Source organism: Pogona vitticeps, chromosome 2, assembly GCF_051106095.1.
Source record: "Pogona vitticeps strain Pit_001003342236 chromosome 2, PviZW2.1, whole genome shotgun sequence".
Taxonomy (NCBI): Eukaryota; Metazoa; Chordata; class Lepidosauria; order Squamata; family Agamidae; genus Pogona; species Pogona vitticeps.
In genome coordinates this window covers 232816199-233074111 of record NC_135784.1, presented here as the reverse complement: position 1 = coordinate 233074111, position 257913 = coordinate 232816199, and the positions used below count along the sequence as shown (strand labels likewise).

The 257913-nt window shown below is 41.1% G+C and overlaps 4 protein-coding genes across 9 annotated transcripts; 2 read left to right on the top strand and 2 right to left on the bottom strand.

Annotated features, from left to right (window-relative positions):
• Positions 1–44288: 44288 nt before the first annotated feature.
• On the bottom strand, positions 44289–60474 carry CFAP95 (cilia and flagella associated protein 95). Its single transcript, XM_078385070.1, has 6 exons — positions 60171–60474; positions 58732–58840; positions 54601–54722; positions 53426–53494; positions 46480–46537; positions 44289–44527 (listed from the first exon to the last, which is right to left on the bottom strand). The coding sequence occupies exons 1-6, from the start codon at positions 60266–60268 to the stop codon at positions 44333–44335; spliced, it is 651 nt and encodes a 216-aa protein (XP_078241196.1). The 5' UTR covers positions 60269–60474; the 3' UTR covers positions 44289–44332.
• A 12659-nt stretch (positions 60475–73133) lies between these two features.
• Positions 73134–201890, top strand: PTAR1 (protein prenyltransferase alpha subunit repeat containing 1). Of its 3 annotated transcripts, none has more exons than XM_020814157.3 (7): positions 73134–73319; positions 82186–82355; positions 92946–93012; positions 107687–107791; positions 108818–109031; positions 120721–121037; positions 122907–125815. In XM_020814157.3, exons 1-7 carry the CDS (start codon positions 73234–73236, stop codon positions 123250–123252), a joined length of 1305 nt encoding a protein of 434 aa, XP_020669816.3. In that variant the 5' UTR covers positions 73134–73233; the 3' UTR covers positions 123253–125815. The 3 variants fall into 3 exon arrangements, with proteins under 3 accessions (XP_020669816.3, XP_072848293.2, XP_072848294.2); XM_072992192.2 differs by lacking the exon at positions 122907–125815 and adding an exon at positions 200796–201890 and having other exon boundaries at positions 73135–73319; XM_072992193.2 differs by having other exon boundaries at positions 73135–73319; positions 122929–123605.
• LOC144587067 (uncharacterized) lies at positions 113175–115998 on the bottom strand. Its single transcript, XM_078386416.1, has 4 exons — positions 115758–115998; positions 114335–114504; positions 113866–113913; positions 113175–113265 (listed from the first exon to the last, which is right to left on the bottom strand). Exons 1-4 carry the CDS (start codon positions 115863–115865, stop codon positions 113175–113177), a joined length of 417 nt encoding a protein of 138 aa, XP_078242542.1. The 5' UTR covers positions 115866–115998.
• APBA1 (amyloid beta precursor protein binding family A member 1) lies at positions 200828–255349 on the top strand. Of its 4 annotated transcripts, XM_072992184.2 has the most exons (12): positions 200828–202003; positions 216268–216369; positions 227285–227324; positions 230381–230526; positions 235648–235680; positions 237039–237125; positions 237786–237971; positions 239201–239380; positions 241101–241313; positions 246490–246609; positions 248830–248970; positions 251003–255349. In XM_072992184.2, the coding sequence occupies exons 1-12, from the start codon at positions 200849–200851 to the stop codon at positions 251072–251074; spliced, it is 2475 nt and encodes an 824-aa protein (XP_072848285.1). In that variant the 5' UTR covers positions 200828–200848; the 3' UTR covers positions 251075–255349. The 4 variants fall into 4 exon arrangements, with proteins under 4 accessions (XP_072848285.1, XP_078241193.1, XP_072848286.1 ...); XM_078385067.1 differs by lacking the exon at positions 216268–216369 and having other exon boundaries at positions 200849–202003; XM_072992185.2 differs by lacking the exon at positions 235648–235680 and having other exon boundaries at positions 200849–202003.
• Positions 255350–257913: the final 2564 nt, after the last annotated feature.

Below are 257913 nucleotides of genomic sequence, written 5' to 3'. Positions count from 1 at the left end.
TCACAGAGAAATCAGTTCCTTAAACAAGGGCAGGTGTAATCCATAATAGCAACAGTGACATATCTCTATACAACTTGGCTAAAAGATTTGTTAATAATAAGGACTTTGAACCAGGATCTCTTTCACCCTGACTCTACTGGTTCATATTCTGGCAAATTGTTGCCCAGAGAAGACTCATGTGTAGCCCTTTGTCAGTGTCCAACCAGCTGCTCTTTTCCTCACCATCAATTTTCTCTTTCACCTTTCAGTACAAACAAATGCATGGATAAAACCACTCCATCACCCTTAAAAGAATTCATTCATCAACACATTTCCTCATTACTAATATGATAATGTGTTGTCACAATACCTAATTAAAAGCAATTTAGTCATTAAATGTCTAGACACAGTGCATACTGTCTGTAATACAGAAGTTGATTTGCATTTAAACTGCCTATTACAGTTTTTGTCCCAAGTTAAAAACATTCATAGCTTACAGCTTCCATCCTGAATTATAAATGAAATATTCAGTCCCAAACTTGGCATTAGCAACATTTGTAAAAACATCCTATATTTGCAAATTGTTTTGTTGTTGTTTAGTTGTTAAGTCATGTCGGACTCTTCATGACCCCATGGACCAGAGCACGCCAGGCCCTTTCTGTCTTCCACTGCCTCCCGGAGTTGGGTCAAATTCATGTTGGTAGCTTCAAGGGTCAGGTATGTTTACATGGACATTTTGCTGAGGAGTTTTTTTTCTGAATTTTCTTTTTGTCTCCCCACCACATGGCCTGGGGGAGTGGGGCCGGCGGGGGCTTTTTGCTTTAAATGAGCGTGTCCTAGGACCCTGGCCCTTTTCCCTAGGAAGCTGGGCTGAGGGGTGAAGGCCAGGTATGTTTGCATGGGCATTTTGCTGAGGAGTTTTTTTTTTCTGGGCTTTCTTTTTGTCTCCCCACCGCATGTTGATATTTCTTCCGGCAATCTTAATTCCAGCTTGGGAGTCATCCAGTATTACTTTACCCACATTAATTTACCCAGACTTCATGCTCTGGAGAGGACATTCCTCGATTCAGAGCATGTTACCATAGTCTCTCGAGACTGAAGGATGCCTATGCAGCTTCGATGATATTGTCCAAACCATCTTGTCCTGTCATCCCCTTCTCCTCTTGCCTTCACACTTTCCCAAAATCAGGGTCTTTTCCAGGGAGTCTTCTCTTCTCATGAGATGGCCAAAGTACTGGAGTCTCAGCTTCAGGATCTGTCCTTCCAGTGAGCACTCAGGGTTGATTTCCTTCAGAATGAATGGGTTTGATCTCTTTGCAGTCAAGTGGACAAGAGTCTCCTCCAGCACCGCAATTCAAAAACATCAGTTCTTTGGCCATCAGATTTCTTTATGGTCCAGCTCCCTTCCATACATCGCTACATGAAAAACCATAGCTTTGACTATGCAGACTTCTATTGGCAAGGTGATGTCTCTGCAAGAAGCAGGCGTCTTTTAATTTTGTGGCTGCTGTCACCATCTGCAGTGATCATGGAGCCCAAGAAGGTGAAATCTGTCACTGCCTTCATATCTTCCCCTTCTAATTGCCATGAGGTGATGGGACTAGTGGCCATAATCTTAGTTTTTTTGATGTTGAGCTTCAGACCATTTTTTTGTACTCTCCTCTTTCACCCTCATTACAAGGTTCTTTAATTCCGCCTCACTTTCTGCCACAGAGTGGTATCATCTGCATATCTGAGTTTACTGATATTTCTTCCGGCAATCTTAATTCCGGCTTGGGATTCATCCAGTCCAGCCTTTCACATTATGTATTGTGCATATAAGTTAAATAAGCAGGGAGACAATATACAGCCTTGTCGTACTCCTTTTCCAATTTTGAACCAATCAGTTGTTCCATATCCAGTTCTAACTGTTGCTTCCTGTCCCACATATAGGTTTCTCAAGAAATAGATAAGGTGGTCAGGCACTCCCATTTCTTTAAGGATTTGCCATTGTTTGCTGTGGTCCACACACTTGCAAATTCTAGATGTCTCTTAAGGAAAATATCATTAAAATTATGTAAACAATTTTATATTTTTTACTTACCTTTTGTTTTTTATTGCCTGCTATGAATATGAGCAAACAAAAAGTAGTTTTGATGTTTAAGACAGGGAGGTAGAAGGATAGCCAGTCGGACTAGTTCAGGTTCTCGCATTGGCCAGTTTTAATTTCAAAGTTACAATCTACAGAACAAATGTACATTCAGTGCTCTGCCACATTGCCGGTTTATTCACATTATTTGTATTTAAATCTGATTTTCAAAGCCCAGCCTACCTTATTCAGATTTTCAGTGTATATTCTCCATAGTTCAGGTTTTTAGAATGGTGTGTGGTGCTGGCATCTGTCCTAGATTTCCCACTTACACAGCTTTTGCTTAAGGAATGACAAAAGAAACATCTGCTTCCAATGCATATACAGTATAGTGTATATTTTAATAAACTAGAAACCACAGTTCTGCCAATTGCCTGATGGAAATGGGATCCAAGTTGTCTTGGGAACTCCTGTACTGTGCTTGAATCCTGGTTTTCCCTGTGTGCTTATAGTCATATGACACAAAGAGCTGGGAGTGTAAAGCGAAAATTAAACTGATATTTGGAGGGAAGGAAAAAAATTGTAAATATTTTTTTCCAGAAATAAAGTTGCCTCCAAAACATGGAATGCAAGCATATTAGTAACTGAACTATTGCATTGTACGATGATTGGGAGAAAGAAGAATATGATCTGTGGATCTTTATATTAAAACTTTTGGGATATATCTACAACAGAGAATTTTCCAAACTTTTTGTGTAACATGCCAAACAGCCTGCAAGATAGTTTTCTTCTTTGTTAAAACATGACTGTGTGGCATTCCCTAGAATCTAGGGGTTCAAATCACTCTCATTCTATACTACTGTATAGTGCAATAGTGGCATGGCTGTATTATCTTCTAGATCCTCAGGGATCATACAGCCATGCCTCTACATACTACAGCCCAGAAAGTATGCAGGGAGTTCCCAATGGCAGCCTCTAGACAAGGACACGGTAATACTGCAGCATTTCCATAGAGAGATACAGAAGGCTGTACTGAAGAATTCCCCTGAAAGACACATATGCCTACTAAAACAATAGTAACTTGTATTCTTTCATGGATCACGAATAACAGTACGTCTTAGAAAAGTAGAGTTAAAATGGTACAAATAATCTGCCACAACCGTATAAATTTTAAGCTTATTTGTAAAAAATAGCCCAAACAAGAAAAACTGCTTCTAGAAAACCTTGAGCTCATCCCTTGAGTTCAATTACCAAAGTTCATTGAGAACTAATGCAGTGAAGAGAATAGAGTGTTGAACTGTGACTTAGGAAACCTGGGTTCAGGTCCTTTTTCAACCATGGATACTCATGAGGGTCAGGGAGCAGCAATGGTAAACCATTCTTGGGGTATCTCTCATACTTCGAAAACTTTGTTAGGGTTGCTATAAGTTGGAAGTACTGTAGCTTGGTACTACACATCCACAACAGCTCCCTTTTGAGAGCAGAAGAGATGCCTTTTCCTGTTCTTCTAGTGTAGTACAGAAGCCCTGAGCCAGATTGCATGCAATACAGCTTAGATGGCTCTCCTTTTATGATGGAAAAATATGCACAGGTTGCATAAATACAACCAGAACCACAAATATGTTTTTACTTGACACCATAGAAGCACAAATGGAACTGTGCTTACTCAGGCTTTTTGAAACTAATACCGTAACACCTTTCTGCAAACAATGAGCCATGCTGCGTTGTCTCTAAATCTTCCTATGTAGCACTGGTGTAAATTCAAGTATGATCTAAGAGCAAACAATGCCAGAACTAAAAAAAACTGCTAATATCAACCTAAACAGCAAACCAAAAAATAAAAGGCAGATCAGGTTATTACTCTCAACAAATCTGCATGGGCAGAAGCCCAGTTAAAATAACTGATGGGACATCAGTATTCAGCAACTGAATGTAGCCCAGATTCCAGCTCAAACAAGGCAACCAGAAATAATAATCAAATACTTGAATTAATTAAAACAACATTATTATTTAATTATTTATATAATTCTGGTAATATTACTTCTGATGTTGGGAAAGTGTGAGGGCAAGAGAAGACAGGGATGACAGAGGATGAGATGGTTGGACAGTGTCATCGAAGCTACCAACATGAATTTGACCAAACTCCGGGAGGCAGTGGAAGACAGGAGGGTCTGGCGTCCTCTGGTCCATGGGATCACAAAGAGTCGGACATGACTAAACGACTAAACAACAACAATATTACTTCTAGAAGCAATATAATTTCTGGATCTATTGCACAGCCATTTTCAGAATATTTTCTTAAAGAAACAGCCATACTGGATTTTTTTAAAAAACCTTACCATTCCCTGGATCCTGCTCACAAGACTATTCTGGTGAATTGTATGTACTTTTTTCCTATGATAGCCACAATCCTGTTGACAGAAGGTATCATCAGCAGTGGCATTTAAAAAACATCCCTTTAATTGTCAAAACCTATGGGAGCTGCACAACCAGAGGATAAAGTCTTTAACTACCGAAAATCATTGCCACCATGATTTCCGATAATTAAATACTTTCTCCTCCTATTTCATAGCTGGCACATCACATTTTATCTGAGACAAAATCTTGTGATCAGAGGGCTAAAAACATACAGCTTTCACATTACTAAAACATAACCTTCGGGAAAGATATACAGACAAATCAGAAACAAATGTGCTGTGAGAACTATTATTTGCCATGCTAGGAAAAAGGCAAAACCAGGAATTCTAGTGGTCAAGCAATGGGAGAGTTATGCCTGCTGCCTGCATGGATTTCTGTAAGTGAAGAAGTGAAACAAGGATGTCTAACTAAAGGATGAAGCAGATGCTTAGTGAAGCAGCTGCGAAGTTGATGTCAGCTTGAAAAAGACTGGAAAGCATCAAAGTGCTGAGTCTGAGTTGCATACACAAAGTGCTTAATTGCATAAAATCCTCTGCCAAATAAGACATTTAAACATAAAACTGGTGATTTGTGTAGGGAAGCATGGAACAAAATACTGGATTGAAGTTACTTGGACCCCAGGAGATCTTCAACAGAACAGCAGCTAAAGGAACTTGTTCCCACCTTAGATCCTGGAAACTTCTCAGTTTGAGATGCTTCTCAAATGATAGTCCTGAACCTAAAGAACTAATTATGCAGAAAACGTATTAAAAATGTCAAGCAAAAACAAAAATTCTTACCTTGGTGTATTCCCTGCTAAATATAGTTGATAAAGATTAATATGGTCCACTTGCACATTTCAGTGGTGACTGGGCAGATACCAACTGTATTATTAGGATCAGTTTACAAGGTCAGATCTATTCTTGTATTCCCAGAGGAGGGGAAGACCTCAGACTTTCTGAAATTTGATTAAGGATTCTTTCTAGACAGCTGGGCTGGCAGCCTCTCTCTAGCTCCTTGTCTTATTGCAGACTAAATTGTTCCCTTTGATTGGAATGAGCCAAAATTCCAGAAAAGTAAATTGCTCTTGGGGTAGCGAGTATGTTCCAATCATTACAATATTTTTAGTATTACTGTATTATATTGTAACATGTATTAATGGAATAATCTCAAATCTTCTTCCTCTGGGATAAAATGGAAATTCTTTAGTAATTCCCAGTTGATTTGCAATAATTTACTTTCATATAGACTTGTTCCAGCATGGGCTGATTTATGTGGTTTGATTTACAGTACACTTATTTTTTGCATTTCTGAGCCAAACAGATTTCATCTGGCTCCTGTGACCATTGAGTAGAGAATAATCTGGACCATATTGACATAATATGAACTGCAAGTTTTTAGTGACTCTATTTGGCAGTTTGTTTTAGAAATAACTGGACATATGCTTGAGAATAGTAAATGTGGCAATATCAACACATTTTAAAATGATCATGATCCCAGATAAGCATTTCAAAGCATTGACACAATGGCCCAAATCTTGTTGTTTAGCACAGTAAATTGGACTAGAGTAGGCCTATTGGATCAGTGGGGATTTGGTGAGTCAACTCCTCCATCAGATTCACTGATTAAAATAGGCGTACTCTAATCATGTCTTACTTTTGAGGAAAATGAGGACATATTGCTATTATTTTTAAGAAGTACCTACTGAGTGAAATCCTGTTGTTTAGCATAGTGAATCACAGTTAGAATCGGCCCATTTAGATCTGTGGAATTTAAGGAGGAGTTGACTTGCCAAATCCCTATTGATTCAGTGGTCCTACTGTAGTGCTATTTACCATGATACGCAACATGAGTTTGACTACTAACACATAAAAATATATCATAATATTAAATTGAGACAGCATTAGACTTTTTTCAATATCCATTGCTATCAAAAATGCACCCAGTTGTTGATAAAACAAATTTAAAGTTCTTGGCAGAGTTCACGATTATGTCAGTAGAGCCCAGATTATTCTCTACTCAGTGGTCCCAGAAGCCCACACAAATATTACTGTACTTAATAATGAATTAAATTATTTGCAAATGTTTCCTTAACAGAAGCTAAAGGGAAAAATTACTATCTGGTCTTTTAACAGGATTTATGGCTAATTTACCTGTTTGCATACAGTGGCTGGCTTCAGACATAATACTAAACTGTAGTTTACTACAGTCATGGCACTAAATAATAATATATTGATAATGTTCAGGCTTATTCTTCTCCTTCTCCTTCCTCAGCTCTAATAACTAAGCTGTGGCTGAAAAGATGGGATATAGCAGTCCTCCAACGTAATTCACTCTTATATGTGTTTTGTTGTGTATATGTTTACAGTGTACGACAAGACAGCAGAGTACTCCAGTGTTGTTATCCAGACTTACAGTAGTATTATTTTGTTTTGTTTTTTAAAAGAAATGTAGTAGATGGATTGTACTCTTTGTGTATGTATAAATACCTTGAAGACTGCCTTCAAGTGCTAGCTTTTTCTTCTTCTTCTTCTTTTCTTTTTTTCTTTCTTTCTTTCTTTTTTTTCTTTTCTTTTTTTTTCTTTTCTTTTTTTTTTTGAAGGCTAAATGGGGATGCCTCCCTCTGTTTCTGTGGGCCTTGTCACTGAGACAACATGCCATGCAAATTATTCCAAAGTAAGTGTTTCTCTTCTATCACAAAAATAAAGAAATTGCTGGTGAAGACTAGCTAAGTCTTTCAAGAGTTTCCTGGAAATCATTGTCAAGGGTTTGGGCAATCCAAGCAGGTAAGTATCCCTGTCTAGTCCAATAAACATGCACGTCAGCCATGTTAGGGTTGAAGTGCTGTAAGGAAAGAACTCAGGTTTACCATAAGTGGAAGGTTGTTGTCCAAAAGCAAGGACAACCTATGGATAAACAACAGAGGTATAGACCTGCTGTACAAATTTCTCTGCTTACGTTGCCCAGGGCATGTCACTGTTCAGTCAATAACTCTTCCAGAAATACCACCTGTTCTCTGATGTTACCAGGATTTTTTTTAAAAAAATTGCTAACAATAAAAAATGTGCATTTACTGGGGGGAAAGTAGTGCAAAATGTTAGCAGATAACATGATTGGTAACAATATGAAAAATAAAGTGAGAATCCTGCATAAGAACTGATCAGATATGCCCATTTACTGTATTCTCTCCCTATCAAAGACATTTTCTGTAAACTTACTGCTCTACTGGAGTATTCATCAAATGGTACTGTGGTGCCTTCTAGAAGGGAATTTATTCTTGCCACAAGACCAAAGCTTGTAAAACTTACTTTTTTGGACTACAAGAACTATGAGCCCCTAGCCAACACAAAAAGTGGTTCTACCCAATATTAGTAAGCCCATGGATGACAGTATTGGGTGGGTGGGGGACTTTTGACCCAACCTAGGATCAGATCAGCTTTAATGGGGCCTTAATTTCTGAATCCACACGGCATGCATCAGTACTGCAAACCTCATCAGTCCCATCCCTATTGGCTCTACTGTCTATAGAAGGTGGGAGTTATAGCTTGACACATCTGGAAAGAACAAGGATGAGGGAGGATACAGAGAATTCCCCCAGATTTCTGAGACTAACAAGAGCTATACTCTATTACAGTGGTGCCTCCACTTACGGAATTAATCTGTATTGGAATGGTGGCCGTAGGTTGACATTTTCGTAAGTCGAAGCACCATTTCCCATAGGAATGCATTGAAAACCAATTAATACATTCTAGCGAAGAAAAAAAACCAAAAAATTAAAAATAAACAGAGCAAGTTCCACGCTGGGACTGCAAAAAAATAAAAATAAAAAAATAAACATTGGAGCAAGTCCCATGCTGGGACTGCAAAAAATAAAAACAAAAACAAAACACCAAAAAAAAAACCCCAACACAGAAACATACCCCCCAGCCCAAACCTACCCTCCAAGAACAACTTAAAAAAATAAAATAAAAGGAGCACCTTATCCTTAGCCTCCTGGGCTTCCACTGCTGCTGTGACCGCCAATGCCAGGACGTTTGAGCCTGGCCGGGGTGCTTTGGCCGCTCGCCCCCGGGTGCAGCAAAGGCAGCGGTCACTCAGCGCCAGGAGACTTGAGCTGACTGGGTTTCTTCAGCTGCTTGCCTCCCGGCTCACCTCCCACTTGCTCCATGCCACCCTCCGTGGCCCCATGGTGGGAAATTCAAATGGCGGAGGGTGCCGAGGAGCGAGCGGGAGGCAAACTGGGAGGCAAGTGGCTGAAGAAACCCGGCCAGCTCAAACCTCCCAGCACTAGGCGACCACTGCCTCTGCCACAACCGGGGGTGAGCAACCGAAGCACCCCAGCCAGGCTCAAACCTCCCAGCGCTGGGTCACTGCTGCCTCCGCAGTTGCAGTGGTGGGGAAGCCGGGGAGGCTGAGCCTCCCATTTCCTAACTGTTGGGGTGAAGAAGCAGTCTCTTCACCACCAACGGTTAGTAAATTTAAATTTCCCGTCCTTTCCCCCTGCCTTTTTCCTTTTATTTTATTTATTTATTTATTTATTTATTTATTTAATTTATATCCCGCCTATCTGAATCACATAGGACCACTCTAGGCGGCTTACAACAATGACAATTTACAATAAGAATTAATACAATTTTAAAGTAGGGGAAAGGCAAGAACGAAGTGAAACGAAGACTAGGGCAAAGGAAAAATAGGGAAGGTCAGGAATTGGCGGTGGGGAAGGCCTGCCGGAACATCAGTGTTTTTAATTGTTTTTTAAAGATACCCAGCGAGGGGGCGGCGCGAATGTCAGGGGGAAGGTTATTCCAGAGGCGAGGAGCCACCACCAAGAAGGCCCGATTTCTTGTCTTTTCTTTCCGGGCCTCCCTCGGCGTTAGGCTCCTCAGCTTCACCTCCTGACTCGCGCAAGTGACGCGGGTAGAATTTGGTGGAAGAAGGCGTTCCGCCAAGTATCGAGGCCCTAAGCCATTTAGGGCTTTATACGAAAGCATCAGCACTTTGAAGTCGATGCGGAAACAGATGGGCAGCCAATGCAGTGCGGCCAGAGTGGGAGAAATATGTTGGTATTTTTTCACGCCACTGATAAGTCTGGCCCCAGCATTCTGCACCACCTGTAGTTTCCGCAGCAGCCTCAAAGGCAGCCCCACGTAGAGCGCATTACAGTGGTCTAATCTTGAGATTACAAGTGCATGTACTAAGGTAGTGAGGGCCCCCACATCAAGATAGGACCGCAGCTGGGCTATCCGCCTAAGGTGGTAAAAGGCGGTTCGGACCACGGACGCCACCTGGGATTCCATGGTGAGCGCCGGGTCCAGATGGATCCCCAAGCTGCGGACCCCATCCTTGGCAGGGAGGGTCACCCCCCCCAAAGGAGAGGGAGTTTCCCAAACCCCCCACTGTGGGGGCACCCACCCTCAGCACCTCCGTCTTGTCCGGGTTCAGCCTCAGCCCATTCTCCTGCATCCATTTCAGTACGGCCTCCAGGCAGCACTGGAGGCACAAAACGGCATCTCCTGCGGTAGGCGGAAAGGAGATGTAGAGCTGAGTATCATCAGCATACTAAGTGGAAGCTCCAGCCACAAGTCGAATCAAAATTTTGTGGCCGGAGCTTTCCGTAACTCGAAGTTTTCACAAGTCGCGGCACCACTGTATCATGACAGTAACACAGATGCTCTTCTGGAGCTTACAGGTGTCAGCTGATCTGATTGGAAGTTATCCTTTAATAGAATTGTATGAGCTATAATTTTCTTTTTCTTGGTTGCTGGATGAACATTCATCTTTCTTTAATTTATCTCTTGCCTTTCTTCCTAAAAATTGATTTAAACTGGCAAATGTTAATAAAGTTAAATAAAGCAAATAAAATTTTAAAAATGGGTTTAAGCACCATTAAAACACATTGATAATAATAATAAAAAGAAATAACAGCACCCAACCAATTAAAATCCATCATAAGCAATATGATCGATAATACATTTTCATTTCAAGAAACTGCAATAACAATATACATGATATAGGTGAGTGTGGTTTATTTACCTAAAACTCTTTAATTATAAGAATTAATTAAAGAGGCTCTGGTGTTTTTCTTGAGACTCATGATCAGTTGCAGTGGAACTAAAGAAAGGAAGCAAGGCAAACTGAGTTTTGTTTCCTTTGAGTTTTACTAAGCCTGTATCTCAGATCTTCAAACATGTGGTCTCCAAGCGGTTACCTGTGTTAATGGTTCCCCATCTTTTTGGCTTTTGAACTGACCACCATAACTAGGCATTCAACATCAGTTTATGTGGAAATGAGAAAAAGTTAAATAATATTATCTTCATTATGTGAGTGAGGGAAATCATATATTTCTGCATATCTAGTTTCAGTTAAAGGCATTGGGGCAGTCAATTTCATCTTAGTCATTGGCAGCTCTAGTTCCTATACTGTATCTACATTTGCATCTTTAGGATGGCTGATGAAAAAAAGGGCTGCAGGAGCAATGCTAGAGGAAATGGCAACCCTGATGGTAAGGAGCCCTACCCAATGTATTTTCACATTTACACAGTAAACTGTATCTAGGCCTAACAAAGTCTAGAAGGTTACAAAATACTGTCCTAAAGTCCAGGACATTACAGTATAAGAGGTTCGTTAATAACCAATCCACCTAGTACCCTGTTTCTCCAAAAATAAGACCTGACTTGAAAATAAGCCCTAGTATGATTTTTCAGGATACTCATAATATAAGCCCTACTCCAAAAATAAGCCCCAGTTAAGTGAAACCCCGCCCTCCACCATTGTGCAGCAACCAGAAGAAGATGACATGACTGTAAAATAAAACATCCCCTGAAAATAAGCGCCAGTGTGTTTTTAGAGCAAAAGTTAATATAAGACGCTGTCTTATTTTTGGGGAGATGCAGTACCTGGAGCATTTTAATTCGTTACCTCTAATATTTTATTGTGTTTTTTCCCTAAGGAAAAAAAAAACAGCAACAAGAAAAAATAATAATAGGTATAATTCTTTACATCTCCCTCTCCGTCCCAAAGAGAGAGAGGGAGGGAGCTGTGACTTCGAACAGACCTACAACTGTTAAGTATAGGTATCTGGCATGATGACTGACATAGAGTGCTTCCCTCATATCTCAAATAAAGGTTGTTTTGCCCTCGAATTGTGACTAATGCTCAACATCGTGATCCAGCTGTTGTCAAGAAGATCTATGCTATTATTAGAGGAGAAAAAAAAGGACTTTGCTCAGATTTCACAGTGATTGTACCATCGGAAAGTCTCTGACTAACATTTGCCAAAGAGCGCTTAGGGAAGAACTGCTTCTGCACTTGATGAGAATACTTGGCACAGCAGGAAATTTCCACAGAAAGTGGTTCAGAGTTTTTGCTGTTGACAGGAAAGTACAAAAACAATCCACATCAGCCAAACTTACAGATTTGTGGATACCCTGCTACACCCTTGAGACTGGGAACTAATGCTTAACTGCAAGCCAGTATATGATATGGCATTTCCATGAACAGTTTGATATTTGGAAATCCCAGAACGTCACCTTCCTTCTGTGACCAGATATAGCAATTCCTACACTTTATTGCAGGGATATTGCTCTGTTGCCCAAACAAATGAACCAAGGTAGGGTATAATTGCTGCAAATATGTTTTTACTTACATCAAACAACCTGGAAACAAGAGCATGGAATGGAGATTAGAAAGTACATTTTAAAAAATAATTTGTTATAGTTATGATCCAGGGTCCCCCAAAGTAGTTAGTTATTATTAGTGATTATTTTTATATTTTACTCTTCTGTTCCTCAACAATTATAAAAAGTTACTTTTAGTTATTTTTAACAAAAACCTTCTGAATTCTAAAGCGCAACTAACACCTCAAACCAGCACACAAACGATGTCACATTTCTCCTCTACTATGCCCATAACTATAAAGATAACTAAAAACTTACAAAACAAAATCCACACTCCATAAATAGGCAATATCTTTATTGGAGTCAACTATAATTCTACAGGGACGTGGTGGTGTTGCGGGTTAAATTGCAGAAACCTCTGTGCTGCAAGGCTTGAAGACCAGCAGTTGTAAGATCAAATCCACGCGACGGAGTGAGCTCCTGTTACTTGTCCCAGCTCCTGTCCCAGCAGTTTGAAAGCATGCAAATGTGAGTAGACAAATAGGTATCACCATGGTGGGAAGGTAACGGCGTTCCATGTCTATTCACGCTGGCCACGTGACCATGGAAAATGTCTTTGAACAAAACGCTGGCTCTACGGCTTGGAAATGGGGATGAGCACTGCCCCCTAGAGTCGGACACGACTGGACAATTTGTCAAGGGAAACCTTTACCTTTACAGTACCTATAATTCTACAACAATACTCACATTCCAAACTCTTAGTTAGGCAACACTGCTCCAAGGCATGATGTTATCTCTCAGTAAGTTATAGTCATAATGTAACTAATTTATACCTTGTTGTCATCGGGAGATGTTTAACTTGTTATTTCTTGCTAGTTCTGGGAGCTCCTGGGGGGATGTAGCCAAAAGAAAAGGTTGAAAATGACTGCACTAAAGAATAGAAATCTTTTAGAGCTAGAATTTTAGAGTTAGAATTTTAAAGTCACAATATGTCTGAAATTAAAATTCAGGACTGACAGGTCAGTATTTTTGAGATGTTTGCTCCTGCTTTTTTAATGGTTGACTAACATGCTTCCTCCAGCTATTTATATTTAGACTAAAATCAACACTATATGTGCATCTGTGGTTTGCAGTGTCAGCTGTCTTCAGCCACACTCAAAAACCATGGCCCACCCATAAGTTGGATAACTTCTGCATCTGGCCAGAATTCCCAGCCTCTTAAGCAATGACAGCTTAAAGAAATGCCCATCATTTCAGGGATTGTGTCATGTGTGTGTGTGTGTGTGTGTGTCATGTGTGTGTGTGTGTGTGTGTGTGTGTGTGTGTGTGTGTGTGTGTGTGTGTGTGTGTGTGTGTGTGTGTGTGAGAGAGAGAGAGAGAGAGAGAGAGAAAATGAGTTCTGATGCAATGACAGCTTAAAGAAATGCCCATCATTTCGGGGATTGTGTCGTGTGTGTGTGTGTGTGTGTGTGTGTGTGTGTGTGTGTGAGAGAGAGAGAGAGAGAGAGAGAGAGAGAGAGAGAATGAGTTCTGATGCAAAGGAAACAGATTTAACCTATCAGGAAAATGACTAGCCTGTGGTTTCCCTTACTGGTCTGAAATAGAAAAAACCAGGGCTTATGGTGACAACCAATAATAAGGTACAGAAGAGTGAAAGATGAATTACGTAAGATGACAAATGGAAAAATTGCCACATTAAAAGAAATAAAAATGATGAGATCGCAATGTTCCACTATCTTGTCAAAAGTCCAAACAGAGTTCTTACTGTGCAATTTTTATTTAGGCTCAGTTGACAGGAAACACACTTATTCTTGATCATTTAGTTTTTTGTTTTTATTTTTTTCATTTGAAGTCCCTTCTGAACAGTTACTGAGTTATACTAAAGTCAGAGATATTTTGTTTCACTTGCTGATATATCACCAAAAAGGGAGATTGGCATCACCAAAGAAAAGAAAAGAAAAAAAAATAAAGAACAAATAGTTGCATGTCTTTTGTATATTCTAAATTAAATAAATATATGCAGATAAACAACATAAACAAAACATTAGTATTAGCAGATACTGTATATAACATGATATACCACCATATGGACGATTGTGACCAGGTGACTTGCATATCTGCTCTGTCTGGTATCCAGATGTTTTTCAAGAGAACTTTCTCTATCTGCTCTAATCATAGCCCCTGAAGCACCCTACCACAATCTGCCACTTAAAATATGCTAATATATACTCATCTCTACATAACTCCTACATTCCTTCTAAGGACACTTACAGTGTAATCCTATGTATGTCAACTCATAAAGAAATCTAGCAAGCCACACACTGTGTATTACTATATGTCTAGGATTGCAGGCTTGAATACTCCAAATTTGGGGTAACACATTCATTCCTATCTACTCTTAATTTTTACTTTGCATCCACTTCAAAAGCTTGTCTGCTGTCTCCCTCTCTTTCTCTCTTTTTTTATCTGTTCTTAGTGGATCCTAATAAAGATATTATACTATGGCTGAAGGGTATTTTGTTATCATTCAGCAAGGCCACCTTCTGTTTTGTCAACAACAATAACAACAAACAACAACAGAGCTACCAAAAATGACAATATTAGAAACAGCATATATACTGTGACGATATTTAACAGATACTTAGGTTTTTGGTTAAAACTTGTATCTGTTACATATATATAATGCCAGTCAATGTTTTTATAGCTTTGATTGACTCTGCCTGGTATTTCTTTAACAACAACAGCAACACAGATTACAAAGTTAGACATGAAACAGTGGCAAAGTTAGTGCACTGGTCATTATGCAAAAAAATATAATTTGCCAGCCTCAAAAAACCCATGGGAACATCAGGTAGAGAAGATGTCAGAAAATGAGGAAATCAAGATCTTGTGGAATTTCCAGATCCGAATGGATAGACACCTTGAACATAAGACACCAGACATAGAATTATTCAAAGTTTCAAAGCAAAAATGGGGGATAAGCCCCAGTGGTTTGGGGCTAAGGGACAGAAACAACAAGCAATTTCTTACACCTACAGTAGATTATAATTACAACAGAATCTATAAGTGGTGCCTTGCTTAACTATTTTAATTGGTGCCAAAAATACATCGCTATGGGAAAATATCGCTAAGCAAAACGCGTTTTCCCATAGAGATGCACTGAAAACTGGAAAATCGTCCTTAAGCGAAAATCGCCATAGAAAACATCGCTAAGCGAAACGCGGTTCCCCCATTGGGATGCATTGAAACCTTTTCAATGCACTCCAATGGGGGAGAAAAAAATCACCAAAAATTCAAAAAGAGTCAGAACGAAGCCAAATTAGTTTAACGAAGGGTTTATTAGGTACACTAACGATTTCAAGCATTCTAAACCCTTAAACCCTTTTAAAACAATTTAACACCTTTTAAAAATAGTGAAAACGGAGCTGTCAAAAACATCGCTAAGTGAAACAGGGGGACCTAAACTGTCATCGCTAAGTGGAGCAAGGTCCCGAACATCGCTATGCGAAATTCGCCCATTGGAAACATCGCTAAATGGAGCACAATATCGCTCCTAAAACCTCATCGCTAAGTGAATACATTGTTAAACGAGGCAATCGTTAAGCGAGACACCACTGTACTTATACAAAAATTAATTTTTGCAGGTGATATTGTGTGTGCGTGGGAACTCACTTCTTTAGCAAACCAGAACACACCTATTTACATACACATACAGCAGAAATTATGTCATTTTCTTCTAACTGGGTGGTGTCTGTGAAACCTCTGTGATTACTAGGACTTATGTCTTCATCCTCACTCCCTTTCTTTTACTTTATTACTGCTCATGTTTATACCTTGAACCAAACCAGCGTGATATGCAAAACTATTTCCCCCTCTTTCTAGAGATGTAATTCCAAATATTTATTAAATTTGATTTTTGTATGTTTTGAGTCTTAAGAAAACTTGAGTAGAAAGAAAAAGTGTTGATTTTTATTTGTCACAAATGTCAAACTATCAATTTCTCACGGGTTTATGAGGAAAGCTGAGAAAGCAGTAGTTTCTCTGAACAAAATAACGACAATGGCAAAGAAATGTCCTCTATTGCCTCAGATTCAAATTCCATCAAAGCAGAAGTTGGTCACTTAAATTAAGTTTTTGTTTTCCTTACCCAGAAAATGTAAAATTTTATATATTGTAATCCAATCTACATCACTGGAGAAAGACATTATGCTCGGCATGGTCAGTGGTAAAAGATGACGAGGACACCAAATAATGTGTTGGTTGGATATAATGAAAGCAGACACTGCCCAAAATATAGGTAACTGCTCTTAAGAAAAGTTCTCAAATGGTATGACACTGCAGAAGAACTTGAAATAATCTGTACTGCAACATAAATAATTTTCTTCCTGCTATTTATTCCGTTTCATCCACAAAAACAACTATTCTTTATATAAATTTACTTCACCAAATCATAAAATCATAAAATTCTCATTTTATCTTGCTTTGGGAAGACCTACCTGAAAAGGCAACTTATAGACATCTTTTAAATGCTTGGGTAGGTTCTTGTAGTTAATCTTGAAACCAATAGGGAACAGAACATTGTGATCTTAGAATAAGATGAACAATTAACCTAAGCCATCTGGTGTCACATGCCAGCTCTTCCAGTAGCACGCTGCTACTTTCTTATATCCTGCAATCTCCAAATATTAATGGGCTTAAATACTTCAGTTGCACTTGAGATGACAGTATGAACCCAGGTCCTCTCATTTCTTAACCACACTTTTCTCCATGTTAACACAGAGCACAAATGCTATTTGTCTTGGGACCATGTGACCTTCAGGACCAGCTTCTCCAGAATAACCTGCTTCATTATTTCAATCAAGGCTGATGAAGGTGCATAGTGTAGTTGAGCAAGTGCTGGGACCCTAGGGGCCCATCACAGTTGATGCTGGCATTTCTGCATGTTGGTTTTTGATTATTTTTTTTTAAAAAAGAAGAAGCAATTTAAAGATCCAGCTCCATGAGCAGAAGAAGAACTAGGGTACACAGCTCCAGCAGCCATGTTTTCACATGCCTCAGCCAAAATGTATTGGTGCCCTAGCAGAAACATAACATAATAATTCTTTGTACTAGTGTCTTAGGAACAAGGCCAGGAGGCACTGGAGGGGAAAAAGAAGATAGTGACTGGTGCTCCTGCAGCCACTCTGCACAGTGTAGTCATTCTGAACAAGAAAAGCTTAAAATCCTACTTTCCAATAGAAACAAATTTGTCACTTTCCGAATGGCACAGTTTATCTTTATGGTGTTAAAAATGAAATCTGTATCCTCTGCTTCTATCAATTAAGTCAATATTTAAGCAATTGTATCTTTGGGTACCCCAAAGATACAATTGTGATAAGTGTCTGCTGCTGGCATTGGTTATTGTCTTCCATCTGCCTTTGCCCTCTCCTTAGATGTTAAAGACATGTAAGAGAAATCAAATTCATTCGATTCTAAGTGGCTTTTAATATTGTATTGCATTATATTGTATTGCAGTACAGGGGTGCCTCGCTTAACGACGATAATCCGTTCCAGGAAAATCGTCATTAAGTGAAAACATCATAAAGCGAAATTTAAAAACCCATTGAAACGCATTGAAAACCATTCCAATGGGGTAAAAACTCACCGTCCAGCGAAGATCCTCCATACGGCAGCCATTTTCGCTGGCTGTATAGCGAGGAATCCGTCTCTAAGCACAGCGGGGAGCCATTTTGAGCACCCAGTGGCCATTTTGAAAACCCGACAATCAGCTGTTTTTGATCGTCGTAAAGCGAAAATCGGTTCCTGAAGTAGGGAACCGATCATCACTAAGCAAAATTCCCCCATTTAGACCATCGTTTTGTGATCACAATTGCGATTGCAAAAAGATCGTTGTAAAGCGGATTCGTCATAATGCAGGGCAATCAGTAAGCGGGGCACGACTGTATATTATATTGTTTTATCTGTTGTATGTTGCAATGGCCTGTGTGCCACGCAATAAACTTATTCTGCTTGCTTGCTTGCTTGCTTCCCCTTTCAGTGTCAGGCCTTTGAAAGAAATAAGCACCATTGTGATGGGCCTGGTGGACAAGCTTAGGGCATTGTTGCACTGGCCCTAGCCTTTCTTTTAAGGGCCTGGTACTGAGAGAGGAACAGTGGCCTGGGCAAGGCAAGTACCCTCCTCCTCTTTCTACCACCTGCCCCTACCCTGGTATGCTCACTCCGCGCGTGTGTGTGTGCGTGTGTGCGCACGCATGCTGCTTATGCTGTCGGACCTGTTTGCCATTTGCCTTTCAGAGCCTTCGTCAAGTCTCCTCAGTGCTGATGAGGGATGGGGTGGGTGGCCCTTTCCAGGCATGATGCTGCCATGTTAGAATGCTGTCCTTAGGGAGCTTTGAAGATCTTTTGTGCCATCAGAATGTTAAAAATAAACTGCCCTATGACATTATCTGGTTCTAACGGGTTTTAATTGCTACACTTGTTGTTGTCCATTGGGAGGCAAATACCTTTCTTTTAAGAAAACACTTGAGACTCCAAATAACAGTTACATCAAAAACAGAAAAGACTTGATAAAAGCATCTTGTAATATAGGTGGAGAAACAAAGTGGGAAAAGCTGCACTCAGGGCCTCTGAAGGTCAAGCTAAAGAATATGCTTGTTATGTATTTAGAAGAGGTGCCCCTTCAATGGTAGAAATTTCTTTGTCCTGGGACATGATTTTTCTCAGTACACATAACACTGCAGAAATCCTGTTGTAGGAAGAAAACCAGGTTTCCCTTTAACATCTAGTTTGACCTTCAGGTTCCAACACAGAAAATAGGAAGCAAACATCAGTGCAATTTATGGAGCCAAGAACCACTTCTGGAGGGGGAATAAAGCTCTGTATCCTCCTGTAATCCCTTTTTGGATTATGGCTCTGATCTGTTGGTTACAACTGGTTGACATCTTGGAGCCACTGTCAAGTAATGAAACAGAAGAGAGAACTTCCAGGAATAAGTTGTAGTGGTGGCAAGATTCAACTGCCCCCAAACCAAAAGCTGTATCACAGGTGAAGAAAATGTGGGCTGTGGACTACATGTGTTAGTTTGAAGCCTTCTGTACAGTGGGGTCTCGACTTACGAACGGCTCAACATACGAACGTTTCGACTTACGAACCACTCTCATAGGAATATATGGACTCGACTTGCGAACTTAGATTCGAGTTACGAACTCTTTTTTTCCTTTTTTTAAAAGCTATGTCATCTTAGGTTAAAAGGAAAATAGAAAAAATATCCCCCTCTAGTGGCAGAAGGCGGAATAGCAGCTTCCCATTAGTTTCAATGGACGAAAAGAGCAGATACAGATTAAATGGTTTTCAATGCATTCCTATGGGAAATGAAGATTCGACTTACAAACTTTTCAACATGAGAACTGCCTTGCAATACGGATTAAGTTCATAAGTCGATACCCCACTGTATATAACAGTATGAGGACTATTCTAATACATGGAGAGTCATCTACCTTTACTCCCCCATTCATGGAGAAGTGCCTCTTGATTCAACCCAATGAGTCCAAATGAAAACAAAACGTGGCATTCCTATCCCTGGAACTTCTTATTGTGTCTCAATAAATATGACTAAAGAATTTGTTTAATGAATATGTACTACTAATTTTTATAAAAGTATATTATCACTAAACAATAACAGCAGAATACTTGAAGAATGTTAAATGAAGAAGAAGAAGAAACTCTGATGGAATAACTATATCTTTGTTATTATTCTAATGATAAGGATGGGAAACCGAAGCAGATAAACAGTGGTTTGCCCAGTTCTACCAAATGCTTTTATGGTTTAAAGGTGGCCATTCACAAAAATGACATTTTGTCGTCTTGATTTGCTTGCCATTGTGACCCCATGAGCAGAAAGCTTCCAGCTTTGTCCAACACTGTAAAATATTATAGGATTATCTGTGTAGAACTGGAAACTTCTACACATGGTCTTCTTTATTGCTTTTGCAGCCTGCCAGTTGGCAAAAAAAAAATAGACAATTCACAGGAGACTGAAATTTAAATTATGGCTTCCCAAGACTCCCATTTTAGTTCCTGGACCACAAAGACTTTCAAACAAACTGCTCCCTTCTGTCCCTGAGCCAGCTGCACCCAAATAGGGACACTCAAAATGCTACTGTCAGATATAGTAATGAAGTGTGTGCATATGCAGATGTGGTCATCGAACCTGACTGCACTGTAGCTCACAGTAAAAGCATACATACCACTAGTAGGAAGGAATTAAGGACAAATAACAGGAAAAGCACATTCTGGCAGGAGGCTTTTAAACCTGTACTTACAGAATGATTATGCTTTGAGAGCATGGATCCAATGAAAGCATTTCTAAAGAAGAAGTCCAAAGTCAAAAAGGCTCCTGGGCATTGGTTGTGAGCAACCTCGCCCTTGTTATTAAGAGCATCCAGCCCAAACATGGCCTTGACAACATAGAAGAGAGAGGTCTGCAGATTGCTTCTCCTTTAATGTGATTTGCAGCACAAAGAAAATAGAATTAATTACATACAATGTTCTATCTAAAGAACTGTCCTTTTTTGTTTCCTAATACACCTTAAAGCTCTGCAAAGTCCCAAGAACAAGTAGTTCTTCTCTCTCTCTCTCTCTCTCTCTCTCTCTCTCTCTCTCTCTCTCTCTCTCTCTCTTTCTTTCTCTCTCTCTCTCTCTCTCTCTCTCTCTCTCTTCAGCAATTCAGCCAAAACCTTCATAAGGTCAGAGTGAGAACCACAAGTTCGTGTGTGTGTGTGTTTAGTCGTTTAGTCGTGTCCGACTCTTCGTGACCCCATGGACCAGAGCACGCCAGGCCCTCCTGTCTTCTACTGCCTCCCGGAGTTGTGTCAGGTTCATGTTGGTTGCTTCGCAGACACTGTCCAGCCATCTCATCCTCGGTCGTCCCCTTCTCCTCTTGCCATCACATTTTCCCAACATCAGGGTCTTTTCCAGGGAGTCTTTTCTTCTCATTAGATGGCCAAAGTACTGGAGCCTCAGCTTCAGGATCTGTCCTTCCAGTGAGCACTCAGGGTTGATTTCCTTTAGAACTGATAGGTTTGTTCTCCTTGCAGTCCAGGGGATTCTCAAGAGCCTCCTCCAGCACCACAGTTCAAAGGCATCAATTCTTCGGCGGTCTGCTTTCTTTATGGTCCAGCTCTCACTTCCATACATCACGACAGGAAAAACCATAGCTTTGACTATTCGGACTTTTGTTGGCAAGGTGATGTCTCTGCTTTTCAAGATGCTGTCCAGATTTGTCATCGCTTTCCTCCCAAGAAGAAGGCGCCTTTTAATTTCAGGGCTACTGTCTCCATCTGCAGTGATCATGGAGCCCAGGAAGATAAAATTTGACACTGCCTCCATATCTTCCCCTTCTATTTCCCAGGAGGTGATGGGACCAGTGGCCATGATCTTAGTTTTTTTGATGTTGAGTTTCAGACCGTTTTTTGCACTCTCCTCTTTCACTCTCATTACAAGGTTCTTTAATTCCTCCTCACTTTCTGCCATCAGAGTGGTATCATCTGCATATCGGAGGTTGTTGATATTTCTTCCGGCAATCTTAATTCCGGCTTGGGTTTCTTCCAGTCCAGCCTTCCGCATGATGTATTCTGCATATAAGTTAAATAAGCTGGGGGACAATATACAGCCTTGCCGTACTCCTTTCCCAATTTTGAACCACTCAGTTGTTCCATGACCAGTTCTAACTGTTGCTTCCTGTCCCACATATAGGTTTCTCAGGAGACAGATAAAGTGGTCAGGCACTCCCATTTCTTTAAGAACTTGCCATAGTTTGCTGTGGTCCACACAGTCAAAGGCTTTTGCATAGTCAATGAAGCAGAAGTAGATATTTTTCTGGAACTCTCTGGCTTTCTCCATAATCCAGCGCAAGTTAGCAATTTGGTCTCGAGTTCCTCTGCCTCTTCGGAATCCAGCTTGTACTTCTGGGAGTTCTCGGTCCACATACTGCTGAAGCCTACCTTGTAGGATTTTGAGCATAACCTTGCTAGCGTGCGAAATGAGTGCAATTGTACGGTAGTTGGAGCATTCTTTGGCACTGCCTTTCTTTGGGATTGGGATGTAGACTGATCTTTTCCAATCCTCTGGCCACTGTTGAGTTTTCCAAACTTGCTGGCATATTGAATGTAGCACCTTAACAGCATCATCTTTTAAGATTTTAAATAGTTCAACTGGAATGCCATCACCTCCACTGGCCTTGTTGTTAGCCAGGCTTTCTAAGGCCCACTTGACTTCGCTCTCCAGGATGTCTGGCTCATGGTCAGCAACTACATTGTCTGGGTTGTCCGGGATATCCACATCTTTCTGATATAATTCCTCTGTGTATTCTTGCCACCTCTTCTTGACGTCTTCTGCTTCTGTTAGGTCCCTCCCATTTTTGTCTTTTATCATGTTCATCTTTGCACAAAATGTTCCTCTAATATCTCCAATTTTCCTGAACAGATCTCTGGTCTTTCCTTTTCTGTTATCTTCCTCTATTTCTTTGCATTGTTCATTTAAGAAGGCCCTCTTGTCTCTCCTTGCTATTCTTTGGAAGTCTCAGTTGTAGATAAAGTGGATAACCCTTTGGTGAAAGAGGACTCACCAGAATGGAATTTTCACCCTGGCTGTGTTAAATTGGAGACATCTTGTCTGTTTTGTTTGGTGACTTGCCGGTGTTCTCTTAGGAGCACGAGCATTGTCTGGATCTTAAGTCTTGTGAGAGCCAAATCTGCAGCAATTCTAACAGACTGGAGTGGGAGGAAATCACCTGCTGCCCTCCTGACAGGTGCGCTGCTATGCATAAAAATCCTTTCAGCTTGTTTTTAATGTGCATTAACACGAGGACCAACCTTGACTGAATTCTGAGTTCTTACCTTGTAGCATGATTACAGCTTTTTTTTTTGTGGGCCAGAGCGAAAGTTCAGCGTGTGTAACTAGAGCTAGGAAAGGTTATTTCTTAAGTATAACCCTGAGTACAGTGGGGTCTCTACTTAAGAACGTCCCTACTTAAGAACAATCCAACTTAAGAACAGCTCCATTTGCTAAATTTTGCTTCTACTTGAGAACAGAAATCCAAGATAAGAACAGGAAAAAAAACCTTTCCTGCTCTTTTTTTAACCTTAGGTCATCTTAGGTTAAAAAAATTCTCCCCCTAGTGGTAGAGTACGTATTAACCAGCTTTGCATTAGTTCCTATGGGAACTAATGCTTCAATGTACGAACACACCTCTACATAACAAAAAAACAGCCAGAACGGATTAATTGGTTTTCAGTCCATTCCTATGGGAAATTTTGCTTCAGCTTAAGAATGTTTCAACTTAAGAACACCATTCCAAAATGGATTAAGTTCTTAATTAGAGGTTCCACTGTAGTTTCTATGGACGGAAAAGAGCAGATACAGATTAAATGGTTTTCAGTGCATTCCTATGGGAAATGCAGATTCAACATAAGAACTTTTCAACTTGAGAACCACCTTCCAATACGGATTAAGTTCTTAAGTAGAGACCCCACTGTACTACTACTAGTATTAGTACACAAAGTAAATTTCCTAAACTCTGCCTATCATAGGCACTTACTATTCTGTAGCTGGCTTCTCTGCCTTTGGCCCCCACAACACAGAAGTGAAACAAGAAGGCTGCAGCTGGGCTGTTAAACACTCAGCTATCCAAAGTTGATGGTATGAAATGGGTCATGGGAATAAGAATAATGGGAATTAGGAGCTAAAGTAGTTGACAGGGAAGACCATCTTTGAATGCTGCTGCATGCCCAACACCTGGAAAAGGTCCTATGCAATTGTATTTTATTGGTTTATATAAGATACCTTGGAGTCCTTCTACGTAAATGAAATGAAGGATAGAAATAAAATCAATCAATACTTTCTGTAAGGCACTCATATCTTTGGAAATGATGTATATTCAACTCCTGTTGACACTACCGTGATGACATTGAGCTCTGATTTTGGAAGCTACGTAAGGTTGAACCTGGTTAATATTTGAATGGGAGACCACTAGAGAATACAATACCAGGGATCTCCAGGGTAAGCCTAAGAAACAATTGACCCTGAAATATTGCGGAGCAAATACCAGACGCAGCTGATAACTCAGTGTAAGGAACCTTCTGATACTCTAATATTCTCCAGTCTTCTTTTTGTTTTTCTGTTTAAAATCTGAAACAACAGTTGACCAGCTGCAATCTCCTTCTGCTGAAACCCCACACCCCCATGATGGAAAGTATTGCAGCTACATTTGTGGTAAAAACAGGAAAGTAAAAAGCACGTGTGGCAGGATCTTGCCAGTTTCTGGCATGTACGTGTACATGGTTTTCAAATTCTCAAACTGGCTGACATTTGGAGTTGAATTTAAATCAAACTTTTGCAAACATTTCCTTCTGGATTGGTAAGTAAAAGGCAAGGATGACAGCCCTGATTTCATTGTTTGGAAACATAAGCTTTTTGGACTACAGCTCCCAAAATCTGTTTTGTAGATTTTTTTTATGTACACAGAGTTTTGTTCCTTCAGTTCAGGGTAACCTGTGTAATAAAATCAGTTAATCCAGCGCCACTCAGATCCCTGCACATATGTCACTGAGGATTTTATTGGCCTGCGCCATATTAACTATGCAGATGTGGCAAGATTGGTACAGTATGTTTTGCAGGTAACTAATACAAATAAATCTGAGCCAAGGCAGTTTGTGAACAAAAATATTGTATAGAAAAAGGAGTGGAATCCTTTATATTGAGATAACAGCCAAAATGTTTTCATTCATTGAACTGACTAGAAATGTAAGTAGCATCATTATTTCAGAATAACACATTTTCATAAAACACACAGAGTGTTCTTTGCTTGAGACAGCTGTTTGGGATATTCCCTTCTATGGAATTGCTCATTTGGCAAACAGATGTTGTTTCCATAGTTCAATTCAGTTCTTCCCTTCTCCTGTAGAGAACATGGTACTTACCAGAGTTTCACAGGAAGTGGGGCAAGTCTCTATGTGTGAAGAAATTTCATCTGCCATATAAAATGCAGAAAACAAAAGAGGAAGAAGGCACAGAAAATTCAAGGGTAAAGAGAGATGGCTGTTACTCATATGTAGAAACATATATAGAAAAATAAAAGGGGTGGGGCTCTGCTGTTCAGCCTTATCTTTATGTCCTGAATGTTAGTTACTTCTGCCTCCATGTCTACCCATCAAATGTGGACATTAGGAAAGCAAATGCAACAAGAGAGCGCCTTTGTGTTTTCAACTGCTGCGCGTGCGCGCGTGCGCGCACGCACACACACCACTCCCTCTTGTGCTTCAGAGTTTGGGAATGTCACTTATTTTGGACTATAATCCCCCACATTTTCCAGCCAGTACTGATGCAGGTCATATTGGCTAGAAGATTCACAGAATTATAGCGCCCCGCCCCCCCAAGAATAAACTTTCCAAGCTCTGCCCTTGATTGCCCTACATGGAAGTAACACATCAAGAGAGTGGCACATCCATATCCACAAAGCTTGCAGTATCTGTGAATCAGAACCAAGGAGATATCAGAGAGGATTTATTTCATTCATTGAACCCTACTGTTATGTGCTGTCAATTTGCTTTTAACTGAGGACAACCCTAATGTAACCTATGTAAAAGAGATGAGATAGTTAAGGAGCAGTTTAACATTGATGGAGAGACGTGGTGGCGCTGCGGATTAAATCGCGGAAGCCTCTGTGCTGCAAGGTCAGAAGAACTGCAATCGTAAGATCGGTGAGTGAGCCCCCATCACTTGTCCCAGCTCCCGCCAACCTAGTGGTTCGAAAGCATGCAGAATGTGAGTAGATAAATATGTACCACCACGGTGGGAAGGTAACGCCGTTCCGTGTTTAGTCGCACTGGCCATGTGACCACGGAAGATTGTCTTTGGACAAACGCTAGCTCTATGGGTTGGAAACGGAGATGAGCACCGCCCCCTAGAATCAGACATGACTGGACAAATTGTCAAGGGGAACCTTTACCTTTACCTTAACATTGCTATTCCCTACTGAGTTTCCATGGCTGAGTGGGGATTTGAACACAAAACTGTTGAGTTCTATTCTGATACTTTGCCCACTGTTCACAGTGGCTATATGGATTGTGGGTACCCAGTGTGATGTGGTGGATACATTGATGTCTTAGAACTCAGGAGGCCTGGGTTCAAATCCCTGCTCAGCCATGGAAAGTCACAGGGGGAGGGGTGGCACTGGTAAAATCACTCCTTAAATATCTCACTTACCTTGAAAGCCCTATTAGGGTGGCTATAACTTGTTTCTGACTTGATAAATAACAGCTCTGGACTATATCCCCTATTAAATTAGTTCTGGGCTCTAGAGCTTCCTAAACTCAAATGCCTTCTTGTGACATAATCTGTTTGATTTGGAGGAGCCTTCCAGCTGCCTTCAGCTAATGTGCAATGGATCATGTATACAATAGCTGTGTAAATTCATGGATATAATAGCTATGTGAGTTCAATCTCAGAAGCTTTGTGGGCATTTGAAACTATTTCCAGAGTGATTTGTTTTTTTTATTAGGGAGTTTCACCATACAACAAGGGACTGTTCGTTTTGTAAGTGCCAAGAAAAGAAGAACCACAAAACATCCAAACTCTGCCAAAAATATAAGTAGGTTAATACAGACAGATGGTTAATATTTGTTATTTGGGACATCCAGATTCAATATTTAGCTTTCAAATTTATCTGATTATAAAACAACAAAGGAGCACATGATGGAACACATAAATTAATACTGCATCTGCCAAAGGAGAAGTTAATTCTAGTAGGTTTGTGTAACTAGGGGAATCCTGTATTGACTCAATATTTTGTCTGGACTGATGCTCCCATTCAATGCTTGTATATATTTATCTGTGTGAATGTGAGTGTGCATAATATTCTAAATACAGTATTCAGTGATTTCTTTTTTAATAAAATGTTTGCGCATATGGTAAATACTTTCATAAACAATATTGACTCAGCTAGTTGGTGGTGGTGGTGATGATGGAGGAGGAAGAGAAGTGCAGTGTAGCAGTATAATGTTCTCATATGCTCCAGCAACAAATTTAAAAACATCTCTCAGGTTCTACATTATGAGTGTTCGGAGAACTTAAAATTGCCTTATTAAGAATATCAGTTTCCTCTTGGCCTTGGGAAGGACAATGACCTCACGGTAGAACACATCCATGTAGATGTCCGCTCCAGATAAAATTATGCCAGGGAGCAAGGCTGGAAGAAAGGCCTGAGCTATTGAAGCCATGTTGTCACACAGAATGAACCATTGTTCCAACTTGGTCTTACTGCATGGTATATTCAAGATGGGGTGGCAGCATGTTGCTAGATTCCCTGATTACTAGCAATGCTAACTAAGCCTGCTGGGAGTCGCAACACAGTAATTGGAGGGCCACAGGTGTTAATTTGGGGAACAGACATTTTGCATGGACAAGGTCCCAGATTTAGTCCTTGACATTTTTAGGTAGGGTTGGGCAAGATTCTATCTGAAATCCTGAATAACCACTGCCAATCTAGATGATCAATGGCAGTTTCAGATTTTGAGATCCCTTGGGCAAAGCACCCTCACTGTGCCTGCCCCTGCATTGCTGTTGGTGGCTGTGGTATCCACCCAGGTCACGAATATTAATGTGCTGTCTGTATGGGCCAATGGGAGTGCTGGAGAGGCAGAGTCATAAGATATAAGAGTCTCTGCAGGGGGAAGAGAGAGTTAGATTGGAAATTAGAGGATTTGTGTTCGGGGAGTTTAGAATTGAGAGAGAGGGTTGGCGGTTGAAATTGTATGAAGAAGGATATTTTGTTAAGAGTTAATGACATTGATTGTATCTTCATCACCTGTAACAATAAACAACTTCTTTTTGGTTCTTTTTTAAATGACACATTGCCTGGACCTCTGTGATTAATAATAAACAATGCTGATGTAACCAACTGGTGACAGCAACACAACGCATAGCTTGTGCCCTGTGATTGGTGAAACAACCAAGGGACAGGCGGGAACGTGACAGTGACAGATGTTATTAGGGTAGCCGCTTACATATCACTTCCCCCAGAAAAACAGCAACTTGAATAAAACAACATATGCTAATTTAAATAGAGAGATGTAAAAGCAGAATTGTTATAATTGTTACTGTCCTTCCACAAGCAGGCAAAAGCTTTTTAATTGTAGTAAGCCACCTTGGGTCTTTTAAGGAGAAAGGCAGAGTAAAAATATTTAACATTTAAAAAATTTAAAAATATAATTTAAATACAGTTGTATCTCACCCAGGTGAACAAGACTATGACCAGGTAACCTGTCTGCCTCCGAGTGTGCAGTCAAGAGATTGGTTTCACTGGGTATGGGCAACCTCATGGTCCCTGATCTCCCTCCTTATAGTTCTTTATCTGTAAACCAGATTTGGGTTGGGCAGCCCTTCAAACTGAGGACGTCTTCTGCCAGAGGATAGCCTTCTGATAGTCCTTCCAATAGAGGGCGGTCCCATGTAAAAGGCCATCCCCGCTCTTGCTGCTGCTGCTAAAGTTCATCTTTCCCACAATCTCTACCATCTGCTTTCCTGCTGGAGACTTACAAGTGGAAAGTAGAGGCCGATGCTCTACCTTCTCATAATCGTTGTTTGCTTCCTCATTTATATGGTTCATATCCTCTTGTTTCATACTCATAAATAAAATTATTGGGCCCTTTTGGTCACAGCTGTTCATCGAACCATCTGTTGTCCATGAGTAGCAAAATAATACTTGTCATGCCCTTTACGCTAGAGATTATACCAAACCACTTTGGATACACCTGATCTTATCCCATTTTGGAAGGTAAGGTGGCTCAGGCCTGGTTGGTACTTGGATAGGAAACCATCAGAAAATACAAAATTGCTCTGAAGAGTTGCTGCCAGTCAGAGAGGTACAGGGCTAGATAGATCAAATATCTGACTCAGTATTAGACAGCTTCCATTGTCTATTAACTACCGTATTTTTTGCTCCATAAGACGCACCTCTCCATAAGACGCACCAAATTTTTAGGAGAAGAAAACAGGAAAAAATAATCTGTTTTCTTCGCTCCATAAGACGCACAGACTTTCCACCCCCCTGTTTTGTGGGGGGAAAGTGCGTCTTATAGTGCGAAAAATACAGTAAGTCATAGTTGTTAAGTCAATACTGAGACTGAAATGCTACACTGATTCACAGAATTTGCCAATTGTGTCAACTATGCTATTGCGGTCTTAAAGACTGATGATTGATATTAACTCCCTGATCACCTATTTCTTTACTAATTAACCACCATCATTTTGTCCACAATCTGGATCCTCACTAGGTCGTGGGGCTATGTATAAAGATGGCAGTCATATTATAGTTTCACTCTTATGTCTGAGGAAGTGAACTTCATCCATTAAAAGCCACATTAAAATGTAGCAGTCTTAACGGCACCACAACATTTTTATCTGTTTTTGTTTTGTTTTGTTTTAGCTTGTTTGGGTTTTTTTGCCTGGCTCTCTGTGTAAGAGTTCATTTACTTAAGTATCTTTATTTTCTTCACTGATTTACCAAACATCACTTCCATTTTTTTAGCTGCCTGCTAAAATAAACCTAGGGACCTTCCAGATAGCTTTTAAAAGCTGAGCATCCTTCCTTCTTTAATTTGTTCTGTAATCACATTACTTGCATTGCTTTTTGTATCAGACACAGCTGTTTTTCATGATTTATTTCTGTCTCCTGGGTCAGGACACCAAAAGATTCCGATGCCATGCCAGGCATTTTCCCAGCTTCTAATTTTCACAAAAGGAACAAAGGAATACTTCACAACATGGGATTTCTTGGAAACTATTCTGATATGTATAGACAGTAAGCAGTTTATGTGGGTAAAATTTATAATCACAGTGTCACTGCAGAGGCAGGAGAAACATGCTAAAGACTCTAAGTGATTTGCTGAGATAAGCGTTTCTATCTTTTCCTCCCAGAGTTCTCTCTTTGTCATAGGAAGACCACAAACAACAAACCCTGTTCAGATTAAAAATAAAAGTACCCCTTGAAAAATTGTTTATTGTTTTGCTATTGTATTCTTTATTTTATTTTCTGCTTTTGCTTTGTTTTTTTTTTGAAACTCTAAAGGTAAAGGTAAAGGTTCCCCTTGACAATTTTTGTCCAGTCATGTTCGACTCTAGGGGGCGGTGCTCATCCCCATTTCCAAGCCATAGAGCCAGCGTTTTGTCGGAAGACAATCTTCCGTGGTCACATGGCCAGTGCGACTTAGACACGGAACGCTGTTAACTTCCCACCGAGGTGGTCCCTATTTATCTACTCGCATTTGCATGCTTTCGAACCGCTAGGTTGGCGGGAGCTGGGACAAGCGACGGGCGCTCACTCCGTCGCATGAATTCGATCTTATGACTGCTGGTCTTCTGACCCTGCAGCACAGGCTTCTGCGGTTTAGCCCACAGCGCCACCATGTCCCTCGAAACTCTAAAACAAAGACAAAAAGTGCTGATGAAATACAGGATCAGTGTAAAATCACCAGGTTTTGACAGATTTTTGACCTGAATTTGGATAGAGAAATGAGGACTCAGAGTATGAAGAGTTTAGCTCATGGAGGTTTAACAGATGTGCTCATGTCAAGCATTGTACCTGCCAAAAACATACCTGTCAGTTTTCAAACACTCAAAAATGTGGAGATTTTAGAGTGGTTAAATAAAACGATTTCTTGTGCAAGATTCAGAGGTAGTTATTCTCCAGCTGTTGCAATGGGTTTCTGTGGCAAGGGTACTGCAAAAGTCTGTTTTAATAATCTGGAAACTGAACAGATCCTGGTGCTTTGACAATGATGAAAGCTGCATCCTTTAGAAAATGATGAAAGCTGCATCCTTTAGCATCCAAGCTGCTTGGATTGGCATCAGCAACACATAGTACCATTAGGAAAACATTTATGTAGAGAAAAACCTCAACATGTTTGTAATTTTTCTTCTGCCAATTGCTTTTATTCTCAACTAGTTTGGGTATCTCTTAGAACTAGATCTGTTTCACTCTGTTCTCCTTGGCTGTGTTTGCTCTAAGCTGACCTATTTTTCCTTACCCTGATTCAGTCCAATTTCTTTGTTACATGCCATCTCTTCTTTAGTGAACACTCTGCCATTTAGCCCAATTTTCAGTGATAACATGTCATATCTGTGTGCCTTTCTTCTTGATGATACCTGCTCTGTCATGTCATTCCTTCTCCTTCTCCTTCTCCTTTTCCACAACTTTCACATGTTCCTAATTTTTTCATCCATCTGAAGAAGAGTGGGCATGGGCCTCACCTCCATCATGATGCTCATCTCCCTACTAATGTTTAGGGTTATTTTCCAAAATGGGGAGCCTCTTCTTAGGCCTGGATTAACACATTCAGAGATCCTAAAATGTGTTACATTTAACATCTGACTGTTAGTATATATAAACATTATGGACTTCTTAAAATATGTGTGTCTGTGTGTGTAAATGTACATGTTTGTTTTTTTAAGAAGCCTATCACAATCCAACGCCTTAAAATGTTGCTTACTTAGGATGGATGTAAACACAGCATGTCTCTTGTCTGTGGAGGCTCTCTGTACTATCTAGACATCCTAATTTCTTAGAGCTCTGTCCTATATAAGCAGTTGCTGTGGTTAGAAAGGTTTACAGATATAAAGTTAGCCATAAACACAAGGAGAGATAAAGGAATGGGAGATAAAGCTTGTATACTTTTTCTTGCCCTTATTTCTCATTTCTTGTGGTAAACTAATTTTTGAAACCTGAAGGAGGCCTGTGCCAGCAAACTAAGAAGAACATCAACAGGTGGCAGGGTGTTCTCTATTTTCTCTTCCTTTCTCCTTAAAAAGGACTGAAGATGGCTTACATAATTAAAAGGCACCAATTAAAAGCTATAAACAGTAAATATGCAAATATTTTAAAGATGTTTGTTGTAGATTTTTCTGGCTCTATGGCCATATTCTGGAGGTTTTTCTTCCTAACGTTTCACCAGTCTCTGTGGCCAGCATCTTCAGAGGACAGTTGTGGGTGTAATTGTTGTGATAAGGGGGGAGATGATCTCTCACTGTGATTGATGGGTATCATTAGCTAGTCTTTCATGTGCAGTGATCACTGGTCCTTGTGGCTGGGTAGAGTTTGTTGACCCTTTTGCAGGCAGTATTTTTGAGTGCTTCTTAAAGTATGTGTGTCTGTGTGTGTAAGTTTTAGATTGTCTTCTTTGGCTTTGTTGAGTTTTAGATTGTCTTCTTTTTTTGTTGAAGCTGTGCTGATGTTTGTGGATTTCAGTGGCTTCCCTGTGCAGTCTAACATAATGATTGCTGGTGTTGTCCAGTATTTCAGTATTTTGAAATAGGATTTTATGTCCAGCTTGTTTCTGGGCATGTTCAGCTACTGCCAATGTTCCCGGTTGTTTTAGTCTGCCGTGTCTTTCATGTTCTTTGATTCTGGTGTGGAAGCTGTGTTTTGTGGTCCCAATATATACCTGGCCACAACTGTAAGGTATCCGGTATACCCCTGCTGACTGTAACATTTGTTGGCCTTTGCTGACTGTAACATTTGTTGTATTTTTGTGGTGGGCCTGAATGCTGTTTGTAGGTTGTTGTTTTTCAAAAGTTTCCCCATGCAGTCCATTATCCCTTTGACGTATAGCAGAAATACTTTATTTGTGGGTGGCTGTTTTTCTTCTTCAGTTTGATGTTGTTTTCTCAGTCTGATGGCTCTTGTGATTTCATTCTCGGAATAGCTATTTGCCTGTAGGGCCCAATTCAGATTTATTGAGTTTGGTGCTGAGAAATTGAGCTTCACAGTTCCGATTCACAAGGTCTACCAGTGTTTTGATTATGCCTCTTTTTTGTCATGGGTGGTGGTTGGAGCTTTTGTGTAGGTACTGGTCAGTGTGGGTGGGTTTTCTGTGGACCTTGTGTCCCAATAGGAGATCAATTTTGCGTATGACCATGATATCTAAGGAAGAGACTTGGCCCTCTATTTCTTTTTCCATGGAGAATTGCTACTGACCTGGTTTAGAAATTCTTCCAGTTTTTCTTCACAGTGGTTCCAAATTTTGAAGGTGTCATCTGCGTATCGGAACCAGACTGTGGGTGCAAAGGGTGCCAAAGCCAGAGCTTGCTTTTCAAAATGTTCCATGTAGAAGTTCAAAATGGAACATTTTGAAAAACAGGCCTGGGCCATTGAAATCCACAAACATTAGCACAGCTTCAACAAAAAAGAAGTCTAAAACTCAACAAAGCCTGGTTCCCAGCACTGAAAAATACAGCCTGCAAAAGGTCAACAAACTCTACCCAGCCACAAGGACCAGTGATCACTGCACATGAAAGACTAGCTAATGACACAGTAATCCAGGCTTATGCACCAACCACCACCTGGGAAAGCCTGGTAGACTGGGCCTACCAGAGGAGGGCTTCCCCCAGTAGGCCCAGTCCACTCCCCAGGATTTCCTGGGGAGTAGACCGGGCCTACCGAGGCAAGCCCCCCCCCGGTAGGCCCGGTCCACCCTGGGAAAGCCTGCATTGGTGGTGGCAGGGGACATCTGAGAGGCCTCCCATGGCGGCAGGGAAGGCGTGCAGAGGTCCCCCTCGCCTAGGGTTGCCAGACGTCCGGCAAAAGGAGGACATGTCCTACTTTTCAGGATCATGTCCTCCATCCGGCAGGCAAGACTAAAAAACTTCAAAATGTCCGGCTTTTGTATCTGGTCTGGGGTTTGGAGGGGGTGGCAATTCAAAGCCAGGGAAATAGGGCGGGTCCGGTCCCTCCTTCCTCCTAAAGCCGGGGAACAGGAGGCACTTTTATCTCCCCCTTCTGCCCTGACCCCCTGACCCTGGGGCATGTGTAGAGTGTGTTTCCAGGTCCAGGAGCATATGCAGAGTTATCCCCTATGCTTGTGGGAGCTGGAACATACACACACACACACACGGATTTCTCTCAGCTTGAGAAATTGCAAAGGGTGGCGAAAATGGCTTTGTGTGTGTGTGTGTGTGTCTGTCTGTCTGTCTGTCTGTCTGCAAATCTATTTTCTCCACCTTTTGCATTTCTCAAGCTGAGAGAAATCCACGCCTTCTGTTTTTTTCCTAGTTTTTATAAAGTGTTTCAAATCTATCACACAACTTTTAAAACTTTTTATTTCACTTTATTATGCTTTTATTAAAATAAAAAAATCAATAAATAAAACAAGGGGGATGGGTCTCCATTAAAGGAAGGAATAGATTGTCCCCATTGGTCATGGGAGCCCAATAAGTGTATATGTGGATTTGTTTTGTTTTGTTTTTATTTTTAAACATTTTTAAAAACACGAAAACACAGTGGCCAGTGGATTCTGAGTTTTGTAGTCCAAAAATGTAACTTTCCCATTCTTGACCTTTCAACACTGAGTAGGTTGAATAGTTGTGGTATTGCCCCATGATCAAAGAGCTATTCTCCCCAATACCTAATTCCAAAAGTGACATGCCCCCACCCCACTCCACCTCATGCACAGACACCCCCCCCCAAATATGTCATCCTTTGTCCTCCTTTTTGGCTTTCTATGTCCACCTTTTCATACACATGTATCTGGCAACCCTACCCTCACTGCGGATCGTCCTTTGGAGGCTCAATTGGCGGTGAGGGTAGGGTTGCCAGATGTCAGGCAAAAGGAGGACATGTCCTCCTTTTTAACCTAATGTCCTCCGTCAGGCAGGCAAAGATAAAAACCTTTAAAATGTCAGGCTTTTGTGTATTTTATGTTATAATTTTGGATGGGAGGGGAAGAGGTGGAAGGACCCCCTTCCCCTGGCTTTCCCCGCCCCCACCTGCCCGCCCATCCCTGGTATTTTGAAAAAAAGCCTCAATTGAATTTATTTTTAATTTTTAACATGACTGTTTCTTGGTCGGTTCACTAAGAGACATTTATTGGCAGCTATTGTAATAAAATTGTATTGATTGTGGGTTTAATCTGGAATGATTCAAATGAAACATTCAATATGTTCTCCTTTGTCCTCCTTTTTGTCTTTCTATGTCCTCCTTTTAGTACCCGTGTATCTGGCAACCCTAGGTGAGGGGGACTCTGCAGGCCTTCCCCGCCACCATGGGAAGCCTCTCGGATGTCCCCCACCACCGCTGATCCAGCCTCCGAACAACAGCACCTAATAGCAGGGTAGAACTGAATGATTGGCAGAATCACCCACTGCATATTGGGACACAATTGATCTGCATACTCCGACATTTTATTAATTTAATATCTCCAAGTCATTTACCAGGATATTAACAACATCTTATGCAAGATCATCTATAGTATTCTCTGAATGCTAGCTAATAGTGAGACCTTCACTAAGCATACACACACATTCCACCAACTCTCAGGTTGGGTAATGGGGTTTGTTTATCTATCTATCTATCTATCTATCTATCTATCTATTTATTTATTTATTTATTTATTTATTGTATTTATACCCCGCCTTTCTAGTCATTTCGACCACTCTAGGCGGCTTACAACAAATGATAACAAGTTCTAAAAATTTATAACAGTTTACCCAGTCCTCCACAAATTCTTGTGTTTGGTTGAGGGATATGTGTGTGTCACTTCTGTGAATGTAATTTGTGGATAACCAGAAGTAATTATCCATATTTGCCCATCACTGTAAAGAAGGTGGTGCTTTGTTTATATGTCAGTGGAAAATATTTTTAATCAAATTCCCCCAGTCTTATTTGAGCAGGACTTCTCCTGTCACTGCAGACATGGCACTACAGAATTTATTTGGCCTAGAGATAGCAAAAACATTTTTAAAAATTAAACAATTATGAACAAATATTTTTTTCATAACTCTTCAAATACAAAACCAGTTAAACAATTATTTTGAAAAGTGTATAATACATCAAGATTTTTCTAGGAATCCTTTAGCACGTTACATTTTAAACTAATTCTGAATAATATTGTGAGTTCCAGTGCCTCTGTTTTGACTAGCTCAGCTGTCAACATTTGTTCATTTAGCAGGCCAAAATTATATGCAACAGTGGCAGATTCTGAATGCCATCCTGCTGTGTTTAAATAAATCACTTGGCTTTTCTTTAGCATTTATTTTCAGGTTCAGTGCTCTGAATACCAAAATATTTACATTGAACATTTTTCCACTCTCAGCAAATGGTGTTGTTGTGAGGCTGGCCTTCTCTCTCTCTTTTTTAACCTTTTGCTCAAAAAAGGTACCAAGGATATATTAAGAACAGGGGCTTTTAGGGGAAGCAGGCAGACCCACGAGGAATGTCAGCCACTATTCTTTGCAACGAATACCCAAGGAGGGTTGGCATTGCCATGCAGTCCCCACCACAGGGAATGCATTTTCTTGCAGTCAGCAGTGGAAAATGCAAAGAGAAAGCAAACTTGCACAAATAGTGGATTCAAGGAAACTGAAGAGGTGGCTGACCCTGGAAAACTTTAGATAACCTGAACTGGTGTGGCCATATGTCCTACCTGACACTGGACAGCCCTATGTTTAAAAGGCAGTCGCAGGATGACCATCTGGTTGAAAGCATCCTTTATCTGAAAAGCTGTGCAAGGCTAGTTTAAAGATAAAGAGTGAGTAGGAACAGCCTTAAAGTTGCCTGTGAAAGTTAGGGCCATGCCATTCTTGTTTATTTATTTATTTTTACCACAACTTCTAGAATTCCCTAGTGCAAAGTTCTGGGAGTTCCAGCCCAGAGAACAATACCTACTGACACATATATTGTGATCCTCTGTAACAGGACCTGATCCTTCGAGACTGGATGGCATGACTGGATGGATGGTAGTCTCTGCTACAATGATTCCTGCATGGAAGCTGATGCAATGCTTTCTAGGAATAGTAATCACACTCCCCTTTAGCCTCTATAGAGCCATTGTTAGCGCACATCCCTATTACCAATTTCCTATGTGCATGTACTGTGCTATGATATAAGACCCATTTAATTCAGTAAGACATATCTCTCAGCAAGCAGTTCAAAGGGGTGTATCAAGACAAGTACTTGTAGAACTGCTTATTGAAATAGGACACTATAGTTTCCTTCTTGTCTGAAACCTCCTTTTAGACTGAGGTTTAAAATTTACAACAATCAGAAGTTCAACAACAGCAATCAAAATAGCAAGCATAATTTTCTAATAATTTATACTCCTTTTTAAAAAATGTACAGAAGAGATTTCAAGCATCCTTGAGTCCAAACTCTGCCAAACCAGAAAATGCAGTAAAATGTATAATCTCTGAGCTTTGGAAAGTTCTTTTTTCATGTAACTCCTGAAATCCTCCTGCCAGCATAAACTGCTATGGGTTAATAGCTTTTGAAGTACTGTTTTCATAGAAATAAAACAGACAGCTCTGAAAATAGATTTCAGCTGTTGCAAAAGGACAATATGTTCTCACAGTTGCAACATATATCAATTTCTTTGATTTACATCTCTACGGAAGCCTGTGAAACAGTACGTGGTTTCATTCATTGGCCAATCATGCTGGAAGACTTGCTTCTCACAAACAATTCACTGAATCACTGACTGTACAGTTTGCCTTCTTCTGGTTCTGCATAAGCAAAAAACCTTCCTTTTTAAAAATTAAAGCTTGGAATGCAAGCTGGATGATCATTCAAATGTGCATGGGGTAGCACCCTCTAAATACAGCTAAATGGGTAATATGGCTGCCCGCTTATCTAGAACATGTCATGAGTAAATTGCTAGACTTTCAACATGTGTATGTAAACATGTACAGTGGTACCCCGCATGACAACGATAATCCATTCTGGGAAAATCGCTGTTAAGCAAAATCGTCATCATGCAAAAAGCCTTTCCCCATTGGAATGCAATGAAACTCGGTTTAATGCGTTCCAATGGAGAAAATAACTGGTCGTCCAGCGAAGATCGCCCATAGGGAAGCCATTTTGTGAGCACCAATCAGCTTGTAAAATGGCTGCCCTGCGAAGCATGGGTCCAGAAAACACAGGGCAGCCATTTTAGGAAGCCGACGAGTGTCGGGAAAAATCGTTGTCTTGCGAATAAACGGTCCGTGAAGCACGGACCTAATCAACGTCCAGCGGAATTCCCCCATAGGAATGACTGTTTTGCAAATCGCTACAGCGATCGCAAAAAGTCATCGTAATGCGGTTTTGTAGTACAACGGGGTTGTCATATAGCAAAGTACTACTGTACGTACTAGCGGAAACATTTTAAGTCATCACAGGAGAGAATGTTGCTCTCTGGAAAGAACTGAGGGAGACTTAACAGCATTTAGTGCTGTTTCCTTAACTATGGATGCAAAACTTATGACAGGCCAAACTTAGTTTAGAAAAATACTTTGTATTTACACATGAAACTTAAACAGCTTAGCATAACAGCATATAGTAACTGGTTACTCACAACCCAGTACAACATAACAGCTCCTGAACCAGCATTATTCTGAATAATGCTCTCCCAGAGCTTCCTTTATACAGAGAAAAAGCCTCTGTAATCAGCAACACCTGCCTGAGGCAACTCAAGCCTCAAACTCTGCCTGTTAACCAGCAACAAGTGTTTGCTTGAATTTTATATACAGTTTTTCTTACATACTTCACTTACATGAGTACAGCTTATATGTTCAAGACTCTAATTTACAATAGAGTGACCTGATCCATTACAAATATCTTGACAGAACAAATACAATATATTTCCTTTGTCCTCTCCCTGACAGAGTCAAGAAGTAAAATGCAAGAAGGAAGTGCTATCATGAACCATAAGAATATCAGTCTAGACAGAAGAAGGTCAACCGCCTAGAGTGGTCATTTGGCTAGATAGGTGGGGTATAAACAAACAAACAAACATAGATCACAGCTCATAGGAGATGCAGCCTGATCAGTTAACTTTTCTCTTGCTGTGTACTCTCCATACAATGACATACATTTTCTTCAGTGTAAGCTGTGTTTGATTATACCTAATTAGTTGTCATGGATAGAGTGATGGGCTTGGACATGTAAGGCCAGTGTTCCAATACTTGGTCAGCAATGGAAACTCACTGGAGGTGTGGAACTGCTAAAGTCACTCCTTAAATATATCACTTACCTTGAAGGCCCTATTAGGGTTGCTATAAGTCAGTTCTGACTTGACAGCACATAACAACAAGCTAAATGTACAAGCATAACGCACAAAGCGGGGAACAGGGCTATACAGTGGCGCCTCACTTAACGATTGCCTCGCTTAACGAGGAAATCGCTTGATGATTAGGTTTTTGCGATCGCAAAATCGATCGCAAAATGATGGTTTAAATGGGGAAAATCCGCTTCACGACGATCAGTTCCCTGCCTCGGGAACCGATTTTCGCATTACGACGATCTAAAAACAGCCGATCGTCGGGTTTCAAAATGGCTACCGGGTGTACAAAATGGCCTCCCGCTGTTTTCTAGGATGGATTCCTCACTTTACAGGCAGCAAAAATGGCCGCCCCATGGAGGATCTTCGCTGGACGGTGAGTTTTCAGCCCATTGGAATGCATTGAAGGGTTTTCAATGTGTTTCAATGGGCTTTTTTATTTCGCTTAACGAGGATTTTGTTCTACAGTGATTTTGCTGGAACGAATTATCCTCGTTAAGCGAGGCACCACTGTACTGCATAGCCCTGCTCCCTGATGTTTTTTGTGTTACCGGCCCCAGTGGCCAGTATGAACATCTATAGAAAGGAGACTTCTGCATGGACACATTTTCCTGCTACATAGTACAATACAAAGTACTGTATTACAATTAAGGAGATGCTGGGTAAACTTGCCTGAAGGCAGAATCCCATAACTGGAGTGACACCAGTGTTACTCCTGGAGCTCGGTGTCTTAGCTAATTCTACTAAGCCTACTCAAGCAATAATAATAAGCAGACAGTTTCTTGGGGAAAAGGGCAACAGCTTTATCCAGATAAAACAAATGCACACTTGGGTGCCCAGCAGGGTGGGGACCCTGAGATCAATAGGGTTAAAGTTTTTATACAGTTCTAAAAAATAAAAAAAGTATACAGCAGTTTATTGGTCCTTGAGGAATATATGCATTGGTTGCAATTTCTCACATCTCAGCAAAGCAGCTAGTTACCCCTGCACAGAGCAGCTTATCTCTAAGGAATGTTCAGTCTTCCTTACAAAGCACTTCTTCTACTTTGGCGTTTGCTCCCTTCTTACACCAGCTAGAAGGTTGCTACAGATCTGCATTATGAGACAAAGTTTGTATCACTACTACAGTACATCTAATTAAGACTTCAAAGTTAAAATAGGTAGGCAACCAATATTACTGAACAAACATGTTTTTTGGTTTTCTAGTATGTGGGTTTCGTTCCCCCCTCCCTTGGTTTGTATGGAGGTATGGTTGCCACAGAAACAGAGAAAAACACAATGTAGGAACAACCTGTTCAAGCACAAAACATGTACTGTCTTTACTATCAGTACACTTAATCCCCTAAAAGCAAAAAGTATGGAAGAGGACAAGTTCTGTCTGGTATAAGAAACTATCATCGTAGCTTCCTTTTTATAATGGGCAATAGTTTTTGACAGGTATAATATTTGGGCCAAGGTAAACTAGATCTTTACAACTGAAAGTATGGCCCAGCTAAGAATTTGGTTCAAACAGAGGAGATCTGTGGAAGTTGCTAAACCCTGTCAGAGCCACAAACAATTAATGGACTGGACCCTGATGTTGGGAAAGTGTGAAGGCAAAGGAGAAGGGGACGACAGAGGATGAGATGGTTGGACAGTGTCACTGAAGCTACCAACATGAACTTGACCAAACTAGGAGGCAGTGGAAGACAGGAGGGCCTGGTGTGCTCTGGTCCATAGGGTCACGAAGAATCGGACATGACTAAACAACAACAAAAGCTTTTTATTGGCATCTTATACTGAGCCTAATGGGCAGAGGAACTACTAATCTCCTAATCCCTTGCCCCTGCCATAGAATTGAGCCATTCCCACCTATTTCCTCTGCCTTCTTCACAAGAACAAAATAGCTGATGGACCTTTCTTTTCCCATCTCTGTGTAACTGGAATACACATGTGAGGATTTTGATTTCTTGTCTAAAGCCCTCAGAATTCTGGTTTGGGCAATTCCTGGTGAATTCTTGGGGCTGAAGTCCATGAAACACTGAAGTCCCATGGCCCATTAGTTGCCTCTCAACAGTTAGCACCTAAACATAGACTGTGCTGGCACATAGGGTACCTGATCTGTTTTTCCTAGAATGATGAGCTGTACTGTGCCCTTATTTAAATTAGACTATTTCTAGGTGCACAACAGCATGCTGCAGTCCCAGGGTGCCCTCAGAAGAAGGGGCTGGTGAACCACCTGAGTATTCTGTACTTGGAAAACCCTGAAAAAGGTTGCCACGAGTCAGAATTGACTTGAAAGTGCATGATGATGGTGGTGATTATGATATGATATGTGCCTGCTTCATTTTAATGTAAACTATCCATGGAGTTAGTGGTAAATACCAATGAAGTGTAGTCAGACCTCACATCTTATTCTGTTATAAAATAAACCATGCAAGCACACAGGTTTCCCATCATTTTATTTCTCTTGAAGATAATAATATTCTTCTGGAGTTAGCAGTGTGAGCTTCCATTCCTTTTTTAAAAATGAAACAGCCAAACCATAACTTTTCGAAGCAATGATGACAACTCTATTTTTTTAGATGTGCAAGAAAATAAACAAAACTGCCTGTTGACAAATGTAGCTATAGTACTACTACAATAATACTAGAACCAGGTATTACCAGGAAAATATAGGATGCCTCTTAGAAATGTATGGCATTGCAATTGTATTCTATCTACCCTGTTTCCCTGAAAATAAGACTGAATCTTAAAATAAACCCTAGTATGATTTTTCAGGATGCTCGTAAAATAAGCCCTACCCCCAAAATAAGCCCCAGTTACCATAAGTGAAACCCCGCCCTCCACCATTGTGCAGCAACCAGAAGATGACATGACTGTATTTAAATAAATGTTGACTGTTGCACATGAAAAAAATAAAACATCCCCTGAAAATAAGCCCTAATGCGTTTTTGGAGCAAAAAATTAATATAAGACCCTGTCTTATTCTTGAGGAAACACGGTATGTCCTACGCAATTATAACATGGTTTTGAACTGGCAGGATTCTTGCAATGCAATCATTTTAGATATGTGGGATAGATTCACACCATGGCTATTAACTATTCATTAAAGAAGTATCTTGACCATGTTATTGCTTTATAAAAGAGCTTTTATACTCTCCAGTTACATTCCCTCCAATTATCAAAGAGGGCCCTTCAGTGAAAGAACTTTGTTACATTCTCTGAGAAAAACATGTAAAACAATGAAATGCTTCATTAGCATGCTTTGCATTAACTTTAAAAAGATTCTTCCAGGGAAAAGTCTGGTACTTGCTTGAGATGTTTTGTGTTATTGTTATTGGTTTAACTTTGAATTCTAAGCTAACTTAATGGACAGCAAAAATAGCCAGTCAGAACTAGCCAAGGAATATTCCAGGACTTACTTGTGCAAATAACTCAGTCTTTCCACATGAGTGGTGTAATGTTAAGAGCAATTGCATACACTTACATGAAAAATAATTTCTTGTTGAATATACTTTATTCACAGAAGTAAGGAAGTACCACAACTCAGTAGTACAGTGTGCGGTTGGTATGCTGAATGTCTCACATTTAAGGCAAAGACAAAAATCCTCATGGTCCAATTGTGTATGAGCACATGTGACCTTCTTGGTTCTCTCCATGGGGAGGGCCCTTTTGGAGCCTCCCTTGGATATACATGCAATAAGCCAGATGCCCAAATTGGCATTTCACAAGTCTGATTCTTTCACTTTGCATTACCCCACCCTACCCCACCCCTTCTTCACAAGCTGTCTCCTTTTGGGCTCAGTGCCATCTACTCCTCACTTCTTTAAGTCCCTGTAGTGTGAGCACTCCAGCTGTCATAATTGTCCTTGGAAGGAGGTCCATTAGTCCAGTAAGTCAGTACAGGATCAGGGCCTCCACCTTTGTAAGTTCACACAGGATCTGAGGTTTGGCCTCTCTCTCATGTAAGAAAGGTCTGGAAAGGGTCCTTGTCTCTCCAGGTAGTTAGGTGGGAGCAGTCTTTCCTTTCCAAACAGGTAGGAAGAAGGACCTGCGCTCCCTGGCCCAGGCTCATAATAGGGCTGCAATTTGAGCCACAGACCTGCAGTTGCTGGGGCACTCTTCCAAACCCCAAAGCACCCAGAACCCAGGAATCAGCTGATAGCCTCTTCCAGTCAGATTGTTTGGGATTCATAAGCAGCCCATCCAGTCCACTCCCACTCGCCAGAGATTGCCTTTTGGTCACCAACCCCACTGCTTCGCATGTCTCCTTACCAGTCCCTTTGAGTGGATCATCTCCTTGATGTTGCTTCAGTCTGCTCTGTGGAGTCCAGTTGGACCAAGGACCAAGGATGAAGATTGTCCACTGAAATCAGCTGATCTAATTCTCTCTGCTGGGATGTGTGTGGTCCCTGTCTGGTATTTCAGGCCTGGCCTTTCTCAGTTCCTCTTTGTTGTCGCTTTCCATGTGGTTCCAGCCTCCAGAACCCTGTGCTCCTTCTTCCACCTTTCTTATGGCCTTACCTCTGCTGCTATTCCTTCCTCTTTGCTTCCTTTCTTTTCCTCACCCAATCCAATGCTGTTTGCTACCTTCCCTGCCCACTATCTCCCTTTCCTTTTTCAGTTTCCCATCCCCCTCCCTTTCCACTCACTTCAAGACAACTGCCAGGTTGCCTCACAGCTGCCCATCAATGTGGCATGTGCTGGTAATGTTGCTCTTGTTCCCCACTGCAGACAGAAGGCAGACCTGGCCAAGTTGCAGCAGTAAGAATAGGGAGTGTACAGTCCCTCATGGCATCCCAGCAGGACCTTCTTTCATCTCTGAGTTTGCAAATTAGTTGTTTGGTCTGGTCTGGTCTTCAGTGCAGAATATCTCTGAAGCCTGATTCTTTAAACATGAAAGTTCATCTGAATCATATTGTGCTTTCAGGTCTAATGATGGATTATTAATGATGCCTATTTCTGGTTTCAGTCATCAGCATCTTGTTAAAAAGATCAGTTGTCTGTGTGTGCACTTGCAAGTGTACTTGCTGTTTTTTGACAGCAAGTAAAACAGGAAAGTTCACAGGGCCTCTATTTATTATGTCCTTTAAAAAGATGCACAGATTTATTCTGGAACTAAATATCCTAAATGTTATCTTATTTAAGAGAACGAATCCATAAAAATGCTATTATGTAGATAATCTTTATTTTTGTAGATGTACTAGTTCTTATGCATCATTTTCAACATTTGTTAGTATAGGGTTAGTTACAGGAAATACTTTTTGCTTTAGATCTGTGTTGGCATACACTCCACTTTCATCTTGCCACGTGTTGATACCATGCCTTCTGTAATCTGCTGTGTCAGTAAACTGAGAATGACATTTTCTGTGAACTATGGAATAGCCACCTGCTTCTGGTGTAATCTAAAGAAAATACATAAAAAGTGTTATAAAGAGAAAGGACACAACACACACAAACAATTTATGGCCAAACAGAGGAAACATCTTAAATTTACATTCATCAGAAATTAAATTTAGTGTATATATTTTCATACCAATGTAACTTCACCCATTACGTGCATAGAAAGGGCTATATGGTACAACAGAATAGTAGATATATTACTCTACTTACATTATGCTAGAACAGAGTAATAGACCTATTTAAAAGAAACCTGCTGTGGGAAGATAGTTATCCAAATATATACACTGGCTTTTAAAGCCCTTTCAACCCATACTTAAGTTAACCCACATCTTAGAGACCTTGAGTACTACACATTAAATGTCACAGACTGCTGCCAAAAGGAAACTTAGTCCCATCCTTACATACCAGTGCCCTCAATTTGTGATATGGGCAGGAGACACGTTTTGGACACTGCCCCTTTTCAATTCTATTCAAAACAGGCCAGTACTATGGGTCATCTTATAAACAATTCAGGGGCAAGATTGGTTTATACTAAACATAATACTTTAATATAATTGTGTGCCATCAAGTCAGTTCTAATTCATGGCACCACTTTTCATGTTAGTCTAGGTACAGAATACACAGAAGTGGTTTACCATTCCCTTCTTCTGAGAGCAGCCTGGGACAGTGCAGCTTGCCCAGGACTACACACACTGGCTCTTCTCCCACGAAGCACAGGGCGGAATCAAACTCCCAACTTCTAAACCACCAAGCTATCCAGCCAGCTAAACATAGTTACAGTCAAAATTATATGTTCGACAAAAAGAAGAATAAAAAGGCTTAGGGAAAGAGATGGTAAGGGGGTTAGGGCATGAGATGCATGAGAGAACATCCAAGATACATTAGGCCCAAGAAAGCAAGGAATCTATATTAGATGTCTGATAAAGCAGACTAAAGGAAGATGAACAAAGCAGGTAGTGGTATGAAAATTTAGGGCCTGAATAAGACCATAATCCTAAACTGTGTGATACCAACAGGGATTTATAGAGACTGCCAATGCAAAAGTGACTTAAGAGGTTGTAGAAGCCAAGAATGGGAAATACATTTCACATATTCACAAGAAATAATCAGAGAGAAAAAATAGCTGCAGGAAAGGAGTGTTCCTATGCTTAACGAGATCAAAATGTCCAGATGGGGTGTTTCCAGGGGACAGGGAGAAAAAGTGATCTTGTACTATAATAGCTGAAATTTAATGTGCATATACAAACACACTTTTCTTTATGAGTTGCCATAGTTACAGAAGTATCTGGCCACAGTTCCTATTCTGGTGAAATTTCTGGCACATAAAGCAAGGGTTCCAGACCAAATCATAATGTATCAACACCCTTTCTACCCTCATTTACTGGCTCCATACTGTGTTAAAGAGTCCAATTTAAAGCATTCTGCCTCCACACACCCCCATGTATATCAGCATTCTCTTGCTGTTTTTAATTAATTGAATTTCTACTATCTTAATGTTAAAATTTTCAAGACTCATAGGAATAGATGCCAATAAGCAAGATAATAGTTTTGCATTCCAATTTAGGAACCTCCTTCCATAAAAGAATAAAATATATATTTCTACTGTATTAATATTCAGAGAGGCAAAAAGCATTTTTATTTAATCCTGGAAAAGTTAAAAGCAAAACTGCTGCAAGAGGTCTATCTACTGGCTCATTAGAATAACACATTCAAGCTCAAATGCCTGAACTTTGGATATTGCTTAAAGTATTTTCATTTTAAAAATTTAAATATTTTTCTAAAATGACATTGTTCAATTCTGCTGCTGTGTAGCATCTCTAAATCTGAATGTCATAAACACTGCATGGATACTACTTTTGCATCTTAGAGGCTGTTTAAAAGGCTTCCTTGTAGCAATTGTTCTATACAATGCCCTTTATATGTACAGCCCTGCAGACATCCTGTTTCTACTTACATAGGGTTGATAGTCATATGGTGGAACATAGTCTATTCTATATGTTGTGTCCAGCAGCCTATAAAACAGAAGATATGAAACAGGACAATTGTTCTATTGTATGTCAAGTCAATTCTGACTTATGGTGACTCACTCTAGCAGAGATTTCAAGGTGAGATATTTGGAGAGTGGTTCTATCAATGCTATACCCTACTGAGTCTCCATGGCCGAGCAGACATTTAAACCCAGATCTCCTAGTCCGATATTCTATCTGCTACGGTAAACTGGCTTCCATAATTTTTCTGAGTTACAATTTATTTCTAACAATAATTTAAAATAAACAGTCAATGTAAAAGTTCCTTAGCAAGCAAAATGAAAACAGAAAATGACAAGTATACCATGATTATTCATGATCCTACTGACTGCTTATAACTGCAGAGTTCACTATCCATGTCAATTTGCCAGGAAAATCTCCCATAGCCACCACATGGGTCAGGACAGAGTCCAGAATCCTGTGACTGTTATCCTATTATTTTGCAGGGTAGGAAATAAAATGTCATTGCTGTGCTAAGGCACAGGAAGATTCATGCTTCTAATACATTGTACAAAGGCAACAAGTGAATGAAACTAAAACTATTATTTATTTAAGACAAACAGCATGTTGCAAACTACTGAAAGTTTATGGCCTACAGGTTCAAGAAAAACAAACAAAAACATAAAAGTTGGTCTATGTATGAATTATTTTCATATGGGATATTTTGACTGCCCGATCCACTAAAGCAATCCATAATAACATCCTGCTCCTCCATCTATCCAAGGTTGGAAAGAATATTACCGTACAGCACTACACATGTATGAAAGCCCACTGCTTACATTTTAATGAAATATTTAATACTAATACATTCTTCATGTTAGTGTACAAGAATAAAATTATAACTTCAACTAATTATAATTTTGCTCTTAAAAGATGTTGCCCAAATCTACAAGACATGTTTGGCAGTTATGACAGTACAAGGGTTGGTAAGGGCAGATGTTTCAATTGCCAGGACCCAAACTATAGCCTGTTTATAAATTTAATACCTCCTGGTCTTAACAGGATACATGGCAGCAACGCCTTCTCGCTTATTTCATTTTATATCTCCACACTCCACCCCTTCAGATGTTTCTCCTAGCTCAATCCACTTACACAGCCCCTCATCTCATCTTGCTATCCTCCACCCCTTCATATACATTCCTCTCCAGTGCACACTTGAGGGGAAAAAAGTGACTGATCTCAAACAACTCTTTGCTTAATATATGAAGGAGGCACGATGTGTAACCAATAAATGGATTCTTCCAACCTTGTCTACTCTGGTCCTGTGATTAAAGCAGTCGTGATCACCACTGCATGATTTACTAAACCAAGGCAATAAATAAAACAAAGCATGTTCTGATCATATTGTAATAAGACCATCTAGTAATATATTTTATAAGATAATCCCTGTACAGTTCCTGCAGTGAACCAGTGACTAAACTTTTGAAATAAGTTCAATTTTGCCATCAAAGACAGATGCTCCAGCTCTAGTAAGTTTTATAGATATAGTTTTCAGAAAAAGACAGTGGGGATAAATATCACATTTATGAGGTCTGGCTAGCTTACTCACAAATAGATTCCATAGAACTATCCTTTTCTTTGTATTTTGCTCCGTTTCTTTTTTGTTGTACAGATCTATTTTTAGGTTGTATTTCAAGATACTTACTGTTCATTATTTACATAGCAATTAAAACTATAATATACTTAATGGGAATAGAACGAAATGGGCCAAAACAAATAAAAAGCCAATGCCAATTTTAAGAATTGCTTAAAGGAAAATTAGACTTCTACATGAAGGAATCTGCTAAATAAGTGACAAGAAAAGCAAAGGCAGGTGTTAAAACATCCTTCTTTTTGGTGGTGTAAGGTTTTTTAAATACATATTAATAATTATTAAAAATATAGAACTCAGGACTTGCTTCACCATTTGTCTGAACACCATCTACAATACAGAATCACAAGAGCCCACCAATGGATTTCAGATTGCACTAGCCCCAGCCACAACATCCAATTTGTACACTGATGCTTCTCCCACAACAGGCACCCCAAACAGTAGGCAACAGGAGGATGTTCTCATATCCTGTTTGGAGAGGCATCTTGTGTTCTGGTCTTGGCCTGGCTAGAGCCAGTCTCCTAGCAATGGCACAGACTCACTTAATTTACCTTAGAGAAAGAGCACCTATTTAGAATTCCTAGATCCCAATTCTCCAAATCTGGCCTTCCTAATCTACAAATTATTCAAATCTTGCAGTCATTTGTACCATATGAATTTTGCATATTATGCACTTAAGCACACTCCTTTTTTATTAAGACGTTTTCCAAGCATGACAGAAAGAATAGTGAAAACAGAAGCAAGTTAAAAAAATTATTGCATATCAAGGACACCTGACATTTGTATATATAACTTATACTCTACATTTTATACTAAACATACCATTCTATGCTTTAAATTTACTTAACCTTTTGAACTATATGCTGTGCTTATCCTAAATTCTATTTTATTCTTAGTCCACATTTTTACTCTTCTAATGTCTGCTTTCCTTTTTACAAGTATTTTAAGAACATTAAATTCTGTGCCCCTTTCATATGTTTAAATAATCAACATCATTTCCCCTTTTTTCAAATTCTTTGATACATCTTCTGTTTATGCAAGCACACTCCTTGTTGAGCTATTTTTCGACCAGTATGTTTTTGCCTCAGCATGATCTATATCAGTGGTGGTGAACTTTTTGATCCTGAGTGCCCAAACTGGAGGGGGGAAGAGTGGGCGGCAGACTGCGGCGGTGGAACTGGAAGTGGTGGTGAAAGGGGGAATCCCAGGCACAGAGGTGACCCAAGACCTCACTCCAGATTCGCAGTCAGCGCCAGCTACTCCAGATCCTGGCCCACCACCTGGAAATGCCAGCATTGTGGCTGCAGCCGCCTCCTGAGGTTTGGCTGTGGGGGTGGGAGTAGCTATCTGGTGACTGATGGCTCGTGTGCCCACAGAAAGGGCTCTGCATGCCAGCTGTGGCACACGTGCCATAGGTTCGCCATCACTGATCTATATAGTAATCACTTATCCAAGGAAGTTAGTATAGCGAAATAGTAAGAATGTCATGCTTGGAAAACTTCAAAATCCTGCTTAGACATAAATTTTACTTGGTATCCTCAGACTACACAATACTTTTCAGTAAAAGTCTTCCTTACAGGATTGTTTTTGGAATAAAATAGGGAGAGGAGATCATATAAAGCAGCCAGAGACATTCCTGATGAATACAAAGAAAAAATAATAATTACATTTTGCTTCACACATTGGCTTTGGTGATATTCTCATAGGACAGTTGTTTTTTACCATCGTTTTTTATTAATGGAAAAATCCTCATATATGGTAGAGTCATAGGAATACCACAGGAATCCCTTGAGTGACATAACGTCACAGGGAAAAATGCAGGATAAAGTGAGGGTAAACTGCAGAAATCAAGGTGTTATTTCCTTCAGAAATACATATTATTTTAGTATACAAAGTATCTACACTAAACCCTCTTTGCAATACTGTACTTGACTTTTCATACACAAAGGCATATATACACACACATATAAAAGCAAGTCCAAATTCCATGTGGCACCTCTTTCTTAAACCCCTGCCCCCCATTAGCTGCTGTTTCGTTTCATTGTGGTAGGCCATAGTGTAATAGAAACTCAGATTCATAGCAGAGCTTAAAAAACCAGTTTTGAGACCGACCCCACCATAAAAATAGTTACTGACCATGTTGGATGGGAGATTTGGGCAGTTGTAGTTCAAGAAAGTAACTTTGCCAACATCTGCTTCCTAATAAGAACAGATATACTCATTTACTGAGGCTTAAGACCAATTCAATTTAGTAGGCTACACATAGAGTAAGTCCAAATATATGTAGAATTATTTAAAAATGATAGGATAACTTCGTTGTTGGAAATCTCTCTTCAGACATTTAATGTTCACAGCAGTCATAAGATCATCATCATCATCAACAATAAGTAGAAGCCTGTAACAATATATAGTTGTCTTTCCCCTCTCTTGTTTATGCCAGCTCTTCCCTTTCTCCAGGCTGCACGTAGTTAAATTCACAAAAGTCCACTGAAGATAAAATGGAACTTGATTTTTCTGGAAAGCAACAAAATCATAAACTCATAGAACTATAGAGCTGGAAGGCACCCTAGTGATCACTGAGTCAATTTACTGTCAAAGCAGTAAATGCATCAGGTAGTATAACAGCAGAGTTTGGAATAGTTACTTTTGTAGATTATATTTTTCTTAATCCTAAAGTTTAATTGCATTGTAGAGGCAGCTCTGCAGATTTCAGCTATTTGCAGACTGCTAGGGACCAAGCATTCCCATCACTGTAACATTTTTCATTTATACAACTGCTATGAATACTGTCAAACCAATGGATAGCTTTATTCATTGGCTAATCACTCTGAAAGATTTGTTTTGCTCAACATTTGGCCCAAACAGTGAGTGCCTATTTTGCCTGATATATCTAGTTCTATAAAGGCTGAAAGCTTAGCATTCACAGCCACTATGGACAAACAGCTACCAGGTGACATGTTTTAAATCCAGGTAAAATCTTGCCAATGAAGTAACATGGTAATCATTCATCTACCAGGTGGTCAAGAAGTGAAGCATGACTACTTGACAATCCTCACTGGCACCAAGTTCTTCAGAGCATGGTGGGCAGAACTACCCCACTCAAGTTGCCAAGTTGAGGCTATGATGACATCACCATAGGACCTCTGGCCTCAGAACAATTTAGTTAAAAATGCCCCCCCACCCCATAAATGCTGGCCATCTCAGGGATATATTACTCTTAATAGTAACAATAAGGCTTGTTTCCACTTTAATGGAGTTAGAGGTATAACCAAATAAATATTAGCTTTCCCTCCTGATACATGGGCCGTCATTCATACATAAATACAAGGATGTGAAACTCGAAAGGTTCAATCTGTAACTTTAGTGTTCTTATATTTGGTACCAAATATTCTGCAGAATGTAAGACAGTAGACGCTGATCATCCTCATTATAGCTAAATATCTTGTTAGATTCATGGCCAAAGAGCAAATAAAGAGAGCTTATTTTTGTTGTAAATTACCTACAGCTGAAAATATAAGTGGATCATACTAAAGCAGAATAATCACTTTGTTTTTGGAATACCATTCATACGTTTCATTGCAACAGTGAAACCTGATCACTATATTAGTTAGCAAGATGGATGATAATTGATGGTCTTGACAGAAAAGAGAACGGATCATAATTCAGAGCACCTCTGGATACAGTATTTGTTTCGCCATCGTTCTTGCAGACTTTTCACTCATCTGAATTTTCCTTAGCATACCAAATTATATTCTTATGTTTCCCCCATCAAAATTCCCACATCTATTTCTTCTTCCCAAAACCCTTGGTTTATTCTTTTCTTGTTCCATGATATAGCAGGGAGTAGTGGAATTTAGTGCTTTGGTTTTATGTCAGCTTGCCAGCTGCTGTGAAGAAAGGAGTGCATAAAACTGGCAGACACCCCCACACACACACACATACATTTTTCTCCTGTTGTAATGAAAATATATTATCAACATCATCACCCCAGTAAAGCAAACCTTTATCTTTCCCAGAGAAGACAGAAAGAGATATTGGAAAGCACTGTAGTAATAAGAGTTAAGAGAATGTAAGTCCTGGTAAACCTTATGATCTGCATTCATCATGCAACAAAATAAGAGACAAAACATGATGGAACCAATGCTGCACCTGGAAGGTGCTGCAGTCATAATTTCCCCATGCTCAGGTATACTGTACTTCTTTATAATGAGTAAAATGCAAATTTTTCAGTTCTTGTCGCCTGTGTGTTATAATCTCTACTGCTGGTGTCAGTATGATTAGAATGCAACATGATTTTCCTTTTGAAATTCTGTTTCAACCATCCACTTCTTAATACTGTACATTCAAAGCATAGATTATATATTGCTACTTCTTCCATAGGATACACAGGCTCATTTGTGGAGGAATGCAACACCACTCAGCATGCCATAAGAGGTTCTTGTTTAGGACTGTCACTCAGACCGAGTGAATATGTTAAATTCTTTTTCTCTTGGACTCAGCTTCTAGGCATCCTCTCTAACTCCAAGAGAATCTTCCTTGGCCTTGATCCTTCTAGTCCTTAAACCTTTCCTACCAATAAACAAATGTTCCTTGCTTTTTCTGTGTCAAATTCCCTAACTACAATCTCTCATAAGAAAAGGAAACAACCTTCAAAACATTGCAATGAGGCCAGCACATTTAACATGCATGAATTACAGTAAATGAAAATGGAAAAAAAGGATGACAAAATACAATGGCCATTTTTTTCTTACTTTGGGGCAGTTATTCCACTGTCGCTACTAAAGTCAATTGTCAGGGAACTATTTTATTGGGTGAGATTAGAGTATTATAAAAACTTAGCTGCTTTCCCTTATGTCCCAGAATGCAGTATTTTACCAGAACACAACATTAATAGAAAGGGTCTCCTAGTTTCTTAGAAATTTCATGGTATCATGCATAATTATTAGATATAAGACAAAGAAAATAGTACTGTATACAGTATTTCAAATGACAACATGACGATATTTTCCTTACACTGTCATTATTGAAAATACATGTTAAATTACGGTATTAGTATTCTAGTGCAAAATACAATCACTAAAACAATTAACTACATTGCAACTGAAGCTTGAGAACAATGATGGACAAGAATGACGTTTTTGTGTTGGGTACGGCAGTGACAACTGTTGTGAGTTTTGTTTACAGGGAATACCTTATAGATCTTTTCAAACTTTGCAGTTTGATAAACTGTAGATCCTGAACAGGATTGCTAGATCGGTTAGCATAATTTTGCAAACACTAACATTTTAAAGTGATCAGGAGAGTGATGTGGCAACACAGCTCCCACACCTGTTTCAGGTAGTCCTGTTTCCCTGGTAAGAAAAAGAAGAGTTTTCAGGTTACAAGGAAAATCAAATGTATAAAATCTAAGCCTGATTTTAGTACAGTTCAGCACAGCCTCCTCATGAGTATGCCTGACTGAGTTCACTGGAACGTTCTCTCAAGAAAAGCATACATAAAGCATACATATTATTTGTGTCTTGTAGGCAAAAGGGAAGCTTTCTCTTTTGTCTTTATCAGGTTTTCATTCTTTCTATCTTCATGCAACACAAAGCTGCTTCTGACACAGCTGACGCTGCTTCTGGGATTGTCATAGTGCATTTCTGTAAATGGTCACCACTGCTCTCTACTGGATGAAATGCGACAGACTGACTCAAACAAGTATTAATTTTAAGTTCATTACCTAACAAAATTGCTCATTAAATTCTAAATACTGTATAATGGGAAATGCCAGTCAAACTGGTTCTTTGCAGAACTTCCAGATATCCTGGAACATGTGCATACATGCTTGGAACTCAATATAAATGGAATTCATTACTTTTGAGAATAAATAATGAGCAACAAAAAACACTGTATAGGAGTGAGTCACTCATAGGCTGAAATCCTGTTAATGTAAATTTACACTGTATAAATCAGGTGACATCATCATCCGGCAAAGGATATCTTTAATTTAATCAATACCGAAACAGTCTATCACAGACACCTCATGTTCAAAGCTTCCTATGGATCTCCTTTAGCCCTGGGAAGCCTTCGGGAGCCTTGGGATGTGCGGAACCTTTAATATCAGAAGATCACTTGTGGTGGTTCTAATCTCACATTGGGATATCGCCAGTAATTTTCCAGTATTAAAGACTTCCCCAATATTAAAGGTCTCCCCCCTTCCTCGTTACAAGGCTCCCAAAAGCCTCCCTATGGTGAAAGGGATCCATAGAGAGCCTTGGAATCTGAAGTTGGAGTGGGTTAGGAAATTCTAAATTTAATTTAATTAAATATTTAATTAATCAATAGACAGTGGTGTCATCTGGCTTGCACAGGACAATTTTATGTCAACAAGAGTTCAGTCTATGTATCACATATCCTATTATATAGCATTAGTTTAATGTTGAATATTGAACTAGAATATTGAATCTAGGGATACCTGTCAAGAACAGCTAGTTCAAAATTATCCTTATCCAACACAGACTTATGCATTTCCAGCTCCTTGTATTCTTTAATTCTATAGGGTTGAGATGAATAGTCTTGATACGTGGTCAGCCATTTCTACAAGTAAATATAAGGTGGGGGAAGGGAAATGTTTTTAGAATAAGACCAGTTGTCAACTTATTTATTTTATTTATTTATTTGATTTATATCCCACCCATCTGGTCTGGTCGACCACTCTGGGCAGCTTCCAATAAGGTGTATACGAAAACATAAGAATTTTACAAACAGTCCATAACACATACAATAATAAAACAAATAATAAATGAAAGAAAAAATAAAGAAAGATTTAAATATTGACAGGAGGGAAGGCCTGAACATACAACCATGTTTTTAGTTGACTCTTAAAAGTGCCCAGCGTAGGGGCCGCACGAATAACCAGAGGAAGGTTATTCCAGAGGTGAGGAGCCACCGCTGAGAAGCCCCGGTTTTGTGTCCTTTGCTTCCGGGTCTCCCTCGGCGTTAGGCTCCTCAGCCTCACCTCCTGGCTCGTGCGGGTGATCCGAGTAGAACTGTGTGGGAGCAGGCATTCCGCCAAGTATCGGGGTCCTAAACTGTTTAGTTATGTAAGCATTAACACTTTGAAATCAATGCGGAAATGGATGGGCAGCCAGTGCACCATGGCCAGAGTAGGAGAGATATGTTGGTATTTTCTCACTCCAGTAAGGAGTCTGGCCACCGCATTCTGCACCACCTGAAGTTTCCGCATCAGCTTCAAAGGGAGCCCCACGTAGGGTGTGTTACAGTAGTCTAATCTAGAGATTACGAGCGCATGTACTAAGGTAGTGAGCGCCCCCGTGTCTAGGTAAGGTCGCAGCCGGGCAATCTGCCAAAAGTGGAAAAAGGTGGTGCGAACTACCAACGCCACCTGCGTTTCCATGGTGAGCGTCAGGTCCAGGTGTGCCCCTAGGCTGTGGACCCCACTCTTCGCGGCCAGGATCACCCCCCCAAATGTGAGAGAGTCACCCAAGCCGCCGACCACGGGGCCACCCACCCTCAGAACTTCTGTCTTGTCCGGGTTCAGCCTTAGCCCATTTTCCCGCATCCATTACAGTATGGTCCCCAGGCAGCGCTGAAGGGACAGGACGGCATCACCTGCAGTTGGTGAAAAGGAGATGTAGAGCTGGGTGTCATCAGCATATTGATGACACGATGCTCCACACCCCCTGATGACCCCACCCAGCGGCCTCATATAGATATTAAACAGCATTGGAGAAATAGTCAACCCCTGTGGAACCCCACATTTGAGACTCCACGGGGCCAAAATACTCTCCCCAAGCTGCACTCTCTGGGGGCGGTCCTCCAAGAAGGAACGGAACCAGGCCAGAGCCAAGCCACCAATACCTAACTCAGAGAGCCTCCTGAGTTACTTTATGCAATATAGATTTGTGCTTTTGTAAAGGTTCTTTCAAAACTAGTTAAAGGCCTGTTACTTTTCATAAGCAAAAATGTTTTCTGGAATGAGATCATGTTCTTCTCTGCTCAATTAAACAGAGTTGAGGCAGGAGCTGTCTAAGTACTTCATGCCTATTCCATTATAACCTCCACAGCTTTCATTGCTCAAGCATTTTCACCCCTCTACCACAACTCTCCCCCAACTTCCCAGGGCAAGCTTACAGACAGACTGTTTTTGAGATACGTGCTTAGTTCCCCTCTTCCTTTAAGTGTCTCCATAGCCTCAGAGATGACAAGGTAGCACCAAAGTTTCCTCTCACATACCTCGACACAGTTTCATCACTAACAACACTGCTGAAGATGAAATTTGCTGGCTAGAGATATAATAATACTGTATACCACCATCACCCAGTGAGAACTTGCTTATGGAAATGCTAAAACATTGCTTCTACCTTTTGGGAAAGTTCTGATTAGAGAACAATAAAGCTTGGTGCATCACACTCCATTACTGTTCCAAGATGCTTAATTGTTTTCAGTTTATTTGGTATGAATGAAGCATGATAAAAAGTCAGCTTTTTAAATGATAAATAACAGAGTTTTATCATAACAAACATATCTGGAAGCCACCTAAAGTGGTCGCAAGATCAGATGGGCGGGTATAAATTGAATAAATAAATAAAATTAACATTGTGTTTTTTATCATAAGGTTTTCTTATGTTTAGGTATTGCAAAGCGGTCACAAAGCCAGCTGATAATACCAACTCTATATAGTTCTTTCTAATCATGGACAACCCACGTGTTTTTGGACTGCATTTCCCAGAAGCTTTCACTACCAGCTGTGCTGGCCAGGGTTTCTTTGAGTTGCAGAAGAACACCTGGATTACCCATGGTTGGGAACCAATGCTATAAAGAATATTTAACACAGAGCTTGTTTAGATGGGCATTTGATGTGCTGCAGGAGGTGGACTGGTTTGCTCTTTTTTTCTAGTGAACACATGACATAATTGCTAGAGGGAACCAATATGTCCCCAGAGCATCCCAACCCCCACCTTTCAGAGCCTGTCAGGGCTTCTTCTTTTTGGGTGCAGCTTGGTATGCGCAGAGCATGCAATCACTGGGAACAGACTAAAATCAAACCATACAACTGTCAAAGCTGCTAAGACCTTCTAATTTCAATTTCTAGTATTATGAAGTGGCTTAAAAATGAGCAAACTGAACACTTCCCCTGCTCCTTTGCTAAGGGGCAGGGGAAGTAAAATTATAATTTTTTACTCTGCACATAATTCCATGTGTGTTTAGCTGACTGATTCATGTACATAAATGACTACCTGATGCAATAATAGAGAAACTTCCCAGACTTTGAACACTTGGTTTAGAACTAACAGATCAAATTAAACACAAAGACCTATCTTCTTATGCTAATCCTCCAAGTTTTCCTTCAGTGGTTAAAAATAGCAACCAAAGCTAAATGCTGCACACAAACATGTAATAACATTTCTAGTAAACCATGAAGTACACTGAGAATTTTCTGTCCAAATGATCATCCTGGAAAATTCAAACTGCCAATTATTACAGTATTTCTCCTCTACATCTTTACTGATGTAAAGATACCGGGAGTAAAGATACTCCACTGCTGGGAGCCATGCTGTGCCGCACTTGGAAGTGGCAGGGGAAGTCCAGGAGTCCGAGCACGGCCGGGATCGCCTAGCGTGGCTTGGCTCCCAGCAGCAGCAGCGGGGGAAGTCCAGGAGTCCGAGCATAGCCGGGATCTCCCGGTGCGGCTCGGCTCCCAACGGCGGAGACGGCGGACCTCTAGAAGCCTTCCAGGGCTTCTCCACTGTCATGGGAGGCATCTCGGAGGTCCCCCCGCTGCCGATCGTGCCTCCGAAGCACGATCGGCAGCGGTGGTGGGACCTCTGAGATGTCTCCCATGGCAGCTAAGCCCTAGAAGGCCTCTGGAGGTCCCCCACCGCCGCCACTGGGAGCCAAGCGATCCCAGCCATGCTCGGCTCCCAGCTCGGACTCCTGGACTTCCACCGCCACTGCTGCTGGGAGCCGAGCTGCACTCAGCCAGCGGTGGTGGCGGGGGACCTCTGAAGCACGATCGGCAGGGGGGAACCACCTAGATGACTCCCATGGCGTCGGAGAAGCCCTGGAAAGCATCCAGAGGCACACGGCGGCCTACGGACCGGAAGGGGGAGGCGGGGAAAGCGCCAAATTTGAATTTGGTACTTTCCCCACCTCCCCCTTCTAGTCTGTAGGTCAATTCTCCGGTCCAAGTCAAAGTGAAATTTTGCGGCCGGAGAAGTTCGTAACTCGAAAAGTGCGCAAGTGGAGCCATCCGTAAATCGAGGGTCCATTTGTTAACAGCAAATTTTGCTAATCCAGTGGATCTCAGACCCAGTTCTTAGAAGATATGAATTAAGCAATTATATGCCATTTTGATGGTACTTACATTCTGAAAACGTCACAAATAATCTGCACTGTTAAAACTGTTGCACGGAATTGTGGGTTTTCTAACATCTTGCAGAGTATCTAGTTAATCTTTAGAATGTATACACTAATATTTTTAAAAGTCAACAAAAGTCAATAATATATTTGAAATTCAGAATTGAGCATGTGCTTATATTTGATGTTACTCCACACAGCAAAGACAGAAAAGTCATTTTCTCACCTGATCCATGGTTCCAAGTCGCCAGTAGGTAGAACGACAGAGGTTTTTAAATCCCAGAGGAATTTCATGTATGTCATAATCTTTAGGTTCAGCCTCTCTGTTGTAGTACCTTTAAATAATAATTAGTAAAAAGGCACTGGCTGGTAAGTAACATGGGTACTTTTGAAGGAACTGTACATGATAGCTCGAGTGGATGAGGACACTGGCTGCAAGGTTGGGACTTCGATTCCCCACTGCGCCTCCTTCGCAGAGGCTGGGCTTGATGATCCATTGGTTCCCTTTCCAGCTCTGCAGTTCTAAGTTTCTTATTATGATGATAGTTATGCACAAAATATACATGACGTGTACATGATCAAGTTTCAGGAGGCTACTTTTGGCTTCTGCTAGTTAACATCTGAAGAGCTAACCCTCCACCAGTTTTACAACAATTCATGCCACCTCACCGAAATACTCTACAGTTGGGCTCTCAAACCAGCACAGTTACAGAATACTTCCCATGGCCTTTGTCAGGCTCCCACATGCTTCTGATAATTCAAAGGCTTGTCTGTTTCATGAAAAACCCTTGAGTTTCTTTCTAATAATGGTCCTTGGGCATTTAGACTATAAGAATATCCAGCTGTTCAGAAATAACTCAGGGAAGATGTCTTTTTCTGCAGTTAGAGCTTTCAATAAGAAGTGGATTGTGCTTTTTGGAGGGGACAGTTTGTTATTAGCTTGCTTATTTGTCTCGATGCTTATTTTTTTTGCTGGGTTTGTATGTATTTTGCCATGTGCACATCTATGTATAAGCATGGCATACATTATGCCTAGATTTTGTGTAGGTGGGTCTTGCCTCTGATTGTCAATAGTTTGCCTTGTATCAATTTCCTTTTTTTTTAAATTTAGTCTTTGGAGGCAATTACTTTAGATGTTTGGGGTGTCCTCTGCTTTATAGCTGGACAAGTTGTTTTTCTTCTAGCATCAACAGTTTGTCTTCAGTGAAGCAAGTGCAACTGTTTTTTGAACAGCACCGCTAACACTCCCTACTATGGCAGCTATTTTGTTTAAAGAGAATGCTCCCTCCCTCTCCATTATTTTTGAAACCAACTTCAACACTCTTTTAAGTATTTTCAGCATGCTCACTCCTGTGAAATTGTTGGGGACCCCTGGTTTTAAATATATCTGAAAGAAGACATTTTAAATCAATAATAGGCAAGATATGGAGCAATAATTCCGAGTATTATATTAGCACCAATAGAATGGTAAAACTTAAAATGGGACATAAGCAAAATATTCTGTAGCCTCACAACGACAGAAAAGCAAACTGCGGCCGGAGATTATGCCCCTTAGTAGAGAAGAAGATTTAGAATCTGGTGGAGTTGTGAGTACTAAACACTTGTCAGCAAAGACCACAAAAATGTTACCCAGGTCAGTCAATAATTCATCCCCCCACATCTTACCAGCGGTACACAAGAGTGGGTCTTCCATAATATGCAGAATTGGAGCGCAAAGTCAGCGCTCCTTTGCGCTCCATTACATCTGTAGGTCCCAATTCCATTTTCAATGGTTTTTTTTTTAATACCACAACTCCCAGGGATCTTCCTTTCTCTATTTCTAAAATCCCACTCTTCTGCTGCAAGACAGTAAACAAAAGATAGTACCACACAAGCAGAGACAGAAAAGGCTACTGCCCACAAGCCTTCTCACTCAGTAACTCAGTTAATAAAGAAAGAGGAAGTAGCTTTCGTAACCCGACGCCCAACTAATCTCTATGGTAACCCCAACTGTTATGAACACATTGGAATCGTTCCGCCCACAGGCCGGATCTTTTTCGCCAGCCTCCTTGGTCGCGATTATAAAGCAAACTACAGCTTCCGTTATGCTGCAAAAAAAATTAGAGGCTATTAATTAAAGGCACCCTGATTCTGTTTACCACAAGGTGCACTGTGGCTTGCAAAACAGCGTGTGAATGTATTATAACTGACTTTTCTCGTTGGTGTCGTCGTCGAACTTCACTCTTTCCACTCCGCTGCCATCAGAAATCCAACAGCTTTACTCTCGCTGGCTTTAATTTCAAAATAACAGGCACAAGAACTCAATCCTCTGCCCTGAAAGCCACGCTCGTTTTTTACAAACCCAACACTGAAGCCGGGTTCAGCTGTGTAAAAGTGTTAGTTGTGTGCAAGAATAGCGAACTAATCCACTTGCGAGCAGAATTCCCTCTGCACACATTTTGTAAACTTGCTGTGCTAATTAACAAATATAGAAATGAAGCGGGCGGGGGGCTTGTTTGCTGAAGAAGTGCGTCCAGGAACTCGCAAGAAAATTAATCAGTTAGTCTTTAAAGTGCCGCAGCATTTTTCCTTTTAATTTTTCTTTCTTTGACAACATGCTGAGACAAACACAGTTACTTCTTTGGAAACTGCATCAAATTAAACTTACCTCCCAAGATTTCCAAGGAGTTTAACCATGTTAGTCCATTGCAGGAAAAAAAAGCTTAAGCAACCAAGTCCTATGGTGCCTTTAAGTTTTATTTGGATTAAGCCTTTAGGGACATGTTGTTGTTTAGTCGTTTAGTTGTGTCCGACTCTTCGTGACCCCATGGACCAGAGCACGCCAGGCCCTCCTGTCTTCCACTGCTTCCCGGAGTTGGGTCAAATTCATGTTGGTAGCTTCGGTGACGCTATCCAACCATCTCATCCTCTGTCGTCCACTTCTCCTCTTTCCTTCACACGTTCCTAACATCAGGGTTTTTTCCAGGGAGTCTTCTCTTCTCATGAGATGGCCAAAGTATTGGAGCCTCAGTTTTAGGATCTGTCCTTCCAGTGAACACTCAGGGTTCATTTCTTTCAGAATGGATAGGCTTTTTCTCTTCTCCAGGGGACTCTCAAGAGTCTCCTCCAGCACCACAATTTCAAAAGTATCAATTCTTCAGTGGTCAGCCTGCTTTATGGTCCAGGTCTCACTTCTATACATCACTACAGGAAAAACCATAGCTTTGACTATGCGAACTTTTATTGGCAAGGTGAGGTTTCCGCCTTTTAAGATGCTGTTGAGGTTTGTCATCGCTTTCCTCCCAAGAAGCGTCTTTTAATTTCGTGGCTGCTGTTACCATCTGCAGTGATCATGGAGCCCAAGAAAGTAAAATCTGTCACTGCCTCCATATCTTCCCCTTTTACTTGCCAGGTGGTGATGGGACTAGTGGCCAGGATCTTAGTTTTTTTTTTTTTTTTTTGATGTTGAGCTTCAGACCATTTTTTACGCTCTCCTCTTTCACCCTCAGTAAGAGATTCTTTAGTTCCTCCTCACTTTCTGCCATCAGAGGGGTATCATCTGCATATCGGAGGTTGTTGATATTTCTTCCGGTAATCTTAATTCCGGGTTGGGGTTCTTCCAGTCTGGCCTTTTGCATGATGTATTCTGCATGTAAATTAAATAAGCTAGGGGACAATATCCAAATATCCAGCCTTGTCGTACTCCTTTCCCAATTTTGAACCAATCAGTTGTTCCATATCCAGTTCTAACTGTTGCTTCCTGTCCCATGTATAGGTTTCTCAGGAAATAGATAAGGTGGTCAGGCACTCCCATTTCTTTAAGGACTTGCCATAGTTTGCTGTGGTCCAAACAGTCAAAGGCTTTTGCATAGTCAATGAAGGAGAAGTAGATGTTTTTCTCCACAATCCAGCGCATGTTAGCAATTTGGTCTCTAGTTCCTCTGCCCCTTCGAAATCCAGCTTGTATTTCTGGAAGTTCTCGGTCAGATCTCAGGTTTTTCCTTTTCTATTATTTTACTAGTGGTTCCCATCCTTTTTGAGTTGTGACCCCTTTTATAATAGCCAAGTAACTTGTGACCCCCCTACCACATTTGCATAAATCATCATTCCCTGGTTTGGTGGTGCCATAATGCTGATGTTTGCTCTCCTACCACTCCTGCTGCCGAATCTGCAGCCATCACATCAATACTGGGAAGGGAACAGGCTGGAGAAGGTTAAAGGTAGGGAGAAGAGAAGGCAAAGGATTTCAAAGATGGCACAGGGTCAGAAGGACATTGTGGTACCCAGAGAGGGGGTAAAACCTTCACACAGAGAGGATCCCCCTCAGAAACGAGCACAAAACTTTCCTCACACCAGCTGCAGATGAGGTAGGCCCCTTGTTTTTGTGCCTCCCTTCTGGGTTTTTGTGTGTGTACTCCCCCCCCCCCACTTTTCCCCTTCCCCATCTTTTGGAGGTCTGGAAGTGGCACATCATAGTTAAAAAACCCTTTCTTGTGGAAGGGGCAGCAATTATATCTTGATTCTGGCTTTTTTTCAAATAAGAAATAGTCCTGAGAGCGAAGACCAAAGTCCAGCTGAAGTGCATGCGCGACTTCTTTCTTTTTTTTCTTTCTTTTTTTTTTTGGACTTATATACCGCCCCATAGTGCTACAAGCACTCTCCGGGTGGTTTACAATTTAATTATACAGGCTACACATTGCCTCCCCCCCCAGCAAGCTGGGTACTCATTTTACCGACCTCAGAAGGATAGAAGGCTGAGTCAACCTTGAGCCGGCTACCTGGGATTTGAACCCCAGGTCGTGAGCACAGTTTTAGCTGCAGTACAGCGTTTTAACCACTGATGCAGCCGTTGTTGCCCACTCTGCTGAAGACCTCCAACAACTCATGAATCATTTTAGCAGGGCCTGCCAAGACTTTGGATTAACAATCAACCCGAAGAAAACACAAGTCACGGGCCAGGGCATGGACTCACCTCTCTCTATTACCATCTCCACACAAGAGTTGGAGGTTGAATACCTTGGCTCAATGATCTATGACACTCTCTCCCTAGATGTCGAGCTGGATAAACACATTGGCAAAGCAGCTACCATGGTCTCTAGACTCACAAAGAGTGTATGGCTTAATAAGAAGCTGACAGCATGTACCAAAATTCAGGTCTATAGAGCCTTTGTCCTGAGCACACTACTGTACTGCAGTGAGTCCTGGACTCTTTGTGCACAGCAGGAGAGGAAGCTGAACATGTTCCATATGCATTGTCTCCAACACATTTTTGGTATCACCTGGCAGTACAAAGTTCCAAATATAGTCGTAGAAAGAGCTGGAATTTTTAGCATGTATACATTACTGAAACAGTGACATCTACGTTGGCTCAGGCATGTCATGAGAATGGCTGATTGTCGGATTCCAAAAGATCTCCTATATGAAGAATTAGTGCAGGGAAATCGCCCCAGAGGGAGACCACAGCTGCAATACAAGGATATCTGCAAGCGGGATCTGAAGGCCTTAGGAATGGACCTCAACAGATGGGAAACCCTGACATCTGAGCATTCAGCTTTGGAGGCAGGCCAAGGTGCATCATGGCCTCTCGCATTTTGGAGAGACTCTTGTCCAGCAGGCTGAGACAAGAGGCAGTCCCGAAACCAGCAAAATCAGGGAGCTGTACAGGGGATAGATTGTATTTGTCTTCATTGTGGAAGGGATTGTCACTCTCGAATTGGCCTTCTCAGCCACACTAGACGCTGTTCCAAGTCCTCCATTCAGAGCACTACCATAGTCTAATCAGTCCTGAAAGTAGACACTACTTTCTCCTCCAAAGGGCCTGTTTCTCAAACATACACATGCATTAATATCCTGCTCTGAAAGGTCAATAAATAATTTGGCAAGGGCTACAGCGATGACAAACCTAGACAACATCTTAAAAAGAAAAGACTTTACCTTGCCAACAAAGGTCCACATAGTCAAAGCTGTGGTTTTTCCTGTCGTGATGTATGGAACTGAGAGCTGGACCATAAAGAAGGGCGACTGCTGAAGAATTGATGCTTTTGAATTGTGGTTCTGGAGGACTCTCAAGAGTCCCCTGGACTGCAAGGAGATCAAACCTATCAGTTCTGAAGGAAATCACCCCTGAGTGCTCACTGGAAGGAAAGATCCTGAAGCTGAGACTCCAATACTTTGGCCATCTCATGAGAAGAGAAGACTCCCTGGAAAAGACCCTGATGCTGGGAAAGTGTGAAGGCAAGAGGAGAAGGGGATGACAGAGGATGAGATGGTTGGACAGTGTCATCGAAGCTACCAACATGAATTTGACCCAACTCCGGGAGGCAGTGAAAGACAGGAGGGCCTGGCATGCTCTGGTCCATGGGGTCACGAAAAGTTGGACACGACTTAACGACTAAACAACAACAACCTGTGACCCCCCCAAAAAAAAAACACTTTGCTACCTCCTTGGACATCACAACCCCCAGACTGGGAAACACTGACATTTACTAACAGCATGAAAATGGATTTAGGCAAATTGGAAGAGATAAACAGAATAGGGGGGTACCCAGATACCTACTGTGGTGTAAAGCAGCAGTCCCCAACCTTTTTGGACCATGGACCGGTTGGTGGGATTGAGCTCCATACACGGGGGAAGGGGCACCCCCGTGCAAGCTCAGTGGTCGTGTCACGCTAGCACAACATGCCCACGAGTGAGCATGACACGTCCCCTATGCGTTTGTGCAGGGGGTGGAGATCCGTATCTGTGGCACAGTTCCATCAAGCCCACGGACCGGCACTGGGCCGCAGACTGAGGGTTGACGACCCCTGGTGTAGAGAATAAAGTAATGGACTACAGTTCAGAATATCTGGGTTCAAATCCACTCTCAGCTAAGAAAAATCATGGGGGAGTGATGGAACTGGTAAAGCCAGTCCTTAAATATCTCACTTATCTTCAAAAACCCCATAAGCTGGTTGTGACTTGACACACATAACACAAATGATGATGTAGGAAGTCTTAAGGATGAATCTAAGTACATGTTTCTCTTGGAAGATAAAGACTATTTTCATTTATCTTGGAGCAAGTACTATTTAATTGAATCAAGCTGTCGTTTGAATAAATGTAATTAAACTTGCACTGATGATAATTGTAACCTTTGGTAACTGGCTCTCTGTTTGTTGACACCTAACAGATCACAGCAGAGGAATTAAAGTGGGACAGACTCCAAGGAGTGAGTGACCAGGAGTTTGGTGGAGGAACAATAGTAAGGAAAGGGTCTAGTGAATGAAGAGATGAAAGGAAAAAGGAGACGAAGTAGAAAAAGGCAGAGAGAGAGAGATTAGTGGACCTTCCCAGCATCTTTCAAGGCAGAGAAGACAAAGACTCATAGACAAGCAGAAGAAAGTAAAAAGGTAACCGGGATTATGGAAGGAAGAGACACTTCTGTGGTGGTGACCTGCAAGGTGTGTGCAATGTTCATCTTCATGCCTGATAACAACATGGCATATACTGTTGGAAAAGAAAGTGAGAGAACTGTAGGACTACAAGGGAAGATTAAGAGTACATAGATAGAACTCCTTGAGCATCAGAAGCCGAAATAGGCACTTGAGGTATAAGAGCAGGAAAACAAAGCTGAATGCTGAGGAGAGAATAAATATATTGAAGATAACTAAACGTACTGAAGGAAGCAACATGGAAAAGGGTCACATTTAGGAAGGAAAAGGAAAATACACTCCTAACCTGTGGAACTGCAAAACTGCTTTCAGATTCTTGAAGAGGAGTCTGGCAGATAGCATGCAGAGAAAGACATACAGGACACCCTGCAGGAGAACTTGAGAGAGAGTGAAACTCAGCCAAGTAGAGTCACTGAATCCACACCCTACAAAAAGATTAGTTGCATTAGGAGACTCCTTACTATGTGGGAGATCCAAGAATGTGACAGATATGCTATCTTCCTGGAGGCCAGATCAGGGATGGGACAGAAAGGTTGTCATTGCTCATAAAACCTATGGATCCACATCCCTTTCTTTTCATCCATGTGGGAACAAATGACATAGCCAAGAGGAATTATGAAGAAATCACATTACACTTTGAAGCTCTTGGAAGGAAGCTCAAGGATTCTTGGTCCCAAATAGTCTTCTCGTTCATCGTACCAGTATTCAGAATAGAAAGGCAAAGGAAAATGTTCTAGCTGATGAACTAACTAGAAAGGTGGTGCTGATGTGAGGGATTTGGATTTTGGGCTATGCTTCATGGAAGATGGACTGCTGGCAAGTGATGTGTTGCACTTTGCAAGGACTGGGAGGAATGTACTTGGCTACAGTATGAAGAATTTAATCAGGAGGGTTTTTAATTGATCTGGAAGGGGGAGGAAGCACAACTCAGAGCTAAAGACACATGAAGGCTTAGGCACAATAAGAGAACAAGACTCAAATGGAGTTCGTAATAATTGTCATGAAAATGCACAAAAGAAGGAAACCACAAATTACACAGTCTCTGCTAATATATGAATGCCAGGAGTATGGGAAATAAACAGGAAGAACTGGAAATCTTAATTAAGGACAGTAAATACAACTTGATAGGGATAACTGAAATTTAGTAGGATTACTCCCATGAAGTACTGCAATTGAAGAATATAAATTGTTCAAAAAGAACAGAAAAAATAAAAAGAGTTGTGGAGTTGCTTTGTGTGTCAGAAATACATATTTCTTGCACAGAAATAAAGGAGAATGAGCTTGGTCATCTCTTTGAGATAATCTGGATTAATATAACTGGGGTGAAAAATAGTAAGGTCCCATGGCAAGAGATACAAACAGGAAAAGGGGCAGAAAATGGGTTGGAAATGTTAAAGGCACAACTACAAACAATCCAACAGGAAAAAAGGTGGACGGCAGCGAAAAAGCTCAGAGAAAACAAAAAAGGACAGATATAGGAAGGAGGTTTGGGCCACAAAGGAAGACTACAAACAGGCAGCAAAGAAGTGCAGTGAATACATATTAGAAAGGCAAATGCTGAGACGAGGCTAGCAGGAGACTCTAAAAGCAATAAAAAAATTCTTCAGGTATGTCCATAGCAAAAGACAGAGAAAATAAATAATAGCTCAGCTACTAATTTGGGGTGGGAAAATAGTAACAGATGACCAAAGAAGCAGCAGCTGCTGCCGCCACTGCCACCACCGGCAGAACGGATCAGTTTTTACTTTACCTCAGTCTTTTCCTGAAAGGCAGACTGTTACCTTCTAGGCAAATGTGAAAAAAAAAGTGGAGGGGACAGGATTGAGGACTGAGATTTATAAACAAATAGTTGAGGAATAACTTATTACATGGGTCCCCACCCCCAGTCTGCGACCCGGTGCCAGTCTGTGGACTTCCTGGAATTGGGCCGTGGAGACGGATCTCCATCCCCCTGCACGCACACACAGTGGGCATGTTGTGCTTGTGGAGGGTGCGTGTTGTGTGCGAGTGTGACATGCCCCTCCGCAAGCACGACATGCCCACCCACAGGCATGACATGCCCACCCGTGAGCGCGGGGATGGCCCCGCACTTCTGTGCACAGAGCCCACACACTCCAACTGGTCCACGGTCCCTAAAGCGTTGGGGACTGCTACTTTATTACTTTGAAAGAATTAAAATCTCCAGAGGTGGATGGAACTGCATTCAAGAGTATTGAAGGAACTGGCTGAAGAGCTCTGAGAATCACTCTTTATTCTTTTATTGAAATCAAGGATGATGGATTAAATCCTAGATGACTGGAGGAGGGCTAAGGTCGCTATCTTCAAAAAGGGCAAAAAGGAGGAACCTGGGAACTACAGACCACTCAGCGTGACATCAATCCCAGGGAAAATTCTAGAGCAGATTATAAAATGGTCACTCCAAAAGCACCTTGAAACTAGAAGCTGTGAGGGTTCGAGTCTTGGCTCCACTTTTTCTTCGAATAAATTGACAGACTTCCTTGGTTTGGAAATTGGAGTCACATTTATTGGATTATTTAACAAATAGCCTATATCTACAAACGTATTCCATCCATTGTCTCCTTCTAACAACGGGTTAGGAGGTGGTTACCAGTCTTCAACTTTGAACAGATTAGTCTCCTGGGTATTCCAGGGACCCGGCCACTCCAGGGTACAGTCTGCATTTAATAATTGTCCATTCTCCCCCTCCAATAGGGGTACTGTGTCTTCGTCCCGGTCATCTGTCCAGATTGGGTCTCAGGAGGAGGCATTCTCCGGCCAAAGTCTCCCGAAGGACCTCTCTGCTGCTGCTGCCTGATCAGCCATTCCAATCTCTCCTTTCCCTCTCAACCTTCTTTTTCCTCCCTCAACTTGTTCCTCCACTCCTTCATCTGACACTCCCCCGAATAAGAGGGCTTAGGTGCAAGCTCACTTCTTCTCCGGGCATCTGCCTCTTCTCTTGGGACCCTCAGCTTCTCCACCTTCCCAGTCCAAGGGTCCTCTAGTCATATTCATTCCCAACCATGAGGAAAGCTGTCCTTCCCCCTCTTTATATACCCCAGCCCCGCCTCTACTTCTACCCGGGGCTGTTGTTCTTTTCCCGCCAAAATATTCCCGCCTTCTCCAATGGACACTCCTCTCAATTTCTCCTCCACGCTCCCCAGGCTTTGCTCAGTTGGTCTAATCTTCCTGGGAGGGGGAATGGGAGGTGTTTGCACCTCCTTGTCAGCAGAGAGCGGGAGGGACGGCACTCCAATGAGAGGGGCCTTGCTCTTACTGACAGCCTCACAGAAGCCAAATAGAATCTCTTCTGGAACACACACTTTAATGTGGTAAGGGGGTTTACGTGAATCAGAGAAGCGGAGAGCAATGCTGTCAGGAGGCTAGACTCCATTATGAGCCTGGACTCCTAGCAGGGTCAGCTGTGAATGTTCACAGCTGAGATACCAGACTAAGATGCATCCACCCTCTTCAGGAGTAACAGCTGCATCAGCAGAAGAGAATGGATAGTTGCAATGATGATGGGGTGGAGAAACCTCTAGAGGCCAGCTACTGGGCGGCAGCAGTGGCTGAAGGACAAAGGAGGAACTTCTTTCACAGACAACAGCAGTGACACTCAACATAAGTTTTGTTAGTGCTCTGCAGAAGAAGTCAGTGATAAATCACTGTTGAACCTTTCTTACCTTGAAAACCCTATGATGAGACAGTCCAAAATGAAACAAGAGATACTGCTGGAACTCCCAGGATGGAAAACACCCAGTCAGCTACTGGGGAAGAGCAAAGGAAAAGTACAAAAAGCACTGTCGCTAATGATACAACTAGATTGAAGTCAAAAGGATGTCTAGTGGCTGATGTGCACATACATTAAAAGAAGGTCCAATGATGCACAACACATATAACCGGAATATGGAACACAAGACATACGAATCAAGGCAAACTGGAAACTGTAAAGCAAGAAATTAAAATTTAAACATTGCAGTACTTCATTTCAATGAACTAAAGGGGACTGGAATGGGATATTTTCAGTCAGGCTGGTCCTCCAACAACTTCCAATGTCATCTTATTGTATGTGACCAAATTAATGTCACTTCTGCTTTTAACACAATGCTCATTATCTTACACTGAGATCTATTTTCCCTTTGTTTTCAGTGCCAATGCCTGATGAAAACCAAAGTGACATCACAGGTACAGTGCAACTCAGTCATCCCAGAGTACAGAACAAGTAATAATGGGCTCAAGTTATAAGAAGGCAGATTTCGGTTGAATACTGTATCAGGAAAAACGTCTTGATTGTCAGAGCAGTACGACAATGGAATCAGTTACCTCAGGAGGTAATTAATGCTTAACGCTGGAGGCACTGAAGTGTAAATTAGATAATCATCTGAGAGATACTTGATTTGGATTCCTGCACTGAGTAGAGGGTTGGGTTCGATGGCCTTATAGGCTCCTTCCAACTCCATTATTCTATGAATCTATTAGTTAAATTCAGTTATTAGTTTCAAACAGAGTAGACTTAGTGGAATATGTGTTTACAGAGAATGGGCTTAAATATTGCTGAGTTATTAAGCCCCATTCAGTTAGTCACTGCAAAGAAAGCAGAAACCAAAAGCAAAGTAAATGTAGCACCATAGCATTAATTTCTCATGCAATCAAAGATGTTCTAACAATTTTTTGTTATATATGTGACAAGAAATACCAAATATTCAAACTGGATTCAGAAAAGGAAGAGTCATTAGAGAGCATATTGCAAATACACATATTTACCAAAGAATTTCAGCAGAAATTCCTGATGTGTAACCCATATTCTGAATAAGAGCAACTATTAGGACCAAATATGGAGAAACAGAATGGTTTCCTACTGACAAGTGTGTCAGATAAAGGTGTATCTTACCTCTCTATCTGTTCAGTCTATTGGCAAAACATATCATACAAACTGTATTAGATTCAGATGAAGGAGGAGCAAACATTGGAAGACCAGTGATTTAAGATGACAACATAATACTTCTGGCAGGAAAAAAGCATTGACTTAAAATGAGGATTGAAAATGATCAAAGAAGAAAATGCAAAATGCAAAAACAGGATTACAGTTGAATATTAAGAAGTATAAAAATAATGACTACAGAACAATTATAAAACTTTAATGTTGATAATATAGAAATTGGGATAGTTAAAGATTTTCTATACCTTGGTTCAGTCACCAGTCCAAAGGGAGATTGCAGTCAATAGATCAAAAGACAGACATGGAAAGGCAACATATATAAGGATGGGCCACAGAAGATAATGGCCAAGATTGTTTATATTATGGTAGTCCCAGTTGCTCTGTGGGGACATGATAGCTTGAAAGTGATTAAAGATTACAGTATATGAAAAAATTCAATTCATTCAATATGTGGTGTTGGAAGCGACCATTATGGATGCCACTGACTGCCAGAAAATGGCTACTAGAAGCAAAAATTATTAACACAAAGTTATTGTACTTTGGGTTCATCATGAACATCATGAGAAGACATGACTGTCCGAAAAGACAATAATACCAGGAAAAATTGAAAGCAGCAAGAAGAGAGGAAGACGAGCTATGCACCCTTTCTATATGAAGGAATGGCTACCTTATTTCTGAATGACCTCATTTCTTTTTGAAATGTTTAATAATGGAGTGCCTTAAGACTGCTATTAGAAGGAACAAGGAGACCTACAAATATAATATTGCAGTGTACTTTTTCTTCTGTCAAATGTGCTCCTTCCTATTCAGTGTTCCTGCTAGAAACAGTTCTTTCTCTGACACAGCCTATTCTCTCTTCCAAAGTGCTGTGTTTTTTCTTTCTTTTAAGTTGCCACATTAAATGCCAGAGTTACTAAACATGTTCTGTCCTCACTGAGACTGGAGGCTGTGTTCTTTTCCTTATTTCATCTTATTTTTTCTTAAAAGGTGTTTCAGCGAACGTGACTGTAAAGCTAGAAGAGACTTTGAGGGTTGTTGAGTCCAACCTACTGACAAAGCAGGAAATTTACAGCTAAGAATCTTGGAAAGTGGACATTCTAACTTCTCTGTAAGCACCTCAACTGAAGGAGAATCGATTACCCTTTGAGACAGTCCATTCGATTGTCTAACACAACTTGCCAACAAGTTTACCCTAATGTTTAGGTGAAATCTCCTTTCTCGTAATTTGAATAAATTATTTGGGGTACATTATTTTGTGACAGCTCATGCTCAAAGATGGTTACAACATAACCTCTGTCTTACTTTCTCTGGGATAAACATACCTATGTCAAGTAAGTCTGAACCATAAACATCTTCCCTAAAAAGGCCTAAATATAAATATAGGTGTTTTGGGGAAGATTTCATGGTTCAGACCTTCCAACTTGAAATGAATACAGTATTTTGTCCTGGAGAAGACCGCTTAGTTCCCTCAACTACAAACTTTATAGACAACTATTTCCCTCAACTAATAAAGATACCATCCTAGTATCACTCTCCTTTTGGGCATGTTTCAGCTCATTGATAATCTTCTTAAACACTGATGCCCACAATTGGATACATTTTTTCAGTTGAGCTGCGACCAAGGTAGAATAGACCAGTACTAAAACTTCTCTTAATCTAGACATGATACTTTTGTGGATACAGCCTAGTATTGCACGCACTTTTTTTTTTGCTGCAGCATCCCATGGTTAACTCCTGTTTAGCTTGCAATCTACCAAGACCCCTATATCCTTTTCCACTTGCACTACCGCCACACCAGCCTGTCACCCAGCTATTTTTATTTTTTTGTGCCTCTGAGGTCTTCTGTGTCTAACGTGGAACTTTTACATTTTTCCCCTCCTGGAGCTCATTTTGTCTGGTGGATTCACAAAACAAGGGCTCCACCACAGAGGATAGACAAGTTAATAGTATGTACTACTTGGATTATGTAAGAGGGTAAACAAGGTGAAACAAACAAACAAAAAAAGCCAGAGACAGAACCAAAGCTTTCCGGCTGCCTGTCTTAAGTAACAGCAAGACGGATTTCTGAAGCCCGAACTGGACCCCCACTCCTTTCCCTTTTCCCGCTCTAACCTCGCAGGGCCCCGGACCGAGGAGAGAGAGAGAGAAAGAGAGAGAGAGAGAGAAAGAGGAGGCGGCTCTCGCTCTCCCCTCCACTCGGCCAGGTTATACAGTATTCGGTTCGCTGCTGCAGCCCGCGCTCCGCCCTGTGGGGGCCGCTGACCCGGATGCGCTTTGCTTTCCCCGGCCTGCCTGTGCGAGACGACGACGACGACGACGACGACAGCGCCGCCGCTACCGCCAGTTGCAAGCGGCGGCGGGCGGCGGCGGCGGGAGTGGAAGATGGCTGAGTCCCTGGAGGAGGTGGCGGTGCTGGTCCAGCGGGTGGTGAAGGACATCAACAACGCCTTCAAGCGCAACCCCCACATGTGAGTGAAGTCGCGGACGCGGGGAGAGAGAGAGACGAGGACGGCGAAGCGGTCCGTCTTCTTGCCTCCCCACCCACCCACCTACCTCCCCACCCCACCTTTGGGCAGGAAGGTAGTAGCAGGATCCGGTCCTTCTCCCCGGCTGCTCCCTCTCAGGGCTCGCCTGAAGTTCTTTGGAAGGCAAGCAGCAAAAGTTCCCGAGTGTCCTTCCTGCGGGAAAGGGATGCCCAGGTCGCCGCCTTCTGCCCACCTCTCTCTCTCTCTCTCTTTTTCCCTGTCGTTGAACTTCAGCGCCTTGTTTTTGAGAGTTTAACTTAAAGCGAGGTGGGGACGGTGGAAGAGAGAGAGAGAGCTGGGGATGACCAGCTCTTTGCCAAATGGCGAGCAAAAGCTTTCCACGAAGTGCCATGTGAGAGAGAGTCTGTTGTGCCGGGACGGTAGCCTACGATAAATAATAAGGTGTAACCGGAAAAGGGGGCTACCTGGCGTAGCGGAGAGCTGAGTTTAATTAATTCTCTGGTTCTGCCATGGAAACTTTGCTGGAAGGGATGGTGGAACTGACAAATCACCTCATTTTACCTTGAAAAACCTATTCGGGTCGCTATTGGTTAATTCTCCCTTGAGGAAACATCACAATACTCATTAAAGGTTCTAAAGAAAGATATAAAATATATGTTCCCCGTATTCGTTACAGGGTTTAGCTTCCATTTTTTCTGGGTGTGGTGTTATACCAGTTTTCTGAAAAGGATCAATCTGGCTTTCTCTTCCCGAGCCCTTCACCTGGGTGTGGGATAATGATGCAATAGGGATTCTCTGCCCTGCAGAGTTTCAAAAAGTATATCCCTGTGAAGCTTTTCTCCAATACTCCAGAGGTATTTAATAGATAGAGCCCTGCTGTAATGACCTTTTTAGATGTTTGAATATTGAGGTGACAGCCATAATTTTGCATTATGTGTTTCTTGTAAGGACTTTACCTGGCATCTGGCACCTTCAAATGGTCTCTCTGGCTCAGTAATCATTAATTCAAATGGAGAATTTGGGAGGGAAAGGGAATCTAGGTTGTTAGCATGGATTTATCCTGTTGTCAGGTGAGAATAATTTGCTGGAGGTAATTTTGCAAATTACTGGTAAAGTCCCCAACATTAACTTTGAAAGATCATGATTAAAGAAGTTTAATTAGGTCAGCTTGTTTAACCAAAGGGGATGTGGTTAACTTTTTTTTTTTAAGGAGAACGAGAGATAACATAAAACATAGTGTACTTTCTGGTGTTCAGAAGTTAGGATTTAAGAAGTCAACATGCTGAACAGACTTTGATTAAGAAACTGATAAAAATCCAGAGTGCTATTAAAATTAATACTAGAAAGCAGTACCTACTTAATAGTTTTACAGGCTCATAAAATCATAGAATAATGGAGTTGGAAGGGGCCTACAAGGCCATCAAGTCTAACCACCTGCTCAATGCAGGAATCTAAATCAAAGTATATCTGGCAGATGATTGTCTGATGATTGTCTGATTTTCTGTTGAACGGCTCCAGCCTTGGAGGTAATTGGTTCCGTTGTCATACAGCTGTAAAAGTTGGGAAGTCTTTCCTGGTATTCAGCGGAAATCTGGCTTTCTGTAACTTGAGCCCATTATTACATATTGTGTACTCTGTTGATGTGAGAACAGATCCTGCTCCTGTTCTATAGGACAATCTTTTAAGTATTTGAGGAGTGCCATCATATCTCCCCTCAGTCTTCTACAGTCTTCTTTTACACTTTGTTTCTTTAAAAAAATAATTTTATGATTATTATCACAAGATGATCTTACTACATCATCTGCTTTCATATGATGACTGTCATGACTGGCTGAGGGCAGTAAAAACTGCACATTTCATTGGCACATTTCATTGTTTCTGATCAATGTCTTTATGTTGTGCTGATAGTAGCATAGATAGTAAATAACTGAAAACATGTTTTTGTGTAATAATTTTATTTTCTTTCTGCAAGTCTTAGATATATGTAACTGTATTTTATTACTTTGAAATATTGGGTTCTGTTTATATTCCTGTGCTTATGGGGATTTTGCTACATTTGCTGTACAGTGAAAATTACAAATAATGGCCAGAAAAAAATTCTTAATATTTTTTTTTTAAATACACATTATAAAGCCTGTTTATGTGCAGGAAATTGCTTTCGCGTCTTCTGTGTTGTTGGATTGTTGCTTTTAGAGAGAAGGATAAGGAAGGCAAGGGAGACCTTGAATGCACTTTTGAGTATTTTGCTGTTAAGTTGCACTGTACCTTTGATGTCATGTTGGTTTTCATCAGGCATAGGGACTGAGAACAGAGGAAAATAGATCCCACTGTCGGATGATGGGCATTGTGTTAAAAGCAGAAGTGACATTAATTTGGTCACACATAATAAGATGACCTTGGAAGTTGTTGGAGGACCAGCCATGCAATCTGTTATTCCCTCTCTTGCCAAGCAGTGATAAATGCCAATGATATACCATTTTTGCTTTTTGCCACCATGCTTATGCCACTCCTGCTGCAAAAATGGCATTAGGTTTTATCCCATATACATGACGGACTGCTCATTATACGTTGACTTAACATAGCTTGATTTTGATCCTCATGGAGAGCCTCCAAATCCAGGTAAGTAATCAGGATAAGTTTTTTAAAGTATAAATTAGTAGAAAAATACAGTGTCTTCATGCATGAACATCATTTTCAGTTTTCAGAGAAAGACTGAGATGGGATTGCTTATGTCTTCTTTGTTTTTTGACCGATTTGTAGATCTCAAGATGGTTGTGGGGGGTCATAGTTCCAGTCTGCCGTCTTTGGCAAATGGAATGCCAGGAGCTTCCATCTTACATCCCATGCTATTCAAACTTCTACATGAAACTACCTTTGGAGATCTAAGCTAGTATATAATCAAGCAATACCAGCTTTATCTCTCATTTCTGTCTTAAAGGCCAAGGGAGGCAATAGAAGTTCTGAATTAATATCTGAGTCAATTTTGAAGAGGCTACATGTGAAAGAGCTGAAGCTTCTTGTAGTACACCTGGAACCACTGTTGTTTAGTACAACCTTTCCCAACGTGGCACTGGTTAGGTGTGTTCTATCACTATTCTCATCAGCTCTAGGCAGCAGGATTATTCTGGCTGAGAATCATGGAGATTAGTCCAGCACATTTGGCTAGCATCATTTGGGAACTGGTTTAGGAGATATAGGGATCTCTCAGAGCATTGTTCAGCTTATTTTGGAGAGGGTTGTGTTGTTTAAAAAACATACACGTTTGCAGCTGGGGTTCTGCTCCTAGATCCAGCCCTGTTACTGTTTGTAGTGGTAGTGGCTGGGGTGCTATTTATCAGCCAGTGCACTGGCTGTATTCTTGAGTTTTCCATGCCCCATTTCCAAATTGGATTAATGTAATTTGTGGGGCCTGACTTTAAAGACATTTCAGAAACTTCTATGGTTCAAAATGCTGACTGCATCTAACAGATTAAGGCGTATAACTCAGGACTAGTAACACATTTCTTTCAAGTCACCTTTTTAAATATGTGTGTCTTTAAAGTAAAAGCTTCTCAGTGGTTTGGAAATGTCTTAAGAATTGCATTTATGAAGGACTTTCTCCATGTCTTCCCTATAAAAGGGTAGAGTGGGCCCCAAGAACAGGAACTGCTGTTTTTTAAAAATAATCTTTTAATCATAGTTTCATCAGATCCTTTCTCCTGATAATTCTTTTGACATTGAAACTTTTTTCATCTTGTTTGTATTCCTGATTATTTTTGAAAAAAAAAATTAATTGGAATGTTTAACAAGGTTGGAGCTTAAAGTCTAGGGTAGCTGCTGACTGTTGAACTATAATGCAAGAGTGCTTACAGGTGGGAAGGAATCCATTAATTTTACAATTAGATAGGGTACTAAGTCTTAAAGTAGCTCAGAAAGTTACAGAAGCGACCCGGGGCTTTCTGCATGTAGTCAAGAGATTAAACTTCCCATATCTACTAGCCCTGCAGAAATAGGTATGTGTGCTGTATGTGGGGCAGTAGAAAGTGAAATTAGTTTAAAAATTTATATGCTGAGTTGAAATATAATTTTTCTTTCCACAGCTGGGAAGCACCTCTTGCTATGAAGTAGATAGAAGCTTCTTGCTTTGGATGGTTTCCAGTACAGTACATGTTTAATCATTACATGTGCCCACCCCGAGGACTCTCAGCAGTCTTGGATTTCTGACACTTTTACCCATGTGATGAATGAAAGATAGAGACCTCTAAAATTCAGTTTCTTTTCAGCTGTGTTTTTGGATTGCATGCTGGTGTCTTTCCAACTGGGTTCTTTTGCTTTCAAGTAGATTGCTTTAATCTCTCTCTTTCTAAAAGTGAGTTTTTATTTCTGTAACAGTTATAAATTAAACATCACACTTGTATTTTCCACTCAAAGTTTGACATGTTTTGCTCATTTGTGTTTTTCTGACAAAAGTAGGACAAACCACGTTGGCTCACTTGGTTCTATTTTTAAATGCCTGTTTAATATGTCAAAGTTAGTATGTGGCATTTTTTATTTTAACCCAGTCAGAGACATTTTAGAGCCTGTTTATAAACTAGCAGTGGGGGTACTTATGAGATTTTGGATTTTTTAAATTGATGTTCAGTGTAGCAGGCTTTCTAATTTGGGTGAGAAATGCTGTTCTTTGTGTTTGAAGTTCTGGGAAATTCTGGCCTTGCTCAGTTCAATACAGTATCAGCTCTGTCCTGGTTGTTCAGAAATGGTCATATATTGTTACTGTGATGCTACATTAAGAGTGCATTTACTTGTCACAACAAGCCATAATTTGTATTCACCATAACTTCTTGTTTAATCAGTGAATTGTACAATAAATGATATTTTCTTCATTGGAGGTTTGTGTTTTTCTTACGAACCCTTTTATTGGCTCTCATTTCAAGATGGACTGCTAAGAAAAGAAGCCACTTTGGATTTCACACTAACCCACAATTAAAGCTCATAAGTCAAAAGCAAACCCTGAACTCACATTATTGTGACTGCAAAATGATTGGTGGATTATTAGCTGTTCACTTGTCAGAACAAGCTAGATTTCTGTCAATCATTCGGGGAGGGACTGTCAGGTTTCTTGGACTTTAGTCCCCATAGTTTTCAAGGAAGTTTCCCAACCAGAATTTTGGTGACTTTAGCTGAGAAATTAAAGTTATCACAGGATTTTTCCATTACTTACACCTAAGGGATGACGGCCCTGTCAGCCATTTTTTTCCTGTGAAAAAGATATAGGAAATCGGGGCAGGTGCTAAGCTCCATGGGAGCTGCAAGGGGTAAGGGGACTGGTGCTCTTTCAGCCCAATCATTAAAGCTACCTCTCAAAAATTTGTAGTCCCCTAATCCCTTGTGGATGCCATTGGGCTTTGCTGTTCCCACCCATTTATTTCTCCTTCAAGCAGTTAAGTCTCCAGAGTCAGACTTATTGAGTGCAGATATAAGTACTGACTCTCCTCTGAGGAGCTGGACTTCTTGGCTGTAACTCCCAGAATTCTGGCTGGGTGAATTCCTGATGAATTGTGGGAGCTGTAGTCAAACAGATACAAAAGAATTATGCCTACTGGTTAGCTTTACATTTCCTGGCCTTCCAGTATTAACTATCTCCCCACCCTGATTCAAAACTCACATTTATTACCACTGTGATTCACTTTCAGGAATACTGTGACTGTTGCTGTAAACTGACACGTTTATACTGCAAAGGACAGCAGAAAGGAAGTGGAAATAGTAACAGAAAACAAAAGGGGAATTCAGAGAGTAGTGCCCAGCAAGCAAGCTAGAGAGAAGTGGAGAAGAGAGAAAATAGCAGAGATCAGAGAGGAGTCAACAAGAGTGAGAATGTGTTAGTAGAAGTGATGTCAGAAAAGGTCTGGGGAATGACTAGCAAGCAGGCAAGCAAAGAAGAAGAGGTGTGAGGGCGAAATGAGTTTAATTTACAAGGCAAGGGAAAAATGAGAGGACAGCAGATGTTTTATTTAATAAGACATGGAAAATCTCCATAGTCCAACCCCTATTATAGTATTTTGCCTAAAGAGGAAATAGGGTGTGACTTTACAGTGGCTCACTTTGCAGCCATCACTAAAGAATCAACTAGGCTTCAGGTGCAAGTCTGTTGCATGTCTATGCTTTGTAGAGGCGTTGTGTGGTTACCCTACCTGCATCTTAGACAAGGGAATGTCTTCTGCTAACATTTCAGCAAAGTGCATTCTTTAATCTCAGTTTGTTTTTGCTTATAATCTGCTGCTTCCAAATGCACTCTTTGGTTGTAATGAATCTTGATTGTATGTCCTTAATATGGGCAATGATGTTTACTTTGGGTCATGACTCTAGAATAGCAATGACACTGAGTACAGTACGATAATCTCTGTTTTAGTTCCATGGAATACCAATTTAAGAAAATGAAAGGAGGCCCCAAATTATTTTGCTGTGTTTCCCTACTATCATCTTCCAATTATCAGTACAAAGGAAGTAAAATTTCTTGGTGCAAATTACAATTTGCCTCTCTGGCTGTTGGTGCAAACGAAGGAGCTGTCCTGTTGGTGTTGCCCCCTTCAGATAATAAGCCATTTGTCTTTTGTACAGTTAATTCACCAGTTGAACATCTTTCTCTGTTTGACTACAAACCTGAAAAGACTGCAACCAAGTGTAAACATCTTTTGATTGTTCCTGTTGGCTGAACTGGTTTGTGCTGTAATAGAGATTCCCTGACTTTTTTTGATTTGGTGGCCCCATATCTGGTGATAGCTTATTGAAAGGGGTCATAAGTGTAAATGCACCATGTCCTCCCTCCCACTCCCCTTTCTCAGTATGAAAGGCTGGGGAAGTTTAAAGTTGTCCTTTTTGCCTAGTGAGATCAGTAGATACTGGAGGGTGGTGGTGGAAGCCCCTGCAATCCCTCAGCGACAGCCACCAAAGCTGTTATTTCCTGCTGCTCCTTGTTGTGGAAAAACAGCATTCTTGAAATTCAGGAAGCACCGTTTGCCTGAGAGAACAACATTGTGGAGAAAAGCAGGTTGGGGACTGCTCATTTCAGGGGCCACACAGGGAGCAGCTGTGAACTTTAAGCTGTATGTTCCTGTGTTGTAGTAATAATGGCTCAGCTTTCCAATAATTCCTTCACTTATCAATTTCTTTTCCAGCTTGCCATCTGTTGATTTCTGTTCCTGATTTGGGGGCAGGGTGATCTAGGGGACTAATATAGTGTCTGGAATGTGCAAGTGATTTATCAGCTTAGTTTTTCTTACAGAGTTTTTCTGAGAATAAAGTGGATTAGAGATTATATATATATGCCACCTAGTCCTGGGTGCTCAAGTCCTGACATGCTTTTTATTTTTAAACAGATGGAATAAATTATGTGACTCTCCTACTAGGGAACTGATTAATGGATTTAAGGACTTAGCTGCATATGGAGTCAAAAATTTCTGTGCCAACATAATTTTAAAAAAGCAAAACGTGCTGCTTTTATACCACCCCATAGTGTTTAAAGCACTCTCTGGGTGGTTTACAATTATGTAGGCCACACATTGCCCCCACCCCCGCAAGCTGGGTATGCATTTTACCAACCTCAGAAGGATAGAAGGCTGAGTCAACTTTGAGCCAACTAGGTAGGATTGAACCCTGGGTTGTGAGCACAGTTTTGGCTGCAGTATAGCAGTTTAGCCACTGTGTCACGAGGATCAAGCAAAAAGTGGGCTATATCTTGTTTCAGCAAATAGCACTGGAAAAAATAAAGATTGCTTAGATTAAAAATGCTAGGTATTATTTATAAAAACACGAGCCCCACTGAATTGATGAGGTTTATTTGTAAGTAAAAATAAATGGAAACTACAAAATGGTTTAGCAAAAGATTGTTTTCAGATTCTAACCTACAGATGAGTATGTGCACTATAAGGAGAGATACTTTATTTCTTATTCCAGTTAATAGCTCAGTCCTATTTAATTTGCCGGTGTATAAGACGACCCCCCCAACATTTCCACTCAAAATATAGAGTGGACGGCTGTGCTGCAGCAGCGGCTGCCCAGTGTTCTGCCCGGGCCAGCCCTGGAAGTTCATGGCCGCCCGAGGAGGGCAAGGAGGAGGGGAAGTGGCCGGGCGGGCGGCAGCAGCGGAGGAGGAGGAGGGGAAGTGGCTGTCCGGTGGTAGGTGGGCGAGTGGGCAGCTGGCTCAGCAGCGAGGAGGGCGAGGAGGAGGGGAAGCAGGTGGGCGGGCAGCAGCAGAGGGGGAGGAGGGAAGCGGCTGTCCGGTGGTGGACTCTAGCCACTCAGGCATGGCCGGCTCTGCTTCCCTCCCTCCATCCGGACCGCCTGCCTGCCTGCCCGCCTGCCTTCCTCCCCAACCGGCGCGACCCCGCGTCACTTACTCAACGGTGGTGGCGGCTCCTTCCTGGCCCAACTGAAGTGCACCCGCCATATAAGACTATCCTTCCATTTGGAGGCATGTTTTTGGGGCCAAAAAGTCATCTTATATGCCGGAAAATACGGTATTTGATAATAAGTCCTGTTTAATAAAGTGGGGGCTGCTCTGAAGTATGTTCAGGACTGTAGCTTTGTAAGTCATAAACACACCAGAACATGAAAAAGTGAGACTTCTTTCCAAGTCAACATGTACAGGATTGTGCTTGCATAGGAGTAGATTCTCAAATTAGTTGTTTTTCTACTGGAAATCTAACAAGAACCAAACAGGAAGGATAAAAGAAAGAGGTTTGAGAATAAGTGGGTTTGTAAAAGATAAGCCAAAGTAAGAGAAATGGACAGATATAACATATGATTAATAAGCAGCAGAAGGAGAAAATAGGTGTCTAATTATTTCTTTACTTGTCTTTTTTGTTTTAAGAGATGAAATTGGATTAATTCCCTGTCCTGAAGCCAGATATAACCGGAGCCCGATAGTCCTGGTAGAAAACAAACTTGGGGTGGAAAGCTGGTGTGTCAAGTTTCTTCTGCCATATGTGCATAACAAACTCCTTCACTATAGACAAAGAAAACAATGGCTCAACAAAGAAGGTAGGTTACTCTATTAAATACATGTTTCTTTGTTAGTATGGAAAATGCCTAAACAAATTGACTGAAGCTTCATTTTGCTGTTGATGTCATATAAGTATTTTTAAATACAGTAGTGCCTCTCCTACTCCATTTATGTTCTGACTTTACCATTTGTCTGTGTTGCATAGAAACAGTGCCTTTTATTGGACCCTGCTGGAAATTAGATTATCGGCAGGTGGGAGGAAAAAGTAACTTTTGGAAGCTCATGGAAGTCCACTTGTGTGTGAACCTAATTGACACTGAAGGGCCAGATAGGCATTTATAAAATAAGTAACTTTAAAATGGCAGTATCTTGGTAGCAGACCAAAGTTATAGCTTGTAGTTTCTAAGTCATTGGCTGAAATCCTGTTGTACTGCTATGGAAAAGGGGTAACTTTTGGAGGCAAATTGCCTCAACTTAGGAAATCTCCATTGACATTGTCTGTTGTATTTAGAGTTGCATGACTTAGTATGCAACAGATAATGTCTATGGAGATTTCTTAATTTGAGGCAATTTGTGTAGCAGTGCCACAAGATTTCAGCCATTGTGAAAGCAGAATACGTTAGTGTACACCAACAGCTTTATTTTATTTTTTGATGAGGGAAGTGACTGCTAGAGGTGTGATCAAGATCAGAAAAGCAGTGTGTTGTCTAGAGAAATACCTCTGGATACAAACTAAAAATGCTTTGTTCTTATCACTGGAGGTTGTTGCATAGCAATGACATGACAGAATGACATTTTTATAATCTGTTGCTGTACTCTGGAAACATTAATTTGATTTAAAATCAAGTCAGGCAAATAACTGTTACCCAGAATAAGTAATAGACAATTCTGGCCCATACATTTCTGCTCTGTGTTGATATATAATAATAAATTAGAATTATCTGCCAGAAACACTCAAAAAGAGAACATTCCCCTCTACAATAATTAATATGTTAAATTTTCTTATGTAGAAGATGGAAAATTGCAGAAAGAGAGAGAAAAATTAGGGTTAATTCCTTTTGCTATCACTAATCTTGCATAGTAAAATTGTTAACGGTTGAACATTTAAATTGAAATATATGTGTTTGGTTAATTACAGATTTGAGGTAATTAACATTTGACTCATGCTTTGTATGGCCAGTGTAATTATTCAAGCAATTATGACTAGAGGTTATAATACCAACATTTTATATTAAAGATATACATGTGTTAGGGTTTGTCTTGTAATGAAAGAAAAAATTCCAGCAGAATAGTTTTGATTTAAATCAAGTTGATTAAAAAAAAATCATTGACTTTTATCCACTTTTGTTTCTAGACACTTCAGGCAGTTGTTGACTATCACATCTCACTTTATTTTTCTTTTTGGATGAAGAATATTGGATCACTGCTTTTTTTAAAATACGTGCTTTCTTGAAATCTGGAGCACATTTCATGGCTTACTACCTACATAATTTCTCCTCTGAAGTTTTTTTAGCCAGCTTCCCCATTTTTAATTATTTGTTCCAGCTGGCTGGTCTCTGGAACAGATGGCTAATATATTTGTCAACATTTAGTTTCCCTTCAAGATTTTCAGTCAAAATGTATTGGATAAACTTTTACTGAATCAAAGTATTTTTTTTTCTTTGAAACATTAGCATGTGGCACAAGTAGAATTTGGTCCCCTCTTTCTTTCAGAGCTACTGGTGTAGACAATGAATGTTCCAGGGCAGCTTGGTTTAGCTCAAAGGGAGAGGCAGATGCATTTAGGGGTGCCCTGTTTTGTTAGGGTGTATTTCATAAAGTCATTTTGCTGTGTTTATATTGTTTGTATTTTCATCATTTAAAAATCTTGGTCTAAACTCATTTGGGAATTTACTGTGCTAGTTAGATAAAAAGAAGTAGAAGAAAAAAAGAAGACGCTTGAAACATAACTGGGGGAGAACATGGCTGGATTTTACAGTCATTTAAAATCCTGTTCTGTAGTTATACTGGCAGAAGAGAAATGGTGTAATTCACAGCAGCTAATTACCACTAATTAGTGAGTCGTCACTCAGCTTCTTAATTGGGCACTAAGCCCCTCAACTGGCAGTGAAGAAGCCACACAAGGACTTGTTAATTAGCTACAATTAGCTGCTGCAAGTTATGCTATTTTCCTTCTGCTGGCATGCCCACAGAATGGGATTTTGGCCATCATAGCCAAAAGACTCTGTTTGAAGAATGGAAAAATAAAGATGTAGCGGCTGTCACTCAATGATCAGAAAGTTTTTAGTATTTTAGCTACATATAATCATGTACTGTACAAATAGAATGCCAAATGAAACCTTTCTCTTGATTAGAATAAATAAAAAATAATACTTAAAAAAAACCAGTGCAAAAAGAAAAATACTCTTGCAGAGTATGAGTTACGTGAAAAACCAAGGCCAGCTAATAATGCAAAAGAGGCACTCTTCCAAGTTTACCAGAAGTGTGTCTGGCTACTGATGACAGAAATTAGGATGGGAAAGTATCAGCAGAGTCCCCAAAGCATCCTGTCCAGCTTTTTAAAGCTGTAGGATCTGAAGTTAAATTAAAGTTCCAGGATGGGGACTGTAAGCTTGAAGAATTAGCTCAGTGGCTTAGGTATCTGGCTGCGGAGCCAGAGGTTGGGAGTTCGATTCCCCACTATGCCTCCTTGAGAGAGGGGCTGGACTTGATGATCCATAGTGTCCCTTCCAACACTGCAGTTCTGAAATTATAATATATAGCATGGAATTGATAATAAGAGTTTTCACCTCAGGGCATCTTGAATCATTTGCCTTTCTCTATCTCTTTTAGACAAAGGGCTGCTAACACTCATCCTTTTGATGGCATAACAAGGGTTTTCCTAACCCTGAACTTTGGTTAGGGCTGGGCCCCTCAAGGCTCATTGGATGCTTCAAACACAAGTCATGGAGAAGAACTGCTGTATCTTCCTCATGCAGTCTGGACAGGAACAGGGTTTGCTCTAGGATGGAGTGCTATGTATGAGGAGTGCTTTTAGTGATTCCATTGTCTACTCTTTTCTTGTAACAATTATTTACAGTGCTTATAGTGTCTGCATAGTATTAGTAGTGCATACAATACTGAGGTGCCTCAAGGAAAAGCTGTATTTTTCAGTTTTTCTCTTGAAAACTGAAAAGGAAACATAGAAATATCAAACGTTGCAAAAAGTTGTAGATACTTCATTTTTTTCAGTCTAACTTACTGCTGACAGGAATCTCAAACATCACTGTGCTTATCCTAGTACCCCTAAAGGTGGCCCAATGGATGAAACAGGTTTTAGTGAAAGATTGTAATAATGTAACCTTTTCGGTGAAGTGTAAAATTTATATCAGTAGGCTTAGGCAAAACTGTTACAAAATACAGTTATATTGAAACAATTATTTTAAAAGGGTTTTTTTAATGTAGATAACTGTTTTGCATGGTTTGACTAATTTGTTGCCAAGCAGGGTTGCACAAATGTATATCTTCCAGCTCCTTCACGAATTGCTGCCTTGTTGTGGCAAAGGGGCTTGAGTAGTGCAGAGAAGCTATAGGCTATGTCGTGCAGGGACACCCAAGATGGACAGGCCATAGCGGAGAGTGCTGACTAAATGCGATCCACCTGGAGCAGGAACTGGCAAGCCACTCCAGTACCTTTGCCAAGAAAACTCCATGGACAGAAACAAAAGGCTAAAAGATAGGATGCTGGAAGATGAGCCCCTCAGGTCGGAAGGCATCCAACATGCTACTGATGAAGAGTGGAGGATAAGTACAAGTAGCTCCAGAGCTAAGGAAGTGGTTAGGCCAAACCAAAAAGGACGCTCAGCTGCAGACGTGCCTGGAAGTGAAAGGAAAGTCCGATGCTGCAAAGAAAAATACTGCATAGGAACCTGGAATGTAAGATAATCTTGGTAAGCTGGATGTGGTCAAACAGGAGATGGCAAGAAGAAACATTGACATCCTGGGCGTCAGTGAACTAAAATGGACGGTAATGGGCGAATTCAATTCAGACAATTACCATACCTACTATTGTGGGGAAGAATCCTGTAGAAGAAATGGAGTAGCCCTCATAGTCAACGAAAGAGTGGGAAAAGCTGTACTGGGATACAATCTCAAAAATGATAGAATGATTTCATTACGAATCCAAGGCAGACCTTTCAACATCACAGTAATCCAAGTTTATGCACCAACCACTGATGCTGAAGAGGCTGAAATTAACCAATTTTATGAAGCCTTACAACACCTTCTAGAACTGACACCAAAGGAAGATGTTCTTCTGGAATGCTAAAGTAGGGAGTCAAGAGATAAAAGGAACAACAGGTAAGTTTGGCCTTGGAGTTCAAAACGAAGCAGGGCAAAGGCTTATATAGAGTTTTGCCAAGAGAACAAGCTGGCCATCACAAACACTCTTTTCCAAGACCCCAAGACTCCAAGACCTCTACACATGGATATCACCAGATGGGCAATACTGAAATCAGATTGATTATGTTCTCTGCAGCCAAAGATGGAGAAGCTCTATACTGTCAGCAGAAACAAGACCTGGAGCTGATTGTGGCTCTGATCATCAGCTTCTTATAGCAAAACTCAAGCATAAGCTGAAGAGAATAGGAAAAGCCACTGGGCTATTCAGGTATAATCTAAGCCAAATCCCTTTTGAATACACAGTGGAAGTGAAGAACAAATTTAAGGAACTAGATTTGGTGGACAGGGTGCCTGAAGAACTATGGATGGAGGCTCGTAACATTGTACAGGAGGCAGCAACAAAAATCATCCCAAGGAAAAGGAAATGCAAGAAAGCAAAGTGGCTATCCAGCGAGGCTTACAAATAGCAGAGAAGAGAAGGGAAACAAAATGCAAGGGAGATAGGGAAAGTTACGGAAAATTGAATGCAGCCTTCCAAAGAATAGCAAGGAGAGACAAGAGGGCCTTTTTAAATGAACAGTGCAAAGATATAGAGGAAAATAATAGAAAGGGAATAACCAGAGATCTGTTCAAGAAAATTGGAGATATTAAAGGAACATTTTTTGCAAAGATAGACATGATAAAGGACAAAAATAGGAGGGACCTAACAGAAGCAGAGGACATCTTGAAGAGGTGGCATGAATACATAGGGGAATTATACCAGAAAGATTTGGATATCCTGGACAACCCAGATAGTGTGGTTTCTGATCTTGAGCCAGACATCCTAGAGAGTGAAGTCAAGTGGGCCTTAGAAAGCTTGGCTAACAACAAGGCCAGTGGAGGTGATGGCATTCCAGTTAAACAATTTAAAATCTTAAAAGACGATGCTGTTAAAATGCTACACTCAACATGCCAGCAAGTTTGGAAAACTCAGCAGTGGCAAGAGGACTGGAAAAGATCAGTCTACATCCCAATCCCAAAGAAGGGCAGTGCCAAAGAATGCTCCAACAACCATACAATTGCACTCCTTTCCCACGCTAGCAAGGTTATGCTCAAAATCCTAGAACTTCCAGTAGTATAAACTGGATTTTGAAGGGGCAGAGGAACTAGAAACCAAATTGCTAACATGCGCTGGATTATAGAGAAAGCCAGAGAGCTCCAGAAAAACGCCTACTTCTGCTTCATTGACTGCGCGAAAGCCTTTGACTGTGTGGACCACAACAAACTATGGCAAGTTCTTAAAGAAATGGGAGTGCCTGACCACCTTATCTATCTCCTGAGAAATCTATATGTGGGACAGGAAGCAACTGGTATGGAACAACTGATTGGTTCAAAATTGGGAAAGGAGTACGACAAGGCTGTATATTGTCCCCCGGCTTATTTAACTTATATGCAGAATACATCATGCGAAAGGCCGGACTGGAGGAATCCCAAACTGGAATTAAGATTGCCGGAAGAAATAATAACCCCAGATATGCAGATGATACCACTCTGTGGCAGAAAGTGAGGAGGAATTAAAGAATATCTTAATGAGGGTGAAAGAGGAGAGCATTAAAAATGGTCTGCTCAACATAAAAAAAAACCTAAGATCATGGCCACTGGTCCCATCACCTCCTGGCAAATAGAAGGGGAAGATATGGAGGCAGTGACAGATTTTACCTTCTTGGGTTCCATGATCACTGTAGATGGTGACATCAGCTATGAAATTAAAAGACGCCTGCTTCTTGGGAGGAAAGTGATGACAAACCTAGATAGCATCATAAAAGCAGAGACATCACCTTGACAACAAAGGTCCATATAGTCAAAGCTATGGTTTTTCCAGTAGCGATGTATGGAAGTGAGAGCTGGACCATAAAGAAGGCTGACTGCCGAAGAATTGATGCTTTTGAATTGTGGTACTGGAGGAGACTCTTGAGAGTCCCCTGGACTGCAAGGAGATCATACCTATCTGTTCTGAAGGAAATCAAGCCTGAGTGCTCACTGGAAGGACAGATCGTGAAGCTGAGATTCCAATACTTTGGCCATCTCATGAGAAGAGAAGACTCCCTGGAAAAGAACCTGATGCTCGGAAAGTGTGAAGGTAAGAGGAGACGGGGACAACAGAGGATGAGATGGTTGGACAGTGTCATCAAAGCTAACAACATGAATTTGACCAAACTCTAGGAGGCAGTGGAAGAAAGGAGGGCCTGGCATGCTCAGGTCCATGGAGTCACAAAGAGTCGGACATGACTTAACGACTAAACAACAACAACCTATCTTCCAAATCTAGTTTGTTTGGGCCATTCTCAGAGTGTAATGTAGCTTTAAGGCTACTCCCAAAATGGAGAAGTCTTTTGCGAAATTAAATGCCTTATGTAAGCTTCAGAAAGGGAAAATAGAACTGGGAAATTGCTTCTTGGTTTTTCTCTTTCCTCCCATTCCCACCCTCCTTGTCTGTCTGTCTGTCTGTCTGTCTGTCTGTCTGTCTGTCTGTCTGTCTGTCTGTCTGTCTGTCTGTCTGTCTGTCTGTCTGTCTGTCTGTAAGACCAGCCAACTTTAGCACAACATTGAAGCAAGTATTTGTACTCTAAATTCTTCTGCTACTTCAGGCTATCTAGAGCAGTGGTCCTCAACCTTGGGCCTCCAGATGTTCTTGTACTACAATTCCCAGAAGCCTTCACCACCACCTCTGCTGGCCAAGATTTCTGGGAGTTGAAGTCCAAGAACATCTAGAGGGCCAAGGCTGGGGACCACTGATCTAGAGAACTGGTCTGGCTCAGATTGTTAATTCTGAGGGATGGTTCCTTAGAGGCAGACATTGTGGACAGAGTGCCCAGGAAGATTATACAGGACTTTCCATCCACAAAGCCTCTTTAGAGCAACGGCCTGGCTGCTGCTGTGGTGGTGCCCTTAGAGGTTCCCTCAGAGCTAGACCTTCGGGACCATCTCCTGTCTGCTTTGGCATGTGAAGCTCCTGGGAACCATGAAACCTGGCAGGAAGAGATGTGCTAATTTGCTACTTTCTCTGCCCTGCTGCCTCAGGCCGGCCCCACCCTAAATCTGGAAGCATCCAGCATGTTAACCAGCACCGTTGAACTCTAAGGAAAGATCATATTTTCCTTTCTGAAAGAGAAGACAGAAAAAGCCATGTTTTTATAGTGTTTTGTGAATTTCTTTGTACAAGAATAGAAGGTTGAGATTGCAGAGCCACAGAAATTATAGGAAATTCTGCATGAAATGGCACTTTCCAGATGGCCTCCTTCAAACTTTGAGAGCCATAATTTTAGTTACACAAGAGCTGATTCCAGCCTTCTTTGCTCCATGGCTTTTTCCCCCTAAGAGAGCTTTCTAAAAGCAAGCAAAATCTGACTCTGCTCTTGCTGATCTATTTCACATCAGTTCCTTTCTCTTTGTGGATTTTATTGGGGTCCTTCTGTTGTAAATGTGAAAATTAATTTGAAACGTTGAAAGGTTTTTCCTTAAATGCTTCCCCTCCCCATTTTATAATGCGCCACAACAGTTGAGCTGGCTGGATAACTTAGTGGTTTAGGTATCCAGCTGCAGAGCCCACTGTGGCTTCTGGAGTAGAGGCAGCCTGTGTGGCTTTGGTCAAGCTGCATAGCCCCAAGGTGCCCCCAGAAGAAGTGAATGGTAACCATTTTGGGGGGATCCTCTACCTGGAAAACCCTGGAAAGAGTTGCTGTAAGTCAGAATTGACCTGATGACACTTGATGATGACAGTTTAGAATGTAGGCTTTACAATTAGACTTGACCACAAACTTCTTAAATTGAAAGAAGTTTTTAGTCAATTTCATTCTGGTAGTCCCCAGGGTCAATTCTGTATGATTAATTGGAATCTTAACATGAAATAATAGACCAGTGATTTCAAACCTTGGGTCTGCAGATGTATTGGCCAGGATTTTCTAGGAGTTGCAGTCCAAGAATGTTTGGGGATCCAAGGTTGGAAATCATTGGAATAGACTGGTGTTTTTTTATTACCCAGCCATAAAGACCTTATTACACCATCAGTCCTAAGAATGTCTACTCAGAGGCACTACTGAGTTAAACAGGGCTTTAAAGGTAAAGGTAAAGGTTCCCCTTGACAATTTTTGTCCAGTTGTGTTCGACTCTAGGGGGTGGTGCTCATCCCCGTTTCCAAGCCATAGAGCCAGCATTTGTCCGAAGACAATCTTCCGTGGTCACATGGCCAGTGCGACTTAGACACGGAACGCTGTTACTTTCCCACCGAGGTGGTCCCTATTGATCTACTCACATTTGCATGCTTTTGAACTGCTAGGTTGGCGGGAGCTGGGCCGAGCGACGGATGCTCGCTCTGTCGCGTGGATTCAATCTTACGACTGCTTGGTCTTCTGACCCTGCAGCACAGGCTTCTGCGGTTTAGCCCACAGCGCCACCACGTCCCACCTTACAGGGCTTACTGTATGATAAATGCTTATAAGGTTGCAGTTTCAATAAACTTTAAAAGTTTCACTCTGCACACAGTGAGAGATGTACCATACTCCAGGGTATTGACTGAATGTTCAATGTCCAACATATTGCATTCATTGGACCTCAGTTCATGGATAAACAAACTGAATGGCATACTTTTCTTTTGAGGAATGTGAGTTAATTTAGTAAAGCCATCAGCTGTAAACTCAGTTTCAGTTCCATAATGCATATTTCATATCTCTATGTTGTTATATTATGTGCTGTCAAGTTGTAATTGACATACACCCACCATGATAGGGTTTTCTAGGTAAGGGAGATATTTAAGAAGTAGCTTTACCAGTTCCACATAAACCAGTGAGTTTCCATGACTGAGTGGGGATTTGAAGCCAGGCCCCTTGAATCCTAGTCTGTCACTCTATCCATCACACTTGGTAGCCACAAGGTATATCTTTATACCTTGTTCTTAATGTGAAGTTACTTGTCATTTTGCGAGTATGGGTTGCACTAGAATCAGAGTCATATCTCAAATCATTCTGAAGGCTGGTTTTACATTTTTATTAACTCCAGAGGGCAGCATTGCTATGTTAACTGCAGGAAAGTACCTTATTCTTTTCAGGAAAGCAGAATTCTTTTGTAACTCATTCTTTGTTACCCTGTTTGTACCATTTCCAGACCATGCTACAATATATATTTTTTTCTCTATACCACATGTAGTTTCTGAACTTCATTTTTAGTTAACCCAGTTTTTACTACTGCCACTTCATAGAACATTCTCTTTCTTCACTATTTGGCTTGCATTCCAATGTCTCTTCCTTCCCAAAGGAATGTATGTGATCGGGTTGTTATTTGTTTGCAACAGGTATAAGTCGGTGCTTAATTTCCAAAAAAGGAATGGTGAGGCTTTAATCTATACGAGAGATATTGTAGTATGGCTATGGTATTATATTTCCTTACCTGGAAATAAGCTGTAGTGAACTCAGTAGACCTTAGGATTCTTTGATATAGATACATATATGGAGTTGTGCTGTTATTGGAAACTGGTGTGTGTTTATGTTGCTGAGTAGTCAGAGAGAAGGCTGCATGGGCTAAAAAATGCCATTTTTGTTTGCATTTGTGACATTTAAATTTACTCTAATGATTCTAAATTGCACATGCACAGTTTAGACAAACTGGTATCATATACCTGTGTCCTTGATATTTTAAGTACCTAGCAACAACTTTGGTTCTAACATCTGCCTAGAAATAGCAGATCTGATACTTGGGCAGTTATTGTTTGGAACCACTGTATTTCTCCTAGATTTCTTCAGGAATGGTCTTACTACCATTCCACTGAAACCGGTGAGGACTACCCCTTCCTCATTAACTCACTGCAGTTAAAATTTTCAAGCAGATAACTGTGTTAGTCTGTTGTAGAAAAACATTGGAGAGACTTATGACACTTTAAAGGCTAACAAGTTTTATTTGGTAGAGGCTTCCATGGATAATAGGCTGTAACAGATTAAACTGTCCTGTAAGTGGACTTTTTAATTGAGCTACAGTAATTAACAAAGGAAGTACCTAGCTATTTGTTCCCCCCTCCTTGTTCCATTTGCCAGACAGAGCTCTTTGACCAAGAATTTTGGAGAGTAGGAAGACAATCTCATGAGTGTTAAACAAGCAAGCTGCTCACTCAGCTCATGTTTTAACAGCACATGTCATGAGAGAGGCTTGTCTAAGGCTGAAAACATAAGAAATACTAACTTCTGTAGCTTTTATGGATTTCTTTTTTATTTTATTTTCAGAGTTGATAGATATCACCTGTACATTGCTGCTGTTGAACCCAGATTTCACTACTGCATGGAATGTAAGGTATGTTTAACAGATGAGGATGTTAAGACTTGAGGTACCTGCATGAAATTTCTGAGTGGGCCGTTGCCTTTATTTAACAGTGTTATAGCTATCTTTTCAACAAGAGTACTTTTGGAAAAATTTGAATCAGATTTCTCATCTTTATATTATTGCAATATTTCATACTTCATGATAATTTTCAGAGCATGAATTTCAATCTTTGTTCTGCCTATCCAGCCATCTGGAGAAGATGATTTATTTTCATTAAAGAGCCACAAGTGTTTAGCTGTCATGTTTGGACATGCACACACACACAAACACACACTCACTCTCACACACAAACACACACACACACACACACACACACACACACAGAGAGAGAGAGAGAGAGAGAGAGAGAGAGAGAGAGAGAGATTCCCTGTTCTCTCTCAGCTGAGCCACAAACCTCATCGTGACTGCAAGAGATACAGGTTTTCCTCAAAAGAAGTCTGCTGGATATGATGCTTGATGCTTGGTTCTCAGGATGATTGATTCATGCACCCATCCATTGTGCTCTCAGCAAAGCCAGTTTAGAATCTGGAACTGACTAGTTGAAAATTGTAGTGAGTTCCTTTTTATAATTAACTTAATTAATCAAGAGAGAAGCTTAATTCTATACATTTAGAAAGACACCACATTGGTAAGTATTCATGCAATTGTAACCTTGAGACAGAGGTTGGAAAAGTTACATTGTTTCCCCCCTTTACTGTGGGATCTAGCAGATGAAGTGGGGGAAAAGGAACTTCCCAATTTCTGCTTAGGAAATCATTACCATGATGCGTGTGTAAGTAGTAGACTGTGATTTATACACTAGCATTACATAAGAACTTCCACCACATCTTTTTTTGAGCAATTACTTCATTTCCTGTTGTTTTGTTGATAGAGACTGGCATCTGGAAATAATTCAAAGCAAATGCAATAGTTCTGTATTTGCTGTTTGGTCCTGGTTATGAGTGAGCTTTAGGTATTGAATGAAAACAAATGACAGTTTAAATTGCATGATAAACCATGTTTTTCTTGTCACCGGAGTAAGCCTTGATTCACTTCAGGTTCACAAGCTTGCCTCCCACTTTGCAATATCGTATAGCAATGAGGAAGAAACATTTGTTTTCATTTGCAGTTAACTGCACTTTACTGTGTCATCTGAATCTGGCAGATTGTGATCATTGCTGCACAAGAGTGCAGCAGTAGATATTGTGTGACAGACCAAGTTAGCATTCTGTAAATCAACTCAAAAAATAGAGGTGCCCCAAACAAAAAATTGTAACTTTGAAACTGGACTTAGCATCACATTTGGCACAGATGTAGCAGACAGTCTGCTCTTGCTCTAGCTTGGAGACGCTTGGGCAAATAGTTTTCACGTTACGATTTTTTAAAATGTAAAACTATTCCCCTCTGCCTCAGGGGAACAATCTCAGCAATCTTTTCTGTCTGCCAAACAGATTTACTTCGATGTTAGCAGAGCTTGGGTGCCTTCCTGTTTTGTTACAATACAATTGTTTGACAATTAAGAAAAAAAAACCTTCAAAGATCCTATGTGCCATCAAGTAACTTCTGATGTTTGGTGACTCGTCTAGGGCCTGTCCAGGCTGGCCATTTTGGGTGCAGGGTGGATTGGGCTGCAAAGGATCTGTTGAGGCAGGGAGGGACGAGTGATGTGCCATTTGGCACTCTTCTTCCATCCCCACAGCAAATAACCCCTTGTGGCCTAATCAGCTATCAGTAACGCACTTTCCCTGATCCTCTGTGGAGGGACAGGAAAGCAGGCCCTCTTCTGTGCTACAAATTCATTCAAAGCAAGGTTTACCCAGTTTACTAATGAGTAAATTTATCCAGTTTACTTGTGAATAAGGAAACAGAAGCTGTAGTGCAAGTGGAGAACACTGGGATGAAGGATGGGGAAACAGCAGGGAGGTAACTCCCCTTTCCCCCTGTATCAGGGTGTTTTTTAAAAAATGGGTCGCATATTGAAATGGCAATGCATCAACCTGACATGGTTCTAGAATTTCACTGTCAGTTAGGGAAATATTAAAAATAAAAGAAGATTAAAATAGAGGAAGGGGTTTTTCCACCATCCCTTTGAATGCCACAACCCACCTAATACATCATAGGGTTATCTTCGCAGTTGACACCAGCCCCAGCATCATTTTGTTGAAAATATCCATCTACAAAGGCTAAACAATGAGCTATTTTGAATCCCAAGTAATTATGCCAAATAGATTGCATGCCCTAGCCCTGCTCCAGTTTGGTGTGGGACCATTCTTAAAGGGGAAGGATGGATCGTTCTAAGCATGAGTGGCTCGTTTGACTGCAAGGTCTTCCCTTTCTATGACCGTGTAGTTTTGTTTATGAGGTGTCAATTTGTGTCTTAAGAAAAGAATAGGGTGCTCTCCAATGTCTGAATCCCATCCTAATGCAGTTCCTTGCCTCTGTTTGGAAGTATCCATAAATAAAATAAATGGCTGATGAAAATTGTAGGTGTGTTGGGCTGGGGTGGAGCAGAGTTTGGTCTTCTAGGACAGAGGTCGTCAACCCCCGGTCTGCGGCCCATTGCCAGTCTGTGGCTTGAGCCAGACCGGGCCGTGAGGACAAACCTCCCACCCCCACGCACTCCCCTCCCCACAGCTGTTTTGCACACGCACATGTGCCAGCATCAGTATGAGCGCTCCCTCACCCCTTCATGCATGCGCCCATGCACGCAAAGCAACTGTGGGGAGGGGAGTGCATGTGGGGTGGGTGGGAGGGGTGGCCCAGAGCCGGGAGGCTGAGCATGGCTGGGTGCTCCGGCTGCTGCCCTCCCGGCGGGCTCCAACAAGGCCAGGGGCGGCACTCCTTACCGCCCTCAGCAGGCCGATGCCGCCGCTGGTGCCTCCAGCTTCGGAATTGGCATCAGCAGCTGCTCGCCGGGGTGGCCGCCCTCCGCCATTTGAATTTCCCGCGGAGGGTGGTGAGCGCAGACCCCGGCCTCATTGGAGCCCGTTGGGAGGTGAGCAGCCAGAGGTAGCACCCCAGCCCTGCTCAGACTCCCAGGCTGGTGGTGCCGCCGGTAACATGCACTCCTGCGCATGTGCAGAGTGGTGGGGAAGTGTGCGCACACCTCTGGCATGCGGGTTCCCCCAACGCTTCACACATGCATCCGAGAGCGCGAGTGCGAGGGGGTGCCCCACCTCCCTCAGAGGCTCAGGCAGTCCACGGTAGGAAAAAGGTTGACAACATCTGTTCTAGGGTTTCAGATGTCTGTTTCTCTAGAGCACTCTGTACACTAAGCTCAGGACTCTTTTCCAAATAAAACCGACTGATGGGGCAGCAATATTGGGGATGTCCAGAATGAACGGTCACTAATAGCCTGCAAGTCCTAGGGGCTTTACCTGGTTTTGAGTGTGAAGATGGTATCACGAGTACATCTTAGTCACCTTTTCTGCCACTGTTCATATTTTCTCCTCTGCCTACTATGAATCCTATGAAGGCCTCCATACTGTCCCCCAGCCTTCCTTGCCTGAGTCCTCCAAACTCTTCACTGTTTCTTGCCGACATGCATCACAGCCCATGTGTCTATTCCCCTTAAATAGTCCCACCTAACTTCTTCGGTACCCCATACCTCACCAGTTTCCTGATTAGCTCCCCAGTCTACAGGTAGTGGAAGCCGTCCCTGGGATGCCCAAAGTGGAAGGCTGGCTGGCTGCACAGTTGACAATGATTGTAGTGTAAAAGCTGCTCTAAGAGGATCACTTCTCTGGTGCTTGTCAGTTTGCAGTACAGTGGGGTCTCTACTTAAGAACTTAATCCGTATTGGAAGGTGGTTCTCAAGTTGAAAAGTTCTTATGTTGAATCTGCATTTCCCATAGGAATGCATTGAAAACCATTTAATCCGTATCTGCTCTTTTCAGTCCATAGAAACTACAGTACTAACTGTTGGTGGCGAAGAGGCTGCTTCTTTTTACAGTGGAACCTCTACTTAAGAACTTTAATCCGTTTTGGAATGGTGTTCTTAAGTTGAAACGTTCTTAAGTTGAAGCAAAATTTCCCATAGGAATGGACTGAAAACCAATTAATCCGTTCTGGCTGTTTTTTTGTTATGTAGAGGTGCGTTCGTACATTGAAGCATTAGTTCCCATAGGAACTAATGCAAAGCTGGTTAATACGTACTCTACCACTAGGGGGAGAATTTTCTTTAACCTAAGATGACCTAAGGTTAAAAAAAGAGCAGGAAAGGTTTTTTTTTTCCTGTTCTTATCTTGGATTTCTGTTCTCAAGTAGAAGCAAAATTTAGCAAACGGAGCTGTTCTTAAGTTGGATTGTTCTTAAGTAGGGACGTTCTTAAGTAGAGACCCCACTGTATTCTTTAAAATATTATTCTTGCTGCAACATTTGGTTAAACGGAGACACAATTATTTGACTAAGGTTTAAATCAGCACTGCAGCTTGCCAGTGATTTGAACATGAGGAGATAATGAGGAGGCGGGTGATGATTTTGATCACCGGTATATTAGATTTGATCCCAGAACATTAACTGAATAGGTAATTGCCATGTTAAAGCACTGTTTAATTGACTATGAAGTATCAGAAAAAGTGTTTCCATACGTTCCCAAAAATCTTTATTGTAGTCCTGAGCACTTCCTAGAGTGTGCAGAAACCATTTTTCCTTCAGATGTGAGATAGCAAAATGGCTGCTTTTTTATTATGTGCCTGTCAAAACAGATGAAGTTGTTGTGTGCCTGAATTTGCATAGCTCAATTCTAATTTTTCTTCCCTCATCCAGTGAAGGTCATTTGCTTATTATTCCTTAATGAGATTTACCTAATTTCTAGCAGCCTGTGTTCCAGAGAGGCTCACTGTATGCCAGCCAACCCCTTCAAACTTACCACATTGCAGTAAATAACACATTTTAACTTCAGCCCTGATAGAGGCTCCAAATTCTTCTGCTCATAAAGCCACACTAGGCTTGCTAGAGTCAAAGCAAGAAAGACACACCATCATATGACTGTGAGAACCAGTATGGTGTAGTAGTCAGAGGATTGGAGTCGATAATTCAGGAGTCCTGGTTCTGATTCCTATTCAGCCATGAAACACTCTTGGGCTCACCCCTAGTTGTCAGCTTAACCTGCTTTACAGGGTTGTTGTGAGGGTAAAGTATGGAGAAGGAAAATAATGTAAGCCGTCTTGAGCTCATTGGAGGAAAGGCGGGATATACATTGATCAGCTACAGCATTAAAACCACTGACAGGTGAAGTGAATAGCATTGATTATATTGTTACAATGGCCCCTGTCAAGGCATGGGATTTATTAGGCAGCAAGTGAACAGACAGTTCTTGGATTTAATGTGTGGGAATCCAGGTTCAGATAAGTAATAGAGGTCAAAGATCACTGTATTCCTAAATTTGAAGACCTAGACTACAATATACAGAATGATCCCATTAAGATTTACAACAGTCTAGTACAGGAAGTAAAAACAAATTTAACTGAATCTAAAGAGCAACCATTAATAACTTACGGGAAACCCAAACCCTGGTTTGATAAAGATTGCCAAGGAGCAAGAAAAGCTCTACAGCTGTCTATTAACAATTTTAAAAAATCAAATAACAAAGACAGGAAATTCAACAGAAGCTTGGGGTTCAAAAAGCAGCATATAAACATGTAATTTATCAAAAGAAAAAAGATTATACTCATTTGCTATGGGCAGAAGTAATTCTAGCTGCAAAACAGAAAAATTCTTCTAAGGTCTGGCGATTGGTTGCTGTTAAGAAACAAAACCTCCCTTGCCAAATTGATCCGCCAATCTCCCAGTGTAAATGAGTTGCCTTTTATAATCAGCTTTATAAAGACTTTCCTCCAATACCAGTCTCAGCTGGTGAATTTGAAGTTCTTTTTTATTTTATTTTTTATTAACTAAAACATAAACATAAAATACACAAATCAAAATACAATTTAATAGTTTAACCAGGAGCTGCAAGCTATGAAGCGAATTAGGAGATGGCTAGAGTGCAATTGGAGACAGGAGCTGACAGATTATAATAAGAAAGCTGTCAGGATCGTGACTAACCACTACCTTGACAAGGTGCTGGCTGCAAGATGATCACACTTCACTAAGCGGATAAGCGAAGCTTCAAATCAGCAGACGGAACTCTTTGTATAGTTTGCGATCTATCTGGAATGGTCTAGGTCAGTGGTCCCCAACCTTGGGCCTCCAGATGTTCTTGGACTTCAACTCCCAGAAATCCTGGCCAGCAAAGGTGGTGGTGAAGGATTCTGGGAGTTATAGTCCAAGAACATCTGGAGGCCCAAGGTTGGGGACCACTGCTCTAGGTGATGGGCCTCCTACTAATATCTCACCTGACCAATTTGCAGCATTTTTAAAATCTAAAGTGGAGGCCATCCGCCAGGACCTCTTTCCTTTTTTAAATACAGTGGATCAAGCAGAGATGTCCAGTGCTCTGTCTTGCCCGGTGAGACTTGAATTCTTGCAGCCTGTGAAGCGAGATATGGTCGACAAAGCGCTTGATCACTGTCGGGCCACCACCTCCTCTCTTGATCCTTGCCCAGCCTGGCTAATCAAAGCAGCCAGGCCTATAACAATGGAATGGGCCACAGTGATAATTAATGGGTCGCTCCATTGCCCTCAAGGAGACACTCATTAGGCCCATCAGGAAGAAACCAAACTTGGCGGCAGACGATATTGGCAATTATAGGCCCGTCGCCAGTGTTTCCTTCCTCAGCAAAGTGGTGGAGAGCATGGTGGCTGATCAGCTTCAGGCTCTTTTGGATGAAACCAATGCCCTGGATCCATTCTAGTCGGGCTTCACGCCATGCCATGGCACAGAAACGGCACTGGTTGCACTGTTAGATGACCTGTTGAGGGATGCTGACGGGCAAAATGCCCCTGTTGGTCCTCCTCGATATCTCAGTCGCCTTTGATACCATCGACCATGGTATCCTCCTGGGGAGGCTCTCCGAGCTGGGAATTGGTGCCCTGGTGCCTGCCTGGCTCCGATCCTTCTTGGAGGACCGTCCCCAGAGAGTACAGCTTGGGGAGAGTGTCTTGGCCCTGTGGAGCCTCAATTGTAGGGTTCCGCAGGGCTCAACCCCTTCTCCAGTACTGTTTAATATCTATATGAGGCTGCTGGGTGGGGTCATCAGGGGATGTGGGGCCTCGTGCCATCAATATGCTGATGACATGCAACTCTACATCTCCTTTTCACCTACTTCAGTGGATGCCGTTCTGTCTCTTCAGCGTTGTCTGGAGGCTGTACTGCAATGGGTGCAGGAGAATGGGCTGAGGCTGAACCCGGACAAAACGGAGGTCCTGAGGGTGGGTGGTCCCTCCATTGGTGGCTTGGGAAACTCCCTCTCCTTCGGGGGGGTCACTCGCTGCAAAGAGTGAGGTTTGCAGCTTGGAAGTACAGTGGTGCCCCGCTTGACGATTACCTCATTAGGCGAGGAAATCGCTTGACAGTGAAGTTTTTGCGATCACTTTTGCAATAGCAAAACGATGTTTTAATAGGGAAAAATCGCTTCACGATGATCGGTTCCCTGCTTCGGCAACCAATTTTTCGCTTAACGACGATCAAAACAGCTGATTGTCGGGCTTTCAAAATGGCTCCCCACTGTGTAAAATGGCTCCCCGCTGTGTTTTAGGATGGATTCCTTGCTTTACAGGCACCGGAAAATGGCCGCCCTATGGAGGATCTTCGCTGGACGCTGAGGTATTTCACCCATTGGAATGCATTGAACTGATTTTCAATGCATTTCAATGGGATGTTTACTTTCGCTTGACGATTTCGTTCTACAGTGATTTTGCTGGAATGGATTATCCTTGTCAAGCAAGGCCACTGTACATCTGGATCCGGCGCTCACCATGAAAACCCAGTTGGCGTCAGTGGTCCACTCCACCTATTATCATCTGTGGCGGATTGCCCAGCTGCGTCCCTATCTTGATGGCGGGGCCCTTACCACTCTGGTCCATGCGCTTGTAATCTCAAGATTAGACCACTGTAATGCGCTCTACGTGGGGCTATCTTTGAGATTGATGCGGAAGCTTCAAATGGTGCAGAATGCGGCAGCCAGATTACTTAGTGGAATGAGAAAACACCAGCATATCTCTCCCACTCTGGCTGCCTTGAATTGGCTGCCCATTCGTTTCTGCATTGATTTCAAAGTGTTAATGATTACATATAAAGCCCTAAACAGTTTAGGACCTCCATACCTAGCAGAACGCCTTCTCCCACCTAGATCTACTTGAGTCACTCGCTATAGCCAGGAAAGATGGCTAAGGGGCCTAATGCCAAGAGAGGCCTGGAAAGAAAGAACAAGAAACGGGGACTTCTCGGCAGTGGCCCCTCGGCTTTGGAACAGCTTGCCATCAGAGATCTGCTTGGCACCCTCACTGAGTGTTTTAAAGAGCCAATTAAAAGAATTGGCTCTTTAGGCAGGCCTTCCCTCCTGTCAATACTTGACTCTTACTTTTACTTAGTCTTTTGTTCTATTTTCCATCTTGATCAATACTAACATTGTCGATTTAATTCATGGTTTTAATTGTTTTATGAATAATTTTATTATGAGGCGCCCTGAGTAGACATAGTCTAGAAGGGCAGGATAAAAACAAATCTAATAAATAAATAAATAAATAAAATATTAATTGATCAGAATCGAACTACTGCAGAACTGGTAGTGAAATTTTGGGCAGCATGCCATAGTAGCCAGAATAGATAGCCAAACCCTTAGACATTGGTCTTATATTGTTATATTCGTTGTTTTATTGCCTTTTGTTTATTTGATTTGTCTTTTTGCAGTACAGGTCAGTACTCAAAGCTCTGCATTCAATTTTGTTTTATTTATGGCTTGATGCTGTAATAATGTACATACAAAGTATGTATGTAATGTGTGGGAAACAGGAAATATGGGCAAACAAAAATATCTGAATGACTTGGCAAGGGCCAAATAGTGACGGCTAGATACATTCATTAATAAACAAGCCAGATCAGATATTGATGTTATGATAGCCTTGTTGTAAAAATTTTAGTTCATTTACCTCTGGGATGACCAACTCTTTTTTGGGGTACTTGTTGAGGGAGAGAAAAGACCAACCAAGCACACAGTATTGTCTTTTAAAACATAGTATTTGGATTTATTAAAAGAAAGAATATTTTGCAGAATGGAGATGAAGGGGGCACAGCCCAGATAATTTAATCTTAACATAGTGAAAGAAGAGCCATTCCTTTATAGGGATTTGATCTCATAACAAGCTGAGATCATAAGAACAAGTGTCATAGTTTACATGAACAGTTTGTCCTGCAAACTATTGCATGACAACCTTAATAACATGTTTTTGTAGCCTTGTGATTGGCATATAATATACATTCAAGGATCTGAAACATGTTGGTTACATGCTTCTGTGGATACAATCTAAAACATTAAACATAGGTTGTTTTTAGAACAAAAGAGCTGAGTTATTGTAAGCACTTTCCAGTGTAAGAAATGTCAGTTCAACCTTTCCTCTTATCTTTCCTGTCTGCTTGGGCCCCAACTGGCTGAGGAAGAAAAAAAATATCCTTGAGTTGTTTGTGAGAAGCACTTATCTGGTAGAAGAGAAGATGTTTTTAGGGGGAGGTTTCTTTTGAATAGGCTCCTTTATGCTGGCCCATATGCATTTATAGCAACACAAAGCATTTAATACATATTGAGAGAAAAGTAGGTAAAATAATTTTATATCAGGCTGATGTTCTTTAGGGTGCTTATTTTGTAGATATGACTGTGACTCATCCTGGGGTCTTAGGAAGAATTGCTTTCGATACCACTTCCTGACTATTAGTCGTGGTTCTACAATCATAATCTATAAGACCACTCTAGCCGATGGCCAGGGTACAAATCAAATCAAATCAAATCAAATCAAATCAATCAATCAATCAATCAATCAATCAATCAATCAATCAATCAATCAATCAATCAATCAATCAATCAAGCAAAAGCAAAGCGTGCTGCTTATATACTGCCCCACAGTGCTTCAAGCACTCTCTGGGCGGCTTACAAGTTAATTATGCAGGCTATATATTGCCTACCCAGCAAGCTGGGTACTCGTTTTACCAACCTCGGAAGGATAGAAGGCTGAGTCAACCTTGAGCCGGCTACCTGGGATTGAACCCCAGGTCGTGAGCACAGTTTTGGCTGCAGTACAGCGGTTTAATCACTGCGCCATGAGGCTCCATTATAACAGCTCTTTTAGCTGACGTTCTGCTTAAATTATCTTGTGAAGCTTTGAAATTGTTTTACCTTGTACATTTATTGGAAACCCTTGTATTGCTCATGGTAATAAAGTGTCCTGGAGCTAAACAGGTACCATTTTTTTCCTATACAGCCTTCATGATTCTTTAGTGATGCTGCAACAGGAGTGCTGAATTGGAGTCTTTCTATGGAGGAATGCTTATGTGATAACTCTGTAAAGGGATGCTTACATGGGGAAAAGAAATAGGAAGGCTAGTTCTCTTTACCAGTTCATACACAGTTCTCTTTGCACAAAATCAATAGTACAGTTTGGAAAAGGATGAACTTGAGCAGCAGTGATTCTTCCTTGCTTTTTATCCGAGTCCTTTTTACAGTTTTTTAAAATGCAAATTCCTTTTAGCCAAAGCTTATTTTACATCTTCTGTTGTATTTCAGTCTGTGGGCCTCGAAGTTATGTTAAAATAGCTCCTGAGACTCCAGCTTTTGATCAAAAATTGTTTTTATAGTTTGATAAGAGAAAGAGACACCAGCTGAAGTGTTTACCACTTGTACTGAGCTGAACTGAACTGCTCTACACTCTGCTCCAACTGAAATGTCACAGGTTATTTGCATGTTGTATTCTTCCCAAGCTGTTAAACTTTTCATTTGCAGCTAGTGTGTCAGAATTCTTGTTGCTGTTGCTTCTGCTGCTGCATTTTATTGCAAAGTGTCCATGCTGCTAGTTTATCTTCTCAACATAGAATGTTGGTTCAACATTGATTAGTCCAAGATTTCCAACTCTGTTTTTATCAAAAGATTTTCCTGGGTGTTACTTGTAGTCCCTGCCCATTGTGTTGTACTAATTTAGCAGTTGTGGCTAGTTATGCAAGCAAAGTTGGAATTTCTGTACTGTTTTACTGTGGAGGAGCTTCTGTTGAGTCTAGTCTAGATGGTGTGGCGGAAGCTTTGCTGGTTTGCCAGACATCCTAATGTACCAAAGTGGTACAGCAGGAAAGCATTAGCTCTCACTCTGTAAAAGATGGTTCTTTTTCCATTGCCTCATCTGTCTTTCCCAGTGTAGTGTAGTGGATGAAGTGATGGTTTAGGACTCTTGAGAACAGGGTTCGAATCCCCATTTGTCTGTGGAAACTCACTGGGGGAACGGAACTGGTAAAACCCTAAATATCTCACTTACCTTGAAAGCCCTGTTAGATTCCAATATGATGGCACAAAACACACACAGAAATCTGTCTTTTGTGAGTCAGGACTCTCATAAAAGAGCTTAAAGTTTTGAACATTTAAAATATGTTATAATGGAATGGTGCATTTTTATTTAAGATGCATCTAATCAAATATTGTCCATTAATAAATGATGAGTGCTTGCATATGGAGTCTTCATGGTTTCCAATCTGAAACTCGCTGCATCTTGGATTGATGCAGAATGTGTTATTCTTTCATCTTTCCAGAAGTAATAATCGGCTGTGAGGTGCACGAACTTTTCAATTGATCATGAGGCTTGGTTCAGGGTAGTACAAAACTGAGATGTATGGATTTATTAAACCCAAGAACAAATGTATGCCCCAGTGATCCTAATTAGTTTTCCTGTTTTGATGTTTAAAGTCAGAACAAATTTCTTGTCTTGCTACATTTTATACTTCACATATAGACTAAAGCTGAACTACAGAGCAAAATAATCTGTAGCCTTTTTAATAGAATAAGTGCCTTAACAGCCTGCAGCACAATGCCAAAAGTGTTTTTATCATTCTCCTCTTTTCACTGTAAAAGCTTTTCCTTTCTATTAAATTTTATTTTCAGTTTCTGTAGAAGGGAAAGAGCATAAATAGCTTCACAGATTTATGGAATATTATTAGATCCCCCCCTTTTTAAAGATCCCAAAATCCTCTTTTTCCCCTTAATGTTACCTTTATAGTTTTAACCTGTCCTTCTCTTTAAATGTTTTGCAAATAATAATTGAATATCCTTGGGTATTGTGTATTAAAAATAAATATGTAGAAGACAGACTCAGCTGCTTAGCAATCAAAACAGGTTTGTAAAGGCGGCTTCTACTCTTATAATTTCTTGCTTGCAAAAGCATTTTCCTGTTTGGAAAAATGTGTAGAAGCCATGGGCTCATAAAAATTGCACGTGTCTGCGTATTCTGTGTATACATGAGACATTCACATTTGATCAGTTACAGCTTACTGTCCTTATCCTGATGTTTGCATGTTATCACAAATGGTGGTGCAGTTGTCATACATGTAGCTGCTGCTTCCTCTTACTTTCTTAAGTGGAAGTACATAGAAAATAACAACTCTTGAAGCACTTTCAAATAGGAAGCCCAATCATGAGGAGAAGGAGAAGTATAGTGTTTTTATAATGTAGGAATTCAGTGAAAAACATTAGCTTGGATGTAATGTTTCCATTGGTTTGTCCTAATGCTTTCCAATCTGTACCTCTCTGTATATTGTACAAATGGTAAATTTCTTCTCCTTAGAGAAAATAGATAAGAGTTTGATTTTAATCCATGAAAAAGAGAATTTGATTTGATTTATTTATTAGTTGATAGCTGCAGCAGTCATATACACTCTCACTTTGGGAAGTATCACCAATCATTGCGTTTCTCACTTTGCTCCCAAAAATCAAGGGAGGGGGAATCTTCATGGTCTACATAAAATATGTTGCGCAAAGATAGGATGACAGTAGCCGTGACCTGCCCCAAAACAGGTTTGTTACTTTTAAAAATAATTTTCCAGTGATGCGTTTGGCCCCAGCCATTAACCACACCAGACCCGGTGGCTAAAGAATGAAAATGATGTCTTTTTATTACATGGAAAATCAACTTGGGGACAGATCTAAGCTTCTGTTCTTCTTCAGTTACAACAACCCAACAGCAACAACACCTTTTTCTTCTGTTAAACTCTCCTTCTCCGCACATTCCAGCCTCCAGCTCCCTCCTGCACCACACAGCCAGTCACCTTGCTTCCCAGTTAACAAGCAGATTGGTCAGGGTTCCCATCACAATAGCCATTTTAATGGATTAGTAACATTACTAACAATAGATTAACTCCCTGGGAGTACATTCTTTATCTCAACTGGAAAAAATGTGTTTCAAATGATGATACATTTGTGCAACTTTCATTTTGAGATATTCTGAGATTGTACGCTTTTCATGTGTTGGGAATTTGACCCAGAAAATATATACATTTTTATCATGACTGAAATCCTATTGTTTAGCATAGTAAGTTGCAACTAGAGTAGGCCCACTGAATCACTCGAGATTTGATGAGTCATCTTCCTGTAATTTCCATGGGTGGAATGGGTCTACTCTAGTTGCAACATATTATGTTACACAACAGGATTTCAACCAGTGTTTCTAACATTTAGCAAAGCTCATGAAATGGTGATTTGACTGTATGGACGGAAAAGCCTAAGTGGTTTTAAAGGATTTTAACATTGTTTCACTTTTCTTCAGCCCAACATTTTGCCTAACTTACCTGGCCTGTTCCAAAACTAGTAGATTTCAGTTTTGAGATGCTCATGTTGTAAATTTACATTACAGTGAAGTGTTGATCAGTGTCTGAATGACTATACAGTGGTGCCCCGCTTAACTATTACCCCGCTCCACAATGAATCCGCTTATCGCTTTTGCAATCACAAAACAATGTTTAGATAGCAAAAAAACACTTTACGATGATCGGTCCCCTGCTTCGGGAACTGATTTTTCACTTTACAACGATCAAAACAGCTGATCGTCGGGTTTCCAAAATGGCCGCCCGCTGATCAAAATGGCTCCCTGCTATGTTAGGGACGGATTATCCGCTCTACAGGGAGCAGAAAATGGCCGCCCTATGGAGGATCTTGGCTTTATGATGAGGTATTTCGCCCATTAGAACGCATTAACCGGTTTCTAATGCATTTTTACTTTCGCTTGACGAAGATTTCGCTCTACTGTACAGCAATTTCACTGGAACGGATTAACATCGTCAAGCGAGGCACCACTGTAGTAACAATAATATGTCATCAACTCAATTCTGATTAATGACATCCTTTTGTAAGTTTTTCTAGGTGTAAGTGGTTTACCATTTCCTTGGGAAATTGAACTGTCAACCTCTGGCTCCACAACAATACCTAACTCACTGAGCATGATGAATATTGGCCAGTACTGTATTCTCTTCTGCTTCCACTGAGTGGAAAGTTTGCCAGGGTAGAAACACAGAATTGTGGGGAACACACATTGCCACTGTTTTGCCTTTGCACAAGTGATAATATTAAGACAGCCTTCTGCTTGCATAATAGCAGTGGTTGTGTAAGTGACACAATTATGATAGTTGAAGCTTTTGCTTAGTGGAAGCCCAATAGGATACTAGTAATGACATGTTTACGTTATTAGTGCACATATGTTGTGTTAGTTATCATCAGTAAATGTGGCCAACCATGCTTAATTTTTTTTCTTCATTTTGCAGAAAAGAATTAATACTGTCTGGCACTTTAAATCCAGTTAAAGATTTACATCTTGGAAAATTGGCACTAACTAAGTTTCCAAAGAGTCCAGAAACATGGATTCACAGGTGTGTGTGTCTCTCTCTTTCTCTCTTCCCTCCCCCCGCTATGATTCCTTACATTCAAATACATATTTCTGTTTGCTCTTTCATGTTTGGGTGACAATTGTCACATGGGAAAGAAACCACTGGAAGATCTGCTGTAAAATTCTGTCTTTAGTTACAGAAATAATGCCTACTCTATGAAGGATTTAGTATCATGTTGGTTCATGTTGCCTCCTTTGTTGTGGGTGTTTAGGTAACAAGAAGAGGAATAGAAGGAAGGTGTGCTTTGTACCATAAGCTAGTGGTTTGTGCAATTCAGATGTTTTTGTTTTGCATTTAAAAAGAGAACTTAGAAAGATATCCAAGAAAAATACCCTTGTTTCTCTATTACCCTTGAGAAACAAGGAAGTAAAGAGTGACTTTATATCTCTCAGTAACATATATATGTTACTGAGAGATGGTGATATGGAAGTGTAAGGATGACTGCTCCTTTGATCTTGTATTGATGTGAGTAGAGACACAAACCAGTAAGCCAGAGTTAATGGTTGCTCCTGTTGTTTCTGAACCAGGGGTTACGGGTGGTGGTGTTCAAACAAGTCCTAGGATTCAGAAGTCAAATTTAGACCCTATTTTATTTTGCCGAGGAGAGCGAGGAGTAGAGCACCAGCCAAATTCTATACATATCCTGGCTCGTTAAGCTGCAATTTGATTATCTAAATGTGGCAAATTCCCTGATGAAGTTGATACTCTAGTCAGCACAGCTACTTCAAAAGGAAGCAGTAGTTCGGAATTTTTAAAATGAACTTATTATCAAAAAGCAGGAACTACTATTTGAAGTAGCTAACAAAAACACTTATCTACCATATGAAGTGTTTTAGATTATTAACTGATGGTTAGTTCGATATTAGTGTGTACCTTATTTTCCCCATTCCACCTTCCTGTTTGTTCTGAATCAAGACCTAGTATACTAAAATAACTAGCACAAAAAAAGATGTGTTCACTCTGTTAAATTGGCTTTTGCATTCTTAACTCTCTCCACTACATAACCAGACGATGGGTGCTGCAACAATTTATTCAGGAAAAGTCCTTGCCCACTGTTGTGACTAAAGGGAATTTGGAAACAGCATCCCCAGAAAGAACACAACAATTAGTGAAGGAAGAAATGGATGTTTGCTGTGAAGCTGCTGGGAGATATCCAAGTAATTATAATGCCTGGTCCCATCGCATCTGGGTTTTACAGAACTTGGCAAAGCTCAATAACAAGGTATGATATAGCAGTGAACAGATCAACATTTTAACCTTGGGGAGAATTTTTATGAATTAGAAGCATTTAATAACATTGAAGGACTAAATCTAAGAGTAAAGCTCAACTGAATCAGTGGAACTTCACTATATCAGCACCTCCATAAGGGTCAAATTGCAGATTACAGATAGCACATCATAGAAGAGGAAATCATGTTAAGTGTTTCAGACATGTGGTTCTGGGAATGCTTGCCTGAGAAATTGGACTTGCAACTGGAAACCCTTCGTTTAGCTTCTGATGTCCAGTAACAGAACCACACATGCTAATTTACAAAGCACAAAAGATGTGAAAAGCTCACAATGTGACAAACAGATATATTTCAGCATCTAAGAAACTCCCATAGTTGATTATATACTATCTGTAATGTATAGTTTGACCCTTACGTCTATTGCTTTAAGCAATCTGCTGTATTTGGGACTAATTCTTGGTTTTAGTTTAAAACACTACAGTGGAATTTAATTAGTAGGGGCTGATGGAAATCTTTTGAAAAGATAAGAAAGTAATGACATGTACTGTATTGAACTAATGCAAACAAAGAGTAGACCAATCTAGTAGTTAGAGCTTTAAGATTATTACATAATTCAGATATGTGTTTTAACAAAGGGAGATAGGAGAGTGTGGAAGATAGATTGATGAAGATAGATTATGTACTGGTGCAAAACATCAAGACTGTAACAATAAAAGAAACAATATAATACAGCAAAGGTTTAAATACTCAGATTTTGGGCTTTCTGTTTCCTGTTTTCTCTAACGACACTGCATTGTTAAAATGCAAGTCATGAACTAGTATAGGTTCAAAGAGATGAACCAGTTGAGAAACACCATAATGGCATTTATAAGTGCCTTTCAAATATCTAAAGACATCCTTCAGCTCAGCTTATGCTGGTTTAATGAATTAGCACAACATCAAACAACTGGAACATGGCTAACTGGCTTTAAAAATGCCTTATCAACAGAAACAGAAATGCCTCTTTGAAAAGCAGCTGGTTCCACCCCTTCAGGGTTGTACTCAGGGGGGTGTTCTCTAAAATGGATTATACAAGCAAGTTGGAAGCTGTGATACCTGCACCATTCTAAACTGTAAAAGGACAATATTCTTATGGTTTTAATATTGCAATTTTTCAAGTGTGCCAAGTGTTTTGTGCCTTTGTTTTACACGGGCCCACTGACCTTCAGAAAAGTTGTGCTTGGCTCGGCATTCTTTTCTCTCCACCATTGTCTGCTGCACCACCTGAATGTTTCCATGAAAAATGCTGAGTGTGCAAAAGATGTAAGCCACATTCTCAGCAGGTTGCTGAGAATTCACTTAACAGTCAACACACACGCACACATACGGTCTTCGTCTTGTTACCTGGGAACTTGTGAGAATGAAGAGGACTTTTTAATAATATGAAAAGTATGTCACAGACCCCAGGAGAAACTAGGGCAGTCCAACAGTCTCGATATCATTTTTTTTCTCAAATAAAAGGAGACTAAGTTATTTTGTTAAAAGGTAAAAACTCAAAACATGAAATAGGAAATGAACAAAAACTTCTTACCTGTCACTTAACAAGAACAGTTCTCAGCTTTTTAAAAGAAAACATAATTCCAGTAAAGTTAAGACGAACATTCTGGAGTTTAATCCAGGGCGAAATATGAATGCATTATTATGTTTCCTGTGCCCCACGTTCAAAGAGGCCCATGTAAAATTTCTGACAAGAAGGCTCAGTACACGGATTTTGAAAAATTGAGAGGAAATGTTTGTCACATGGTGTTTCGAACTTGAGTGAGTTAAAAATGAAAACTTGTTTTTCTGGGTGTGTATTAAAGCGTACCAGTGAGAATGGGGGGACGACCCTTCTGGCTGTTGATCTGTACTAGATTTTACTTCACTATCCTCCATGAGCGTAGGTGTTACCAACCCTTTCTGTGTTGACTTAACCTGCTGCTTTCCAAGTATGTAGTACCATCATCTCCAGCCAGCAAGGGGACATGAAAGGAACCTTCCTAAAGAATATGAGCACATTTGGGCATCCCTGGGCAATGACAGCACCTGTCAGCTGATCTTTTCATTCTAGAAATACCAACATGCGGTGGTTTGAATACCACTGGATAAGTTTCACTATATGGCCTCAACAGTAGCCTTCAACTGGCCATCAGTGACTGGCCCTTGTCAGCACTAAAGCTAATCATGAACTTGATTAACATAGGGGGCTTAGGATGATGTTGTTGTTGCTTAGTTGTTGTGTCCGACTCTTTGTGACCTCATGGACCAGAGCACGCCACGCTCCTGTCTTCCACTGCCTCCCGGAGTTTGGTCCGGGAGGCAGAGGATGATAGAGAAATAATAACAGTGGAGCTAAATAAATGCACAGTATCCTCCCATTTATAAACTGCCTAATATAATTTTCATAAGCAAAATATATATATATTTTTAATAATCTAAGACTTCAGTTGCCATAGCAATATCTGGGGATATGTACTCAATGATAACAGTGGAGAAGCTGCACTAAAATGAGTGGAAGCATGTTAACTAGCCCTTATTAGTGATAGCAGACTTCCCTCTTCTTTCAGTAGCAAAAGATATCAGCATGGTTATAACCCAGACTTGATATTTGCTGATAAGCCTTTTGCCCAACAGTACTGACATCAGTCTATACCTGAATTCCAAATACACAGCACTGGCGCATAGTTCTCCAAGTCAGGGCACTGAGTTCAGTACAACATTGAATACAATTATTGAACATTTGTCTGGTCCCAAAAGCCTATGAACACTTCACTGAGGCAGTGAAAAATAATCATCCTATCTGTACCCTAAGGATGCAAAACCTACTACCTCCAAGGCCTAACAATAGAAATAGTCGCCCAAATGGATAATTATTTTTCACAACTTCCTTTGAGAGAAGAAGTCATTTTGACTGGGCAGCAATTAATTTCTTTGGAGTCAGAAATTAAGAGAGATAAATTGATACAATTTATGGAAGAAATAAACATGTCAAGAAACAGTCAGAAGGCCTGGAAATCATGAAAGAGGCTTAACAATGATCCAACTAAAGGCCCTTCTCATGTAAACATTTCAGCAAATCAAGTAGTCCGTCCAGATCTGAACATCAACATAGGGAATTAGAACTTAAACTTGTAAGAAACAAGCAGCAGAAAACTAATGACCTTAACAAGGACCATTCTGCTTAAGCAAACTGAGAGAAGCAGTTTGTACCTGCAGAAATGACAAGGTAGGAGGCCTGGGTGCCATCCATGGAAAATAGGTAGAGCATTTAGACATAGTAAGAAAAAAGTGGATCTTTTATTTCTTTAACCACTGTTTTGACTCTCTCAGGGTTCCAAAAATTTAAAGAATGTTATAAGTAATGTAATTGCTATTTTGAAATCTGGTAAATAACTCGCAGAGAAATAATAAAAAAAACAACCATTAGGCCAATCTCTCTACTTTGTCTCCTCTGCAATGTCCTGGAAAGAATGATTGCTAACTATAGACCTGGGAAGAATTGTACAGCAGAAATTCTACATTTAACATAACATAACAAGGACAGCTTTGAAACTAGAAATACTACAGGAGTAGCCTTTGTTGATCTCTTGGTCTTCTGTGATGCTGTTCATCATTAAGTTCCACTACAACAATTCTGTAATCTAACCAAGGGCTATAACTAAAGTAATAGCTATCCTTTTGCAAAATCACAAATTTTCATTAACTTTCAGGGACAATGCAGCTAATGGAGGACTCAAAATAATGCTCTACACCGGAGCATTGTATTGGCTCCTGTTTTAGATAACATCTAAACCAGGGGTGGGCAATTAATTTCTATAGGGGGCCACATGAAAAATCTGAACTTTGTTCAGGGGCTGAACCAACTTTACTTAAAAATAAAATGAAACAGTGATGTTATGATTGTTTTTATTTTAAACTTGTTAATCTTCACAAATACTAAAGACAAAAAGCTATAAACGGTTTTGATGTTCAGCTTGTTCAGTGAGAGAAATCCAGTCTGTCTTGGGCTTCAACAAGTGCTTGAACACTGGACTGGAGCGATGATCAGTGGGCGGACAGAAGCGGCTCGCGGGCCGTATGTGGCCCTCAGGTCGCACTTTGCTTAGGTCTGATCTAAATCAACAATTCTTCTGCGTGGTCTTCTGTGAATGCACACAATAAGGGGTTAAGTCAGCGCTTGCGCTGGTCCTCTCGGAAGATTCTGGAGCTCTGCAAAAGAAACAATGTTTGCACTGAGTATACTGCGCATGCTCCGCCCGCCCAATCCTCAGTTCCATTTCTCCGCTCTGTGAGATGGTTCTTCTTGGATAGAGCTCTTCTATTTTTCCATATACATTACTTTTTCTTGGCTGGATTCTTTGGAAACTAAATATTTGGCGCGTTTACGGACCTCCCATTGCCTAACGGACTTTGGACACTCTGCATCGGTTCCTTTCCTTCGTATTCGTGAGTCGGATCCCTTCCCGCCTTTTTCCTAACGGCTACCGCGGGCTCTCAGACTCCCTATGCCCCCCCCACCATCGGGCCCATTCAGTCGCTGTGTCGTCTGCTCCGGTAAGATCCCCTTTCAGGACGGGCACGACACTTGCCTCTTTTGCCTGGGCGAATCACACTCTCCCCAAAACTGTGTGCATTGCCAGGCTTTCACTAAGGCTGCCCTAAAGGCTCGACAGCAGAGACTAAGGTTACATCTCTGGAATTCTGCTCTGTCGGCCTCAGAACCATCAGCTATGGAGCTTCCATCTACCTCCGCCTCCCTCTCTGAGGGAACGGCAATACAATCTGCAGCCCTGAAGTCTTCTGACTTACCCCCTACGAAGGCATCCAAGAAGGCTTCCAAAAAATCTTCTGCAAAACCTGCAAAGCAGACCAAGGCGAGTGTTTCAGCAAGATCTAAGGACACTACTCCGCAGATCTTAGCTGTTTCCGTCGACATCCCTTCGCCTATATTGGAGGATTCGTCGAGAGATAAGGACTCGACGTCGGGGCCGGTTACACCCCTTCCTCCTCGACACTCTGAGCCGGCTATACCCCTTGGCGCTCCTTCTCCGACGCCAAGTCAGCTTGTCCGATCCACAGCAAGCTTGGGTTCAGCCCCTGTCAGCCCTGCGTCTACTGGGCGGGCTTCTCCGGCTCCACCGCAGTTCCCACTGCTTCCTCATCCCCCCTCGCCACCGAGGAAATCATCGGGGAAAAGGAAACACTTATCGGAGGATCGCCATCGATCGCCCCATAAAAAAGACAAAGATCGTCACCGACGGTCTCGACGTCGCTATACCTCGACGTCGGATGACTCCTCCTCTTCCGAGTCACGTCACAGACGCCACAAACGCCGTTCCCGACGTCGTTCATACTCCTCCTCCTCGTCGACGTCGCCCGATCACCGTCATCGCCATCGGAAGGTGAAATATATTTATCTTTCCTCGTCTTCCTCGACGTCGACGCCACCTAGAAAGCATAGACGTCATCGTAAGAAGAAGGTGAAGGAGGCCCCCCAACCGGCCCCGCTTCCGGCACAGCCCATAGCTCCACCCCCCACTGCTCCTTCAACGTCGAATGTTCCGCCCCCTCCTTCTCTTCCACAGCAAGTCCCTCTACCTGTACCAGATGTCCCACGTCCACGTCCTAAGAGGGGACATGAGCTGTCATCGGATGACGAGGCCCCCTTCTCCTCACAGGACCCTGACTCAGAGGAGGAGCCACCTACAAGACCTGCTCCTCCAGAGTTACCAGAAGGCGAGACGGTTGAGTCAGACACAGGCAATCCTCATGACTCCTCACCATCCGAGGATTTTTCTTCGTATTCGCAAATGCTCTCTAGACTTGCTAAAACACTCAAACTACGAGTAGATGAGCCAACACCTCCAGAAGAAGACCTCATTTTTGGTGACATTACCAAGGAAAGATCGCCACCTCCTAGCCTAGCTTTTCTGCCAGCACTGTTGAAGATTGTTCACGAGTTCTGGGACCACCCTTCTGCATCTGTACCCTTACCTAAGAGAACTGAGCATATGTACAAGATTATTGGGGATGACGCTAAGTTCCTACTCAAACATCCCATCCCCAATTCTCTCATAGTGGAGACAAGCTGCACCAAACCATCGGGAAAGGCCCATGTCATTCCCACTAATAAGGAAGGGAAGAAACTGGAATTAATCGGTAGACGCCTTTATTCCTTAATCTCCTTTATTCTCAGAGTTGCAAATTACCAAACCGCCCTAGGGGCGTATCAGAAACAACTTTGGCTCAGAATGCTACCAGCCTTGCATTTGTTACCTGAGGACACACGCCAAGCCTTCCTTAACACCTATGAGGAAGCTCAAACAGTTTCCAAACACCAAAGAATTGCAACCAGACATTCAGTTGAAGCAGCAGCCAGAATTCTCGTTACTGCTGTTACTTTGCGTAGACACGCGTGGTTACGCGCTGCGAATATTCTCGAGGATGTAAAAACCAAAGTTGAAGATTTACCATTCGACTCTTCAGGCCTCTTTAGTGAAAAAACTGATACCCACCTCGAGGACTTGCACAAAGCAAAGAAAACTGCTAAATCTTACTACATTCAACCACAACCGAAGTTCAATAGGTACCACTGGAAAAGGTCCTCTAACCAGTACAATCAACCCTCACAACACTTCAGGCAGTTCAAAGAGGTGTCACGTTCTGCATCATCCCAGAATTCTTCTGCCCCCTCCACTTACCGTGGTCATCAGGCCCCTCAGCGTCGTCAGTCCTATAAGCCACCTGCGAAGAAACACAAACAATACCTTTGACTGGTTGAGCCATCCTACCTCTCGCATCACAGACATAAGACTTCAACCATATTTTCAAAACTGGTCCACTATCACAAGCGATTCGTGGGTTTTAGAAATTGTTTCTTCCGGTTACCGCCTAGAGTTTTCCGAATATCCTCCTCTAGGAGGGCTCGAATATACTACATCAAATCCCACCCTAGAGGAGGAAGTTCAGTCCTTGCTTCAAAAAGGAGCCATTCAGCCAGTACCAAGAACAGACATCACCAACGGCTTCTACTCCAGATATTTTGCCGTCACCAAAAAAGACGGCGGACTGCGACCTATCTTAGATCTGAGGGACTTAAACACTTACCTGCATTCTCGTCGTTTCCGCATGGTAACGCTAGAATCCATAACACACCTTCTAAAAAAGAGGCATTGGTTCGTCCTGATAGATCTGAAGGACGCATATTTCCATATCACGATCCATCCAGACCATCGCAAATTCCTCAGATTCATCTTCCAGGATACAGCTTACCAATACCTGGCTCTCCCGTTCGGCCTTGCCACAGCGCCTCGCACATTCACGAAATGCATGGCCCCTGTGGCAGCTTACCTCAGACTAAACGGCATTCACGTATTCCCATACATCGACGACTGGTTGGTGGTCTCTCCCTCCAGACACAAGGCTCTGGAGGACACAAAATTCATCCTTCGCCTCCTCAAGGGATTAGGCCTCACGGTGAATCACAAGAAATCACGACTTCGTCCGTCCAAGGTAATCCATTACATCGGTGCCAAGATAGATGCGCGCAAAGGGCGAATTTTTCTTCCACATCAGCGAATAAGGAAGATCCGCGCCGCCATTCGGAAGTTTCGTCCCGGCCGCCCGGTGTCGGCCAGGCACGCCCAACACCTTCTCGGACTCATGTCCTCTACGACGTCTGCAGTTGCACATGCTCGACTGAAGCTCAGGTCCCTACAGGTCTGGCTATTGTCCCTTTTCAATCCCCTTCGAGATCACCCACAGAAGAGACTTCTGGCTTCACCAGAGTTGGTCCAACAACTGCAGTGGTGGGCCTTCACACCACATCTTCGAGTGGGTCGGCCATTCCTTCCTCTACGGCTCACTGCCCAAGTCACCACAGATGCGAGCCCTACAGGCTGGGGAGCCCATTGTGGTCCTCATCGTGTCCATGCGTTGTGGTCCCCTCAGGAAAGGACCTTTCACATCAACCACCTCGAGATTTTAGCAATAATGAAGGCACTGAAAGCTTTTCTTCCCCTGGTACGTGGCCGTGGTGTTCAGATAGTCACCGACAACACCACGGCCATGTATTATGTAAACAAGCAAGGCGGAACTCATTCTCAGTCCCTGCTTTTTCTCACTGTAACTCTCTGGGAATGGTGCTACCAGCACCACATTTACCTGGTAGCAGTTCACCTCTCCACGGACGACAACTTCATTGCAGACCACCTCAGCCGTCGCCAGGACCAGATGCACGAGTGGGAGTTGGATGTGTCGGTATTCCATCAACTATGCCAACGTTGGGGCACACCTACCATAGATCTTTTTGCCACTCAGCGAAACACGAAGTGTCAGCAATATGCATCAAGAGCCGGCATAGGGCACAATTCACTGGGGGATGCCTTCATGCTGTCTTGGAGGAGCGGTCTACTTTATGCCTTCCCCCCGTTTCCACTAGTACTCAGGACATTAATACAACTCCAACTCCACTCAGCGGAGGCCATCCTTGTGACTCCCTTCTGGCCTCGGCAGCCATGGTTTCCGACTCTAGTGGAAATGGCAGTGGATTCCGTGCGTCTTCCGAACTTTCCAGCACTCCTCACGCAAGATGCGGGAACAGTGTACCACCCCGACCTCCACACTCTTCGTCTTACAGTGTGGAGAATATCCCGGAAATCAAGGAAGTACTAGAGAGATCCAAGAAACTCTCCACCTCCACACTGTACTCATATAAATGGAAGAGTTTCCTGAAATTTACTGGCTCTAAGGGTCTGTCGCCGGTTCCCGCCTCACTCTCTACTATACTACAGTTCCTTCGTTATTTGTTTGATCTCAAGCTGTCTGTCACCACCTTACGGGTTTACCTCGCAGCGGTCGTTTCCTTCCAGCCCAGAGGTTCACCTTCTTCACGTTTTTTCTCTCATCCCACCGTCAAGGCATTCCTCAAAGGACTTGTCCACATCAGACCGCCCCTTAAACCGTTAGTGCCTCAATGGTCATTGAATCTAGTTCTCAATGCACTTATGGCCCCTCCCTTTGAACCTTTGGCCACTTGTTCACTGAAGTTACTGTCGTTGAAAGTTTTGTTTCTCGTTGCTATCACTTCCGCCCGTCGGGCTAGCGAATTAGCCGCTTTGAGAGTTGATCAACCTTTTCTGCAATTTTTCAAGGACAAGGTTATTCTTCATACAGATGTTTCGTTTTTACCCAAGGTTGTCTCGGATTTCCATCTGAAACAGCCCTTGATTCTTCCTACTTTCTTTCCACAACCAGCCAATGAAACTGAGCGCATGCTCCATTCCTTGGATGTAAAGAGGGCACTCTCCTATTATGTTGCGCGAACCGAGGACTTCAGACTGTCTCCAAAGCTTTTTCTTTGTTACTTCGGTCACAAACGAGGACTCCCTGCTTCTCCTCCATCAATTTCTCGTTGGCTAGTCTCCACAATATCGTTAGCATATGAACTACAACACCGGCCTCCTCCTGACGGTTTGCGTGCCCACTCTACACGGGCAGTGGCCTCTTCCACAGCTCTCCTGCGTGGGGTTGACCTCCCCGACATATGCAGAACTGCTACATGGTCGACTGTCTCAACCTTCATCTCCCACTATAGGTTGGATGTGAGAGCCAGAAAGGAAACACAATTTGGGAGAGCAGTCCTCGCCTCTGCCCTGCAGTGACGTCCCACCATCCACGCGGTAAGATAGCTTGTTAATCACCCCTTATTGTGTGCATTCACAGAAGACCACGCAGAAGAAAGTTGGGTTACTTACCTGTAACCATGGTTCTTCCAGTGGTCATTCTGTGAATTCACACAAACCCGCCCGTCCTCCCCACTATCCGTCACTGTGCATCTTCTACAAAGACATCTCTTGTCTCTGACGGATAAATGGAACTGAGGATTGGGCGGGCGGAGCATGCGCAGTATACTCAGTGCAAACATTGTTTCTTTTGCAGAGCTCCAGAATCTTCCGAGAGGACCAGCGCAAGCGCTGACTTAACCCCTTATTGTGTGAATTCACAGAATGACCACTGGAAGAACCATGGTTACAGGTAAGTAACCCAACTTTCACCTCTTCAAGTCATCAAGCATTTTATTTATTCTGACAATCTTGGGCTTGCTGCTCAGATGGATGGTAGAACATCTTCTAATAGATGCACCAGAAGAACTAAGCACATATTATGAAAGAAATCAGCTTAAACCTAACCCTGCTAAGACTCAGATATGTGCTATCCATCTAAAAAACAAGGAGGCATCTCAGAAAGTTTGGATTACTGAATTGGATCATTGTTTTGCCTCCAAATGCCGAGGTGTTACTTTGGATTGTATGTTAACTTATAATATATATTGCCAAAATACAAAGCAAAAGGTCTCATTGCAACCAGAATATATAAGAGGTTCAAAATGAAGCTGAAAAAATATAACTGTCTTTATAAACACTAGCAGTGAAGGAATCAATTGGATGTCAGCTGGGGAAGGCATTCCAGAGAATGGGAGGCGCCCCCCAAAGGAAAGGCCTTTTTGCACATTGTTAAAGAACAACTGGAAATGCTTACTATAAGAAGGGCCTCTGTGTAAGATCTCAGTTCTTGAGCATGATAATATAGAGGATGTATATCTGGTATCTTACCTTTGAAATGGAAGCAAGAGAGAAAGAAAAATCAGTCTAGGCTGATTCCAAAAGGGATGGCTCCATGCAGGTCCAAGCCCATCAGTATGAACATATAGAAGACCGCTCAAAGAACAAGTGTTAAAAGCAACTTGGGTTTTATCCCTCCTGGTTAAAGAGTAAGTTACAGCCAAATTGAAAGTCTTACCATAACATAGGAATTTGTATCCGGTCCATGGTCTCTCTTTTCTCCCTGCCGTTCCTTTCCTCTTTGTGCCTGCCATTAGTCTGCCTCTCTCCACCCCTTTGCTTGTTCCTTGTTCTTTTCTGTAAAAGCAGGGGCAGTTGTAAGGAAAAAGAGGATGAGACTGGGAAGCGGATACATATTCTTGGCAGTCCAATCATAGAGTATGACCGCTAGAAAAGTTTATTATTCTTTTTGACGGGCATTCCAATTGTTGCCCTCTTTGCAGTTCAGAGGTCCTTTGTGAGCATGTCTTTAATCTTTCACCCCTTGTTTCCAGCAAAAGTGGTAACTTTGAAGAATGGGATATAAGGGGAACTTATTTGGATGCCAAACTACAGAGCATGGTGGCTAGAGTTGTTTTACTTCAGTTGGAAAAATTATCTAATTGGAGTATATGGGTGAATGTTCCCACTTGTGTGCGAAAGAGGCCAGAGGCATTCTGCTGAGATAGAAGAGAACTAGAGGGAGAAATGGAGGATGGGGTCTATGTTTGAGTATGAGAAACAAAGGCTGGATGGATCAGTGGGAGGATGAATGAATTGGGTATGTTGAAAATGATGGGGAAGTGCAACATTTTTGAAAAACAGAATGGATCAGTACGTGAAAAAAGGAGAAGGAAAGAGAAGACAAAGTGGCTCAAATCACTTTTGTGTTTGGTGCTGTGCATCACTGGGATGTAGTCCCCAACTACTTTTCCCTGAGGGAATACAGCCCTTAAAGATTCACCACCTCTGCCATAAAGGATAATATGAAGACTGAAGGGAAAAAGATGATAATCTTACTTCTATGGGAAGTTTAAATTTCCTGTCTGATTTTGGTTTTCAGGTTCTTCTTGATGAACTTTCTTCCACTAAGCACTGGGTTTCCATGCATGTTTCAGACCATAGTGGATTCCATTACCGTCAGTTTTTATTAAAATCTTTGATGGGCAGAACTGGGACTGACTGTACTGTGCAGGTGTGCAATCAGCCAGGCAATCAGCAAGCACCCAGTCTTCCAGAAGAAGAAGATGATGATGATGATGCAGAAACTGCCTGTGCAGAACAACAGCAGCCAAATCACCCTCTTCTTCTAAAAGAGCTAGAACTCTGCACTGATTTGATTAATACTTTCCCAGGCCATGAAACCTTGTGGTGTCACAGGTAAGGAAATATACTCAATAATATGAGGTTGAAAGGAAATACTTGCTCCTCAGATATAACTTAATTTTCCTGAGCGATTGCAAACCATGATTCTGCTGGTTTGTGGTGACAACAGAGAAAGTTTCCATGTCTACATGATGCCAATGCATAAAGCTTGCTGTGTTGAAGCAGAAACAATGTTTTACAAGTAGCTTTATTCTGTTGCTACTGAATTGCTTTGCAATAAATAAAAGTTCTTTTTTAAAATTTATTTAATAAAGTACTTAGAACCCATCTTTAAGCCAGAAATCTCCAAAACAATCTGTGTAAAACAATTTGGATTAAAGTCTCTATCTTAAAAATCTCCAGAAATAGTTCTGCAGCACTGCACAAGCATTTGGGTTCTCTAGAATTCTTTATAAGGCCATATGGTTAAAAAATAAGATCTTGGGGTGGGAGAGGGACACAGAAGTCACAAAATCTGGCTAGATGAGGGCTTCTCTTGGGGCTGCAGCTAAGAAAGCAAAGTAAAAGTAGAATGGGAGTTTCACAACTTTGGTGCCACTGCAGAGAAGACCCTGTTCTGTCACCATCCACAGTATTTCAGATGCATCTTCCATTACTTGAATTCTAGTCTAGGGTTGCCTTCTACCTAAAAAACATTTTACCTTACAGTGATATATTCCTTTAATTTTGATGTCTGATATCTATGAAATATTATCAAGTTTCTTAGAATTCTATGTCCTAGCCCAACAAAGAATGGCTTTAACCAGATGAGAATGTGCAACATATTTTTCTTCATTTCTTATCTCCACTGTAACCACACACACACAAATATCTCAAGAAGTTTGGGAGGCCTACATAACACTAAGAAAACATGTCTGCAGTGGGCTGCAGTAAGGGGGAAGTTGCCTAAAATAAAAAAAAATTGCCTGAACAGTAGAAGATGGCTGTGATCCTATAGGGCAGTGGTTCCTAACTTTGGGTAACCTAGGTGTTCTTGGACTGCCACTCCTAGAAACCCCAACCAGTGGTGAAGGCTGCTGGGAATTGCAGTCCAAGAATACTTTGGTTACCCAAGGTTAGGAACAACTGCTTTAGTACATTTCCCTAGCCCCATTGCCATACAGTAGGACATATTTCACTTACTTGAAGTAATTGTTAACTAGAAGGCTCTCTGTACCCGGTTCCTTTGTTGCACTACAAGTAATGCATTCTAATCAATACTGTGTTGCTTATTTCAATACTGGTTTGAAGTTTTACCATGGTTAAGGCCATAAGAAGCAGGAGGAGCTCAGTCACTTACGTACGAATTATTGATTAGGGATGAGAAATTGCTGGCAGAGTGCATTGGGTCCAAGTGATTAGAGATACATACATATAGCTCATAGACAGTACTTAAATCTCTCACTAAGAAAATGAGCAGACAGTGCTGCTGCTGGGACACTGGGGCAGGACACTCTGGCAGTTGCTGTTTTCAAAGTTGAATGATCTATCCCCAGACCCTGACTTTTAACAATATTAACTATGCCACTTTAACAACTTTCAGATTAGTCATATTTACTTGTTTAATAAATAGTAAAGGCCTTCCCCCTTCCCCATAATCCTCTTATTATGTTGTTTCATGAAGCTTCACAGCTACACACGCTGCACTGCACTGGGTGTTCATGTTATTTACAAAATGATTACAGTGATAGGCTTTTATATATCATGCTGACTTTGGTGAATTAGTTGTTAGCCTCATTAAAAAAATGCATATGTACAGGGGTCTGTGTATTGCAGGGGGAGGACAGGGTGGCTAGAAATAGTTTACAATCAGGTGTACTATAAGAAATGCTGGAAGTTTTGTTTTGTTTTGTTCCCCCCACCCCCAATTTCTTTTCTTTGAAGACGACATGTATTCTGCCTCCAGCACCACTTAAAGAACAAACTTCAGCTTCCAAGTGTCTGGTCAATGACGGTGGACAGTAGCGATGGAACACTGAATAACACGCACTCTGGTGTTGCTTTTGATCTTGTGACTCAAGCCATGGATATTGATGGTTTGAATGAAGCTCGCAAACAAGGCTACACTCAAGAAACCAAACGTCTGAAACGTGCTCCTATGCAGGACTCTGTCAGTCTAGAAGCAGAGTACAGGTTCATTGATCATGTTTTATCAACATGTAGGGAAGTGGAGCAGGCAAGATTTGCGGGTGCATATAAAAAATGGCTGGTTTCTTTTCTAGGTCAATGAAGAAGATTTAAACAAAACACAACAACCTGCAGGGTACTTTGTTTAGTGCAATATTCTCTTTTCAGATACAGGTGTGCATAATGAAATCTGGCACTTTTCATCCTATGTTGTTGCTATCAATGTGAAACATCATTTGCCAGTGACGCCTTCAGATTAATCTATATTTTTAAAAGAACCATGATGTTAATTATTTAGATGCTTTTCTAAATTTCTGTCTCTAGAGGGTAACTCCATATCATACAATTCCATAATCTAGTACAAACTAAACTACTTCTCCATTAAATTAAGATGAAAACAAGTATTTAGTTGTTGATGTAAGTAGTGTTGCCAGAAAGAAAGGAAAAAAAAGAAAACTGGGTCTGCTGATTGGCAGTAAATTCATTTCTAAACCTCTCTCCTCTAACATCTAATCTAAGGCAGTGGTAAATGAGGACAAACAGCAAACCATTCAGAACATTCACACAGACACAGTATTGGCCAGAGTGGGTTTGAATGGAAGGCTTTTCATCTTCTCATTGCATTGTTGCCTTGCACCACTGCAAGGTTCAGGCTGCTATTGATCTGTTTTCAGTTTACATTTGGATTACTCTGATGACCATAGTGCTATGACGTCTATTTTCATTGTAGTATCTGTTCTAATTGAATATAGTTGACTGGAAATTGTGGGACAGTTTTAAAAAACAAACAAACTCAAAACAGATAGACACACACATACACAGACTTCTACGTGTCATATATCATATTTTGACATTATTCATTTTCTTAAGCCAGTGTTAATTTTGCATATTTCAATATGTATTGTGAACACTACAGAATTACCTAGACCCTTATAACTAAGATATGCCATAGATAAAACACTACACATATTAAAATGAAAAGAATGAAGGTGACAGTAGGCTTTTTTTGGTCTGTGTTTAAATTATGACAAAAACTGAGCATTTTCCTATAAATGTATAGATTCTTTTCATTGAGAAGACCTCTTCTGTTTCCTGTTAGTGCTCATTTCTCAGTTATTTATAAGTCTCTCAAACATAGACTGGGATGGAGAGAAAATTCTCTTGTTGTCAAGCTTTTATTTCTTACTGCTTTGTTAACACCACAGTGAAGTATGATTGATTTGTTCTGGTATTTTGTTAGTGCTGACCTACATTTCAGATTCCTAAACCATTGTAGCAACACCATGCAAAATGCATGAATACAGCCCACTGAACAGAATTCCAGCAATAAAGCTCATCCAAGTGTTGTGTGTGAACAGGGTTCCGCACTTCCTTTTGTCAAAGTAGCAGCTTTATTTGCTTCCAGTGAGATTTGTGCTTGCAGAAGTCAATAGGGAAGCCATTGATAAGCTAGAAACTATGTAGAAAGAGTTTCAATTTAATCAGTAATCAGTAAGTCTTCAATTTAATCAGTAATAAAGGAAAGACCTTATTATATAGCCCTTTGAGAGGGTACATGAACACACACATGGAAGGCCATGGAGCAAAATATACATTGCCTGTGCCTATATTCCTTGTAAAATGCTATTTTTCTGTGTAAGAAAGTGTTTGGAGGAGTACGAGTAATGGCCAGCATCCTAAAACTAAGTCTGTTATCTAAACATTATATTGCAATGGTTAATTTAAACACTCTTTGGAACAAATTAATATCCCAGAGGAAGAAAAGTCATGTGCAAGGGGTTTTTTACACTCTCACAAAGTCAGAGGTGTTGTTGGGACATAGGGAAATACAAAACAGTTGTGTAGTCCTCGGGCATTCATTTAATACCATCCCTTTTCTTAGTTTCTGTTTGCATACATAGTTTCTTTGTAGCTGCTACTTTACCAGAAAGTGTAAAACTTCTCATAGCTGGGCACATTGTGTTGTTACTAGAGGTATTGTCATGCTAGAAGCTATGTTGACTTCTCATATAATTTTATTGTTATTAAGACTTCTTAATTGAAAACAACATTTAGTAACCTCTGGAATTGGTGTGTTCTCCTTTCATTGCAGTGAGATCCTGTGGGGCATCCAAGCACATCCCATTAAATAAGTAAATGCGCAACAGCATCCCATGGAAGATGTCTTTCATTTTTGCCATTGTCAGGTTCATCTACATTAATATATATGGCAGAGGAGAGGAGAAGATACATAAAATGAGGATGCAATAAATGTTGGTGGCCAGATAATTTTACTTTCTCTTTGATTTTTAAACTCAAGTCCCAGTTAGAATCTGTAGAGCTATATAAATATAAAGTTAGCTCTGCTTATTAAATTTGACAGCCCATCTATTATCATAGACATAAGGTCAAACTCTTCCCTCAAATATGCACTTGCACCTTCCAGAGATAGCAGTAGGAATTGTGTATGCAGAAAGGGAGACCAGGTTCCAAGCCAAGCAATCAAGTAGTGAAGCATTTTTGGATTTTTAATTAGCCTCAAAACATGCAAAATATAGGAGAGATTGTTAAGGGGTTTTAAGGGAGATAAAAAAGAATCAAAAAGGCTTGTGGGGGTGGAATATCTTTTCTAGATCTGTAGGAATTACTGATTAAGAATTCTAATGGAAACAAAAAAGCAAATAAAATAGTCTTGCTTAGTACTTACACTAATAGGGGCCTATAAAAAGAAAGGAAAAAAAGATACAATTACAGGCAAGATGAAAACTAGTTTATGGATCACTGCTTATAGCCAGTACTTTAACATTTAATTCTGGTAGCTTGTGTAAAATCTGTGCAAGTTCCATTTTACTTTAGTAATGTATTCTCCAGCGGAGAAGTTAGTGACATTGTATAACCGAATGATCATAAAGTTGTGAACTCTTAATTTCACCGGTTTCTTTGAAGTCCCAGATTGGGAGAAAGGCTATGTATGCTGCAGTCACATTTATTCAGCTGTGCCTCTGGGCACTGGATGATTACCATACATTAAAAGTCACTGCACACAGCTCTGCAGTGCTAAATAATACTGAATTGAGCACTTAGTGTGTTGGAGGTCAAAATGTTGAAATTTAATGATTGAACCAGGGCATTACTGGAGAAACCACAAGCCACTCTAGCATGAAGCTCTAGCTTGTTCTCAGATTTCTTTGAATTAATACAAATACATCAGAAATCATCAAAGGGCAAACAGCATGGGAATTCAAGGAGCATTGGGGCTCTTTCATTCTGCACTTTTATCATGTATGAACAGATTCAGTCCCATACTCTTAATAAGATTTGGGTCGTATCTTTTTGGTAACATGGATTGCAGACATTTATAGACGTTTCCTGACGTTTCTTTTAAGAGTGTTAATGAGGCCAGCATAAGCAAACATTTGTTAAGTAATGCATAGTTTTCTGCAACAATGTGCAGGTGTGATAATGCTCAGCAGTTGACTCTTTATCCCATGCAGTGTTACTGAGATAAACAGGCAGTATGTAAAAAGGTGTTCTTGTGACACTGTCGCCAGAATCTTGTTGGGATTTCACCTCAGAGTAAGTAAATGTATATAAGTTGTACTGGCAAATCATTGCTAATTAACAAGTCTCATGGCTGACAGATACATAATTTTAGTTACTCCAGTGTAAAATATCAGTGGAATTCAGACCACTTAGTTATGAAATGACTGGTCTTATAATAGCCTTCTAAAGCAGGATTGGATAAAGTGTTAACTGCCCCCGTGTTAAAGATTGCACTATGGTAAATACCATGTTAAGCCATTTCCTTCTTTTGTCTCTTTGTTTTGTTTTTAAATCTTTATTTTTAAATTAATGGAAAGTACCCGTATGGAGCCATTTTTTTGGGAAATAAATGCATTTCTATTCATGGCAAAAACTGGCTTGGCTACCATTTGGAAGAATTGTTGTAGAAATTATTATGGCATATAGAGGAGAGTCCCTGGCCTGTGAGGCATCTGGTCTCAGAATGTTCTTCATGGGAATATCCTTTCCTAATCCCCCCATACCTTTGATCTACCTCTCAGTATGTCTGCTTAGAAGGTTTTGTCTGCTACATGCATTCTATGATTGGGATGGCAAGCAAAGTTAGCTCTGGACTGAGAAATCACTCAAGGAGCCACTTGCTGAGATTCCCATTAAATCTGCTTCTTCCAGATTTCACCTTTTGTTTTTTTTTCTTTTCCCTTTGCATGAAGCAAGCTTGGGGAGGTAGACTGCAAAACAATCAGAGCAGATACTTTTAATATTTTCAGCATTAAAATAATGATATGACAAACCTTAAAGTTCCACACGGATCTGGATTGTAATGCAGGTTGTTGTTTAGTCATTAAGTCTTGTCTGACTCTTCGTGACCCCATGGACCAGAGCACGCCAGGCCCTCCTGTCTTCTAGTGCCTTGCGGAGTGGTTAAATTCAGGTTGGTAGCTTTGGTGACACTGTCCAACCATCTCGTCCTCTGTCGTCCCCTTCTCCTCTTGCCTTCACACTTTCCCAACACCAGGGTCTTCTCTTCTCATGAGATGGCCAAAGAATTGGAGCCTCAGCTTCAGGATCTGTCCTTCCAGTGAGTACTCAGGGTTGATTTCCTTCAAAATGGATAGGTTTGTTCTCCTTGCAGTCCAGGGGACTCTCAAAAGTCTCCTCCAGCACCACAATTCAAAAGCATCAGTTCTTCGGTGGTCAGCCTTCTTTATGATCCAGCTCTCACTTCCATACATTGCTACTGGAATAACCATAGCTTTGACTACGCGGACCTTTGTCGGCAAGGTAATGTCTCCGCTTTTTAAGATGCTCTCTAGGCTTGTTATCGTTTTCCTCCCAAGAAGCAGGCGTCTTTTAATTTCATAGCTGCTGTCACCATCTGCAGTGATCATGGAGCCCAAGAAAGTAAAATCTGTCACTGCCTCCATATCTTCCCCTTCTATCTGCCAGGAGGTGATGGCCATGATCTTAGTTTTTTTAATGCTGAGCTTCAGACCATTTTTTTGGCGTTCCCCTCTTTCACCCTCATTAAGAGGTTCCTTAATTCCGCCTCACTTTCTGCCACAGAGTGGTATCATCTGCATATCTGAGGTTATTGATAATTCTTCCGGCAATCTTAATTCCGGTTTGGGATTCATCCAGTCCTGCCTTTTGCATGATGTATTCTGTATATAAGTTAAATAAGCAGGGAGACAATATACATCCTTGTCGTACTCCTTTCCCAATTTTGAACCAATCAGTTGTTCCATATCCAGTTATAACTGTTGCTTCCTGTCCCACATATAGATTTCTCAGGAGATAGATAAGGTGGTCAGGCACTCCCATTTCTTTATGGACTTGACATAGTTTGTTGTGGTCCACACAGTCAAAGGCTTTTGCGTAGTCAATGAAGCAGAAGTAGATGTTTTTCTGGAACTCTCTGGCTTTCTTCATAATCCAGTGCATGTTAGCAATTTGGTTTCTAGTTCCTCTGCTCCTTCGAAATCCAGCTTGTAGTACTGGGAGTTCTCGGTCCACATACTGCTGAAGCCTACCTTGTAGGATTTTGAGCATAATCTTGCTAGCGTGGGAAATGAGTGCAATTGTATGGTTGTTGGAGCATTCTTTGGCACTGCCCTTCTTTGGGATTGGGATGTAGACTGATTGACCTTTTCCAGTCCTTTGGCCACTGTTGAGTTTTCCAAACTCATTGAGTGTAGCACCTTAACAGTGTCATCTTTTAAGATTTTAAATAGTTCAACTGAAATGCCATCACCTCCACTGGCCTTGTTGTTAGCCATGCTTTCTAAGGCCCACTTGACTTCACTCTCCAGGATGTCTGGCTCAAGGTCAGCAACCATACTATCTGGTTTGTCCAGAATATCCAAATCTTTCTGGTATAATTCCTCTGTGTATTCTTGCCACCTCTTCTTGATGTCTTCTGCTTCTTTTAGGTCCCTCCCATTTTTGTCCTTTATCACGTCCATCTTTGCACAAAATGTTCCTTTAATATCTCCAGTTTTCTTGAACAGATCTCTGGTTTTTCCCTTTCTATTATTTTCCTCTATTTCTTTGCACTGTTTATGACAAGGCAGCAATCCATGAAGGGGGTAGGTAATGCATAGAGTGGTCATGTTACCAGATAGGCGGGATATGAATGAATGAATGAATGAATGAATGAATGAATGAATGAATGAATGAATGAATGAATGAATGCAGCCAAAGCCAGTAGAACCAATCAATATATATTGTAACTTGTTACAGTTGTCAATTTCTTTTCTCCACTTGTTGCAATAATTGGCAAAATGGTTTCATTTTATTTTTAAAATACAGTTTTCTTTTAATATACAAATGTAAAGCAACAGACACTTGAATAATCCACATATTTTGTTTTATTAGTTGTCTTATTATCTATATGTAGCAGACTTGAGTATAAGAAGAAACTACAGTGATATTGTGATGCTATTAGTTTCATCCCTATATACTTCAAACATTACCCTGTGCTCCCAATAATGGCATTATGGAATTAAAATATTAATTACATAACAATATCAAGCTTTTTTCTTCATATACCCTTTCTGTTATACTGCATTTGTAACTATGTGGTCAATATAATTATCCACAGATATCAGAGTGGCTACTGTACAGCCAAACGCATTAAGCAGGTTTGAAGGTGCTCTGACTTTTCCACAGAGAAACAGTGTTTAGTGTAACATAAAACTTAGTTTTTAGTTCCATTTTCAAGCTATAATACTTGTTGCAGAATGTACATGTGAACCTGAGTTTTTGGTATTATCTTTCTGTGATGCTGAAAATCATAATGTCAGTTTATGTCTGCTCTAGTGATGTCAAGATCAGCCAAGTGAAAGATGAATATGACTTATAAAAGCACCTTAGACATTGTTATTTACACTGACAGTACTTCTGTAGAAAAGAAGACAATTCTTACATTAAATATAATCCACTAAAATGTATTTTAAATGCAGCTTTAGGTGGAGGAAAAGCCACAATGAACTGATACTTTTCTCTCATTATACGCAATCCTGTGGTGTCAGTGTAAGGCTTTTGTAACTTGCTGTGGTTAATTGCAGCCAATTGACAAGGTGCTGCGTATGTCAGTCACATGCTTGGTCATATGCTTAATTGTGCAGTAGATATACCATGACACTTTACCAGTTGGCCAGAATTAGCCAATTATGTACACCAATAAGATTCCAGCTCTTGTGTTTAATAGAGAATGTCCTAAGTTGTTTCCTCTCTGAAGAAGGTAATGTAACAATGATAGAAGTGATTCTCTCCCCAAAACTGAGATAAGGATATGAGTTCAGATGAGCCTTTTGCGATCCTCAGGCTAGGGGATTAACTACTATATTACCAGTTAAAACAGTTTGCTTTAAACAAGTATTTTCCAATAGTTTCAGAAGTTAGAAAGATCTCCAGTGCCTGGACTCCATTCTGCCATTCCCATAAACCAGGTAGTATAATGTTACCAAATCAAGGAAATGGGCACAAGTGGTCAGTTGACACTATTGATATATTATCAAGGTCAATGGTGCAAATTCCAATACTTGTGAAATCTAGTGTGTAATGCCACTTTACTCAGGGCACAATGTAGTGTGAGAAACTCTTTTTTTTAACTATCTGAATATAAGATGTGTAAATATGTAAAATGCTGAATGCAGAACAATGATTTCTTAACAGTTTATGCATCTAATGCTGTAACTAAGTGACAACTTTTAAAACCTTTCCTTTTGTCTTGAGCATAGCATAGATATAATTTATTTTGTACCTTAAATTAAAATAGTTGTGAGTCTTGTCTTGTAGATTAAGTACTTACTTCCTGGCAGTCAATTGTAACCTGAAATGGGAACTTGAGTTGATGTTCTATTTAATAACAAAAATTAATAATTTCTGCTGCTGCTCTGATTAACATATTATAACATGTAAACCACAACTAACCTCCAAATCCCAAGGAAATACTGTAATAGATCTTATGGTGCAGGAGAAGATATGCTTTTCTCCTAAGGGAGTGTATGTTTTGTGATTAATTTAATCCATGTTCTTTAGAACATGCTTATCAACATGGGTATGATCCAACCAACTTTAATGTGCATGCAGCACAATTCAATTCAGACTTTACTCTGAAGTCATGCAGGAGTCATTGGACTTACTCTCATGTAGGCGTGCATAGGATTGCAGCCGATTTATATAAAGCATGTGGCTAGTTTACTTTCTAACAATAGGGCTTTTATCAGTGTGATCAGATTGCAGCCTAAAACTGTTAGGTTTAAGTAAATGACATCTCTGATCAAGAGATCCAGTAATGTAATACCTTTGTAATGAAGTAAGAGGTGTTTAAAATCGATTAGCTTGAAATGTGTGGAGGATGCAAAGCAGTGCATGGGTGATTGTTTGGCCAACATATTTAACTATGCCATAAATATATACTTGAATAGATGTGTGCTCTGAAAAATCATGTCCATTTCCATTGAGTAAAATCATAAACTGACTGCAAATTTACATAAGAGACATAAACACAAAAGGGCTGGTTTTTTTTTTTTTTTTTTTTTTTTTTTTTGAGAGGCTCAAAGCAATTTTCTCCATTATATTTTAGCTTTTGTTTTCACACTACCTTTGTGAAATTTGTCTTTGAGCTAAACTGGGGTGTTTTCAAGAAAATTCTTTACTGCTTAAATATGTTGCCATTTACAAAGTAACTTAGAGGATAGAAATCACAACCATACAGCTGCCATGCAGTGTCCATTAATATTAATGCAAGAGTTTCTTATTTGCCAGGTAATTGTGGAAGCTCAATAAAATCAGCTCTTGGCTATGTTTAGCTGTGCATTCTCCTATCTTTGGACGAAACAGGCCCCCATTGTGTCTATTTTGATTCTGTCTTGGTCCTACTAAACCACGGTTTAAAAACACTGTTTCCGTGTTCAACTCCTCCTGACTGATTACAAGGACAAAGAGTGTCTGAACCCAAGGCTCTTGGTAGCTTACTTGTAGAACTGGAAAACAATAGTTTCCTGTTAGATTTAAATCACTTTGTTGTTAACTTCAGTACTGATGTGGAAATGTATTCTGTGTATCACCTCCATCTGAATTGCTCATTTTTTCCTCCACTTGAAAAAGGGGTGACCAACTATCTTGTTTATATCATTCGTTACAAAATGAGACTGCATCTACAGCAGTGAAAAAAAAGAGAGGAGGTCTAAATAGATAAATTGCTGCATTGTTAGAGGAAAGAACTTTGTACCATTGGTGTTGTGGTGCAGTAAGCATTGAGAAATAGGAAATTAATTGCAATATATTAGTACAGAAGCTTTTGATTTACATCAAAGCAGGGGGACGATATCTTCTGAATTTGCTTTCCATTAAGTCAACAATTCATAAAGAGTTCATGTACTTTCCATTGTTATTGGTTGTAACTATCACTCATATGTTCTCATTGGCATCACTTACGTATATTTTGTGAATGGCATCTATAATAATCAGACTCATTGGGAAAAGCATAGGAAACTTGAAATTGTCTGTCAAAGTTTGTAGCAGGTAAGGTGTAGTCTTATCCTAAGAGGGACTATCCTATTGAGTTTCTACTGAACAGAAACTCTTGACAGTGCAATACTGTGGGATTGTACCACTGGCACAATCAGAGGGTGGGTTTTCTTTATGGAGATCACTGTTCATGCAACAGGAACACTTGCACAATCAGCACCATTCTGCATTGCTACACTTGCAAGACTTTCTATTCAGTGGAACTTCAACAAGATACTGACCTGTCTGTTTAACTGCCAACTAGAAAAAAAATGTTACTGTAGAAGTACATTTGGGGCATGATCACATGAGGCAAAGGTTCCCTAGTTATACCTGTTAGATCATTGTAGAAATTTCCTGTCACAGCCGGTATGTCAGTACGTAAGTAAACTTATGTCAATGTTCAGGTCAGCCAGGGCATTGGTAGGTGATGCATCACTCTGCCTACTGCCTGGCAAGTGACAGCTCTGGAGGGAGGTGCCCAAGTCCATTGAGTGCAACACAGTTATTCCAGGTGCTGTTGCAACAGAGGGAATTTTACCTAACAGGAACCCTTTCCCAACATATTGATGTATCAGAAAAGGAATTAAAATAAGGTGCCCCAGGAAACAAAAAAGAAAATACAGTAAATTGGTACCACAATGTAGCCAGCCATAACTATTCAAATGGGAGAAAATGAATTGGTGATGCTAAAACACATTGGAATAATTACTGTGGTAAATATAGCATGTAACTGCAATTAAGAGCAACAAAGGTATGGAAAATATTGTTAAAAGTAGGGAACATTTGTCTTGTGTGATCAGGCTCTTAATGGGCTTTATGGACAAAGGGCAGTAGGCTGGCCAGAGTAGCGATTTGAACTTGGGCTTCTCATACCCAAAATCTAGTCCAACAATCTGTTACAAGTTTCTTTGGATTATATAGACAGATAAAACACCTCAAGAGCGACACAGAGATTACACAAACATTCTAAGAAATAAAATATTCTACCAGAGTATTAGTTTATCTAGAAAAGCAAAGAAAGTGAAGCATGTGACAAAATGCTAATGATACTTCATTTTTTTAAATTGGAGTCAATGTGTTTGTACAGTCCTTACTTGTTACTTCTTGCCTGTAAATATCGTAGGTTTAAGGATTTTAGGCAATTAGAATAGTTGGCCAAGAGTGGGATCTGCAGTTTTTGAAGGTTAGTCATCACTATATTAGAAAACTTGTAATAGAATGCACAACTGCAATTTCTGTTCTTGACAGACAAATTTTGATGTGCATTGTGCAACTGAGACAATGAAGAAAGCATTGGTACTGATGTACATAAACCTCTGGTTCAGTGATTAGTGCCAGTTCATTTAGTGGTTGAATGGGTGTTTGGTGCTTCAAAGCTCTGCCTCCTCTGGCAGGTGCTCACTTGGAGGCAGGTGCTCACTTGGCTTCCCTGCCCCACCTCCTCTGGGAGCTGCCTCTCAATGGATGCCCGATGGAGGAGGCATGGCTTTGATTCATGCCCATCTCTAGTTTCGTGCACTAGCTTTTCTTTCTGTAGAAGACCTAGCTTGCATTATTTATTCCTGGGCTTACATATTTTTTCTCTTTAAATAAGACTTGCTTATTTCTTTAACATTTTTGAATGCTCATGGTTTTCAGACAGCTTGAAAAGACTAGTTTAAAACCTAGAAATATGTGTATACCTGCCCTTTGAAAATTGAGCTGTTTCACAGAGCATAGGTGTCTAACACCAGTGAGGATTACAGGTTTTGGCCAAAATGTTAACAGTGGTTTGAATTTTGTTCCATGACCCTACTGCACTCTTGAGAGTTTTTATGACTATATATTTAGGGACAAATGTGGAAGGATATTTGAAACTATTCTCCAAAGGATCCGCTTGTGATCCAGAAACACAGCAGGATTGCTATCAGCCTTAGTGTTAAATCAAATACAGTAATACTCTACTGTGAAATAGATGGTGCACTACAATATAGAAGTTGTTTGTATGCTTCAGTACTGCTTACCACAAACTGCTCTTACATATGCAAACCTCTACACATGGACAGCTTGCCCCAGTACTGATCTTCACAGGTGTTGAATTGCTTTGGTTTTAACATTTCCAAAATCCAAGATATATATTCTGGTGCATAAAAACAGTAAACTTTTATATGGCTTTCTTACTAGTTTATATTGCTCCCACGATTTAGGTTTCATGTATCTATCATGTTTCCCTGAAAATAAGACAGGGTCTCATATTAATTTTTGCTCCAAAAACACATTAGGACTTATTTTCAGGGGATGTTTTATTTTCTTCATGTACAACAATCTACATTTATTCAAATACAGTCATGTCATTTTCTTCGGGTTACTACATAATGGTGGAGGGCGGGGTTTCACTTCGCTGGGTCTTATTTTGGGGGTAGGGCTTATATTATGAGCATCCTGAAAAATCATACTAGGGCTTATTTTCAGGTTAGGTCTTATTTTGGGGGAAACAGGGTACATAATGTAGTCCTCTAATGATATTGCAATTACTTAGGAGTGCATGGTCTGTTCCACTACTTACACTTTATCTGAGTCCCGTTATAGGTTTGGCATCTTAATAGTATTCCAGATGATGCTGAGTCTAGTGATTTTATTAAATTCTGCTTCTGCCTAGAGAGAAATAGAAACATTGTACTGTTTAAAATGTTGAGAGAGCAAGTTGTCATGTAGAAGTGGATGACAGCTGCCAAACTGTTTCTGTTTGCCCACAGAATATAGCTTTCTTTTTTCTTTTTAAAGATTCATGTTAAATTCTGTACTATATATAACTATATGCTAGTTATTTATAGTACAGACTGGTTCTGGCATTGTGTCCATCCCTTTGCACACGTCTTCCAAATTTAACAAGTAAAATTATAGTGGTGACAGTGACAACGAACAAAAAAATGAATTTTCCACATATTTATCAGTTTATTGGGGTGTGTGCGTGTGTGTATGGGATTTTGTGTGTTTGTGTGTTTTTATATATATATAATGTTCTAGTGACAGAATATACTAAGCACAGTAAATTATTGTATTTCTGTATAAAATGGAAAATAATGTCCCTTTTTTGGCTAAATGTTGGCAGTTTTTGAATAAAATTTCTTCTCCTAAAACGAGGTTCTCCTGCGTTAACTGTATTGTGAAATTTGGTTTATTTACTGCATTGATTGTTGAATGATACCAGAACTCCCATTGTTTTTCAGACTTTATATATAAATGTAAATGCTAACAATAGTTACTCTGAGCAACTAATTCATAGCTTGCCTATTAGGCATGGTACTCTAGCCCCTTCTGCAGGTCTAGAAGACAATGTTCAACAAAGTGGGAATTGGTTTGAATGTATATCCCAGTATGGGTGAGAATTCTGCATTGCTTTACCTATATTACATACTATGGGCTTACATTGCATACCTCATTCCAGTCCCTTGAATGACAGCTGTCACCTAGAAAACTGATGAAGGTATAATACTGCAGGGCTCAGTTCTGAAGCCTTCATATGCTTTTGACTGATGGCATTCTACTGGAAATAATTGTTACTGTTTGGTCCAATCCATTTCCATTTAATGTGTCATTCAGAAATCCACCATATGATATTGTAGCACTGTCAAAGTAGGTGAAAAGAAAAATCAAAAGAATCAAATTGATAGCAAGGGATTTTTAAAATAGAGGAATACAATAATTTTGGCAGCAGTACCTTTACTTCCTATCTTATGTTCACATAATGGAATGAAAGCTACATTATTGATTGTTGCCTCAATAAAAGGACAAATCCCAACCGATTTTGCTTACTACTTGAAAGGTTTTAAGTTATGTGCCTTCAACTCAATTCTGACCTTTCTAGGTATACAGTGGGGAATCAGACTCCCAGTCTTTACCTAATTTACTGAGCTATCCAGCCAGCTGAAAGGGTTTATAAACTACTAATGATCTTCTCAGTTACTATTTTACTGGGGGAGGGGGCGCTCTCATCTATTCACCCAGAGGTTTGATCAGCCAGACTGCTGTGCCAAAACCACTGAAAATTTTATGAGAAATTTCTCTTAAATATTCCATTTAAGAGCTCTGCAATAAACTGCAAGTCTGGGTAAACTGTTGAAGTGTCTCTACTTGAAGATAAGTGTTTTTAGTCAGGATTGAACAATGAATCAAAAAAACCCAACTGGGCTGATAGGTAGTTTAATGATCCCATTTTACCAAAATTGCCAACCTTTTTTCCATTAGGCACATTTCGTTTTTGGCAAAACATGGCCCATTCATTTCCACTCCCCCCGTATTTCCCTATCCAGTCCTGCCACCTCCTCCTCTTTGTTCTTCACCACTGCCATCTTTAGAGAAAGTAGCCTGGCTTCTCTTCTGGGAGAAGAGCCTCCTCATAAGAGCTTAAAACTTAATCTTAAAATGAGCCAACAGTGTTAAAGCAGTTTCCTATATTCCTTCCAGTGTTCTGATGTTTCCTAGATGCTAACACTGAGAGAGGCCTGGAAGGAAGGAACTGCACCTTCTTGGTGGTTGCTTCTCAGCTATGGAATGAATTACCACCTGCAGTCTGCCTGGCCCCTTCACTGGTGATGAAATCACTGAAAACTCTATTGTTCTGGCAGGTTTTTCAAAATAATCTATATGTGGGGACGGCTGAATCTATTGGCCTCTATTCTGATGTAACTACCACCTACTTTTAAATGTCTTTATGCATTTTAAAATGTATAGTCTATTTTGTCTTTATTTTTAATTTTTTAAATTATGTGTAATGATCATTATTGTGATTTTTATGCTGAATTGTCTGTAAGTAAGAAACTGCAACATTACATAGTTCAGGCTACAGTTTTACTCTAACTGCAGAAGTCTCACTGAACACAGTGGGACTTACTTCTGAGTAAACATGGATAAAGTTATTTGGAATTCAGGGCTTCAATGAAGTGTCAGTGTACATGGTTCACAACTGTGAACAACCTTTGCTACTAGCTTTGCTAAAGTGGTCTTCTTGAAGGAATCTGCCAACTTATGCTTGCAGGTTTGCTCCTGAAGAATATTTATTTAAAATATTTTTACCCCACCTTTCTCCTAATAAGGACCCATGGTAGCTAGAGTTGAGGCATAAAGGTATACCCTTACTACTACCATGTTTCCCCTAAAATAAGACAGGATTCCATATTAATTTTCATTCCAAAAAACATATCAGGGCTTATTTTCATGGTAATTTTTTTCATGTACATGTACATTTATTTTTTTAATGTACATTTACATTTATCATGTACATGTACATTTATACAGATACAGTCATTTTATCTTCTGATTGCTGCACAATGGTGGAAGGCGAGGTTTCACCTAACTAGGGCTTAATTTGGGGGTAGGGCTTATATTACGAGCATCCTGAAAAATCATACTGGGGCTTATTTTCAGGTTAGGGCTTATTTTCGGGGAAATAGGGTAGGGCTGTTTGAGAATCTTGAAAATGCTTCTTATTGTTGTTCCATCTGTTTCTTGTGTTTGGCATAGCCTTTGTGAAAGTAGTATAGTTCTCTACTTTGAAGACACGTTTTGGACTACATTTATATCCCAACTTTCTTTATAAGTTAAGAGCAGCAGCATAAAGCCTGCATCTGGAAGAAAGACAGGATACAAATGTAGTCAATCTATTCATAGTTTCCCCCCCTCCTTACTCTCCTCATGATAACCATAAAATTATTGTGAAGATAATGGAAATCATAAAATGTCCCAAGAAGCTTCATGAGCTGGTTTGGTTCTGAGCATGAGTCTCCTCAGTCCTGATCCCAACTGTATACTTCAATTGCTACACCATCATTATGTGACGTCAAGCAGATCACTTCCAACGTACACTGAACTGAATAGGGTTTTTCAGGTACTGTATTTGAGATGTTTAAGAAGTTTACCATTGCCATTCCTCCAGTGAGTTCCATGACTGGTGATTTGAACCCATGTCTCCTGAATCCTTATATGGCAGTCTGTTCAGTACACTGGCGCTTGCACCACCATTACATTTGATAATTTAGTAGTATTCAGTCCAAATTATGGAGGAAGGGGGGCCAGTCTTATGATACAGACTGCCATCTTTTAGAACAAGAGGTAGGTGCATTTGTTGCCTAAATACTTGTTATTAAACTGCTTCTTCAGAAAACATGGTGCTGCCTTAAGTTGTCAGATTACTGGTCCATCTGGTTTGGTATTACCTTAATATACCATCTGGCACTGGCAAAATTTTCAAAAGTAGAATTATTTCCCAGCCCTATTTCAAGATACCTGGGATGGCTCACAACACTTTCTGCATGGAAGCAAATCTTTTACCACTATATTGCCCTTTCCCATGCTTGATTTCATTGTATTAATTTCATTTCATTCCAGATATCTAGGATTCCTGCATTGAGCACCGATGGCCTTATAGTTCCCCTTCGATTCCATTATTCTATAGCAATAAAAACGGCGGGTCTACGTGTATATGTGTGTATAAAGTAACATCCACACCCGTCCCGGTATATGCTGAGGGATTGTGTTTACCCTTTTGGTTTACCCAGAGGTAAGGGATGCAATACCGGCCCTTGAGTGTTACTTCGAACAGAGAGGGCCCTTGGGAAAGCGAGCTCTGGAGCTAACCCTCTACGGAAATTAACAAAACCGCTTCCCCTTCAGAGCCTGCTGGTAAGCTCTGCCGAGGTCTGGGAAGGCGGACAGAGCCGCTCCGGGCACGGGGCGGGGGGACTCCTTCTTCTGGCGGCCCTGTTTGCTGACCTTCCTCTGCCTTGCAGAAAAGGCAGAGATACTAGCGTGGAGGTGGAAGGGGGGGCCGCCGCCGCCGCCGCCGCGTCCACCCCTCGCAGCCCGAGGAGGGGACGTAGCCGGCGACCGCGGAAGGCCGACCGCACAGGCCCGGGGGGGGGGGCTCCCCATCCGCTTCAGGAGCCCCGCGCGGCTGAGCGGAGCCGCCGCCGAGCCCGAGCGCGCAGGACCCGTCTCTCCCCCTCCCCCAGTGTCACGCGGAGAGCCGGGAGGCGGGCCGAGGGCGGAGCGCGAGGCGTGGGCAGGAAGAGGCGCTGCCCCCCGGGTGGCTGCGGAGCCGAGCCCGGGCGGAGTGAGGAGAGGCGGAGGAAGATGGTGGAGCGGGAGGCCGGACCAGCGGCCAGAGGGAAAGCTCCCCCCCAGGTTTCCTGCCCGACGCCGCGCCGCTGCTGCCCGCACCGGACCTGCTGCTCCTCCCGTGCGCAGCACTGAGGGTTGGGGGGTTGGAGCGCCGCCGCACAAAAGGTAACGAGGGCGGCGGCGGCGGCGGTTCCTGGCGCACCCCCGCCCGCGGTTTTCTGAGGGGGATGGGATGATTAGGGTTTTCTCAATCAAGGGAGGAAGGCAATAATGAAGAAATAAACCACAGCACCCCGCGAGGCGCAAAGGGGATGCAGGTGATGCATGGTGGAAAAGACTCGCCTGTTGGATACCCGGCTTGTCTAGCGGGGAGGCCTGGGTTTCACGAGTGTGTGTGTGTGTGTGTGTGTATGCGCGCGCGCGCGTGCGTGTATGAATGATGCATTCGGCTGAATGCGCGGCAGGCTGCGTGTAGAGGTATGTACGGCTGCATAACTTAACCTATATGGTTTTATATCTTTTTGGGGGGGGGGCGACACGGATCTGCCCGGCCCCGAAGGACTCCTACGATCAGCTCGCCCGCCCCCCCCCGCTCCCCGATGCCTTCCATTTAATGCCCGTGCGCGGTTGGGGATGGAGCGGCCGCCGCCTCCGCCACCGACCGAACAGCGTCGTGCCTGGTGCTGTTGCGGGGTAGGGAACTTGTGCCATGTTGCACCAGTGGGTGGGTGAGGCGAGGGTGTGATTGTAAGGGGGGGGGCGGGTTGGGTTGGGTTGGGTTGGGGGTGGGCGTTTCGAGAAACCGCAGGTATATGTGTGTGTACGTGAGAGAGGATGAGGATGGGGATGGCTGTGTTTCCAAATGGGGATGAGGGGAAAAGCTAGGCACATAACGCGCCAAGTCCCGCTACATCTAGTCGGAGACGACAACGACACTTCATGACGTGTTATGTTTATCGGAAAGGATTCTCTGAAACCATTTAGAGCTGTGCGGGGTACTTGGATCTGCTTGGATTTCAGGTTGGGGAGTGGCAGGTCGCAACTGGGTATACATACATGGCAGATGGGGAGGGGGGGTCTTGGGGTGATCCTTTTTTCTGAAGGGGGCGCTGCTGGTTCTTTACCTGGCTGCCTGTGTTCTGGGAAAGACCACCTTCAGCTAGCCCCTCGCAGGTTATGCTGCTGGAAGTGCTATTTGTTGTTATCACCTTCGTCATTATTTTTATTCTGAGGTTGGAAAAAGAGGGCTCGCTGGGAACAGATTCCATGCGCAGGGAACAGAAGTGCCTTGGCTTCTCTTGTTTGTTAAAGCAACACCTATATGCCTCATAGTGCAATCCTGTGCAGCTTTGATTAAACTGCATTATGGTGGTGTTGGTGGTCTGTATTTAAACCTCTTTCCTATGTTATGAAAGTGACATTTTGTCACTTGTTTTACTTCTAGGATGAGGGACCCAGACATGTTGCTGTAATTGAAAAACTCATTCAGCGCCGTCCAATGCCTTATTAAAAAGACTGCATTTAGTTTTCTCTTAACAGATGAAATGTAAGATTTCTAAAATGTTTATAGAGCTCACAAACACCAGTGCATATTGCAAAGAATGTACCAGGTCCCTCTTATTAGCTAGGCTTAGGGTAATCAGACCTAAGGGTGATGAGTGAACCATATACAGTATGTAGCATTTTTAAATCTAGAGGAATGCTCCTTATTTTGGTTCTGGAATTACATATCTCGGTATGGATATGCACATCAGTCAGTATTCATCTAGATACTCCTTTGTTTATCTATTTCAGAGACCCATCTAACATCGTCTGAAGTCACACTACCATATGTTCCACTGTTCTGATGTCAAAATGGGAAGTCTTTTTCAGTGTTTGCAGCCTTTGCCTGTCATATTCCAGACGCTCACATACAGTATTGTCATAGTTACTAGAGTGTGAAAAATAACAACACAGAAAATCTTTCGCCTCTGTCCTAAATCTGAAAGTTATTCAGAGATATCAGATGTGAGGCATAAATCTAGTGGCATTATTTTTTTTCTTTTGGTAGAGGGGTGGATTTGCATCATGTCTTCACAACTCTCTTTAACATGTTAAGGCTGGAAGTGTGTGCACAATTTCCTGCGAGTATGATCCATTGAACATGAATTTGTTCAACAGATTTGTTTCCATTACACAAAACAGATTTGTTTGTAAGTAAACATGCATAGAATTGTGCTGCCCAGTAGCAAAACAGTACACACCTATTTCCAAGCTAATACGTATAGAAATTGTGACATAATTCAGAGTGAGCGTTCACAATATTGGGCTGCATATATTAAAAGTCCAGTTAAATCACAGGGGGAGGCTTTCAATGATTATGGTTAACCTCATTTGAAGTTATATTCAGTCTTTTGAATGATACCTCTTAAGATTTAATCATCTTTAATATTCAGATATGCTTTTTCATTAAATAAGGAAGCATTATTCTGTGCCTTTACTATTACTCTATTAAAACACAGCTCCCAGCGATGTTAAGAAAAACCCACCTAGTGATAGAATCGTATATACATTTTCTGAATTTATCTGCCAATAAATTTAAAATCTAAGATACAGTAGGTAGTCAGTAAGGCTATTAAATTCTTTTACCTAATTGGGCTGCACTTTTTCTAGCTGTGTGACCTCTGGAAATCCAGCAGGTGAAGTTCTAATAGTGATAGAGAAAAACTCAGTTCAATCCAACCATCTTGTATGTTTGTTATTGAGCTGTAGATGATCCAAAAAATCCTGCCAGGGGAATATGTGCTTCCCTAACAAAGGTGAGTGGGGACCCAGATTCAAATCATTCTGGAGAACTAATCATCTACTCAAGCTAACCTACTTCTGGTGGGTTGTGTTTGCATGTCCGGCTCAGCAGTATTTAGTGGTCTGTTGTTGTTTTCGCCATGAAGATTCCTGCAGATAACCAAACATGCCACTGTTTTTTTTCCTCCAGGTCTGATCTTTTTCTCTTCTGCGCCTTTTGTCAGGCCCTTTTTCATGGCAAGCAGCTAGGGAAGTAAACTGAGGATGAGACATAGTTTTAGGTTCTGATGTAATGACAACCAATGGTGTAAATTGGATAGAGTTTATAAATTAACCATGAATTATGACTTTTAACTGGCTGGCTAATAAAAGTATACTTTGTTTCCAGGGTTAGGTTTGGAGACAACAAGGCAGAATTCAACAAAATACCACCTGAATTTACCATTACATGCAAGCCTAGCCATGATAACTGTGAGATTATATATTTTGATAAGGAACCACAAAGTTGAAAGGCAGATTGATTCAAAATAGCTCTATTATATTTGCTATTGAATGACTGGATAGTGGTTGCAATAATCTGAATTCAAAGAGGACATAAGGTTTGGATTTGAGCTGGTTTGCTTAGCAGTAGTGGTACTCGTGTATTTTATATTTCACAGATGCATAATACTTCTTTTGTAGTACTAGCTTGCAGCTACATCTTTGTTTAGCACTAATGCATTTGGCTTGATTTAAAATAGGAGCAATGTCTTTTGAGTGTTTTGTCTTCTGCCAGATATAAAGCCCAGCATTTTAGAAAACTGGTAAAGGAAAGATACTTATAGGTTGACCTGTCAGATATAAATTGAAAGAGTGCTGCAGAAGAAGACAATATTCTTTATGCTAAGCAAGAATGTTTTCATCTTTTAGTGCAAAAGGTTTATTTTGTCTTATCTCAAAAATAACTGTGTTTGAAAAATAAATCTTGTTAAATCTGTGATTCTAATTATGATCACTTGAAATGCGGAAGGCATCTGAACTGGATTTTAGACAAAGCTAATACTAAGCTTTATGCTTTCTCATTTTGTTGGGTAATTCAAAAGTAAATTTTCTTTATTTATTTTTCTATATTTGTTATCTTAAAATACTACTTTTTACATAAAATCCTACTTTTGCATCTTTATAAAGATAGATATTGCTTTTGTATTCTCTATTGCCAATCCCCTTACTCCACCAAATTTGATCTACCAGTGCTCATCTGTGTTTTTATTATGGAAATGGTGTAAGGATTCGGAGTGAGCAGTGAATAAAAAAAAATCAGTATTCAAACAATCCATTCGCTTACTAAATATGAACATGAGAGCTAATAGAATAGCATTTCCTTTTCTTATGGCTAAGGGTGACTGTGTGGATGGCTGTATTTAAAGGATTTGGACATTGTCAGAATTTTTTTAAAAGATTCAATAAAACATTTAATTGTTTGGGAGTTACACCAGTCAGCTATCTGAGTTTTGATAGAATATAAAAGAAGCATTAAAAGCAAGATTTAGTCTGTTTATTTTTGAGGAGATTTATGAAACTGTAGACTTCCAGATGTTATTGGACTTCTGTCATCCCTTGTCATGAATGTGGAATACTGAGAGTTGTGCTAAAGGGTGGGGATCTGTTTGAAATAGTACAGTATTCTCCTGAGCACTGGAGTAATACATTGGCTGGAATCCTATTGCTTAATTATGTTGGAATAACACCAGAGATAAAGTGAATTGCCATAAGTTAAGAAATCACTGTAGACATTATCTGTTGGACACTGGGTTGTGTGACTCACCATGCAACTTATAACGTCTACAGTGATTTCTTAACTTGGGGCAGTTTGCCTCCAAAGGTTACACAGTTTTTGTAGCTATACAGTGGTGCACCGCAAGACGATGTTAATCCGTTCCATTGAAATTGCTGTCTTGTGAAAACATTGTTTTGCGAAAACCGTTTCCCCATTGGAATGCATTGAAATCCGTTTAATGTGTTCCAATGGGGAAAATCGTTGTCGTTTTGCGAAGATCGCCCATAGGGAAGCCATTTTGCAAAGTGCTGATCAGCTGTTAAAATGGTTGTCTTGCGAAGCATCGGTCCCAAAAAACACCTGTTTTGCAAAGTGCTGATCAGTGTCAAAATCGTTATCATGCGGAAAACGGGTTTGCGAAGCACGGACTGAAACATTGTCCAGTGAAAATCGCCAATTGGAAACACTGTTTTGCGAAGCGCTATAGCGATCGCAAAACCTCATCGTCATGCGGATTCGTCATTTTGCGATGTCATCGTCTAGTGGGGCACCACTGTACAAGAGAATTTCGGCCATTAATTTTAATGCAATAAAATTTAATTCACCTCGTTTGCTTAATGCAGACATAATGGTAGCAATTAGGTAACAGCTAAGACACACACACAGACAGACAGACAGACAGACAGACAGACAGACAGACAGACAGTCATCAGTATGCCCTCTAGGAGGCCACAAGCTGGGCATTTTTTCCTTGTTTGATATGCTAATTTGTCAAGCATCTGATTGAAAGGTGGTAGGGTACAGTTAACTCATTACAGTCCAGGATCGACAAATGTCAGTCAACAGTTGGGATTGAAGAGCTGAAGCATAAAAGTCTACTTGCTATGCATAAAAGTTTACTCACTGTGGAATAAAATACTGCCTCTTAATAAATTATTTTAAATACAGTGCCCAGTAGCTATATATAGAGTGATATATATGATTTTTGAGAAAACAGACACAATATGTGCCCTGTCCCAGCATATGCCTTTCATCCTTTCATGCAAAGATATTACACAGTGATATCCATGTTTACTCAGAATTTATTATAAACAGGTTGGACTATGATAGTAAATAAATAAGTAAGTACAATAAGTAAGATTGCCTTCATTTCCATTAGCCTGTTTTTCCAGATGATCCAGCAGAGAAACTTTTGGGTCCCCAGATTCTTTGTGTGTAAAACCAGACCAGTTTTAGAACTAGGAGAAGGACAAAGTTTGCAAAAAAAAAAAAGTCAGGGTTTGGGATGGTAAGGAAAAGAGTGCCTCAGTGCTTATGTGCAGTACAGACCTATTTTACAACACCATTAGTTATTGATTTTGCTGTCAAGTGGCTTCTTCAACACATGTAGTTGATATTTTAGTTGGCAACTAGTTTATGTTAGTTTATGGAATTAAGTGGTGAGTGGACCAGGCTGGTTCTGAGGGGTGGTAATGGACTGCTGTGATAACTGTGGTTCTGCGTTTCATATTCGTATCCCCTGGGTTCAAATATGATGCACACATGTCTAGATAGCAGCAACCTTTTTGATTTTATTTTTCTTCATATTTCCCTCTTACGTTTCTTCCATTTATGATCCTTGCTAACTCAGTGCTTGCTGTGAATATTAGATACAAATTCATATCTGAACCGGAGAAGTAGTTTCCTTGAGCGGAAATAATAGAGAATATTGCTGAACCTGCAAATATTACAGTGATCCAGAGCCATCTACCCATGACAGACTGACCTGCTTCAATACTTTCTCTCTCTTTTTACAAATCTACATTGATTTATGAGGCAAGGTTCTGAACAGTGTCCCGAGACTCAAGATGGCTTTTTAGAACAGGATGGTGTTGGGTGAATGTATATTTTTGAATTGTGTGTTATTGGTTGCTGGGGTGTGATGAAATGCTTGTGCCTTCTGAATGCCATTTTAGTTGTCAGTAGAGAATAAACTAGAGTCAGAGAGTTCACCTCCTTATATAGCTGCTTTTTTATTAAAAATGGTTTTTTTCTGTCTATAAGATGCTACTTTTTCCTAAAATGTTACATTAAAAATTGAGGGGTGTCTTTTACACAGAAGTAAGCTAAGATAGCTGAGAGAACAAAATGGTGCATACCTTGCTTCTGTGAACAGACTTCAGTCATGAGGCTTAGCTTCCTACAGTCAGGAGACTTAGCTTCCTCTAATCATGAGTGTGGCGTTCGCACCTCGTGGCCCCTGCCTGACTCCCCAAACATAGAGCACACAAAGGCAAACCAATACTCCTTTTCACACGCTGTCACCAGTTGATCACTAAATCAACATACTTTACTTATGGACGGATGAATATGAAGGTCCAGACCTCACTGTCTTTTAAATAAAACAAGTTTATTGATTACAGATGTTTGATAATTAATCATAAGTAACTTCTACAGGGATTATTTATCATCAATCTCAACCTTCTATTTATTATAACAGTTTTTATTCACTCTTCTCACTAATCACACCTCAGATCTTCCAAATACCATACTCTATTGCCCTCTCCACTCTCATCTCCCTCTTGACTCTGACTGACTGACTCTCTGACTCCACCTCTTTTACATATCTCTTGGCTTTGCCTCTCAGCAATATTAGTCTGCAACATGAATATTCATGACTACTTAACATAATAAGGGTGAATGCATAATGAGGGGTGTCTTTTACACGGAAGTAAGCTGAGATAGCTGAGAGAACAAAACGGCACATACCTTGTCTCTCTGAACAGGCTTTAGTCATGAGGCTTAGCTTCCTCCAATCTCGAGCCTTATGGAACTGATGTTAGGTGATCCTGAACAAACCAACTGGAGCACACCTCCTTGGAGTTGGAGTCTGTAGGTTCAGATTCAACAGCGACTCAAAATATCCGATATTCTGAGCCCAGAGGCTGAATCCTCAAAGCTAAGTTTTCTTAATTTGGGGGTTAGAAAATTTGGGGGGTGTCTTATAAAGGGGGGCGTGTTATAAATGGAAAAATATGATACCATACCCTTCCCCATTGAAGAAACATGTACAGTAGACCACTGCTCTTATCTTAATTGGTTCCCCCACAACATTTGTGTATTGAATCATTGAGACCAACCTTACTTTCCCATTGGAGTCAATGTTAAAATAAGCGTTCAGTACAGATAACTCTCAAGCCTCAATTCTGCCCACCTGTCCTCTTTCCCGCCATCTTTCATTATCTTCCTTGCTCTTTCTGACCTCTGCCATCCTGTTTCTTCTCCCATGCATCTTCCACTGCTTTCTCCTGCTTCACTCTCTGTGTTGGAGTGATCATAAAAGAAGGGTCTTGTAAAGCAACTTTCATGTACAGTGGGGTCTCGACCTACGGAATTAATCCGTATTGGAACGGAGTCCGTACGTCGGAAAGTACGTAGGTCGGAAATGCATTCCCCATAGGAATGCATTGAAAACCTATTAATCCGTATCTGGCCCAACCCCCCCCCCACAAAAAAATTAAAAATAAATATTTTAAAAAGCACCTTACCTTTTTGAAGTCTTCAAGGGGTCCCCCGCCGCCGCCATCACTGTTGTTGGAGGACCCCGAGGGCTTCGGCACAGCTGCCAGAGGCCTCTTGGAGGTCCCCCGCCGCAGCCATCGAGACTGCTGGAGGACTCTGAGGGCTTCGGCGCCGCTGCCGGAGGACTCTCGGAGGTCCCCCGCTGCCGCTGATAGTGCTTTGGAGCCACTATCGGCAGTGGGGGGGACATCCAAGAGGCGTCCCATGGTGGCGGGGAAGGCCATTGGAGGTCGCCCGCCACCGCCGGGAGCCAAACCACGCCTGGCTATCCCAGCCATGGTCGGACTCCCAGGAGTCCGAGCATGGCTTGGGTTGCCTGGCGCGGCGCAGCTTCCCAATGCTGCCGCCAGGAGCCGAGCTGCACCCAGCTATCCCAGCCATGGTTGGACTCCCGGGAGTCCGAGCATGGCTGGGGTTGCCCGGCGCGGCTCCAGGCGGCAGGGTAGGGGGTGTCTGGATGCCTTCCATTGCTTCTCTGCCTGGAAGGCATCTGGAGGTCCCCCACCCTGCCGCCGCCGCCGGTAGCCGTGCTGCGCCGGGCAACCCCAGCCATGCTTGGACTCCCAGGGTGGGGGACCTCCAGATGCCTTCCAGGCGGAGAAGCAGTGGAAGGCATCCGGACACCCCCTACCCTGCCGCCGCTGCCGGGAGCCGAGCCGCGCCCGGCTGTCCCAGCCATGGTTGGACTCCCAGGAGTCTGAGCATGGCTTGGGTTGCCCGGCGTGGCGCGGCTCCAAGTGGCGGGGGACCTCCGGATGCTTTCCAGGCAGAGGAGCAATGGAAGGCATCCGGAGACCCCACTCACCCTGCTGCCACCGCCACTGGGAGCCGAGCTGCGCCGGGCAACCCCAGCCATGCTTGGACTCCCAGGAATCTCGGCTTCCAGCAGTGGCAGTGGCAGCAGGGGACCTCCGGATGCCTTGCAGGGCTTCTCCGCCGCCATGGGAGGCATCTCGGAGGTCCCCCTGCTGCCAATAGTGGCTCCGAAGCACTATCGGCGGCGGGGAGGGGACCTCCAAGATGCCTCCCATGGCAGCGGAGAAGTCCTGAAAGGCATCCGGAGGCACGAGCTACGGCCTACGGACTGGAAGGGGGAGGCAGGGAAAGCACCCAATTTGAATTGGGCTCTTTCCCCGCCTCCCCCTTCTGGGCCGTAGGTTGATTCTCTGGCCGCAAGTCAAAGTAAAACTTTGGGGCCGGAGAAGTCCGTAGGTCGAAAAGTACGCAAGTGGGGCCGTTCGTAAGTTGAGACTCCACTGTAGGTCAGAGTTCTGTGATGAGGACCTACAGAGATTGGTGAGTGAGATCAAGATAATGTGTATGCAAAAGGAGAAACATTTGGGTGTATAATGTGATGAAGTGCTCAAAGAATCAAAGCGAAATGGAAGTGCAGTCGCCTCCACTAACATCTACAGATGTCCATCAGCCCTTCAGCAGTCTGTAGCAAAGAATTCCAGACTCTTGGGCCTCTGTACCATACATAGTGTCATTAGTAGTTACTCTGCCTTCCTTATTACTGCAGTGCTGCATCAACACAATTGGCAAACTATCTTATACAGTGAAAGTAATGATGTTTGGTCACTTTTATGAAGCAGTACCTCTGTCTAACTCCCACTTAACTGCCTTCAGACTTTTGTCTGTCTCTAGTCCACATAGTAGAAAACATGTTCATCTGTTACCTCTCCAGCTGCAGGACGGTAGGCCTCTCTCCATCCTTTTTTCAAAGAGACCAGAGCAAAAAGAAAAACAATGCACATTTCATAGGATATGATGTGCATATTGTATGTATCTCCCAACGTCTACAGGTACAGTGGTGCCTCGCATAGCGAGGTTAATTGGTTCCAAAAAAACCCATCGCTATGGGAAAACATCGTTAAGTGAAACGCGTTTTCCCATAGAGATGCATTGAAAACCGGATAATCCGTTCCAATAGGAACGGATTATCCGGTTTTCTCCCCCACTATCGGGCGCAGCCCTTTGGGAGAAGCCTCAGGGGAGGGGGGGAAGACGGCATCAGCTCGTGCCTTCTCCCCCACCACCCGGCTTCTCCCAAAGGGCTGCCCCAACTGTGCTTGCAGCAGCGGAGGAAGTGCCCGGTGGAGGAGAAATGACAGATCGGCTCCTGCCTTCTCCTCCACCGGGCACCTCCTCCGCTGCTGCAAGCACAGTCAGGGCAGCCCTTTGGGAGAAGCCGGGCTGTGGAGAAGGAAGGCTGAAGCCGATCCAATCTTTCCCCCCCACCGGGAGGCTTCTCCGAAAGCGCTGCGCCCGGTGGTGCGGGGGAAGGATTGGATCGGCTTCAGCCTTCTCCACAGCCCGGCTCCTCCCAAAGGGCTGTCCTGGTGTTGCTTGCAGCAGCAGAAGAGGTGCCCGGTGGAGGAGAAATGACAGATTGGCTCCTGCCTTCTCCTCCACCGGGCACCTCCTCCGCTGCTGCAAGCACAGTCGGGGCAGCCCTTTGGGAGAAGCCGGGCTGTGGAGAAGAAAGGCAGAAGCCGATCCGATCTCCCCCCCTTCCACACCGGGCGGCTTCTCCCGCTGCTCCCGATGGTTGGGAGGGGAGATCAGATCGGCTTCTGCCTTTCTTCTCCACAGCCCGGCTCCTCCCAAAGGGCTGCCCCGACTGTGCTTGCAGCAGCGGAGGAGGTGCCCGGTGGAGGAGAAGGCAGGAGCCGATCTGTCATTTCTCCTCCACCGGGCACTTCCTCCGCTGCTGAAAGCATAGTCGGGGCAGCCCTTTGGGAGCAGCCGGGCTGCTCCGAAGAAAGGCAGAAGCTGATCCGATCTCCCCCCCCCCACACCGGGCGGCTTCTCCCGCTGCTCGCGATGGTGGGGGGGGAGATCGGACATGTCTGGGAGTTGCCGCTGCGGGTTGGATCCAAACCGTGAGGGCAGGGTGGAAGGGAGGGGTGATCCGGATGCCTTTCAGAGTCCCGCCATGCCTCCCACCCTCCTCAAGCCACGGGGGGAGGGTGGTGAGATCCGGATGCCTTTCAGGCATCCCAGGCTTGGATCCCACCCGCCACCGGTTACCCATGGCTTGGGTAACCGGCGGCGGGTGGGATCCAAGCCCGGGATGCCTGAAAGGCATCCAGATCCCACCCCCCCACCCCCCGTGGCTTGGATCTGACCCGCGGCAGGCTACCCCAGGCATGGTCGGACTCCTGAGAGTCCGACCATGGCCGGGGAAGCCGGCCGCGGGGAAGGGGAATCCCAGCGGTGGCCTCAGAAGGACCCTTCGGAAGGGTCCTTCTGAGGCCACCGCAGGCATTTTCCCCCAGCTGAGCTGCGGGAGCGCTCGGGAGCGCTCCTTCGGAGGCTCCCACCGCTCAGCTGGGGGAAAATGGTGCCTATGGGGAAAACATCGCAAAGCGATTTTCCCCCATAGGCAACATCGGTATGCCATCGCTATGCGAATTTGTCGTTAAACGGGGCACTCGTTATACGAGGCACCACTGTATTTCATGTACGTTTGAGAAAACAAAGCACATCATAATAAAAAAATGTACTTGCACTTAATAGTGTCTCATGAAAATAAAAGAGCAAGAATGCAGCACTCATTGTTTAATCATGACTGTTACATTCCTCTTTCTACATAGTGGAGCCAAAGCACATTGCACAAAAACTCTAGAGATATATTATAGTTCCTTAAAATACATATATACGTATAGATATATTAATATGTATGTGTTTGATAGCCAGTACTTTGATATGTAGAGTAATTTAAGACATGTGGTCTGCAACATTCCTGAGAACCTTGGACTACTTTCTGATCTCTAAGGAAATTTCATGATTCTTCATCATGACATGTTTCACCTCTGCTGTGTCTTTTCTTGTCACCTGGATCATGCTGTCTGTGGTGACAATGCTAATGGAAGTGATACCTTGTTCAGTTTCAGTTCTCTGCTCCTCTTTTATGACCCTTTGTTTTTCTGTACTTAAAATAGATAACAGCTCTTTCCTTGTCTAGGAAAACCTTCATGAGTCCATGTGGAAGATGAAAATAGTTCAGAACAATTTTTGAACAAAAACTGAGTGTGTACTTTTAAGATGCTTGTACAGTTCATATTGCTTTTTTCCACATAGGAGTTGTGCTTTTCTATATAAAGCAGAAATCATAATAGAGATATTAACTAGATAGTATAAACCATTTGCATTTTGTCATGTTTTAAATAATCTTTTACTAGAAGCATTAACAATCTTCTGCTGTTCTTATCACTTATCCAGTTAACAAATCAGATTAACACATTTCTTCATGCAAATATGTGATTACTTTATGATTTAAATTTTTTGCTTGGCAGTTCAGTATATTTTAAGTTTATTACCTGTCTGTAGTTCTTTTATATGTCGATAGAATAAAGGTATCCTTCTGAAGTTAGTTTGTGTTACTGAGGGAAATTTCTTATCATTAAGACATAACATCACTCTGTGGATTAAGTGTTGTTGAAATCTTTTAAGGAGCCATTGGTACATGTAATGACCAGCATATCTCTTTCCCTTCTTCTCTTGTCCACCCCAAAGGCACTGATTCATTTTATCAGCAATTGTTAAGGGTTGCTTTCTTAATTATATGTATATTGTGCCCCTCGTAAGGTTTACAACTAAAATTAGAAATATGGTAAAGCAGTACTGTTGAAAACCTTTTGTCAGGTCAGAGAGTCTGGTGCCTGAAGATTTCTGGAAGTGCCCTACAGCACTTCATAGAACTCGAGTTAAAGGTAAATTCCGGAATGAAATTGGACAATTATTTTGAATCATTTCAAAATTCATCTGGGTATCAAGGAGAACTCTTTTTTTTTCACTTTTGCAACACTTCCAGTAAATTTCAGCTTGTCAGAATTAGACATGCTTTATTTATCTACATTGCTTTTATGTTCCTTATTCCAAATATTCAAAAGTATTACAGCTATGGAAAACTATAAGCACAGATGTTTTAAAAATTTGAAAACTAAATTTAAGTTGCAGGCAAATGCTTAAGTCAGAATTCAGTCCAAAATACAGGAGTATAAAAAGTACAATAAAATATCAAAAATAATATTTTGGTTGCATTTCTAAAACAAAAAAGCTTTTAGCACAAAAGGGGTACATTCAAAAACTATAAGACGGAGAATGCATATTGTTTAAAAATAAAAAGCAGCCTAGCTTTAGGTAATCTTTAGCCTTTAAGCATATTATATGTGCCACAGAAGTAATTCAAATTGCTCACCTAGTCAAACCAATAAGAATCTATGGAGAAAAATGAATGTTGTCCTTGTGTGTTGCAACTGTTGCTAGTACTACTACATGGTTGTATCTGGTGTGCGTGGAATTGTGTTACATGATGATGTTGATGTGTGTGTGTGTCCTGCCTCCCTGTGTTTATATTTCTCTCAGATGTTTACATCTTTTAAAATATTCTCTTTTCCAGGACCTACAAGTAATAGGGGTCTAATGACCAGCAGAATTTTTTTAATGGGAATTTCAGTTGCTATTGCACATCCTGTAGCATAAAATGACTATAATTCAGAATCTGCAGTGGTGCCATTATGATTATAAGCACAATTATTTTGACTAAGAGGGTTAGGAACCAACAGTCCATTGCCTGTAATTTCATAATTGGTCTGTCCGTGTACTTGTCATACTGAAGGAGAGCTTTGGTACAGAGCCCTTGATTGTTTGAAAAGAAAGTACAGTGGTGCCCCGCTTGACGATTACCCCGCTTGACCCTGAAATCGCTTAACGATGCCTTTTTTGCGATCGCTATAGTGATCGCAAAACGATGATTCAAATGGCTGCCCTATGGAGGATGTTCACAAAACGAGCAGGTATTTCCTCCATTGGAACGCATTGAATCGGTTTTCAGTGCATTTCAATGGGGTTTTTTGCTTGACGACAATTGTGCTTAACAGCAATTTGAATGGAACGGATTATCGTCGTCAAGCGAGGCACCACTGTACTATGTTAGAATGCTTAGACGGCTCACACAGGTACTTGATGTTCATGGAGTCTGACCTCACATGACAGAAAGGGAGGGAGCATAGTCCTGGATAAAATAATTCAGTCCTCATTTTGAAACTGACATATGTATCTAGAGATTAATTTTGAAACTCTTGTACTGTATTTTTAATGCATCATGCACAGATGAGTGGTGTCTCACCTGATGAAGGCCTATGTGGGCTGAAAGCTAGAATTTGGTTGTGACTTTTTAAATAATAGAGTTATTTTCTATCCCTCCCTTTGGAGCTTGTACAAGGGCCACACACTTTTTTCTCTTTTGTGTATTTCACCATGTTGTCACTTGCTTAAAATATTCTATTTTCCATCTGATTTCTGTAGTTTATTTCTGTTTACATTTCTGCTAATTGCTTAGACTCTCTTTGAGGTGCCCTGCAAGCATGGAATGCATTACCATTTCAATGGTAATGAGCAGGCAAAGAGGAGCAACACAGAAGTGTTTGAAAAACAGCTGAGATAATGCTTTTAAGCAGGAATGTTCACGTCCTTGAGATAGATTCTAGAAAAAGGAAAAGTCTTTATGTACTCTTCTGCCCACCAGAAGTTAGTTCCCTATCCTTCTCCCATCACATATGCAGAAATTGGGCAATAATTTAGAGTTCATTCTGGCATTTGGGAATATGATACAACTTTCTTGCAAGAACAGCACATCTGGATGAATTTCTAGTTAAAATTGCACACTAAGGGCAAATCTTTGCATATGTACTATGAGAAGAAATGTTAAGCGTAGCCTGATATCTATTTTTTTCCTTTTGTGTTTGAATTGGCCCAGAGACCTTTGGGTAGTGTGGACGGCATGTAAATTAAATAAATAATATGTGTGTTTGGAAAGTACGAATGAGTGGTCCTGAGTGGTACCTGCAGTTGAAGAAAAGTCCAGTTTCAGTTGAAGATCTGATGTGAATAGCTAGTTTATACTTGAGAAGCTAAACCATTTCTGTTTTGGATGTTTCTCAAATAAAATGAGAAAAGAGCAAAGTGATTTATAACTACTGAAAGAATAGGATGCATACTTACTACATATAATTTCTGTAAATTAGCTGTTCTTTTAGGAAATACAGTGGTGCCTCGCTTAACGACGATAATCCATTCCAGGAAAATCACTGTTAAGCGAAAACATTGTAAAGCGAAATTTAAAAACCCATTGAAACGCATTGAAAACCGTTCAATGCGTTCCAATGGGCTAAAAACTCACAGTCCAGTGAAGATCCTCCATATGGTGGCCATTTTCGGTGCCTGTATAGCAAGGAATCCATCCCTAAGCACAGCGGGGAGCCATTTTAAGCACCTGGTGGCCATTTTAAAAACCTGACAATCAGCTGTTTTTGATTGTCGTAAAGCGAAAATTGGTTCCCGAAGCAGGGAACCGATCATCGCTAAGCGAAATTCCCCCATTTAGACAATCGAAATTCCCCCATTTAAAACATCGCCGTAAAGTGGATTCGTCGTAATGCGGGGTAATAGTTAAGCGGGGCCCAACTGTAATATCATGCATTACTCCTTTAGTAATTTTATGTCTTTGACCTTTGTTGTATTTGATTGGGTTATTAGCTGGAGTTAATTGCACAGACCGCCACAGAAAGAGCATTTTATTTCAAATAAATTATTTTTGTATTTCCTCCCCATACACACACATATTCAAAGTTACAGAATAAGACCTTTTCCCTTTCAAGAATGTCCAGAACTGTAGCAAAAACTAGCAGTTTTTGAGAATAGTGTTTTTCTGTAAAGTAAATAAATGTTTTTATTTGATTTTGAGTGGTAGATTTAATAAATATTGATAATCGGAGACCTGAACAAATTGCATTCCTTACATAGTTAAAGGAATAAAATTATTTTATTGATAGGAACTGGATCCTGACATATGTTAAAACTGGGCCAGCAAGCAGTTTATTTTGTTTATTTTGACATAGGATTGTATGTATCATGGAGGGTTAATGCATTCAGATCTAAGCATTTTTTAGGCTTTGTTTGATCTGTTCCAGATTCCTTTTAAAATGGAAGGTTATTTTAAATAACAAGATGTTGTCCAAATGTAGGGTACAATATTTTTATAATGCTTATATTGATTTCATTTTTCTATCTGTATAATTAGAATTGAAATACAATATTGATAATATACAGTTGTGTTCAAAATTATTCAACCCCCAATGCTGTAAAGGGGTTTAGGGACTATAGTGTACATTTGGAATTGTATTCAGAATGAAATCCTACAAGGACGTTTTAAAGAACCAAATGCAACTAAAATAACATCAATTGTTTATGTAATACAGTAGTAAATGTTTCTTTTGTGGTTTCTTCATTGCCACAATTATTCAACCCCTTAAAGACTACCACTCTGAAGAAGAGAGGTTCATTCAGGTGTTTTCGATCAGGTATTGAAAACACCTGTGGATGTCACCGAGCACCAATCAAGCATAATAAGCACCAATTAGGCAGCTTTAAAATGACTGTGATACTCAGCTCCTTCTAGACATTTACTGGTGTGGTTACAAACATGGTGAAGTCAAGAGAATGGTCCAGGAAGACAAGAGAAGAGGTGATTTGTCTTCACAGGAAGGGCAATGGCTATAAGAAGATTGCAAAGAAGTTAAACATACCAAGAGACACCATAGGAAGCATCATTCGCAAATTCAAGGCAAAGGGCACTGTTGAAATGCTACCTGATCGTGGAAGAAAGAAGATGCTGACTTCGACTGCTGTGCGCTACCTAAAGCGTAGAGTGGTGAAAAGTCCCCGTGTGACTGCTGAGGAACTGAAAAAAGATTTGTCAGATGTGGGTATAGAAGTTTCAGCTCAGACAATAAGGCGCACACTGCGTAATGAAGGTCTCCATGCCAGAACCCCCAGGCGCACCCCCTTGCTGTCTCCCAAGAATAAGAAGAGTCGACTGCAGTATGCCAAAAGTCATGTGGGCAAACCACAAAAGTTGTGGGATAGTGTTCTGTGGACTGATGAAACAAAATTAGAACTGTTTGGGCCCATGGATCAACGCTATGTTTGGAGGAGGAAGAACAAGGCATATGACGAAAAGAACACCTTGCCTACTGTGAAGCATGGCGGAGGGTCAATAATGCTTTGGGGCTGTTTTGCTTCTGCAGGTACAGGGAAGCTTCAGCGTGTACAAGGTACCACGAATTCTCTTCAGTACCAGGAGTTATTGGATGAAAATGTGATGCAGTCCGTCACACACCTGAGGCTTGGGCGACGTTGGACCTTTCAACAGGACAATGATCCCAAGCATACCTCCAAGTCCACTAGAGCATGGTTGCAGAGGAAAGGCTGGAACATTTTGGAGTGGCCATCGCAGTCACCAGACTTAAATCCGATTGAGAACCTCTGGTGGGACTTAAAGAAAGCAGTTGCAGTGCGCAAGCCTAAGAATTTGACTGAACTGGAGGCTTTTGCCCATGAAGAATGGGCGAAGATACCCGTAGATCGCTGCAAGACACTTGTGTCAAGCTATGCTTCACGTTTAAAAGCTGTTATAACTGTAAAAGGATGTTGTACTAAGTACTAAGATTGAATGTCACTTGGGGGTTGAATAAAAACTAATAATGATGTGAGCACAGAAAAGACATTTGTGGTTATTTCATTATAAACTTAAGGTTATATTTCTCTGACCTACAAGCGCCTCTTTCATGTAAATGTAAGCAAGATGACTGAATGATCAAAATCAATGTCAAAATGGCCAAAACATTCAATTTCAGTGGGGGTTGAATAATTTTGAACACAACTGTATTTCCTGAAGCAAGCCAACATCAAACTATGGTTTATAAAATTGGCATGTATCTGTAAGCCATAGCTTTCTTTCTTTAAAACATTTATAAATTCCTCTTCATGTTGTCAGAAGTTCAGTGTTTACAGTTACAAAATAATAATTCAGCAAACATGCTTTACCAGTTCAAAAGCTAAAATATATTAATATGTGTGGGTGAATAAAAGTACTGTATTTTGTATCTTACTGTAAGGATTTCACTGTAGATACCTGGCAGCCCATTATAGGGGAGGACATTCCATAGCCCTGGGCAGGAAAGCATGTTTCTTTGTTACAATACTTTGATAATGCGTGCGCACACGCACATACACACACAGACACAGAAGAGGAAATTGATTATCAACCCTTGTTTACAGCTTATTAAGATGGTTGTCCGACATGCTTCCTACAGATCAGGAGGGCTACAGGAGAGCTATGTTAACAAGATGCAAAGAAGGCTGTTTGTAGAATTCCTCCCTCTGTCTGTGTGGCCGGTTAATGCAGTTTTACCTGAGGAAGCCCGACTTGCCAGGTGTAACTTCACAGCAGCTCATACTGCATTTTTCTCACTGTGTAGTTGAACTCTAAATTGGATAGATTTTTACAAAATTTTGTGTTTACCTCCTACAGTGGAGAATTTATTTATATTATAAGTGAGAAAGTTATACACATGAGAAAACATTTTGAAATTTTTAATGTATCTATAGAAAGCAGTTAACCAAGAAAATACATTGGTACAATTAGATAATTGAGAATTTGAATTTTATAATGATGCTTCATCTCAGTATTGCAAAATGTAATCTTTTGATCTGAATGAGTGGTATATAATTGTGTTCTCATTTTGCTAATAACTGGAGTGATGCATTTTGGGATTGAAAAATAATGTTTTATTGTACTCAGTATTTTCCAGCTGTGTGAGGTTTCAGAGTAACCCTATCAATCCTAAATTCTGTTTGTGGTAAAATGAAACCAGTATTTTGTATATTTAAATCTAAGTTAGATCCTATTCCTAGAAGTGGGAAAAGGTAGGGTTGCCATGTTCCAATGCTCCAAAACTGTGCAGCCTAATTGACATATTATTTGCTTATTATTCAAATCAGTTGCATTAATAGTTGTCTTTTCCTTTCTATCACTGTGTATCTTTCTGTTCACAATCTGTATTTTCAACACTGATCTGAAACAACTAGTGTAGTGTAATCATAAAAGTCTTAGGGAACAGGGTGTTCCTCCTTAAATATGCCCTTCCCTATTTTACTCAACCATTTCCCTCAGTTTAACTCTTCTATACTTTTATGCCCTAAATGTGATATTTTGTTTCACTGCTAATCAGGGATGGGCAAAATGCAGCCCTCCAGATGTTGCTGAACTGCAACTCCTATAATTCCTAGCCCACACAGCCAATAGTGAGGAGATTTGGGCCTAGCCCACACAGTGAGGAATGTTGGGATTTGCAGTTCAGGAACATCTGGAGGGCCGCACTTTGCCCAGGTCTGGATTACATTGTAGTACAGAATGAAATGCCAAAGAATACTTGAAAACTTGCTTTTTTTTTTTTTTGAAGTATTGTAACATCCATAACGCCATAGATACCATAGCTATGGAGGATTCTGGAATCTGTAATCCAAAAAAGAACTTTTCCAATCTTTGATATACTTTGATAGGAATCAATCCTCTATGCGCATTTACTTGAGTGTTAAGAGTCATTAACTTAGTAAAGACATATATCTGAGTAAGGAATAAAAAGGCCAGACAACACACCTAAGAGAACCAGAAGTGGAATTAGCCCTTACAATAGAATGTTGACATTTTCTTATCTTTATCTGAAACTTTCCCTCAAATCTTAAATTTCATAGGAAGCACATAATTCTGTGTTTCCTTATGCATAATGCAGATTCTGTTGAACCTTAACTACTTAAATATAGTTAGAGAAAGACAGGTTACTAATATTCAAAATGAAGGGAAAAACTAGTGCGATTTTATACTCATCTACAATATTCACACTTCACACACTTCACTGATCACTGTTCTACATCGAAACTAAAGAACAACAGTTCACATAGCCTCCATACATCAGACTCCTTAAATATTTAGTCTATCAGTGTCACTCTGTATTTCCACATAGTATACCTTCATGTTTTCAAGCATAAATGAACATTCCATCCTGCACCAAGCATTCAGTCACCAATCCACCACTCATTCTAGCACCTACAGTAACTAGCCTATGCCTACATATCAATTATGCATCTACAAATATACACTACAGAAGCCTGTCACTATTATTTACAAATAGATATATGCCTACAGCTAGTAAAATAGGTTGAATCACCATGGGATGGGTCACATTATTAAATCAGGTCTTTCTGGGTAATGATTTAACTTAATTTAATTGAAGCTGAAATGATCAAATAAAAATGCAATAAAAGTGTATAGGACAAGGCAGCCGCCCAACATGTATGGGGCACAGCTATGCATATGCTAAGATTTTTGCCACCCGAAAACACTGCAGTCCAAATTTTTGCAAACTGATTTTGTTGTTTCACATTGTATTCCCAATGCAATAGAATCAGGATAGAGCTGGAATCTTGCATTAACAGGTATCTGGAAGTAATAGTAAAACCTCCTTGGTTTATTAAATACCCTAAAGCTTTTATCTTGCCCCCTTGAATGCACTACCATCAGTGCCTTTACTAGATAGATAGATAGATAGATAGATAGATAGATAGATAGATAGATAGATAGATAGATAGATAGATAGATAGATAGATAGATAGATAGATAGATAGATAGATAGATAGATAGATAGATAGATAGATAGATAGATAGATAGATAGATAGATAGAACTTTATTATGGTCAAAAGACCAGCCACTTACAAGAAAGATTTTTGTGTATTCCCTATATACAACTCTTCTTCCTCTGCCAATCAGGTATGATTGCGATTGTTGAAAACATTTGTTTTTAATAAACAACAAAAAAATACTAACAAGACTGGAGAGGTGTTCTAATCCACAACATCTGAGGTGAAATCTGAAACCTACACCTCTGGCCTGAGCCTGCAGCCTCCACCTTGAAACTTGCTTTAACCAAATAAACATGACCTCTGGCTATGATTTTTCAAATGATGTTGCCTAGCTTTCTGAAGACCTGGGGAAGGAGAGCAAAAGCTAGCTTATTTGTGACAAGGTGGATAAAAACCAATTATTATTTTTCAAAAAATCAAATTGATTTACCATATTTGCCGGCGTACAAGATGACTTTTTGGGCCCAAAAAACATGCCTCCAAGTGGGGGGGTCATCTTGTATGCCGGGTGCACTTCATTTGGGCCAGGAAGGAGCCGCTGCCGCTGAGTGAGTGATGCAGGGCCACGCTGGCCGGGGAGGAAGGCAGGCGGGCAGGCGGTCTGGATGGAGGGAGGAAAGCACAGCCTGCCATGCCTGAGCGGCCAGAGCCCACCGCCCCACGCCGCTGAGCCAGCTGCGCGATCGCTCGCCCACCACCCGCCTGCTTCCCCTCTTCCTCCTCCTCCTGCCGCTGCCCGCTCAGCCTCTTCCCCTCTTCCTTATCCTCTCGCTGCTGAGCCAGCATGCTCGCTCGCCTGCCACTTGCCCGCTTTCCCTCTTCCTCCTCCTCCTCCTCCTGCCGCCACCCACTCAGCCTCTTACCCTCTTCCTCGCCCTCTCGCTGCCATGCCTGAGTGGCCAGAGCCCACCGCCAGGCTGCCCGCCGCCCCGTGCCGCTGAGCCAGCAGCGCGCTCGCTCACCCGCCACCCGCCACCACCCGCTTCCCCTCTTCCTCCTCCTCCTCCTACTGCCGCTGCCTGCCCAGCCTCTTCCTCGCCCTCCTCCCCGCTGGCCATGAATTTCCAGGGCGGGCCCGGGCAGAGCCCCAGGCAGCCAGCGCTGGCGCCGCATGTTGGGGGGTCGTCTTATACGGCCGGTCGCCTTGTACGCCGGCAAATACGGTAAATGATTTAAATTTAAAAAACAATTTTATTTAAATAGCCCAAAAATCTGATTTTTAAAATTTAAATTGTGATTTGATTTAAATCATGTCCTCCCTGGTTTGCAATTCTTTAGTGGTCTAATGGAGATTTTGGCCATCCTTGCCTCCAAATTTTATTATACTTCTCATTTTACAAAGATACCTACAGTATATTAAAGATATTTCCAGACAGATCTGCAAAGTTTTATGGTTCTCTCCTCCTCTCTGATTCTTCAAATGAAATCACAGCCAAAATGGCAAAATTCTGTGCATTGCCATGTTTAACAAGAAAGCAGTTGGTAAGCTAGTCCAGTCATACCATATATTGCACTTTGGCAACGAGGACACAAATATGTTTCTGTATGTGATGTCCTTGTGGCTTTTCCATGTTTGTAAACAGTGTCTATTTTATTTTTCTGTTTTATTTTGCTCTTAATGGCCGTATAGAAATCAAGTAAACAAATAAAAATAAATGATTTATTGTAGTTTGGTTTTTTTTCTTTTTGCTTTACTGCAGACGAATACTGTTTAATTTAAGTGTTTTTCAGGGAAAATGTTTAGCTGGAAGCTAAAACATTTTTGTACATCAGATTATTTGTAATATTCTTTTTGTAATGTCTGTGTTTTTTGAGGAAGCAGAAATACCAGTGTTGTTAGAATTCTACAATGGCAAAGTAGCACATATTATTTCCCCATGAACGCTCCATTCTCTGGTATGTAACACCCTTTTGCTTGGCCTCTCTGTTCTAAATAAGCAGCCAGCGAAGAACTTGAATGCTATTCTTAAAATGATTTTTTTTTGTTTTAGAGCCACACATTTGCAGTTGTGCAAATTTGAATTTATTGAAGTCTGTATGTAAAAAAGATCTCTACAGTTTAGAAATATACCAGCTCAAAAGTAAATGGGCATTGTACAGTCTCTTAAAGATATAAATTCTGCTCATTCCTCAAATAATTTGAATAAAGTAGACCTGTCAGAGATGCATGAACCTGTTGTTATTGCTGGATTAAAACTTGTTAAAATCCTCCGGTAAATGTGAACAATGGAGTTGCACTTTTTTTTAGTTTTTATGACATTTTACCAATAAGATTTACAACAGTACTTGAAAGTAGTCACTGCTTGGTGTATTAGTAAAAGACTCTAAACCAGTGGTCAGGGAACAAGGGTAAATTACCCCAAATGGGGTAAAAATGAAATTCCTGTGGGTAATGAGGACGGTCGTGGCAGGCATTTTACGCCCAGGCATTTTATTTCCAATGATGCTGTGTGTAGGCGGGCTTTCTGTCGCAGGGAGAGTGAGCCCCGGGCGAGAAACTGCACAGGGCACCTGCCTGCCCTCCTTGCCTCCAAAGCAGGGGGGGAAGGGCGGTGTACCAGGCCAGCTGGACTCTTTGCCCGGCGGAGCCCTGGCTGGGGCTCTCCTTCCTGCCCACGCCCACCTGCCTGGTGCGCTGGTGAAGAGGCCCCCTTCCCATCCTGCCTCACCTGAGCTCATGGCCAGTGGATCTGCTGGCCCTCCAGCGCCCGCCTCCTCTTGCCAAGGATGCGATTTCCCAGCGGTGTGGCAGCTCCAGATTGGCTGCCTGGATGGTGGCCACAGGTCCCATGTGAGCGCAGAGGCGAGGTGGGGGTCGGCCGCGGATGGCAAGAGCCGGGGGGGTGTTAATGTCAACGTATATAAATTGGGGGGGGGGGAATAGGTAAAAAGGTTCCCTGACCCCTGCTCTAAACACTGAAAGTATGTTAATTAACAATGTTAACTAATTCTGTCCCCTTAGCCTCTTATCCCCTATGCCCATTTCATCAGATCCATCAAATATGTTTCCCCAAATTTCCATGTGCTGTTTCTGCAGGAAAATGTTAGCTATGTCCCATTACTCTGTCTTGTGTTTGACATGGTAGGTTTGATTCCAAGACCCCTGGGTGAATTAAAGCAAGGCTTTGATACAGTCTATTAAAGTTTTGTGTCGGTAGATGACTTCTGGCAGGATGTGGCCAAACTGTAAATATAGAAGATGCAAGGTTTGTGAGTAGAAGAGGTTTTTTGTAGGATACACATAAGGTAATACACACAGTTGGGTATATTAAACAACTAGTAAACTAAACAAGATGACTTGGGGCTTGTTTGTCTGTTTATGTCATTTGTAGGAGAATATGTTTATATTTGATTTACAGTGGGCCCTCGACTTACAAACGGCCCATTTTGGGTTACGAACAGAATCTCATCGCAAGTAGTACACCCTACTTGCGAACGCAGATCGGGTTACAAACCCAAAAGGCAGGGAGGAAGGGCGGGAAATTCGAATTTCCTGCCCTTCCCCCCTGCCTTTGGAGCTTTCAAAAGGCTTCCTCCGACATCGGAGGAAGCCTTCTGAAACCTCCGAAGCCAAAAAGGCAGGGAGAAAGCGCGGGAAGTTAGAACTTCCCGCGCTTTCTCCCTGCCTTTTTGGCTTCGGAAGCAAGCCAGCCGGCCAGGGAGAAATCGGCTCCCTCCTTCCACTCGACGGTGAGTCCCCTTCGCGCCGGCTGAGCTCAGCCCAGCACGAAGGGGACTCGCCATCGGGTGAAAGGAGGGAGCTGATTTCTCCCTGGCCGGCTGGCTTGCTTCTTGTTTGGACATATTTTTGCTTGCACAGCAGAGTTTTATCTTAGCTTGCATCCTTTGAAATCGACTCCAAGAAGAGTGTCCAACCTTTAGCAGTTATGGGGAGAGGGGAGTCTGTCCAACTGATGAATACCATTCTGTTTCGGGAAAGACACCATCCTATGCCAACCTTATCATAACAATGATTGAAATGCTTTTTCTGAAGATGATTTTGAACATTTGGGGTATTGGTTTTGTAAATGTATGTGGTGGTGCTGCAGGTTAAACCACAGAAGCCTCTGTGCTGCAAGGTCAAAGACCAGCAGTCGTAAGATCGAATCCACGCGACGGAGTGAGCTCCCATCGCTTGTCCCAGCTCCTGCCAACCTAGCATTTCGAAAGCAGGTAAAAATGTGAGTAGATAAATAGGTACCACCATGGTGGGAAGGTAACGGCATTCTGTTTCTAGTCGTGCTGGCCACGTGACCACAGAAACTCTTCAAACAAATGCTGGCTCTTTGGCTTGGAAACGGGGATGAGCACCGCACCCTAGAGTCAGACACGACTGGACTAAATGTCAAGGGGAACCTTTACCTTTACCTTTTAAAACATATATGATGAACATTGTTTTCTCAAACGTATCTCTTTGGAAAAAAGACACTTTACTCCCTTTTCAATAGCATATTTTCATTTATCTTTTGTTTCCATGACAATTTATAGATAAAGAAAATAATACACTGTATGATGCACCTGTCACTGAATTATGTTCATTGAGAATATGACTGCTGCTGTCATATATTTCTGTTTCAACCCTTCTCTGCATTTAGCTAGGGATTGTAGCTTTGCTCAAGAGTCTGTGCTACTAAATAATAATACATGTGTTTTAGTGCACACAACTACAGTAGTATGAATATATTAGAGTGACATCTGTAAAATTATACAGTGAGAACAAATGAAAAAATATATAAATAGTTCTCATTGCCAGCCACAACATTGCATTCTGCTTTTTATCCATTTACAAATGTCTGAAAACATTTCTCTGGCTTCTTTTGAAAAAGGGGAAAAATACAAAGTACAAAATGTAAACCTCCTGATGGCTCTTTACTTCTTGGCTGGTCTACTTATAAAGTGGACTTTAACTTTTTAAGCAGACTAACTATACTTATTAACCACTATGGTTATATGTGGAAAATGATTGTTTTTGTATTTTCCTATAAAATGATAATGGTTGGAAGGAAAGGTCTTCAAAACTAAATGTCCTATTTTCAATATGCTACATGCTTAATGAAGCTTGTTAATCTGGGTACTTCCTCTTTGTTGTAGTTTACATGGAACAAGCTCCAGGTAGATGGAAATAAGAACGGGACAGTGTGGTCCAGTTCAGAAATAAAGGAGTCTATGTGTCTTAGCTATGAGAAAAATCTGAGGCATGCATTGAGCCTGTGGCTAGTGAGAACAAACTAGAACCTACAGTTTTGATTGTATCCTAATTTGAAATCACTTAATAAACCACATTTCCTAAATGTCCTATGTTGTAGCCAACTGTCGTTTGTTAAAAGCACAAGCAGGAGCAATGTGCCAAAAATGAGAAGAAGAGTGTGCAGTCTCAAGACATGTGCCTTCTATTACCTTCTGTTAGAAAAGAACATAGAAGGGAATAGAAGGCACCTTGTACTGGGTCCATCTCTCCAATATTATCAATAATACTGATTGACAGCAGATTTCCAGTGGAAGGTTTTCCTCCAGGTGTTTTCCGCATGCAAAATGTGTACTCTGCTGTTGAACAATGGTTGCTCCCCATTCATTATGGGAAACCAGGTCAGTATTTTGTTTTTATATGTGCATACATGTGCACGTGTGCGCATGCATACATACACACATTCAGTCTCACTGCAGTTCAACCACATAGCAATATCAGGCAACCACATGAGACTACTTGGGTCTTATGATTGTAAGGAGTTACTTTTCTTTCTGTCCTACTACTCACGCATGCACGTGCCATGAGGATACAAGAAAGGGCTTTACTAGTGGCTATCTGCCTTATTTTGGAACCGCCTTCTGAGAGAGGCTAGGTTGACCCTTTTCCTATTGTCTTTCCTCCAGCAAGCAAAGACATTTTTATTTAGGCAGGCTTTTGGCTACTGACTGACTGATCAGGAAGAACATTTTAAACCATGAAAGAAATTTTAAATCACCAAAGGCAGACGGAACCTTTGATCTAGCCTAGCTTATCCCACAGTTGGATTGTTCAATCCAGTTCTGTGCAACAGGTGGATGAGAAGTGATCTGTGTTGAGAAAAAGTATGCTTCTGAATGCCTATTAATGATGTTTGAATAGGATAATAATGAGGACGACTTAGAAGCTGGTTTAGTGACAGAGTAGTGGTGAAACAGATGTGATTGTGACCCTAAACAAACCTAAAATAAATGAATACCAAAAGGAGTATTGTACAGTTTTCTCCCAGTGTTTTGCTGATGCACTTTCAAAAAGCTCACATTAAAATATAACTGTTAGTTTTTCAAGTGCCACAATGTTTTTGTCCTTTATTTTTATTTTGTTTTTGCCTGAAATGCTTGCACAGACCAGCACAGCTACCTCTTCTAAAACACAGAAAAGAGAAACTCAATGGAGATTCCTTCAAGTCTCTAAGTTGACTTTGCTTAAAAAAAAATCTGAATGTTTCAGAAATGTAGAAGAACTTTGACATGATATTATAGACTCTGACATGCACAGAAAAAGGGCCCTGTAGGACTTAGAGAGATTCAATGAAGCAAAAATCTTTAGCATGCCACTGATGAGAGTGAAACCATCCATCAGATGTGAACTGCTGAGAGGTCCTTGGCTGTCAGCGGTCCTCTGTAAATGTTACACTTCATTTTGGAGTCTAAATCAATTTCATCCCCGCCCACCGCATCCTTTGGTGCAACTACCTGATGTATATTGGGCATGGGGTTTTAACTGTGGTGGTCTTAATAGACTTATTATTTTGTATTTATGTGTCTTCAGTGAAGTTTCTGGTCTGGTGCTTCATCGTGTTTTATTAGAAGTCATTCTTTCTAAATATCGTTAAGTTCTTTGCTGAGGCTGCGTGTTTATGGCCAGTCCATGATTTATCAAGCAGAAATAGTTGATGTTTGTGCATCAAGCAGCAGAAACAACTACATGACTTGTTGGGGAACACTGCATACACATGCCAGGAGATGCTTGTGGAGATGGGGGAGTACAATCAGCTGTCTGTGTTCTTGGCAACTGTTTTTGGCTCATAAGCAACCATCCAGATGTAGGCCTTCTTAAAGGATTAAAAACGTCTCCACAGGGTATTCTACTGGACCTGGTCTAACCCTATTAGCCCTTGTGACAATTTCTGTTGCCCAGAACTTTGCTTCTGAAGGTACCAACTGTTGAAGCTTAACCCAAAAAACACACAACACAAACAAAACCCCTTATAGTCCTTATACATACTCTGAAGGGAAGAATGCTTGATACCTTGATTAGACCACTAAAAAAAATCACAAAGGCACACTAGCATTTGACTCTGCTTAAATCTTCATCAGGCTGGCCACTGCACAGCTGTGGATTTTACATGAAAAATAATAATGAAGTTCCAAAAATCATGACCAGAACCTGTGTGTGCCAGGTTCCTTTGATAAAAGTAAGTTTCAAAATGTGGGCTGCAGGCTCAAGTCAGAGGTGTAGGCATCCTGTGGTGGTGTAGATTGGGAGAGAAATTCCAATCTTGTTAGAGATAGGGTTGCCAGTCTTTCACCATTTCCCCTCCCTATTGCCCTGTATCAAAACACAGAGCAGAGGCACGCAGAAATGTGGCAAACCTCGTATCAGAAGAGTTGCGAATAAAATTTAGTATATACATTAGGCGCCATTAACAACCATCTACTTCTCCCTCCTTCAGAGATCACATTGCCCCCAAATTGCATTTAAAATTGATGAATAAATGTAAAGATTACAACTTCAGGATGAGATATCTTCCTTCTTGCAGCTACCACACATCTTGTATCCTTGGGCTCCTTCACCTACATATTTGAGTTTGTAGAGAACAAAGTTTGTCTAGAAGAGATGCCTCTTATTTTCATCTGTCTTGTTAATGTTAAGCAGCCAATTCTACAAGAATTAGCACTCCCTTTGCTTTGTTGTGTTGGTTCATTGTGTGCATGTAGCAATTACACTTCTCCCTTCAACATTGCTGGGGTTAGGGGTATTGGACCCCAATGTAGTTCAAAACTCATGTATAACTCTTATCCCCCCCCAAAAAAATAATTACAAAGAATAAACAGTTGATTAACACACACAGAGAGAGGGGGGGCAGGGAGGCAGAGAGGGAGAGACTGCTAGTCAGACCAATGCAATTCGAGGGAGAAGTGTGTGCAGGAAGCATAGGGGTCTAGCCATATTGGTACTGGTTTGCATTTCCAGATTATTGGAGGATGTGGAGCATCCGTTTTTCCTTCCCAACTCCCAGTTGATAAGTACGGTAATGTTTCTTCTACTGAGTGAGAAACCCCAGCTTTTATGTTTAGGCAGCAAGAGGATAGTCTTGTTGTGTCTTCTTCCATGCCATATTCCTTATTCTTTCTCCTGCTATCCTTTTTGCACTCAGTACACTTCTACATGTGTGTAGGGAAGTTCATATTATGGAGGCTACTTGGCACACCCAGTGAAAACTGCAGTTGATACAAATACGTCTCTGGTAGTCTTTTGTTGTGTGAACAGTAGAGGGAGAAAGACCACATAGTGAATGTACATTGCCAGGTTCAGAAGCTGTAAATTGCACTCAATAGAGTCTCTCTTTGTATCCTCTGTAGGATTAAAAGCCTTCCTAGTACTGTAATTATTTAGGTCATTCCTGTTCTTTATCACAAAAGATTTCCCATGGGTAATTTTTTTCAAGCTTGACATTTTTTCTATTTATTGTTCTTTCTCCTCCTGACCTTGAGGAAGCATCGGCCTAAATGCTCCTATGCAAGACCAGTTATGACACAATTTACAACTAGTAATTTTGTAACTTTTTAAAGGGGGTAGAGCTCTTATCCCTTTGCTCTCTCCTACAGTCTTGGATGGGGCCACTCTATGGCTCTAGGTAAAGGTAAAGGTTCCCCTTGACAAATTGTCCATCGTGTTCAACTCTAGGGGACAGTGCTCATCCCCATTTCCAAGCTATAGAGCCAGTGTCTTGTCTGCAAATAGTTTCTGTGGTCACTTGGCCAGCGTGACTAGACACAGAACGCCATTACCTTCCTACCGTGGTAGTACCTATTTATCTACTCACATTGCTTTCAAACCGCTAGGTTGGCAGGAGCTGGAACAAGCGACGGGAACTCACTCTGTTGCGTGGGTTCAAAGTGCTGATCTTGCAACCTTCCAGCCCAGAGGCTTTGCGGTTTAACCTGCAGCACCACCACATCCTGGCTCTACCTGTTTATAAATAGGAGGTACTCCCACCATGATTAGGGCTGTTGGGAAGAGAAACCACTACAGAGAGAGAGACAATTGTGGGAAAGCTATGGCCAGGACAAATCTTTCAATAGCAGAGGAGTATGTGGTAATGGAGATAGAAGAAGGGATAAAAGGGGAGGTGGATTTGGAAACAGAGTTAGAACAAGTGGATAAAAGGAAGGATAAAGATAAAGACAAGAGGATATTCCAATAAGATGGGGATGGCTAGAGATGGAAAATCCTTGGACCTGGGAGAGAGTCAAGATGAAACTTCCCCTTGAGGAGACAGGAAGTTGACAGCAGTATTGTTTTGTTAGTGAATCTGAGGCCGAAAGAAAGAAAGTGAGAGGAGAACCCCACTAGAGAGAATGAGGGCATAATCATATACAGTGGTGCCCCGCTAGACGATGACCTCGCAAAATGATGAATCCGCATGATGAGTTTTTGCAATTGCCATTGCGCTTCGCAAAGCAGTGTTTCCTATGGGCGTTTTTCGCTGGACAATGTTTCAGTCCATGCTTCGCAAGACGGTTTTTCCCCCCGGGACCGATGCTTCGCAAGACGACGATTTTAACAGCTGATCGGTGCTTCGCAAAATCTCTTCCCTATGGGCCATCTTCGCAAAACGACAACAATTTTTCCCCATTGGAACGCATTAAATGGATTTCAGTGCATTCCAATGGGGAAACGCTTTTCGCAAGACGATGTTTTCACAAGACAGCGATTTCAATAGAACGGATTAACATCGTCTTGCAAGGCACCACTGTATCTGGAAGGAGCTGAACCCGTAGAATGGACTGTTTTTGTATATCCCTAAAGGGGAGATCTTTGGAAGAATGAGGTTCGACGGGTACCGACCAGCTGGCCCACAACCCCCACTGAAGGGGAGTGGGCATGACATCCATGCTTTGGGATTGTTTATCCCAGCCTATGAAACAATACAGAAACCAATAGATCATGAGTGGTTGGGGTGAACCCTCATTTGTGAACTCTTGTCACCCCTGAATTCAAAGACTTTTAGTCTAGAAGAAATATGTTAGATGGACTCGTTGGTCCTATCAAAGTTATTGTTCATGACACATCTTTATTAGTTAATAAACTACTTGTGCCCATCAGTGAATCTTCAACGCTTTTTGGGGTTAAAACTGAGGGACCAAGGAAAATGAAATCTGAACCCACTCATAATCACCCCATTTATTTCAGTAGTATAACCACGCCCTGAGAGAACAATAAATGTTTCCTATTTCTAAGAGTTGTCTGTACAAAGATTTTTCTCCAGTAGCAGCAAGGTTTCTAGATTAGGACGTAGACTCAAAGTTGGAGGTTCTAGAAGAGCAATGTACCTCTGTGGGGAGCAGGAATTAGGAAAACAGCCCTCATGAGATTGTCCGTCTGCAACTCTCACCTTCAGTTCAGGAAACTCATGGGGGAAAGACATTGCCCACTTAAATTCATCAAGAGTGATAGGATTCTGCCCTGTTTTCCCGAAAATAAAACCTAACCTGAAAATAAGCCCTAGTTTGATTTTTCAGGATGCTCCTAATATAACCCCTACCCCCAAAATAAGCCCCAGTTAAGTTAAACTCCGCTCTCCACCATTGTGCAGCATAGTGCAGCAGCCAGAAGATGACATGACTGTAAAATAAAACATCCCCTGAAAATAAGCGCTAATATGTTTGTGGAGCAAAAATTAATATAAGATCCTGTCTTATTTTCGGGGAAACATGGTAGTCATAATTTTATTTGAAAATGTATAATAGCCTGAATGTTTTTAGAATTATTTCTGCAATGTACTTGTAATTGTGAGGTGAATACAGTGTTGGCAGTAAGTGATAAAAAGTGCTGTAGCAGCAGCAAGATTTTAAAGAAATTTCAGGTATTAATGTGAGTCCAAAAATTACACAGCTCTACATCTAGGGTTTCTGTTAATGTTGCGATTACCTGCCAAAAATTCCAACAGTAAAGCAGCCATAATAATTTAAGATCTGCAGATGACACCATTGTACTGTAATTTGAAATGGCTCTTAGGGGAAAGTAAAGGAAGAAAGTGCTAAAACAGGATTGCAGGTGAATGTTAAGAAGACAAAGATCATGATTATAAAAGAATTGCAGAAATTTAATGCTGACAATGAAAAATTTAAATAGAGATTTTGTATACCTTGGTCCAGTCATCAATCCAAATGGAAACTGCAGCCAAGAAATCAGAAAAAGACAGACTTCAGAGAGCCGCAGTGAAGGAATTAGAACAGATAATCAAGTGTAAGAATGTGTCCTTAGAGACCAACACCGAGATCATCCATGCTCTTGTATTTCTCATCACTGTGTATGGGTGTAAAAGCTGGACATTTAAGAAAACTGAGAAGAAGGAAAATGGTTTGTTTTAATGTGTTGCTGTGGGAGAGCTTTGAGGATACTCTGAATTGCCAGAAAGACAAACAAATGGGTCCTAGAGCAAATCAAGCATGAACTGTCTCTGGAGGCAAAAGGCTGTCCTAAATTGGACACATCATGAGAAGACAGGGCTCTCTGGAAAAGACAATAAGGCAGGGGAAGGTGGAAGGCAGCTGGAATAGGGGAAGACCAAATACGAGCTGGACAGACTCCCTAAAAGAGATCACAGGCTTGATTGAGTCTGCAGTTGTTGAGCAGGGCAGCCGAGCACAGGACATTTTGGAGACTGCTCATTCTGACGGTCGCCATGGGTCAGAGGCCACTTAATGGCACATAATAACAACAAGGCAGCCATGACAATTAAAGCTGCACTGTATCTATGCCCCTCTGTAGTCTTGTTAGGTTTCTTGAGGTGAAAATATTTTTTGATCATACAGTGAAATTTTTGGTCCAGACGTTTATTAAATTATATCTTTTTAACTACTACTGTTTCATTGCTTTCTGAGTAACTCTTTAATTCTGCTTGATGATGACCCATTCTCTAACTTCCTTCCTCTCTTTATTGTATATCAGGGTTTTCCACTTATAGATTTTTAAATCAAAACCTCATTCTTTTCTTTTTCTTTTTTGTTTTTGTGTTTCTCTCAATATAATATGGTAAAGTTTGCCTAAATGACACACAGCTTGAGAGCACTCTTAATGCCAGAGCAGGCTGATAATGTCAACCTGTATGTGGCCGCGTTTCCACAGATTGAAATGTCTTTCTAGCCTGTGGCTTTTTAAGCTCCATAATGGATGTTCTTGGGGTATGCTGGGAATGTTTGCTAACCTTTTATTCAGTGGTTCAAAGCTTTATATTTCAGGGAAGCAGGTGGTTTGTTTTTTCTTTTTTTAACACAGAATGAATTTCCCCATTCTCTTGCCCAAACACACACAGGCACACACTTTCTAAGTATATTCATTTTATAATGTACAGATTATGCAAATCTGGAAAATTGTGTCAGTAACTATGCCTATTAATTTGAAAATGTGACTGTTTTTGTAAACAAAGATGTCTGTATATATAGAAAAAGCTTTGCCAATTGAGATGTACTTGGAAGTATATTGCCTTGATGGCATCAGAACTTAATGCTTGCCTCTTGCATCCCTTCTCCAGAGCACATGATGGAAACAAAAAAGCCCAGCAGGAAATATAAGCCATCAATGTCTGCCAATTGTGCAGTGTCCTGTGAAGGGAAATAGTTTGGTCTCCAAAAATGGCATGTGGTTATATGCTGTGCAGGATGGGCTTTTGCTAAAATAGAAATGCTGTCAGGTCTAGCACACCAGCAATCTGCATAGTAACCCTGGAATGCAGGACATGTGGAAGAGCCATACTAGATTAGACTGAAGACCTGTGTAGTCCAGCATTCCATTACTGAACTGGCTAACCAGGTGCCCATGGGAAGCCTGTAAGCAAGACATGAATGCAATAGCATCCTCCCACCATTGTTCCTGAACAAATGGTATTGGAAGCTTCTCATATTGCAGGTAATATATTGTCAATTATGAGAAGTACACATTGACATTTTTTTCTTCCATGAACTTGTTGATGTCCCTCTAAAGCCATCCAAGTTAATAGCCATCACTATGTCTCATGGATATGCTTTGAATCCCTTACGATTCAGCTTCAGTGGATGATGCCATATTCTTGTATTATGAAAGAAGAAAGCAAATCTCCTATTGTCTTCTTTCTCCATACCATGCATAATATATCTATCGTATCTTCTATTACCTTCTTTCTGTGCCAAAAAACCCTAACAATTGTAAGCTTTTCAAACACAGAGGTTACACCATCATACTCCAGAGAAAATCACTCCAGTTACTCCAGACAACATTGATGGGTGGTTTATTGCCCTTCTTCAGAGGACAAGAAAAAATACAAACAACTTTTCAGTTGACTCTAACAGAGGAAAAAAAGGCCTTTCAAAGCCTCCCTTTCATCTCTCTAACACACCTCATGGCCACCAAACCTTCAAGTTAGTGGTGAGAAAAGTGCAGCCTGTGGACGGTATGCAACTGCCAAGGCCATTTTGAGGCATGTCAGACCTTCCATTCACCATATGAAAATGTGATGCTAAGGAAGCTTCCCTCCAAAAACGTGTTTGTTTTCTTCTAAAGACATCTGGGAGTAATGGATTTTGCAAGGACATGCTATAGCCAACCTCCAAGCCTGGAGGGGGAACCTACAGCTCAAAACCAGAAGTGGGCAGCTAATCATTTCTGGTTTTATTTTCCAGTTTTTGACTATTTGTTGTTTACTGTTTCAACCACTTGGTGGCCTGGGAGTAAATATTTGGTCCCTTAAAGCAGTGATCCCCAACCTTGGGCCCCCAGATGTTCTTGGACTACAACTCCCAGAAGCCTTCGTTGCCAGCTGTGTTGGTCAGGATTTCCAGCAGTGGTGGTCCAAGAGCATCTGCAGACAGAAAGCAGCTCACTGTCTAGAGCAGTGAGTGGTTCCCACCATTGGGTCACCCAGGTGCTCTTGGGCCGCAACTCCCAGAAATCCTGCCCAGCACAGCTGGCAGTGAAGGCTTCTGGGAGTTGTAGTCCAAGAACATCTGGGGGCCCAAGGTTGGGGACCACTGCCTTAAAGGTAAAGGTTTCCCTTATTTGGTCCCTTACTCCACCAAATCTCCCTACTTTGCTTTAATTGCTCTACCGGTAGTAGTATTATGAATACTTTAATTCAGGGGTCCCCAACCTCCAGTGCCAGTCCATGGGCTTGCTGGAACTGGGCTGCAGAGACGGGTCTCCGCCCCCCTGCCCACACGATGGGCATGTCATGCTCCCCAGGATTTTCACTTTTACTTCATTTGGGGTAATTTACCCCTGTTCTCCGACCACTGTTATAGTCCAAAATTACCCGGAGAGCACTCTGTGGATTGCTAGTACCCAAGGAATTAAGCATAACACTTGGTGTTCATTGCTTGGAATCTGATTTTAGAGACATTTTTGTGTGAGAGAGCTACAAGGCTTATTCCACATTAAATCCCTAAACAGTTTATGTTAAACCTTATAGGGTAGTTTCTCAGGCAGTTTCCATAGAGACCTCATAAATAAATCCCTTGTGAATTCTAAACAGTTTTCAAAGATGAAAGCATGCCTGCTAATTTTCTTAGAAAATGAAGAATGTAAAAATAAGAGTAATTTTGTTCTTTTTCTGGCATGGTATGGGGGGGGGGGCTGTTGAACAGCAAGCCCAGTTGGAAATTGGTTTCTGGAATTGTCCTTAGACAAAGATGCATTATTTAAAAGATAGGACAAAATAGTATCTTTGGATAGTTTCAGCTATGAGAGGCGGCAGAACATGCTTCCTTGCGTCAGTGATGCTTCCTGGAACAACAGAATTTTAAAGTTTATGGCACTGGATTTAAATGTACAACTGTAAAAAATAAAGATGTTCTTTATGTTGGAAAACAAAGACGTTGCCTAAAATTATCTGTTGTACAGGTCTTACATAATCCCCTTCTATAAATTTCACACAACCCTCAAGTATGCACATAGGCACACATAGTTAAGGGCTGTGAACACAATCCTCAATGTGTCTCAGCATGTCTCAGTGTGAGTTGAGTGAATTAATGTATGAGATGGTGGCTTGTTCTGCTTTCTAGAGCTCCAGTGCCTCATGTTGGCCAATGTGGAGGTGACTTAATCTTGCTTTTTGCTCTGGCATGAAAGAGAATCAAAGTCAATCTCTTATAATGGTAGGAAGGAGGATCTAATTACACCAGGTCCAAATTGGCATAATTCAAGACCAAGTCATGGAACATTTGGGGGGAATGGCGAAGCTTTGGATTCAGTGACTCCAAAGCTGCCTGTGACCTATCTTTGCCCTTGAAATTCCCTATCTCAAGACCTACTGTTGTCACCCATGGAGCTCTTCCTCTTGCTTCCACCCTATCCTAACTTTGACCAGTCAGGAGATCTGAAATAATGTTGCTCCGTATATTCCAAAATTTGTTTCTTTACTAGCATGCACATTAGTTTGGACAGTACCAGACATTTATCTTGGCTATTAGCATTCAATATCTTCCTTATTAGTTACATCAGCTAGTAATTATTACATAAATTAAAAGATAAATATCTGTACTGCAGCAGACCAAGATCTGTTTAGTCCAGTCCCATAGCTTCAGTACTACACTTTTAATTTTGGCAATCTGGAAATTTCTAATATGAAACATTAATGTAAGGTCAGTCCAGATACTATGCCAGTTCAGTGTTATTTGGAAGTACTGTACAGTAGTAGCCACATGGACAGAGCCAAAGGCAAAGTTTCCTTCTATCTGTACTTACCTACGTGGCTTTCAAAATGGAAGGGATTGCATAATTAGTTCCACTCACATGATTTCTGCATCCATATGTTAGTAGAGCAGCATGGGAAGAAATCATAGGAATGAAGGCAGTTAGTCTGAACTTTAAGGATTACGATGGTTGTTGTGGGTTTTCCGGGCTGTTTGGCCACGTTCTAAAGGTTTTTCTTCCTAGTGTTTTACCCGTCTCTCTGGCCGGCATCTTCAGAGGACGAGTCAGAACTCTGTCTGTGCTCTGTTGCAGTTTGTTGGATAGTTAAGGATTACCTTGGGTAGTTTCTGTAAAGTTCAGACTAAAATGGGAATAAATTTACTATCCCTGTAATACTCAGGTCCTGCTGGATACTCTCAGATTTAGATCTGAAATACGCTGCCAGCTGGTTCCAATTTTCTAAACTTAGCTGTAGCATTTGAATCTATCCAGCACTGGTGAGGCTACAAACAACCCCAAAAAGTTTTGCTTATTAATTAGAGGACTCATTAAATAAGTTTTTATTTTAAACTCTTTTTGCTGCCTTAATCACATTGCAGTATTTTCTGGACATTTCCCTGACTGCAGCAGGATTGCATTCCATGGGAGCTTCCCTCCATCTGCTCTCTAGCTGTCTCCCTGCATGCCCCATGCCCCAAGCGCATCAGTAAACCATGGTGAGGGTTGGGCTGTGCAGCAGAAAGAGCACTTAGGTGCAATCATGTCTACCTCCAGGGTCACCTTTTAGTACCAGTTGGTGACCTGGTCTTTAACAGGAGCACCAACCAGATCAGTTGGAAAATACAAAGGCATTCTGCAAACCAATTGGATGCAGTAATTTTCAGAGATGAATCATCCTAATAGATCTATGCTCCTCGTGGAGGGGGACCACTGGACAAAGTCCAGGTCTCAACAGACGATGATCTATGACATCAAGGGACGACACATGAACTGCCATGACATCAAGGGAAGAAACAAGATCTACCAGTCAGATAATCTTCTCTGTCCAGATGTGACCATTAGGTAAAGTATATGTTCTGCCATGTGTGTAGGTCCTGTAATATGTTGGGACAGGCCCATGGATGCCACAGTGTCCATGAACTCCAAGGTCACCCTGGCTGCATGGATGTTGAAGTCCCCCAGGAGTAGAAGTCAGAGACACTTAAGCAGTGCAGCTGAGATGAAGTCTGTCAGCCCTGTATTACTTACTCACTTATTCCACACACAGAAGCGAGATGTGCCTTCGAAAACTCAGTGTCCCTTGTACTTTTATAAGTAGTAGTATTTCTTTATATTCCTTTCTTATATGGGAATGTGCAGATATGCAAAGTGTAGTTTCATTTTACTCAGCTTTTTCTGAGCCACTACTTCTCTTTCTGTATAGTTTTGGTTAGTATCTAAAAGGTCTTTCCATGTACTGTGACATCTGTTTTCTCCCTCAGGGTATAATCAATCTGTATTTGAAAGGGAGGAACACAGCAGTATCTCTTTAGAGGAGCTAATGCCCTAATTTGGACATGGCATACTTAGAAATTCATTCCTCTTTCTGTTTTGAGATGTAGATTCATATAATGTCATTCTTCATTACGGTTTTAATTATGTTGAGAAAGCAAGTAGACCGTGTGCTCAGCTGTCTCTGATCAGCTAATTCAACCAACAGAAAATTACTGGCTGCTGGAATTAAATTAATGGGTGACCTCAGCAAAAGAACACAAGATACCCAGCTTCAAAATCACCTGATAATTGTGAGAGGAGCAAAATAAATTTCCAGAGTGACCGTCTTACCCTCTTTGAAATGCGCTGGCACCTGTTCCCCCCCCCCCCCCCCCCGTTTTTGGTAAAGAAAGGCCTATTATTACATTCAGTTGCCAGTAATATAGGGGACATTTCTCCCACTGAGTCTTAATTAATCTATTGAAGCTGTGTACATATAAAATAAAGTAAAAAGATCTAATGTAAACCAAAAATCAATGGCATGTATAAAATACAATGGCTACGTTTGACTGAAGAAGGCCATAAATTCAATCTGAAACACATTGGACAATTTTAAATAGAAATAAAGGATTTTTTTTTTTGTATTCTGAGATTGCAGTTTCTCCTTCTGAATTAGTTCCAGAACAAGCCATAGTCTTAAACACAATTTGTTGCTAATTTGGTATTCTGGCCTGTTCTGAACCTGGAAAGCATAGTTCTAGGTTCAGATGAATTGGGAGATTGTGGTGTGTGGGTAGATGGATGGGTGGATGGATGGATTTAAAGGTCACCTTTCTTCTGGTGAGAGTGACTGAAGACTTCCTGGTCTGACTGAAAGATATAAACTCTAGGCAGAGGAGTGAAGAGGCTGTGTGTGGTTAAAGGTTTGTTTATATCATGAGTTAGAGCAGGCTTGTCCAACCCGCGACCCGAGGGCCGCATGCGGCCCAGGTCAGCTCGTAATGCGGCCCAGTGCAATTTTTTATTTTTAAAGAAATTCCAAAGTTTTAAGTTACACTGCCGGCGCTTGCGGCCGGAATGTGGCCGGGGCATGTCACAACAATAGATGGGGAGAGAGGGAAGGAAGGAGTGGGAGGGGAGGGGATAGGGGGGCTGCATGACTGCATTGCGCCATCCCCGTCAATAGGTGGACCCCCTCCTGGCCCCATAAAGCCACCGGAGTCGAAGCTGGCAGCCTCTGCTGTCTGAGATCACAGCTGTCGGTAAGTGCGCTTGGAGCGGGGCTGCAGAGGATGGCTAGGGCTGCCCCCCCATGCGGGTCAAACCAAATGTATGTGAGGCCCAAACCAAATTTTCATCTTCTAATGTGGCCCAGGGAAGGTGAAAGGTTGGACACCCCTGAGTTAGAGTATGACTACATTGACAAATAGTGTGGGAAATTCTCTGGGATTGGAACAGTCTTTGAGTTTCATTATTCTCCATTGACATTGAAGTCAATGAGAATCAGGCTGGAGTCCTCCCCTGGTGTTTTTTTCATCTGCCACTTTTCCTTTCAAATGCTTGCTAACTAGTGCTAATGCAAACAGGTGACCAAGCTGGTGGGGGTCGAGAGAATGAGGACTCAGCAGAGAAAGAACTAAGTTTTAAGGTAGCTCTGCTGTAACATTGCCTCCTGCAAGTGTGGATGGCTAGAACAGAGCTACCTAAATGAACTGGAAACAAGGCTGAACTGAAAACTTCCTCCTTTCTCTACACCAATTCCTCATCTCCCCCCCCCATCTTTGGTAACCTAGCTGAGCACTAGAACAGCAAGTTGAAGGAAGGAAGGAAAGCAAAAGCAAAGCATGCTGCTTATATACTGCCCCATAGTGCTTCAAGCATTCTCTGGGTGGTTTACAAATTAATTATGCAGGTACACATTAAAACCCCCCACGAGCTGGGTACTCATTTTGCTGACCTTGGAGGGATAGAAGGCTGAGTCAACCTTGAGCCGGCTACCTGGGATTGAACCCCGGGTTGCGAGCACAGTTATAGCTGCAGTACAGCAGTTTAACCACTGCACCATGAGGGAGGGAGCAGACCTAGGTGTAAAGTTTGGAGAGGAGAGGGTTCAAACCATTAGCAGGCTGCAAACAAGGCTAATTTTCTCCCCTCTGTATGCTGACTCCTGTGTGTTTGGCTGAAGCAAATTACCCCAGGGAAACCTAACTTTCAGGTGTGATTTCATAACAGATCCTTTTACATTTTTACCTTGGTGTAGTTGCATTCTCAGTAAGATGAGAAATTATTCAACTACAGTACACCCTTTTTATTACACAGTACAAATTTTAATTGGATCAAAAACAACAGTTCCTCAGCTGTAATGGATATTGGATTACCTTTGCACTATGGGCTATTTCCTGAGCTACCTAAGAAGGCTAGCCAATGAATAAATCAGAATAACCTTGTACAACCTCAGTCTTGAGGGAATCTTGGCCTTTGTTTTGCAGAATGCCCTCTGCCTCATGTCTTTCTAGGGAACTGTGACAGTACTGGTATGTAAGCAACCGCCCAAATAATGGTGGAAAAAAATTGGAAATAATTTGTGGGGGCAGAAGAAGAAAAAAAGAAAGCTTGGAATGTTTCTTGAAAAATAATTATTTATTTAAAATATTTTTACCCCACCTTTCTCCTCAAAAGAAACACTCCAAAAGAAATATTGGCTGAATGTGTTGTCATTCTTCAGAGATCAGCACCTCTTCCACATCTGTCAAAATACTCAGTTTTTATGGGTTAGAATACACATTTTGTGATCTCTTCTGCAGATGCTTATGATTCCATTCTATACCTGTAAGTCCTTCAGCAGTCTTCAGAGAGGATTTCTCCCCACCCCGCTTCAGTCAGTTAATAAATAATGTAAGCACAAGAATCCTGAGCTGATTTTTACTGAAATTTTTCCCATAAAACACTTTTCAGTTGGAATTTCTCTTTGGTCCAGTTGAAAGAGAATGGGAGAAAATTTCATCACAGGACTGTTTTCTGAAGTTACGGTAATGTTTTGACTTCTGTGTTCAAGTATGTGTAGAATTTCCAAAATGTAAACTGAAGGGAAATTATACATACGTGCTATATTGAGACCACTGAAAGGGTAGTGGGGATGGGGGAGGCACATAAACACTCCCCCAAAGACCCTCATATGAAAAGTGTGAAGTTCATAAGCGTCTTCAGTGCAATATGCTTACGGTAATCTCATCATTGGAGTCTCTGCCTTATTAAGGCTCACAATCACTTGAGCACTCTTAAGCTCTTTGAACCAAACACTTGAAGACCTTACCATTCCTCAGGCAAAGGTATCTGACCGTGGGGAGAGGACAGAGAGGCAGGGGTTCGTGTGCATCCTCACTGTAATTGAATCTCATGTTTTGGGTACCCTCAACATGGTGTCATCTCTGTGTCAGGAATGTTGATTTCCCTCTTTCCTTCCCCTTGTTGAGAGTTGTGTGGAACTCGTGTGAATTCCCCAAAAATGCGCAGCAAAAAGTACCAGCCGGTTTGGCAGAATTAACTGGAAGTTCCCCTTTTTGGTAATCTCCCCTCACCAAACACTAGCACTTAAATAAAATACTCAGGAGGTCTTTTTATCATTAAATAAAGAAAAGGTATGAAACAATAGCTTAATGTATAAAGATCTGAGAGAGAACAAGTAAGTGTCTTGATTTGAGGTTTAATCACCTCAGAGAGAGAAGAGGCAGTTACAGAGGCAGTTACAGACCAGTAACAGTTAAAGCTTCCCTCTGATTGGTTAGTATTCAAACTATAAACTAGCAAGTTAGTCTGTGCACTGGATGGTCTTCCCTTTGAAATTTACAGTTAGATTGGTTGACCATCCAATACATCCAACACCCCTCATAGTGTCCAAACCCACCCTGGATCAGTTTTCTTCCTGTGATATGTGCGTACAAGCATGCATACTCCAGCCTGCTGCTGTATTGTAGTAAGGGTTCTCAGGGCGAACCATAAACCAAGAGTGTAGGGAAATTGTTGCTCTTCAGATGTTGCTGGACTCTGGCTCCCATCAACACCAGTCAGCAAGAGCACTGGCTGTGGTGATGGTGGTTGTAGTCCAACAACTGGAATACAGTAAGTTCTCCCAAGAGCTTGACGTAATGTTTTTTACCCCTTGTCGCACACCCCCAGTGACCTCTGTGTGTTTTGCCTCTCACGCAAGTTCACCTTTGGGCACAACTTGTTCTTTACCCCTTTTTTGCTGCCACCAGAGGATATTATCCTCACTATATCAATTATGAATCTCACACTCTGGCTGCCAAATAAAACAAGGCTTATTTAAGGATTAATAAGTGAATCACAGAAGGAAAATCATGGATGTTCTATTATCATTCATTCAATAAATATGTACAGTGGTGCCTCGCATAACGAGCACCGTTTAACGACAAATCCGCATAGCAATCTATTTTTTTAGATCGCTAATGTGATCGTATTGCAATGTTTTAATGGGCAAAACATTGCATTGCGATGATCGGTAAGTGTTTCGCTTACCGATCTTCGCTTTGCGATGTTTTTTAAACAGCTGATCGGCGGTTCCAAAATGGCCGCCAGGTGCCCGAAATGGCCGGCGCAACCATTTTCGCGCAGTTTCCTCGCTTACCAAGGGCACCAAAATGGCAGCGCTATGGAGGATCTTTGTTGAACTGTGAGTTTGGGCCCCATAGGAACGCATTAAACGAAGTTTAATGCGTTCCTATGGGTTTTTCCGTTCCGTTTAGCGATGTTTCCACATAGCGACGATTAATCCAGAATGGATTAACGTCGCCATGCGGGGCACCACTGTATTTGATTACTTGTATGTTTGCTTGTATTTAATTACTTTAATCATGGTCTCAGTATATTCACTGTCTATGTACTTCTAATTCTTTTTAATATTCTCTAACACACCAACTGTCCAATATCTTGTCTAAACACTACTCAGTCTTCTCTCTAACTGTCTAAACACTTCACCATCTTTTCCCTAACTGACTCTCTGTCACACTCTAACTGCCTCTCTGGCACTCCCAGTTCCCTTGACTCCGCCTCTCCTGTCCTGTCAAAAGCTCCTGTAATAGAGCTCTAATATGACTGACAGAAGTGACATGTGGGCTGTCTGCCACACCCCTTTCCCTTGAATTTTCACCAGAGGGCTCTGCAATGCTAACTGGAAACATTTTCTACTAGAAGTGGAGCCCTAATGAATTAGAAATACCGCTACCTAAACCAAAACTCTATAAATACTAGTGTACAGTGGTGCCTCACATTACGATGTTAATTCATTCCAGCGAAATCGCTGTAGAATGAAAACATCGTAAAGCGATTTTAAAAAGCCCATAGAAACGCATTAAATCCTGATTAATGCGTTCCTATGGGCTTGAAACTCACCGTCCAGCGAAGATCCTCCATAGTGTGGCCATTTCTGCTGCCCGTGCAGCGAGGAATCCATCCCAGAAAACTGCGGGCGGCCATTTTTTTACCCAGCAGCCATTTTGAAACCGCCAATCAGCTGTGCGAAAATCATCGTTTTGCGATAATCGGTTAGCGAAGCAGGGAACCGATCATCGCAAAGCGAAAAAAACCCATAGGAAACATCGTCTTGCGATCGCTTTTGCGATTGCAGAAACTTTGTCGTTATGCGATTTCGTCGTAAAACGAAGTGCCCATCTTGCGAGGCACCACTGTAATTCAAATGCCAGTTCTTGCCTTCATCTGCCCTGCCCTCATGATGCTACTTGAAGCACCCAATTTCACTGTGCTATGTGACAGTGCTGACTCCTTTGATTCTTCTTGAGAACCTCCACAGTTTTTTATCTGAACACCATAAAAGTGCCTCTTGACAGATACACTAAACAGATACACTAAACTTATTTCACTGAATCTCTATTATTTAACCTAAATGTGACTCTTTTTCTTTCCAAATTTGAGTTCCAGTACAAAATTAAAGGTTTTATGGACCGGTGTGCCTTGATGTCCTGATCAATTTAGCTTCTTTTTGTCTTAAAGATGTTTCTAGACCATATAAACAGCAGGCTTTTATGCCTATAGATACGCCTACTATGAAGAGAGGAAGACAGGGTAGTTTCTTGTTCATATCAGCCTATGGTTCAAGTCCCATATTTGCATAGTCTTGTTTCCACCTCTCCATGTTTGCCAGCCATTTTGGATGTTTATAAACTATGATGTTTGGGATTGCAAGAGCTAATTGTAGGGAGTCAGCAGTTTTGGCTTTCAGGGTGCCCATTCTGCAAAGATCTGCTGTTCCTCTCACCTGCCCAGTTTCAGCCAGTGAACAGTTACAGAGACAAAGAACAGAAGACTGGCAGCTTCTGAAGGCCTTGTCCTCCATAAATAGAGAGCATTAGCAGTGATGAGTGTTCAGATGCAGTGGAGAGACAATGTAATGGTAGATACAGTATCTTTCTCATGGCATCTTGCCCAACGCTCCCTCCAAACCTACAGCCGATACTGGAATAGGATTGGATTTTGTGTTGTAGATGTAGAAATAATTTGCCCATTTTCAGATTGATTGATTGATTGATTGATTGATTGATTGATTGATTGTATTTATACCCTGCCTATCTAGTCATTTCGACCACTCTAGGCAGCTAATGTATTCTGATCATAAAATGAAAGATTGCCCGATGCAGAGTTTGGATCATTTTTCCTCAAGTAATTGGAATGTTCTTTACCATGCCATGCATACAGCTCCAGCAATTTTATATTTATTTTATCCAGTGATTGCAGTGGGCTTTGGGGAGGGGCAATGGTTTATTTATTCGTTTTCTTTTTCTCTGAGTATCAGTATCTCAGCATTTGAGGCCTTACATTCTCCCAAGTAATGACACAGAAGACCTGCACATAATATAAAATCTGCATATAAATCCTAATATGTGTTGATCTTGCATGCAGGTTTCTTGTGCAGATGTTGGGAAGTTATATATGGTCTGTGAAATAAGCCAATTATGTGGGAGTGTTAGCTCTTGAGTGCCTGTGATGTAAAAAAGTAACTTCCATTTAGAACCCATTTTAGAGACTTGATAAAATGTGAAGGAACTGTAAGTGAAATAAGGCCATGTCATATTTGTATGATTCAGGTTAAGAAGGACAGATTGTGTATCATGGTGAAAAGTGCATCTTATCATTGGTATGGTTTTGTTGTTGCTGGAGTTGTTTTAAATGTGACACAGAAACATTTATAGTGAAAGAGTTTAAGTGACTTGCATATTTTTTAATGTTTCTCAGCTGATCTTTGCAAGATGTTCTCTGCTGTTGTGTAATTCCATGAGCTGTGTGTCTGTGCCTAGAACGTATCCAGCATTCACCTCTCAGACAGACCCAGGGAATTCAAAAGACATGCAGATCTTTGCTGTATGAGTTTAACAGTAAATTCCAAACTGGTAGATGAGAGGGAGTTTAAAACCAATTTGCATCCTGCTGTATCTCCTGTCTAAGGAGCAAACCTGATCTCAACATCATCAGCCATTTGAATTTGGGACATTAAAAACGGGATATAAGTGTGGAACCACCTACAAGAACTTGATAACCTTGAAGAAGATGATTTATCATTGAAAGCTCACTGTTTGTTTTTTATTTTTGTTTTATATTCTAAATTAGGGGTCTCCAAACTTTTCAGCATGAGGGCCACATCATATATTTTACACATTTTGAGGGCTGAAGGAACACACGTGTGTGGGTGTGCGCATGCACGGGCTGAAGGGAATGGACCTCAGGCTGCGGCATTCACTGGGCCAGATAAAAAGGCAAGGTGGGTCAGATGTGGCCAGCGGGCCATAGTTTGGAGACCCCTGTTCTAAATGGTTAATTGAAGGTATCATCTGATCCTGCATTTGTAATGTTTCCACAGCCATATGGTCCTTTCCTGATTTTGCCTCAGTTTTTCCTGTATTATTACATTGAGAGCCTAACTAACTTGCAGAAAATATGCGAGGAACAATTACACAATAGTCATAAACAGAAATGCCATTTAAAAAACATAAGGTATTTGTCATGGGTAATTTGCTTTGGACATTATTGGGAATATTGTGTGTAACCCAGAGAACATTAATTTCATTTATAATTTTTATCCTAATTCTTTCTGAGGAATGACATAATTCTGTCTCAGTACTATCTGAGGATGAAGTAAGCTTGAGCCTCTGAGGCATCCTGGCAGCTGGCAGAGGAGAAGAAAGAGACTGCTGGTCTTAACACCTGCCTCTTGACAACGTTATTCAAACATATGTCAAATCCTTTAAACCTAGCAACAGGGAGGTGTTCTCTCTTTTGTCTGAGGGATAAGGGATCGCAGAAAGAAAAGAATGTGCTGATCCCTAATCCATCACTTTCCAGGAAAATCCTGTGCTTCCAAGCTCTGCTTTCTGAAAGAAGTTGCTCTTCCCCTCCCCTCAGATAATGGTCTTAGTTACTAATCAGATTTTAAAGGTAATTAATGACATGTCTGCATTATTAATTGTATGACAGATGAGGGAAATTATGTTTTGATTACAACTACCATAATACCCTGCTAGCTAGGTATAATGGGAGTTGTACTCCAAATATCACCTCCCTCCCTCCCTCCCTCTCATCTAGCAAATTGCTACTCTGGGCAGGGTACAACAAATTAAACATACATTATATAACAATATGAACAATAAACTATCCAAGACATAAATCATAACCCAAAACAAGCAGCAAAACAATTTCTGGAACACACTACAAACATATTTTTTCCAATTTCTGAAGTTCATGGTTTAGTTTAGTTGAATGTAAGCATACACAACAGTTTTAAGGCTTGGGCATCTTTAAAGTGAAAAATTGTGAGTTTGGCAATATTGTACAAAACATTGTAGCTGCTTTTTGTCAACATGACAACTTTCTGATTATAATTGTTTACTTGTTTGCTTGCTTTTTTCAATAGGTTTTACGTATGTTGAGGATACCCTGTGTGGTGAATAGAGTGATGGACTAGGACTCAGGAGTTCTGGGTTCGAATTTGTGCTCAGCCATGGAAACTCACCTGGGATGTGGAACTGATAAAGCTGTTCCTTAAATATCTCACTTACCTTAAAAGCCCTATTAGGGTCATTATAAGTCAGTTTCGACTTGGCAGCATGTAACAGATAACAGTTGCATATGTCAGTGATGACTTTTTAAGTATTCATGCTTGAGACACATAATACAGTGTTCTATGCTAAAATTTATTTTCTTGTTTGGTTTCACAATAATATATTGCAAGTGCAGTAGTACCCCTGTATCTGCGGGACTGGTATCCATCATTTCACTTTCCTGCGGTTTATCATAGCCGTGTATACAACATGCAAGGACGCCCTCTTGTGGCCTTTGTCCTGCCTCCTTGTATGTTCTATATACAGTGGGGTCTCGATTTACGAACTTAATCCGTATTGGAAGGCAGTTCTCAGGTCGAAAAGTTCTTAAGTCCAATCTGCATTTCCCATAGGTATGCATTGAAAACCATTTAATCCGTATCTGCTCTTTTCGTCCATAGAAACTAATGGGAAGCTGCTATTCCGCCTTGTGCCACTAGAGGGGGATATTTTTTCTTTTTTCCTTTTAACCTAAGATGACTTAGCTTTTAAAAAAAGGAAAAAAAGAGTTCGTAACTCGAATCTAAGTTCGTAAGTCGAGTCCATATATTCCTATGAGAGCGGTTCGTAAGTCGAGCCGTTCGTAAGTCGAGACCCCACTGTATGTGTGTGTTCTGTGTCGTGACGTCAGAACCAACGTATAGCGACCCTAGTAGGGCTCTCAAGGTAAGAGATATTTTACGGAGTGGTTTTACCAGTACCAGTTACACCCTCCAGTGAGCTTCCATGGCCAGATGGGGAATCAAACCCTGTTTTCCTGAGTCCTAGTCCATCATTTTATCCACTACACCAGAGGTCCCCAACCTTGGGCCTCCAGATGTTCTTGGACTACAACTCCCAGAAGCCTTTGCCACTACTTCTGCTGGTCAGGATTTCTAGGAGTTGAAGTCCAATAACATCTAGAGGCCCAAGGTTGGGGACCACTGCACTACACCACACTGGGAATCCCATATGTTACATAGAGAGAGTTCCTATATACTTGGTTTCAGGTATCCACAGTAGATTGTCGAACCAATCCTCCAAAGATACTGGGGTCCTAGTGTAATATCATTTTAATCAGGCCAAAACAAAAAGGGGGTGTGTGAAAGCTGGTTATTGTGATGATTTACCAAGGGCAGCTTATTTATATGGTATGGATGCAGCCACTTCATTAGCTCAGTTAACATCAGATTTAGATTGTTTGGGGTTTAGGGTTGTCTTTGGAAAATATTGAAATTTCTAGTGATCTAAAATAAGGCTTCAAAACTGTTAACGCCACTGCTTTGTCAGCTTCACAGGCTTCCCATTAGTTTCAATACCCAATTCAAAATATAGATTTTAACTCGTCAGGAAAGCGGGACTGTGCCAGCTGGGCTACTGCTGCAGTTGGCGTGCTGTTGATGACATAGACCCAGGTGTCGTGCCCCGTGTAATAAGTGGTCCAGTGGGTTCTGGAGGTGGGTGTTAATCGGTCTGGCCACCTGTGCCAGTGAGATTTGTCTTTGTCAACACAAACAAATCTCCATATCTAATTTTAACCTTTCAAAGTGTTTCTAGCTTAGGATGAATGTTTGACTATATACCTTGCTGTCATGCCCATACTTCTTCTGAAAACCTGAGATCCTGTTCTTCGTACCTTCATCAAGTGAACTTAATGTGTGGTGACCAAAGAGCAGTCCTCCTTGATGTTGGCATCTTAATTATAAAATGCTTTCCTGACAGAGGGTTGCTTAGCCCTTACTTTTATGGTGGGTTTTGTGATCATGTTTCTGTGCTATTTGATTTTGAATGGTTGCTTTTATTCTTTCTGCTAGAAGCATTTCTATTACAAATGTGATATTATGTTTGTATCATGTGAGTTGTGTTGAGTGAACATGTTGAGTGGCCTTAAGTAAATGTAACAAGCACGGTAATATAATTAAATATATCATCTGTGTCTTCACACTCGCCATTTTGCAAGTGATAATTAGTATTTGTCCCATGTTTAATGATGAACAGTATCATTGTAAAAAAATTGCCAGAATTTGTTATTTTTAAAAGTTTTTTAAAGTTCCAAGGGTTTAAGTGTTATAGGTGCATTTTAAAGAAGTAACTCCTTCAAAGGAATTTATTTACCTGTTGTTAAAAGTACAGTTGTGATGTAATTATGTGTTTGTTACTGGGAAATTAGTTAATTACAAATATCTAGTTAATTGTAACTAGCTATTTACAAGCTCTGAACACTATTTTTGTTTGAATTGCTATACTGTATTATTTCCTACAGAGCCATTTCACATACTGGCCAGAAATGTACACTTTTTAAAGTGAAATAACATAAGTCACTGAAGCAAATTGCAGCTAATTAATGAGGTGCTGGTTCTGTACTTCAGAAATTACAGCAGTTTGCCTCTGCAATGTACACCTTTCTGTGTATGTGATATAAAGCAGCTAGTAGGCTGTCATTGTTATGTTTTTGGTATGTACTTGTCAAAATGGGGACAGTCACATGTCTTGACTGTACACGGGCTGGATGGACCAAGGCATATTGCTACCAGGAGAGAATATAAGAACTGTCATGCAGGATGAGACCAAAGATCTATCTAGCTCAACATATCTGCAAAGTGACGAATCAATTACCTGTGGGAAGCCTGACAGTAGGCCATGAGTGCTATTTGTACCATCTGACTACCTGTACAAGTTGCCACCCTTGCAGTTGGTTTGGGGATAACTACACTTACTAATTACTCCAATCCCCATACTTCTCCATTCTGAGAGTTTTACATGACAGACACCTTACAAAACTTAAATGTGGCTCACCTGAGAGAAAGTCCTAAATGGGAAGGCCAGAGAGGCCTAGATCTGTCTAGTTCCCTGTCCCCCCCCCCCCAAAAAAAAGGCCCAGGTAGCACCAGGGCAGAAACAGGAAGCTTAGGTGGAATTTGGCCTAATTAACATGATTTAGTTAAGGACTGGCTTGTGGAGGTCATCTTAGTATGATCCATAAAAGAAGCAAACATGTAGACAAAGATGTGTATCCTGTGGACTTTCTAGCATAGCATGCATTAGGTTAATAGGATACCTTCTCAAACAAGAACTTAGTACCAAGTGTTCATAGTCCATGTTGGGTTTTGAGTTTCCTTGATTATTTTATCTGATTTCATGTGCTCCATTGTATGAACTTCATTGTTGATCTTTAATTGGGGTTGCAGAATGTGGTCTTAATAGTGTGGAATGTGGAATGATGTCACAAACTGAGGATACTATAGTTTTCTTAGCTGATATCAGAACTCCCATTGATAGTTTTATAAGAAATAGTCTGCTGTTCTTTTCACCCTCAGGACGTCCAAAGGAGGTCCCAAATGGAAGGTGGAGTAATAAATTTGAATCTTTTCTGTATTTGTTAAATATCTGAATGTCATTTGAAATAATGATTTATGGCAAGAAGGTGTTCGGGTACTTAAATGTATACTTATATCAGTTTATTCCTTATGTTTTATTTTCTTGTCCAAAATGGAACCATCAAAAATCTCTGTTTACTTTCAGTACTTGATCTTCCTTGTCCAGGAATGTAAATTACTCAGAGTGAAGATAGCCTTTACCATCAGTCCTTTACATTTTGATTACAAAGAGACATGGAAAGCCACAGAGTAGCCATATGTGGGGATCCTTGAACTTGAATGAGTGGGTAGTAAAATTTTAATTAATACCTACTTTTATAATTTTATAAAATTATACATTTTTAATAAATTTATAATTTTATAATTTTAGCAGAAATGTTAGTTTTTCTTGCTTTAATTTTTAAATTGTATTTTAAATCATATATTGTTTAATGTAACTTTTAATATTTAACTTACTGTGTTTTTAAATTGTGTGAATTTTAATGTTGTGATCCGCTTTGGGTCCCTTGTTCGGAAAAATGTGGCATATAAATAAAACTAATAATAGTATATATCACATATTTTGCATATAAAGCTTCAGCTCTAACATTCTTTGCACTTTTAGCAAGAAAGTAGTTGTTCGGAACATACTGTATTTGCCGGCGTACAAGATGACTTTTTTGCCCAAAAAACATGCCTCCAAGTGGGGGTCTTGTATGCCGGATGCACTTCAGTTGGGCCAGGAAGGAGCTGCCGTCGCCACCGAGTAAGTGACACGGGGCCGCTCTGGCAGGGGAGGAAGGCAGGCAGGCAGGCGGTCCGGACGGAGGGAAGCAGAGCCACCCATGCCTGAGCGGCCAGAGCCCACCGCCAGGCTGCCCGGCGCCCTGCGCTGCTGAGCCAGCTGCCTGCTCGCCTGCGCGCTGCCAGATAGCTGCTTCCCCTCTTCCTCCTCCACCCCCGCCCGCCCGCTTCCCCTCCTCACCCTCCTCACAGCTGAGCCAGCTGCCTGCTCGCCTGCGCACCGCCAGAAAGCTGCTTCCCCTTTCCCTCCTCCTCCGCTGCCGCCCGCCGGGCGCTTCCCCTCCTCGCCCTCCTCCTCACTGGCCATGAATGTCCAAGGTGGGCCCGGGCAAAGCCCCGGGCTGCCGCCACCGCTGCAGCAGCAGAGCCATCCACTCTATATTTTGAGTGGAAATGTTGGGGGGGGGGTCATCTTATAGGCCCAGTCATCTTGTACGCCGGCAAATACGGTAGCTGAAATCACTGTTTTCTTGATTAAAATATATGTACGTATAAAAGTAGTTGAATATAGGCAGTTTAAGTAACTGAGTTTTATGAGCCATAGGTATAATTTTGCTGCCCTCAAAGACAGATGACAAAGTTTCTGTTTCTCTCTCTGTGTTGAAAATCTATGCAATGATTATATTGTTTTTCTCCCTGTTGAAATAATAGCTTTAATGGAAGAATAGTGCAAAAACATTCCTCAGAGCAAAGGAGAATGTGAAGCATGATTAAAAATGGCTAGCATTGAAAAATGTGTTTACCTACATGTTGAATTTTTATTCATTCATCACTGTAAGCTAGTGCAGTTCCCATTAGGAAAGTAATTGAGTTTTTTTCCCATACAAGAAAGCAACATAACTCCATGCTAATTCTTTCTGTATAAGATCATTTGTTGTAAACCATCAGAGGAATAAATTTAATTTCAGACAGATCTGAATATATGTGGAAATATTTCCATATACTGTAAGCACTTTTGAAAAATGCAGTTTTATGCAAACAAATACAAATACATGTATAAGAAAATAGACTGGAAAGGAAGACACTTATGGTCTGTTCTCTGTCTTAGCCCTTGGCTAAGTGGCTGTGACCTCATACCATGCTTCATTGTAACATCATAACTGTTGGTGAAGAATGATCAGTCACATACTGATCAACCCACTGTCTGCTGCCAAGTAAAGCAACAGCATTTTCCAAGTGTTTACATCACTGGACACACAGTTGAGCCAGGAAAGATCCCATCACACAGGGACCTAGATGTATAAGATGTCACTGGAAGGAATGAAATTTGATTCCTTAGGGAGTTTGCATTGACAGAGAGGGGTGCATTTTAATTGTAAATTGTTTTTGCGCAATCCATGCAATAACTTTGTATTCCAAGAGAAATCAGGAATGCTGCAAATTTGCCTGCTTATTTCCTTTGAATGCTGTGCTATCCATCAGATTTTGAGTACAGAGCCAGGAATGCATTAAAAGCGCTTTCTGCATGTGCCTGATAGAGCCTAGCTGCTGTTGTCATTAATGGGAGAGAACTGTGTTTTTCTGAGGTGTAGTCAGTCTTTATTTGCAAAGTCATGTGATGTCACACTTCTGTGTTGCAGGTGAGAAATTATAGAGAGGCATTTGAATTTAATTGTAGATGTAGTAAGAAAGGGGGCTTAGTTTCTTCACGATTTTTAAATGTACAAGACACCTTTGTCTGAACAAGACTTTTGTTCTCAAACTCGGTTGTGAAAATTGGTTTTGCTTCTTTTATGTTTGGAAGGCTGTTTAATTTTGAGGAGTTTTTCCTTCCTCCAGACTCTTACAGTTGTTTGGTTCTCTTTCGTGACCTCTGTGTATTCACACAATAGGTGTTTTGTGCCTGTGCAGACAATCCTTCAGAATGTTCCAGAGCCTTAGCCTCATATTCACAGAGTATATAACATGAGCCCTGCCTCTGCACCTCAGTCTGTGCAAGAAAGACGTCCTCGGTTGGCTCCGGAGCCTTTGTATTCTGTTCATTGTAGTTTCCTTTTTCTTTGTAGTGGCCTCTGTGAATGCACACAAATGGGTTTATCCTGCACCTGCGCAGGACGTTTGGAAGATTCTAGAGCTGAGGAAAAAAAAGAGACAATTAGTCCCTCCCCCCAGCAGGGTATCAGCTTCACCTCCTCAACCTTCCTTTCAGTTCCTCTTTTCCGCCATTCGAGTAGGACGTTAGGAACTAGAGCGCTAAGGAAAGTGATTTTAGCTTTGCTAAATCTATCTTTTGAACCTTTTTGTGTATTTTTCTACTCTTCTAGTTTGTTGTTCATCAATAGAACTTCCAGTTTTCTCCCTTTCCCCCCCGTTCTATCGTTTCCCACCCCCTTTTCTTTCTTTTTGTTTTATGGCCCCGTGGGGCTTTAAGAAGTGCTCCGTTTGTCTCAGACAAATTCCTCTTACAGACGCGCACGACCTCTATTTTGTCTGGGGGAATCCCATCACACCCGGTCGTGCACCATGTGCAGGAGTTTTTCCAAGCAGGCTATTAAGCTATGGCTCCAACAACTGAGATCTTTTCTATACGAGAAATCTCTGAATCCTACCATGGAAGTTACAGCCCTCCCCTCTTCAAACCCTCCTTGCCAGGAGGCTGCTAAATCAGCTACTAGCCCTTTTGACCAGTCTTTATCCAGCACGACTTCTTTACCTGCTAAATCCAAGAACTCGAAAAAACCGCCTAAGCCAGCTTCCACCAAGGCTCAGCCAAGGTCTGTTGATCCTGCAAATAAGAGGAAGGGCAAGGAGAATCCTAAGAGGCAAAAGGAATTAGTCAAACCAGCTACTGCTCCTCTTCCCATGTCTCCTATACCGGTGCAGGATTCTCCGAGGGAAGATATAGGACTTTCCGACAGGGAGGAACATGCCATACCTCCAGCCCAACAAGCTCATCACATTCTGAGCATGTCTCTGAGTTCGGGCCGATTTGGGGCTGTTGTGCCGTCCAGCCCAGCCATAGCCCCTTTCAGCCTTTGATCCTCAGGGCGGGCAGATAACGAGACTGAATCGGAACAGGAATCTGCTCCGTGCACTCCTAGGAAAAGAAAGGAGAAACACAAACATGCCTCTCCATACCAGCCTTCCGGGCTTGAAGAGCAATATTACCATCCAGAGGGTTTACCTCAATATGGTCATCCATATCCTGACTGATACCATCCCTATCTGTATCAAGGCTATGGCTACCATGATCAATACAGAGGGTCGGGTTACCTGCCACCACCCTGGTACCCTTCCGTAGCCCCTCCACTGCAAACTTCGTTGTAATACCAGTGGGATGTTTCCACCCCCCAAGCTCCACCATCCTGAAAGAGATCGATGATGCCGATGCCCTCCGCTCCTACTAAACGACTCAAGCTTCACAGGAGCTGCTCCTCAGTACAGGCTACCACGCTCTACTCCGGTCCTCACAACCATGATACAGAACCTTTCTCTCTGTCTACTCATTCGGATGCTGACCCTATGCTGACAGCCCCAGTACCATGACACTACCATTGACTTCTCAGTTATCTCATGGTGTCAACTCATCCTCATCTGACGAATCTGAGGCTCCTGATGCGGGTGCCACTGGCAATCTTCTGCAGTCACCTTTGGAGGACTACACATCATATGCACAACTTATCTTGCGCATGGCTAAGACACTGAAATTGATGCACAGATTCCACAACAAGAAATGGACTTAGTCTTCCACAATATGGAGGACAGGACGCCTTCTCCTAGTTTAAGCCTTATACCGGCACTCCTTACTCTGGTTAAAAACTCTTGGGGTAGGTCGCCTTCAACTCTCCAAATCCCACGAAACATTGAACACCACTACAAAACTCATGGATCAGATTTGGATTTTCTGGTTAAACATCCGATACCTAACTCCATTGTGGTTGAGACTACTCAATACAAGTCTTGCAACAGGTCTTCTACCATACCTGTGAATAAGGAGGGCAAAAAGATCAACTCCTTTGGAAAAAAATTACTCATTGGTGTCACTACTCATTAAAATTTCGAACTACCAAGCTGCAATGGGCACTTACCAAAAACATCTGTGGGACAGAATTCTCCCCACACTTCAAACCCTTTCAGAACCATTGAAGACTGAAGCTCTCAATACTTATGCAGAGGCCAATACCCTCGCGAAACAGCAAAGACAGGCAGCGAAGCATGCCGCTGACACCGCCTCAGAATCTCTGCTTACCTCAGTAGCACTCAGACGACATGCCTGGCTTAGGGTGGCAAACATCCTGGATGATACCAAGACCAAAATAGAAGATCTTCCCTTCGACGCTACAGGGCTGTTCAATGCTAAAATGGACGACATAATGTAGAACATCCATAAAATGAGGAAGACAGCTAAGTCTTACATTCCATACCAACTCTACTGGTATCAGAAACCGTCTTATAAGAAGCTGTTCTACCAACAACTCCCTCAGTACCAATCCTTTCGGTACAGTAAGTAACAGCACCATGAGCGGGCCTACCAGCCGCTTCAATCCAATATGATGCAACCCAAACAGCAGCAATATCAGGGCTCCAGACATCTTTTTTGCAAATCCTAACGCAGGGGTAAGCAATATTCCTAACTGCCCTGGTAATTCTTCCAGACTCCGCCCATTCCTTCCTCAATGGAGAAGGATTACAACTTACAATGGGTTTTGGCCATCATTGAATGGGGTACACGATAGAATTTTCACAACCCCCCCCAACAAATTCCATCAAACCCACCCCCTTCGCAGGGGCCATCGCAGCCACAAGAACTACTCTTCATTTCCTGCGCAAGCTAGGCCTACAAATAAATAGAGAAAAATCCCACCTAGTACCATCATAACTTGCAAGCTACATAGCAGCGCAACTAGACACCCGTCAGGCAAGAGCATTCTTACTACCCGAAAGAACAGTAAAAATCCAGAGGGCATTTTCAACCTCTTGGGGCCGTCAACACTCTCACCATTCAACACTTGCTGTGTCTCATGGCTTCCACAGCATCAGTGGTTCCCCAATCCAGATGACTCAAACTTCGTACACTCCAATCCTGGTTCCTCTCACAATTCAACCCTTCAGCGGACACCCACCTGAAGAAGCTCCTCATACCGCCAAATGTGGCATACCAACTCACGAATGGTCACTCAACGACACTGTCTTCCTGGGCATCTGCCGCAGATGGGGCCAGCCTACAATAGACCTCTTTCAATACATTTCAATGGACTTTTTCGTTTCGCTTGACAAGGATTTCGCTTAAGAGTGATTTCAATGGAACGAATTATCCTCGTCAAGCGAGGCACCACTGTATAAAAGGAATATTGTGTGCAAATTTTTTTGAGATTATATCCCATTACAGCTTTTCCCACTCTTTTGTTGACTATGAGGGCTACTCCATTACTTCTACGGGATTCTTGCCCACAATAGTAGATATGACAATTGTCTGAATTGAATTCTCCCATTCCCGTCCATTTTAGTTCACCGATGCCCAAGATGTCAATGTTTATTCTTGTCATCTCCTGTTTGACCACATCCAGCTTACCAAAGTTCATAGATCTTTCATTCCAGGTTCCTATGCAGTATTTTTCTTCGCAACATCAGACTTTCCTTTCACTTCCAGGCACGTCTGCAGCTGAGTGTCCTTTTGGCTTTGGCCCAACCACTTCATTAGTTCTGAAGCTTACTTGTCCTCCGCTCGTCCTCAGTAGCGTGTTGGATGCCTTCCAACCTGAGGGGTCCATCTTCCAGCGTCATATCTTTTAGCCTTTTGTTTCTGTTCATGGGGTTTTCTCCGCAAAGATATTGGAGTGGTTTGCCAATTCCTACTCCAGGTGGATCACATTTAGTCAGAACTCTCCACCAGGACCTGTCCGTCTTGGGTGTCCCTGCTTGGCATAGCCTATAGCTTCTCTGAATTACTCAAGCTCCTTCGCCACAACAAGGTGTGGTGTGATCCATGAAGGGGCCTGGTGTTTAAATTAAGCTAAATAAAATGGAAGTATTATTTCACACTTATTAAGACACTCCTACAGTACCCTGTGTATGTCTGCTCTTTGAAGTACTCTTTTCTTAGTAAAAGAAACATGGGTATGTGTTAGACCAGCGGTCCCCAATATTTTTGGACCACTGACTGGTTGGAGAGGTGTGGGCTCCGTGTACAGGTGGGCGGGGCCACCCACACGCTCATGGGTGCACATGTCATGCTTGCAGGTGGGCCTGCCATGCTTACGGAGGGGCACGTCACACTTGCGTGCATGCGCACGGGTGCGACACACCCACCTGCAAGCGCGACACGCCCACACGCAAGCACGGGCCCACTGCCACCTTCTCCCCAGCCAAAACACATACACACACACGCTCTTGGCGTGTGGGGGGCTGTTGCTCCAAAGTCAATCAGCTGCATGAAAAAGTTATTGCCTCCCTCCCTCTCCCTCCACCTGGCTTCTTTTCCACTAGCCAGGGCGGCGTGTGTTGCCAGCCCGCTTTGCGGAGCTGATCGGGGTGGGGTGGGAGAGAAAACGCTGACTCGGTGCAAAGGTGAAGGCACCACTGCCCGGCCTTTCGCTTGCTCCCGCTCCAGATGCCTCCTGGGTGCCAGTTTGCGGGGATCGGCAACAGGGTGGCCCTTTTCCCGCCGTCCCGGCCTGCCAAGGGATGCTCTTCTAACGCCTGGCCGTGTCTGAGGCAGCTGCAACCTTGGTTTGTGGCAGGATTGGCCCATTCAGAAGACCTTTCTCCCCCCCTTCCTCCTCCTGCCTTGCTAGGCCCACATGGGGACGCCTCCCACCCTTGTGGGGGAAGCATGTCCCAAATCAACCTCCCTCCTACCCTCTCCCTTTCCGTGGACAAGACAGACCCGTGTGTGCCTGCATGTGTGAACCCACGGCCTGTCCTGTCCACGGAGAGTGCTGCCTTGTGCAGCCAGTTGTGTCAGTCCAACCTGGTGCTTGGGGGCGATGTTAGATAGGGAAAGCTTTCTTCCCCTTGACACACCCACCCGTGAGCATGACATGTCCACCCGCAAGTGCGACACATCCATGTGGACGGGCGGGCAGAGATCTGTGTCCACAGCCCAGTTCAGGGAAGCTCACGGACTGGCACTGTGCCGCAGACTGGGTGTTGGGGACCCCTGTGTTAGACAACGTTAGTTCTGTGTGGCTTTTTAATTGAATTTGCATTGAAAAAGTGATATATTTTTGAGTCCTTTTTGCCTTACAGTGACACAAACTCTGACATTGAAATGTTTGCTTAGAATCATGTTAGGCTAGACTCCCAACTTGCAAGGTAAACAATTGTTTTGCATATTTTAGAATGTGTACTCAAGATGTTGCTTTGTTTTCTACTGAATTAATATAGCATGAAAACATCCCTGGTGGATTTTTTTGTGTAGACTGTATTTTCAGGATGCATTCTCAGTCACTTATGTTCTCATATTATCCCTTTTCCTGTTCTCAAATTCTTCACTTGTATATATGTGGGGAACCTTCATGACTGGTGGCTTATACATAACACTCCAGCAAAACTATTACAGCAAATAATGTTACAGCTTAGTTTGGAAGGGTCACCCCAACTTGTGAAATGCATAGGAAATGGCTTGCCCTGCACCTGTTTTATTGCTGCTTGACTTTAGTAATTGATCTTGGCCAACTCTTAGGGATGGTAACATATAGTGGATACCTCTTTATTCAGCATCCAAGCATTGGAATATACCCTATTTCCCTGGAAATAAGACAGGGTCTTATATTAATTTTTGCCCCCCAAAATGTATTAGGGCATATTTTCAGGGGATGTTTTATTTTTTTCATGTACAACAATCTACATTTATTCAAATACAGTCGTGTCATCTTCTGGTTGCTGCACAATGCTGCACAATGGTGGAGGGCGGGGTTTCACTTAACTGGGGCTTATTTTTGGGGAAGGGCTTATATTACGAGCATCCTGAAAAATGCTGCTAGGGCTTATTTTCAGGTTAGGTCTTATTTTCGGGGAAACAGGGTATTGGGTCTTTGCACCCACAACAAGCCATGCTAACAAAGTTCTGTTCGCAACATTCAACCAGGAGGATATGTCAGGAGGGATGGTGGTGGTTCACATATTATTCACACCATTCATTGTTAGATACATAGATTTCTGGCTGCATTTAAGTGCTATGAGCATGTTAAATGTTTATTGGCGGGATACATCCATTTATTGTTATTTCATGTAATAAATACTCCTTTATGACAAACACCTTTTTCCTTTTCTCAAAATTGCAATAAACCTTAGACTGCAATTTTCTATTTTACTCTTGACTGCATGGTTTGATGACTCTTCATGTAGCAGAGCTTCCCTTATTTTTAATGCTGCATTTCCAAAGCTTACACTATGGACAGCAGAGTGAAAAATGGCTTTCATCCAGCTTGAAATAAGAGTGAGATAGAAAGAGTTATGCTTACCAAAATAGTGTCACTTTATATTCCTATTCTTCTTTGCTGGACTTAATAATAGTTCTGAGTGTAAGATTTTTGTTTTAAAGGCAGGTGATTAGATCCAATTCTCTTATCTAAGAAAAGCATTTTTAAAGAGACATTACTGCAGTACAGTGGGGTCTTGACTTGAGAACTTAATCCGTATTGGAAGGCGGTTCTCAAGTCAAAAAGTTCTCAGGTCAAATCTGCATTTCCCATAGGAATGCATTGAAAACCATTTGATCCGTATCTGCTCTTTTCCGTCCATAGAAACTAATGGGAAGCTGCTATTCCGCCTTCGACCACTAGAGGGGATATTTTGTTTCTTTTTTTCTTAGGTCAAGAAAGGTTCAGGGAAGGCAGGGAAAATACAGTCCAGGCAGTACCAGGCAGTCTGAAGACCCCCAATCCACTCTCTAAACGCTGGGAGGAGTGAGGAAGCAGACAGGCACCCTTTTCACTGGCCAATAGTTAACTGAAAGTTCAAATTTTGCCTTTCCCTGCCTCCCACGTGGTTTTTTTCAGTTCTTAACTCAAATCTAAGTACTTAAGTCAAGTCAATATTTTCCTGTGAGAGCGGTTCTTAAGTCAAAAAGTTCTTAACTCGAGCCGTTCTTAAGTCAAGACCCCACTGTATAGGAATAAACCGTGTACTCGTACAGCGATTTCTTTCCTTTGGATTGAATTGTTGGATTTACTTTTGACTTCCTGCATGTTTATTTCTTTTAGTTTCTTCTAGATAACTTTTATCTGTAAACTCCTAGTTATTTTTATGTTCTCTAGTCTGTCTTCTTACAGTATTTCCCATTTGTTTTATTAACTCTGGCAGAGGATGTATTTGTCCTTTTAACTCAGTATAATCTCCTGTCTTCCTTGCATGTTATGCCTTCTAACCACTATTATCGTCTCCCCTTCCTTCTCTTCCTGTATTTTGTTATAGGCACATTTCTCTTGCTCAATATACTTCAGACTGCCTGTGTAATCTACCAGTCTGTTTACTCTTAGCTGTCCACTAGCAGGCATATCCCACCCATTCTCTGTATTCTTGTATTTTCAGTATTTTTTGCTTATGGCTACAGTTTGAGTAACAATTAATGTCAACTTTTTTGTTTATTAAAATGTAGTGTACAACTCTTATTTGTGCTTTTTTTAAACATTACATAAGACAAGTTGATATGTTAGGAAGCAGCAAAGCTACTCAATGGTAGTTTTAATATATTAAGTCTGCTGGGTTTTAAAATTTTAAAATATCTCCCTTCTTTCTTGTTGGGTAATAAATGTTGTGTTTTTGTTTTCTTTTTCTTTTTTGTAATTTCTTTACAGCCTCAACACACAACATGTCAATAGAATAATTGAGGGACCATCTAGAACCTGCCATGAACCATTTCGAGGGGCCACCTGAAGGAGAGGGCAATGATGAACTAGGAAGTAGAGAAGTGAATGAGTCTGTAGAGGCTGACCTGGAACACTCCGAGGTAGAAGAAGAACAGCAACAATATGCCATTCATTACCCACGATGTGCCAACAACAGTCATGAAGGACGTTCTAGACAGGAAGAGGAGGGCACATTAGCCCGGTCAGCCAGCACGGAGAGTGGCTTCCACAATCACACTGATACTGCTGAGGGAGATGTGATAGCCACAACAGAGGACAGTTATGAAAGAGATAGAGTGCTAGAGAATGAGGATGAGAGTGCTTATGCAGTTCAGTACAGACCTGAGGCAGAGGAGTACACTGAAAATGCTGAGGCAGAGCATGCTGAGACTCTCCACAACAGAACTCTACCCAACCACTTGCACTTTCATTCCATTGAACATGAGGAAGCCATGAATGCTGCATATTCAGGCTATGTGTACACCCATCGACTCTTCCACCGAGGGGAAGATGAGCAGTATGCAGAGCCCTATGCAGACTATGGGCTGCAGGAACATGTGTATGAGGAGATAGGTGACACACCTGACCTCGATGTCAGGGAAGGTCTCAGACTCTATGAGCAAGAGAGGGAAGAGGCTGACAACTATCGAAAGGAAGCTCTGGGTGCACGCCTTCACCATTACGATGAGCGCTCTGACGGAGAGTCTGACAGTCCTGAGAAGGAAGCAGAGTTTGCTCCTTATCCAAGGATGGACAGCTATGAACAAGAGGAAGATATTGACCAGATTGTGGCTGAAGTAAAACAGAGCATGAGTTCTCAGAGCCTTGACAAAGCCGCGGAAGACATGCCAGAAGCAGAGCAAAATGTGGACCCTAATAATCCTCTTGCTAATGTGCGTCCTGAAAACAATGGTCAACCTCTTGTTAGCTCCAGACCCTCTGTTAATGTGGGAGAATCAGTGCAACGATATAGCAAGGAAAAAAGGGATGCAATATCACTGGCCATCAGAGACATTAAGGAGGCTATTGAGGAAGTGAAGACAAGAACAATTCGTTCTCCTTATACCCCTGATGAACCCAAAGAACCCATTTGGGTAATGAGGCAAGATATCAGCCCAACTAGGGACAGTGAAGATCAGAGGCCACTAGAGGGAGATGTAAGTATTAAAATGGCTGGATTATATTTTGACAACAAATTTGTGATCAAATCTGACAAAATTGCTCTACTTGTAACTTTTTACTTTGGTTGTTGATGTTCTCCTATTAGCCAGAATCCTACTGCCGATTTATGGTTGCAAAAGGAACATCACAAGTCTTAGCAACAAAGTGCTGCTCATTAACAAGATGCTGGTTGCAGCCAGCTCTTCATTAGCAAGTGACAATATGCTATGAAAGCTTACACAATTTCCCTTGCGCAAGTATAAATCAGCAATAAAAGTTTGGACATTTTGTTGTTGCTATTTCAAAAACCAAATTTTACACAATTTAAAATACCTGTCTGTGTTCATGTATTTTTAAATAGTCAAATGTATTTTAGAAATGAAAATCATTATAGTGCAAATTTCCTCCTCAGTTGCCCTTTAATTTTTATTGTAATGGGCTAAATCCTCTTGCCTCTAGTGACTCTTGTATAATACAAACAGTACCACAGTACTAAATTGAGAACTGTAGAAAGTGACTGTTGCATACTGAGTTGGGTGGCTTAGTAAGCAACTGACAGTGTCTACCTCAAGACTACTTACCTCAAAAAGCTATCCTATTGTCATAGCCATGCAAGAGGATTTTGGCAATATATTAGTAAGGCAAGGAAGGGAAATGTATTAAAAGTACTATATAAATGTTACTTAGATAAATTATGCACCTTGTGGACTAATTCTTGATGCCTGTATGAATATATTTGCTTTTGTCATAAGCCATGCAGAATGTGTCATGGTGTGATCTGAAGCTGTGATAGTGTAGTGATGATACTGGTTTTGATGCATGTGATTGCTTCAGGCATGAAACAACGGAGCTGTTTGTTTTTTTTTACACTTACCCAAGTGACATTGATTTGTGCATCAGTCTGTTTCGATAATAGGTTCAAAATTGTATTATCTGCTTTCAGTTACAGGGCAAAGATGGTATAGTTTAATTTTCCTTTTTTAAAAATCCAGTGTTTAGAAACCTTCCCCACCCCACCCCTCATGATGTTCCTGCACTGTGCTTCTCATCAGCTGTAGCCAACATGGCTAAAGATTATATGCAAGTAATAGTTCTGGAACATTGGGAGGGCCAAAGGTTCCCTGTTCCTGCTGTTGCTATTCTGCATTACACACATCTGACACTAAATTCCTGCACTTATTAACCCTACACAGTTTCTTCCAGTAGGATTAATGTGGCCTAATGATGTGCTGGATTGTTTCCTAAAGCTTTAGGTGTGCTATAATTTAATTAATTTGATTCATTCTGAATGCCACCAGTATCTTGCCAGACATGAGTGTATTCCTTTGTGTATTCATCTACACTCTAATTTGGAGTAGATCATAAAGCATTCTCAAATGCAGATTAGGAGAAGAGAGCGCAGGTAGTTGTTTTAGACTCAGCCTCTTTCACAGTTGCTTTCTTTTGGGGATTTCACTATACAGTATATATATTTTTATTTTGCAGTGTTAATACCCATGTGTACACAAATACTTTTATTTATTTCCCATCGTTTTCTGTTAAAGAATTTCAGGCAGTAGGGATGGGCTGAGAAAGATACTGTCCCGCTAACTATTTTTCCTCTGATCATTAAAATCCTTTATTTAAAAAACCAACAACCTCATATTGGGAAATGTAAGCCAGCAAGACTTCAAATATAGGTATTGTGGGAGAGTAGATAAAACAAATGTCTCTTTCTGCTTTGTCCATATCTTATAAAAAATTCAAAGCAAAAGTGTGCTGCTTATATACCGCCCCATAGCGCTTCAAGTAGTCTCTGGGCGGTTTACAAGTTAATTATGCAGGCTACACATTGCCCCCCCAGCGAGCTGGGTACTCATTTTACCGACCTCAGAAGGATAGAAGGCTGAGTTAACCTTGAGCTGGCTACCTGGGATTTGAACCCCAGGTCATGAGCATAGTTTTAGCTGCGATACAGCAGTTTAACCACTACTCTGAAAGCAAGGAGAGTGCAAACAGTTTTCCATAGGAAGAAAAGCAAAACCTCTGTTTCAAATGAGGTAGAAATTTCACTTGGAATTAAATATTCTATTGGTTCATTGATTACTTGATTCAGTTTTTGACATGTACCCTATCTTAAGTGGGTTGCACTCCCTCTGATAGATTTAGATTTAGATTAGGCATCCTTCAGTCTTGAGAGACTATGGTAACGTGCTCTGAATAGAGGACTTGGAACAGCGTCTAGTGTGGCTGGAATCTCTTCAGCACAACACAGGCAAGCAGCTTCCCTACAATGCTGAGAAGAGAGATGCCACGGTAGTTATTGCAGTTGCCCCTGTCTCCTTTGTTCTTTCTTATACAATGTGACGATGTTTGCATCTTTCATGTCCTGTGGTACTCCACCTTCCCTCCAGCAAAGACAAAAGATTTCATACAGCTCGATGGTGATGATTTCTTTGCAGTACTTAAGCAGGGATGTTATCCTTCCCGGGTGCCTTGCCTGAGGCGAGGGAATCCAAGGCCGCTTTTATTTCTGCTAAAGTTGGTTCACTGTCCAACTCTTCCAAAACAGGCAAGCACTCTGTTATTTAATGCCTCTTTGGTTACTACATTCTCTCTGGAATATAGCTCAGAGAGATGAAACGCACCCAGCATTCCATCTACTGAGCTCGGTCCTGGATGACCACGCCTGTGGCAGACTTCAAAGGAGCAGATTTCTTCTGTATTGGATCTAAAGCCTGCTTGATACCATCATACATTCCCTTGATGTTACCTGTGTCTGCTGCTGTCTGTATCTGAGAGCAGAGCTGAATCCAGTAATCATTAGAACATCTCCTGACAGTCTGTTGGACTTTGCTATGAGCAACTCGAAGAACCTGCAAGTTGTACTCACTAGGACAGGCTTTGTATGCTGCTAGAGCTCTCCTCTTTTCCTTGATGGCTGGCATCAACTCCTCCGAATGGGCTTCGAACCAGTCTGCTGTCTTTTTGGTCTTCTTGCCAAATATGGACAAGGCGGTGTTATAAACAGCATTCTTGAAATGTTCTCGTCATTCAGGTACATTTGCAGCAGCCGGGCCTGGGCAAATTCCTCCACTTTTCTTTGATTGTGAGTCTGTCAATATGTGGTCTTCCTTCCTTTTTTGTGTGATACAATCTCTTTGTTTGCAGTTTTATTCTACTACGCACCAGTGAGTGATTAGTATCACAATCAGCACAATTGTGATCATTCTACTGGGAAGGCTAGAGCATCTAGTGAGGATCAAATCGAGCTGATGCCAATGCTTCAATCTTGGATGTCTCCAGGAAACTGTGTTGAAGCTTTGTATTAAAGAACGTGTTGCTGATACAAAGACCATAGTAACAGCACTCTGGCAAGCGTTGGCCATTTTCGTTCATCTTCCCAATGTCAAAATGGCCTAGACAAGTGGGCAAGAATTGTGATCAGCACCATCTCTCATGTTAAAGTCTCTGAGAATGAACAGCGATTCTCTCTCGGGGATTTTTTTGATAGTAGCTGCCAGATCGTCGTAGAATTTGTCTTTGACTTCTGTTGTAGATGACAGCGTTGGTACACCCACTAATGAGGTTGATCGGTCCCACTGATGAGTGGAGCTGCAGAGACAGGATTTTTTCACTCCCCACAGAAGGTGGATCTCAGCAGATTATTTCTGACTGCAAAGCCAACACCATATTCCCTGGTCTCATTCAGTGGTTTTCTCTACCAGAAGAATGAGACTTGATTTATTTGACAGATCCCGTGTCTGGCAATCTCATCTCTTACAGGGCAACAATGTCCATCTGCAGCCTACTCAGTTCTATGTTGATGACAGCTATCTTGCGCACATCGTTTATTTCCTGCCGGTTGTCAGAAAAGCCAGGGGTCATTGTCCGAAAATTCCAGGTGCCCAACTTTAGGGCAGAAGTTTTCTTATGATTGTTGCATGGTGCAGGGTTATCGATCTGCTTGTTGGCTTTCACTCTAAAACCCACACACCCTGTGAGGTTAACAGACCGTGACGAGGCAGCACCTTACTGGCTGGGGGCTGCCCAGCTTTAGGTGGGCGGTAGCTACCTAGTGAGGTGCAGTGCCCTCTCCCGCCATCCGTAGCAGCCCCCGGCATCATGCTCTACGCCAGTCAAGCAGAGACTTATAACCAGTAACTGCTACTTCCCGTGTTACTTCAATGCTGTATGCGAAGCTGGAGTGTCCTCTCCAGAGCACGAAACCTGGGTAAAATAATATGGAGGATAGGCTATTACCCAAGTAGCAAATCCCCCCTCTCCACATCACTGAAATAATCCAAGGGAATGGCAAGAGCCAATACAGCTGGTTCCAGCGACGTCGCAGGAGTTGCCAGAACGGCACAAACTGCCCCCGGGACTCCAGCTCCGGATTTTGCCTCGAGGTTAACTCCTGAAGTCTTTGCCATCAGTGGATATAGCCACAAGGCACTGGAGGTTTGAAATTGGAGTTTTCCTTATCCTAGATGGGCAGCCTTCTAAGGCTGACAAACCCCACCTACCTGGCCTGCTCTCTAATAGTGCGGAGATTAGAACACAGGCCTCCAGCTGCTGGACCTTGTCTTCCAAGAGGACCACCAACTAACAGAGCATTTCTAGCCAGGTACCTCATTTGACCAAACAAAAATGCCACAGGTGTTATAAGTGACTGCAACAAATCCTGCACTCTCCATCTTGACAGATTGGTCAGTGAGTTAAAAAGAGAGGAAGTCTGATCCTCTCCCTAAAACTTCCCTGCTCCCCCAGGTGTATGCAGTCTTATTTGTCTTTCCTATTTACCAAATTAGATTCTAAAAAAAATAAAATCAGAGAAATTTGCATGTCATTAGGCGCGCACCTCTGGTAGCACTTATTTAAAGCTAAACCCCCACCCTCTCAGACCATGCGGTCAGGGAGAACAAAGGTCAGAACAAACACACTCTTACAAGCCTAAAAACCCACAAGCCTAGAAAAAAATACCACACCAAATAAAATGTCCTTCCAGACACAGCTCACCTTCTACTTCCCCTTCCTCTGCTACCTCAGCAGGAAAAAGGCCGAAAGCTTCTAGTAGCAGCTTCTGATAGACTCCATAGGTTTATATTCTTGGGATGCTCCTGATGTAGTCCAGAACTGATGAGCAGCATCACTGCAGTTTCAGGCAAGGTTCCTTCATAACCCTATATGATGCAGAGTTTGAACCTGGTGCAGTGGTTAAACTGCAGTACTGCAGTCAAGCCTCTGCTTGTGACCTAAGTTCAATCTCTACTGATTCAGGTCGACGGTTCAAGGTTGAATCAGCCTTCCATCCTTCTGATATCGGTGAAATGAGTACACAGATTGCTGAGAGGACAAAGTGTTTGCTTAATTATATTGTAAACTGCCCAGAGACCACTTTAGCACTATGGAGTGGTAAGAAAGCTGAAACAACAACCTTCTGCGTTTAAAGCATGTGCTCCATCACTGAGCTTTGGACCCTACTACTTAGAGTCCTTAACAAAGGCAGACCTTGTCATAGTCATTCATGTCTTATTTCCTTCTAGATTATAGCACTATAATGTGCTCTTCATGTGGCTGTCTCATGTCAGGAAACTGTAGTTCATGGAAGTGCAGCTATAAAATGGCTTATGATAGTAAGCTCTGAAACCTTCAGCAGTTTGAAGTTATTGAGCCTTAAGTATTGTTATGTTCCAGAATATTCCACTCTGCATGCTCAAGAAAAATAAAGTAAAATGAAGTAAAATAAAATAAAATAAAAGAGATGGCTTGCACTATTGGACTGAGAAAATAGTATTCTGCAAAGCTTTGGCAAACGGCTGTAGACTTTAGTCTAGAAAAAGATGGATTGCTCTCATTGCCCATTGTGGATAGCATCCTGGTTCTCTAGATATAGCAAGGTTGTTCATGAGATTTAAGAAAAAATATGAATCTTGAAACATTCAGGGGTCCCTTATTCGTTTTCTGTCTGAGCAAACATGAAATTCCATAATAACAGACGGGATATTGAGAATCAACTAGTAAACAAATACATGTGACTGTTTGGTGCACCCTGTGGTTCCCTTGAGAAATTGGCAAGCAAATCCACATTTTCTTTCATTATATGTTGGTTTAGTAAAAAGTATGTCTTGCTGACTGCCATCTCATCCTCAGGGACCAGCATAGCAAATCTTCTACACCCACTGCCTCTTGCTCAGTAGTGCAGAAGAACAGCTTATGACAGTTCCTCCCTAGCTTGCAAAGCTCAGGCGGCATAGACTTGTTTGCAGGGTGGATTATGCACATGAATAATCTGGCTCTGACAAGTGGAACTTCTGAGAAACAAATGTCCTTTCCCCCCCTCCCTTTCTCCTCGATCAGGTATCATTCCTTTTGTTTTTAACTTCCATTTGTGTCAACAGGTTTCCCCCAGTTCTAAATCTAATGTGAGGGCAGCTTTGCAGAGCTTCAGTTTTTCCACAGTACGGCTAATCTATTATTAATAAAAGGAATTGAAGAAGGTTGCATTGAATAATTGAGCAGGTTTCAGGTGCTGCATGAACCTAAAATGATGTGACTGGCTGTAGGGATGTGGTGATGTACACAGTGTTTGCTAAGCAAAAGCATCAGAGCTGCTGCTTGGAACACAGCTGGGAGTTCCCCTGGGCCCTTCTATTGATAGTATGAACTCCTAAAATTATGCATCGAGCCAAGTAAATGTTGAACACTAAGTGCTTGAATAGTCAAATTTTTGCTGACAAAGATTCTGCCTTTAAAAAGGATTCAGAATACAAACTATTATAAAAGGATTGATTCAAGCTTCTCTGAATTGTGGAGTTCCATCCAAATGTGGTTGTATGTAGAGTATATCTACCGGAAGAAAGAGAAAAGGTAATCATAACTAGCTTAAGTCTCATTGATTTCCAGGATCTGTTTAAAGTATGACCACACTGTTTAATGTGTGGATTGAACCCAGTATATTATACATCTGAGTACTATGAGTAAGATGAAAACAATAAGGCCGGAATCCACTTTCCATCGCAGTTAGAGTAGGTCCATTGAATCACTGGGAACGTCATTCCATTGATTCAGTGAGTTCGGGAATTTTAGGCCTCAGTGTACAGCCTAATCTGAAACATTTTGACTGAATTTCTATTTGTGTAAATTGTGCCATGTAATCCCCTTCACGGATTGCTGCCTTGTTGTGGCGAAGGGGCTTGAGTAATTCAGAGAAGCTATGGGCTATGCCGTGCAGGGACACCCAAGACGGACAGGTCATAGTGGAGAGTTTTGACTAAACTCGATCCACCTGGAGCAGGAGCTGGTAAGCCACTCCAGTATCTTTGCGGAGAAAACCCCATGAACAGAAACAAAAGGCTAAAAGATATGACGCTGAAAGATGAGCCCCTCAGGTCAGAAGGTGTTCAACATGCTACTGAAGAAGAGCAGAGGACAAGTACAAGTAGCTCCAGAGCTAATGAAGTGGTTGGGCCAAAGCCGAAAGGACACTCAGCTGCGGACGTGCCTGGAAGTGAAAGGAAAGTCCGATGCTGCAAAGAAAAATACTGCCTAGGAACCTGGAATATAAGATCTATGAACCTTGGTAAGCTGGATGTGGTCAAACAGGAGATGGCAAGAATAAACATTGACATCCTGGGCATCAGTGAACTAAAATGGACAGGAATGGGCGAATTCAATTCAGATGATTAACATATCTACTATGGTGGGCAAGAATCCTGTAGAAGAAATGTAGTAGCCCTCATAGTCAACAAAAGATCGGGAAAAGCTGTACTGGGATACAATCTAAAAAATGATAGAATGATTTCAATACAAATCCAGACCTTTCAACATCACAGTAATCCACGTTTATGCTCCAACCACCAATGCTAAAGAGGCTGAAATTGACCAATTCTATGAAGACTTACAACACCTTCTAGAACTGACACCAAAGAAAGATATTATTCTCCCTATAGGGGACTGGAATGCTAAAGTTGGGAGTCAAGAGATTAAAGGAACAACAGGTAGGTTTGGCTTTAGAGTTCAAAACGAAGCAGGGCAAAGGCTAATAGGGTTTTGTCAAGAGAACAAGCTGGCCATCACAAACACTCTTTTCCAAGACCCAAAAAAAGGCGACTCTACACATGGACATCACCAGATGGCAATACTGAAATCAGATTGATTATATTCTCTGCAGCCAGAGATGGAGAAGCTCGATACAGTCAGCAAAAACAAGATCTGGAGCTGATTGTGGCTCTGATCATCAGCTTCTCATAGCAAAATTCAAGCTTAAGCTGAAGAAAGTAGGAAAAACCACTGGACTAGTCAGGTACAATCTAAACCAAATCCCTTATGAATACACAGTGGAAGTGAAGTACAGATTTAAGGAACTCAATTTGGTGGACAGAGTGCCTGAAGAACTTTGGATAGAGGCTCGTAACATTGTACAGGAGGCAGCAACAAAAACCATCCCAAAAAAGAGGAAATGCAAGAAAGCAAAGTGGCTGTCCAATGAGGCCATACAAATAGCAGAGAAGGGAAACAAAATGCAAGGGAGACAGGGAAAGTTACAGAAAATTGAATACAGACTTCCAAAGAATAGCAAGGAGAGACAAGAGGGCCTTCTTAAATGAACAATGTAAAGAAATAGAGGAAAATAGTAGGAAAGGAAAAACCAGAGATCTGTTCAGGAAAATTGGAGATATTAAGGGAACATTTTGTGCAAAGATGGACATGATAAAGGACAAAATGGTGGGACCTAACAGAAGCAGAAGACATTAAAAAGAGGTGGCAAGAATACACAGAGGAATTATACCAGAAAGATTTGGATATCCTGGACAACCCAGATAATGTGGTTGCTGACCTTGAGCCAGACATCCTGGAGAGTGAAGTCAAGTGGGCCTTAGAAAGCTTGGCTAACAACAAGTCCAGTGGAGGTGATGGCATTCCAGTGGAACTATTTAAAATCTTGAAAGATGACGCTGTCAAGGCGCTACATTCAATATGCCAGCAAGTTTGGAAAACTCAACAGTGGCCAGAGGATTGGAAAAGATCAGTCTACATCCCAATCCCAAAGAAGGGCAGTGCCAAAAAATGCTCCAACTACCATACAATTGTACTCATTTCAGACGCTAGCAACGTTATGCTCAAAATCCTCCAAGGTAGGCTTCAGCAGTATGTGGACCGAGAACTCCCAGAAGTACAAGCTGGATTTCGAAGGGGCAGGGGAACTAAAGACCAAATTGCTAACATGCGCTGGATTATGGAGAAAGCCAGAGAGTTCCAGAAAAACATCTACTTCTGTTTCATTGACTATGCAAACGCCTTTGACCGTGTGGACCATAGCAAACTATGGCAAGTCCTTAAAAAAATTGGAGTGCCTGACCATCTTATGGAACAACTGATTGGTTCAAAATTGGGAAAGGAGTACAACGAGGGTGTATATTGTCCCCCAGCTTACTTAACTTTTATGCAGAATACATCATGCGAAAGGCAGGACTGAAGGAATCCCAAACTGGAATTAAGATTGCCGGAAGAAACATGAACAACCTCAGATATGCAGATGATACCATTCTGATAGCAGAAAGTGAGGAGGAATTAAAGAACCTTTTAATGAGGGTGAAAGAGGAGAGTGCAAAAAACAGACTGAAGCTCAACATAAAAAAAAACTAAGATCATGGGCACTGGTCCCATCTCCTACTGGCACGTAGAAGGGGAAGATATGGAGGTAGTGACAGATTTCACTTTCTTGGGCTCCATGATCACAGCAGATGGAGACAGCAGCCACGAAATTAAAAGACACCTGCTTCTTGGGATGAAAGCAATGACAAACCTTGACAGCATCTTAAAAAGCAGAGATATCACCTTGCCAACAGAAGTCTGCATAGTCAAAGCTATGTTTTTTCCTGTAGTGATGTATGGAAGTGAAAGCTGGACTGTAAAGAAAGCTGACTGCCGAAGAATTGATGCTTTTCAATTGTGGTGCTGGAGGAGCCTCTTGAGATTCCCCTGGACTGTAAGGAGAACAAACCTATCAGTTCTAAAGGAAATCAAACCTGAGTGCTCACTGGAAGGACAGATCCTGAAGCAGAGGCTCCAGTACTTTGGCCATCTCATGAGAAGAGAAGATTCCCTGGAAAGAACCTGATTTTGGGAAAGTGTGAAGGCAAGAGGAGAAGGGGACGACCGAGGACGAGATGGCTGGACAGTGTCACCGAAGCAACCAACATGATTTTGACCCAGCTCCGGGAGGCAGTGGAAGACAAGAGGGCCTGGCGTGCTCTGGTCCACGGGGTCACAAAGAGTCAGACACGACTAAACGACTAAATGACAACGACGACGATGCCTCAGAAATATATTGTAGACCTAGGTCCTGCCATCCCCATCTGCCAATAAGTCACACTGTTGTTGACAATTTAACAATTTCATTGAAAAATAGATTGTAGGCATAATGAACGGTCACTCTCTTGATGTGCTACAGTAGAGTTATATGGAGCAGGTCCCTGCATTTGGGTACCAGACTACCAGATGCACACCTTTTCCATCCTGTTGCTGGTCAATCAAAAATTGGTAACCAGAATTGGTTATACCCTTGGGGCACAAGACTAATTGTGGGGAGATTGTTATCTGTTGTTATGGAGTGTAGCGACTCTCCTGAGCCAGGTATGCCCCTGTCAAGCCCCCACTTTTTGATTTCCCAGTGGGGCTGGTCCTTAGCCCGAGATAGGGCTTAATGCCCGCCTCTCCCAACATAGATCTGCTCCTTTGCATAAAACTATTTTCCACTACAAATAATGACCGAAAAGTAAACAGGCCTATACATTAACACAGGAATATCACAGGAATAATTCAGTAGCAGGCTACATTACATAAAGGGTGGTGGGCAAAATACTGGCCAGAGCGAAGCTGTGAAAGTTCAGATATACTTCCCTGATGGATTGGAGTGAAAACTGCAGAATTCTAGTCTGCCAGGCAGGCGTCTCTCCTATTCAGTCAGCATTCCCTGATTGGCCCTCTTCTGATTGGCCAGATTTCACTCTTCTCCAGCCAGTGACTCTGACCTAAGGCCCCACAGGACCCTGGGACATGATGGTTGTCCTCTTGCATGATCTGGCTTTGCTGGACTGCAAACAGGGCCCCAGGCAAGAGATGACTGGGTGGAAACCTAGGGGAGTTTTTTAAGCCACTAAAAAAAGTCTTCTCAAAATTGACAGTGTGATCCTGGCTTTACAGCTGCCTTTTCTGGCTTTTCTGTGGCTTTTAAATGTTGAATTTAACTTATTTTATCTTATTCAATGATCTTATATTGTGTGTTGCTTTTATTTTAGTTTAAAATTTGGTTTTTCTCAGTTTGCTTAACTATATGACAGTCTTATTTCCTTTTCTGAGTTAATTGGTGACTGTGTTATTTCCCTTTTCGTCTCTCTGTTGTTAGGATCTGGCTATGCATCAGTGAATCGCAGTTCTGTGATTCTTTGATGCATAAACTGTCTTAACCATGAAGATGTGAAATAGGAAATTAAAAAGAATCTCCAATTACCTCATACACACAAAGTCAGGAGGCACACCCTGTTGAAAGGCTTTATTATGCAATTCAGTTAATTACATTACAGAAAAGCCATTTAAAACCCAAATGTATGCCACAATTTTTGTTTGTTTGTTTGTTTGTTAGGACTTTTCTCTTTAAAGTTTCCTTCAGAGAAGGAATTGGAAGCTGCTGTGCAAAAACTGGAAGCTGTACTAATTTTCCTAGATGATTCAGTAGTGAATACTTCACTATTGATGGCTGAAGTCCTGTTGCAAAGCCCTGCATGCACAATAGGAGTGACATCACCATCAGTGGTAAATTGCTGATTAAAGGCAATTTTGGGTGCACATGACCTGTACACAATATGACAAAATTGGGTGCACCAAGATATTGCTGAAGGAATCCTTTAATCAGTGGTGATTTGCCACAGCCAGTGAAATCATCATGGTTATACACACAGAGCTGTGCAACAGGATTTCAGCCATCATTTTATAATCTAGATTTTTAATTAATTAATTAATTAATACCCCGCCCCTCTAGACCATGTCTACTCAGGGCGGCTTACAATATAAAATAAGACAATATAAAATATAAATAATCATAAAATACAATTAATATATTAGTTAATACAATTAGATTAAAAAATTAGCAAAATGGAATAAGATGAGAGAAAGAAAAAATAAAAGAAAGAAAAATTAAAAAAATAAATATTTTAAGTGTTTTACAGTTTACATTGTACCAAATAGTACTACTCACAAAGTTATACCAATAATGTTACAGTTCTGTGTGTGTATCCTTGTGCAAGATAAGAAATGAACATAATAAACAGCTGAGAAAAGAAAATGCTGCATGCTGTGGTAGAATTCCTTTTTTACAGCCAGTCCATCAAAGAGGAGCAATTTACATAGGCAGGACACAGGCAGCATCTCCTATTACAGGCTTCGTTTTCATGTCCAAAGGACGTAAAAGCTGATTCCCGCAGGTGAAGGAAGCAGAACAGCAACAAAATCGAAATGGAGAATTTTTTGATATATCAGGCTGAGTTTCTTAGGAGGATGGTAGGTGTATTCTGATAGGAATCACTTGTCCTCTGAAGACATTCTTCATGCATAGTACCAAGTTTTTCCTAAGGCTGAATTATATCAAAGATCTTTGTCAGTCAGACTTTCATAGATGTGGAATAAGTAGAAACCTCTGTAGTTTTACAGGACATTTTAACATAATGTTTTGATTATTTGTGCCTCAAAATGCATGGTAGGATGAAGAGGATATTTCTGCATAAATAGATATAGATATATGAAAAAAGTATGATCAGGAGAATATTCTTGCATATATATTTGTGCATATGCAAAAACAAGCAACCTAACCTACCATACATTTTGGTAATATAAATATTATAATACAGTTTGATGTTATTATTTGCAAAAGAACTATAATATGTTTTTAAGTGGTACTTCTAGTATTCGTTGTCTGATACATGCTACATAATATTATGTAAGATATTACAGTAGGAACGTAAACTGTATATCTTTAAAAAGATTATGGTCTTTGCTACTAGTATCTATGTAAATATTGATGATATTGCAGAAGGGTAGAATACCTCAGTAACTTGAAATCCAGCAATAATAGCATATTTTTATAGAGGCAGGTTATAGCAAACAACAAGAGGTTTTGTCTTTTATTTTGAAAGGGGTTGTGACGGGGAGAACATTTGCTTCCCATGATGTATATTTAAAGTGCTTTCAATCCTCTGTCATATCTGGATAAATTGGTGGGACAAGTGTATGAAGACCAACGAAACCTTTCTGCCAGATCACTAACATCCATCCCATTTTCTACTCTCTTTTGGTTCCCTGTTGGGAGTTTGGGGGCTGGGGAATGATTGTTGTATGTCTCCAGGCCTGTTACCCTGCAGGCTCTGTGGCATAACAGCTTTCCTCCCACACATGCCCTTTCTGTATAGAGATAATACAGTAATAGAAAGAGCACCTTTACTAGGACTCAATTCTGCATTGATAAGTCATCTCATTGTTAATTGTCTGTCTGTCAGCTTGATTTGCTTCCTCATTTTACTTTCTCCCATAGCTAAAGAGTTAAGAAAGACACAGAAAATGACATAGTCTTAAGATAAATAGCGGTGTGCAAGTTCAGAGGTTTTATCATCCTCCCTGTACTGGAAATTTTGTTGATTTAATTTTTGCAATAATTAAGATCATGTGATTGAATATAATTTGTAGTTAGTTATTTAATTAAGGGACAGAATATTAAACCAAGCCTTACTTTGCAGAAAATAAACTACAGACTTTACAAACATATGTTTTCAGTTTTTAGTTTTATTATACTATTTAAGCTGCAATCCTGTGCCCACTGCAAGTAAGCTCCGTCAAACTCAGTGAAGACTTAACTTCTAAGCAAACACATGTAATATTGGGCTAAGCCAACATATGTATGATATTGAGGTTCCTATTCTGTTCAGTATTTTATCCCTGTCTGGGTTTTTTTTAAATATTTATCAAATTAGTGGCTTAAACAAAAATCTATTTAATTCTGTATCTCTGCAGTTTGTGATTGTAAGCATGTTTACAAATAATGAGATCTGTTTCCAAGTGAATATAAATCTGAAAATAATGTTATTGAATTCTGCTTGTTACGTATTTAACTGGATTTTTGCTGAATTTGAAATCCCCTGCCCAATTTTCAAACTCAAAGTAACAGCAGAGAAACACTTCTTATTGTTCATTCAGGGTTTTGTTTCATTGTACATCCTTTTCTATCTAGTCTCCATCTCCTGATTCATCTTCACCTCAAGGTGCTGAATCGTCAAGTATGCAACATCACCAGGATGTCTGTGGTACAGCAGAAACACCCACCAATAAGGAGGTAGGGTGCATTACTTTTTAAAGCAGTACATTTAATAGAAATATTAATTAATTATATTAATTATAATAACCTTAGGACTGCAGAGTTGGAAAGGATCCTATGGATCATCAGGTTCAGCCCCTGTCAAGGAAGCACACAGGGGAATCAAACTCCCAATCTCTGGCTCCACTGCCAGATACTTAACCACTGAGCCATCCAGAAGTTTGTGTTCAGGGATGCCTTGTGCTTTGCGCAGTAAATGATATTGGAAATGCTACTCTTTAGTTATGCAGTGAAAGTGCTGAATTACTTATGGGATGTGTTAAGTTTCTTTTTTAAAAAAGCCTGCAAATGGCAGTATTTGCACTCACACAGCATTCCAGAAATTTGAATAAGCATGTTGATTTAGGAATGCGATATTTATATTATGTGGAGTTCTATTGAACGCTCCAAAGTTATGATCTTGGATTAAGCATCACTGGAATAACTGATACTTAGTTTGAAGTAAAGGGTCCTGGAATCAGTGTGTTAAAAACTAAAAAAATTAAAATTAAAAAGATTGATATTTTTTAAACATAGTTCTTTAAAAAGAAAGTGAGAACTTTCTTTTCGTGTGGTTCTTCTTTCCAATTGGAATGGTTGAATCACAATGTTGCTTTCTCCCAGAGTCAATTTAAAAAAACCAGATACTTATCATCTTGTTTTTTAAAAAATGTTATTTTTGGTAAACTTTGATCCAAAATTAATCAGAGGATTCTGACCTGAAATTTTGACCCATCTATAACTAAAAAAATGTCTTCATTGTTATAGGTTGCAATCCATTGTAAAAAAGCACAGGCATTGCTTTCTCTTTCTCTTGATGGGCTGACAATGGTGTGATGACTAGCACACCTCAGAAACATGAGTTCTCGCATCTGCTTACTAGTAATATTTGTATCCCGTAGTGGTGGCGAGAGATGCTTGGACATTTGCTCCAAAAACCACGTTAAAAAGTGGGTCCTGCTCTTTTTTAAAGAAAGTAATGTTGACACTTTGAGGCTCAGTAGTCCTGGAGTAGGACTCATCTCTCACTCACCTGAAGAATACTAAATCTATTTCACCTAGCTGATGCTTGGGTGCCACTCTGAAAAGGCGATCGCTACCCTAGGAAGTTCTTAGATGAGGCACTGAAGCTTTGTATCTACTATCCCATTTAACCAAAAGGCTGAAGGATTGAACAGCCCTTCTCAGTCTTTTATGGAGGGCCCTTTTTAAAACACAGTAGCCCTTTTTGCTGTTACATCCTGATTGGATTACTGTAGCATGCTCTGTATGGGTCTGCCCTTGAGGGTTGTTTATAAGCTTCCACTGATGCAAACCAGTGTAGCCAGATTGCTCACTGGGGCTAGTTACAAGGAACATAAAACTCCCTTTCTAAATTAATGTTACTGGCTAAGTAGCCCATCTTGAGGCATAATTCAAAGTGCTTCTTAGCACCAGTAAAGCCCTGTATGACATGATTCATGCTGTCTGAAAGGCTATCATCTCTCATATAAACCCACTTTGTTTTGAGAGCAGCTGAAGAGGCCCTTCTCAGGGTCCCACAATCTTCAAAGGCCTATTTGGTGGAGACTTCAGAGATGGACAACTCAGTAGATGCTCTAGAACCGTTTTGCTAAGAGAAGCTACATTTGCCCCTCCCCCACCACCTTTCTGTCATGAGGCAAAAATATTTTATTATTTGACAGACCTTTGCACTTAAAAGCCTTCTAATTAATCAGCAGTTGAGGTGCTGTTTTTTTTAGTTATTATCTTCTTTGGGGATAGAGGCAAAATATTAGTATTTTAGTTAGGAGTTTTAAAGTGTTTCAGTTTTAACTGTATTTTAATGCAGTACTGTCATGTCAGTACAGTGGTGCCTCGCTTAATGGCGATAATCCGTTCCAGGAAAATCACTGTTAAGCGAAAATAAAAAGCCCATTGAAATGCATTGAAAACCATTCAGTGTGTTCCAATGGGCTAAAAACTCACCGTCCAGTGAAGATCCTCCATAGGGCGGCCATTTTCGGTACCTGTATAGTGAGGAATCCGTCCCTAAACACAGCGGGGAGCCATTTTAATTACCCGCTGGCCATTTTGAAACCACCGATCAGCTGTTAAAAAAAATTCTTTTGCGAAGAATCGGTTCCCGAAGCAGGGAACCGATCATCGCAAAGCGAAAAAAACCCATTTAGACCAGTGGTTCTTAACCTTTGTTACTTGGATGTTTTTGAACTGCAACTCCCAGAAACCCCAGCCAGCACAGTTGGTGGTGAAGGCTTCTGGGAGTTGCAGTCCAAAACTCCTGAGTAACCCAAGGTTAAGAACCAGTGATTTAGACCATCGTTTTGCAATCACAAAAACATCATCGTGAAGCGGATTTGTCATAATGCGGGGTAATCGTAAAGCGGGGCACGACTGTATTTTCAACTTACTATATATAGTGATATTGTTTTTCAACTCTCTTGAGTCCCAGTTCTGAGAGAAATGTAACACTTAAACAAACTATGAGCTTTGGGCTATTCAAAGCAGCAGCAACAACAAAGTACTACTGCTACTATTAATAATAATAATAGGGCTATACTCAGTTGTTAGTCCCACTAGAGTAAACCCATTGAATCAGTTGTTGGATGGTGTATCAATACTTAAGTAAGTTCCATTGATTCAGTAGTCTACTAAAAACTGGATTGAGTCTATTATTTTTTTTACACTGCTGCATGCATGCACAGCCTCAACCACCCCCACGTAAACTGAAATCCTATTCCGTAAATTAATTTGGGAAATTAAAGACCCCCCGGGGTCTTGCTGACTCCAGCAGCTTGCCCATGACAAGAGATACCATGGGAGCTTTGGGATCTGGGATGGGGGTAGGATTGGAAATGTTTTACAGTATTTCCAAAAAAATCACCGTGGTTGATTACATCATCAGCCTTATGGGACATAACTTACTAAACAGGGTTTTAGTGATAGATAAGGCAGCTGTAGAGAAAGAGAAAGATATAAGTGTATCTTAGAATTCTAGCATACACAATCTGTTCTGTGGGGAGAAATGGCACACTGAAAATCCACGTGCAAGAACTTGTCCAGTTTTTCTGATAGTAAGGATTCTTCTCTTATAATTCCTTATAGATACTTGAGGGTTGTTGTTGTTGTTTTGCCTTGTATCTAATGTAGGCATTGCAAGGAGTCAGCCAAACCAAACAGTGACATTCTTTTGAACCACGTGCAATAAGTTTAGCCACTCAGAAAATATTAAAATTAAAAGTTACTAACTACTGTTCTGTGTCACTGCTAGAATTTCTCAAAATGTATTAGCATTCCTTACCTGATAGTATTTATCATATATGAACATACTTTCTGTTGGAAGAATGTTCTGGAGCAAGTTGGGTTCAGAGGCTCACAGGGAACATTGGCCACAAGTAGACACCCTGAAAAAAAAACTGTATTGAATGAAAAATAACTTTTGTTGCTTCACATGACTAGCCTAACTGCAGTTTAAAATGGCACCCAGTGCACACCATTTTAAACTGCAGTAGGGCTTCCTCTGCAGTCAGCTCTGCTTGTCCAGCTGGCAGCTTGACGGTACAGATAGCTTATTGGTGTTGGTGGCCCAGGAGCACAGTGGCAACAGCATGGCTGGGGAGACCCAGTCACTGCTGCTGTCAGCACGTTCCCTGGCGGCAGCTGCCACCATCAACCAGTCAAGATGGTGACAGTCAAGAACATGGTGGCAGTAGCAGTCATGGCATTGGCTGGGGAGACTTCACCATTGCAAGTGCCAACGTGCTCCTTGGTTGTGCTGCCATCTATCTACTTGAAACAGTGTGTTTGTTTCAAGTAGTCTCACTCCAGTTGGCAGATAGCCTGCAATAAAAAGTTCAGTGCAGATCACCTGCGAACGTGTGGTTCCTCCTTCTGTTGCCGTTTACTTTGCTAAGAAAGAGACCTCCTAACAGAGCCTCTTCCAAACACACACACACACACACACACACACACACACACACACACACACACACACACACACACACACACACACACACACACACACACACACACACACACACACACACACACACACACACACACACACACACACACACACACACACACACACACACATTTACTGTGTGGCACATAGGCCATTGCAAAGTACATCAAATGGAAACAATACAATATAGTACAATTAAATACACTGTAGTATGAAGGGGGAAACCCAAATCAAGTTAGATTTCTATCACAGCTAAAAACCTCTAACGCCTTTTAAAAAAAAACAAAACCCTAAGGAAAACTAAGCGAAGGCAGTTGATAGACAGTATCTGGTGCCAATAACAAGCACCTATTGCGGAAGGGGGAACCCCAAGCGTACATGAACCTACATAACCACTTGATTGGTAACAGTGGGGGCTACGAGTTTCATTTTCATAAGTATAGATAAAAACCTTGCCATTCGAAATGTAATAAATTTATCTCTGTCTGAGAGTAGGATCCTGAGCTTTTCCTGGACAGGTCTTCCAGGATATTTTTCCAAAACAGGCTTCAGGAGCTTTTCACGGTGGGTCACAAATAGGGGACAGTAAAACACAACATGTACTAAGTCCTCAACTGATTTTTGGTTGCAAGAACAAACTCTCTCATAGTATGGAATTTGTGGGTAACGTTCTTTTAAGCCAGCAAGCGGCAACATATCAAGACATGCTTGAGTGAAGGCTTTTCTATAGTCGATGCTCACTAAATCGGCAAAATAAAAAGGAAGATTTAAAGGCGGAGATGAAATAATCTTATAGAACGGGGTCGTCTTTAGAGTGCCTAGCAAACCTATATCTATTTGGTAACAGAGATCAAATAATCTCTGTTTTAATGAGCTTTTTGCTGCAGACAGACCAAGATGCCTTACATACTCTTCTGAAAATCCAAGTTTGGCTACTAGTTGCAGTATGGAGGATTTCCACGTTCCAGAATTCATGTCCCCATATGATGATGTTAAATATTCTGAGTGGTAAACAAAATTTTCAGCCAATAGTTAATTATTGATTTGTTGACTAGTGTTATTATTGACATTATTGACAATTCTAGTCTAACTTGCGCTGAGGGAGTTGAGGGAGGTACTGCCAACAATAGTCAGGCAAATCTGTTTTGGCTTACTTCTAGAAGTTTCCAGTTCTCCATATTTCAGCACTGTACAAAATCTGGGGGAGTAACCTGGTTTTATAAATTTCACGAGTGGGAGGGATCAAATGTCCTCTTCTAGTTCTACAGAATCTTAAGTATGCCAAACATGGCTTTTTAGAATTTCTGCTTTGTAAAATCAATCTGAAATGCCCAGGAATCTGACTGATAAAACATCACGCCTAAATATTTAAAGTGGGTTACCTGTTCCAATATTCTCCCATCCATTGTGCATTTATGTGCCTGAGGTCTTCTACTGAAAACCATAATTTTGGTTTTCTCATAATTAACATTAAGAGAGTTCTTACAATAATTACTAATTATTGATAATCTTTTGATAATCTTCTAAGAACTATTTGCGTGGGGGATATTAGCAAGGTATTGAGCAGAAGAAATCTGCTCCCTTGAAGTCTACTACAGGTGTGATCATCCAGGACCGAGCACAGCAGATGGAACGCTGGGTGCAGCACTACTCCGAGCTATATTCCAGAAAGAATGTAGTAACCGAAGAAGCATTAAATAACAGTGAGTGCCTGCCTGTCTTGGAAGAGCTGGACAGCGAACCAACCCTAGCAGAAATAAATGCGGCCTTGGATTCCCTCACCTCTGGCAAGGCACCTGGAAGGGACAACATCCCTGTTGAAGTGCTGAAATGCGGTAAGGAGATCATCATCACCGAACTGTATGAAATCTTTTGTCTCTGCTGGAGGGAAGGTGGAGTACCACAGGACATGAAGGATGCAAACATTGTCACGTTGTACAAGAACAAAGGTGACAGGGGTGACTGCAATAACTACCGTGGTATCTCTCTTCTTAGCGTTGTAGGGAAGCTGCTTGCCCGTGTTGTGCTGAAGAGGCTCCAGGTGCTTGCAGACAGAGTCTATCCGGAATCACAGTGTGGATTTCGAGCAAATAGATCCACCACTGACATGGTATTCTCCCTCCGACAGTTGCAGGAGAAATGCAGGGAACAACAACAGCCACTCTTAGTGGCCTTCATAGACCTTACAAAAGCATTTGACTTGGTTAGCAGGGATGGCCTTTTCAAAATACTTCCCAAGATTGGATGTCCACCTCGTCTCCTTAACATCATCAGGTCCTTCCACGATGGAATGAAAGGCACTGTAGTTTTTGACGGCTCAACATCAGATCCCTTTGACATCCGAAGCGGAGTGAAACAGGGCTGTGTCCTCGCACCAACACTTTTTGGGATCTTTTTTGCTGTCATGCTGAAGCATGCCTTTGGAACTGCAACAGAAGGTGTCTATCTCCGGACTAGATCAGATGGAAAGCTCTTTAATCTCTCTAGATTGAGAGCGAAGACCAAAGTCCAGCTGAAATGCATGAGGGACTTCCTCTTTGCAGACGATGCAGCCATTGTTGCCCACTCTGCTGAAGACCTCCAACAACTCATGAACCGTTTCAGCAAGGCCTGCCAAGACTTTGGACTAACAATCAGCCTGAAGAAAACACAAGTCATGGGCCAGGGTGTGGACTCACCTCCCTCTATTACCATCTCCACACAAGAATTGGAGGTTGTTCATGACTTTGTGTACCTTGGCTCAACCATCTCTGACACACTCTCTCTAGATGTCGAGCTGGATAAACGCATTGGGAAAGCAGCCACCATGTTCTCTAGACTCACAAAGAGAGTATGGCTCAATAAGAAACTGACAACACATACCAAGATCCAGGTCTATAGAGCCTGTGTCCTGAGCACACTCCTGTACTGCAGCGAGTCCTGGACCCTTTGTGCCCGGCAGGAGAGGAAGCTGAACACCTTCCATATGCGTTGCCTACGACGGATTTTTGGTATCACCTGGCAGGACAGAGTTCCAAATAGAGTAGTCCTAGAACGAGCTGGAATTTTCAGCATGCATACATTACTGAAACAGCGACGTCTACGCTGGCTTGGGCACGTTGTGAGAATGGCTGATGGTCGGATTCCAAAGGATCTCCTATATGGAGAATTAGTGCAGGGAAATCGCCCCAGAGGGAGACCACAGCTGCGATACAAGGATATCTGCAAGCGAGATCTGAAGGCCTTAGGAATAGACCTCAACAGATGGGAAACTCTGACATCTGATCGTTCAGCCTGGAGGCAGGCAGTACATCACGGCCTCTCCCAATTTGAAGAGACCCTTGTCCAGCAGGCTGAGGCAAAGAGGAAGTCACAAAGGAAGCAAAACCAGGGAGCTGGACAGGGGACAGATTGGATTTGTCTCCAGTGTGGAAGGGATTGTCACTCTCGAATTGGCCTCCTCAGCCACACTAGACGCTGTTCCAAGTCCTCCATACAGAGCACGATACCATAGTCTTTCGAGACTGAAGGATGCCTACATGTTCTGCATAGAGTAATATTGAAAGAGACTTTCCACCTACTCTTACAGGGAAAAATTGCAGTCCAGTTAACCTGGCTACCATATCATTGATATACAATCGAAAAGCAGTGGAGCTAGGATACAGCCCTGACGGACACCTTTAGATGTTTTAACTATGTTAGATAGTTGACCAGAAATACCGGCTCTGACCCTTAGGGAAGTATCAGTATGGAGCTCTTTGATTCTTTGTAGCAATCCAGGATCTGTTTTAAGATTTATAAGTTTTTCCCACAAACGACCTCTTGGGATAGAATCGAAAGCAACTTTGAGGTCAATAAATGCTACATATAATTGTCCTGAAGATGCAATAGCATATTTGTTAATTAGATGGTTAAGCAGAAAAATATGGTCTAGTGTTGAATTCCCCTCCCTAAAACCAATCTGTTCAGGAGCTAAAGGATTATATTCTATCACACAGTCTTCCAATTTTAAAAGGAGATGTCTTGCGTAAAGTTTGCAAACTTATAGGTCTATAATTGGCTGAGTCCTTTCACTCGCCTTTCTTATAGTCGATGGGCACGAGAAGTGAAGATGACTGTTCTCTACGGGTGCCACCCACCATATCTATATAAGTAAATAAGGTAGCTAGGGTTGGGGCCCACCAGTCCTGAAAAGATTTAAGTATATCCAGGGGGATGAAATTTTCCCCGGGAGCTTTATTGCTCTTGATTGTTGAAATCAATGATTTTATTTCTTTAATTGTGACTGGAGGCCACATTCTTAGATTACTGGGGGATGATATTAGAGATAGAGATATTACAAAATTACAAAACCTCTGGCAGGCATTTCTAGATGAAGCCTTCCTTCTTCCCCGCAGCCATGATTGTCTTCTTTTCTTTTCTCTCTCTCACACACAGATACATATCCACCTATCCATCCATTAAGGAGGAACATTTTGTTTCATAACACTAGTAGCTATCCACCTAGAAGCACCCAGCACCTCCTATGGAAAATCTCTCCCTTGTTCACCATCCCTGCCTTTGATAAAATCTGCAAGGCCATTCCTGTTTTACACAAGAACATTTCTTTCCTGCACATAATTATTTTTCTGTAACACCAAATGCCCAAATGGAAATGGTGCCAATGAAGAGATTACGCCAATGCATTTGTAATGAAGGGAAATAGGAAAGTGTGAAAACATCTCTCTCTGAAGGAAAAAATTAAGATTTATGGTAATTAAAGTTGGGGACAAATTTTAAAAATGGTGATTCGTTTTGATCATCAAGGTTAACAGATCAACGAATATGAATATTCATCAAGGTTAACAGATCAACGAATATGAATATATGAATATTCTTCAACAAATCGATCTGTAAATTTGTCTGCACTTTAAAGAGTTATAACACTGGCCCCCAACCACCGAGAGACACCAAATTTTCAGGGAAGCTTCCTCAGACGAATTTCTACAATCCCTGGAAGTTTGGCGAACATTGGATCACATACCCCCCCAGTTATATAATCACAAAGAGGACCCCCCAGGAAAGCTCTCCCCAGGTACCTAGAGACTCCAGAATCACAACAGAACTTCCTGTGTCTTTCCCCAACATGCCTGCCAACTTTGGTGAAGATTGGATATCGGACATCCGAATTATTCACCCAGAAATTGGGTACTCCCAGGAGAGTTTACCACACAGCGCAGAAGCCTATTCTGCCTACCGGCAGCCTGTCACCTAATCAGAAGCTGATAGGCAGCCACCCTACACACACAGCCAGCCACCCCAACAGCCTACCCCCACACCCCCTTCCTTTCCCTACATTAGCCCCCACCCCACTCCCACCAACACCCCCTTACCTTAATAGCTGCTGCTGAGGTCTCCATCAGGCCTTCGCAGCCACAGCGTGTAAAAAGGGAGACTGGCTGCCCTTTGCAAAGATGGTAGCTGTGGCTTCATTTAGAGTAGTGAAGCTGCAGCTGCCATCTTTCAAAGGGCAGCCTGGATTCCCTTAAGGCCATCTAAGGGAATGCAGGGGGGTAGGCTGTGGTATTGGGTGGCTGTGTGGGGTGGCGGCTGCCTTTCTACCTCCAATCAGCTGATCGGCGGCTGGTAGGCAGAATGGTGTTTTTTGGGGTTTTTTTTTTAATACAGACTTATAAAAACGGGTAAATATCCCTTCGTATTTGTGGGGGTCTCTGGAACCCACAAAAACGGATTGATGAATATTTTACGAATCAGCTATATTTGTCAGAAAAAGCCATCTGTTTTTATATTCATTCCCATCTCTAATGGTAATAATGCCCATAATAAGAGCAAAGCTTTTGTGTCAGTCAATTGAAGGCTGTGTACTTCCTACCACCAACCAGCTTTTCTCAGAAATGCTTTTTGTTGTTTTGCTGTTTTATTATCTCTGCCTACTTGCATGCAAAAGATAAACCACTTTAATCTGCTTTTGGCAATTAGATGAATTATTTAAAATGATATCACTTTCAAAAACAGGCTGTATAATACATCAGATGGTCACAAAAGCAGTTTCTTCTGTAGAAATAAATGTTACAATTTTGGAAACACACACATACTCTTTAAAACAAGAAACAACCACCTAATCATTGTTTCAAGCAAAAAAATTGTGTTTTATTACAGAATTTCAGAGGCTGGCAAAACACTGAAACCTTCAGAACATTACTGGATGTTTAAATCTCTCTTCTTTTCACCATATTTCTCTTCATCATAGTGTGTTTATATGTGCTCTCACTCACTCACTCACTCACTGGTAAATCTTTGCTCTTCTAAAAGTTGTTTATACTGATAGAAATTTCGGAATGCCTTATTGATGCTTATTAGTGTCCACTAAACTCCATGGTAATGTCTTAATAATGAATGATATTTTGAAGCATTTGTACTATTACTAGAGATGAGCACGAAGCGCTTCGTGCCATGTCATCTCAAATCGTCCTGTGTTCCCTTCTCCCACTTTCTACTTACTAGCCAGCGTACACTGCTTTTCTCCTGCTCTTTATGTGACTGTCCAGTTACAGCAGGAATATCTGCTTCCCTCCCACTTAGACAAGGAGGTGGGGCAGGGATTCCTGCAGCACAGCCTTTGTGTGGGCAGCTGCCAGAGGAGGCAGAGGAGAGAAGCATACGCTCCTGCTGCAACTGGACAGTTGCGCGAAGAGCAGGAGAAAAGCAGCCCACTCCAGCTGGTGAGTGGGGGAGCCAGCCAGGGGTGGGAGCCGTGCCATTGACTTGAGATGACATGGCACAAAGCTCTTCATACCCATCTTGAAATATTACTCAATAGGCTGTCCTTAGACATTAGGTAGGAACTGTCATTGTGTGATGAATAACTTTGCCAGTTGTGCGTGAAAGGCTTTTTAATGCATTCAGTAACATGCTTAGCTTGGTTTGATACCCTGTTTGTCTTAATTACAGTCAAGAAAAAGCTTGGCTTCTTTCCCAACTTATGTTGAAGGTAAGCTGTCTAACTTATCTTTTTAAAACTTCTAAAGAATTTTTTAAATAATTGTAAAGTGCAGATAAACATTTATTGAAATAAATGCAAAATTACCAGAGTTTCATAATCTGTGCAAAAACCACCCAAGAAAATTGTTTTGTGAGACCTGAACCTTATGGTGGCATTAAAGTATCTGACTTCCTGAACAGTCTTAGAGGAGAGCACCTAGCCTCACTGCTCTGTCTTGGCTTCGCACTGTGACGGAGGAGTCTGGAGAATAGAGGTTCCTGCTTATGTGTAGCCTGTGACATAAAACAGAAACTAGATTTTCCAGGACAGAATGTAATCCCCTCCCCCATGTTATGAGCTGATCTGCATCAGTCTTCTGCAAATGCTTTTTAAGAAAGAAAAGCAGCATGTGTAGTACCACTTGTCTTGACTAGTTTAGCCCATACTCACCATGATCTAAGAGTATCTTGGCCTTTTATTCTAGCTGAGTTCAGTCTTTTACTGTCCTAGGCCATTCAGGTCTTCTGCTGTAGGTTGGCACCTATTCAATCAACTGCCCCTAGTTCTCGCTCAGTAGTTGTAGTAACAAAGGCAGGTGCTGCTTCACATGTCCACATGAGTGGCAGGAGAGCCGCTGGGACTTGTTAGCTCTGCTCTCATTGTGCTCGGTTTTACACGAGTACACAGACCAATATGTTTGTCTCTTGGAGGATTAATATGTAAGGTGCTGCTTCATGAAATTACTTATGATACAATTTTTGAATTATATATTTTTTTCTCCCTGCAGTTAGTTTGATTCAAATGTAATATAGAAGGTTGGGGCTTATTTTACTCCTCCTATACATTCTTCTGGTTTTTGCGATTAAAATGACTAGAGCCTCATTATTAAAGTTATATTGTGTTCCAAATCAAATTTAGAGAGTGTCCATTAGGCCTGTACATGGTGTCACTCATCCAAATTAGCTAACGTGCCTGTGTTGATGCACTAGGTCAAAAGTGGACTGGGACTTGAAAGCACTTTTAAACAGGTTTGTTTGTGCATGCTGGTATATTCAGCGATGAATCCAGAAATAATGTCTGCATGCTTTTGGATAACAACTAAATTATGTTCATATGAATTGGGTGAATTAGCCATTTGGTTTTTTAGATGCCAAGGTCAGGCATTAGCTGAAAATGAGCCTTTAGTTGGATTACCAGAAATTGGCACAAAAACAGTGGTTGTTAAAATAATGTAGCTCTTTCCCTGTGTTGGCTTATGTAGTCATATCTTTGATTAACAGAATGATTACATTACACCAATAAGATGAAGGTAGTGTAGGGAATTCTCCGACATTCCTTGATACGTTTTACCTTTACAGTCCTGTGTAGTTATCAGTTAAGCTGAGAGATAGTGCTTGTTCAGTGGTAATTCAATATGCTTAATGGCTGAATAGAGATTTAAATCTGAGTTTCCTTTATTGTCGCCCAGAACTAATCAGTCAGCCACACTGGATGTGGTGCTAAACATACTTTATAGTGTTCTAGGGTCTCTCTAAAAAACATAATTAACTCCAATCTATGCCCTCATACACCAAACTTATATTGCTGTTTGTTGCAAGTCATGTCCTTAATGATTTTGATGGCAAATAACTCCCAGCTAACTCACTGACACTCAACTTTATGAAAACAAGGATGCACTAAACTATATGTTATGGACTAACATGTCTTAATTGTGTGTACTATCTAAAGTTGTGTATGGATTATGCCACTGGAATTAATACTTCAGTTCTAACATACCCGTATTTCTCAGTTCTAACATACCCGTATTTTTCCGTGTATAAGATGCCCCATGTATAAGACGCCCCCCCCAATTTTCTAATCCAAAATTAAGAAATCTAAGTGGGGCTTAGCAAGTGTAGGGGGAAAGGGATCAAAGCACTGCAGGATCGCTTTGATCCCTGCTTTCCCTTCCACTTGTTTTTGTTCTCTCTTCAGCTTACTTCCATGTATAAGACGACCCTCAATTTTTGGTTTAAAGATTTTAGACAAAAGTATAGTCTTATACATGGAAAAATAGGGTAGTTTTAGTTTTGATTGAATGCCAATTCAATGCTTGTCACACAACAATTTTTGCCATATTGAGGGCAGTCAGTAACATCTTCTGGTAGTTATGCCAAACCTTTCTCTGGCCTTCTACAATATTACAAATAGCATTTTTTAAATCACCTAGCAAAGATAATGCATTAAGAGCAGTATGACGGTGTACATTTGCTGTGACATCTGAATTTGGACCTAATCTCCCCAGTGCCATGCAACATGATTTCAGCAGCATGATGGCTACAGAAAAAGCTGAGCTCTTGCCCTCTCAAATTTGGTTTAAACATAGACAGTTGTACAGATCATCACCTCAGCTTTTTGCAGGCTACTGTGTGTGCATGAAAAGCAGTGTTTGCCACTGTATGTCAGAAGGTTGATCAGACTTTACTTGCTGCTGCAGACATCTCACAGAGTTAGATGCCCCAATTGAATCCTGTATCTCCTTTTTTAACTACCTAAATCTTGAAAAGCTATCTTAATTTCCTTTTCTCTCCTCACCATTGATTTTTCAAAAAGGGAACAAGATATACTGTGCAGAGTTATCTAATATATGGAAATCTATTTAATTTCCTTGTTCACATAGCTTTCATTATGCCACTTAGCATCTCTGTATTTAGGCTTTTGAAGTTAGATAATCATGATCAAAGAATGAATGGCTGTACTTGGGTGGGGGCATGTAAGTGTGATTTTCTAAAAAGCAAAGGGAAAAAAAGCCACTCAGGTTATTTTGCTTCAGGGTGAACTTTTGTTCTAACAGAATAAGCGAATGTATGTAAGAGTCAGATTGGATTATCAAGTGCCGGCTGTGCTGCTGTGAGGCAGGTCCCTCTTTGTCTCTTTTGATTGTGTCTAGTCTTTGGTTATCGTGATAAATTTCAGCCACTCCAAAGTTGCATTTGTAGCCTTAACACAGCGGCAAGTGTAGTGTCGTGTTTTGTCTCTTTCCCATTGGTAGCACTGCGCAATAATTCAATTTTTCTGTACTACAGTTCCCGGGCCCTGCGATCCTGAAGATTTAATTGATGGAATAATATTTGCTGCCAATTACCTTGGCTCTACTCAGCTTCTGTCGGATAAAACTCCATCGAAGAATGTGAGAATGATGCAGGCTCAGGAAGCTGTGAGCCGAATCAAGGTGAGAAATCAGTCTTCCTGTCTGCCTGTGTTGATGCATGCCTCAATACTCTTCTGAAATTCCAATCACAGTTTTGTGATTAGACTCAAGAATGTGTTTGTTTACAGTAGTTGCTTTCATTTTGTATGAGCAAAGTGCTACAATGTTGGATTGCATTATAAAGGGTCTCTGGGGAAAGTCACATATTAGCACCTCTTCTGAATACTTTACAGGTCATCCGTTTCATTTGCTATGTGCAGAAATGTGTACATGCAGCACTGTATGCCTACCTTTGTGCACATCTGACAAGCCAGTGGTGGAGGGAGTTGATGGGAAAGGCGTGGTTAGAGAGTAGGACCATCTAGACCAGTGGTTCCCAGCCTTGGCTCCTAGGATATTTTTGGACTGTAACTCCCAAAAATCCTGGCCAGCACAGCTAGTGGTGAAGGCATCTGGGAGATTTAGTCCAAGAACATTTGGGGACTCAAAGTTTGGAACCACTGATTTAGACATTATACTGGATTGTGATCCGGCCATCTAAGGTTATGCACAGCAAGTATAAGACAAGACGACAATATACATCAAACCATAAATCAAATATACATGATAGTGCTAGAGTGGTCAGTAAAAACTTCTTATGCAAGGAAAGAAGGAAAATGCTAATCTTTTGATAATTTGATTATTTATTCCCCTGTTATAAAAAGTATAGGTTAAATTTTAAATATTTATAGTAATTAGCAAATCCAACATTTATAAAAAAATTATAGAGCTGTATATTTGTCTTTTTTAAAAAACAAAAATAGTTTTAGACAATGGACTGTGTTCTACAAAATATAGGTAAAGGTTCCCCTTGACATTTAATTCAGTCGAGTCCCACTCTAGGGGGCAGTGCTCATCCCCGTCTCCAAGTGTAGAGCCAGCGTTTGTCCATAGACAGTTTCCTTGGTCACATGGACGACTAGACATGGAACGCTGTTACCTTCCCACCGTGGTGGTACCTATTTATCTACTTGCATTTACATGCTTTTGAACTGCTAGGTTGGCAGGAGTCTACAAAATGAACTATATTTTGTATAATGTATAAAGTTTACAGTAATTCAGGGATTAAATTTCTTGTCTACCAATTCATGCTGTGTCTCACAAATAAGCTAGTGCAATTTCATAGTTTGTTGTTATAGTCACTGGTATTAGGTTAAGGGGCCAGCAATGGAGCAGTGAAGAGTTACCTTTGTACTGCTGGAAGAACCTGACATGACTCCTCCCCTTATAGGCACAGCATAATAATGTAATGGACGCAGACTCATTGGCAGTTTGGGGGCATCTGGTTGCAGAGAGGTCAGCGCTTGAAAGGTGCATCTGTCTGAGATGCCAAACTAAGATTCCTTAGTCATGTCAAGACAACTGTGGGTTGTGTTACTTACATCTAAAGCTTTCCAATTGAAGTGGGTTATGATGACTTAACACTGGGATTTGTCTGTTGAGACCAGATGAACCGTGCAGAATTTCCTCTGAATGACACCAATATCTTATCCTGAATGCATCTGATCTCACTTGATTTCAGAAGCTAAGCAGATCTGGATGTGATTTAATACTTGGATTAGGGGGTCCATCAAGGAATACCAGGGAACTTTAGTTTGGAACTAGGAAAAAAAATCCTGCCTGAAACTAACCTTGGGAAATCATTGCTATTTATAGTTGATAATACTGAGCTTGATGGTCTGAGTCAGTAGCAGGTGCCATCCTGTGTTCCTGTATACTCCAGCGTCACTTGCTTGTGGATCAGACTGTTGATTTTCATGGCCTCATTTCCATGCATTAATATGTGTTACTGGTTCAGTCCCTGATCCAAAGAATCACTTCGTAAGATAGATACAGAGTAAAAATGTATCTGGAGCAAATATAAGTCTGCTTCTAAAAGTTCTCCCATATTAAGTTTCCTGACTCCTCATAGTGTTTTTTTCCCCAGTTTTTTTCTCACCATATTCAGTTTATACTTGCCAAATGAAAATGTTTCAGCATTCTGAAGCTTGTATTGAGAGACTGCTATTATAATCACCAAACCAAATTGTTCTGGTGCCAGAACAGAAAACGATTCTGTTGGTAGCACAGTTCAGTAATGCAATTTCACCTTAGTCTCCTTCACATGTCATCTGTCTGAAAAGGATCCATAAAAATGTAGTGGACCCTGGGAGAGGCGTCTGCTCCTGCCCTGATTGTGCAGAGCTTCCTGCGGACTCTCTCCTGTTAGTCATAGTTGTCTGAGAACAAGACATCTGCACAGATTGACCTTTCTGTGGGAACCTTGGTCACCCAGTTCTCTTGGAAGTTTAGATGAATGGGTTGCCTCCTCTGTGTAGACAGCGGTGGGGACAGGGGAAGTCATGGGTCTGGAGGTGGGGCCAGCAGCACAGTCCTGGTGCTCCTTAAACCACATGGATGCCATCCATGTCTGTTGTCCATGACAAGGGCCAGTGTTAACTACATATTACAAGGAGGGAGAGGAAGTTGTGACATTGCAGAGTTTACAGTAGCAGCACGATGTCTGTCATAAGATGAGGTTTGGCCCACACGCGTGTGATCCTATGACGTTTGTGTTCTCTTCTTTTGGCAGCCTCTTGCATCATCGACAAAGTTACCTTCAAAGCTTGCAGTGGATTTTCAGAAGTTCTAGTGTGTACCCAAAAAAACCTCGACCTGTTTAGATGATGGGCTTTGGGGGATGCACACACAAATAAACATTTAGTATATAAAAATAAGCTATGCAGTGACATGAAATTTATATGCAAAAAAAGTGTTAATACGCCTTTAAACTAATTAACACCATTGTCGTTACTGGAATACAATTTGCACTTTAGAAGAGAAATCATAAAAGCACTTTATTAATTCTATTTGATTTTATCTTACACAACTTTTTTTCTCACATGTGACACTTTCAAAGATAGCTGCTTTGTATAATTAGCAATTAGAGAACTGTTGGTTTAAATCTAATGAGGTTTGAAGTGCTTTAGTGACTTAGAGGTGCAGAATTAATTTTAAAGGAATTATTTTATCCTCTTTAAGAAGTAATTTTAGTTAATTATATTGCTATTTCAAATTAGATACAAAAGGAACAAGCATTCTTAAGTCTCACTGATTTCAGTGGGAGAGTTGAGAACATACTTAGACTTCTCATAGTGAAATTGCTTAACTTTTGCTGGATGTTTGACCAGTATACCCTATAGCTAAATACATGCCAAGATAAAAATACTTTTTTATATAGTTGGGTTATTTGGTCAAAAACATTGGAGACAAAATTCAATCAATAGAAATTATCTCAACTGCTTACTGATAAATCATCATACTGTTATTTTCCTTCTTACTCTGTAAGCACTTGTCATAACTTAATCAGGTTTATGTAGACCATATAAAAATAAGATAAATATTGGTTATCCGACATTATAGCATTTTTTTTAGAAATCAAAATCAGTTTTATTATGACTGTTCACTACAAGTTTTTCACTGACTGCATGATAGTTCTGAAGGGAACTGTTGATGGGTCAGCAGATTGAGTAGGGTCCGTTATGAGTAATTCTAATGAGCTGGTTCCCATTGTGGAAGTAGATTCCAAAAGATCATGTTGCTCAATTAGAAAATAACAGTGAAGTACATTAAAAAAGTGTATTCACATCCAGTGTTCTCATCTTCTTCAGTGGAAGGAAGTAGCCCCACAAACATAAATTTCATCCCTCTATTGATGTTAATAAAGACATCTCTCTCTCTCTCTCTCTCTCTCTCTCTCTCTCTCTCTCTCTCTCTCTGTGTGTGTGTGTGTGTGTGTGTGTGTGTGTGTGTGTGTGAGAGAGAGAGAGAGAGAGAGAGAGAGAGAGAGAGAGTCAAAGTTTCTGTGCACAAAAGGAACAGATGAGATAGCAATGCATTGCTTAAAACTCAATCTCTGAAATACTTTCACCCATACCTACATATTTGTATTCTTTCCATGATAAACCAAAGTCAGTCCTCCCTAGGTTATGCCCTGCATTCACATTCAGAGATCCTAGTCAGTTCTGACACATCTCTCTAGGTGAATAAAAGCATTTGATCTGAAAATTAACATAAGCAGATCCTGTATGAATAATGTTTCACTGACTCATGGGCAAGGACTCAGAAACATACAGTTATAGCTAAAACATTCTGCCTCATTGTATTTATTTATTAAGCGTTTGTGTCCCACCCTTCCATATTATTTGTAGTGGTCATGGTGGCTTATAACAATATTTTCTTCCAACAATTAGTCAATTACATGTTTTTGTTAACACTTTCTTGAAACATTGAAGCTGGGAGGATTTAAAAATACTCATGCTTACTATTTGGTGAAGGTAAAGGTTTATTAGATGAAGAGTTGAATAAGAATTAGGGTTTTGTTTTTGTGTATGGTGGTTTTGTCTACAACAGTGTCCACATTTAGAAAACTGCTACACAGACATCCATTCTAATTTCTCAATTAAGGCCTGGTACTCTGTGTATTCTCTGCTGCAAATGCTGCTAATTAGTGATAACCAGATACCTGGAAACTTTTAATTCAGTAGCAGTTGTCCTTAGAATTGGGCACTATCATCCTCCATACAGAGCCACTCTGTGGTTTCCCAGAAGAAGTAATCTACAGCATACCAAGATTCTCCTTGCAGTAAGAGGAGGATCTACATGGCAAACTATGCAGCTGAGGATGTTTCAGGCTGCCTCCACATAATAAAATGCCAATTGTTTTTATGAGATGTTTCTAAGTAACAGATGTGGGTAGGATCAATAATAGCATCATGATGGTATTAGGGCTAGATTATTCTCTCACTTCTGCTGATCTAAAAAATGACATTTCTTACACTTTCAGTGTAAGACTATCCTACTTTCAACAACAGGATCTCCTTGATACAGAAGATAGCCAGTCTTTAAAAATGTTTTCTTCTTTTATGTCTATCTCTCTCATGTCTATTTCTACAGACTTACTTTACAAAACCTAATCTGTGTGGCCTTTAAAATATAAGACAGAACTAAAATGGATCTAGGTGCCAGTCAGAATCCTAATGTTGTAGATCCTTGCTTGATCTGGAGTCTCTACAAATTCTTCTCTAACCATTCTCCTGTCTTTATTTATTCCATGCTAAGCAGATGGCCCAGAAATTAGCCAAAAGCAGAAAGAAGGTGCAGTACAACCTCATCAGCTTGATGTTTGCCTGTTTTTGTTTTTTAATTTATTTTTTTATTTCTTCATTTTCATTTTCACATTTTTAAAAAATTCTGTATCCAGCAAACTTTTTCTTCAAATTTGTTTGAACCACCCATATCAATTGACATTTCTAATAACCAGTTGCCCAGTTTGCACTTCTTTGTTGCTTATCATCAGTCATCTCATTTTAGAATTGTAGTAGAATGATTAATAAGCTAACCAAATAAATAACAGGCTGCTCCCAGAAATACTACCCACATGTAGAAGCTGATAGATTAAACATTCAATTGTATTAAATGGAACACTTTTAAAAGTTAACATGGTTTATCTTAACTTGTTATTTCGTTTGATTCATGGATGTTACCGAATTGCTGGATGCAAAAAAAAATGTTTTCTTGTATTCATAGAATTACATCTAAGATTACTCAAGGCATATAAATCTGGGATTTTCCTTAAATTTTAAGGTGCCTTTTTAGTTCACCATATTTCCCTCATATTTTTTGTGTTTTAACTTTTGGTTAGTGCTGTAATACTTTCTGTTGTCTGACCATAGTGATTGTCATACTAGAATGGCAGTTTGCATTCTTTAATCCTTTCCAGTAACAGCAGTATTTCTAGCATGCACTGGGAAGGTAAAATCTATCCTTATGTTCCTCATACTGAAGTAATTAATTGTAAAGGACAGTCTGTTGAATGGCATGGGTGAAAAAGAGAAGTTTGGGGATTTTCACAGCCACAGCACTGGAGACCCTGTTTGAGTGAACATCCTTCTCCTTGGAGGAAGGAGTGATGGCCGCTTGTACACTATTATTAATCTGCCCTCCTCTCTTTGCATCTTATTCTTTGTGGGCAGCAAGGACAATATGATCTAGGACAGTACCAGAGGCCCTTTGATATTCAGGCTGCCTCTGAATCTGTTCACTGTCATCAGATGGAAAAAGGTTATTGTTAGCAACTTTAGGGAGATATCAAGTACAGCTCAACCTGCTTGAAAGAAGAGCGGGGAGAATGTGCTTCAGCTATCTTCTCTCTAACCCCCTTTTCTTATATTGAGGAGAAAAGATTCATATGATCAGGGATAAAGGGCAATGCTGAGGGTTAACCTTTTCACACACAGGACTGAGCTCTCTAACAAACACGTCAGACCTTATGTCTCTTTCCATATCTTTTTGCTTATCATTCGCTTCTGCAGTCTAATACTAAATTTTACGTTGCTCACCTGGTGATTGTGTCTTAATGTTCTTTTGATTTGTGATCTAACACACTGTGTAATGTAAGGAGTCTCATCAAATGCTTTTTGAAAGGCAATAATTAAAGCTGGCTTTACTTGCAGGCTCCGGAAGGTGAATCCCAGCCCATGACAGAAGTTGACCTTTTCATCTCCACACAAAGGATAAAAGTGCTGAACGCGGACACTCAGGTACTGCAAATTCTACAATATGGAATGATGTTGTATTATTAATTCATGTGTGCGTAAACACAAACACACACACACACACCTATTTATTTCCATTTTTACTTGCCTTAATTTGAAGGCTCATGCTTTAGATAATTTATGAGAAGTGAAATGAATCAATAAGCTTTTGTGTCCCAACAAATTACAAGGGGGTCTGCCAGCATTTACTTTTGTTATCGTCTTCTTGTTCACATCATGAAGTCTATTTCCCACTTCAAGGCTGACAAAATTTTGCAGTGTTTGCTATTGAAAAGGTCAATAAATCCATATTTAACAAAGAATAATATGCTAGCTTTTGAAATGTTCTGTAGTACTCTAGTGTGAATAAGCATGTTTTTCTGTATCAGAAACATAATATCCAAGGTAATAATGCCTGAGTTTAACATGAATATACTGTCTAATTGGCCCTGGTCCAAAGTGAGACAAATCAGTAAAGACCTCATGTTGCTAGACTCTTGAGATTTGGCAGGTAGGAACTTCTGTTCTTCTTTACTTTTGTAGGAGGTGATGAAAATGCCCTTTAATTTGGAAAACGTAAGTGTTTGTATATATTGAATGCCAGTGTTCTTAAATTGCTGTGTCTTAGTGACAAAGAGCACTAATATAAAGATTTGTCTTATCCAGGAAACTATGATGGATCATCCTCTGAGGACCATTTCCTACATTGCAGATATTGGGAATATAGTCGTCTTGATGGCTCGCAGACGAATGCCAAGATCTAATTCCCAAGATAACGTGGAGGCATCTCATCCGTCTCAGGATGGGAAGAGGCAGTACAAAATGATCTGCCATGTCTTTGAATCGGAGGATGTAAGGAGCTTTGTTGTTTCTGCATTAAACATGAGCATAGAGTTGTTCAACTCCCTTTCAGTGCAACCACCAGGGAGACCTGATGCAACTGCTAAGGCATGGAGGTATAAAAGCGGGGGCAAACTCTGATCCTGAGCTGGTATGAGAGAAGGCAATATTTTAGTCAGCTAAGCATGGCTGAGACTTCAGAATTAGCCAAGAAAGCTACTCTTTTGAACTACATTTCTCAGAATCCCTCAGCCAGCATAACTGGGTGTTTGGGGAAGTTGTCCAGAAAAACAACTCTTCCAAGATTTAAGTAGGAGAACAAGGAAAGTGAGGACAAAGGTAGAGTTAGGAATGCTTGCTTCTGTGAGGCCAGATCATACCAGACAAAAGGCAAAAGAGAGTGAAAGAAAAGATTAACAGTGCTGTGAGCTAACAGGGATCTTTATAAAACCATTAGAGCCTGCCTGGAGAGTCAATAGACCAATGGGTCTCAAACTGGGCTCCCCAGAGGTTCTTGGACTGCAATTCCCAGAAGCCTTCACCATTCGCTGTGGTGGCCGGGAATTCTGGGAGTTGCAGTTCAAGAACCTCTGGGGAGGCCAGTTTGAGAACCACTGCAATAGACAATATGCTTAGCTCATATTGAGAGGCAGTGTTGGTCCCAGCATGAATAATTCTCACTTACATCTCACATCCCTACATGTTTTGTTTTGTGGATAGGTCAGAGGAAGGTAAACATGGTCTGATGTGCAAGTCTGATAGCTAAGGTACCTATCTTAGAGGGGGGGAAATGCACCATGGAGGGACAAATGGGTTAATTGCAAGCAATACATATTTCGTCTATAGTATCTATCTAGTTTGACTCTGAGACCTCCCCTGAAAGTCCATGACCTCCCTTATAAAGCCCTCAGCAATCTGGAAGAATAGATTTTAAAGAGACTGATCATCTGAGGCTGTGATCTATTTCCCATTTGGGACATATATAACATTTTAGGGCTTTGATTTACTTGCAGTTTTTAGTGAATCAAAGGGTTTAGCAACTGACATACAAAAAATCAGTTTGATTTATCATACCCAACATATGTATTCAGTGGCTGCACCTCTATCACTAATCACTTGTTCAAAATCCACTTTATATGGCTATTCTGGCTTCCATTTGCCATCATGAACCAATGTCATTGCTCTAATGTTCTTTCTTTTCTTTTCTTTCTTTTTTCTTTCTTTCTTGTCAATTTTTGCAGGCACAGCTAATTGCACAGTCCATAGGCCAGGCATTTAGTGTGGCCTATCAGGAATTTCTGAGAGCCAATGGAATAAATCCAGAAGACTTGAGCCAGAAAGAATACAGTGACCTTCTCAACACCCAGGACATGTACAATGATGACCTGATCCATTTCTCTAAGTCTGAAAACTGCAAAGATGTAGGTGTTGAGAATTTTGATTATAATGTGTATTCCCATAGCATCAGCAGAGTAAGGAGATATTGGTTAGCAGAGATACTTATGACACTATGACACTGAGAGAGTAAAACCAACAAATTAGTCTATTTACATATGCACATAGAGAATAGACATTCCTCTGGCAGCATAACATGACACGAAGTTAACACACAGCATAGGAAAAAGTGATCTGACTTACAGCAGATAAAGACGTTCATTTTACACGACTTATGTACAGTTCTGTGACCAATCAGAAAATACATTACAGTACTTCATTTTCTGTTACACCAAGTTTCATCATGTACACAGCTGTACAACATTAAATCTTAATCCTTGATACCGACACCTGAATACAATCAGTACAGTGACTCAGGTAAAATCAGCCATTTGACATTTAACTATATAACATTAATATTTAATACATTTTCATATCAAAATCTAAACATGTTCAGTTACATTGAGCTAATAAATCCCTCTAGGCAACCTAATGGTAATAACAATTATCCGTTCATTAGAGATCCCTGTAAATGATTTTTGTCCGTAGAGAGCAGCAGATTCTTCACCCTCTAGACAAGGCTAGAGTTATGAACAGCAGTCCGCACACAGATATTATTTGTAAAAAGAGAAAACAGATTGCAGTGGCTTTATCTGCACTGGATAAATGGATAGTTTACCGTATGTTGTGTGCTCTGTTTAAGAAGCAGCCGTCAAATATTTGGCAGGCTGTGCATTAGTGCAATATGACAAAAAAGGCCTGCTAATATAATCAGCAGCTTCACTTTTGTAGACATAGTAGACATAGCAGGTTGGTAAGAATACTGGGAAAAAACCCTCAGTGGCCAGAATTGTACTGCTGATTTACACTTGCATAAGGAAAATCATGCATATCTTAATGGCAAATTGTGACTTGTTAATAAGGAGTAGGTTGCATTTCAGGGTGTGTTCCTGCTAGTACAGTCATGCCCAGGCCAGTAACACAACCAGTGCCTCAGTTTTGAGTGGCAACTTGCTGCCACAACTTCCTTTTGCATGGGGGAGGGGGTCAGTGGGTGGTAGGATTCTGACCACATTGTTTAACTTGATAAAATGCTGAACACTGCACATTAAAGAATAAACTGACAAAAGCTTTATTTTGGTGGTATCTAAAGCATGTTGTGGGCTAAACCACAGAAGCTTGTGCTGCAGGGTCAGAAGACCAGCAGTCGTAAGATTGAATCCACGCAACGGAGTGAGCTCCCGTCGCTTTGTCCCAGCTCCTCGCCAACCTAGCAGTTCGAAAGCATGTAAATGCGAGTAGATAAATAGGGACCACCTTGGTGGGAAGGTAAACAGCTGACCACGTGACAATGGAAACTGTCTTCGGACAAACGCTGGCTCTATGGCTTGAAAAGCGGGATGAGCGCCGCCCCCTAGAGTCGGACACAACTGGACTAAAAATGTCAAGGGGAACCTTTACCTTTACCTAAAGCAACAATAGTAATAATAGTAATGTGCTACTTTGCTTTTTTTTCCACTCCACTACTGCGTGATTAATACATTCATACGTTATTTTTTTAAGTGAGTCTTCAGACATTTTCACTGATTTAGTTGCTGATGGGAGGGAGAAATACTTGCCAGATGGGGACTTAGGAGGCCATGTCCAGCATCCTACATTTCACAGAGAAAAATGATCACTCTTCCTTTCTTTTTTCCTCCTATTCAGGTTTTCATTGAGAAACAGAAGGGAGAAATCCTGGGTGTGGTGATTGTAGAATCTGGGTGGGGATCCATCTTGCCTACTGTTATCATTGCCAATATGATGCATGGAGGACCTGCTGAGAAATCTGGAAAGTTGAACATAGGGGACCAGATCATGTCTATCAATGGGACCAGTTTGGTTGGCTTACCACTCTCTACTTGCCAGAGTATCATAAAGGTATGGAAGATGCCCTTGATGTAAAACAGGATCCTGGCTGTGCATGTCCCAACAAGGAATGGATGTAGTGATCAAGGCTGTTAACTCTTCAGCAGGCTAAAGAGAGATAGCGTTTTCCAGTTGCCTACTGTACTTGAACTTCTGTGTATGCTCTTCCCCACCCCATAAAAGGAGTCCAATGATAAATTGCTTCCTGCCTCCCTGTGACTACAGGATTGGGATGAACTAGTGCGTGAACTGTTCTGGATCTCCTGCTCTGGTCATGGAATCAGTGGCCATTGTGTTGCTATTATATTTATCTGCTCTTATAATGATTAACTACCCTACTGCTCTTTTTCTCTCAGTTCTTAATCATTAGAGAAACATTGCTGCTTTCATTGTTGCTATAGAGATACCACCATGTCTCATAGGCAACATCCTGCTTTTGCTGCAAGATCTTTCAGCTGTTATGGGGATAGTTTATATTTCCTAGCAGTGAATGGCCCACAGATGGGCATCTCAAAATGCAAGCTTACCTGAATCTTTATGTGTTTCCTTCTAAAATGAATTGTTGGTGTATGTATATATGAAGTCAGGCCGGCAAACTAGAGACTTGCTTATTTGTTCAATGGGTTGTCATAATTTCTAAAAATCTGTGGTGGTTATCAAGTTGGCCTGATGTGAAATGAAATAATACAGTAAATCGTGGCTTTATAAATCTTCTCAAGAGAAAAGCAGATCTAGCTTTTTGTTATTAGCCATAGGGCCAGTAGTGCATTTGTATCTGTTCTACTCACATTAATCTATAACCATTTGTTTTATTATTTCAGTCATATCATGCCTTCCCTCAAAGTGGTATTCAAGGTTCTTGTCCTTCCCACTTTATCCTGTGCCAACTGAAATGCACAGAGGTCACTTCTCTTTCTCTCTTTCTGGCAGGAACCATGAACTGATCCGCTAGAGGGGGTGGTTTTAAAGACTGTTGATATGGTGGATGAGATTTTCCATCGCCTGTGCTTTCCTGTGGAATATATTGCCAGGTTGGGAGGGAGGAGGATTTGTCAGTTGTATTGAGGAGCTGGTAACTGCTTCATTAATACAGGGAATAATCCTGGCTCTCTTGAAGAAGGCAGTGGTTAGATTCATGATTTTGGATCTTTCAAATTGTATCCACTCTCCACCAGTTGCGTGTTTGTTCTGCTTGAGTGGGTGGAAGTGGATCTATTCCGGAAGATTTTGGAGATTGAAAATTATGTATGTGGTCCCCAAAGTTGGGTCCCCAGACATTATTGAACAATAGCCTTCTAGAAGTCTTGAACTTTGGCTGTTCTTACCAGAGCTTCTGTGGGCAAACACCATTTGGGGAATCAAGCTTGGAAGCCACTGATCTAGATCCAGTTCAGTTTGTCTTCAGACCTGGTTCTAATACCCAAACTGCATTGGTCAGTGGTAACATGATCCTCTTGGAACTTTTGTACCTCTGTGTGGATTTCAGTACTTTAACAATAGGATCTTTTTGCCCGTCTGTGCTGGGATTGGTGCTCCACTTGCACCTTCTCCTGAAACATGATTTTATCAGTGGCCATACTTGGCAAATATCAGTATTAGGTTATTGTACAGTGGGGTCTCTACTTAAGAACGTCCCTACTTAAGAACAATCCAACTTAAGAACAGCTCCATTTGCTAAATTTTGCTTCTACTTGAGAACAGAAATCCAAGATAAGAACAGGAAAAAAACCTTTCCTGTTCTTTTTTTAACCTTAGGTCATCTTAGGTTAAAAAAAAATTCTCCCCATAGTGGTAGAGTACGTATTAACCAGCTTTGGTTAATGTACGAATGCACCTCTACATAACAAAAAAACAGCCAGAACGGATTAATTGGTTTTCAGTCCATTCCTATGGGAAATTTTGCTTCAACTTAAGAACATTTCAACTTAAGAACACCATTCCAAAACGGATTAAATTCTTAAGTAGAGGTTCCACTGTAGTTTCTATGGATGGAAAAGAGCAGATACGGATTAAATGGTTTTCAATGCATTCCTATGGGAAATGCAGATTCAACATAAGAACTTTTCAACTTGAGAACCACCTTCCAATACAGATTAAGTTCTTAAGTAGAGACCCCACTGTAATCTATTGTTCGTGGGTCAGTTTTTGAAAAATCGTTGGTAGTGTCAAGTAGTCCACAGGACAGCATCAATAAACAGGATATCTGCTTCAATATTAATACTGTATTTCATATTCACCCAATCTAAAACATCTGCGCTGTTTTTCCTGTATGCTTTGGAGCATAGTTCAGAACAACTTGCAAAGCTCTAGATGGCACAGTGCTTTTTTATTAATGTGCAACCCTGCTTGTATTTTATGCAAAACACCAAGTGTTTTATATACAACGTACAATCTTTTAATGCAAAAGAAGTTTATAAAGATGCTGGTTGTTTTAATGTTATACAAGAGCAAAAAAATCTCACATCAGTTGACTGACTTGATTAGTAGGATATCTAGATCAGAGATGTAATGAGTATTCAGCAATTGTTTTTTAATCTCAGTGATTTTTGGTATTTTGGTTCAGTGGGGAGTCACAGAGACTATGGGTTATCTTGGAGCAGCACTTCTCACCAATTTCTATGCATAGTTTATCTTAGCAGTCTTGTGCTGCTTGTGCCTGAAGTATTAACCAGCACAGAGTTTTCATATCTCCTCGGTTCTCTTTTCAATTTCAAGCTGTTATACTGGTTCTTGAATGTGAAAAGGACCAGTGCAGAAAAGAGATGCAAAAATCTAGTGAGGATAATACTTTCAGACACAAGGAGTACATGACTATCAGACTTAAACTAGCACAGAAAATCAATGAGAAGGGCAAAAATGCTTGTGTTCTGAAGCCCAGGGGGAGGGTCAGAAAGGTAACATAGTCATAGATGCTATGTGATGTAATATAATAATGTGACAACAAACTGAATCCCATTATAAGGGAAGTGTCAGAAGGAAAAGATCCATGATTACTAACTGAGAGGGTTTGCCTCTGCAAAATGAAAGGTAATGAAAACCTTTGTTATTTGCTATTCTATCCTTAATGAGCAATGGCTCATAATAACCAGTGCTCAGAGGCAATATGCCGCCTAGAGTGGTCATAATTGACTAGATAGGCGGGGTATAAATGAAATAAATAAATGAAATAAATAAATAAATAAACGTTCTGTGGCTGAAATCCCGTTTGCATAGCAGTGCTGAGTTAGGTTGATGACATCATCAGTTTGGCATTTTTTTCTGAAAATATTTCTGACCTCTCCTCTGCTAAAAGTACCAAATGCAATCCCTTTCATCATGGGGAAGACGCTGGAGGCCATGGGATTGGGGAGGGGGAGCCTTACTGAAAATTGCTAGCACTAGTTACCTCCTGAACAGACAGGATTGTAGCCATTATTTCTTTGCATATCCAGGTGCTGATAAAGAATCCTGCAGCAAATGGCATCAGTTCCTGTACATTATCCAAGAAATTATGTGCGGATTTACATGAGAAGAAACTGAGGGCATTTGCTGGCCGGGAAATCCCAGATGAGAAGAGGCAGAAAATTACAGAAAGCTGTGGAACAGGGAGAAACCAAGATTCACAATGCTAGTTTCCACATGTTGAGATACCCCCCTCTCTTTTTTTAAACTTAGAATGTAAACATTTGCAAATAATTATTTACATCCTTTACATAATCTGTAGGTTCTTGGGATGTCATTTCATTTCTTTTAAGAGGCTAAAGGGTAGGCAGACAGAGGGAGCACAGAGGGTATTTCAGTCTGGATAGGGCAGCACATACAGCTAGACGGTTACCCCGCATGACGGTTTTTCGCTGTACGATGGGTTTTTTGCGATCGCTATAGCGATTGCAAAACGATGTTTACATAGGAAAAAACGCTTTACGATGATCGGTTCCCTGCTTCGGGAACCGATTTTTCACTTAGCGACAATCAAAACAGCTGATTGTCGGGTCTTCAAAATGGCCACCCGCTGTGCAAAATGGCTCCCTGCTGTGTTTTGGGACGGATTCCTCACTGTACAGGGAGCAGAAAATGGCTGCCCTATGGAGGATCTTCGCTGGACTCTGAGGTATTTCACCCATTAGAACACATTGAACGGTTTTCAGTGCATTTCAATGGGCTTTTTTATTTTGCTTGATGAGGATTTCGCTCTACAGCGATTTTGCTGGAACAGATTATCCTCGTCAAGCGAGGCACCACTGTATGGGGTTGTAAATAAGGCCCAGCCACCCAGGATGAAAGCTGTATACAAGAATGAACATGTATGCCAGATGGCTGTTGAGTGCCTTTTCCTCATGTCGGGGACAGGTTGTATTTTTATTTACTGTCTTGGCTTCCCACACCTGCCTCCTCATCTCTTTGATTGACGAGAAGCAAGCTCAGCCTGGGAGTGTATATAAGATGAGAGTGGAAAAAGCACCCTGCCATTTGGAGCTCTCTGGGGGATCATTTCACATAGAACTCTTTTGAATATTGATAAGTAGGTAAGGGCATTGGCAGGAAAAACAAACCACAAATGGAAAGGTTAAATACATGAATAGATAGGCCTGTGGTGTAAGTGGGTTGCTTTCAGGCGAAAGTCTTTTTCCTGTCTTTCCAAAGGCCATGATAAAAATTGTATGCACACAACGTATTTGCTAGTTGGAGGTGAGGTTTTTGGCTATACCAGGTTTTAAAAATGTTACATGTTTAGAGGAACAGTTAGCAAAGATTAGGTGGAAAAAAATATGCTAGCCTGAAATGATGTAAAAATTAACTGTCTACATGAAAATGAAAAGGCAGGGGCTGAGTTTTCCAGATTTTTTTTTAAACAACCTTGCCAAAATCAAGATAAATGTGATCAAGGCTGTCTGGAGAACAGATTGCCTCAGATTCGCCAGGAGTTATCACGCCGTCTCCCTAATCTCTTCATATGTTTCTCATCAGTAAATACTGTAGTATTAGTACTAGAAATGTGTATTCTTCCCTTACTCTTACTGTCATAAAAGAAATTGTTCAGAAAATGTTTTTTTGATTTGTAGACTTTAAGTTTTGGAATTGCAAGTGGAACAGATTAAGCAAAATGTTACCAAAATGCATATCAGGTTGATCTGCTAAGGTAAAGTATAGCTTCAGCACAGAATTTGTGACAATAACACGAATTTTTCTCTACTGTATTGTTTTCAAGGGTTTGAAAAACCAAGCCAGGGTTAAACTGAATATAGTGAGATGTCCTCCAGTAACTACAGTACTCATCAGAAGACCAGACCTCAGATATCAGCTAGGCTTCAGCGTACAGAACGGCATAGTAAGTCGCATTTGTACTCCTATCTACTGTCAGAACAAAATAATAGTAAAGGGACAGTTAATTTCAACATGTTTAGTCTTTGTGTGAACAGAATCCCAGCAAAAAGCATCATTCTCTGCATGTTTTGTGTTGAGCCATCATCACTTCTGACTTAAGGCAATCCTAATACGGTTTTCAAGGTATATTCAAGGAGTGGCTTTACCACTGGCGCATATACCCACCCAGTAAATTTCCATGGCTGAGGAGGAATTTGAACTAGACCCCCTGAGTCCTAGATTGACCATCTAGTCACCATACCATACTGACTCCATCTGTGTATTAGGGGAAATTAAAATTAAAGACCTGATAGTGAATTTAAAATGTAAATGAACAAGTAACTTGGGGAGTTAAACAGTGGAGATTAATATATGAGATGTTGATTAAATTACCTTAGATAATTGAGGTGATGCAGTCCAAGAGGAGAGGTTACACAGAGTGCATGCATATCTGGAGGATGTCATGTTGGGAAAGGACATTCCAGTGATTAATTTGTCAAATATGAGGTACTAGGATTAAAATTTGCCATGCCTGTTAATCCTAGATCTGCAGGACATGGTTGTAGTTATTCAGAAGTACGAAGAAGAAATCTGAATACTCAAGGTTATGTTAACATTAAAAACTGCCAATGATCATCCCTGACATTAAAAGTGTACCTCAAGAATAAGTCCCTTTCCCATGGTGTCAATGACACTCAGGCTCTGTAAGGGCACCCTCCACAACCCTTCTCTCAGAAAACTGTTGCAGTTGCAAGTGTTTTGATACTCACATGTTCATTTCTTTGGTTTGCGTTGGAACAACACACAAAAAAAGAGAAGAAAAGTCAAATCTGATACAATCCCACACAGAAACCCAAAAATGCACTGGTCCATTTTTGGGTTTCTGGGTGGGATTGTATCAGGTTTGACTTTTCTTCTTTTTTTGTGTGTGTGTTGTTCCAATACAAACCAAAGAAATGAACAAGTGAGTACCAAAACATTTGCAACTACAACAATTTTCTGAGAGAAGGATTGCGTTTTCTGACAGAATTGCAAGGGTGGCAGTATTTTTGGCCATGACTGTATTTTTTTTTATAACCCAGCAATGAGTCAGATGTATCCTCCTTGCAGTGATTTCTAACCCTGTGCCCTGCTCCTGTTAAGTGTGGCTGTTTTTCCATGCTGGAAAAGCAGTGGGTCCTTCTCTATCACACCAGTGATACTGAGGATTATGAGACCAGTGCCTAGCTGGAGCCCCTGTTCATGTGATCTTGCTCTTGTAGAAATGGTTGGAGGAAAAGAACCATCAGAGAAGAGTTCCAGAATCCCCCATATAGCCTGGCCAGTGGCTGTGCCCAACGGGAAATTTGGGGAGATGGAATCCAGAAAAGTAGTATTTACAACCTTTGGCTCAGCTCATCAGTTACATCATCTCTATAGGGAAGGAGAGAAGAATGTGCTTGCTGCACTTGTTCTGGTGAATGTGTTGACCAAAGATGTGTATATTTGGTATAAACAGCCTCCATTTAAAATAGGTGGACACTTTGCTGGCCCATGGACCACATGTTGCCTGCAGCATTCCTAGAAACCTGGGAACTCCCCACCGCCACCACAAAAAAGGCTCAGAAGGGAGCATGGGGAAGTTTTGCCATGATTTGAGGGACCTCTAGAAGCCGGCTCCCATGTCCCCAATTTCTAAATTTAAAAAATTGGCAAGGAGGCTTTTTTCATTTTAAAAATATAACATTTTAGTTAGAAAAAAAATTGGGAGTTGCAGGCATGGCTGATGCCCTTCAAAGTCCAAGAACAGGCATGTGGAACCCCTGGGCCTCTGACGTTTGCTTACCCCAGGTTAGAATACTCTGAAGTACTGCCAGCAGTTTCTGCAATATTTACTTGCAGTGGTAGTTCTACACAAGTAGGGTCCCGTGTGATGCTGCATTAATAAAGTAATTGTCATTAACTGTGTGGGCGTGAATCTGTCCTTCACCTCACTGAGGGTGGCCAAACCTGTGGCTTGCAGATTTTGATGAACTACTGCTGCCATCATCCTTTACCCTTATCCTGGCAGGCTATGGCTAATGAGAATTGAGAATCCAAGAAGACTTGCAGGGCTATGGATTTCCTAGCCTTTGTCTAACCTAAGCGTTTGCCGTTTTACATTTTCAGCACCCAGCATTCTATGTTATCCCTGTTGCCTTTCCAGATCTGTAGCCTTATGCGAGGAGGGATTGCAGAACGAGGAGGAGTACGAGTGGGTCACCGAATTATTGAAATAAATGGGCAAAGTGTCGTAGCAACACCTCATGAAAAGATTGTTCACATTCTCTCAAATGCTGTTGGTGAGGTAGGAGTTGGTAATTCTCAAGTCTTCCTCTAATGAAGTGTTGGCTTTATTGTGTTTTTCTGGCCATCACCTGAAAAATAGGCAAAGGTGGGCAGGAAAGTTTTGCTATGTTGAGCGGCTTTGTAGCACTTTGGTCAAGATTTGGGACCTCTTGATGGGCAGCAGGGCACTAGCATTGACTGCTATTGTATCTTGCCTTTCCTCCAAGCAATTCAGGGCTTGCATTTGATCATGCAATACAGAAAGTTAGGTTAAGAAGTAGGGCAACTTAGAAAGTACAGAGCTTTGAATTTAGATCTCCTAGATCCAGTATTCTAGACACCATAACACTAGTGTTAAAAAGGTGGATTATGTTGTTCTCTTAATTTGTTCATTCGTTATATTAATTTTTATTTAATTATGACTCATCCAAGTTAGATTACAGGCCAGCATAAGGGCCTGTATCCTATTGCTAGTTCCAAAAAAAAAAAAAAAAAAAAGCAGACCCATTAAATCAGTTGATGAAGAGTAAGTCAATAAGATTTTTACTAAAGTAAATCCCATTGTGTCAGTGAGTATTTTCTGTTTGTGACTAATAACAGGATAATGGTCCAGGACATTCATGTTTTAAATGGGAAAAAATCGCTTTGCGATGATCGGTACCCTGTTTCGCTTACTGATCATCGCAAAGCGATGATTTTTAAACAGCTGATTGGCGGTTCCAAAATGGCCACCGGGTAAAAAAATGGCCGCCCGCTGTTTTCTGGGACGGATTCCTCGCTTACCGGGCAGCGAAAATGGCCGCCATATGGAGGATTTTCGCTTAAAAGTGAGTCTGAAGCCCATAGAAACGCATTGAAGGGGTTTCAGTGCATTCCTAAGGGCTTTTTAATATCACATAGTGACAAAATCGCTTTGCAGCGATTTTTGCTGCACCGATTATCGTCACTGTGCGAGGCACCACTGTACCTATGAAAATGTAATAATTACCAAAGCATAGTAACTAAACTTGAAGTATCTCTTTAAGTCACATCTATTTTAGTATCTTAATTACTAAAGCATAAGCAGTTACATAAGCATATCAAGCATTATAAAAATTCTTAAGCCCCAGCAGTTTCATCCCCTCTGCAGGTGCTCTCCTCCCATCCTGTGCTCCTTGCCTCAGCTGTCTTTTTATCTGGATTTTGCATCTTTTTGATTTATTTATCTCTTCAGTTGTCAACATCTGAGGTCTTCTGGGACATCAAATTAACATACTAACGTACCTTACTTAAATTTTCCAAGGAAATCTACATTCCTTTTACTATTTTTGCAAACTCCTGAAAAAAACAACTTATCTTTAAGTTTTGACTTGTTTCCTGGAATACCTGCTACAGCAATAGACTAGTATGTGAACTAATTACTACCCTAGTGAACTTCTTTGGTACAACTTTGCTAAGAACAGAATGTTGGTAAAGGAATCTGGGAGTTACCAATTCATTACAACTGTATCACAGTACTCTAGGAGTTTCATTATGTGTAGGACTTCTATTGACATTTTGATTTTCTTATCAGTGTTTACACATCCATGTGCAGGTGCTAGCTTACTAGGAAAGAATTCCCATAGTACGTTGCTGTTCAAACCTAATTTTCTTAAGTGCAGTGTATATTTTCAGGATTGCAGTATTTTACACTACTGTTCTTTTAGCATTCTTTACATATAAAATACCAACTTCACAAGTACTGTATTACATTACTGGAGCAGTGGAAGGAACTGTATGTTTTTGTTGGTATATTACTGCTTATGAATGTTAGATGGTTTATAACTGGTATTTTTTAAAATGTTGACTTGAAATGTATGTATATGTTTATTGCCACATCCTAGTTTGTACTGCTCAATTTGCTTTTATATTTGTGGGATTGTCTGCTCAAGTTTCTTTCGCAGTAGAAACAGAAGATGATAAAGAAACTGTCCTGTTTGCAGAAAAGAAACTCTGCATCCCAAAACATAAAATGTGCAACTTTTTGTTATTATCTTGGGAACAAAAACTCAGTATTTGTTTCCTTCTTTCAGATTCACATGAAGACCATGCCAGCTGCCATGTACAGACTCTTGACTGCACAGGAACAGCCAGTTTACATCTGAAGTTAATTCTGCTGCTAATGGAAGACATTTTTCATTTGTAGTGTTTTCTTGTGCTGCATTTTGGTGTTTGCAGCAACATTTCTCTTGCTCTTTTTACTCACTTTTCCTCATTCCTCTGTGTGCAAGATGACATTTTGGGTTGCACCTTTTTACTTACTAGAGTTTGTGTGATTCTTCACTGAGCAGAAAAATAACCAAGATTTTTTTTCTAACACACACGCACAAGCATTCAGGCTAGATCATTGTCATTTTATGCTTTTGTGTCTGCTAAGATGGGAAATATGTATGTTGAATGGAAATAAATGAGAAAGCTCTTTTTATCAAAATGGGATTCTAAGCTGGGAGTAATAAAACAAGATATTGATCTGTTTATCCTAGGACGTTGCTCTAATATTTATGCTAGGAAAGCAACAAAGGGATAATTTTGCTCTGAGAAGTCGTTAAATTCGAAAAGGACAATTGGATAACCCACCTTTCAGGTGGGCTCTGCTCTCCCAGTGTTGCTGGGTGTCTGTGTATTGGGAGCCTGTTAGTGAGACATTCTATCTCATGAAGAAAAGACTCTAGAATTAAAATATGCATAGTCTGAGGGAGATGTGTTTTTAGAATTTTCCTCCCTGGGATCTAAGCCTTTCCTTCCTTCTTTTCCAAGAGTCCTTGATTTTTTTAGATGCAGCTTGGGTTGTTTGGCAAATAGCTTTTTTATTCCCTCTTTTTCTCCAAGTTTGCTTGATAAAATTGAAAATATCAAACAGAAACAGTATAGGAGTGAGGAGGAACACTGTCAAATCTTAACTTTCTTTTTTTAAAATTTTGGAAATATATTTATGTATGTGAGCTAATATGTCACATTTGAAAACTGTATGGCTTTTTTTTACAGTCTGCATACAAGTTTAAGATTGTTTCATTATTCTGAGCCAGTTTATTTTTAACATATCTTTGGTTCAAATGTGTGTATTTGATTTTTTTTAAAAAAGGACAAAATCTCTTTCATTTTGGACCTTATTAGAATAGTGGAAGGTTTAATTTATTTTGTAATATATGAATATATATATATAAATATAAATATATATATAAATATATGTAAAGTTAATCCCACACATGGGATGCTAAGAGAGTATGTTGAGTTACTGTAGATGCTTGTGCAATGAAAGAATATTCCAAAAAGTTTTGGTAATGGTATTTAAACAGCAGGTCAGCTGATTGTAGTATTTGTAGTAAAACTATTTTGCAAACAAAAGCCTAGGTCCTGTGGCACCTTAAACACGTACACATTTATTATGGCAGAACTTTGTGGGGTTTGGGCCCCAGGAAAAATTCACTCACAAGTCACAATATATGTCTTGACCTTTAAGGTGTCCCAGTATTCTCTGTTGGTTTTGCTGTGACAAACTTAACTTAGTTATCTTTCTGAAACCTGTTTAATATTTGTGTAGGGGGTAGGAAAAAAGTAAATAAGGAATAATGAGGGCAACACTGGTGTAGCAAGGGAAGGGGTTGGGTGTTTGCATGTTGCATGGATGTGCATTGCACACACTTTGCATAGATACGTGATGGTGTATTCCTTGGGACTTCATGCCCTGCATGAGTGTTAGTGTGTGAATGCATGTGAATCCCACTCCCTACAAGAAACTTAAGAACTCTTAAGAGGATGAGGGGCTCCTACTATAATAGAACCTTGAACTGCTTACCGTGGCTGTGATGCGAGCACATTGTTAGGGAGGCATAATGTTACTGTAGCACCTAGGTGTTCCAGACCTCATGCATCATAGGACCTGAGAAAATAGGAGCGTCAATTCTTTATTTGCAAAAGACTTGTAGATGATTAGATCATATTGCCTATCTTTTGGCAACAGAGAAACAATATGCAGTAGGTAAAATAGTATGTTCCAGTCAGACCAGCTCTGCAACCCCGTCCTTGGTACACCTGTACCCTCTGTAGTCAGTGGGCAGTAACTCTGCACAGGATCAGCTGTACTTGTTTCGGTGTGACTTCAGATTGACAGCCACTGAGCTGTCGAGTTTGATCAATGTATTTAACCTCAGCGGGTATGAACCTGGTCAGCAAACCAAGTAGCTTCATGTATGAAAAGACATGTAACAATTGAATATTTTAAAAGGTTGCAATTTTTAAAGAACAAAACAAGATTAAGTGGACCCTTTAAGAAGATAGATTTATGTGCTTAATTACTTTACTTAAATCCAGTACCTATTCAAATTATTTAGATGTGATACAGATGCAGTAAGAGAAGAATGAACAAAAGGTTCTTTGAAAATATGCCTACTCACACATAGGGTTTTAACTTATTATATGTGTTTCTGTCCCTCTCCTCTTTTTCTAGTTAGACTGAAGCTAATCAGTGGCAATTGAATTTTCACATCTAAAATAAATTAGGAAAAAGAAGCCAACCTCTTTTGACTTTGAATAAAGTAGTAGTGACATAAGAAATTATTATATTCCATTTAAAAACATTGCAGAACTACCCTGTTAAATAATAGAGATACCTCATTATGATCTCTGTGCCTCAAGCAAACGGGTTGTATACCTGTCTAGAGCTCCTATATTTTATATTAGTTTTAAATCTCACGTTACCTAGACTGAGAACATCCAATACAGTGAATTTTAATAGACACCTGCTTTACAAAAGACCACACAAGTAAAGTTCCCATATGTGTATGCGTAGTATTCATTTTTATACAGTGTGTACTATATATAGTTTATATTAGACAACATACTCCATTTCATCTTACTACTCTCAAATCTGTAGCTTTCTTTCCATCAGAGATACACCGTGACTTCATTATCTCTATTTCTTCCTTTCTTCTTCACTCGATCAACAGTGTCCTTCTATTCTGCATCTCTTCTGTTTCTGTATACAGACCAGATTTCCCAGAAATTGTCTAAATGAAGAAGTCAAAGCACTTGCAATTTTTTTTTACTCCAAGAAGAGAATTTACTTGCATTTCAGGTTTGCTCTATAGAGGCTTCTGTTCACAGACTTCCATGAGATTGATCAGGATAAATACAAATGAGAATACGATACATATTTTTTTAAAAATCTAGCAAACAAATGCTTGTATTAACTTGGGGCATGTTCTCAACTGCAGTCACCATTAACTTTTTCAGATGAATATACTCTGTATGAATAACTCCATCAATGTCCATATCTCTTCTGTACTGTTTCTTGTTACTTGAACAGATGGTCTCTGTAGTTGATGAATATGGGCTGGTTCAGACTCTTCACAGTATGCACACATATTGCCAGGGAAGGGGCAGTGAGTCAAGAATTCAGTTGCACTGATCCTCAGGTTTGCAGAAGCTGGGGGAAACAGCTCTTGAAGTCACAGAGATCAGTCCAAGAAATGATTACTTACACACACCACCATTCAGATGAATCATTGACAGTTGAAGTGCTGTATGTGCATCAGGGAAATCTATCTTGTGAACCAATTTCCAGAATAGAACTGTAACAACAATATAAACTGAAAGGTGATACGTTAGCTTGAAAATTGATGTTTTGAATACTTAACTATAGAAGCCGTAACATTTTCTATGGGATCAAAGGAACAATTTACAGTTGTTCCGGTTCATAAAAATCCAGCAAGTATGACAGTTGCCTATTTGTATATTTTATTAAATTCTACCATGTTTACAATAAGATTGAAATTGCCTCGCCGTTTACCATTTTTTGGTGTGTACGTCTGAATTACATTATAATTTGCAATATGTTTCGCAATTTTCCAAGTGCAGGGCTTTTGGGGATAGGGAGGGGAGTTCTTTGTACTTCCAGGAATAAAAAGAGATCTTTGTTGGAAGATGACAAGTATGCGTGCGTGTATATACAAAAAAAGAGAGCACAGTACTAAAGAATACTAAATTGTACTATTGTTCTGTAAAGAAAGTGAATAGAAATTATTGAAAAGCATTGAAGAAATATGGTATTGTATTTGTAACAATATTGTTCTTTGTAAACACTAAACTTGATGAGCTCTATATAAATATAAATATATATATATATATAAATGTGGGCCAGGAATGTTGATACTGCACACCTACTGAATGTAATATTTCAGACTCTCGTCACAGGTGTCTCCCCCCCCTTTCTCTGTAATACAACTGCAGTGGTTTGGGGGATTTCTTTTGTTTTTTACTCTATTTTTGTTGGCCTCTGTTTTGTTGTGATGTATTTACATGTGCTACATTCCTTTAACAGAGTGCTGATGTCTGTAAAATTTGCAACAATAAAAACATACCTTTAAAAGGCATTGCTCACAGTTGAGACTCCCGATTTTTTTTTTTTTTTTTTTTTGGAAGATTTTCTTCCCATTGAGCTATTTCAACCATCCAGAATTCCATAAACCTTTACATCCATATTGGGGAGAGAATTCCCCCCAAGAATTCCCATTCTAGCCACTCTCATTTTTGCAGAAAGCTGCCATTCATTTCTCTTTCAAATATTTCAACATATCAGTAAATCTGTAAATTGTTTTAATCTTAATTATGTTGTTGTTGGTAAGTGCCATCAAGTCACCTACAACGTCATGTTAACCTTATAATAGTAGTAGGCATCTTTCAGTCTCGAGAGATTATGATAACATGCTCTGTATGGGAGGTCTTGGAACAGCGTCTAGTGTGGCTGAGAAGGCCAATTCGAGAGTGACAGTCCCTTCAACACTGAAGACAAATCCAATCTGTCCCATGTCCAACCTTATAATAAGCAGTCTCCAAAATATTCTGTCCTCAACAGTCACGCTCAGTTCTTACAAACTCAAGCCTGTGCAATCTCTTTTAAAGAGTCAGTCTTATATTCAGTCTTTTTCTTTTCCTGCTGCCTTTTACCTTTCCCAGCATTATTGTATTTTCCAGAAAATCTTGCCTTCGCAGGAGGTACCCCCAAAGTAGGACAGACTTAGTTTCATCATTTTTGCCTTCCAATTGTGTAGCATTCATGAAACCATCAAGATTATTATGCAGTAACTATGTTAATGTAGTTTGACTTCTGAAAAGTTGAAAAGAGAGGTTACTTACCTGTAACCATGGTTCTTCTAGTGGTCCTCTGTGAATTCACACAATTGGGTTGGCCTGCGCAGGTGCAGAACAACCCAATTGTGTGCATTCACATAGGCCATGAAGAAGAACAAGTATGTTTACTCTAGAGTAAACCTGTTAGAACATTTGCAGAGTTAGAACTGCTGAAACAACGTCAGGAATAGATTTTTTTGGAGCTGAACGGCTTTTAAGGGGTTATCTGTACGTCCCAGGACAACTGGAAACTATTTTTAGATAACTACCTGCATCTTTGTAGGCTGCTCACAACTACCACCCCAGTACTTCTCTAGTAAATGCTCTGTGAAATTAATTCTATACTTGCATCAAGCTAAACCTTAGGTACACTCTTCAGAAGTAGTCAGAATTCTAGTTCTGCTTGTGCTTCTGCTATTCCTCTCATGGGGAGCAATATTCTCTATTGACACATGCTTTAAGGGGGGGAGCAGGCATATTACCAACTCTTTATTTTTACTTTACATTTTTGCATTGGACGTTTGTGTGTAAACCTTTTTTTTAGGAAAGTTTAACTAGCACATTCTCCTTCGTATTTCAGTTTTATAGTTTTCTATTAGGCATGTTCTATTTCTTGGGGAAAACACATTGGTTGGAATTGTGTGTTTGTGCAGGGTCTGCCCAACTTGCTACAGATAATTCTGGTTAACTCACAAGGTGCCAAGTGTACCTTGATTGCACAGTGTATGTGTCCAAACATGCAACCAAGGCACACCCAAGCACCTTGCCAGAGAGCTGCAATTAGACACATAAAGTCACACAAGCACCAATAGGATTCTGACTATTGTTTAGGAGTCATGGAAGGAGAAAACTGCCATAAGTCAATCTGACAGTTGCAAGTATGAGGAAAACCTTTTGCCATGTTTCTTCATTATCTTTGTTTCCTGGGGTTGCTTAGCTATGTGGTTCTTCAAGTGGTTTTCCATGGGCTTGCACTTGTGAGACTCCCACCTGTACAGACTCTCTTGGATTGTTCTGCCACTGGGCAGAGGTTGGACAGGAACCCCATCTCTTATGTACACACAAGCAGCTATGCCCTGACAGTTCTCTTCTTGCTGTGAAAGAAGCAACAGTGAGAGGTGATCATCATATTTGTGTACAGTGGTACCTCAACGAGAACGTCCCTACATAAGAACGATTCGAGTTAAGAACAGCTCTGTTCACAAAAAGTTGCTTCAACTTGAGAACGGAGCCTTGACTTAAGAACCAAAAAAGAGAAAAAAAACCCTTTCCTGCCCTTTTTTGACCTACGTTCACCTTAAGTCAAAAGAAGAAAAAATAAAAAATTCGCCCCCTAGTGGTAGAATAGGCTTTGCATTAGTTCCTATGGGAATTAATGTTTCGACTTAAGAACGAAAAACAGCAGATATGGATTAAATGGTTTTCAATGCATTCCTATGGGAAATGGTGCTTCAACTTAAGAACACAGTCCCAATATGGATTAAGTTCTTAAGTCAAGGTACCACTGTATTTGTGTTGAGTAGAGTGATTGCTTTTTGTGACATTTGTTCTTTTAGTGGTCTTCTACGCTTCCACACTGCTGCATCTATTCCTGTGCAAAGCTACCACTTTTGGAATCCTCAACACAGAGAACCTTTGAATCTTCATCCTGTCCCACTTTCTCCTCTATACTGCTTGCTACAGCAATTCTTCGTTTAGTGTATATATTTTGGAGTACACTGTCATTCTCATATCACTATAAGTACCAAAGAGGGAAGCAGGATGAGTCATGAGAATGCATAGACCACTTGAAGAAGAAAAAAATCACAAGCAGCAA

Coding starts and splice junctions, on each gene's coding strand:
- LOC144587067 (XM_078386416.1), bottom strand. CDS start 115,865: ATGTCTGTGATGCGAGAGGTAGGATGGCTCAACCAGTCAAAGGTATTG. Junction 114,505..115,757: donor TGAGGGGCCTGATGACCACG/GTAAGTGGAGGG, acceptor TATGCTTTCTAG/GTGGCGTCGACGTCGAGGAA. Junction 113,266..113,865: donor CTTGGATGCCTTCGTAGGGG/GTAAGTCAGAAG, acceptor TTTCTTTTGCAG/AGCTCCAGAATCTTCCGAGA.
- APBA1 (XM_072992184.2), top strand. CDS start 200,849: ATGAACCATTTCGAGGGGCCACCTGAAGGAGAGGGCAATGATGAACTA. Junction 227,325..230,380: donor TTTCCCAACTTATGTTGAAG/GTAAGCTGTCTA, acceptor TCTGTACTACAG/TTCCCGGGCCCTGCGATCCT. Junction 239,381..241,100: donor AGTCTGAAAACTGCAAAGAT/GTAGGTGTTGAG, acceptor CCTCCTATTCAG/GTTTTCATTGAGAAACAGAA.
- CFAP95 (XM_078385070.1), bottom strand. CDS start 60,268: ATGGAATTGGGACCTACAGATGTAATGGAGCGCAAAGGAGCGCTGACT. Junction 58,841..60,170: donor CCCACTCTTGTGTACCGCTG/GTAAGATGTGGG, acceptor TATTATTTAAAG/GTACTACAACAGAGAGGCTG. Junction 46,538..53,425: donor TCTCCTGATCACTTTAAAAT/GTTAGTGTTTGC, acceptor TCTGTTTTATAG/GCTGCTGGACACAACATATA.
- PTAR1 (XM_020814157.3), top strand. CDS start 73,234: ATGGCTGAGTCCCTGGAGGAGGTGGCGGTGCTGGTCCAGCGGGTGGTG. Junction 73,320..82,185: donor TTCAAGCGCAACCCCCACAT/GTGAGTGAAGTC, acceptor TTTTGTTTTAAG/AGATGAAATTGGATTAATTC. Junction 109,032..120,720: donor TGGCAAAGCTCAATAACAAG/GTATGATATAGC, acceptor TTTGGTTTTCAG/GTTCTTCTTGATGAACTTTC.